The sequence below is a fragment of the Pavona decussata genome, unplaced genomic scaffold, assembly GCF_977016875.1.
Source record: "Pavona decussata unplaced genomic scaffold, jaPavDecu1.1 SCAFFOLD_313, whole genome shotgun sequence".
NCBI classification, from domain to species: Eukaryota; Metazoa; Cnidaria; class Anthozoa; order Scleractinia; family Agariciidae; genus Pavona; species Pavona decussata.
Window position 1 is genome coordinate 789079 of NW_028145705.1, and position 262316 is coordinate 1051394.

General features: G+C 38.8%; 16 protein-coding genes and 3 long non-coding RNA genes across 28 annotated transcripts; 9 read left to right on the forward strand and 10 right to left on the reverse strand.

Annotated features, from left to right (window-relative positions):
* The first annotated feature begins 33629 nt into the window (after positions 1 to 33629).
* Positions 33630 to 35519, forward strand: LOC146454167 (uncharacterized). Its single transcript, XM_085095817.1, has one exon. It carries the CDS (start codon positions 33630 to 33632, stop codon positions 35517 to 35519), a length of 1890 nt encoding a protein of 629 aa, XP_084951943.1.
* An 87-nt stretch (positions 35520 to 35606) lies between these two features.
* On the forward strand, positions 35607 to 37148 carry LOC146454168 (uncharacterized). Its single transcript, XM_085095761.1, has 2 exons — positions 35607 to 36973; positions 37073 to 37148. The coding sequence occupies exon 1, from the start codon at positions 35607 to 35609 to the stop codon at positions 36669 to 36671; it is 1065 nt and encodes a 354-aa protein (XP_084951887.1). The 3' UTR covers positions 36672 to 36973; positions 37073 to 37148.
* Positions 37149 to 54892: 17744 nt separating this feature from the next.
* LOC146454169 (uncharacterized) lies at positions 54893 to 81814 on the forward strand. The gene is made up of 13 exons (XM_085095748.1): positions 54893 to 54985; positions 59730 to 59821; positions 61125 to 61378; positions 62464 to 62581; positions 62703 to 62825; positions 62960 to 63082; positions 63214 to 63336; positions 64130 to 64252; positions 73890 to 74152; positions 74979 to 75093; positions 77655 to 77774; positions 78119 to 78253; positions 80225 to 81814. Exons 2-13 carry the CDS (start codon positions 59731 to 59733, stop codon positions 80590 to 80592), a joined length of 1956 nt encoding a protein of 651 aa, XP_084951874.1. The 5' UTR covers positions 54893 to 54985; position 59730; the 3' UTR covers positions 80593 to 81814.
* On the reverse strand, positions 64612 to 66323 carry LOC146454170 (uncharacterized). Its single transcript, XM_085095796.1, has 2 exons — positions 66076 to 66323; positions 64612 to 65046 (listed from the first exon to the last, which is right to left on the reverse strand). The coding sequence occupies exons 1-2, from the start codon at positions 66281 to 66283 to the stop codon at positions 64913 to 64915; spliced, it is 342 nt and encodes a 113-aa protein (XP_084951922.1). The 5' UTR covers positions 66284 to 66323; the 3' UTR covers positions 64612 to 64912.
* Positions 66969 to 70788, reverse strand: LOC146454171 (uncharacterized). Its single transcript, XM_085095801.1, has one exon. The coding sequence runs from the start codon at positions 70116 to 70118 to the stop codon at positions 66969 to 66971; it is 3150 nt and encodes a 1049-aa protein (XP_084951927.1). The 5' UTR covers positions 70119 to 70788.
* Positions 81815 to 91236: 9422 nt separating the features above from the next.
* On the reverse strand, positions 91237 to 92625 carry LOC146454172 (uncharacterized). Its single transcript, XM_085095819.1, has one exon. It carries the CDS (start codon positions 92623 to 92625, stop codon positions 91237 to 91239), a length of 1389 nt encoding a protein of 462 aa, XP_084951945.1.
* A 3532-nt stretch (positions 92626 to 96157) lies between these two features.
* Positions 96158 to 105167, reverse strand: LOC146454173 (uncharacterized). The gene is made up of 4 exons (XM_085095820.1): positions 105156 to 105167; positions 103819 to 104312; positions 103071 to 103543; positions 96158 to 99265 (listed from the first exon to the last, which is right to left on the reverse strand). Exons 1-4 carry the CDS (start codon positions 105165 to 105167, stop codon positions 96399 to 96401), a joined length of 3846 nt encoding a protein of 1281 aa, XP_084951946.1. The 3' UTR covers positions 96158 to 96398.
* A 14906-nt stretch (positions 105168 to 120073) lies between these two features.
* On the forward strand, positions 120074 to 135270 carry LOC146454174 (C-type lectin domain family 6 member A-like). The gene is made up of 5 exons (XM_085095781.1): positions 120074 to 120095; positions 120480 to 120550; positions 132524 to 132630; positions 133724 to 133876; positions 134645 to 135270. Exons 3-5 carry the CDS (start codon positions 132540 to 132542, stop codon positions 135106 to 135108), a joined length of 708 nt encoding a protein of 235 aa, XP_084951907.1. The 5' UTR covers positions 120074 to 120095; positions 120480 to 120550; positions 132524 to 132539; the 3' UTR covers positions 135109 to 135270.
* LOC146454175 (uncharacterized) lies at positions 121196 to 122647 on the reverse strand. The gene has a single exon (XM_085095821.1). It carries the CDS (start codon positions 122645 to 122647, stop codon positions 121196 to 121198), a length of 1452 nt encoding a protein of 483 aa, XP_084951947.1.
* Positions 135271 to 138028: 2758 nt separating the features above from the next.
* Positions 138029 to 223257, forward strand: LOC146454176 (perlucin-like protein). Of its 3 annotated transcripts, none has more exons than XM_085095779.1 (5): positions 138029 to 138180; positions 138254 to 138326; positions 140239 to 140330; positions 141140 to 141271; positions 206198 to 206666. In XM_085095779.1, the coding sequence occupies exons 3-5, from the start codon at positions 140246 to 140248 to the stop codon at positions 206656 to 206658; spliced, it is 678 nt and encodes a 225-aa protein (XP_084951905.1). In that variant the 5' UTR covers positions 138029 to 138180; positions 138254 to 138326; positions 140239 to 140245; the 3' UTR covers positions 206659 to 206666. The 3 variants fall into 3 exon arrangements, with proteins under 3 accessions (XP_084951905.1, XP_084951906.1, XP_084951904.1); XM_085095780.1 differs by lacking the exon at positions 206198 to 206666 and adding an exon at positions 222622 to 223257 and having other exon boundaries at positions 138041 to 138180; XM_085095778.1 differs by lacking the exon at positions 206198 to 206666 and adding an exon at positions 142577 to 143411 and having other exon boundaries at positions 138063 to 138180.
* LOC146454177 (uncharacterized) lies at positions 148647 to 174606 on the forward strand. The gene is made up of 2 exons (XR_014859314.1): positions 148647 to 148879; positions 174170 to 174606. It is a non-coding gene; the product is annotated as an uncharacterized LOC146454177 (long non-coding RNA).
* On the reverse strand, positions 154208 to 166337 carry LOC146454178 (CD209 antigen-like protein A). 5 transcript variants are annotated; one of them, XM_085095790.1, is made up of 6 exons: positions 166180 to 166335; positions 158047 to 158351; positions 157416 to 157456; positions 157297 to 157344; positions 155384 to 155469; positions 154208 to 154864 (listed from the first exon to the last, which is right to left on the reverse strand). In XM_085095790.1, exons 1-3 carry the CDS (start codon positions 166188 to 166190, stop codon positions 157434 to 157436), a joined length of 339 nt encoding a protein of 112 aa, XP_084951916.1. In that variant the 5' UTR covers positions 166191 to 166335; the 3' UTR covers positions 154208 to 154864; positions 155384 to 155469; positions 157297 to 157344; positions 157416 to 157433. The 5 variants fall into 5 exon arrangements, with proteins under 5 accessions (XP_084951916.1, XP_084951919.1, XP_084951918.1 ...); XM_085095793.1 differs by lacking the exon at positions 158047 to 158351 and adding an exon at positions 156493 to 156575 and having other exon boundaries at positions 166180 to 166277; XM_085095792.1 differs by lacking the exons at positions 158047 to 158351; positions 166180 to 166335 and adding exons at positions 156493 to 156575; positions 157528 to 158037.
* LOC146454179 (perlucin-like protein) lies at positions 172168 to 181145 on the reverse strand. Its single transcript, XM_085095783.1, has 5 exons — positions 181060 to 181145; positions 180930 to 180986; positions 174613 to 174704; positions 173927 to 174058; positions 172168 to 172850 (listed from the first exon to the last, which is right to left on the reverse strand). The coding sequence occupies exons 3-5, from the start codon at positions 174701 to 174703 to the stop codon at positions 172396 to 172398; spliced, it is 678 nt and encodes a 225-aa protein (XP_084951909.1). The 5' UTR covers position 174704; positions 180930 to 180986; positions 181060 to 181145; the 3' UTR covers positions 172168 to 172395.
* On the forward strand, positions 179291 to 180638 carry LOC146454180 (uncharacterized). The gene is made up of 2 exons (XR_014859324.1): positions 179291 to 180438; positions 180526 to 180638. It is a non-coding gene; the product is annotated as an uncharacterized LOC146454180 (long non-coding RNA).
* LOC146454181 (uncharacterized) lies at positions 190995 to 194481 on the reverse strand. 4 transcript variants are annotated; one of them, XR_014859320.1, is made up of 5 exons: positions 194295 to 194481; positions 193595 to 193661; positions 192879 to 192949; positions 191588 to 191650; positions 190995 to 191059 (listed from the first exon to the last, which is right to left on the reverse strand). It is a non-coding gene; the product is annotated as an uncharacterized LOC146454181 (long non-coding RNA). The 4 variants fall into 4 exon arrangements; XR_014859322.1 differs by lacking the exon at positions 193595 to 193661 and having other exon boundaries at positions 194295 to 194475; XR_014859319.1 differs by lacking the exons at positions 192879 to 192949; positions 193595 to 193661 and adding an exon at positions 192171 to 192237 and having other exon boundaries at positions 191588 to 191654; positions 194295 to 194474.
* Positions 223258 to 227910: 4653 nt separating the features above from the next.
* LOC146454182 (uncharacterized) lies at positions 227911 to 231384 on the reverse strand. Its single transcript, XM_085095823.1, has 2 exons — positions 230706 to 231384; positions 227911 to 230007 (listed from the first exon to the last, which is right to left on the reverse strand). Exons 1-2 carry the CDS (start codon positions 231382 to 231384, stop codon positions 229004 to 229006), a joined length of 1683 nt encoding a protein of 560 aa, XP_084951949.1. The 3' UTR covers positions 227911 to 229003.
* An 87-nt stretch (positions 231385 to 231471) lies between these two features.
* Positions 231472 to 233809, reverse strand: LOC146454183 (uncharacterized). Its single transcript, XM_085095760.1, has one exon. The coding sequence runs from the start codon at positions 232551 to 232553 to the stop codon at positions 231480 to 231482; it is 1074 nt and encodes a 357-aa protein (XP_084951886.1). The 5' UTR covers positions 232554 to 233809; the 3' UTR covers positions 231472 to 231479.
* Positions 233810 to 242420: 8611 nt separating this feature from the next.
* LOC146454184 (uncharacterized) lies at positions 242421 to 243468 on the forward strand. Its single transcript, XM_085095766.1, has one exon. It carries the CDS (start codon positions 242553 to 242555, stop codon positions 243453 to 243455), a length of 903 nt encoding a protein of 300 aa, XP_084951892.1. The 5' UTR covers positions 242421 to 242552; the 3' UTR covers positions 243456 to 243468.
* An 11133-nt stretch (positions 243469 to 254601) lies between these two features.
* LOC146454185 (low affinity immunoglobulin epsilon Fc receptor-like) lies at positions 254602 to 255677 on the forward strand. The gene is made up of 2 exons (XM_085095794.1): positions 254602 to 254691; positions 255035 to 255677. Exons 1-2 carry the CDS (start codon positions 254613 to 254615, stop codon positions 255454 to 255456), a joined length of 501 nt encoding a protein of 166 aa, XP_084951920.1. The 5' UTR covers positions 254602 to 254612; the 3' UTR covers positions 255457 to 255677.
* The last annotated feature ends 6639 nt before the right edge of the window (positions 255678 to 262316 follow it).

Below are 262316 nucleotides of genomic sequence, written 5' to 3' on the forward strand. Positions count from 1 at the left end.
GGCCTGCCCGCCCTCTCGTATGAACACATCAAAAGTTTTGTAAAGGAAAGAGTGGCAAGGCGAGATCTCGGAGACCAAGCCAGCCCGGTTGACCGGGGTCCTTAGTTGGTCGTTTAAATCAGTTTTATATTTAAATTTTTATCTTGTAACTGATGTTTTTACCGTGTCTAAATAAAGTGTATGTATGTATGTATGTATGTATGTATGTATGTATGTATGTATGTATGTATGTATGTATGTATGTATGTATGTATGTATGTATGTATGTATGTATGTATGTGTGTGTGTGTGTGTATGTATGTATGTATGTATGGAGAACTATCCGAGCATTTCTTTTATCTGGGAGATTTGTGGCCCGTACGGATGACCGGGAGATTCGTTCCGTATTCGGGGGAGTTGCAATCTCTGGTCTCGGGTCCATATTTATACTGATGGACACTAAGAGACGCTTAACCAGACGCCTGAAGCCGTTTTTCCAAGATCGTCCCACATGGGTTATGGGTTTCTAGTACAAATACGGCGATTCTACTATAGTAAGGACTTAGAAAACTAAAAACAGAAACGAAAAGAAAAGAAAAAGGGAATAAATTATACGGAGGTATATGCTGTCTGTGATATTTCAATATTAAAATATTGCGGCTTTTCACAACTCTTATCGCAAATGCTGAGCACAACAAAACATAACGCGGAACAACAGCTGCTCTCAGGAATAGCTGGATTAGGCCTTTAACATTCGATTTCATGTCACTGCTGTTAGGAAAACGGTAGAACGGTTTATCAGCGAATATTCCGAATCGTGTCATGCAAGTGCAAACTCCACCGTTATTTTTCAATTCTTGATCATAGCCTGGCTACATCTAAGTAAATATTTCTTAGCTAGTAAAGGAAATTAGCAAACTTTGGCTCAGAAACAACACGCTCTGACGTCAACAAGCACAGTAATTGCAAAGACTGAAATGTGTAGGGTTGTCAAATGTCAACTAAAGTCGCTTCTACTTCTACTGGTTCTGTTAGCTTCTTCTTTTTCTTCATTTTTTTAAATTAAAAACAAACACCATATTTTCCATGAGGATCATAATTAACACATCAGGGTGCAAAGTGGTACCGACCGGAGTGCTGTATAATTATACGAATATGATTTGGTTGTTTAACGTTTTAGAATAGGCTCTGACAGATATTCCATTTTTGCTGCCTTTGTTTATATAAAATAAAAATAATTAGAATAATTCGATCTTTAACGGGAAAATATTGAGTTATCTTCCATTACTGACGCCAAAACGTAGACTAAATGCAATTAATTCAAAGTAGATTTTTTCCTGTATGTCGAGAGGACTCGATTTTTATCTTTTTCTTTAACCATGTGAGGTGTTTACCTAAATTTTGTTAAGGCTCTTTTTCAAAACTGAAAAATGAAAAAAAGGATAATTTTCTAACAAGCACTAACGATCAAAACTAGTTGAACGTCTCATTGCATGAGAGAACAAAATATTGTAAGAAATTAATTGTGGCACTGTAAAGTCCAGCTTAGTTGTTTTAGGTGCTTATCGATCGTTTTGCGGCAACAAATTTTTTCCTGTGCTAATAAAAAAAAAACTAAGTATAATAAAACGACTTAGTCACCAGTAAAATGATAAATAAAACAATAGGTTTCAAGCCAACGCGCTCAGTCTGTGGTCAACAAGCTCTTATAAACAAACTAGAATTCTACCTTTATTCATATGCTAATTACCAGAGTTAAGAGTGATTGTCAGTAAAAATCAAAGAAATCGTGGCCACGATCAAAAAATCGATTTCGCTCATACTTTGTCAGTTTGAAGGCCTAGGTAAGTAACTGAAGGATATAAGGTTATCTTTTTGAAATATTCCATTTAACGGCAGAAAAGCACGAAAAAAGGTCACCCTACCGAAAGCTCGGATTTCACCTAGCGGAAACCGTCGAAATTTTACACTTTTCAGCTTCTCGCTACACAGACGTTTACATAGCTGTAAATCTTTCTTAAGTATAATTGAATACATTGATTCTTCCTTAGTCAAACCATGGCAATAATTTTTATCTCTACTCATTTGTGAGCGAACTGAGCCCCGATTAAGAAGACACACTTTTCTCATTTACGCGAAGGTGTAAAATAATCCAAACTCAGCGGCGAAAAAAGCTGACCGGTAGTTCTTCAAATTCTCCGATATTATAACCAAAGATAGTTCAGTCATTGAGTTTTAGGTCTACGTTTTTAAATCTTTAGGATCTAGTAGTACGTTTGCATGAACGCTGATCAAAATTCGATAAAATTCCAATTGAGCGCCTTTGAAATCTACAACTCTATATCAAAGCACTATTAAATAAATAAATTAACTCCTCGGTCAAAGTTTGTACATAAAACATGAGGGTTTTACTTTTTTAGCGTTTTGAACCGTTTTAAAGTATTTGTTGATGTTAAATATTGTCTACACAAGTAAAACAAACTATGAAACACCAAAATTACCACGAGCTGAAATTAAATCTCACAGGCTCGCTCCCTATTAATCTGTGTCACGTACGAGCGACTTAGCTACAATTAGTACAGTAACAAACAGATATTACATCTGTTGATTTAAAATAAGTCTTATTTTGAAATATCTTACTCAACGATGTGCCAAGTTCCCCAGTTAACTTGCTGAGATAAAAAATAAAAGAAAATATCAATTCAAACTGAAACGATTAGAATTGATTTTATTAAGAATGAGAAGCTTTATGCCGTCGATAGCCAATCAGAAGTACCTGTTCTCACGAAAATTGCATCGTTCTCTAAATAAATAAATCGAATTGTCTTTATCTGTGAAACATTGCATCTAAAACCAGAGTTGATTGTCGGGGAAGTTCATAGAACAACGATGTCTTGTTCGTTCTTGAATATTGTTGGTGGGAATTGCGGCGCAGACGGTACGAACGCACAAGTTCTTCAACCTCCGTCACGCCACTCACGCGGTGTAACAGGGATATCAAAAATCACAAAAAGTCGTTGATATTTTTCCGGAATTGAAACGGAGGTACCATTAATTTTGGCGAGATGTGGATGTTTTCAGAAGCCGGCGAATTTATTGGATATGACTATCTGTCCGGCTCATCGTGGCAAGTTAGGTATAGGTTGGCGAAGGACGGGTAATCTTTGCACCATCCCAGAAGTTGTTTCTTGTCACTGCAAGGAGCTGAGGAAGGCACCCGCACTGGAAAAAGGAATAAATTTATTCCAGTTAGTGTCAGCTTTATGATCGACCTGTAGTGCGAAAAAGTAAAAAGATGATCCTGTCTTAAATTGCATTGGTAAACTTCGTACCAAAGAAGGATATTTTCTTTAAACAATAAACAAAAGATATTGGTATATACGATTCGTTGGCCAGTTTGACATTTCTAGTTAAGTTAGTGTTAAAAAAACCTATGACTGCCTTATATCATTCACGAACCGTTCTTCCGACTTTGGATTACCAAGTTTTCCAGTTAAACTTCAAATTAACGAAATTCTAGTTAAGAGCTGTGTAATTACAGCTGCCATGGACACATTTCATAGGACAAGTAATTTAACAGTCCTCCATTCCTGCTATTTAGATTTCAAATGGTGTAATTTAACGTATTTAGGTTGTGATGTACAATAGGCCATTTCCGAGTTGCTGTGAACCTCACTGTGAAAGCGAGGCTAAGTGCAAAACTTTTCATACGAAAATTAGTTTTGTTTGCATATGAATGAAAACTAATTTTCATAACAAAAACTTTGCACTTAACCTCGCTTTCATAATGAGGTTCAAAGCAACTCGGAAATGGCCCATTAGTTTTCTTACTTCTGCAGATATACAATGGAGAGGGTTGGCCACCCATCCAATCTACATCCTCCTCTCTCCTGCCTCCTCGCCTCGGCAGGTCTATTCCGGGGGTGAGGGGTGGGGGGTGAGGGGTGAGGGGTGAGGGGTGAGGGGTGGGGGGTGAGGGGTGAGGGGTGAGGGGTGAGGGGTGGGGGGTGGGGGGTGAGGGGTGAGGGGTGAGGGGTGGGGGGTGAGGGGTGAGGGGTGAGTTTAACTGGGTTGAGTTTAAATGTCCCTTGACAGACTTGACAGAAGAGTTCAGTCGGTTTCCCCATTAAACCTGTGATAAGGCCCAATTTTAGCAGTGCTCTTATTTATTTTTACGCGGTCGCTCGCTAAATTTTTGCAGGAATGGTTTTTAAAATACCAAGACTGAGAGCCTGATCACAGGTTTATAGTTCTGAGATACTACGTCTGCCAACAACCGCGTCTCAATTCATACTAAAGCGCGATAAGAGGCGCCTACCGATAAACCAACCAATGGAATAATGAACTTTGACAGGCTGTTGACAACATTATCACAAGATGTCGATTTCATGCAAATGATCACAAAACACGTTCTTAAGTTGACTTGGAAGTTGACCTGGCTGAACAAAAGCAAAACACTATTATTAAGGATATTGTGTTTTATTTGTGAAATTTTGGCGTAAATAATGGATTAAGCTTTATAATACTTCAGAAGTATGTTTACTGGGGCATTTTGTTTATTAAACTCGCCGCGATACGTAACCGGATCCTAGTAAATTATTTTCATTATTTTTCACTCTGACGCCATTGAAAAGTTTCACGGCGAGGTTTACATTTCACGGCGTGAAATATTTCACTCCTTTATAATTTTACTTTCACGGCGTAACCGGGCGGCGTGAATTTATTTCCCAGTCTTCAGATTCACTCCCAGAGTGAAAACGTTTCGGAATAGCGTGAACACGGCGTGAAATTTCCACCTCACAGTGTGAAGTTTCAAATACACGCGCCGTGACCGTGAAAAAAATTCACTATTTGGAGTGAAATCCATAAGCCCTCTTTTCGCGTGGAGGGTCACATATGGAGACAGTATGACAAAGGGAAAGGGGTTTCTGGGCTGCTATGGAACCCATTTTGTTTTAGCACCTAAGATAGTGTGTGAATTAAATCACTGATTAAATTCAAATAAATTAGCAACAATGTAAAAATTATAGTTCTCAGGAAACTTATCAGTGTCACATGTACCACGTTACAATACACTCCATTAGTGAATGTCGGGTATTAGATGCGTCTCAGATCTCAGTAAAATAGGGGAAAGAAACTACAGTCTTGAATCTTGAATTGTTATAGTCTGAAATGTCAGCTGTCTCCTCCCCATAACCCCCTGTGGGTTAGGGAGAAGAGACGGCTGACATTTCAGACTAGAATTCGTTTCGAACAATTGGCTCACCCCTCACCCCTCACCCCCCACCCCTCACCCTTCACCCCTCACCCCCCACCCCCCACCCCTCACCCCTCACCCCTCACCCCCCACCCCCTACCCCCTCACCCCCTACCCCTCACCCCTCACCCCCTACCCCTCACCCCTCACCCCCCACCCCTCACCCCCGGAATAGACCTGCCGCCTCGCCTGCCTCCCACACCCTCCCCCCGGCAAATAAAAAAAAAAATAAAATAAAAAAAGACCTTAAATATACTATAAAGAGTGTGGGGAATAGATCAAGACGTAAACGACGTCATAATGATTTTGGATTGTGAGTTTGTATGACGTTGTGAAGTGAAAGGATGGATGCTTATAGGTGGCATTAAGAAACGTTTAGAGATGGGCTGACATGACAGAAAGACTATAAGGTCTCTGCATGGGCTCCTGGTCTCTGATAAGCGATATAACTGGGAGAGGGTCTTGCCACCGGTATTTCATATTATATAATAAAGCAAACAGTTTTATTAATGTGCGTATACTCACCAAGTTTAACTTGTTCAAGGTTTCGGCGATCTCGGAAACTTCAGCGGTCACCTGGCATGTCTCAGGTGCTCTTTCCTTATACACACCTAGCATGTTTCTGCATTTTACGCAAATTTCTTTAGACAAAACATAGTCAAACTCCCGTCAAAACTTCCAAATTACCGAAAGTCTGAAGTTTGGTTCGACCTACAGAATAAAATGAGAATCGACAGTTGACTGCACGATAAGAGGTGAAATTTGGAATAAATTTATTCCTTTTTCCAGTGCGGGTGCCTTCCTCAGCTCCTTGCAGTGACAAGAAACAACTTCTGGGATGGTGCAAAGATTACCCGTCCTTCGCCAACCTATACCTAACTTGCCACGATGAGCCGGACAGATAGTCATATCCAATAAATTCGCCGGCTTCTGAAAACATCCACATCTCGCCAAAATTAATGGTACCTCCGTTTCAATTCCGGAAAAATATCAACGACTTTTTGTGATTTTTGATATCCCTGTTACACCGCGTGAGTGGCGTGACGGAGGTTGAAGAACTTGTGCGTTCGTACCGTCTGCGCCGCAATTCCCACCAACAATATTCAAGAACGAACAAGACATCGTTGTTCTATGAACTTCCCCGACAATCAACTCTGGTTTTAGATGCAATGTTTCACAGATAAAGACAATTCGATTTATTTATTTAGAGAACGATGCAATTTTCGTGAGAGCAGGTACTTCTGATTGGCTATCGACGGCATAAAGCTTCTCATTCTTAATAAAATCAATTCTAATCTTTTTAGTTTGAATTTATATTTTCTTTTATTTTTTATCTCAGCGAGTTAACTGGGGAACTTGGCACATCGTTGAGTAAGATATTAAAGAAATAAAAAACACGCCGAGTGCATTGTTGAGTTATATAAGCACGCGGGAATTTTTAAGAACACGAGAGAAGTGCAGAGAGGCACGAGCCGTAGGCGAGTGCCTTTCTGCACTTCTCTCGTGTTCTTAAAAATTCCCGCGTGCTTATATAACTCAACAATGCACGAGGAACAAGTTTTTTTATTTCTTTTATAAAATATAAACAATCGCAACTCGTCAGACAAGTGCGAATATTAATGAATCAACATCAACTTTCTCCTTACACGTCAGACGCAATGTCATTGGTTCAAAATTTGGCAGAAAACCAATGAAAAACGTTTTGTATCGTTCACGACGAGAATCATTTGAAGCGAAAAGTTCTCGAAAAGGCTAAACAACAAGCCAAGGATTCTCTTCAAAAGTTCAAATACTTCACTTATTTGTGGATTAAGGGAGATTCAATTTTATTTGAACCGAATTAATAGTGCACGAATTGAACATGCCACGAGAATCACCGCAGTGTTGGAGTATGTTGATCGGTGTGATTCTACAACTGCGGATGACATTTCTCTTGTTGTCGAGAAGAAACGGACTGGAATTGTTGGGAAGACATTTGGGCTATTTGCTTCATCTGTGTTGTCTGAATTGATCCTGTTAGAGCAGATGACAGAACATCACTGCACTTTCTGAGCTGAGTTGACGATGGCCGGGAATTGTAATGTTGGAGGCTCTTCGGGTTTCTTGTGGCCGAAATGTGGCAAATGTTCCGATCTGCCAAGCCCACTTCTGACCACAAGGTTATCGTTGTTGCTCGAACACAATGATTTGTGTAGAGGGTGGATAGCACTGCCTTTTCGCTGGTCTCTTTCATCGTAGTGCCCAGAGTGTTAACACCGAGCGGGCGATTTTCGTACCAGACGGTTTGCACGGCGTTGTTTGCTTCGGTCCAGTCGTGTCGAGGGAGCTGAAAGAGAGCTTCGCACTTTGGATTCAACTTGGACAGATCTCAGACCTCAGAGCTCGATAACCATCGGTTAGTGTTTACAATATCATTGACAGCCTCGAAACCGCAGTCAAATGAAGGAAATTGCTCGGCCATAATGGCGGCCTGTCGTTAAATTTCTCAGATTTTCACAGGCAAAAAACCTGACGTGTGCTCCGTGCATATGTACAATTATAATGCACGCACTATACGTATGCTTCGTGCATTGTGGAGCTATAAAGAACTCAGTTTGACCAATCACAGTGCTTGCTTGACCCTGGCCATTTTATAATTTAAAATAAGACTTATTTTAAATCAACAGATGTAATATTTGTTTGTTACTGTACTAATTGTAGCTAAGTCGTTCGTGCGTGACACAGATTAATAGGGAGCGAGCCTGTGAGATTTAATTTTAGCTCGTGGTAATTTTGGTGTTTCATAGTTTGTTTTACCTGTGTAGACAGTATTTAACATCAATAAATACTTTAAAACGGTTCAAAACGCTAAAAAAAGTACAAACTTTGGCCGAGGAGTTTCGTGCTTTGTTATAGAGTTGTAGATTTCATAGGCGCTCAATTGGAATTTTATCGAATTTTGATCGGCGTTCATGAAAAAATTCTACTAGATCCTAAAGATTTAAAAACGTAAACCTAAAACTCAATGACTGAACTATCTTTGGTTATAATATCGGAGGATTTGAAGAACTACCGGTCAGCTTTTTTCGCCGCTGAGTTTGGATTATTTTACACCTTCGCGTAAATGAGTAGTGTGTCTTCTTAATCGGGTCTCAGTTCGCTCACAAATGAGTAGAGATAAAAATTATTGCCATGGTTTGACTAAGGCAGAATCAATGTATTCAATTATACTTAAGAAAAGATTCACAGCTATGTAAACGTCTGTGTAGCGAGAAGCTGAAAAGTGTAAAATTTCGAGTTTCCGCTAGGTGAAATCCGAGCTTCCGGTAGGGTAACCGTTTTTTGTGGTTTTCTGCCGTTAAATGGAATATTTCAAAAATCTAACCTCATATCCTTCAGTTACTTACCTAGGGCTTCAAACTGACAAAGTATGAGCGAAATCGATTTTCTGACCGTGGCCACGTTTTTTGAATTTTCCTCGATTTTTACTGACATTTACTCTTAATTTTCTTGCGGGAACTCCCAGTCAATATTTGAAAAAGGTGCTTGAAACATCGTTTGCCGTTTTCAAAATCCTGTTTACAATATCCAGTCTTCCAGGCGGGTTCATCTGTACGCATTCTTTAGCTGAATTTTTAAGTCGGAAAATTTATCTATTTATTTATTAACTTACAATTCTTTGAGATATTGGGAGAATAACCAGAGTAAAGTCGCAAAATTCAGCACTGTGTTTCTTATTCAGCCGCTACAAATAATTTATGTACGTGACAAATCTTCTTCCCTTATTACTAATTACGACGCTAAGACACTTTAATTTACCCCCTACGCAATTGCCAACCGGGAGGCCTGTTCGCTGGCTAAAACTTCCTGTTTAGAATCTTTGAAAAAAAAAATAATATTAAAAACGTCACTCTCAGTACAATTGTGTAAGGGATCTTCGTTTTAGTCAAGCATAATATTTACGTCTTCTACATTTCTCCCATTTTCCCTCTCTTATTTTCCTCCTGATAGAAATTATCAAGGAAGAAAAAAATGGTATAAGTGTTTACGTTAGTGTCTTCCCTTAAACGTCATCCGATAATCAATAATAGATGAGAAAGTGGTCTGGTGCCATTATTTAATTCTGTCATTCCCCGATGGATGACATCTTTCTCCATCCAATTGTGATCAATACTCACCTGCCACTTCCAACCCATATCTTTCTAGTTCTCGTATTCACCAATTATACACACGGTGAATCATTGTTTGGGGTGTAAAGATCGTATCGGTTCGAGTTTGTTGATCTGCTCTTTCTTGGGAAGTGTGGCTGCAGTACTACTCAGATGCCCAGAAAGGTAAAAAAGAAATAATAATAATTGTAGCCATATAAACAAGTTCGGCCGCCGTTAGTGAACTTTATTTTCTTGGTCTTTAACATAGGGAATTTAAATATTACCACACAAAGAAGTTCGAGCATGAAACGATTTTCCCAGTTCGTGAACTCGTTGCTTTTTATTTCTGGCCAACGATACGAGACTTAAAACCGAAAACAAAATGAAAAGTTTTATGCCCTATTATAGGAGGTTTGGCAACCACAATGAATGAAAGGATTGCTCTCTTATGAGAAAATTACATGGTGCATCGTGTCCTTCAATAAAACCAAGTAGAGACGAGAGTCTTCGAGTGAAACTCATCAGGCACAATTTTGGCCCATGCCAGTGCACATTTGTCTTTCGATTTCGACCTATTTCGCTTGTTTAGAAGAGAAACGTGCCCGGCGCGACCAGTGCAAATCTTGTTTTTGCTTACAAAGTGTAAGTTTGTGCGTAGACAGTTTTCTACGTTTAGCGTAAAATCCGGTGCTACAAATAGTTAAAATGTTGTTTCCTTAAAAAATCTCGCATCATTTTACGACCACCAAAACGTAAATTTTCACAAGTTGACGCACCTTGATCCGTTCGTATTCTTAAGCTGAAAATTTTAGGGAACGGAATACTATTCCCGAAATTTACGAGCTGTTTTTGGCTTTTCGAAATGCTAGCGAGTCTTTTTCCACACTTTTACCGACATATTTTTCCTCCGAACACAAATGGGATGGTTTTTCAGCATTGCTAAAGTTTCAGGTAACTTTTCGTTAAAGATAACGCTTGTTGATCTTCACAATTTAATCCGAATTTCTGACTAAGACGGGTAATATCTTTTCGAAGGGATATTCCACTAAAATGAACTCTTGATGCACCCGTACAGACAAACCCACATTGTTTGAGAAATCTGAAATTGTGGGAGATCTAAACAGTCTGCAAACACTAGCTTGGTAAAATCTACAACCCGGCGCAATTTATTGAAAGTGTTCTACTTCCTTCAACTAATAATTTACGCTGGAAAACATTATAAGTTGGGTTGCCTTTCGATCGTTATTTCGAGGCCTTATGAATTAACTGTGTTTAAAAAAAATGATTTCCGCGGTGATTGTGTTGTTTACCAAACAAGGAACAAGAAATGCAAGATTTCATGATAAAGGTAGTTCGAGATCTTGAAAGAACGGGAGCTATCTGAATAAAAAAAGGTATAGCGGTAAAAGAGTGAGGATATCATAATCCAATTTATACGGGGCTGTGCTGACGTTTTGCGCGGCAAAGTTTACCCCCGATCTAAAATTACCGGCAAATTTGCTTACATCGTGTTCATCGCATGTCACGACGTTTTATACTGATTTTTACAGTGAGACAGTGTTCTGTTCTGGATTTGAAGAGAGCGAAGCAAAAAGGTCGCCTTGGGTGAAAATTAAGAAAAAACCGGGGCTATTTAAAGAAGACGAACAAGGTCAAAGTTTAACCGTTCAACGAAAACAACAACAACAACAACAACAACAACAACAGAAAAAAAAAAAATTCAGCTGGCAGCGAGCGGTGAAGGTTTGTGGTACAACCAGCCTGTTGTTGTTTGAAAACCGTCCTTGCCGAAAGATATCGGGGCGAGTCGAATGAAAATAACTTCCTCGGCAGCTGAGGAATTCAGCGCTTCTCTATCGGGATGCCGGCGACGATCTAGCCACTTCCGCTGTTTTTGACCGGATGAAAAATTAGCAGCCAACTTCAGCTCGCAAAACCGATGGATGTATTGATCTAGCCGGTGGCGTCCTCTCACCAGACTTAACTTTTTCCATTACGATACCGTGGTTTCATCGAAAGAAGCGCGCGTACGCAAGATTTCCGCTTACCGCTTTAGGGACGGTAAATAATAAACCATGCCAGTGACATAGATTGTCGCATTTAACTACATCTTTCCTTTTTTTTTTTGGCAATTCTTTAATATTATTTTTAACCTAGAGCTGAAGAGATAAATTTCGTCGACGACATATTTATCTTTAGTAATCTTCGAGTTGAAGATTTTTGTGGACAACTTGTCGCAGAAGCGCTAGCATACTTAATTTTTAGTTCATTCCTCTTCCATATGGAAACCAAACTTCGCTGGATCTACATTTTCTGTGGGGACGGAAAAGATACCTCCGAGTATTCCTTCTGTAGGAACTCAAAGAGTTTTTCATAGCTGAAATGATGAATACAGCATATATCTTTATCGGTTTCTTGTTGATGTTTTCAAATTTCCATTTCATTATTTTTTTTTTTCTATTTTAGTATGGCAGGTTGTTACTTCTCCATTTTTGATTTCCTTTTCCTCTGTTATCTTTGGGGAGCTTGGTTGCACACTGATGCCCAGCAAGGTGAGAAAACGAGTTTTAATTTGTTGCTAGTTCCAAACTAAAAGGCCCTATTAGCTGTTTTTTTTTTTTTATGTTAGAGGCGTTTACATCGTCTAAAACGTTAGACCTACAGACGCCCGTTTCTCGAATGTTCTGTTAACTTACCTGGCCGTAAAACTATCAGTGTATACACAATGTTCTTAGAATCGTTACTGATTATGAAAGCCAAATATAATTTTCTTTATCCTTTGTTACAATTTATAATAAAGTTTCGATATAACACGCGCGCTGATTGGTTGAAACAGCGTGTTTTATCAGAGTACAGATGCATGGAGCAACGACTCGAGCAAAGCCTCGACTGTGCTCTGTTATGTTGTAAAGCACGCAGGAAGCGTCTAGAGCACTCAAGAAGTAAGGAGAAACACTCGACTTCTTTCGCTTCCTGCGTGCTTTACAACAGAACCGAGCACAGCCGGGGCTTCTTTATTTGTTTATTATTGGGAAAAAATCCCGCTAAGCTATCACTCTTTGGACATGCAAAAATTTAAATGGATTTTTGAGCGAGAATTCTACTTTAGGCAGGGTGCAAAATTCGACCAAGTCTGAATGTTAATTTAACTTATTTTATTCTAGCAGTTAAACTTTCGATCCCGAATATCATTCGTTTCTTTCGATAAATTCTTAAATCATGAGGATCGTCTCTGTCTTACATACTGCTGGTTAACCAACCGATGAGGGTAAAAGCGAATGAGTTTGCGAAATGGCATTTTGCATGACGTGCGGAATGGCATAATTATGCGAAATTAAATACAAGATAAGCGGAATGACTTAAATAACTTTATTAACTGAAGAGCGCGTCCTGTTTGGCGCCAATTTTATAAGAGGAGCAGTTTTTTCGATGTTGCGTACTGTAGCCGAATATTAAACAATTAAACAACAGATCAAGCTTTCAAAAAAAGAAACAAAAAAAAAAAAAGGCCTGGGATAGAAAATGGCTTATCCCTGGTAAGGAAAAACAGTGAAGGTGAAGAAATAAATGAATATTGTTTATAGTTTCCGCACTCAAGGAACTATGAGTAAATCCGTAGTAAATTATATTTCATGTTCACTTTTCTCCTTCCGACTTCGGTTGACAAAAATATTACTATGACTATGAATATATGAAACATATCTCTAAACTGCAAATGAAAGATTAAGCGTGAGAAGAAAGACCCTCGCAGCTATTTACGCAACATTTAACTGAGCAGCTGCGAAGAGAAAGCTTGAAAAACCTCAACGATGCCTGTAGGAAGTGTAATGGCTTTTAATAGCTACGTGCATTGTAATAAATGTGAATTCGAACTGTCGTTAAATATAACGACAGATTGTCGTGTTTGGTATTTGTGCTCATCATTTGTTTGGACCCTCAGCCCCTTATCACACGATCATCACACCGTAAAACGAAAAAGGTCAATCACAAAGCCTATAATTTAGAAATCCCTTTGATCTTTCTTTTTTATTTTCTCTTTGTCAGGATTTTTTTTATTCATCCTTGATTTTTTTCATAACGATGTTTATGACTAAGAACTTTATTTTTCTTTTCGTAGAGAGCTGTCGAAGTGTCAAATTTCTGCCACCAAAGCATAGCTATTACCTAGAAGGTCGCGTAATTTTGAATCTTACCATTGAAACCCAAATCAGATCATGTGAACATCGCTGCGTTATGGAGAGTGAATGCGTTTCAGTCAACATTGGTCCACCAATTGACAACAAAATAATTTGTGAGTTGAGTGATTCGGATCACTTCCAGCATCCGGAAGACGTTATAAGAAGGCCTGACTGGACATGTGGAGCCACTGGGGTATGAATTGTAGCTCTGAAAAAATAAATGAGTAGTAATGCGTTTGAAAATAACGGGGTTTTTAACATCACTAAAAATAGTGTGATAATTCAAACTGGACTAAACTGAACTTTTGATTGACTGATTGCAGCAGGTTTAAGAACTCATGATCCCGCTCCAAGAACAAAATCTTACCGGGACCAAACATGGTCAACAAACGGGTTAGATAAGAAGTGAACTTTGCTCAAAAGCAAAGCGAATCAACTTGTAAGGAAAATCACTGATTTAGCGGACTTAGGTAGGAAATAAGTCGATAATAAGGGTGTTTTCCATTTGTCAGAACTGTCCAGCCAGTTCATTTATTTTGCAAACGGAACGCTCCAATTCGCACGACAGTTCCGCTACACTTTTCAATTTGTTCAAAATGACACGCTTGATCTCAGAAGGTGCCATTTTGAATAATTCAAGCAATCAGCCCTTCGAGCAATGAGAGACTCCATTTATGGATCGGACGAACCAGTCTGGCTGGCCAGTCCTGACAAATGGAAAACACCCAAGTGCTGACATTCAAATTGAAACGAATACTTCATTTTCGAGCGCTGAATTGTTTAAAGAACATCCAAGGGTCTGCTACAGCGCCGTGTTGAGATATAAGGCTTTAGCTTAATTACTCTTCAACTCTAGTTTTCAAGTTGTCTTAACAAAAAAAAGAAAAGAAAAAAGAAACCTTAATCTTTACTGAAATACTAAAAGATTCAAAACACCACACAAAATAAACAACATAAAATGGCAGGGACACCATACTCCTTTCGTTTTATCTAAATTGTATGCTGAGATTATTCAGCTTAACCTCGAGCACCTGCAGCATATCGCAAGTTTTGGCGCCTTTCTCGGTTGGTCATTTGATTGACACTTTGCTTTCTCTTTGCTTTAACGTTTCACTTTTTGCCTGCATTTATATTTATTGTAGGTTTTAACAAAGTAATTATTTTACGCGGACTTGCTTTTATCAAGTAATTTTAACCAGCGGAGTACTATGTGCCTCGTTTGTCAGTTTGAATTTGATATTGTGACTTAGCTTGAGAGGATATAAGCGTTGTATTATAAATGTGTTTTTTTTTTTCATCAGAACCTTTGCTCGACCGTCAAACCTTGCATCAACAACGCCAAATGCCTGTCTGGCTACACTAACAAGAAGTACCTCTGTGTATGTGCATCCGGATTTAAAGGAGAAAATTGTGAAAATGGTAAAGTTTATTCAGCTCATTTAGTCAGCGATAATTTGCCTTTCCATTTATAATTAGCCTGTTTAATTTTGTCCTTGCCTTATCAGTGTACTCATTCAGTATAATTCTCCAATTCTCTAGATATCGATGAATGCAACAACGGCATTAACAACTGCAACGGAAATGCAACCTGTATGAACACTGCTGGACACTTTAACTGTACATGTAACGTGGGTTACAGTGGGGATGGTCACTTATGTTCAGGTATAATTTGTTGTTTTGTTTTCCAAGATGTACGTTTGTGTTTAGATCATTATTTCGTTCAAATCATAAAGCAAGTTCAGTTTCATTCTTGTTTGATCATTTTACGTCTCCTTTATTATGCTCGAAACATTTAGATATCGATGAGTGCAGCGACGGCATGCACGACTGCAACGGAAATGCAACCTGTATGAACACTGCTGGACACTTTAACTGTACTTGTAACTCGGGTTACAGTGGGGATGGTCACTTACGTTCAGGTATAATTTGTTGTATTGTTTTCCAAGATGTTCGTTGGTGTTAACGTCATTTTCCTTTTCCTTTCATAAAGCCGGTTCAGTTTCATTCTTGCCTGATCATTTTACGTCTTCTTTATTATGCTCGAATAATCTTGATATCGATAAATGCAGCAACCTTATCCACGTTTACAACGAAAATGCTTCCTGTATGAACACTTCTGGACACATAAACTGTACTTGATCCGCCCCTCGCTCAGATAAGACGTGAAAAATTTCTGCGTGCTCTAAGTGTGATGCAATTATTGGACCTTATCCGGACCGAAAAGTGTCTTTACGATCTATACAAACGAAACCGTATAAGAGCCGTATAAGACCCTCTCTCAGATAAGGCGTGATACTATTCTAAGTTTCCTTAGTGGGATGCAATTAATGGACTGTAAACGGACAGAAAAGTGCCTTTATGATGTGTTTTTAGACCGTAACAGATTGTGAAACAGTACGTTTTTTTTTCAGTTTTTATCAGTTTGTCTATATTGGACAACCCTCAAAGACGTTGTGTATTGAATGTAACTCATGCCATTTATAATATATGACAGTCTCACTATTATTTTGCCGTATAACGCTATCACGGTATCAATTGAACAATATAATCACTGTCATTTTCCCTGATTTAAAATTACATTTATCTTTTGGTTTTCTCTATTGAGATATTAACGAGTGCACAACAGGAAATCACAGTTGCCATAGTTATGCTGAGTGCACGAACACCGAGGGATCGCATAACTGTACATGTAAAGCAGGATTTACCTTTCTGGCTGTCGAAACCCAGCTGACATTGCCCTGTCCAATCAAATTCTGTCATTGCTTCTGTTAGCTTGTACAGTAGGTGAGCTATGGTTGAAAAATAAAGGATGAAACGGCGGTAATAAGAGGCAAGTTTTGACCTCCGTGCTGTTTTCTGGAATGGGCCATGCGCGAACTTGTTCTACATTTCCAGGAACTGCAGTGATGCCTTCTTCTGTGACAATATGACCAAGATACGAAACCTGTTTCTGGTAGAGAAAACACTTCTTCGGCTTAAGTCTAAGTCCTGCACAGTTAAGTCGCTCAAACACCTGTTTTAGCCGCCCTAACTCTTCCTCGAATGTGAGTCTCATGAAAATCAGATCATCAAGGTAAATCAAGTACATTTTCCAATGCGGACCCTCCAAGACAAGCTCCATCAACCTTTCAAAAGTACTTGGTGCATTACAGAGTCCGAATGACATCACATTCCATTCATACATGCCGCTTGTGGTTACAAATGCTGCCTTTTCCTGGGTAGATGCAGCCATTGCCATTTACCAGAAACCACAGTCAAGATCGAACATGGAAAACCATCTTGAGCCACGTAGAGCAGCGAGTGAATCGTCAACTTGAAGGCATCCTTCACTGTTGCTCCATTCAACACACAACCTCTGACTATTATCCTTTTAGTCACCAGCACAACTGGAGAGGACCAGGGACTTGACAATTCTTTCACCTTCCCCTGTTGCAAGAAATCGGTTACAGGTCGTCCGATTTCATCACGTTTCCAATGACAGGTGCGTCGAGGCTGCTGTCGGATTGGAGGGGGTGGGGGGGGGGGGGGTGGGGGTAGGGAATTGCCTGTTTCAATTCTGTGCTGGGCCGTATGTGTGGTGCCCAAGTCCTCCTCGGAAAGGGAGAACGCATGTTGGTAATTTCACTTTAACTCCCGTAGTCTCCCCGTCTCACTCTTAGTGCTCCTTGTAAGATCTAGAAGTTCTTGCAAGGACTCTGGTAGAGCCCTATTAAGTGTTTCTTGTGATACATGCTGACTTATTACTCAAGCTTGGTCCACAACACGCTCGTGGTTCTCTTCATAAAGCTTCAGAGAAGTAACATCAATACCCGGCTTAGCTAGAGCAACCACAGTCTCGGCAGCCAAGTTGCAAACTTCGTCAGAAACATTGAAAACACGCAAAGGAACCAATCTGTCCTCTTTAACATACACCTGTGTCGTTGCAACATAAAGGCCCCTTTGTTGCAAACGTGAGTTGAGACAAAGCTCCAACAATCGCATGCCTCACTGAGAGGCCTTTAGATCTTAATTAGTGCGATGCTTGTGAACAGTAACTAGGACAGTCACCTCAGTGTTAAGTTCAATAATTGTTTATTGTCGCACCACACATCTGGAACTAAAAGGATGGTTCTTAAAATCAGAGCAATCCAAAACTTATCCATTAATCGACACTTCCTTTTTAACAATATCAATATGCGAATCAGCTTCTGACAGAAAGTCCATACCCACAATTCCCTTATCCCATATACATTTGAGACTTTTTAATACCCAGGCGCACCACAGCATGTCCCACAACACGTGTTTTTGCCTGCTTACCATCAGCAAGAGCAATTTCAGGATAGCTTAACTCAAACTGAACTTGACACTAGCAGGTAAGGAATCACAAGTGAAAAAATTGAACAAGCGAAGGTAATGGCCGGACTCTTTGCAGTACCAGCATCGACTGGAATAACGTGAGGCAGGTGGGCTTTGTTGGCTTCCAGGCATGTTCAGAGACATTAACCGGGTGAGCTGATGTATCTGCTGAACCAATTGCTGGAGAGCGACTTGCTGAGTCTCCTGACGTTGTTCATGCAATTGAATGTCATGACATAACATTTCCAACTGAGATTCAAACAAATGAGGCTCCCTGACAACTTCATCCGCAGAGCAAACCTTCGCCGAGCTTCTTCGCCAATCTCCATCCAAGAGACAAAATGCCTGAAGTTCACAAGCCAGTGACGAGGCTTCGTCCATGCTGCATGGTTTGTCTCTGCGTAGTCGCAGCCGATCGTATTCGTCTTTGACAGCATCAATGAAATGTTTGACAAATCTTTCTGATGCCAACGGATTTGCAAAGTGAATTTGTCGAATTGGACTTTGAAAATTTACTTTTGGATCCAGGGATGAATCAGTTGCTGGTGTAAGCGGCTTTTCCGGTTTGAAAGGGTTAGTTGGCGTTGAACAAGTCATCCTTTGGAATCTTAAACCCACGTTTGAGTTTTCCACCATTGTAAACAACACACAAGCAAAAATTCGAAACAGAACCACACAACGTTGAAATTCGGTCAACAAACCATCAAAACGTTTCCATTGACCACAGATTTCTGTTAATTTCATTTTTTTCACTGCTGCCACCAATGCAACGCCATAATTTCCACAGTAAACACGGCGTTAAAATCTTTTAATCACAGTTCTACGTGATGCACGTTTCTGACAACTCAACCAAGCACATGGCTCTTGCAACATTTGTCACGTGTCTTACAATAATTACTTAGAAGGATACCCACAGACAGTCATCTAACGCTACAATATAGTTGAATGGCGATAGAGAATCGCCCATCATTCACTCCTCAACTATATGTTGTAGTCAGTGAATAGTTTTCAAATAATTTATCAGTGTAACCAACACAAGATTACAAGTTCTTTAAAACAAGGCAAATACAGGAACATCCACCACAGCGATGTAGGGGGGTCCTTTTTATCATTACTCGTTTTTTTTTTTTTTTTTTCTAGTGTGAACCAGGCTTACATATTAATAAGATATATTTATTGTAATGCTGATAACAGAACTCTTGAATCTGATTGGCTCTCCACATGCTTATTTGTAAAGACCATTTAGCAAGACTAAAACAACTAGGGAGGTAGCAATTTGGTTAATAGAAAGCCTACCCCCACCCCCTTCGTCACAGACCAATTAGAGAGTTTATAAGAAGCAACTCGAACGTCAATAAAGCAGTAGATTTGATATATTTCTTTGCTCTCGCTGTACACGGACTACCACGTCAAATCTCATTATTTCACGCGTAAAGGAGGACGTCAACAAATGATGACAATTTTTTCTCAGTTTCTCTTTTTAAACTTGAACCCAGGCAGTAAGAATCCGCCCTGCAGGAGAATTCACCTACAATTAAAAACTTTAGTGAGTTGGAATTATCATGATGAAGTGATAAAAGAACGCGAATTCGCTTTATGAATAATGTTTTTGTCTTATCTTATCTAAGCTCTTTTGAAGTGTACAGAGTTAAATTTATAAGTACTGACAGAAACACGTGTAACTAACTTTAGCACTGTTTGTGATCACATAAAAAACATTTTGATGATAATATGATTTCAGTGTCTTTAATTTTACTTTACATGACTTTAACCAGAAGTGAAGTTGTCTCAAATGTGTAGGTCTGTCACATTTTCTGATGGATGTAATTAAATGTTGAGTAAATAAGTTTGTTTCTTCCTTTGCATAAAACACAAAATTTAACTTTGTATTCATGTAAAGCCATGTTTTCTTGGAGCAAATGGGCTTTCTTAATATAAACTTAATTCGATTTTACGACGGCAATACGACTTCATATTGACGGCTAGTTGGGAGAAAATATATTCCGTATTGGGCTTCGTCGCTTCGCGACTCCGCCCAATACGGAATATATTTTCTCCCAACGCCGTCAATATAAAGTCGTATTGTTGTCTCAAAATCGAATTTAGTTTTTTATCGTGATACTGACATTTTGTTGGAGAGAGTAAACGGATAAAGTACAAATCGTGCGCTGATTGAAAAAGAAATTCTTACTTCAGTTAAACTGTAGCCATGGTAATATTCGTGCGCGAAATTTTTTCTCGGGGCGGGTTATTTAAATTTTTGGCCTTAATTTTTACGTCAAAACAAAGAAAATACAAACATTTACAGTCTATAAAGCGCCTGCCATTGATGAAATAGATGAGCTAGTAGGCTTAGACATTTTACCAGCATTAAAAATTTGTTACCACCAAGATATAAACAACAACATGAAAACAGTGATAATATAAATAAACAGAAGCAAGAATAAAAACAGCAAACATACAAAAACAGAGCATTGTTATCCAAGCTTAGATGCCATGGAGATTTACAAATTTGAAAGAGATCAAGCGGCGAAGAATACTGTAAAAATTACCGAGTCTGCCGTTCGGCGCTACGACAAGAAGATCAAATTGACAGACCTGAGCCATTAAAGAGAACGCAGCAGAGCTCTTGGAGCAATTTTATCTAGAGATAAGAGATATCAGAAAAGAAACAGATCCTTTTCTTTTGAAAATGCCATAATTGCCATAATTTACCGTGGCCGCGTTCACACTCAAGAAAGTCTTTTAAGTAAATTTATCTTCATCGAATTTTCGCTTACCTTGAAGAAAAAAGTTGTATCCGCTTTATCATGATACATGTTCACCACCAAAAAAAAATATTGAGGACTGGGACGAGTAGTGAAAGATGGCGGACATGTTTTTGTTCGCTCTGCCTGTCCGTGAGTAAATCATGCTTGGTTTGTAAGGCAACTAACTATAAAGACATAATGCCAAAAGAAAATGAAGGAAAGGGACAAGAGCCAAAGTCTGGTCCAGCAAATACGGAAAAAGGTCAAGAGAACCGACCGAGAAGAAAAAGGATAAGACAACAATGATCGCAAACCGATGATGAGCTTATGAATGAAGGACATGAGCGAAACGGTTGTACAATTTCCAATGGTAAACTTGATGCTATTCAAGAGAAGCTCGATCAGGTATATTGCTGTTGATTCCTGAAGTTGAACATCTGCGAGCTAAAATGGAACAGTTGGAGGAAGACAAAGAATAGTTACGGCAAAGCCTCGAGTTCATCCAAGCAGAAGTGAAGGAACTAAAATCGCAAATTAAATCAACAACCGAGGAGCTGGGTGTCGCTAATAACAAGCTTGATAAATTAGACCAGCTAGAGCGCCGAATTATCAAACAAGAATGCTACAACCGTCGCAGCAATGTTAAATTTTTTGGGATCAAGGACTCTGAAGATGAATTACCAAGCGACACAGAGCTCAGGCTATTCTTGAAGAAAGAAATGCAAATTTCCAAAGAGGATCTTGAAGAGATGCAATTTGAAAGGGTACATAGAATTCCGACACATCCCATCGCTGGAAAGAGCACTAACAAGGCGAGGCCCATAATTGCGAAAGTATCCTTATTCAAGGACAAGGAACTCATTAAATCCCACATCAAAAAATTGCCGAAAGGAAGAAGATATGGTGTAGCTGATGACTTTCCCAACGAAGTGGAAGAGATTAGGAAGGCTTTATATCCGCTTCTCAAAAAAGCCAAACAAGACAAGAAGAAAGCCTTTTTCAACATGAAAAAGCTAGTTATCGATAACGTCGTCTATCACGGACCAGAATCTAAGAAAATTCCACTTTACGGACGTATTATGGCAAATGGTTGAACTCTAATATCTAAATAGTTTTGTTTACTGCTTTTATGAAAAGCGTTCGGATCTTTACACTCGCCTCAGACAGAGAATGCCGACTACTGGAATACAGGTAATGTTAAGCGTAGTGTAGTAAATTTGTTTGTCTTTATGGTTTGTGTGTCCCCTTAGTGCTCTGCTTTCACGCTAACGAAATCAACTGCAACAAGCAAACCAAAGTGCTGCATCATTGGCTCATTTGTTTATTTCTGTAATAAATAGCTTGTGGCGAAAATGTATAGCAAATGGAGCTTAAGTTTTTATCTTTGAATGTTAGAGGGTTGAACAAGACTACCAAACGACGCCAACTTTTTAGATGGTTACATCAACAATCTTCTGATGTAATATTTCTTCAAGAAACATATTCGTCTGTACAGACTCTCAAATTGTGGGAAGCTGAATGGGGAGGTAAAATGCTCGCATGCCACGGCTCTACTCACAGCCTTGGTGTGATGACTCTGTTCAAACCTAAAATCAACGTGTCGATTGGTAATGTAATTCGGGACAAAAACGGCAGATACATTGTAAGTGAAGCAGCAATAGATGATGTAAAGCGGATTTTAGTAAATATTTATGTACCAAACGATCAAACGCAACAAATTAAATTCCTTAGAGATCTGTATTATTCCGGGATTCAGTAAGGATGAATGTCAGAAAATTTATTCTTTACCATTTGTTGCCACAAAAGAAATAAAACTTTCAATGTTTTAGTATAAAATAATTCACAAGATACTTTACACAAAAAATGTTCTTCACAAAATGAATAAAGTCGAGGATCCTTTCTGTCCTTTTTGCACAAATGTGGAGCAAACAGTCACCCATTTATTTGTATCCTGTCCTATTGCTCTTTCCTTCTGGTCCGACTTTACTGGTTGGTACCAGTGCATTTCCGAAGAAACTCTAACTCTAGGCAGGAAAGACATCATGTACGGCATCTTGAATAATTGGTCCTCTTGTTCAGCCCTAAACCATCTTATTCTTATGAGAGAAATGTGATGGTATATTTCCAGCCTGGTGAATGAATGAGAATGATGATTATTCAAGAAAGTGACGCAGGCATACTCGGAAAAAAGGAATCCGAGTGCACTCGGATTTCTTTTTTCCGAGTATGCCTGCGTCACTTTCTTGAATAATCATCATTCTCATTCATTCACCAGGCTGGAAATATACCATCACATTTATTTCATATACCACACGTTCGACATTCAAATCCTAGCAGTATGCAGGATGTTTGTCCCATGAACCTAGTTTAATGACCTTAGCACCCACGAGTCTCCTGTAGCTCAGTGGTAGAGCATCCGAACTAGTAATCGGAAGGTCTTAGGTTCGACTCCTGATAGGAGCACTCGGATTTCTTTTTCCCGAGTATGCCTGCGTCACTTTCTTGAATAATCATCATTCTCATCTTATTCTTATTGGTAAATACTTAATCTATTGTAAAGCAATAAATAGAGTCAATTTTCGTTTTGCTGATTTTAAAGCGTTATTACATCAAAAAATTGAAATAGAAAAATACATAGCATTCAGCTCAGACAAATGCAGCACTTTTAACGAAAAATGGGACAGATGTTTAAATTGACAACTAATTTCAATGTTATTGCTTGTATAGTATTTTTGTGTTTTTTTTCTTTGTAGCTTAATAGTTTAAATTGTAATTGTAAATTGTAAATTGTAATTGTAATTGTAACCTTTGTTACATGTAGTTAACAGTGTAGTGTATATGCCTTGTTTTCTCTCATCACTTATATTGCATGTAATATTTTATACGACAGCTCTGTAATGTGTGTTTGACTGTTAAATAAAGAGATTAAAAAAAAATATTGTAAGTGGTTCTTGAACAGTGTCAGAAGCTTTGTAAACTCAAATGAAAAGAAATAAACAACACCATCCAACGTGGCATGTTCATTTACAGAAGTAAAATTTTGATCTATGCGCGCCGAACCCATTTATTACCGTGCGGTCGTGCTTACATGACAGTTTTTTTGAGCCAATCAGAAACCGTCATTTTGAGACGACAATATCACAAAATAACGTCGTCTCAGCGCAATGCGAAGATCCCCCAGGATCGCGATAATCACATTGATTTTTTTTTCTGAAGTAAAGTTATCTTAAATTTGCAATTGCTTCTCACATTTGCTACAGTGTGCAGTGTTGAGTAAAATCTGTAAATGTCGTGCAAACATGAAGTTTGATTTATGTGCAAATGTCACCAAAGTGAAGCAAATATAAGTTTTTTACCTCATTTGGCCACCCTGTAAATCCATTAGCCTTGGAGCAAATGTGTAATCTTACTCATATTAACCGGCTTTTATTTGCCTGTAAATGTCGTGCAAACATGAAATTTGATTCGTGTGCAAATATCACCAAAGTCGAGGAAACATTATATTTTACCTCATTTGCTCACCACGTAAATCTATTTTTCTTGGATCAAATGTGTGGTGTTACTCATATTTACCGTAGAGTTAAAGTTGTCTTGAATGTGTACTTCCTCCCGCACATTTGCAACGGTGTGTGAATATTGTGTAAATGCGGTATTTACCGCGTTTGCTTTGCTTGTAAATGTCTTGTAAACACGATGTTTGATTTACGCGCAAATATGACCAAAGTCGAGCAAACATACTGTTTTACCGCATATTTGGTACCCATGTAAATATGTGTTTTCTTGGAGCAAACGTATGTCTTATCTTCACATTTATTTCAATGGTAAAGTTGTTTCAAATGTGTACATCTTTCTCACATTTGCAACAGTGTATAAATATTGTGTAAATGCGGTATTTGCCATCATTGCCTTATAGGCAAATCTCGTTCAAACATGAAGTTTGGTTTTGAGGAAATATGACCAAATTTGAGAAAATGTGGTATTTTCTTCACATTTACCACCGTTTGGCTACTATTGTTAATCCGTTTTTTGGTGCAGTGTAAGCCTGTTAAGTTTGGCAGTCTTAGATTAGTATAAAAAAGTAGGATTACTTTTAAACTATCCCGAGAAATATATTTTTTTAATAAAACCATAGTAAAAATAAACAATATTTGCAAGCCGTTATTCGCGTTGTTATTTTTCACTGGCACAGCATGATCGGAGAAAGTAAATCCTAGTTCTCCACAGGCGGCAGATAAATTAACTATCCCCATCTAAACCGTGACAATAACGTTAAAATTTGGGAATAACGGCCATCTTGGATCTCCCGATTTCTTCATAACTTCAGAAAGTTGCAAAACTGACCTAAAACTCATAACCAATAGAAGAAAACAAAAATTGAGTGAAAAAAATGGAAGTTGCCTTGAGAAATGTCATAAGTGTTCACAAAAGTACTACTGTAATAGCTCCCATTTAATCAAAGAGCCTGTGGCATAAATATCCCCATTTCGTATTTCTGTCATAAACTTACACTTGATTTTTAGATGAAAAGTACGACTACACAGTCACTGTGTACACCGGAGACATAAAATTGGCAGGAACTGGTGCCAGGGTGTTTGTTGAGATATTTGGTAGGATAAAAAACTCAGGACAAGTAGAATTGGTAGGAACCAAGGAACAGTTCGAGCGGGGCAGGTAAGTGATGTTACTTATCAAAATACGACCTTCCGTTTAACAACCAGAAAACGGCTTGGAGAAAAGACTTACTACAACATCAGATTTTAACGATGTCCGTCTTTGAAACTCACAATGCTTTCCATCACTGTAGTGGATAGTTTTAACGTATCGCAGGGAATGACGTTATATTCTATGCATGTTTACCGTCTTATTTAGCTGCAAAGAAATCAATGGTTGAGGTCACTTGAGTTTAGTGTGGTAGACTTAGGGGATAGATAGCACGTCTAAAGATGTCTCTTTTGAGGTCCGCTCCGCAAAGAGATGATCTCATATGATGTGGTAGTTAGGACAAGATTTCCCAATGGCGGCCATCTTGGATCCTCCATCTTGAATTCTTTATTTTCTCAAAACTTCAGGAAAGCGCCGAAATGAAGCAAAAAGTAATTAAAACCAATAAAGGAACACTTATATGAGCTAGAAATGTAAAAGTTATGGGAAGAAAGGTGATTTTTTTATTTTAAAAATGGATTTTATATTTTCTGAAAATCCTGCCTGTCAAAAATTGGTTGCCAAGGTAACATCAAAGTCAGTCAACATTAACCAACGACACCAATTTTTTTTCCAGACAAAAAGGTTCAGAATTTCAAGGGTATTTGCTCAAATATTCCGGTTCAAAGTCGCCGCGCGTACAACTCCTCACCTCCTCTGTAGATACGGTTAAGTATAGCAAAAAAAAAAAAAGAACAAAAAAAAAACAACAACAACAACAACAACAACAAACAAAAAGACAGGTAAACAAAGTTTACTATAGTAAAACTCATAAGTTCGCTTTAACACTTCCCAGATGGTGCTTTGAGGTAAATATGTCAATCTAATAAAAGGAAGATGACAGATGAGAATAAATGAATCTTTTTCTATCAAGAACCTTCTAGAAAAGCAGGATAGAAAAGTATTTAGTAAGGTATCTGGCATAGACCGACACCCTCTAAGGGGACTATTACCCAAGAAGAAAGTATCGACTTACAATTTAAGTAATCAAACAAGTCAGTATCCAAAAGCTAATACAGATAGAATCAAGAACTCTTACGTTAATCGACTAATTTTTAAATACAATTTGGCTATGTAGGTACTTTTTTACTCAAATACTCAATTGTGACATAAGATATGTATTTTTTATCTTATGAAGAAACAAAGACTTTTTATTTTATTATTTATTATTTTATGAAAAAGCTCGTCAGTCCACCCATGTTCCTGGACGCGATGTCACTTCCATTGCGGCTGTTCTATTTCTTATTATCGCAATCCGAAAAGCTGTGAGATTTAGGTTTCTGGCAATCTGCCTTCACTTTGAAAGAAAACAATGTGATCTCACTAATAATCTTCTCGTAGCAAGACTGATGAATAGATTACGTGAACGATGACGAAGACAAGCTTTGGCAAGACGTAGGGGAGGACAAAATTTATATTTCCAGTTTACCTCGAATTGAAAGAGAAGTTGTCACGCAAACTGCTGGAAGTCGAAGATTGCGGGAAAAGAAAAGTAAGAGCTTAGAGCTGGCGCGATATTCACTCCATGCATTCACGAATTCCGAAATGCATTTCAAACAACTATATAGACAAGTTGTCAGTGAAATAAACAAAGCGAAGATAAACACGTGATAAACCGTATCGTTTCAGGTAGTGTAATTATAGTAAACTTTGATTTTTTTTATTACCGCCGTAGCCAACGCAAAATACCAGACGTGTGTTTACTATGGTAAAGTGAAAAAAGCCGGTCACATTCAAAAAAGGTCTTTACCATAGTAAACTTACCTTTATTACAGCTAAAAAGGCCTATTTGACCTCAACCAATAAGGCTGGTGTAGTGTTTCCTTACCTTGCCCCAAATATTTATTTACTTTGGACAGTAAAAACCAGCATTTTTAAATTCTAATTCAATATTTTATTAGGAAACTTTCGGTCACTTAACGTGGTTTTCAGAAAGGTCCTATAAAGATTAAATATACAAAAGGTTAAAAAATACAATATATAAGAACAAATTACAAACTGATAAAAACAGCAATTCAAACTAGAAGCTGAAACTACAAAGATATCATCGATGGGGTTAAAAACTTCAAATTGAAAAAAAAAAAAATGATCAAAGCAAAGAAGCTAAAACTACAAAAATTCTTACCGGTAGGGTTAATTAAAAAAAATCTGGCAAACATGTTTCGCTTAAAAGTAGCAATATTCGGTGCATTTCTGGTCTCTCTCTCTCTCTAATTCATTTCAGTCTATTAGAGAGTGATGACAAACTCTCTGCTTTCCCCAATTTCTGGTAACACGGGGTAGTCGGAGCATGTCTTTGTTCCTTGTATTATATATTGACACAAAGGCAGGAGAATCGGCGACCTTTTCATTCTTATCGCTGCTTTGTTTCAGTGTGGATACATTTAATGTCACTTTATCAAACTTGGGACGACTGACCATGCTGACGGTCAGACACGACAACGGAGGAAAGCATTCGGGTTGGTTTTTGAGCAAGGTAACCACGCCGTTGTTGTTATTTCTATTCTGTTGTAATAGCTAGCCCACTTCCTATCACGTCACGTACCCCTTTAGCTTTGGTGACATTATTGAACTGGTTAAAAATTAATTGCAGTAATCACTTCCTTTCAATTTAATTTCTGATCTCTAACTAGCTGTTATGATTCTTCTCGTGCTTAAAACTACCAACCCAGCTACCCTCCTTCACACTTTCTTTCTCCCCTTTATACCGACTTTCATTCGAAGGAGGAAAATCACCCTTAGAGCACCCTTATTTTGACATCAATAAAGCAATAAAGCTACAAAGGTTGCTAGTGAGTCCTATAGCATTACTTTTTTAATTAAAATGTGATCCAGTAGTATTGAAAGTGAGTCTGTTCTTGCTAATCTAATAACATTGTTACTTTCACCCTGCAGATTCGTGTGCGAAATGCTAAAAAAGGCGTGGATGTTTCATTCGTGTGCTCATGTTGGATCTTGGACCCTCCCAACAAGAAAACGTTGTTTCCGTCTTAGACTTCTTTGTTCCCGAGTCCGAGGCAATTGAATTACACAAATTAGGATGTTTGCTAGGTCTCCATAAAAACATGTAATCTGAAAGTTTTTGTGATTTAACTAGACGCATTTTTCCTTTTATAGAAGGAAGAAAATGTCTTCATTTAAAATATTTACCATTTAACCCCGAATTTCTCCTAGCTAAAAAATCCCTGATTTTACTGTATTTCTTTGAAAGATGCTCAAATACTTGATAAGGAACATTTTCCCTCAAACGAAATTTTTTCTTACAATCCCAGGAGGAAAATGTTTATTAGTCACTTCTCCTTGAAAGAAAAAACGTCAATTTAATAATTTCTTCCAAACACACAGTAAGAGCTTGGAAAAATGTGGCCATTTTCTTAAGCTGTAATCAATTTCCATCCTGGCTTTCCCAGCCAGAAGTAATGGTTTTGTTGACAAAAGTGAACTATTATTTTAAAATTTTCATCACCAGAAATAAACAGCAGCCAAATCGAAAGGTCTGCTACTTTGCCCGCTCAACACTGATTTCATTGTGTATATTTATTAGTTATATAACCTGCATCTATGTTTGCTGTAGTTTTGATCTTCTCTCTTCTGATGCTAAGCAAATACAGTGCAAATAGTATGAAATTAAGTGATTTAATTTGAATTTATTTGACTTTCTGTTTATGTTAGTGATATTCCTTAAGCGATGTCCGTTTTAATTAATTAAGCGTAGGCGACTGGTAGCCCACAGTGACTATGGGACTATTTCGAACGCCATTAAGTGAATCGACATCTGGCGCGGATCCAGGTTCTTAGGAGAGGGAGTCAGAGAAAGGCGGCGCCCCAATAGGGGGGTCCAGGGGCAACCTGCCCCTTAACATTTTGAAATTTCAAGTCCTTGGAAACGCGATTACCGATCAGTATTCTGTGGCAAACCTAGCGTGTTTTAATCTCTCATTTTTTTAAAGTTAAAATGCCTTTTTTTTTTTCCCTAAAAATATAAAAAGCTACGTAACATGCAAATATGCATAAATAAAAATTTGATAAAAATATACTACATTTCATTTTATCTCAATTTTGTGTTTCGTCAAAGACGGGATCGACAAGAAGCATTTTTCGGGGATATCTTTGGGAATATCTTTTCTCCCCTAGATCCGCCCCAGGACATACTTTTTGGTCTCAGGACTTTACACGAAAAGTAGAAAGCATCCAAGAATCATTTTGTCAACGCCGAATCATTATTTATCTCCTCAGTTACACATAACGACGAAAATAGTACTAAGTAGACCAGGGCAACAGAACAACAAAAAACAAACAAAAACAACAACAAGAAAATATTCTGCGATCTTAAAAGGGCAGGGTCACCTATTTTTATGGCGACTTTGAATAGCTAAAAACATATTTGCATATAAAGCAAGAAAATATTTAGTAATCGTTTAAAATTAAACTAATAAAATAGTAGCTAGCTAGTAACAAAAACTAGCCATCAATATATAAACTATAAAGTACAAATGAAATAAAATTTTTGTTTACTATAATATTTAGGCAATTCATTGGTTTCTATGATAAATCTTGGTAGGCATTTGGTATAAGATATATATAGAAAAGGAAAACTTTCAAAATAGCTAAGTAGCTAACAAAAGCATTATTCAACTGTGATTCCTATTATGACGGTGTAAAAGTTGAATGTGACTGCAGCGCTGTGCAGTCAGCGGTTTTACGCAAGTGCTTAGCTACCGCGTCTGTTTTTCTTTGGCGAGTGACCCGCCATTTTGTTTTTGTTCACATGTGGTTTGATATTTGTGCGGTTATCGCAGTAATCGTGGTTCATCGGATGTTTGCTGTCCTATCAAACGGCCTAAACGGTAAGATCAGCTCAAGAAGTATTGTACGGAACATTTTTTGGTTTATTTTTCACCCTAGTTTTCAAGATTAGTTATAGCAAGTATTCCTTTGTTACGCAGATTGTTATCTCGGGAATCAGGAGTGTATCGGCATGTGCTGTAACCTGACCTGTGAATAAACGAGTTTTGGCCTCTATTTGATTTGTTCGCAATTCCTCCCGTCATGTGCGACGGGATGCCAGCCACAATAACAATCGTTTGATGATATGGATATCATGTCTACTTCCAAAGAAGCAAGATCCGAAGACCAGGCCAAGGTGGCACTGGAAGAAGAAAGCGAGGAGTCTAGGAAGCGAACACCGACAGAAAAAGGGTATTTGTACCAAGTCGACATAAAGACAAGCAACTTGAGAACCAAGAAATGTGATCTGGGCAAGCGTATGAGAGGTACTCTGTTGAAGCGAGGTCAGTCAACTAAACTTGTAGAATTTAAGAAAGAATTCAGTGAAGCTCAAGTTATGTACTCTGAGTTTCAAGGCATGGTAGAAGAGATTAAGGTTTTTGTGAAACCAGGCGAGAGTATGGAGGGTATTGAAAGAATCATTGATCAACTCGAAAGAGAGTGGAAGAATTTTGATTGTGACATAAGGTCAGAAATTAAATACCTGGAATTCGTTGAACAGCAAAAGGAGGATGCTAGTTCGGAAACATCTAAAGTACCAAGTCGAGTTTCCAGGAAAAGTCATAAGTCAAAACTAAGTTCCATCAGTGATGCTGAAGATGAAAGGATTCAATTACAAAAGGAGGAAGCTGCTTTAAAAGCTAAACTGGCTTTTATAGAGAAAGAACGTAAACTGGTATTAGAACACAAGAAAACTGAGTTGACCAAATTAGAACAAGAAAGAAAATTGAAGGAACTAAGAGTACAAAGTGAACTAGCTCAAAATCAAGCAAGGCTTAATGTATGTCTTTCATTAGAGAGAGAAAATGTGCTTGAAGATCAAGATCTTAACTCTGTCCCCGCAGAGGATAAGGATAAGGACATGGATAAATTTCTTAATTCAATTCCAATCACAAGCAAAAGTGATCTCTCTCCTCGTCAGCAAGAACCTATCTATTCTTCAACTCAGATAAAAGGTGCCCAACCCACTTCTGGTTCTCCACTTGTAAACCATGGAGTGTACAGTGCATTAAGTCCAAATGCCACGCCCTTTCAGCCGCACTCTGTTGTTTTAGAAAGATGTATGGATAAGCTGGTTGAAACTAGTAGTAAGTTGGTGGCAGCTACTGTGGAACAGAATTTAGTGAACAGGCAACTAGCAATCTCTGGTCAACTGCCTAAAATTTCAATCCCAGTGTTCAGTGGAGACCCTCTAGAGTATCCTACATGGAAAAGTTCCTTCAGTGCTCTTATTGATTCCAAACCAATGGACGCTCAGACTAAACTAAATTTTCTGCATCAGTATATCGCTGGAAAGCCCAAACAAGTTGTTGATCAGTATATGTTAATTGGAACTCAGGATGCCTACCAATCTGCAAGGTCGTTGTTAAAGGAAAGGTACGGTAACTGCGACGTAGTTGGAACAGCCTTTATGAACAAACTGGAGAACTGGCCTAAGATTGGCATAAGAGATGCGGAAGGTTTGAGAGATCTTTCTGACTTCCTGCAAAAGATAATTGCCGCCAGAGAGACCACTCCTAGTCTGGCTGTCTTGGACTTCGCAAAGGAGAACGTTAAGACTCTAAATAAGTTGCCCTTTCAAATTCAGAATAAGTGGAGAGGGATGGTTCAACAGTGTAGGGTCTCTCGGGGAGATGGTACTTATCCTACTTTCTCAGAATTTGCTTCATTTGTGAAAGAGTGTGCAGAGAAAGCAAACATTCCCGAACTTGAGGAGCTGTCCAAAACCAAGGAAGTGAGACCTCGAACACCATTCCGAAAATCACCGAGGGGAAAAGAGGCCATTTCCTTTGGAACCCAAGTATCAGATCAGGACAAGAATGTAAATGCCCTGAGCGAGAAAGAGAAAACCAACAAAAGTGACAAGAAAAGGACTGAAGTTTGTTTGTTTTGTAAGGAACAACATCACTTAGATGAGTGTAAGAAGTTTGCGGAAAAACCACATAAGGAGAAGAAGGACTTCTTCTATAAAAGATTTCTGTGTCTGGGATGTGCCTCAAGTAGTCAGCACCAAGTAGCCTCCTGTAGGAACAGACTTAAATGTCGTATCTCTTCTGGTAATCACCCCTCATGCCTTCATGTTCAGAAAACTCCGGCAGAAAGTATTGCGAACTGTACAAATGTTTGTACCATCCCAGAGCAGGAAGGCGGTTCAGATCATGCTATTATTGTACCTGTATGGGTCAGACAGGTTGACCAAACGAGTAAGGAAATCTTGCAATATGCGGTGCTGGATGACCAGTCTAATGTGAGTTTCGTGTCACAGAGTTTGTGCGAGAAATTGAACTTGCAAGGCCCACCAACTGACTTACTGCTTACAACAGTGCAAGAGCGAAACGTACATGTACCAAGCAATCGTATCTGTGGAGTTGAAGTGTTAGACTTTAGAAGGGAGCATGCTGTGAAGCTACCCATGATGTTCAAGCGTGATATTATTCCAGCCAGTCGCTCACAGATTCCTAAAGCCAGCGTCGCGCGGAAATGGAACCATCTTCGCCCTATTGCTGACAAACTTATGCCGTACAATCCAAGTGTAGAAATCTCCTTGCTGATCGGCAATAACTGTCCAAGTATCGTTAGACCGAGAGAAGTCCTAGTGGGAGATGAAGATGACCCGTATGGCCAGCGATCTCTTATGGGATGGGGCATAATTGGCAAGGTGTGCAAAGCTACAAGCGATGGCAATAGTAAAGAAGTGACGTGCAACAAGACAGTGGCTACAGAGGTCCATGAACACTTTGCCTTTACAACAAAAGTGAAAGAGGTTATCAACCCACAGACCATCCTTAAAGTTCTAGAGTCAGACTTTGCAGAGTGCTCTGCAAAAACCAAGCCTTATTCAGCCGAAGATAGGAGGTTCCTCAACATCCTTGAAAATGGTATTGTTAAGACACCTGATGGGCACTACGAAATGCCGCTTCCCTTAAAGTCAGATAAATTGTCTCTCCCCTTCAACCGTGAACTAGCTGTGAAAAGATGGCGCCAGCTTGTAGCAAGATTTAAGAGACAACCGAAGTTCTTGGAAGATTATCGCTTGTTCATGAAAGATGTGATTGCTCTATGTGCTGAAGAGGTGCCTCCAGACCGTCTTGGAATCCAGGATGGTATGGTGAACTACGTCCCCCACACCGGTGTTTAACACCCGAGGAAATCCAATCAGATCAGAGTAGTGTTCGATTGCTCGGCCCAACATGATGGAGTATCTCTTAACGATTTCTTGCTGCAAGGACCCGACCTCATGAACACCCTGTTAGGGATCTTGTGCAGATTCAGACAGGAAAGTGTAGCCATCATGACTGACATAAAAAGTATGTTTCATCAGTTTGTGGTATCAAAGGAACACAGAGATCTCCTGCGTTTTTTGTGGTGGAAAGACGGGGATCCTGCCAATGAAGTTGTTGAATACAGGATGAAGGTTCATCTTTTCGGTGCTGTTAGCTCACCTGGCTGCGCAAATTTTGGTCTCAAGAGGGCGGCAGATGATGGAGAGAAAGAGTATGGTGAAGAAGCTGCTGAGTTCATAAGAAGAGATTTCTATGTAGATGATGGACTTACGCCAGTCCCAACTGCAGATCAAGCTATTACCCTGGTGAAAGCAGGTCAAGGCATCTGTGCCAAAGCCGGTCTGAGACTACACAAAATCTCGTCAAACAAAAGAGACGTTCTTGAAGTGATTCCTTCTGAAGACCTTGCAAAAGGGTTGAAAGAGCTGGATTTGAAGAATGATCCATTGCCTTTGGAACGTGCTTTAGGAGTTGTGTGGTGTATTGAAACTGACAGCTTCCAATTTCGCATCGAATTGCGTGATCTTCCCTTTACGCGACGTGGTGTTCTGGCCACAGTTAGTTCAATTTATGATCCTAGCGGCTTCGTTGCCCCTGTTACCTTGAAGGGTAAGCAAGTTCTACAGCAAATGTGCCGGGACAAACTTGATTGGGACAGCCCAGTTCCAGAGAGTCTTCGTAGTCAGTGGGAGAAATGGCGTCGGGATGTTCTGACTCTTGACCCGCTGCAAATTCAACGTTGCTTTAAGCCTGAGAACTTTGGCCGAGTTAAAGCCTGCGAGTTACACCATTTCTCGGATGCCAGTCTTGAGGGATATGGACAGTGTTCGTATGTTAGACTGATTGACGTGGAGGACAAAGCACACTGCTCTTTCGTCATTGGAAAGGCCCGAGTGGCCCCTTTGAAACAAATCACTGTGCCGAGGCTTGAGTTGGCAGCCGCTACTATTTCAGCAAAAATGAGTGAGTTTCGTCGCGAAGAATTGTCGTACACGGACATTAAAGAACATTTCTGGACAGACAGCAGAATTGTCCTGGGTTATGTCAACAATGAAGCTAAAAGGTTCCACGTGTACGTGGCGAATCGCGTGCAGCAAATTCGTGATGTCACGAAACCGAGTTCTTGGCTGTATGTCAGTACTGAAGTTAACCCCGCAGATCATGCCTCGCGTGGCCTTACAGCATCACAACTGCTTCAAGGAGACAACTGGTTAGCAGGACCACCATTCCTCTGGAAGAATGGGACTGTTCAGCCTGAGAAGAGAGAAGAATTTCAAGTAACTGAGTCTGATCCTGAAGTGAAGAAAGCTGTCGTGTTCACATCTCATGCAGAGAGTCTAGCTACCCAACCTTCTGAATCGTCTATGCTGAGTCGTTTGTGTCACATTTCAAGCTGGCAGCGTCTGCTTAAAGTACTAGCCTTGTGTCTTCGAGTGAAGAGCAGATTAGCAAGTAGAGAAGTGAAGTGGACGACACAGACTGGTTGCAAGAACATTAGACCTTTGCCAAAGGTATCAGTTACCTTGACCGAACTGCTTGAAGCGGAAGGAGAAGTTCTAAAGATTGTTCAATGCGAACAGTTCTATGAAGAGATTGAAGTCCTAAAGAAACTTAAGACATCTGGAGAGGTAACAGATAGAAAGCTTGCAAGAGAAAGAAATCTAGCCATCAAGAAGTCTAGTTGCTTGTATCGTTTGGATCCGTTTCTTGATGAAGATGGTATCGTTCGCGTTGGTGGCCGCATCAGACGAGCTAACCTTCCCTTTGCGACAAAACATCCCGTGGTACTTCCATGTAAAAGCCATGTTACAAACTTGCTGATTCGATTCTGGCATGCCAAAGTGAATCACATGGGGCGAGGTATCACCCAAAATGAGCTGCGTCAGAGAGGCTACTGAATTATTGGTGGATCATCCGCAGTGTCAAATTGTATTTCCAAGTGTGTTACCTGCAGAAAAGTACGTGGGCCCCTGCAATTTCAGAAGATGGCCGACTTGCCTTTGGATCGAGTTGAACCTTCAGCTCCTTTCTCATACTGTGCTGTAGATTTCTTTGGACCATTCCTGAACAAGGAGAAGAGAAGTGAAGTCAAGCGTTACGGTGTTATTTTCACCTGCATGGCCAGCAGAGGCATTTACTTAGAAACAGCTAACTCGTTAAGCACCAGTTCATTCATCAACGCGCTGAGCCGTTTCTTAAATCGTCGTGGTCCAGTCAGACAGCTCCGCTGTGACCAAGGCACAAACTTTGTGGGAGCAAAGAATGAGCTGAAAGCTGCCTTAGAAGAACTGGATCAGAACAGACTACAAGAGTACTTGGTGGAAAATGGTTTTGAGTGGATACCATACCGGATGAACGTGCCACATGCGAGCCACATGGGTGGTACATGGGAGAGGATAATCCGTACTGTTCGTAGTGCACTGGAGACGCTACTTCTAAATGCCGGAACCCAGTTGGACGATGAAGCCTTTAGAACCTTCATAACTGAGGCGGAATGTATTGTTAACTCCAGACCCCTCTCTACGAATAACCTGAATGACCCAGAGGCACCCGAGCCACTTACACCCAGCCATCTACTCACTTTCAAACCAAAAGTTGTACTTCCGCCGCCTGGAAAGTTCCAGAGAGCAGATTTGTATTCCCGCAAATGGTGGCGCAGAGTACAGTATCTCGCCAATCAGTTTTGGCTCAGATGGCGCCACGAGTTTCTTCAAAGTCTGCAGTCGCGGAACAAGTGGATGTATCCCAGAAGGAACTTATCAGTTGGAGATGTAGTTTTGTCTAAGGAGGACGAAGGACCACGTAATCAATGGCCTCTCGCACGAGTCGTTCAAGTCTTCCCCAGTGAGGACGGATTTGTCAGAAAGGTTAAAATAGTCAAAGCGGATGGAGGGCTTGACAACCTGGGCAGACGACAAAAACCTCCTACTTTCCTGGATAGACCAATCCACAAACTAGTTTTACTGGTACCCTCCGAAGGCGAAGAGGAAGTTGACACAAGCAGTAGGGAGACCGAGGGATTCCCCTACGAGGAGCCAACTACTCAGTGAGGTGTCTTTGACAAGTGAAGAAGACACAAGTGACTGTCTTTATGAACGTTTAGTTTGTTGAACTGTCTAGTGTGGACACTAAGTACTAAGTAAAGTAATTGTTAGGCAACAATTAGGGGAGCCATGTGACTGCAGCGCTGTGCAGTCAGCGGTTTTACGCAAGTGCTTAGCTACCGCGTCTGTTTTTCTTTGGCGAGTGACCCGCCATTTTGTTTTTGTTCACATGTGGTTTGATATTTGTGCGGTTATCGCAGTAATCGTGGTTCATCGGATGTTTGCTGTCCTTTCAAACGGCCTAAACGGTAAGATCAGCTCAAGAAGTATTGTACGGAACATTTTTTGGTTTATTTTTCACCCTAGTTTTCAAGATTAGTTATAGCAAGTATTCCTTTGTTACGCAGATTGTTATCTCGGGAATCAGGAGTGTATCGGCATGTGCTGTAACCTGACCTGTGAATAAACGAGTTTTGGCCTCTATTTGATTTGTTCGCAACTCCTCCCGTCATGTGCGACGGGAGGCCAGCCACATTGAAAGAGTTTTTATTGATAAAAATTCATAAAGATATTTTATTATCCATTGTACACACGTATATGGAACGAATATAACTATAAAGCCAAACAAATTTCCAAACGTTTAAACTTATGAACACTTTCTCTTAGTCGTCAATAGGTACGTCAGGCGTTAAAATGGAATGTTGTTCCGCTAGCACTAATGACCACCACAGAAGGCAAAAAAAAAAAAAATCTTAGACCACAAGGGGGAATCGAACTCACGGCCTCCGGATATAAAAAAAAGTCATTTTTTTTTTGCCTCATGTGTTCTCCTTCAGCGCTTCAACATGCATCGCAGAGCTAATTCTAGCAGCCATTTTAAGGTTTAAAGTAAGCCGATTAATTATCCGTTTTCAAGGTTTGTTTGTAGTCCAACGAGTTCATGATAGTTTTGTCTCTAGCTTAACGAGTTCATAAAATGCAGTACATGACAAAAGTTTCTACTTATTCAATGACACGATAAAGCTAAACTACAGCAGTAAACAGTATGGGTTCTTTAAACCAACGTGGTTATTATAGTTTATTAAGCAAACAAACCCCTTCAGGCGGCTGGTATGTCGGCTGATAATGTCCGCGGCTGAGAGATTGTCCGAAAAATGGATATTTGGCCGAGAAGCGAAGATTCGAGGGCAAATGTGAAATTTTGAGGACAATCTCTCAGACAAGGACACTATCAGCCGACAAACCGGCAAGCCAGAAAGGGGTTTATTTATTTTTTAACCCTCCTCCTTTTGATTGGTTTACGGAAACTTTATTTTCACTGTGATTGGACCAAAACTTGACAAACTGACTCAATTTTCGTAGGATATTCTATTCGCAACTTTCTACACCTTTAAAGTATGTTTTGTTGACATTTTTGTACTTTGCGGAACATTTGCGACCAGCTTTTTGCTGTAAACATGACTGGACATCTACAAAACGAGTTTGTTTTTCTTCCATGTAAAATAATAAAGATGGAAAGGTGAAACTCTTGTGCTGGCTTTTTTTCGCTTAATTTTTTCTTTTTAATGAAAATAATACGAGGGCAAATATAAACAAAGGCTGGAGTAATTGCGTGATAACCGTCTTGTGAATTTGAACCACGTGACGTAAAGTACCCAATAAAATCCCGCAAAAATTAATGGGTGGGTTATAAGTAACCTTAACTGTATTATGGCGGCAGTACTGAAGGTGAATATATGGACTGATCTTAGATTCAAGAGAACTAATCACGACCTCTGGATGAGGGTTTTAGTTTCTAAGGAAACTGTGATGCGTTGTCGGGGGAGAGTGGAAAGGGATAGAGAGAAAGGCTAATTATTGAAATGCCAGGACTTGAATCTCTTTAGGGAGGCCAAACCACCTGATCAGTTCCGTTGATCTGAACCAGACATACCAAGATTATAAGTGCTATTGCTTGAGAGGACAGTAGTTTACAACTCTTTATGAAGATTAGGCAAGAATCTTGAACCCATGGGATGAACAGACGCAATGAAACTTAACCTGTTTAAAATATATAGCTATTTTATAATGGCTTCTGTACACATTTTTTTGCTTTCTATCTTTATCAACCGATCTTAACTTTTCATTAGTATCATTTTAAATGTTGTAACCGTTTATTTCCAAACTAACTTAGCTTTTTGCAATCCGTAAAGAAGGTTAGTTTTGTCTAACCAAAATATTAAGAGACTGAATTACGCTTTTTAGCTGTCCGATCATTTGGTTTAACGTTTTGTTCAACATTGCTGATCCTGATCTACACCAAGATCCGGCTTCACTTTGCGACTTTTTGTACAATTGGTCCTTTCATTATTCAAAAGCTACTTTAAAAGAATGTTAGGTAAACCTGCTAACAGGAGGTGTTAGTGCTCTATTAACAATACACAACCACACGACTGGTTACGTCAAGATGAGTGTTATCCCACATTCATAAACATACACCCCATTGGCTGAGGAATAACAACTGTAAATTTATAGCTACTATTTTTGGCAAACTACATTTTGGCAGATGTTGGTTTGTCTGCAGGATGAACTAAAAGTTCCTTACGTTAGTTGACTGAGGTAAAACTATTTTGGCTTGTATTTGAGAGGCAATCAACCTATATTTATTGGGGCTATTGGCCAGACGGGAGGCTTTTTGACTTCCTAGAAGAAATGGGTCGCTTTCTATTCTTGTGTTTCGTGTCGATGGCTTGTGTAATGTCAGTTCCAGTTCGATCAGAAGGTGAGAGAATTTTTTTTGCGTTGAATTAAACCCTTATTTTCTTATATTGATTTTTATTTTACATTAAACAACATTTAATTCCATTCGGTTAAGGGTTTTAAAGCAGAGCTCTTTGGCCACTATGGCTGTAAAATTCTTCAAACCACAATATACTTGCCTCCGGAACGTCCCATAAGCACTAATTTCAAATTTTCGACACGTCATCGCTCTTTTGTATTTTCGTGACGCAACAGAAGCCATCAGCTATTTGCCTAGTGCAACGAACCTCTTGTCAAACTAGGGGATACTTTATTGGTACGTTGAACACTGAAGTCTAATAGGTGACTATTCGCTACGAATGTGAGGCGTCCTTAGGGAAAATAATCGTTCAAACCTCAAAAATGCGAGAGTGAACATTAATAGAAAAAATGCGTCGTAAACCGTGAGACTGTACAATATCAATAAATGTAAATTATTTCATTAATTATCATTGGGAATTAATTTTTTATTGGAGACTTAAAAGAAATGAAGTCAATAACTTTCCACTTGTAATGAGAATCATTCTTCAAAATAAATTCAATTCCAAAGGCTAGCTGCCCAAACACTGTTGGATCATACAGCTGTTCTTGTAACCCTGGATACGTTGGGGACGGAAAGAATAGCTGCAGGCCTGAAGGCAAGACTCTTTACAATTCCTTTACATCATTTAAAGTGGATATTGTTAATGGCGAGTAATACGCTGCAGTTACTTGAAGATAGTTGCTATGTATTCGCCATAAAGCCAAGCGACCATTTTTTTCCGGGTGAAGTGAGGGAGGAGGGGGGTACTATGGGATTATAGAACAATAGTCCGGCACCAGTTCAATCAGGGTCACCCAACGGTTCTTTTCGGTTAAAATTTATTCGAATAGCCTTAAATGGCCCTAGTCAGCCACACCTTTGTTTTTGTTTATATGCGAGAGTTTGGCTATAACATTTCATTCGGAGCATGTCGAAATGAACGAAACCACTGTGAAACTACTGAAGATAATGAAGCATACTTTCAGGAACCCAGCTTACAGTAAAGCAATGATATTTTGTTTCGCCATGCATTATCAATAATTTCGATGGCATCGAAAATGGCGGAAGCTGACTAGGGTCCTTTAATGGCCTCAAAAGATCGGTCAAAAAGGAAATGTACGGTTTGACATGGCGAACTATTACAGTCGAGCCTCCCGTAAACAAACACCAATGGGGCCAGAAAAAAGTGTCCGCTTAAGAGAGTTGTCCCCTCATAGGAGGTTAAACGTGTAGTTTGTACGTAGCTGACCAAGTGCCCGCTACGAGAGGGGGCCGCCTACGGGAGGTGTTCGTAAGTGGAGGTTAGGTGCTTTTCTGGACCTAAGTATGCTAATTGATCAAGAATATCGCTTGATCGTGTTAAGTAAAAGGCACCAGTAATAATCCGTGCACACGATTTTGAAGTTTAAGGAGAATGTTAATTTGGGTCTCACCTGTAGAGTCCCAAACAATACAACAATAGGTAAAGGAGGGTTCAATTCAATGACCAATAAATATCAATTAAGTTAAGCCTGTTTAAGAAAGGTCCATTCTTTTTTAGAATACCTACGTTGTGAGTTATTGTCTTTCTTGATCTAATACACATAAAGTCCGTTAAGATCCATCCATCCATCCATCCATCCATCCATCCATCCATCCATCCATCCATCCATCCATCCATCCATCCATCCATCCATCCATCAATAGTGACTCAGTTGTTTTTTTAGATAGCCGGTGACTCGAGTGTCTATGTCCCGTTTCATAGAATGCCGTGTGACGTACGTAAGTAATAGATCGTTTTCACGCATGTGACCAAATCCTTGACTACCGTTGCTACGCCGCCATATTGGTGTAGCAAAATTGTAAAAAAACTAGTAGCGGCGCTTGCGAAGAACATGGTTTTCTCTCTGATAATTGGCTGTGGCAGGAAAAGTGGACAAGAGTAAAGGATATACTTTGCAAGGGTGCCTTCTATCGTTACAAATCAAGGTGAAAAAGTCCAAGAATTGTCAGAAAAGAGAAGATCGCGCTGGATTCGAGCGATAAGTCGTGACGACCTCACCGAAAAGATCATAGAGCACGATCGTGTTTGCGAAAAGCACTTCCTTTCACAAAGGGCGGCTTAACGCTGGTATAAATTTAATATTGACTAGGTTCCAACGTTACATTTGGGACACAAGAAAGTTTCGCTTGTAAACGCGTAACCTAATTTCCGTTGAATTACACACCGGAAAATTTCAATGACTTATGCGCGCTAAGTCAAAACTCAAAGACTATAAATCGTATAAACAAGCTTAAACTTCTACACTATCCATTAAAAAGAAGGTAGCACCATAGCACAAATAATAAGAGAGATAGAGGCAAATAAATGCAACCGCTTGTGAACGCGTAGCGCAATTTGCGTTAAATTACACGCCGAAAATTTCCAATTACTTGTGCGCGCAACGTCAAAGCTCAAAAACTATAAATTGTATGGATAAGATTAAACTATTGCTGAATTTGGAAAACAATACACTGTGAATTAAAAAAAGGTAGCTGCATATGTCAAATAATGAGAGAGATAGAGGCAATTGAATGCAAAAGCTTGTGAACGCGTAAGCCAATTTTCGTTAAATTACACACCGGAAAAATTCAATTGCTAGTGCGCCTTAAGTTAAAACTCAAAAACTATATATTGTATGAAGAAGCTTAAACTTTTGCTGAATTAGAAAAACAATACACTGTCCATAATTATAAGAGAGATAGAGGCAAATGAATGAAAATTAACAGCTTGTGAACGCGTAACCCAAATTTCGTTAAATTACACACCGGAAATATTCAATGACTAGTGCGCGCTAAGTCAAAACTCAAAACCTATAAATCGAATGAAAAAGCATAAACTTTCGCTGAATTTGAAAAAGAATGCACTGTCCGTTAAAGGAAAAATAAACAGCATAAAACAAATAATGAGAGAGATAGAGGCAAATGAATGCAACCGCTTGTGAACGCGTAACCCAATTTTCGTTAAATTACATGCCAGAAATATTCAATGACTTGTGCGCGCTAAGACAACACTTAAAAACTATATATTGTATGAAGAAGCTTAAACTTTCGTTGAATTTGAAAAAGAATGCACTATCCAATAAATTAAAAATGAACAGCATAGAACAAATATTAAGAAAAATAGAGGCAAATGAATGCAACCGTCTGTGAACGCGTAACCCAATTTTCGTAAAATAACATGCCAGAAATATTCAATGGCTTGTGCGCGCTAAGACAAAACTTAACAATTGTATATTGTATGAAGAAGCTTAAACTTTCGTTCAATTTGCAAAAGAATGCACTGTCCAATAAATTAAAAATGACCAGCATAGAACAAATAATGAGAAAAATAGAGGCAAATGAATGCAACCGCTTGTGAACGCGTAACCCAATTTTCGTTAAATTACACACCGCAAATATTCCAAAAATTGTGCGCACTAAGTTAATACTCAAAAACTATATATTGTATGAAGAAGCATAAACTTTCGCTGCATTTGAAAAAGAATGCACTGTCCATTAAAAGAAAAATGAACAGCATAAAACAAATAATGAGAGAGATAGATGCAAATGAATGCAACCGCTTGTGAACGCGTAACCCAATTTTCGTTAAATTAAACACCGGAAATATTCAATGACTTGTGCGCGCTAAGTCAAAACTCAAAAACTATATATTGTACGAAGAAGCTAAACATTCGCTGAATTTGAAAAAGAATGCACTGTCCATTAAAAGAAAAATGAATAGCATAGAACAAATAATGAGAGAGATAGAGGTAAACGAATGCAACGGCTTGTGAACGCGTAACCCAATTTTCGTTAAATTACACACCGGAAATATTCAATTGCTTGTGCGCGCTAAGTTAAACCTCAAAAACTATATATTGTATAAACTATATATTGTTTAAACTTTCGCTGAATTTAAAAAAGAAGCACTGTCCATTAAAACAAAATGAACAGCATAGAACAAATAATGAGAGAGATAGAGGCAAATGAATGAAGCCGCTTGTGAACGCGTAGCGCAATTTGCGTTAAATTACACAACGGAAATATTCAATGACTTGTGCGCGCTAAGTCAAAACTCAAAACCTATAAATCGTATGAAAAATTTAAACTTTCGTTGAATTATGATTAGAATACACTATCCATTAAAAAAAAATAGCACCATAACACAAATAATAAGAGAAATAGAGTCAAATGAATGCAACCGCTTGTGAACGGGTAGCGCAATTTGTGTTAAATTACACGCCGGAAAATTTCAATTACTTGTACGCGCAACGTCAAAATTCAAAAACTATAAATCGTATGGAAAAGATTAAACTATAGTTGAATTTGGAAAAGAATACACTGTGAATTAAAACAAAAAAGTTGCCGCATATGTCAAATAATGAGAGAGATAGAGGCAAATGAATGCAAGAGCTTGTGAACACGTAACTGAATTTTTCGTAAAATTACAAGCGAAAAAATTCAATTACTTGTGTGCGCAACGTCACAACTACAAAACTATAAATTATTTTGATAAGATTAAACTATTGCTGAATTTAAAAAAGAATACACTGTGAATAAAAACATAAAAGTAGCCGCATATGTCAAATAATGAGAGAGATAGAGGCAAATGAATACATGTGAACGCTTACTGAAGTCAATTTTCGTTAAATTACACACTGGAAAAATTCAATTGCTTGTGCGCACTAAGTTAAAACTCAAAAACTATATATTGTATGAAGAAGTTTAAACTATCGCTGAATTTGAAAAAGAATGCACTGTTCATTAAAAGAAAAATTAACAGCATAAAACAGACAATGAGAGAGATAGAGGCAAATGAATGCAACCGCTTGTGAACGCGTAACCCAATTTTCGTTAAATTACACACCGGAAATATTCAATGACTTGTGCGCGCTAAGTCAAAACTCAAAACCTATAAATCGTATGAAAAAGCTTAAACTTTCGTTGAATTCGGATTAGGATACACTATGCATTAAAAAGAAAGTAGCACCATAGCACAAATAATAAGAGAAATAGAGGCAAATGAATGCAGCCGCTTGTGAACGCGTAGCGCAATTTGTGTTAAGTTACACTCCGGAAATTTCAATTACTTGTACGCGCAACGTCAAAACTCAAAAACTATATATCGTATGGAAAAGATTAAACTATTGTTCAATTTGGAAAAGAATACACTGTGAATTAAAACAAAAGAGTAGCCGCATATTTCAAATGAAGAGAGATATAGAGGCAAATGAATGCTAGAGCTTGTAAACGCGTAACTGAATTTTCGTAAAATTACACGCCTGAAAAATTCAAGTACTTGTGCACGCAACATCGAAACTAAAAAACTATCAATTGCTTGGATAAGATTAAACTATTGCTGAATTTGGAAAAGAATACACTTTGAATTGAAACAAAAAAGTAGCCGCATATGTCAAATAATGAGAGAGATAGAGGCAAATGAACGCAAAAGCTTGTGAACGCGTAAGTCAATTTTCGTTAAATTACACACCGGAAAAATTCAATTCCTTGTGCGCGCTAAGTTAAAACTCAAAAACTATATATTGTATGAAGAAGCTTAAACTTTTGCTGAATTGGAAAAAGAATGCACTGTCCATTAAAAGAAAAATTAACAGCATAGAACAAACAATGAGATAGATAGAGGTAAACGAATTCAACCGCTTGTGAACGCGTAACCCAATTTTCGTTAAATTACACACCGGAAATATTCAATTTCTTGTGCGCGCTAAGTTAAAACTCTAAAACTATATCTTGTATGAAAAAAAATTAAACTTTCGCAGAATAAGAAAAAAATTCACTGTCCATTAAAAGAAAAATGAACAGCATAGAACAAATAATGAGAGAGATAGAGGCAAATGAATGCAACCGCTTCTGAACGCGTAACCCTATTTTCGTGAAATTACAAACCGGAAATATTCAATGACTTGTGCGCGCTAAGTCAAAACTCAAAACCTATAAATCGTATGAAAAAGCTTAAGCTCTCGTTGAATTCGGATTAGAATACATTATCCATTAAAAAGAAAATAGCACCATACCACAAATAATAAGAGAAATAGAGGCAAATGAATGCAACCGCTTGTGAACGGGTAGCGCAATTTGCGTTAAATTACACGCCGGAAAATTTCAATTACTCGTACGCGCAAGGTCAAAATAAAAAAACTATAAATCGTAAGGAAAAGATTAAACTATTGCTGAATTTGGAAAACAATACACTGTGTATTAAAAAGGTAGCAGCATAGGACAATTCGAAAGAGAGATACAGGCAAATGAATGCAAGAGCTTGTGAACGCGTAACTGAATTTTCGTAAAATTACACGCCGGAAAAATTCAATTACTTGTGCGCGCAACGTCAAAACTAAAAAAACTATAAATTGTTTGGATAAGATTAAACTATTGCTGAATTTGGAAAAGAATACACTGTGAATTAAAACAATAGCTTGTGAACTCGTAGCCCAATTTTCGTTAAATTACACACCAGAAATATTCAATTGCTTGTGCGCGCTGTGTTAAAACTCTAAAACCATATATTGTATGAAGAAGCTTAAACTTTCGCTGAATTTGAAAAGGAATGCACTATCCATTAAAAATAAATCAACAGCATAGAACAAATAATGAGAGACATAGAGGCAAATGAATGCAACCGCTTGTAAACGCGTAACCCAATTTTCGTTAAATTACACACCGGAAATATTCAATGACTTGTGCGCGCTAAGTCAAAACTCAAAACCTATAAATCGTATGAAAAAGCTTAAACTTTCGTTGAATTCGGAATTGAATACACTATCCATTACAAAGAAAAGTAGCACCATAGCACAAACAATAAGAGAGATAGATGCAAATGAATGCAACCGCTTGTGAACGGGTAGCGCAATTTGCGTTAAATTACACGCTGGAAAATTTCAATTACAAGTGTTTGTGCGCGCAACGTCAAAACTCAAAAACTATAAATCGTATGAAAAAGCTTAAATTTTAGTTGAATTCGGATTAGAATACACTATCCATTAAAAAAAGTGGCACCATAGCACAAGTAATCAGAGAGATAGAGGCAAATTAATGCAACAGCTTGGTACACTGCGCGCAACGTCAAAACTCAAAAACTATAAATCGCATTGAAAAGATTAAACAATCGCTGAATTCGGAAAAGAATACACTCTGGATTAAAAAAATGTAGCAGCAGACGTTAAATAATGAGTGTAGAAGCTTGTCTATAAAACAAGATAACACAAGATATCTGTAGATTCGACCGGAGGTAAACAATCAGGCTGAAAGTGTTTCCCTTCGATCAACACACAATCTTGTCTGGGGTAGTTGTGGTAAAACATTATTTAACAGGCTACAGAAGCTTCAGAACCGTGCCGCTCGCGTTTTAACCTTCTCTAGCTATGATGCTGATGCTAACCGTTTAATTAGACAACTCGATTGGAAAGACTTGAGCACTCAATTTCAAATACAGAAATCCATAATGGTATACAAGTCTTTAAATGGTCTTGCTCCTGAATATTTATCATCTAAATTTGTCAAACGAAATGAAACGCGTTACTCCCTGAGGGACTCTGTTAACAAACTATTTGTCCCGTTTCCGCGAACTAATTTCATGAAAAACAGCTTTTCTTATAGCGGAGCAGTTCTCTGGAACAGCCTACCCTGTCATGTGAGGGAAGCTGAATCTCTCAGTCAATTTAAAAGATTAGTTAATGTTCATTTTTAATGTTACACACGGCATTCATGAAAAACAGGTTTTAGTTAGATTAGTTGTAGTCAGGTTTTGAATTTTGTTTAGGATAGTTAGGTTATTTCTAATTTTTATACTCCTGATGGATTTTACCGTGTTTAAATAAAGATTTATTGATTATTGATAACACTGGATCGATTCCGATTGTGGATATTTTCTGCAAATATCGATCTCTGACCGGAAAATCCAGCTTATTTGCATTTTCAGAATTCGGAAAAGTATATGCAACCTTCGAATTATCCTCGGAGCTTGATTCGCTTTTGTTTAAATCCATTTTTAATAGTGGGAATATCAATTGCAGTTGTGACCTACCAATGACGTACTACGAAATCAAAAGTGGTACACCAATATGGCGGCGGGCCAATGCGTGACCTCACGTGAAAACGATCTATATCTTGCAGAGTGATAATGGACTTGGTCCTGGTTGGTATTGATTTGAAAGCGCAGCAGGTACAATAATGGCTTCATCATGTCCACACTCAAAACGTTGTGGCGCTCGCCTTCCTGGTTGGTTGAAAGGAGGTCATCCCAGTGTTGCGGATGGACAAAGTAAGAGAAGGGTCTGCTTTTGCGGATACCACAATTGTTGTCTCTTTTCTACTACCATCAAAGTTAGGAACTGTAGTTCATTCTATGTGTATTACCTTGATGGTACCCCTTTAAATAGAGCTAAACTCCGCTACTGTGGCAGTGATTAAACACGTGAACATTCCAATCTCGAGAAAGTAAAAACTTCATTTTTTAGAATTGAACTGTTAGTCTGGAACTCATTACCTTAAGATGTAAGGGCCATGGAAGTTTCTTAGAAAATAAATTATCAATGTAATGCAATAGCTATAGCATTGTACATTTTTTAACTTTCTCTTTAAATTTACTAGTCTTTACAATGACAGTTATATTTTATATTTTTAATCCTTCTATAATCCTTAATATTGATGTTACCTTTTGCTTCCTTTACAGCTAATGTTCTAATTCAGTTACAACTTCATTTACCACGATATTTGCAATTCCTTTGTTTTCTATCCCAGCCTCGATTAGCCAGCTTCATGCGGGAGGGAGAATTAATTTTCTTGTGCCATGTGACGTGATCAAATTTTGTTGTTGGCATTGAAACGATCGGGCCTGAAAATTTTGAGCAAGTTTAGGTTCGTTTCAGCTGAGATTACTTACTAAAATTTTACCAATTTTTAGGAAAGAAAATGAAATGAGATGTAATGTTTTAAGCCTGGTAAATAAAGTAATTAGTTTTTCTTTAATTTCAGCGAAACCACAAGCATGCAGGATACTTTTCGCACGAGTCTCCTGTAGCCCAGTGATAGAGTATCTGAACAACTAATTTGGCGGGGTTGGGATTTAGAATGTCAATGTTTTTTTGTTTAATTTTAAATATAACCTCTGAGCTGTGTTATATGTTTTTGTAATTTGTTGCTTGGTCGTTGATTATATTTTCTTCCTTTCCTGCTTATAAAGGAATCAAATCTGTTCAATTTTTCCAAAAGTAGTTTATTGTTATTGAATTTGCGAGGTCTTGAATATTCCTATGGTTTTAGTTACTGTATTTTGTAAATTTATACTATTCGAAAATTGTTAAAAAAAATTGCTAAATAAATGAAATGTAAATAATTAGTTTAAGTAGGAAAATGAAAGATGATGATGATGATAATGATGATGATTTTATCAGTTGCCTAGTCCTTCAGAAGGCAGCATTTTGTAAGATACTTTAACTAAAGAGCATTAGATTATCACTAACAAAGCCATCATCGTAACAAGTTGTATCACTATAACCGCAATGTTGTATGACTATCTCTTGATTATGAACTGAACATCAGATAAGTAAAAATAAAACTAAACATAATAAGCACATGTAGTTTGTCAATTGGTCAACAAGAGCACGGTATAGCTAGTAAACACAGTTTGTAATTGGGGCTCTAAAAAGTTCAAGGTGATAAAATGATTTAATGATCTGAGCAAGCTAAGAAACGAGGACTTAGACTTTGGGTGGTCACACATTTTTCCTCCAGATCACTCACGCGAAAGGGACTGTACTGAATTATGCAAGTTAAAAAGGAAACTAAAAGGGATTTGCGAGAGTGCAAAAGGAACTACAAATGTTTCTCGCGTTGTAATAGGATACAAAATAGGCACGAGTTAGAACAAGCTTAGCCTTAAGCCGTATAAATGAAAATGAGGACCTCCTGCAATCCATACTTCCTGGCAGCACCTAGCAAGTGCTAACAAATCCGTCAGACCACCACGGGTTGGGTTACAACGAAGGACAGGGGAGGTTCTATAGACGCTGTTGGCAATCCAGCTAGGAGTAGGTTACTCGGAGTATGAAAACCCCAGCTATGGATTAAATGGTCTTTTATGGGGGAAAAGAAGTGACTTGGTCAAGGGCCATGCAGTTTGAGGAGAGAGGCTTGCGCAGGGCTCGATGGGAAGGACGCTGCAATCCCACAATGAGCATGTACACCAACCTAGTCCCCTGGGTCATTGCTAAATTTAAATTGGCGGTATAGAGAAGACCCTGGACCACGATGCAAAATATTCCACTGATTGTGGAGAATTTTGTTTTACGTGAAACAATGATTTTCAAAAACCATTTCGTCCCATACATTGTTCGCCAACCTCGCACCGAACCCGTTCATTTTACTAGAAACAGTACGCAGTACTCGTTCCGTATCCGGGGGAGTTGCAATCTCTGGGCTCGGGCCCTTATTTATACTAATGGATACTACGAGACACTTAACCAGATACCTGGAGCTGTTTTTTCTAAGTTCGTCCCACATGGATTATGAGTTTCTTGTACAAATACGGCGATTCTACTATAGTAAGGACTTAGAAAACTAAAAACAAAATATAGATAAAAAAGTAAAAAGCATCCGGAGGTGTATACTGTCTGATATTTAAATATTAAAATATTGCGGCTTTTGACTACTATTATCGCAAATGCTGAGCACAAAAATACATAACGCGGAACAACAGCTGCTCTTTGGAATAGCTGGATTAGGCTTTAAACATTCGATTTCATATTACTGCTGTTGTCAAAACGGTAAAACGGTTTATCAGCGAATATTGCAAACCATGTCAAGGAAAGACTCCAGCACTATTTTCAAATCCTGATCATCACCTGCCTACACCTAAGTAAATATTTTTAAACTAGTGGAGGCAATTAGTAAACTTTGGCTCAGCAACACTCGGTCTGACGTCAACAAGCACAGTAATTGCAAAGACCCAAATGTGTAGCGTTTTCAAATGTCAATTAAACTGGCTTCTACTGCCACTTTTATGCTAAATATAAACTTTTTATCTGGTTCTGTTAGCTTCTTCTTTTTGTTCATTTTTTTTTTTTTTGATAAAAAAACCCACCATATTTTCCATGAGGATCATAACTAACACATCAGGGTGCAAAGTGGTACCGATCGGAGTGCTTTATAATAACACGAACATGATTTGGTTGTTAAACGTTTTACAATAAGTTCTTATAGATATTCCATTTTTGCTGCCTTTGTTTATATAAAATGGAAATAATTAGAAGAATTTGATCTTTAACTGGAAATTATTGAGTAATTGTCCATTGCCGACGCCAAAACGCAGACAAAATGCAAATAATTCAAAGTATATTTTTTTCCTGAACGTCCAGAAGACCGGTTTTCTATCTTTTCCTTTAACCATGTAAGGTGGCTACATAAAATTTGTTGAGACTCTTTTCATTTCGATAAATGAAAAAAGGGATAATTTTCTAACAAGTGCTAACGATAAAAACTAGTTGAACGTCTTATTGCATGACCGGAGAACAAAAAATTGTGAAAAATTAATTGTGGAACTGTAAAGTTCACCTTAGTTGATTCGGATGCTAATCGATTGTTTTGCGGCAAGAAATTTCTTTCTGTGCAAATATAGAATAAAATAAGAATACATAATAAAACATTTTAGTTACCAGTGAAATAATAAATAAAACAATAGGTTTGGATCTGTGATCAACAATCGACGAAAAGTGATAGCTCTGCAGGATGTTAGACAAACTAGAATTCTGCCTTTTTTATATGCAAACTACCAAAGTATTTATGTTGCGGGGACACTCACTCAATATTTGTAAAAGTTACTTCAAATATCGTTAACTGTTTCCAAAATCCTGTTTATAATATCCAGTCTTCATAAGCGATATTTCTGTAGACTAACACAGGTTTATCTGTTCGCATTCTTTAGCTGAATTTTTAAGTCGCAGAATTTATATATTTATTAACTTATAACTATTTCTTTTAAAACAGCTTCCTTTTCCGGTTTCTCCGTTTGGCTTTCCGAATTTGCCAGCTGGTTCTATTTTGCTCTTAACGACAGTTTCCGTCCCTTCAAACCCACGAGCGATTATTTGTTTTGATGCCGTTCTTTTCTTCTTGTCCTTCTTTCCTTTTGTTCTCTTTCTTTCAAGCTGAAGCCTGCTTACATAAACACCCCGCAGCAATATGTTCAATATGTACATTCTCCTTACTCCTCTGTGCTTATTTTTGTGGCACCAGGTAGGAGAATTAAGAACATCTTATCTTTGGTATCTTAGTATCATCACCAGCCTACTCGTAAGTAAATATATTTTTGTAACAAGTGGCGGCAATTAGCAAACTTTGGCTTAGCAACACTGGGCTTGACGTCAACAAGTAGAATAATTGCAAAAAATTAAATGTGTAATATTGTCAAATGTCAATAAAACTCGCTCCTACTGCCAGTTTCATGCTAAACATAAACTTTTGATCTGGTTATGTTAGCTTCTTCGTTTTCTTTTCTTTCCTTTTTTTTTTGTTAATAAAAAATAACATATTTTCCATGAAAATTATAAGTAACACATCAGGGTGCAAAGTGGTACCGATCGGAGTGCTTTATAATTATACGAAATCATAATTGTAAAGACTCAAATGTGTAGCGTTGTCAAATGTCAATTAAACTGGCTTCTACTGCCACTTTTACGCTAAATATAAACTTTTTATCTGCTTCTGTTAGCTTCTTCTTCTTCTTCATTTTTTTTTTTTTTTTCATAAAAAAAACCACCAAATTTTCCATGAGGATCATAACTAACACATCAGGGTGCAAAGTGGTACCGATTGGACTGCTTTATAATAACACGAACATGATTTGGTTGTTTAACATTTTACAATAAGTTCTTATAGATATTCCATTTGTGCCGCCTTTGTTTATATAAAATGGAAATAATTAGAAGAAGTCAATCTTTAACGGGAACATATTAGAGTTATTGTCCATTACCGACGCCAAAACGTAGACCAAATGCAAATAATGCAAAGTATATTTTTTTTCCTGAATGTCGGTCGAGAAGGCTCGATTTCTATCTTTTTCTTTAACCATGTAAGGTGTTTACATAAAATTTCTCAAGGCTGTTTTGAATTCTGATAATTTTCTAACAAGCACTAACGATCAAAACTAGTTGAACGTCTTATTGCATGACCGGAGAATAAAACTTTGTAAAAAAAATAAGTTTTGGCAGACGCCTGTAGCTGTTTTACCAAGTCCCACATGCATGGATTATGAGTTTCTTGTGTAAATACGTTGATTCTTCAATAGTTAGGACTTAGATAACTAGAAGCAAAAAACAGGAAAAAAAAAAAAAGGAAGAAAAGCGTCCGCATTTTAATATGGCAATAACGGGGTTGACAGGCCTGCGGGACTCTCATGTGCGTGTTTTAGCCGTAATAAACGTTTTCCCTCATGATATGTCTTCCAGTACAATTCAGTACAATTGTGTTTTATTTAAGCATAATATATACGTCTTCCACATATATCTCCCTTTTCCCTCATATTTTCTTCCTGATAGAAGTTATCAAGGGAGGGAAAAAAAAAAACTGGTATAAGTGCTGACGGTAGTGTCTTCCCTTAAAAGTCATCCGACAATTAATCATAGACGAGAAAGTGGGCTGGTGCCGTTATTTAATTCTTTCACTCCCAGATGAACAGCAATTTTTTCGGTAATTATTCTACCACAAAAATTGCTGTAACTTTTGCCCGAAATATTTTCATCTTTGTACTTTTTTCACAACAATCATCCATCTTTCAGCATAAATTAATTTTTCTCGCTTAGTGAATTTGCCTCTGTTTGCTTTCTCCATTGTCAGTAAGTATTTTCAACATACGCAAGAAAGGCATTTTGCCTTGGATTGAAATTTTCACTGCCGTCATCAGCTGCTGGCACACGTTACTATCCTTACCTAATTGCTAACGCACTACACCAGCTAATCGTTTGTGTGATTACTATCGCTGACTCATGTTGTGTTCAACTGCACCTCGGACGCAAGGACGCCTCGGGATACAGTACCTCCTCCAGACCTCTATATTCATTGGTCCCTAGTACTGTAGCTCCCATTGCTTTCTGCGGGGGATCCATTGTTTCCAGCCAATGACCTATTGTTTCGTTCTTCAATCACAGACCTCGTCTGGACAGCTACTGTCTATCCCTCAAGAAGCTTTCGATTGACTAGCTACTTTTGACTCAAGAAAAATATATCAGTCTTCAGTACGTTTCCTTTAATAGTTTTATTTTTACTCTTCTTTTAAAATATTTGATTCAATAAGCACTTATATTAGAGCAAAAAGAAAAACTATCAAGAAATACAAATACTTCACGCCTTAACTCATGTAGTAAAGAACCCTTTATCTTCATTAAAGGGACAAAGTAGAAGAATGTTTTGCCTTTTTTTATTACAAGTCCTGAGTGCTTTTGTTATGTCTTTAAATGAACAGCATGAAACTAAATTTTCGTATCCAACTCATCACTATAAATTACACGAATAGAAGGAACTGCAAAAAAACACACCTGTCCAACCCAACAAATTTGCATTATTTTAACATCTTGCAATTTCTTTCTTTAGACTTCCGACGAATTCTTAATTTTCTCACGATGTTGAACAAAAATCCATAGGAAGTCATTTATTTTCATACTTGGTTGGAGATATCGGGAGAATATCCAAAGTAAAGTCGCAAAATTCAGCACTGTGTTTCTTATTCAGCCGTCAACGAATAATTTATGCACATGACAAATCTCTTATGCTTAGGGGTAGAGCATCCGAACTAATAGTCGGAAGGCCTTAGGTTCGACTCCTGATAGGAGCACTCGGATTTCTTTTTTCCGAGTTTGCCTGTGCCACTTTCTAGAATAATGCATTATTCTCATCCATTCACCAGGCTTAAAATATACCATCACATTTATTTCATGACAAATCTCCTTCCCTTATTAATAAATGCGAAGAAAAAAAAGAAAAGAAAGAAAACAATCGTCAGCCAAGACATTTTAATTTACCCCCTACGCAAGCGCCAGCCTGGGAGGCCTGTTCGCTTGGTAAAACTTCCTGTTTTGAATATTTTTAACCCCGTTACTGTAACTTTTAAAAGAAAACGTCACTTTCAGTACAATTGTGTAAGGGATCTTTGTTTTAGTCAAGCATAATATATACGTCTTCCACATATCTCCCTTTTTCCTTCTCTTATTTTCCTTCTGATAGAAATCATCAAGGAAGAAAAAATTGGTATAAGTGCTTACGTTAGTGTAATCAATAATAGATGAGAAAGTGGTTTGGTGCCTTTATTTAATTTTGTCATTCCCAGACGAATGACAACTTTATCCATCCAATCATGATCAATACTCACCTGCCACTTCCAATCCATATCTTTCTAGTTCTCGCCGTGAATCATTGTTAAGGGCCATTATAAAGATCGTCTCAGTTCGAGTTTGTTGATCTGCTCTTTCCTGGGAAGTGTGGCTGCAGTACTACTCAGATGCTCAGAAAGGTAAAATAGAATTGATAATGATAATAATGTAGCCATTGAAACACGTTCGGCCGCCGTTAGTGAACTTTATTTTCTTGGTCTTTAACAGAGATAAGTCGAACGGAGTTTCAAAAGGAAATTTTGTTATTGCCAAACAAAGAAGTTCGAGCATTAAACGATTTTCCCAGTTCGTGAACTCATTGCTTTTTATTTCTGGCCAACGATACGCCAGACTTATTAACGGAAACAAAATGAAAATATTTTATGCCGTATTACGGAAGTTTTGGCAACCACAATGAATAAAAGGATTGCTCTCTTATGAAAAAATTACATGGTTCATCGTGTCCTTCAATAAAACCAAGTAGAGACGAGAAGCTTCGTGTCAAACTAGTCCAGCACAATTTTGGCCCATGTCAGTGTACATTTGTCTTCCGATTTCGACGTATTTCGCTTGTTTAGAAGAGTAGAAGTAGAAGTACGAAATCTCGTATTTGATTGCAAAATGTAAGTTTGTGTAGGGACAATTTCCTCCGTTTAGCATAAAATCCAAAGCACCCAACCACAAATAGTTAAAATGTTGTTTCCTTAAAAATCTCGCATCATTTTACGATCTCCAAGACGTAAATTTTCACAAGTTGACGCAGCTTGATCCGTTCGTATTCTTTAGCTGAAAATGTTAAAGAACAGAATACTATTCCCGAAATTTACGAGCTGTTGCTTGCTTTTCGAAATGCTATCGGGTCTTTTTCCGCACTTCTACTGACGTATTTGTCCTCCGAACAAAAATGGGATTAGTTTTTCAGCATTGCCAAAGTTTCAGGTGACCTTTCGTTAAAGATAACGCGTTTTTTTTTTTTTTTTTTTTTTCACAATTTAATCCGAATTTCTGACCAAGACGGGTGATATCGTTCGAACGGATATTCCACCCAAATGAACTCTTGGACGCACCCGTATAACCGACAAAGCCACATTGTTTGAGAAAATCAATTAATGGTAGATCTAAACAGTCTACCAAAACTACCTCAATAAAATCTACAGCCCGGCGCAATTTATTGAAAATATTCTACTTCCCATAACTAATACATTATGCTAGAAAACATTACAGGTTGCGTTGCCTTTCGATCGTTCTTTCAAGGCAGTATGAATTAACCATGTTTTAAAATGTTTTTCGTGGTGAAAGGGATGCAGGGTTTGTTGAAAACGATAGTTAAAAATCTTCAAAAGAACGCAAGCTATCTGGAAAAGAAAGTTTTGTAGGAATTGCGATGAACGAGTGAGGATGCTATAATCCATTTTATGCGGTGCTGTGTTGACTTTTTAGGCGGCAAATTTTACCCGCGATCTCGAATTACCCGCAAATTTGCTTACATCGTGTTCATCGCATGTCATGACGTTTTATACTAAATGTTTACAGTGAGACAGCCGGCAGCGAGCGGTAAAGATATCGGGGTGAGTCGAATGAAAAATAACTGCCTCGGCAGCTGAGGAATTCATTGACGAACTACCAGATAGTGGAGATTCCGACACCAGCGCTTCTCCTTCGGAGTCCGAATTCAAAGATGCCGGCGACGATCCAGCCACTATCGCTGTTTTTGATCGGCTCAACAATTTGCAGCGAAGTTCAGCTTGCAGAACCGACGGATGTATTGATTTATCCGGTGGCGTCTTCGCACCAGACTTTTTCCTCCGTCTAGCGTAAAACCCATAGCACCCAACCAAAAATAGTGAAAATGTTGTTTCCTTTAAAAAACCTCGCATCAATTTACGTCCTCCAAACCGTAAATTTTACAAGTTGACGCAGCTTGATCCGTTCGTATTCTTTAGCTGAAAGTTTTAGGGAACAGAATACTATTCCCCGAATCTACGAGCTGTTGTTGGCTTTTCGAAATGCTGGCGGGCCTTTTTCCGCCCTTTTTACCGACGCATTTGTCCTCAGATGACCTTTTGTTAAAGATAACGCTTGGTTTTCTTCACAATTTAATCCGAATTTCTGATTGAGACGGGTGGTATCTTTCGAACGGATTTTCCACCAAATGACCGTATGACCGACAAATGACCGTATAACCGAAAAATCCGCATAGCCTGAGATATCTGAAATTGTGGGAGATCTAAACAGTCTGCAAACACTAACTTGGTAAAATCTACAACCCGGCGAAATTTATTGAAAATATTCTACTTCCTTCAACTAATACTTCAAGGTTACCGTATAGGTACCTTTAGAGGCGTCTCGCGCCCAAGCTATGAAGCGCGTCTGGTTTAAACTGTCGATTCTTAAGCTCTATATCAAATTAAAGCTTATAGAGGTGGCTATTACACTATACCAAGAATTTTGAAATAAGATAAATTGTCGAATTTTTAGCGCTGTTGTCTCGAATCAATTGATTTCACTCGAAGGGGATATTTTAAAGAGCTAAAACTCAAAGGGAATTTGTTCGTTTGCCTTCAAATTTAGACAGTAGCTCGTTTAACATATAAAAAAACAAATACGTTTCTGCGAATTTTTCTTTCGAAATATTTTTTTGTCCGAAAGCGATTTTTGTACGATCGCTCCACATTTTTTTTAAAATCCTATTTCAAAAAATGTTCTGTAACTTTTCACTGCAATTAAGTATGGCAAAACGCACACACTTTTTTAAAGCCCTTTGGGTCTGGAAACTGAGGAGCAAATTAAATTAGCGATAAAAAAATTCGCTTTGACTTGTAGCTTTCAAAAGGTATTCGGACGGTCGCATTTAGAGGTCGTGAAAAATTCGGCAATTCATTTTATTTCAATATTTTTGGTATAGCGTTATAGCCAGCTCTATACGCTTTAATTTGATATAGGGGTTTAAGTATAACTATAGTTTAAACCGAACGCGCTACCTCGCTTGGACGCGAAACACCTCTCAAGGTATACGGTAACCTTTACCTGGAAAACATATGTTTGGTTATGTTTCGATCGCTATTTCGAGGCCGTATGAATTAACCGTGTTTAAAAAATTATTTCCGCGGTGAGTGTGTTGTTTACCAAACAGGAAACAAGAAAGGGATGCAGGGTTTAATGAAAACGGTAGTTTGAAATCTTGAAAAGAACGCGAGCTATCTGGAAATAAAGTTTTGTAGGAATCGTGATGAACGAGTGAGTATGTCATAATTCAATTGATAAGGGGCTGTGTTGACGTTTTGCGCGGCAAAGTTTACCCGCAATCTCGAATTGCCGGCAAATTTGCTTACATCGTGTTCATCGCATGTGAGGACGCTTTATACTAAATTTTACAGTGAGACAGTGTTTCATTGAAGAGAGGGAAGCAAGAAAAGTCGCCTTGGGTAAAGAAGACAAACATGGTAAAAAAAAAAAACCCGGGGCTAAAGGAGACGAACAAGGTCAAAGTCTAACCGTTGAACGAAAACAAAATAAACTTCAGCTGGTAGCGAGCGGTAAAGATTTGTGGTACAACCAGCTCGATGCTGTTTCAAAACCATCCTCGTCGAAAGATATCGAGGTGAGTCGAATGAAAAATAACTGCCTCGGCAGCTGAGGAATTCATTGACGAACTACCAGATAGTGGAGATTCCAACACCAGCGCTTCTCCTTCGGAGTCCGAATTTCAAGATGTCGGCGACGATCTAGCCACTTTTGCTGCTTTTGACTGGCTCAAAAATTGGCAGCAAATTTCAGCTCGCAGAACCGATGGATGCATTGATTTAGCCGGTGGCGTTATCGCACCAGACGTAACTTTTGCCGTTACGATATCGCTTTAAACGCTGGATGCTTTTGCGTGAGTTAAAATTATTGTTTTGTAATAGAACTCCGCCGGGAATGATTCTTTGTGTTTGATTGGCCGGCGGCATGAGCGCGTTGACAATAATTTTAATGTCGTGTGAAAACGCTGAAAATGTTTCAAAGCCGAAAACACGGCTTTTGCTTTTACGCGAATTCCGCATCTTTAAATAAACGTAATTTGGCCAAAATGTTAATCAGATATTAATGCCTTTAAGTGTGTCGGGCTTTTACAAAATTCAAAAGACTATTTCCTTGACGTGTCGCTCATGTTGAGTTTGCAGGCCTCTGAGCGCGTATTTACCCAAAAAATTAAAAACCTTAAGATTTTTACAATTTTCGTTCAATAAGCTTTATAGTTTTCCGTGGTTTAATCGAAAGAAGCGCGCGTACGCAAGATTTCCGTGGAGACACCCGTGAAACCTGTGACTAGCCTTAACAAATAGGCCTGATCACGGTTTTCGACGCCATTTTGACGAGTAGGCAATCAGGCTTGAAATACCAGTGTTTGTTTAGAAATCCGATGTGAAATAATTTTCATAAAACATCGCTTCTGAAAAATTCAGAAATTGGAAACTTTTGGCACTAAGAAAAGAATTTTCAGAAAAAAAAATTGGAGAAATGTAGCTGTGCCAGAAAGCGTCCAGTCGTGTTTTGAACTTTCAATACATTTCCCTATATTTTTTTTCCGCGAACTATTTTTAGTAGCAGTTCACGGCTGGTTCGCTTTACAGACAAATGTAAACAAATTTTTGTGGATAATTTGTCGAAGAAGCGCTAGCATTCTTAAATTTTAGTTCATTTCTCTTTCACGTGAAAACGAAACTTCACTTGAAATAAATTTTCTGTGGGGACGGAAAAGGTACCTCCAAGTATTCTTTCTGTAGGAACTCAAAGAGTTTTTCATAGCTGGAATGATGAATACAGCATATATCTTTATCGGTTTCTTGTTGGTGCTTTTAAATTTCTCATTTAATTTATTCTATTTTTTTTTTTCTATTCAAGTATGGCAGGTTGTTACCTCTCCGTTTTTGATTTCCTATTCCTCTGTTCTCTTTGGGGAGCTTGGTTACAATACAAAACTGATGCCCAGCAAGGTAAGAAAACGAGTTTTAAGTTGTTGCTAATTCAAAACGTCATTAGCTGTTTTTATGTCATCGTCTAAGACGTGAGACCGACAGACGCCTGCTTCTCGAACGTTCCGTTAACTTGCCTGGCCGTTAAACTATCAGTGCGCATGCATACACAACGTTCATAAAATCGTTACTGATTATGGAAGCTAAATATTATTCTCTTTCTCTTTTAATGCAATTCATTGGGAAAAGATTCCGCTAAGCTATCAATGTCTTAACATGCAAAAAGTCAAATGGATTTTTGAGCGAGAATTTTAGTTTAGGCAGAGTGCAAAATTTGAGGTTTCATGTGTGACCAAGTGTGAATGTTAATCTAAATTGTTTTATCCTGGCACTTAAACTTTCGATTCCCATTATCACTCGTTTTTTTAGATAAAATCTTTAATCATGACGATTTTTCTGTCTTACATACTGCTGGTTCACCAACCCGGTGAGGATAAAAGCGAATGAGTTTGTGGAATGGCATGATATGCGGAATGACTTAAATAACTAAATTAACCAAAGAGCGCGTGTTGTTTCGCGCCAATTTTAAAAGAGCAGCAGTTTTTTCGATGTTGCGCACTCTAGCCGAATATCAAGGATAAGAAAATAAAGGCCTGGGATAGAAAATGTCTTATCTCTGGTTAGGAACAAACTGAGGGTGAAGAAATCGATGAATATGGTTCATAGTTTTCGCATTCAAGAAACTATGAGTAAATCCGTAGTAAGTTAAATTTCATGTTCACGTTTCTTCTTGCGACCCCGGTTGACAAAAATATTACTATGACTATGGCTATATGAAATACATGTCTGAACTGCGGGTGAAAGATTAAATAGAAGAAAGACCTTCGCAGTTATTTACGCAACTTTAAACTGAGCAGCTGTGGAGAGAAAGCCCGTAAAACCTCAAGGATGCCTGTAAAACGTGTGATGGCTTTTAATAGCTAAATGCATTGTAATAAATATGAATTCGTGCCGTCGTAAAATATAACGAGAGATTTTGTTTGGACCCTGATCCTAATCACGCGAACATCACACCACATAACGAAAAAGGCCAATCACAAAGCCTTAGCTTTAAGTTAGAAATCCCTTCGATCTTTCTTTCTTTCTCCCTTTGAAATAATTTTTTTTCATCCTTGATTTTTCATTTTATTTTATTTAATCAAGTTTCAGATTTACAATCAAATCAAATCAACTGTTCAATCTGAGGTAGGCTTAAAACAGCCACCTACTATTACATCATTAATTATAACGATGTTTATGACTAAGAACTTTATTTTTTTCGTAGGGAGCTGTCGAACTATCAAATTTCTGCCACCTCAGCATGGCTTTTACCTGGAAGGTCACATAATTTTGAATCTGACCATTGAAAACAAGTTCCGATTATGTGAACATCATTGCCTTATGGAAAGTGACTGCGTTTCAGTCAACATTGGACCACCAATTGATAACAAAATAATTTGTGAGTTGAGTAATTCGGAACACTTCCAGCATCCGGAAGACGTTATAAGGAGGCCTGGCTGGACATATGGAGCCACTGAGGTATGAATTGTTGATCTGAAAAAATAAATAAGTAGTTATGCGTTTGAAAATAACGGGGTTTTTGACATTACTAATTCAAACTGGACTAAACTGAACTTTTGATTGACTAATTGCAGCAGGTTTAACAACTCATAATCCTGCTCCAAGGACAAAAACTTCCTGAGACCAGACATGTTCAACAAACGGGTTAGATCATGTAAGAAGTGAACTTTGCTCAAAAGCAAAGCGATTCAACTTGTAGGGAAAATCACTGATTTAGCGGACTTAGGTATAAAAAAAGCGTCGATACTAAGGGTGTTTTTCATTAGTCAGAACTGTCCAGCCAGTTCATTTATTTTGCAAACGGAACGCTCTAATTCGAACGACAGTTCCGGTACACTTTTTAATTGGTTCAAAATGACACACTAGATCTCAGTAGGTGCCATTTTGAATAATTCAAGAAATAAGCCGTTCAAACAATGATAGACTCCATTTATGAATCAGACGAGCCAGTCTGGCTGGCCAGTTCTGACAAATGGAAAGCACCCCAGTACTGACATTCAAATCAAAATGAATACTTAATTTTTGAGCGGTAAATTGTTTAAAAACCATCCAAGGGGGTCTGCTACAGCGCCTTGTTGAGATATAAGGCTTCAGCTTATACTCTTCACCTCCAGTTTTCTAGCTATCTTATGAAAAAAAAAAAAGTTATTTCTTTACTGAAATACTAAAAGATCCAAAACACTACACAAAATAAAAAAAAAAAACATAAAATGGCAGGGACATCGTACTCCTTTTGTTGTATTGAAATTCTATTTTAAAATTATTCAGCTTTGCCTGAATAATTTCAATATATAAGCTTTTCTGGCGCCTTTATTGGTTAGTCATGTGATTGACGCTTGTTTGCTTTCACGTTTCAATTTTCCCCCGCATTTTTATTTATAGTAGCTTTTAACAAAATATTTATTTTACGCAGACTTCCTTTATCAAGAAATTTTAACCAACTGAGTGCTATGTGCCTTGTTCGTCAGTTTAAATTTGATATTGTGACCTAGCTTGAGGGGATAGAAGCGGTGTATTACAAATGCGTTTATTTTTCTTATTAGAATCTTTGTTCGATCATCAAACCTTGCATCAACAACGCCAAGTGCCTGTTTGGCTACACTAACAAAAAGTACCTCTGTGTATGTGCATCCGGATTTACAGGAGAAAATTGTGAAAAAGGTAAATACTATAAGTTTATTCAGCCCATTTACTGAGCTATAATTTGCCTATAATTTAACCTGTTCAATTTCATCCTTGCCTTATCAGTGTACTCATCCAAGATAATTCCCCAATTCTCTAGATATAGATGAATGCAACAACGGCATCCACAACTGCAACGGAAATGCAACCTGTATGAACACTGCTGGACACTTTAATTGTACTTGTAACTCGGGTTACAGTGGGGATGGTCACTTATGTTCAGGTATAATTTGTTGTCTTGTTTTCCAAGATGTACGTTTTTGTTTAAGTCATTTTCCCGTTCGCTTCATAAAGCAAGTTCAGTTTCATTCTTGCCTCATCATTTTACGTCTCCTTTATTATGCTCGAATAATCTAGATATCGATGAATGCAGCAACGGCATCCACGACTGCAACGGAAACGCAACCTGTATGAACACTGCTGGACACTTTAACTGTACTTGTAACTCGGGTTACAGTGGGGATGGTCGCTTATGTTTAGGTATAATTTGTCTTGTTTTCCAATATGTTCGTTGGTGTTAAGGTCATTTTATTTTTCCTTTCATAAACCCAGTTCAGTTTCATCCTTGCCTGATCATTTTACGTCTTCTCTATTATGCTCAAATAATCTAGATATCGATGAATGCAGCAATGGCATCCACGACTGCAACAAAAATGCAACCTGTATGAATACTGCTGGACACTTTAACTGTACTTGTAACGCGGGTTACAGTGGGGATGGTCACTTATGTTCAGGTATAATTTGTTGTCTTGTTTTCCAAGATACGTTTGTGTTTAGGTTTTTTTTCTGTTACTTTTATAACGGCAGTCCAGTTTCATTCTTGCCTGATCATTTTACGTCTCCTTTATTGTACTCGAATAACCTAGATATTGATGAATGCAACAAAGGCATCCACAACTGCAACGGAAATGTAATCTGTATGAACACTGCTGGACACATTAACTGTACTTGATCCGCCCCTTTCTCAGATATGACGTGAAAATTTTCTGCATTTCCTATGTGAGATGCAATTTTTGGACCGTCTCCGGACCGAAAAGTGTCTTTTCGATCCGTACAAACCGTGCGGATCGTCAGACCGTATAGGCCCGTCACATAGATAAGACGTGGAAATATTCTAATTATCCTTAAAAAAATGCAATTTACGGACCATATACGGACCGAAAAGTGCCTTTATGGTGTGTTTTGAGACCGTAAAATTTTGTCAAACCGTACGGATGGTGTTATATTCGACAACCCTCAACGTTATTTGGCCCTCGTCCTCTTTTCCATGACGAAAAAAGGGAATTGAGGTTTTAGATTCTAACGAGTCCTTTAGTGCGTCTTAATTTGATATACTCCCAATTACTTTTTTCCGTTACATAACTGGAAAGACGTTGTGTATTGAATGGAGCTCATGCCATTGTTAACATATAACAGTCTCACTATTATTTTGCCATATAACGCTATCAAGGTATCAATATAGCAATATAATGGCTATCAATTTCCCTGATTTAAAAGTAAATTTATCTTTTGGTTTTCTCTATCTAGATGTTAACGAGTGCACAACAGGAAATCACAATTGCCATGGTAATGCTGAGTGCACGAATACTGAGGGATCGCATAACTGTACATGTAAAGCAGGATTTACTGGAGATGGACATAATTGTACAGGTGGGTTTAAAGTCTGGCACCTTGGCGGATTACTATGATGACAATCTGTGGTGATTAAATGGATGGAGGGTCATGAAAAAATAAGCAGTGAAAAACAGAGGGTCACATAAATTTATGCACTTGTGATCATAATTTATAGTATGACAGGAAGAGCGAGTCATATATAAAAGACAAAATAAAATTTGTTAATTTAAGTCATTATTTAACAAAAGCAAGACAAGTATTAAGTATTAATGTAAAGGAAATGTCTAGCATAATCGAGGTATATGATGCCAATGGGCTCTATAGATGATTTGGATTATGTTGGGGCAAGAAGAGCAGTTTGCCTCTATTCTAACAGTTTGCCTCTATTCTTGTTTTCTTTTTCTTGTATTTGAGCTACATTGTACAACCTGTTCAGGGGGAGGGTCATGAAATTTCATTTGCATCGCTATGGAGGGTCACATCGTTTTCATTGCTCAATTTAAAATCTCCACCTCACTACCTCCCTCCCCACTAATTTCTGACCAGTCCCTAAAACAGAAGCCTATGTAATGGAAAGAGTTACAAAGAGGAGGCATGATGAATGGAGAGAAAAAAGTTTTTTTTATTGATTCTATTTGTCAACTGGTGGTTGAGGACAAAAGATCAAGAAAAGCCCTTGAGAAAGGTCAGTGCTCTTCAACTGCTAGTTAAGGAGGAGCTTTGGCCTTCTCTTGGCTGTCCATATTTTTCACATGTTGTGCTCTGCAAGGCTTGTTTTGGCCTGTATTTAATAGTAAGAGCTGGGTTTTGAAGTTGTTGCAACTCAGCGTCTGAAAAATAAATCAAAATTTAAAATACATTACCAATTCAATCTTATTGATAAGAAACAACTGAATGTGAGGTTTTCTTAAAACCTTCCTTAAACCAAAAATTCAAACTATTTCTTCCAGGAAACTACTTAAAAGAAAGAAGTACCCTTTATGTTTTATCCCTTCCTCCCATCTACCTTAAATCAGTGCTGCATATCCTGAAGCTTGTTTGCTGGGCCCAAACACAATATCAGAACACATCAATATTGGAATTAAATGGCTATGAACAAAGGCCCATAGCCGCTTTAATAAAATTATTGTTTTGAGATCATGATAAATTTTCAAGGAACAAAATGAAATATTTTTCTGGCCCAGTAAAGGTGAGGGCACTCAAAAACGAAACTGCAAAACAACAACCCAGAGCACTGCTGAGAGGACAAAACAGGGAAGGGTTGGGAGGGGAAAAACACTCTTTCCCCAGCGAGTCAAAGAATTGAATGACGCGACAGCAATTGACTGTGTAGTAGTACCGCATGCCCCTAGAGGGGGCATCCTTTGATTTACCCCCATGACCTCTCGGCACATGCCCGGATGTTGTCACGCACCCCGTAACGCAACAAGATCATTTAACATTAGATTGTCCGGGAAAAACATAAAAATCCTATTCGCAAGCAAATATTTCATTTTGTAAACGCCAATGACCACCTTATCCAAGGCTGAGTGAAAATGGATAATTAAAGTGTTTTTCTTCGCGTTTGTTTGCACAGTTTTTGCCACAAGCTTAATTTGCACAAGCAAAGTAAAAACAAGCTTACTCTTATCGCACTGAGATGTTCTGGAAATGCTTTGGAGGGAAAAGCTAGTTCCGGGAGCTAGTTGCACTTACATTATTTACTCGTTCAATCAAAGTTTAGTACTTTAGAAACGCAATATAAAATGTGTATAAAAATTTGTGCCTGCTATTTGTATGGGTGCTGAACAAGGTATCGAGGAATCACCAAAGATAAAAGCAATATTCACACATTTCGCCCACTCATGACATAAGCTTACCTTTTGCCGCTCCTTCTCCTTGTGAGATTTTTTTCAGGTTCACGATCTCCTGATCGCTTACCCTTTTTAACAGATCCAGGTTTAATTTGTGTTCACTGACTTGGGTGGAATGCCCGAGTGTCCCTCCAACTAAACCTAGAAAATAGCAAAACGTGCAAGACAACAAACTGGACCCACACATCTCTCGTTCTGTCGGCCGGACTCGCATGCAGTGCTATTCCTGCCGCTCGATTAGAGCAGTTGCTATACCACTGTGTTACGAGTTCGTTTTCTGAGTGGCGAATAGTTCGTAGTCTAAACAGAACGCAGGGTTGTCGGAACAACAACAAGGTTATTTATTCCAAATGAGCGTAGCAAATTCAACACAAAACTTCACACCAAGCACACGCTAGGCTTGTAAATTACAGTTCGACCTCTGTCACACTTGAATAAACACGGCCTCTGCCAAATATACACGCGACCTCTGTCACACTTCAATAAACACGGCCTCTGCCAAACTCTACACGTGACCTTTGTCACACTACGATAAACACGTACTCTCTTCTCATAAACAACAACCTCTCTAAAAGCTAAACCGATTTCCTTATATACTAATGAGCGTAAGATTCTAGAACTTTCCGGCGCAACTAAATAAAGTAACATTACAATATAAATCTATTTACAGGATCACACGTAAACGGCTTCAGAAACTGCTTAGTCACTATGATGCAAAACTAATTAAATATGCGAGAATATTCTAGACTAAATTAGCATACAGTCACGCAACAATTTTTCGTAACTTAACCCCCTCTTGAGAAGAAATTTCTTAAATTTCTACTAACGACGAAAAATTAATTAAGTAGTGCAAAGAGAGGAGGTAGTCCAATGTCTCTAAAGTTATTCCTCTACTCTGCTCAGATAATCTGCTCCTCAGTAAGGTTATCTCCAGTAGCCACATCTTTGATCGACTCTTTAGCAACATATCCACCAATTTCTAAAAAATCAACACCATCCACAGGATCAACTTCTTCTGCTTCACTTTTAGCATGTCCGCTCTTACTAGTGTCAGCGTTCACTTCGACAGCCACTGCTCCAACGGGTACAGAATCCTCTCGTTCAAAATACTTCTTTAGTAGGTTGGCATGGTAAACTCTCTCCTTTCCTTTGACACACACTTTATAATCGTTGAGACCCACTACTGCACTGACCTCAAATGGACCTTTCCACTGCATTAGAAGCTTGTTATGGTCGGTCGGTAGCAGTATTAATACTTTATCTCCTTGTGCAAACCTTCTGACTTTAGCCTTACGATCGTAGTAATGCTTGCCTTTGTGCTGTGCTTTCTGAAGTTCAGTATGCGCAAGCTTGAGAGTATCTTCCAGCTTCTCACGTAGCTCAAACACATACTGGTAGCTGTTCTTTACTTCAGGTTCCTCCAACTCTTTCGTCCAGAGCTCTTTAAGAATAAACATCGGCCCTCTGACAGCTCTTCCATACAGCAACTCAAACGGCGAAAAACCAGTAGACTCCTGAGGAACTTCACGATACGCAAACAATAAAGCGTTGATATAACGATTCCACTGTCTCGGCTGCTCGCTGCACAACCTCTTTAACATACTCTTCATGGTTCCATTAAACTTCTCCGTCAGGCCATTACACATAGGGTGATAAGGAGTCGTAGTGAGCTGTTTAATGCTCAACAACCGTGTCACTTCCTTCATACACTCAGATACAAATTGCGTGCCGAGGTCACTCAAGATCTCTTCAGGCACTCCTAAACGACTGAAGATATCCACCAACGCTTCCGCCACAGTCTCCGTATCAATGTTTTTGAGTGGGACAGCTTCAGGATAACGGGTTGCAAAGTCGACCAATGTCAATATGTATCTATGACCGTCTTCACTCGGGGGGCCAATAGGCCCAACCAGATCGATTGCTACTCTCTTGAACGGCTTGTCAATTAATGGCATCTTCTCCAGGGGAACCTTCGGTACAGAACCCTTGTTAACCGTCTTCTGACATACATCACATGACTTGCAGTAACGAGTCACGTCCCCTTGAATACCTGGCCAATAGAATGCGCTTTGAATCTTATCAGCCGTCTTCTTTATTCCCATGTGACCTCCCATGAGCGATCCGTGAGCTAGTTCCATGATCCGACTTCTCAGCTGCACAGGAACCATAACTTGCTTCAGGGGTTTACCACTATTCACGTAAGGGTGTTTGTAGACGCGGTACAAAACTCCACCTTTCACTTCAAATGAAATCTCAGCCTGGCCTCTCACAACTACATCATTTCGCTCCCAATATTTTTGTAAGCTCTCGTCATCATTTTGCATTTGTTTGAGCTTTTCTCTATCAACTACAGGACTTTCTTTAGTACTCGGTACCTTCAATGGGATACGTTCTCCGGCCTTCTTTGCTTGACCTCTCGTGGTTACAGCACACGCCTCTTGCACATGATCTTGCCAGCTCGGATCCGGGTCGTCAGCAGCTCTCGCGCCTGGTACATTACCAACAATTAAATCATAAACAGCATCGGGAAGACACTGCGCTTCCACTTGGCCCTTGAGATAAGGTGTATCAACGTCAATCTTTGCAATGGGCACTTTCCTTGCCGTGTTGTCGATGAGCAGCATAACATTAAAGTCGCCAGTGAACTGATCCTCAGACACAAGATCCTTCTTTACTACTATTCCGCTACAGCCAGTGTCTCTCAGGACATCAACAGACTTCTCTCCAACTCTACCTTTCACTACAGGCATTTTACTTCTCACTCCAGACAAAGGTTCAACACAGGCGCTACTCAATAATGGAATCTTCTTACCACAGGCTAACAGCAGCTTCTCATCTTTAATACAGGACTTAACTTCTTCCGCTGTGGGTTTACTCTCAGTCTGCTGAACTAGGCAACTGGCGCTCACTTGACCACGTTGCACAGGGTTACCATCCTTACTTTGTCCTCCTGATCTCCGTCCACCTGATCGACAGTTTCTAGCTTCGTGTCCTTGCTTGCCACACAGAAAACACCTTTTTCCTATGGTTGGGCAGTTGGCGGCTCTATGACCACGAGCGTTACACCTAAAGCACTGGAGGGCTGTTGAATTAGACTGTGTGTTCTTGGCTTCCTCCCTCTCAGGCGGTAATACCGGCTCTCTGCTCACTGGGCAAAACAAATGCTTACCATGGGCCTCTAAGTACTGGTCAGCGATCTTCGCAATCTGTGCTAGGGTTTCAGGTGCCCTTTCTCGTAGGTGAATGGCCAAATCCTTAGGGCAGGAGTCAATAAACTGTTCTTTCACTATCAAGTCCTTTAGACCGTCAAAGGTTCGCTCAGTATCCGAAAGCTCTAGCCACCGTAACAGGTACCTGTCCAGTCGCACGATAAACTGGTCCGGACTTTCGTCAACTTCCGGCTTAGACGCTCTGAATTTACGACGATAGCCGTCTTCTGTGAGATCATATCTCTTCATCAGCGCAATCTTGACTTTACCGTAATCTCTAGCTGCTTCTTCAGATAGGCGTGAGTACACTTCGAGTGCCCGTCCAGACAACAGAGCACTGAGCTTTGATGCCCATCCAGTTCTATGCCACTTGGCTGTATCTGCAAATCTCTCGAACCTCTGCAAATATGCGTCCAAATCATCTTTACCATCCACGAACGCTGGAAGTTTCGGCGCTTTAGCTCTATCATCTCTCTCTGCGGTACGACCATCACCATTCGTTGCTGCTAACCTAGCAAGTTCCAACTCATGTTCTCTCTTAGCGGCCTCAGCAATTTCCTTCTGTCTCATGAGGTCAGCTTCATGTTGTAATTTCCTAATTTCTCTTTCCTGACGTCTCGCTTCCCTTTCTTCATTCGGGCGTCTGCGTCTCTCTTCCCTCTCTTCTTCCTCAAGCTTCTGCTCCTTTACTAACTGCCTTTGTTTTTCTGCTCTCTCTTCTTCCTCACGTCTTTGTTTTTCTTCTTTCTCTTCTTCCAACTTCTGTTGTTCACGCACAAATTCGAATAGCTTTTCACCTTCCAGTCCAAACTCTTTACCAAGTTGCATAAGTTTCTCCATCTGACAGCGTTAGAATTCCAAGGCTCTTTCACTTGCTACCACTTGTTTCCACGGCACAGTTACTTCCTTCCGAGTTGCGATCCTTTCCTGGTTATCGGTAGACAACAAACAGTTCCTTGAATTCCACTCTCCAGCGACAGGCCCCCAATGTTACGAGTTCGTTTTGTGAGTGGCGAATAGTTCGTAGTCTAAACAGAACGCAGGGTTGTCGGAACAACAACAAGGTTATTTATTCCAAATGAGCGTAGCAAATTCAACACAAAACTTCACACCAAGCACACGCTAGGCTTGTAAATTACAGTTCGACCTCTGTCACACTTGAATAAACACGGCCTCTGCCAAATATACACGCGACCTCTGTCACACTTCAATAAACACGGCCTCTGCCAAACTCTACACGTGACCTTTGTCACACTACGATAAACACGTACTCTCTTCTCATAAACAACAACCTCTCTAAAAGCTAAACCGATTTCCTTATATACTAATGAGCGTAAGATTCTAGAACTTTCCGGCGCAACTAAATAAAGTAACATTACAATATAAATCTATTTACAGGATCACACGTAAACGGCTTCAGAAACTGCTTAGTCACTATGATGCAAAACTAATTAAATATGCGAGAATATTCTAGACTAAATTAGCATACAGTCACGCAACAATTTTTCGTAACACACTGAACAACAAAGCGACTTCCCACCATTGAAAGAACGAAACATTTTTCGAAAAAGTGTTCGAAACCGTATGAGAATTTAGCCTCGTATGGCTCGCCTGCGCTTCGAGTTGAGAGTTTGACGTCACTTGTTTTTCCCGGGTGACCCGGCCTCTGTTGTCATTGGACACCATCTGCCTTTGGTAACCAGGCCGCAGGAACATGGCGGTTCAATGGCGGATGAAAATTCGTAGAGTTTGAGCGCAAAAAAATTGCATTTTCCTTCATCAAATGAGGATATAACTTGGAAATCATGTACTTTAGGACATAAACTACCAATCAACTGCAAATAAAAGGTATTCGACAATTTGATCGTAGTAGCACTTTAATGCCCGTTCCAGACGCCGCTTCGCCCATTTGCCAAACCTTACTAATTTATCAAAGTTCGACTCTGGAGCGACTTGGGAGCGACGAGTGATTAACATACCATTCCTTCTTCCGCAACTAATTCACCATACCTTGTAGAAAAAAAGTAAGCAATTTCCACTGAGTTGCAAACAACAAGAATTCCGTACAAATATGTACCTGCTCGGCAATACAATCAGCGCAAATAATTTTCCACCATGATTTTGCATGACTACTTCCAATAATTTAGCCACAGTCTGTGTGAAAACAGCAGGGAAAGGTCATTTATTCCAAAGCAACTTTCTCCAAAGCACAAAGCACAAAGTGTATCCAGTAGCGTATTTCAACGGTTTTCTCCACACTGAAGACGGGTTATATACCCGAAACGTCTCTGTTTTTTTTCAAAACAATTTTTAACACTTTTTGATATTTAGTTTTTATATCAATCCTATCCGTAAACACTTTCAAGTGTCACGCATCTCCAAGGAACTTTCCTTTCACCGTTCATTATAATTTTGAATCTACCTGCTACATCTCAGTGTTGAATCCAGACCTTTCACTTTCCTATTACCGTGCATTATAATCGACTATTTGATGCGACTCACCAACTTTATCGATGCCTAGCATCAGGAAAACCGTTACGGAAATATGCCGTAGCCTCAACCACAGTTTCCGCTTTCTTCCAACGGAATCCATACCCCTTTCTAAAACGTCGGCCTTTTCCACCTTCAAGAAGACTAGAGTCTCAAGCCAGATCGTCTTCACTGACCGTTGTCTGCATAAGAGATTAATTCCGAAGGGATTCCGAATCAACTTTCTTCCTGCGACAGGCGGCCGTCGCAACAAGCGTTTTAACAGGATTACCAACTCGTGCTCCCGACGTTTGATGCAAACAACGGTTCAAAACCTGCAGGTTATCCAAAAAGGTCTTTCCGTTCTTTTGATGCGTTTTCGGATCAATTACGCAACACCCGTACAACCGCAAGTTACCAACAGGGGAGACGATTAATTTCAGAAATGAACTCTTGTTTATGTTCTGCGATGAAGCTGCACAAAGACCAGAAATTTGCTTTTCTTAGTAATGAGATTGCATCCGTCCGGAATACCACTACACAAGATCAACTACCAGACAAGAAGATTGTTGTTACTATCCTCGAACACCTCCCACTTACGGAAGCCGAAAAATCGGTCCTCAGTAAAGGCTTAACATTTGTCCTTTAAACAACAAGGTTGACGAATACTAAGTGAAGGCCGATTGCAAGAAATTCTACCGCCGTGTGCGACTCAAGGCTCAGTTTCACGATCAAGCCAACAGCGAAACATGCAATGAACCAGGTGATGAGTCGGACCACTTTGCGAAGATATCTAAATGGACTCCTCCCGATGGCAAATTCTCAGGGGTTGATCATTTCATTGACCGCTGTCACAGATTTGTTAACTCACTGCATTAAAAAAAACAAACAAAACCAAAACAAAACAGGAAAACACTTACACACCCGTACGCCAATCTGTCACACCCTGAGAGGGAGGCTTTACGTGCTCTCAGACGAGGAGCGGACGTGCTAATCAAACCAGCTCACAAAGGAGGAGCTGTTGTCGTTTGGTCACGTCCTCTTTACATCCAGTAGGCCCGTAGACAGCTGTCCGACCACAGATTTTACGAACGACTCAGCGCCGATCCCCTACCGGAATATTAACAAAAAAAGAAATCCACGGTCAATGATATGATTGCCACGTGCGTGCTACCACCTTCAGCCAAGCATTTCGTTGTTAACACACCTCGTACATCTCGATTTTATCTCCTGACGAAGATACACAAGCCCAACAACCCTGTACGACCCATAGTTCCTGCCTGCAGTTGCCTCACGGAAAACATTTCAGCCTATCCGAATGAAGTCTTGGCTCCTTTTGTCAGAAGTCTTTTCATCTATGTGAAGGACACAAACCAGGCACTTCATATATTTGACTCTTTTAGACTTGATACCACTACTGCTGTAATCCTTGACATCGCTTTCTGTTCACCACGTCTCTGTACACAATTTTTCCTAACCACTGTGGACATACTGCAAGCATTAACGCACTCCTTGGATAAGCGTGACATCAAAGAACACTCCACGTGAATGCTTACAAGAGTCGCTGAACTGGTATTCGCCCTAAATTCCTTCTCCTTTAACAACGAACATCAATTTTCAGCGACCTCTATTAAAGACACAGGAAAGGCAAATTTCAAGTTGCAATCCATTTGCATTCTAGACATCTACAGCCAAATATAATTAAAAGTAATTTCTGTGCACAAGTAGGGTTAGATAGGCTACCATGATTTTAACGATTCTATTAAAAAACAAACACGTTTTTTTGGCTATTCATAGTTATACTAAAAATAGGTGACACTGACCCTTTAGTATGGACCTTCAGATCTGACAACGACTTAAGATTGAGCACGAGCACGACTTTCATATTTTAAACCGTATCACGCTCTTTAAACTATCACTTCTTCGCCGTTGTTTTCGGGCAGATAAGGACATCCTTGAAACAAGACTGGTCTGACAAGTGCTTATCTAAAGTACGTGAAGTCGTGAACTTTATTTAAAAAGTAGTACCCGCGTGCTCAATATTGTTCTCGTAGTCACTGAATCTGAAGGTCACCAATGGCCACCTTAAACAGTCCTTCCCATTAAAATTTAGGAAAACATTTTCATTTATTTTTTCATGAGAATTTCGCTCCATGGAGTTTCCAGCCTCCTTCTTATTTGCGAACAAACGATTGTTGAATCACACGATAAAAGTCATCGACATCCTGGACATGGATCTCTGTGAGCTGATGTGTTACCAGGAGCCCAATTGCCTGAGCTTTAACTTTAAAAAGAATCCAGAAAATGGAAAAGTAAAACACAGTTGTGAGTTGAGCAACTCCACTCATTTGGAGCACAACAGCGAGTTCAAGGATGATACATCCTACTTCTACCAAGGTGCAAAGGTGAGGTACCATGGAATTTAACCATTACGAATCCAAACTTGCCCTGTGTAATGTCTGATTATAAGCGTTTACTAACGCCGGCAAATCAAACCTTTGCTAATAAGAAGTTGTTAAGTACCGTCAGAAAAACCGTTAACTTTCAAGCGAGCTTTAGCACGCAAAGAACATGCCTTGGGATATTAAATCGTGCGCACTATATCCGCGTGTGAAGCAGTGTAATATGTTGGGAAGCACGTTTGCGAAGTAATAAGCACGTGCTCAGAAAATTGGGGGGTGTGTGAAACTAAACGCGCAAGTAGAACAATAAGGAGCTTATAGTCAAAAGCCTGTAGCACGCGACGGACTCTAAAGTTGAGAGGGCCTCTTTACTTATTTCATGTAAAGCAGCTTGCTTTAGCCACTGGAATACGTGCCTGGGGTAATTAATGGCGGATGAAATTTTTGAAACGTGTAAGAAAAGTGACAAAATTCAAAGATGGAGTTTTACGGTTCAGGAAATTAACAGCTGACGAACCATTCCACACCTTTCGCTAGTAGACTTCAAAACGACATTCTCCCTCACTTTAGAGCTCCTGTGGGCAGGCGCAAAACTATAAAAGATGAGATAGTTGATGGAAGTCAACGGGCGAAAAGAGTGGCTGTTTGATCGGAGCCCCTGACGTCTTTGACGACAAAATAACACTCTAAAACTTTAAAAGTGTTGTAAGTGCCAGCAGGAAATTCTGTTCTGACCACTGAACTCAATAAAAACTTCGGAATGATCTGTAGTCCGTTGCATTGTTTACGCACTATAGTTTTCTCGTTCTTTATTTCTTCTGTTTTTCAGAATGCCTGTGGGAAGATGCTATGCAAGAACAACGGTATTTGCCAGTCAGGTTTTACAGAAAAAGGATATCGTTGCGTTTGTCCCAAGGGATTCAGTGGTCACCATTGTGAAGAGGGTAAGCTATCTGGGTTAAAAAGTATTTTGCTGCCCTCGTATTCCAGAGGAACTCGCAATTGTACTGTCTGACAAACGTGTGTTCTAGGGAACCCCAACCCCGACAACAAATTGACATTCAAGTGTACCAAAAATTAGACATGATTATCACCTATTTTCGTTTTTAAATTTCCCGGGCGCCGCCATTTTGGATTCCATGACGGCACACGGTTGCCGCTATTGTCAGTAAGCAAAAGCTCTTTTGTGTGAAACAATTGAGCAAACGTATTACGTCATGAAATCCAAGATGGCAGTGCCCGGGAAATTTAAGATGAAAAATAGGCGATAATCAAATTCTGTTTTGTCCGTCAAAGAAATATTATTTCCATGTTTTCCAACGAAATTTGAAATTGAATTGTATTATTATTATTCAACAATTTAACATTAATTTATTTCAAGAGTTGAGGTTTCCTTTAACGATTGCAATATTTCCTGCTCTGTCTGTGATGTCAACGCCAAATGCTACAACATTAATGGAATTCTTACTTTTGTTCCAACTTTAACCGACCAACTCGCTTGATATTATACTGACTGTGGCCGACTGATGAGCTACCAAAGTGACTGAGAATAATTGCACTAAACCTTAATGAAATTAGTGCAATTGTAAAAAGGAGTGAGTCCAACTGCTATAGCTAGGATATTTTTGATGTAGTCAATTATCATCTGTAAGGTGCAAGTAGCTAGCTTTTTACAAAGGTTCAGTGTGTTGATTGGTGTTTGTTCTTCGTTAGCTTAGCTTAGATAAGATTAGCTTTGCAGGGTGACCCATATTGGTAGCATTGGTGGTCACGACAGTGTCTGTAATAAGGCGAACAAAGAAATCATTTGTGTCAAATAACAATTTTACAATAAATGTCAAAATGTCCGCGCATTGATTGGCTCTTAGCTATTGTCTGTAAGAGTACAGACAACAAAAATGACTTCCGATTCGCGTGCGCACATTCTCAACGTAAAATGAGCCAATTTCGGTCGTACTTTTCGATGTTATTAAAGAGATTTACAATTATTTTTACGACAAACGGCAGAAATGACCACGTGACTATGTTTGTCCTTCATTTGCCGGTCGCTGTTTTCAGTTTTTCAGTAAACTGAGTAGTTTTGTGTTAAGATGAAAGGTCAGACCTATTTTTATTTACTCATTTTTTTTTTCAAGGAAACTTAAACGCAAATATGACGTTTACCACTTGCCATGCCATTTGCCGATTCTAAATCTCTGTATTGTAAAAAAAAAAAAGAAAAAATCGACGGCATTCAGTTTTTCCTGGTCTATGTTCTTCTAGACCATAAAACGACGCCGTGAAATATTGTCCATATTCGTGTCAAGGTATGGATAACTTTTCGTTATCTACAGCTTGCATTATCTTCTGAAAGTAATTTCCCTACTTATCACGCTTTTGCAAGCTTGAGAAGCGTACTTCGTAGTTTTAAAAACAAGAACCCTGATACCGATGTTTATTATCGTAACCACGAGCACGCATCTGTTACCAAGCGCGCTGGTACCTCAACACGTGGCTATACAAAACAGTACAATGCCTACATTTAGGGTACGCAAAGGGAGCTCAAAGCGTGGGCGATTTTTTAGGTTAACGGTTAATTGAACTAAGGGCTGTTTGCATGATACCGTCGCGACTTTCATTCCCGTTCAAGGTCACTCCAGTTCATTCTTGTGGATCTGTATCCGTTTACATGATATCAGCACAAAATCTCATAACGGAGCGAGTCATACCGGTGCGAGTTCACCCAGGTAACTGTGGCGGAGCGAGATTTTCATTCCAGTATGAAAACTTATTCCGATGTAATGTAAACGCGTTGCGGCTGTTCGCTCTAGCATGAAATCACTCTCCTGGGAGTCTGGAACAGGTAGTGCATGCGCAGTCTTTGGTATCCAATCCAATAATCATGGCGCCACAATTACGTCGGACGACAGGAAGTGTCCTAGCTTTCATGTAAACAGTATGAAATCACTATGTCATACCGGTATCAAACTCGCATTGGTGCGAGTTTTCACACGTAAACACCAACTAAGATGTTTGGACTAAGGGGGCACTGTCACGTATATTGTACTGTATTTTGGTCAAAACTGTTCAAATATTCGGCAAAGACCCTTATTTGTAACGTGTAATCGCTCTTACAACACCGGAACGAAAATATTAAGGTTTTTCTCTAAGGAAGAACAAAGTATTTTTTCAAGTTGCAATCCACTTGCATGCTAGCCATTCACAGCCAAACATAATTAACAGTAGTTTCTGTGAACTAGTAAGCTAACTGTTAACAAAACCCAACCATTATTTTAACGATTCCATTGAAACAAATTCGTCTTTTAGCTATTCGCAGTGACACTAAAAAATAGGCGACACTGTACTTAGCTAGTTGTCATGAGAAAGTGGCTAGGTCTAAATAAGTACCTTAAAACTACAGGCTAACCGTTTAGATGGACCGTTAGAGTCCACCATTGGAGCCATATCTTCCAAAAGTAAATAATAATTAAATAACTGTATGTGGTCATCAATCTTTCCCTTCCAGATATAGATGAATGCTCGGCGAGCTCTTCCTGTCCGTTGAATGTCACATGCAATAACACTGAAGGATCATACGAATGCATCTGTCCGGTTGGATATCGACATTTTGGAAATACTTGTGAAGGTAGTTTTTGTATGTTTTTAATTAAAGATATTAAAATATACATGTTTGCCCCAAGAGCTTAATAAGCTCATCTAGGGGCTTACACAAAACTCTCTAATTGAAACACCTGACGCTCGGACAAGAGAAAGATATACATACATGTAGATAGAGTTTCTGTCTACGTAACTATTTTCTACCTGACGGTGTAACCGGGGGACCTTACTATTGAAATCTAAGTTCAACTTGATCTAGGAAACAAGTTTTTATTTTCTTTCCTGTGACCACCGTTGGGAAATCAAAGAAACTATCGGTGTAAATTAACACAAGCAATAATGTGATCAGTGACTCTCTGTTGATTTTTTCAGATATCGATGAATGCACTCAAGGATCTCATGACTGCCTCCCAAGCCTTGCTAACTGCACAAACATTGTTGGTTCATACAACTGTTCTTGTAACCCTGGATACGTGGGGGATGGAAAGAATAGCTGCAAGCCTGAAGGTAAGACTCTTTACAATTCCTTTACATCATTTAAAGTGGACATTATTAATGGCGAGTAATACTCTGCAGTTACTTGAAGATAGTTGCTTTATATTTCCCATAAAGCATAAAGCCAAAGCGTCCATTTTTTTCGAGGGGGGGGGGGGGGGGATAATATTAAAGGTAGTAGTCCTGTTTTTGTTCAATCAGAGTCACTTACCCAACTGTCCTTCTTAGTTAAAATTTATTCGAATAGCCTTAATGGCCTCAAAAATTCGGTCATAAAGGAAATGCACGGTTTTCCTTGGCAAAATATTACAGTCAAGCCTCCCGTAAACGGACACCAATCTTGCCAAAAAAGCGTCCGCTTAAAAGAGGTGTCTCCTTATAGGAGATTAAAAAATATAGTTTGTGTGTAGCTGACCAAGTGTCCGCCTACGGGAGGTGTCCGTTAACGGAGGTTCGACAGTAGTTTAAAATTCCAAACACAAAGAGGCTGATATATCAGCGAGAAAAAAACAGATTGCATCATCATAAAACCAAAAGCAGCTTGTAAATTTGCCTTTACTTGTCTTCTCTGGCCCACCATTTCAGTCAAGTACTTCAGTTACAAGTTTACCAGTTATTCTTAGATGTTTTGCAAACGAAGGAAAATAAAAGTATCAGGGCTACGGACTTCGTATCCAGAAACAACGTCGTTTGCATTTCATCTCACAATCGCAAACTTTGTTCCATAACAAGAAAACCCATCTAATTGTTATGATGTAATGTGTAGGCTTCTGCTAACTGCGCTTTTGTTTTTTTGTAAAAGGAAAATAGTGATGTTTCAGTATCTGGCTATCTAGACCGCCTCAGTCTATAAAGGAAACATCCACAACATACTTGATTGACTTTGCCCGAGAGGCTTTTCAAAGACAATGAACTAATCAAAAAAAACAAAAGATACAATGCACAATGTAACCAAAGAATCGAAAAGAATCGAAAGGATATAAAAACTATTTTCAAAAAATACTGTTGGACATAGTGAGGCATTACTTAAGTACTTAAGAGTTATAGAGTTCTTTGTTGAGTTTACATTTAAAAACAGATACGGATTCAGAAAGTTTCAGGGAGCAGTCTAGGGAGTTCCAATATGTTTGTAAATGCTAAGAATAATTATTGTTATAATCGTTCGTTAATATTAAAATTATTGAGAATGCTGTATTATTCTAGAAAGTGACACAGGCATACTCGAAAAAAAAATCCGAGTGCTCCTATTACAAATCGAACCTAAAAACATGTCAGACAAAGATGACGGCGTCAGGCCATTGATTATTTTAAACATCATTATGACCTTTTGATGTTGTCTCTGTCCAGCTAAATTCAACCAGCCTAGTTGATCAAGAACATGGCTTAATCGTGTTAAAATTGAAGCACCAGTTATAATCCGTGCCACACGGTTTTGAAGTTTCTGAAAACTGTTAATTTTGGTATCACCTATAGAGTCCCAAACAATGCAACAATAGGTAAAGTATAATTCAATTAATGACCTATAAATGTCAATTAAATTAAGCCTGTTTAAGACATGTCTAACCTTTGTTAGAATACCTACGTTGCGAGTTACTTTTCTCCTAATACTAGCAATATGGGAATCCAAAGATAAATTTTGGTCAATACACCAAGGCATTTAAAGGAATGCACCTGTTCCAACACTGCACCATTCAAACGCACTGTCACATTTCCTTCGATCGCCGCTACTCTCCGTCTTGATCCTATTAACCTAAATTCCGTTAAGATCCATCCATCCATCCATCCATCCATCCATCCATCCATCCATCCATCCATCCATCCATCCATCCATTCATCCATCCATCCATCCATCCATCCATCCATCCATCCATCCATCCATCCATCCATCCATCCATCCATCCATCCATCCATCCATCCATCCATCCATCCATCAGTTGTTTTTTAGATGGCCAGTGACCTTAGTGTCTATGTCCTGTCTCATAGAATGCCAAAACTACGCAAGGCTGGACAATCCTGACAGAAAGGTGACGTACGTAAGTAAGACCTTGCAGAGTGATAATGGACTTGGTTCTGGTTGGTTTCGATTTGAAGGCGCAGCAGGTACAAGAATGGCTTTAACATGTCCACCCAGAAGACATTGTGGCGCTCACTTTCCTGGTTGGTTGGAAGGAGGTCATCCCAGTGTTGCGGATGGACAAAGTGAAAGAAGGGTCTGCTTTCGCGGGGATACCAGCAATTGCTGTGTCTATTCCACTACAATCAAAGTTAGAAACTGTAGTTCATTCTATGTGTATTACCTTCATGGTACCCCTACAAGTAGGGATAAACTCCGCTACTGTGGCAGTGATTAAACACGTGAACATTCCAATCTCGAAAAAGTGACAAATTCGATTCTTAGAATTGAACCATTAGGCTGGAACTCACTACCCTTAGATTACCGGAATTTGCGCAAATTTACTTTTCAAAAGAAACTTAAATCAAGGGCCATGGAAGTTATCTTAGAAAATAACGAGTACTTTAAAATTTAATTATCAATGTAATGCAATAGCGCTAGCATTGTACATTTTTTAACTTTCTCTTTAAATTTACTAGTCTTTACAATGTCAGTTATATTTAATATTTTAAATCCTTCCATAATGCTAAGGCTGTTACCTTTTGCTTCTTTTACTGCTAGTGTTCTAATTTAGTTACAATTTCATTTACCACGATATTTGCAATTCTTTTTTTTTCTATCCCAGCCTCGATTAGCCAGCTTCATGCGGGAGGAAGAATTAATTTTCTTGTGCCATGTGACGTGATCAAATTTTGTTGTTGGCATTGAAACGATCGAGCCTGAAAATTGTGAGCGAGTTCGTTTCAGCTGGGATTAATTACTAAAATTTTACCACGTTTTATGAAATGAGATGTTATGTTTTAAGCCTGGTAAATAAAATAAATAGTTTTTTCTTTAATTTCAGCGAGTACCACAGGCATGCAGGATACTTTTCACACGAGTCTCCTGTATCTCAGTAATAGAGTTTCTGAACAATTAATTTGGTGGGGTAGGCACAAACTAGCGAAAAGGATACGCTGAATTCGAAATTGGGATTTAGAATGTCAATGTTTATTTGTTTAATTTTAAATATAACCTCTGAGCTGTGTTCTGTGCTTTTGTAATTTTTTGCTTGGTCGTTGATTATATAGTTTTTTCCTTTCCTGCTTATGAAGGGATCAAATCTGTTCAATCTTCTCAAAAGTAGTTTACTGTTACTGAATTTGCGAGGTCTTGATAATTGCTATGTTTTTACTTGCTGTACATTGCAAATTTATACTATTTCCAAAATTGCTAAGAAAATTGCTAAAAAATGAATTGTAAATAATTAGTTCAAGTAGGAAAATGGAAGACGATGGTGATACTGATGATGATTTTATCAGTTGCCTGGTCCTTCAGAAGGCAGCATTTTGTAAGATACTTTAACTAAAGGGCCTTAGATTATCACTAACAGAGCCATCATCGTAACAAGTTGTATTACTATAACCGCAATGTTGTATAACTATCTCTTGATTATGAACTTAACATCAGATAAGTAAAACTAAAACTAAACATAAAAAGCACATGCAGTTTGTCAATTGGTCAACAAGAGCACGGTATAGCTAGTAAACACAGTTTGAATTTGGGGCTCTAAAAAGTTGAAGGTGATAAAATGATTCACTGATCTGAGCAAGCTCAGAAACGAGGTGGTCACACTTTTTTCCTGCAGATCACTCACACAAAAGGGACTGTACTTGTAATAGGATACAAAATAGGCCCGAGGTAGTACAAGCTCAGCCTTCAGTCAACAATAAATGAAAATGTGGACCTCCTGCCCTCCATACTTCCTGGCAGCACCTTTGACAAGTGCTAACAAATCCGTCAGACCACCGCGGGTTGGGTTACAACGAAGGAAGGGAGGGGGGGGGGGGGGGGTTCTTTAGGCGATGTTGGCAATCCAGCTAGAAGTAGGTTACTCGGAAAATGAAAACCCCAGCTATGGATTAAATTGTCTTTTAAGGGGGAAAAGAACTGAATAATACGACTTGGTCAAGGGCAACGCAGTTTGCGGAAAGAGGGTCGCGCAGGGCTCGGTGGGAAGGACGCTGCAATCCCACGAAGAGCATGTGCACCAACCTAGTCCCCTGGGTCATCGCAATATTCAAGAAGATCCTGGACCACGATGCGAAATATTCCATTAATTGTGGATAATTTTGTCCCGTGAAACAGTGATTTTCAAAAACCATTTCGTCCCATACATTGTTCGCCAACCTCCCACCGAGCCCGTTCATGCTGCTAGAAACAGTACTCAGTTGGAATCCTAGATCCAGTGAAATGAAATTAAAATACCGAAAACGGAAGAAACAGTCTTTTTCTTTCTTTGTTTCGTTCTTTCCTTCGTTGATCCTTCTTTTCTTTCTGTCCTTCCTTCCTTCCTTTCGTTTTCTTTCTTTCAACCAGAAGCCTGCTTACATGAACACCCCGTTAGTCCTTTAAGCAGCAATATCAACATGTACATTCTCCTTACTCCTTTGTACTTATTTCTTGTAGCACCAAGTGGGAGAGTTAATACAATAAAATCTGCAATTCCCCAGCGACAAACCAATGAGTGGTGCCGGATCACTTTTAGACCTGGATCAGCAAATTATCTCAAATACAAAATATTAACGGCAGACTGATCCCAACGGCGGAGGTGACGAACTTGAGAGAACATAAATAAAAACAAATTTTTTTGCCCGATATTTCGGTTTGCAATACAAACCTTCGTCGGGGGCTGAACGAAAAAGAAAAGTGAGAAACATAAAAGGATCGTTAAAAAGAAGAAATAAAATATAAAATGCGTGACAACCAACCATTGTCACGCATTTTATATTTTAAATCTTCTTTGTAACGATCCTTTTATGTTTCTCACTTTTCTTTTTCGTTCAGCTTCCGAGGAAGGTTTGTATTGCAAACCGAAATATTGGGCAAAAAAATTGTTTTTTTAAAAAACAAATATATTTTAGTTATTTTAGCTTTTGTTGTTTGTTCTCTCAGGCTCGTCAAATCCGCCGTTGGGATCAGTCTGCCGTTAATATTTTGTATAGGAGAATTAAGAACATTTTTTTTTTGGAGATTATTTCCTTTGTTCTCATGGCCTGACTGTTTGATCAGGCAGTGATATGGTAAGGAGAAATTACATGCTGATCACTATTGGAGTTTAAGAGTTTAATATGGGATTGTACTCTACTGGGCTTTTGATTGGGAAGATGTCAGGAAACCTAAAACCTAAAAAATGAGAAACAAGTCGTTATTACAGAGATTTAGAATCGCGTTTGTAGCAAACAACAACAACAACAACAACAATAACAATAACAATAACAATAACAATAACAATAACAATAACAATAATAATAATAATAATAATAATAATAATAATAATAATAATGATAATGATAATGATAATGATAATGATAATGATAATAATAATAATGATAATGATAATGATAATGATAATGATAATGATAATGATAATAATAATAATAATAATAATAATAATAATAATAATAATAATAATAATAATAATAACATTTGTTTTGTTTTGTATTTAGGTCTTTAGATCTTTCTTAAAGTTGCCTACGGAATTGCACATCCTTACCTCCAGTTGGGGCGCACATATTTAAAATGGCATGAACCCGTACGATTTTAAATTGTACGATTGTTTCAAACGTGAGATTCACGTTTTGGTTTTCTTAAAAATAACTAGTCCACATATGAAAATACTGCAAAATAATTTTGACTATTGGTGCAAACGCAAAACTGATCAATTTTACAGAGAAACTAAAAACAGCGAGCGACAAATGCACGGTAAACATGGTCACGTGATCAGTTCGGTCGTTTGCCATAAACGTAATTATTTATCTCTCTAAATGTTCAAGAAAACTCCTCCGGCAAGAATAAATAAAACCCGTGGGACCAGGGACAGGGACACTGAGAAGATTAAACGACTCTTCACTGATTGGGAAATACTTAAAATGCAATAAATAAAGATCGTTTTCCTTCTAAACTCTATTTTTAAAAGAAAAAATATATATATATTTATATCCCTTGGAGGGGTGGGTTGTGGATTCTCATATAAAAGTGACGGGGTTTATCGTCGTACCTTTTAGGGGTTTAGGTACTCCTTAGGATACGAAAATCTAAAATTACTTCCGTCGGTGGCATAGTGGAACCTTTTAGGGTATTGAACGAAAAAAAAAAAAAAAAAAAAAAACTAGAGGAAAGTAATGTCACTCAACCGGTTTTTGTACCTTTTAGGGGTAAAAATTTTTTTGGACCACGTCCACAAAATTAAATATATATTCTGGTACCCTTTAGGGTTACGATCACCCCATCACTTTTTATATGGCAGTCCACGCCACCCCCCCCCCCCCCCCCCAACCCTCTCTCCAAACAACCAGGTATGTGCATAATGTTAATTACCTATAGACTATATCAAGAGTGACTCCAGTTTCTGCAAGGCTGATCGGACAGCGACATGATAAAGACCAAACCGAGAATCAGCAGAATGCGGCAACCGTGGACAGCTGTTTTGAGCCGGTTAGCTCTCGTCAGCACGGTGTAGCACAGCAAAAAGTAGAACACCAACGCGAGTCGAGCTGTCTACCAAATGCACGTGGTAGCCGATTTCGGATGGGCTCAAATCCGCGTCATAGCGCGTGACTACCAACAATGAACAAAAGGACTGAAATATATCACTGTCGCAATAAGTTAAATGAGAAAAGCAAAACTTTCCTTCACAGGTACATGGCCAAACCATGTAAAAAAGTACAGCATATAGGATCTATAGGATCTATATAGAGCCAACCAGCTCGAAACAGCTGTCCACGGTTGCCGCATTCTGTTGATTCTCGGTTTGGTCTCTATTATGTCGCTGTCGTGTTAAGTTTTCTACGCAGTATCATCAGCCTTTCAAAAATTTGAGTCATTTATATTTTTGGCTGATTAGATCTTTTACAGATCCTGCGTATACTTGCAGCATTTTCGTTGTGCGGTCCTTGCTTATTGTTTGCTATTTCATGAGTGCCGCCCTAACTATAAGCCACTTGTTTCGTCTAAGAGGCTGATCGGTTATTGGTGAGTTCGTTATAATTAATGTCTTCTGTCGTTTGGATGACAGTGTTGTTAGCGCCAAACCCTATCAGCAATATAAAATTACAATTCAAGGGATGCCAGTTCCAACCGAGTTTGGTGAATAAATATACAAAAAAATTTCCCTACAAACCGAGACGTAAACTCCTAAAATCAAAATTGTGTGGATATTTGCGAACATTTTAGCTTCAGCCTTGGTTGTGGAGAACTATCCGAGCATTTCTTTTACCTGGGAGATTTGAAGCCCGCATGGGCCGACCGGGAGATTCGTTCCGTATCCGTGGGAGTTGCAATCTCTGGTCTCGTGCCCACATCTTTTTAGACGACGAGACGCTTAACCATACGTCTGCGGTTTTTCCAAGCTCGTCACACATTGATTATGATTTCCTTGTAGAAAAACAGCGATGCTACGGAATTAAAAAGCTTCAAAAAAAAAAAATCCGGGGCTACACCCTGTCTGTGATATTTTCATATTAAAATATGGCGGCTTTTGACTACTTTTATCGCAAATGCTGGCCACAAAAACATTTTACGCGAAACAACAGCTGCTTCCTGGAATAGCATGATTAGGCCTTTAACATTTGATTTCATGTTACTGCTGTTAGGAAAATGGTAGAACGGTTTATCAGCGAATGTTGCGAACCATGTCAAGTGCATAAAACTACAGCGTTATTTTTCAATTCCTGATCATAACCTGCCTACTCGTAAGTAAATATTTTTTGACTAGTGGAGGCAATTAGCAAACTTAGGCCTGGGGCAACCGTCATCTTAGTCGAACTTATTCGTCGAACCTATTAAGTTTGAAATAGGCGTATGAATGGTGCGACGTTTGCCGCAATTAAGTTCGACGCAAATTGGTTCGACTCCAGCATAAGTTTGACTTGCCAAGTCGGATAACGCCTTTCTAAACACGCGCGGAACTCAATTTGTAAATCATGCAAATTAAAAAAAATGTAATGGACTGCGCAAACGTCACAAAAATACCGACTGACCCATCTACCAAACGCTATTTCCCACTCGAGACGAGCATGCGATGTACAAAGACAATTTCGCTAACGAGAATGGCGTGCTATCGAAAGTCATTGCTGACATCGCACAGCATGATGGAAATGTATTTTTCGTGTTTCATGAACACTAAATATAAATGCTTGAGATGCAAATTGCCTATTTGCAATAAATGCTAAGAGCTGTATGTAATACAAGTCTTCTCTTTCTAGTTTTTGCGCAATTAATTGCCAAAGAAAGGCCCGACGAGCACTGTATCTCGGCATTTCGCTAGCAAGTACTAGCAGTCAACTAGCCGCACGTCGAGTGAATAGCACGGGGACAAGTGCTTATTCCCGTCAACTTGTGAATTAGGATCGACGCAGGTTCGACGTTTGCTACCAAGCTGGAATTAAGTTGACTCTTTGTCGAACCTATTTTTAATAAGTTCGACGCGACTTAGATTCGACGTTTGCCTCAGGACTTAGTTCCGAGACGTCAGGCTCCCGCAAGCATTTGGCGATTCGCTTCTAACAAACATGCGCTCCTTATATGGTGTTATAGGAATGCCACTCTTGTTTTCAAAAATATCGTGTAGACTGTTCGCACACTGCAATATTTTTAATATTGGAGTGTGCTTATTTAGCGCGTTTAGTTATATTACCCATGATAATTTCCCTGTGGACAAAAAGGACCGCCTCCGGTTTCCCCAGGCAGCTGTTTTGTCATCTTAAAGACTACAATCGTTGATTTAATGCAGAGAGAGAACAACACAATTTCATGGGGATCAGTAATTATTTAAGTTTATTGTCTGTGTTCAGATTCACCTGGGATATAACCTCATAAAGCAGAGAACCAATAAATGGGAAAAGTTGTAAACATTTCGACCGATTGATAAGACATCATTCCATTAAACGAGCTAATTTAGCATATCTGAAGCACATTCATGAACAAACGTTATCTAATAAAAAATGAAGCCTGGACAAATCTTCAAGCTCAGCCACTTAAGGGGCAGGTAAGTGCAAACAGCGGGGTGTAGGTACAAGTGTGGAGTGGGGTGTAAGTAAAAGCGTAAATGCCGAATCTTTTTTTTTTTTTTTCAATCATCCAACAAAGAAATTGAAAAAAATACTTCTTGTAGTGGTTCTTTTGTTGCTATGTCTACAGTAGAAATCACCGGAGTAGAGGGGAGGCGGTATTAAAAAGATGACCTCGAATGAAATCCGGAAGGGGCTTCCTTGTCTGTATTAATTAAGCGCTCCTTTCTAATTGGCTTAATAGAGGTCTTTTACGGTAATTCGCAAACCGACAAGTCTGTCCAGCTACTTCCGACAAAATCGAAAGCATCCTCAATTAACCTTCTCTTACCATTGCAGTTTTAAAACTAACAAGAACTAACAAATCAGCGTGGCTGGAAAAAAAGGTGAGGTGCATTTGTAAAATAAAATAATTAATGGAATAATTAATTGATAGGGTTAGGTCGGATATTGATCTAGTGGTTGTATTCATTGGATTGATGATCACTTTTCCTGGACTTGGGTTTCCTAGCTCCAATACATTTGAACAGTATACACCTTAATTATCAGACTAGCTGTTAACACCATTTTTGTACTTGAAATTCAGATTTTAATTCGAAGTTGTCATATCCTCCTTTCTAATTACATTTCTTTTAGAATGATAGATAATGGCAGTTAATCTCGATCACCTCCGGAATAAATGTCTACCAACTGTTTTAACGGTCTCAAACGCAATTGTGACCTAATTTCTCCTTAAGGACGGTGCCTGCTAGTGTTACAGCGCATCTCAAGATACCCGGTGTTGTGTAGTCATTTACTACTTAAGTGAAGAGACACACACTCTTCCATTGCTTTCTATGTAATAATCTTTATTCACTAAGCAATTATCTATATTGGAGTACAATCATTATTCTACTTCAACTCAGTAACAGTACTTTCACATCATGCTGTAGCATGCAGTAGTTTCACATAAGGTAACAGTAACACATGTCCTTGTTACTATAGTAATCAATACACTACATCCTTCCCGGGCAATGTTCAAGGAATGAGCAAAGAATACAACTAGAGAATTATTAAATCACGGAATCAATAATATACGAAATTATCGTGATCTTTGGTTGACTTAACTACTCGTCCTGACTTAGTGGTAACGACGTCCTCTTTCTGAGTGGCTTGCTTGTCAACATGACCAGAAGGCTTAGTGTTGTCACAAGCGTCAGAAGCTGTCGCACCGGACTCAGTAGAGTCTTTGGACTCTTTAGTTTCAGTACCAACTTCTTGTTCAACAAGATCAGTAACATACTCACTAGGCGCATGCTTTAAGTACTTTGCATTACGAACTAGCGTAGTACCCGTGTCTACGTTGACTAGACTGAACGTATCTCTCGCTTTGGTCTCAATGATTACGTGCTTAGCCAACGAGAATTTCGAGTCTAATTTGTTCGGCTTCATGTTCGCACAATGCACGATGTCACCAACCTTGAAATTGTGCGGAGCTGCATGTTGCTTGGCGTCGTGATATTCCTTCAAACGAGCTTGATACAAATTGCATTTGGACCGATGCTCGTGATCTATTGCCGATGCTGCTGTATTTGAGAGAGACTCAATGTGCGGTACTTTCGTACGAATTTCGTGATTGAACAACAGCATGGAAGGTGACTTTCCACTAACTGGATGCGGAGTTGCTCGGTAGAGCATGAGAATTTTAGGTAACTCCTCTTGCCAGGACTTACCCTCGGAGATCGCCGCTCGGAAATTTTTCTTAAGATATCGATGAAATCTCTCTAACTTTCCGTTGCTTCGCGCATAGTACGGTGACACACGAATGTGCTTGATCCCGCACGATTTAAGGAACACTTCGAATTCTTCGCTTACAAACTGTTTCCCGTTGTCGGAAACGATTTCTTCTGGAAACCCAAATCTAGCAAATATATCACTCAATGCTTTGATGACCTCGCGTGAAGTGATTTCTTTCAAAATATACGCTTCCGGATAGGACGAATAGTAATCGATATAGGTCAATATGAATTTGCCATCCATCGGACCAACGAGATCCACTGCACCTTTCACCCAAGGACCACGAGGTAAAGGTATCGGCTGAAGCGGAGTATACTTATTCAAAGGCTGATTCACCACGCAAGCTTGACAATTTTTGATCATTGATTCTGCTGCTTCGTCCATGCCGGGCCAGAAAAAACGCGTTCTGAGAAATTGTTTTGTCTTAACAATTCCTTGATGAGTTTCATGCGCTAATTTCAGAATTTGCTTTTGCAACGACTGTGGAACAACAATTCGGTTCCCTCTAAGAATGACTCCTTCAAAAATAGATAACTCTTCCTTGACCCTATCGTATGGCTTGAGGTCATGCGACCATTTTCCGCTTTGAATTTGAATAAGTAATTTGGACAGCGTGACATCTTTGCTGGTCTCGGATCTTATGTCAGAAAAAGTGACAGCTTGAAGGTCTAACATGTTTGATGCATAAACAAACCGCACATAATTTTCGCAAACGAAACCAGTGTCCGAAAGATCATCTTGCATGGATGGCAAGCGCGACAGCGAATCTGCTGTATTGGCGCTCCCTGCAATATGCTGGATACAGAAATTGTATTGATGCAATCTCCAAGCTAAACGCTGAATACGCGGAGGTAGAACTTTGCTTGAATGTGGCTCAAACATACTAGAAAGAGGCTTGTTGTCGGTCAATAAAGTAAACTTTATACCAAATAGATAATTGTGTAAGCGTTCGACTGCCCAAACACAACCTAGCGCTTCGCGCTCAATTTGTGAATACCTCCGTTCCGTTGAAGTAAGTGATCGGCTGATGTACGCAATCGGTTTGCGCTCACCGGTGCCTTGATCTTGCAATAAAATGGCGCCTAGACCTACTGGACTGGCGTCAGTAACCACATAGGTTGGAGCTTCTACACGAAAACAAGCCAAGACCAGTGCGCCTGACAGCGCTTCTTTTAAGGCTTTGAATGCCTTCGCTTGTTCTGGTCTCCATGACCATTTCTGCTCTTTCCGAGTGAGCTTTCGTAGCGGTTCGGCAATGTTCGCATAATTTGGAATGAATTTAGCAACATAGCCACACGTTCCGAGAAAAGATCGAAGATCGGACACGTTGTCCGGCGGAGGCGTTGCTCTAATGGCTTCCGTTTTCGCTGGATCGGGCTCGATGCCTTTTTCAGATACGACATGGCCTAGAATTGAAATTTGTTTAACTCCAAATTCACATTTGCTGCGATTGAGCTTAAGGTTGTACTCACGACATCGGTTGAAAACGTTGCGGACGCGCTTAACAAGTTCAGCCATAGTTTCGGCGTAAATAATAACGTCATCGGCCGAAATGCGGACACCTTCGATGCCAAACAAGATCTTTTCCATCATTTTTTGAAAGGCTTCGCTTGCATCACTGAGACCGAAGGGAGTTCGCTTAAACCGATAACAACCACGTGGCGTAATGAACGTGGTAACGTGCCGCGACTCTTCAGCTAGCGTAAGCTGAAAGAATCCGCTCTTAGCATCGATCTTTGCAAAGTACTTAGAGCCATGCATCGCATGCAAGGTATCCTCAACCTTAGGTAAAACGTAACGCTCTCTTATAACAGCCTTATTTACCTCTCTAAGGTCACAACATACCCTAAGATCGCCTGATTTCTTGGGAACAATTACTAAATTTGAAACCCAGGGACTTGCTTCAGTGACTTCTTCTATAATATCCTGTTCTAACATCCTGTCAAGTTCATTATTCACTGGTTCAATTTGACTGACGGGTATTCGCCTTAGGTGTTGACTGACAGGTTTGACCTCTGGGTCAATAGTGATTTTATGTTCAAAATCAGTAACCTTTCCTACTCCTTGAGTAGAGCATCTAGCTCGCCTTGAGCACTGGTTTGATCAATTGAATTTACTTGGGTAAGTATTTCTAACTTGAAACTAGAGTCTCGTCCTAGTAATGCTTCAGCGTTACCCTCTATTACATAAACCTTTGTACTAATAGTTTTGTCGCCTGTCCTAATGGTAGCGTTAAAATAACCATTACATTTAAGCGGTTCTTTCTGTCCATACGCAGTAAAGCGTTTTTGAGTTCGACTCAGTTCATAGTTCTTAAATTGTGATTTATACAATTGTGAAGATATTATGTTGTACTTACAACCGGTGTCGACGATCATTTTGATCCTTTGTCCATTAATTTGTACTGTAATGGAACTGTCAACATTGTTCATAGAGAGTACAGGTTCGCTCCCGTCACTCGAGCTGTCTTCAAGCCAGTTAGTAGATTTGGATCTCAAGCTGCGGACCTTCATGGCTGGAGCTTTCTTTTCTTTTTTTGCTGACCTCTGCTTGTGTCGGTTTGTTGGATGCGTAGCTTTAGGTTTCGAGCGACAGACCTTTTGCAAGTGTCCAACTTTTTTACAGGAATTGCACGTGGCTTTGATGGCGCCGCATTCATCAGGACTGTGTCCGTCCGTTCCACCACATCTGTAACAGCTGAACTGCTTCGCTGGAAATCTGCGAGAGGCGTGCACGTGGTCAATCTGGATTGGGTTTTCCTTGGTTCCTTGTGACAGCAATAGTGTTTCTTGTACCGCCGTCTCTGCACTTCGCGCAATTTTGATGGTCTTTGCGAGGTCCAGGTCGTCCTGCTGGAGAAGTTTCTGCTTCAAGGTACGAGAGGAACATTTCTCCACAATTTGGTCCCGTATCATCTCCTCCTCGAGTGTGCCGAAGTCGCAGGATTTGACTAGCTCTCTGAGGCTCGTCAGATACGTGTCGATCGACTCGTCTGTCTTTTGTGCTCGCGATCTGAACTTGTAGCGTTCTGCCACCACGTTTCGTTTTGGTGCAAAGTGTCCACTCAGGGCAGTTTTCACCTCTTCAAAGGTCTTGTGATCTCCAGGGAGCGTATTGAAGATGCGCTGTACTGCGGGGCCAAGGCAGTGCAGCATCGTAGCTCTCTGAACCGCATCGTCCTTCTTTATCAGGTCTGAGGCAATGGCATAAATGTCAAATGCACTCAACCAGTGTTTCCATTCACTGTACAGGTCGGCTGCGTCAATGTTGAGCGCCTTGGGTGCGGGCAACGACCGTTCCATTTCGTGTGGATTTTCTGCCGGTTCTGGCTGGTTAGTTACCGAATTTGGCTGTCCGGAATTGTCGACCGGTTCTGGCTGTCCTGGATTGTCTGCTGGTTCTGCAGTTACGAGTTCATCCTCGTCGCCAATATGTTGTGCAGTCATTTACTACTTAAGTGAAGAGACACACACTCTTCCATTGCTTTCTATGTAATAATCTTTATTCACTAAGCAATTATCTATATTGGAGTACAATCATTATTCTACTTCAACTCAGTAACAGTACTTTCACATCATGCTGTAGCATGCAGTAGTTTCACATAAGGTAACAGTAACACATGTCCTTGTTACTATAGTAATCAATACACTACACCCGGGTTTCTTATGGGTGCTCCCTACTAATACAGCAATATTTTTGCGCGGTGTACAACTATACAGAGAAAGCAGAACTATGAAATGCTTTTGGTATCTCAAAAGAAAATTGGGTGTAACCATGCATTTTTCATAGATAATTAAGCTTCAGTTAACTATAAAAATAAGCGAAAAAACGGAACTACGTTTCGGTGTCAGCCTGGCACCATTATCAAGTAAAGAATGCAACAGAAAAGAAAATTTATACATAAAAAAGGTGTGAAATAGAATAAATTAAATCAAGACTAAAGATCAAATTATCCTTTATGCTGCACTCTTTACTTGATAATGGTGTCAGGATGACACCGAAACGTCGTTCCGTTTTTTCGCTTATTTTTATAGTTAACTGTATTTCTAAATTTAATTTTATTAGAATTAAGCTTCAACTTAAGAAAAAATATCATACATTGCTTTATATTATGTCGCTTTTTGGAGATATTATTGCTTAATTATCTCTAAAAATTCATGGCTACCCCCAGTTTTCTCTTTTGGATTCTAATAGGTCTTGCTAAGATCTGCTTTCCCTGCATAGTCATAAACTGCACAAAAATACTTCGGTATTAGTAGACACCGTCCTTAATGGTGTTCACATACATTGACAGCTATGTAGCTAGTGAGAGTAGCGAGTGTGATCAGCTAGGGAATCGCCTTGTTTTAGATATATCATCTTCAATTTTTTTTTCATGTAAAAGCAAAACCCTATACCAGATTGTCATTGTAAACTAGCTTTCTTCACCGTTCAGTGGAGGTGTAGTAAAAGCCTACAAGCAAGCTTTACTCTTTTGACTCAAATTACTGCGTAAAAAACTTAAAACGACTTGAGCAACATGATCCTCACGTTCGCTACTCTCTCCCAGGCTTAACATGTAGAAAAACCAAGCTGATAAATAAAAATCATCGGGTATAAATGTACCCTATCGGAGCGGCAATATATACAATACAGTTGTGTACAATGCTTATTGATCTTTAAAGCGAAACATGAAAAATGAATTAATAGTTAGTCTATATCTATAAAAAAAATCTAATACTTAAAAGAAATTGCTAATAATTATTATAAACGCAACATACGATTACTCTTCGTGTATCTAGAACTCCTTCGTGCAGGTCATTGGTAATTAACGATTTGCTACAGTATTGACTGTACATATGTTCCTATTTCATATTGCCTCAAACTAAAAAAAAAAGGTCTTTGAATAGACCATTTCCTCATTATGAAAGTGAGGCTTACTGCAAAGTTTTTTTTTTATGAAAATTAGTTTTCATTAATTTGCAAACAAAACTAATTTTCATATGAAAAGTTTTGCACTAAGGCTCGCTTTCATAGTGAGGTTCACAGCAACTCGGAAATGGCCTATTCGATACCGAATAAATAACCCCGAAAAATCACCCCTTAAACCCTTTTCAAAAGCACGATCTTTAATCTTTATCTTTATATTCATAATTTTTTATCTAATTAGTAGTTTATGTACTTTTTGATATAGCGGTTTTCAGTTGAGTATCGAAAGTAAACAGCGTTTGCTTTGGTTTTCCCTTACTACGCTCTGTGATTTTTTAGCAAGATCTCGCACCACTTTTTCAACCAATGGGAATCTAAACCAAACAACAAACAACACTTACTCGCAGGCATCTTCTAACTTTTGTCACCAGTGATACGGATATGTAGATGCTTCAAGTTCCGTTTGGTTCATTTTACTGTTTGCGTCCGTCATGATTGGCCAGGATTATTATTTGATGATTCTAGTTTAACACCACTCAATTTCAAAACGTTCTGTTGAAATGTTGATTTTATATGTTTCGTTGTAATTTTTTTCAGTCTTGTTATCAACATGCATAGTCTCCTCACTTCTCCACTTATTTGTAAATGTAAAAGTTGGGAGAATTTGTTTAGGCATCCAAACGTTTTTTTTCCGCTGGTTATCATATACTTATACTTTTGTTATCATGACATGTTTGTAAGATCAACATGTGGTATTGAAGGAACGAAATGCTGGTCACTTTTGGGGTTTGAAGGGTTAATTAGTAACTAAACCCGGAGCCCCCCATATCCGTATATCGTAGGGTAACGCCCAAGATTGAAATATTGTCTGCAATATGATCAGTTGGCCGAAAAGCTTTTTTAAGCACAGCACAATCTTAAAAACGAGGTCATTAATTTTTGAAACACTAAAGCGAGGAGTTTTACGTCTTTATTACTTGGTTGACTATTCAGTTAATCGCAATCCTGATTCAAAGGAAAAGGAAATTGTCGATTATTCAGCTGGCCAGTGTTCTTGGTAAAACAGCTGCAACTAAAAAGCAACATCGCAGTTGGAGGTTTTTTTTCTATGTTTGCATGGTACCCCCTTAATGGGTAATCAGTACTCCATGTCCCGAGGTTTTTCTACCGCTGTTAGAGCGCAACGCCAGCACATTCCTGTGGTTCTTTACTAGAGCATTCGTACGTTTTTTGTTGATCTTCTACAGATCTTCGACATTCCCAAGGTAAAAAAAGATTGTATAATTTGTTGCTAACTTGGATGGTTTGTTGTCTAAATCCGTCATGGGAGCTGTTAATAGGGGATGGGGTGATGGAGCGGGGTGGATACTTCAATGAATGATCATGAATACAGTTGGTTTGTTCGGAAGTTCGACTTAAGGTGGAAATCACAGTGGACAAGGCCAATGTTTGATCGGTAATAACTCCTCACGCTAAAACTAAACAGCTTTTCAGCACTAGAAAACGTTGGGAATCAAAGCGACGTTTACAGGATTTCTTTGGTATGTGTCTTTATTGCAATTGTTTTTTTTTTTTTTTTTAATTTCGTTACTTTGATCGTCTTCTCTCGAAATCCTAGCCGTTCACCCCAACTTTTGTATATTTAGAGTACAATCGAAGAATTCTGCGACACCAGAACATCACTCCAAAATATATCGAGGAGAATATAGGAAGGAGCGTACTAATTTAACTGGAGGCCCCCACCCCGCTTTAGTAAAAAATGTGATGGCCAATTACTACTACTCTATATCAATTGACAAAACAACGATATCAAACAAATGTCTGAACATTCGGCAAACAAGAAACAATCAAGCCTTTTAAAAACAGCCCTAAATTAAGCTTTAAATTGATATAACTAAAAATGAGCTCAGCGACCCCCCATGGTTTACTCCAATTGTAAATAGAATGTCAAGATACAACTTTTTTTTTAGCTGTGGAAAGAGTTGCGTCTTGCCATTCTGATTGCAGTTCGCTAATAGAAACAATGAGGATTGCTAAGCTTTCTTTTTCATTCATATTCAGTCAAAGCTCAATTTAAGACTGTTTGAAAGCTCATATTGTTAGTGGGAAACCGATAAATTGAGAAAATAACCCTAATTTATTCAGGAATAAAGAGGCATTTGCTGGATACCGTTATTGTCTTATGAACCGCTACAGAATGGCAGTATCGGTCTAACTGTTTTTGTGGTGGAAAGTGCTGGAAACCGGTGTCAGCAACCTTAAGTCATACATGCGATCCCCAGTACAAGATATGAAACAATACTACCAACCTTTACTGTCCAAAATCAAACGTAGCGTTGTCTCCAATCAGCATAAAAGGCGCCCACTGCACCACCTCTGAGAAGCCATTAGCTCTCATCCACTTCATGGCCTGGTGAAGAGATTCACTTGCACTTTCCCCACCAACAAGGAGCTTGTAGAATCGATTCATGAACTGCTCTGTTGCTTCATCTTGAATGGCCCACAAGGCCACCAACACTGAGCGTGCACCGGATCCTAAAAATGCTCGAGCAATTCCAACAACTCCTTCAGATCTTATCTGTCCACGAGCACTGTGGCAACAACTTAGGACCACTAGTTTGGCTGTCAGTCGAACGTTTGAAATTTCAGCCATTGTTAATAAGTAATCCTCTTCTTGTGGATAATAGCTATTTGTAGGAAATGAAGGGGCAAGAGCAATTTCTCCTCTTTCTGCATTACCATGGGCAGCAAAATGTATCAGACTAACTAAGTGTATGTTTTCAAGCACCTTTCGTTTAGTTGCGTTCTCTCCTATTAAAGGCTGAGTTGCCAGCAGTCGTCCAATCATCTCTGCTTCTTTTCTTGCACCATGTAATGGAGATATCCACTGAAGACGTCCCTTGTAAGTCACATGGCCAACCTGTGGATCACCAACTATCAGTGCAGCAGTCTGACAGTGATAATCTGCTGGACTATCTTGAATGAGCTTCAAAGTGGTCAGAGAAGGAGCGATGCGGATCCTGAAAGCCTCCGATACGAATCCCTCATCTTCATCTTCTAACGCTGCAAATGGAACGTTGAACAAAACGCGATCGGGAACAATGATGATTTCAGGTTCGTCAAGTAAGTCAGCGACAGGAGCGATAATCATCTTGTAACACTGAGAAAGACTTGGCGGTGCGTAATCCTGGTCTGGGTCTTCATCTTCTTCCACAAGGCGCGAAGGTGGTCGGCTGTCTTCCTTAGACATTTCTTCCTTCACAAGGTCAACATCTGAGGGAAACAACCCTCGATCTTCACATTGTTCCTCAAGTGAGATATGAAATCTTCTTAGACTTTTGTCACCAAAAACCCCATCCACCATTCTCTCAGCTTCTTTGTTGCTGTAGCAGTCATTCACGTCAATTTGTCGCAAAAGTATACCTTTGTCCGATTTTACAATCCATAGAAATAAACGTGGACCACAATAGGCAGTGTACAGACAAACACAGTTCCTTTCTCCCTTTAAGATCCTCTCAATACCAACCCATGAATGTGGATTGACAGATATTTGTTGCTTAACAGCGTACTGAGCTGACATTATGTCTGCTAGGGCTCTGGCTCGTCCAAGCTCCACGACGTAAAGGGCATCGGCATGCTTCTCCTCTAAACAAAACAATGCACTTAGCCACTGGTAGGGAGAAACGTGTTCGTCAAAAAAAGAGATCTTAAATTGGTCTTTATCTCGTAGAAATACTCGCATTTCCTCGCACTTTTGAATGCTTTTAAGAAAGCTCGGCACAACTTCAGGTTTATTTTCTCCACCCAACACCAAATTGTCCAATGCAAGGCAAAGGTGGCTCATAAACTGCAATTCAATGTATCCAATCTTGTAACTTAGCTCAAGAGCCTTTTCGTGGTATACTTTAGCCTTGGAATGTTGACCGAGGTACCGAAACACCGTTCCCAGTTTTCCGTAAATTATTGCTTTTCCTCCATTGTCGCCAATTTCTTTTCCGATTTTAAGGGCTTTCTGTAGATAGTTCTCAGCTTTGACATATTGACCGAGAGATTGAAACACAGTTTCCAGGTTTCCGTAATCTGTTGCTTCCCCGCGTTTGTCACCAATTTCTTTTGTGATTTTAAGGGCCTTCTGGAGATATTCCTCAGCTTTAACATATTCACCGAGAGACTGAAACACAGTTCCCATGTTTCCGTAATCTGTTGCTTCCCCGTGTTTGTCGCCAATTTCTTTTCTGACTTTAAGGGCCTTCTGCAGATATTCTTCAGCTTTGACATATTCACCGAGAGATTGAAACACAGTTCCCAGGTTTCCGTAATATCTCGCTTGCCCGAGTTTGTCGCCAATTTCTTTTGTGATGTTAAGGGCTTTCTGCAGATATTCTTCAGCTTTGACATATTCACCGCGATATTGAAACACAGTTCCCAGGATTCCGTAAAGTTTTGCTTCCCAGCGTTTGTCGCCAATTTCGTTTATGATGTTAAGGGATTTCTGCAGATATTCCTCAGCTTTGACATATTCACCGCGAGATTTAAACACAGCTCCCAGGTTTCCGTAATCGGTTGCTTCCCCGTGTTTGTCGCCAATTTCTTTTCTGATTTTAAGGGCTTTCTGCAGATATTCTTCAGCTCTGACATATTCACCGCGACATTGAAACACAGTTCCCAGGTTTCCGTAACCCGTTGCTTCCCCACGTTTGTCGCCAATTTCTTTTGTGATTTTAAGGGCTTTCTGCAGATTTTCTTCAGCTTTAACATATTCGCCAAGAGATTGAAACACAGTTCCCAGGTTTCTGTAACCTCCTGCTTCCCCACGTTTGTCGCCAATCTCTTTTGTAATTTTAAGGGATTTCTGCAGATATTCCTCAGCTTTGACATATTTACCAAGAGATAGAAACACAATTCCCAGGTTTCCGTAATCTTTTGCTTCCCCGCGTTTGTCGCCAATTTCTTTTGTGATTTTAAGGAATTTCTGCAGATATTCTTCAGCTTTGGCACATTGAAACACGTTTCCCAGGTTTCCGTAACTTTTTGCTTCCCAGCACTTATCGCCAATTTCTTTTGTGATTTTAAAGGATTTTTGCGAATATTCCTCAGCTTTGACATATTCACCGAGAGATTGAAACACAGTTCCCAGGTTTCCGTAATCTGTTGCTTCCCCGCGTTTGTCGCCAATTTCTTTTCTTATTTTAAGAACGGTTTGCTGTAAGGACCGACTAAGCGTATACAAAATAGAAAAAACCGATTTCCCCAAACTTTGCCAGAATAAAGGGCTTGGTGAACTACCTCTAAAAATATAAGTTTCGTTTTGTTTAGAGCTTTATTTATTTTGGGGGAATTTTTTTAAGATTTTACCCATGGAGGCGGGCTAAAATCACGCCGAAGTAGGCACTTTTGTAGAAGCTCCCTTTTATACAAGGAGCCTTTTCTAGAAAAGATTAACTCAACAGAAGGAACAATTTTATTTTCTTAGATGACTAGCGGCGTTAAAGTTAAATAAAACGTAAACATGAATTTTTGACCAATTTTTTAAGTTGCGCCTTTTTACCGGTGATTATAACAACCTAATTTTGGCTAAATTCAAGAACAAAAAAAAAATTTTGGTACACTGCTTTGCCCCACGAAACTACACTCCGGGAAAACATAATCATTTCAACTAAACATTGATCGAATAAAAAATTGGGGTAAATTGAACAGCGAGTTCTCAGAGCGTTTTCAAAACATGTCACTTCAGCAATTAAGAGCGACCTTTGACCTTTTATATCGAGGGGAAATATAAACGAGAGCTCATAAACCTTGACTTTCCTTCACCGAAAGACGCTCATTTTTACTCTGCTGGCACATTTTGAGTAAAGGAAAACTACACATTTGAATTTGAAGTTATGTACTAGCTATGAAAGATAATTTGAAAAGTAAAATTAGCAATTCAATTCGACTTTTCGTATAAAGCGGTTCCGATTTGCTTACTACGAAATTGCGATTTTAAAGCCTGTTTACAATACAAATACGGCATCAACTACAAGGTAAACCTCATTCTACTGAATGATTAATAAATCCCTCTTACCTTAGAGATCTTTTCCTGCCTAAAAAACACGGTCTGTGTTCATTGCAAAAGTGTATTGACCGAGATCGCGGAACGCCTCAAGTCAAAGAACAAGTTAACGAAACCACAGGAATGCCAGGAGTACATTTCGTACTGAGACGTGTACTTACATATTTCGGTATTACTATGACACGTCAATTCAAAACGCCTTTTTTTCTTTTCGGACACTAAGATGTAATATCTTAATTACTTAAAGATCACGTAAATTGAAAAGAGCGCCGTGTCCCGAAAGCTAACTTCTTTTGTTCGTTGCACGTTGTACTTGCTGAGTGTACAGTGGAGTTTATCGTCGGTGGCTACGACCACCGGAGTCAGTGGTGCTTATATATGGCTGTGTGTGAATATGGGTAGATCGTAGGGGGAACATAGGGTTCAAGTGTGAACAATTTAGCCAATGTGAAAAGCTTAATCCTTACCAAGCGTACCAAATCCACGCAAAGGCATCTGCGTTATTGCAACACTCGAGACGCTATGTAAGACTGAAGCAAAGTTGTTATCGGCACGGGCAGGTATGTTTTAGTGGTGTACTCTCAAAACAAAGAGAGTTTTTTTTCTTGTCTTTTCCTTCTTTTTTACACTGAAAGTTACAATTAACCTCTAACTCAGCTAACGTGGTTAAATTTGTATATGATTTGCGTTTTTTATATCAAGAATCGTCACGGATCAGTAAGTTTTCGTTTATCTTTAAAGCTTGAACATCTTCTAAGGAGTAATTTTTAAACCAAAACCCTTCTGTAGCGAGCTTAACAGAGGTAAAAGGCCGCAAACGTTAGTAAACATTGCGATGTTTTCGATACGTTTACGAAACACTTTAAATAATTTAATTTAATTAAAACTTTTTTTAAAAGTCACGAAACAACTAAGCTACGGCAAAAGTAAAGGCAAAAAGCTTTCTTGTTGCTTTATAAATATACAAAGCGAAAAGTTTCCCTGATCATCAATACTTAAGTCCGTTAAGAAGGATTTTTTGCCTAAAACCACAAAAGATGTACGGACGAGCATGATAGCCTTGTTTGTTTCACAAGAAGAGAACGTGACTTATTAGATTTGCGGGCCTTCAAGGAACCGAATGTATGTGACAAGAGAAATTGAATTTATTAATTCATTCAGGTCGGGGGCGGAGGGGGGAACAACAAATGTGGGCGGTTTGTGAATAAAACATTAATGCATTCTATTTTCTATATGTTAAAATTTCCAAGGTAAAAAGCAAGGTAAAGTACCTGTAGTAATTGACTGTTTTACCTTCAAAGGCATTTTTGAGAAAAGCGAAAGTCACCTTGAGCTCACTATTTGACCGAGACAACGGGACACATTTGGTATCAGATGGCGTTCAAATTAGAGGATCTGTGCCGCTCCCATTGGATGGGCATGGCATGGGATATCAGTGTCAGGGGAGAAGGGAATATCATCTATACATGCTAACGGCTTTTTTGGGGCGTCTACAGACGGATTCCATCCAAGGCGCAAAGCAGAGTCCCTTTTCCTGTTAAGAGATCTTGTAAAGGGGTGTGATAGTTGTAGCACCTCATATTACTACTCACCCGAGACAGTCGCCGTATCCCTATCTATAGTTTTGCTTGAAGTTTATTGTTTCATTATAATTATTACTTGTTTGTGATGCAGGGAATTTATTTCTATTTCTGTATCTTTTTTCACCGAAGACTTCGTTGGATTGACAGCAAGTGGTAAGATCACAAGAAAGAAAGAATGGGTGCAGCCACAATGTGGAATTAGCCTATATCATTCCCATTTTTATCGCAGTTTCCTAAATGTCACGGAGATCTGAAAAGTCGCAACGTTTGTCATATAAAGGTAGTTCATTATTAATGGACAGTACAGTGCAAAACGAATCACTGTTAAATAAATAAAAAGAGCTGTGCGGCCCCGGGATTGTCCAATTTCATACAGTGGGATTCCTGTGGATTTTTTGGTTAATCGTTTAGCGATCGGGCGGCTTAATAATTTTGCAATGAATGCAGGCTATGTCTTTTTTTAGTCAAGAAAAGATCTCTAAGGTAAGAGGGATTTATTAATCATTCAGTAGAATGAGGTTTACCTTGTAGTGGATGCCGTATTTGTGTTGTAAACAGACTTTAAAATCGCAATTTCATGGTAAACAAATCGGAACCGCCTACGCAAAGTCGAATTGAATTGCTAATTTTACTTTTCAAATTATCTTTCATAGCTAGTACATAACTTCAAATTCAAATGTGTAGTTTTCCTTTACTCAAAATGTGCCAGCAGAGTAAAAATAAGCGTCTTTCGGCAAAGGAAAGTCAAGGTTTATGAGCTCTCGTTTATATTCCCCCTCGATATAAAAGGTCAAAGGTCGCTCTTAATTGCTGAAGTGACATGTTTTGAAAACGCTCTGAGAACTCGCTGTTTAATTTACCCCAATTTTTTATTCGATCAATGTTTAGTTGAAATGATTATGTTTTCCCGGAGTGTAGTTTCGTGGGGCAAAGCGATGTACCAAAATGTTTTTTTTTTGTCCTTGAATTTAGCCAAAATTAGGTTGTTATAATCACCGGTAAAAAGGCGCAACTTAAAAAATTGGTCAAAAATTCATGTTTACGTTTTATTTAACTTTAACGCCGCTAGTCATCTAAGAAAATAAAATTGTTCCTTCTGTTGAGTTAATCTTTTCTAGAAAAGGCTCCTTGTATAAAAGGGAGCTTCTACAAAAGTGCCTACTTCGGCGTGATTTTAGCCCGCCTCCATGGGTAAAATCTTAAAAAAATTCCCCCAAAATAAATAAAGCTCTAAACAAAACGAAACTTATATTTTTAGAGGTAGTTCACTAAGCCCTTTATTCTGGCAAAGTTTGGGGAAATCGGTTTTTTCTATTTTGTATATGCTTAGTCGGTCCTTACAGCAAACCGTTCTTAAGGGATTTCTGCAGATATTCCTCAGCTTTGACATATTCACCGCGATATTGAAACAAAATTCCCAGGTTTCCGTAATCTGTTGCTTCCCCCCTTTTGTCGCCAGTTTCTTTTGTGATTTTAAGGGCTTTCTGCAGATACTCTTCGGCTTTGACATATTTACCGAGAGATAAAAACACAGTTCCCAGGTTTCCGTAATCTGTTGCTTCCCCGCGTTTGTCGCCAATTTCTTTTGTGATTTTAAGGGATTTCTGCAGATATTCCTCAGCTTTGACATATTCACCGAGAGATAGAAACACAGTTCCCAGGTTTCCGTAATCTGTTGCTTCTCCGCGTTTGTCGCCAATTTCTTTTGTAATTTTAAGGGATTCCTTGAGATATTTTTCAGCTTTGACATATTTACCGAGAGATTGAAACACAGTTCCAAGTTTCCATAATTTGTTGCTTCCCCGCGTTTGTCGCCAATATCTTTTGTGATTTTAAGGGATTTCTTGAGATATTCTTCAGCTTTGGCATATTCACTGCGACATTGAAACACAGTTCCTAGGTGTCCGTAAATGTTTGCTTCCCAGAAATTGTCGCCAATTTCTTTTGTGATTTTAAGGGATTTCTGCAGATATTCCTCAGATTTGATATATTCACCGAGAGATCTATATACAGTTCCTAAGTTCCCGTAACAAGTTGCTTCTTCGTTTTCTTTGCAACCAATTTCTTTGGCGATTTCTAGTGCCTTCTGGGTATACTTTTCCGCTTTTCTACATTCACCAACACAATAAAACAGACTTCCTAAATTTTCGTAACAACCTTTTTCTAATTCCTTTTCGCCAGTTGCTATTGCAAGTTTGAGTGCCTGTACAAACAGCTCTTCTGCTTTTTCATACCTAGTTTGACTCTCATACAATTTCGCCATTTGAAAGCTTATTTCTCCTTCTCTGTGTGATGCACCCCAATCGTGGAGTAAATTCAGAAGCTTTTTGCCGCATTCTATTGCACCTGTGTGATCATTGATAGCGAGGTAGCCATTAAACATTTCATAATGAACGACAATGTAAGCTGATTTGAGCAATTTTCGTTTCTTTTCCAGAGCTTTGCTGCTGAGGAGAACCAGGCATTCCTTGAAAAGCCCAATGGCTTTTAGAACGCGACCAGTTTTGAGAAGGAAGACTGCAAAAATGATACTTATCTTGATGGCTTGTGTAATGTTTCTTATTTGATCCGTGACAGTCCTTTCTAGAACCTAAGAAATAATATACAAGTCAAACGACGTAATATATTCAAATCTTAACAGAAAAATCACAAAGTTACATTCGTAAAATTTCAATTCAGACAGTTAATTTCAAACAAGTAAGAGATAAATAGAAATTGTTTTTGATTTCAGTTTAGTGAACAGTAATTCTTGAAAGCCTTTTACCACGGTTCCAAACGACTTATCATGTATTCTACGTAGGCTTAAATCGGGCACAATGAAAACTAAACTTGTAGATGACACTAAATTGTTGACGACGGGAAAGATTCTATCGAGTTTCCTATAATGATCCGTTCTCAGTGTAACCAAAACAATTTCAGGGGTACCCCCAAAAAACTTAAGTTCGGATGTTGTTTTCGTGGCCTTAATTTTGGAAAGAACATCTCTATACCCTAACACAGTTTAGTTTGTTTCAATTCTGTATCTGAATTCTGAAGTCGCGAAAACTTTTAGGGCGCAACTGTTTGCTTTCCGAAACTTCTATCTGATGTCATTCGCTCTCAAAAGAATCTTTCCTCTCCCTTGAAAACGAAAGGAGCTAATTTTCGAATATTACAAATGTCTCATGTGACATTTCACCAAAGAGAGCGCCACTTTTCAGGGGCACCCAACGAGGACATTCAAGCAAAATGCTTAAGTTGTTGTCTCCTGTGTTCCCAGATCGTTTGGTGCGCTCTTAAAAACGTTTTTATGTAAGCCTAATACAGATTTATCTGTTGGAATGCTTTAGCTGAAAATTTAAGTTGCAGAAAGTTTTCGGAATTGTAATTTTACTCCTCAAATTTTCTAGGTGTTGTTGGTTTTACGATCATGTTAGCTAACCTTTTTTCAAACTTTTAACGACATATTTGTTCTATCAAAAACGAAATTAATTTTGCAGTGTTATGAATTTTGAGCTACACACTCAAAATTATTGTAGCGGTTCCCTTCATTCTTTCCCTCTCTCCCCTTCAATAGTGAATTTTACCGATCGGAGTGGGACACGCTGTGATCGCAGCATTGGAGGAAGGTGGGGGGGGGGGGGGGGGGACGATCATATGCTATATTTAGTGGGATGTTAATGTAGTGTTTCAACAAATAATGAGTACAGTTGCACACTCAGACAAAATTGTTGTAACGGTTCTGTTCCTTCTTTCCGTCACTCCGCATCAATGTTGAATTTCACCGAGCAGAGTAAAAGACACGCTGTGAACGCAACATTAGAGAGCTCTAGAAGGTACTAGGGCGACGGCAAAGAGAGTATCAAAACACAATAAGATATAATGAGAAAAACAAATGCCCTGCAAGTGCGATATGAACTTTGGTACATTTCTCCACCGTGCTCGGACAAACCAGAACGTAAAATGACTAAATTCAAGGCTTTGTGGAGATCGTAAGCAAATGACGGTAAATTTTTCAATCTCTGTCTCAACTTGAACGCCGTTTCCACCAGTTCTGTCACTGGATAGGTCGGTTACATTGTACACGTTTAACAAATTGGAATAGTCTCGAACTAGTACAAGTAACGCAAACGTATATTTTCAAGCGACGTTTTCGTTGGCGTTGCCGTTGGAATTCTTAAAGTCCCTATTACAGGACCTTTGCGTTTCTTCGCGTATAGAAAAGGATCAGAGTGCATGTGTAATTTAATTGTTTTGCGCGTTAAGCAAATAACTTTATACACAATGGATTCCCGCAATGCGGCATGACGTCCGCGAATTCCTGCAGCGTAGTTTAATGCGACTACCGCTTTACGGCTACCCCTATTCACTTCTGCATTAACGAGTTTGTTCACAGGAGCTTTTGAATATACTAGAGGACGCATTATCTGTTTGGTCGAACTTGGACAAACATTTGTTGTTTTACTGGTTATGCGTCTCCTGTATCAAGACGTATTATGTATGCGTCTTGATGAACAATCTTCCGTTGTGCGTCTTCTACAAAAAGAACCGTTTTGGATAGCCCTGTAGTTTGCTTTTATGGTTTACCGCTGAGTACTAAGCTGAACGGAACTTTAAAGGCCCTCTCTGTTCAGTTCACAGGATAAAAACTAAGTCTATGTTTCTTCCGCTCATTACACTTTTTTGATCATTTTCTAATTCAGGGAAACAGGAAGTTACTATTTCATTCGGTTTTAGACAAAATTTCAGCCGATGCTCAAGAGATCACGAGACCTTATTTTTCTTGAAATGAAATTTGAGTTGTTTCACATCTGAAAATGATTTAAGGTACATTGTTCTAAATCAGGATCTGTAATCGGGGAATCCCCGATTATGGCGCCTGCCTAAATTTATAATAATTGAACTGCATTATACAATGATCCAATCTTTAATAAGAGAGTACAGACCAAAGGAAATTTGTTTAGTATTGGTTCAATAATGTTCCGTTTTTTCTAATTGGATTTCTGTTTTACTTACCTTATTAAAAATTGGGACTTATTTGCATTTGGGTGTTGAATATTAAATAATGTCATTGTTGCTAGTGTTTTGATACTAATGACAACGGTCTGCGGCATTTTTGAGCTCTAGTAGTATACCTTCATTGGAAGCCTGGATCCCCCTTGGATCCCCTTGGATCTCCTTAAAGGGAGAGTTTCACGGTTCGGCGCATGTGCGAGCGATAACGTAAGCGCTGTCAAGCCAATTGTTTTTGGACGAATTAGAAGCGAGTACACAACACCGGCGGGATACGGCGGGCAAGTCTTAAAACTTGCTTGCATAAAAATAAAACTGACCGGCCAGTGTTTCGGTCACGTTTCAGAAAGAAACAAAAAGGCTGTCCATGTAAAACACATGGGGATTTTTGAAGCGCCGCTTCGTGAATGTCCCATGACATTCAAGAAATGCCAGAACTTATGCGAACGTATACGGTTTTATTTTAGTACAATGTCGATATCTCGCGGCATCGACCTTTTTTTATTACGCGCGGTTCGAAAAGCCGAGAAGCTCCCTAAATCCAGTATTTCATCAGCATTCAGTGATAAACTTACTATATAGTGTGTACGCTCGATAACCTGATTTTATTAGATCAGCGAGAGGGCGAAGAACGAGAAATCCGCAAACTTCAAGAAGCGATGCGACCGTTTAGTAACAACAACACTGAGCGCCCTTCCGAGATGCTGGAATGCATTTGAGAAAACTCTGCCATAGTGGCAAATCAAAACTGCGTTTGCCATTCGCAATGACCATAATTGTATAGATAAATGAATACCTTACAATAGATTTTGTAGTTTGCTGCAAATCTTTTGGATTTTCTTCTACTGCCCGCTATTCGAGCCCGCTAATAGACTACAACTAACTCGCACATTTGATCTCATATTTATTCGCTTCGCGTCTCAGTGTTGTACAATTTTTTCCATCCAAAGCAAAACACTGATGTTTGATGCTGTTTGTCCGTCGAATTCTCCGTTTTTGACAGTTGAATTCCATATGAACAAACAGTACAATTGAAATCTAGAAAATCCTCGCGAGTTCATCCAAAGCCAGTTGGTGACCTTTGCCATTTCCAGCGAAAGCAGATGTGCCGCGAAATCGTTGTCTATTTTAAACAGACTTATCCTTTTACCAATTTTCCACGTTTGGTGGACGTATCTTGTTAACCGCACAGGATTTCTACATCCACTCCACTCTGTCCGCTTAACTTCTGTGCTTCCAGAGAGTCCACAGAACGTCCCGTCGCCGGTCGGCCGCTACGTCTCCTTGCCGATCCATCGACAAAAATGTCGTTTTCGGATGTAAAACATTTTTAACCTTACAAAAATCGAACTTATATTTACGACAGGAAACAAAGATTATAAAAAGTGAAGAACGAAGAGCGGATGATCCAAATTCGGGCGCGATTTCAACAGATTGTTCCACCACAAGCTCGCATCGAATTTAGTGTCGACCCGTACAATTTATTTTTGAGCCGGCCTGCTCGCGCATGCGCTTGACCGTGAAACTCGGCCTTTAATTGATATTCCTAAGAGTGGAGTCCATGACGTCACCTATTGTTATAACCTAGGGAAAAAAATGCCTTCTTGCATACTAATTAAGTGATTAGGTAGTGTTTTCCTGCATATTTATGTTTTGCCTTCCTGCATACTAATAAGTGCCGAGGTTTACTAATGAGCGTCACTCTTGCACAAAGGAAACAATAGACATGCCCAAGCTTTCCCGCTCTATACCCACCCTGATTGGAAAGTCAAGACTCTATTGTTAGAGTTAATAAAACAGCGCAAAATTTGAAAGCGTTATCAGTCAACTAGAGTAAAGATTATTTTATCGCTGCCATATTCTACAAGGATGGTTCCAAACGTTCAAGTCGAATCGACCCCTAAGCTTCTCCTGTCAGTAGACGAAGTGGAACAAATCCAAAGGCAGAAGATAGCAAGTCTTGTTGGTCATGTGTTCCAGCTAACGTATGCCGCCATGCTAGACGCAATCACTCAAGAAGAAAAACTAAATCGCTGTAATGGTTGCGCTATTATTCACCACCCAAGTCAAAGACAGCACTCCTGCCTGATGTTGGATAGCGAAGATGCTTGGTTTTATTTCCGAGATGATGTGGTCGAAAACATCGATCTGAATCTCGTCCTAAAAACCGCCGAGAGTGTATGCAGTGCGCTTGTTTTTAAGCTGGGAAAGTCGTGGGAAACATACGTGACCGAGCTGTCCAAGTTCCCTTGGACCAGCATCTATCTCACTTCGTTGGAACTTGAAGGATTCAGCGAAATCATTCAACCAAAACAGCTGCAAGATCGCATTCTGTATGCCATTTACTACGGTCGCAGTGGATTGAAATGGAAAGATTGCAGTGGTATGGAAATGGACAGCCAAGTTGAAGCACAATGCCCTGAAACCATTGTCAGAAAACAAGAAGAACCAATGAACATTGATTTTGTAATTAACCTGTAGAGTAAACTAAGGCGAATGAGTTACTTACCTTTATCGTGGGGAAACAATGGAAATGTAGGGGCGGTGGTGGTTGTGGTGGAGGGAAAACAATAGAAAATGGGTGTTGGAGGCAGGGGTGGTGGGGGTGGTGGAGGGAAAGCAATAGAAATGTGATGGCGGTGGCGGTGGTGGGGTTAAAACAATAGAAATGTGGTGGTGGTGGAGGGAAAACAATAGAAATGTGGTGGTGGTGGCGGAGGGAAAGCAATAAAAAAATGTGACTGCGGTTGTGGTGGTGGCGAAAACAATAGAGTTTTGAAAACCTATATAAACGTGCAACATTCTTCCTCTTTCTCAGTCTACATTCTACTCCTGAGGAGTTGACATGAGTTGGTTCTGTTCCTTCTGCGATAAATCCGTTAGTAGAAAAGATAGTATGCAAAGGCACGTGATGTCTAAACACCGCTTGTTTCACTCCATTCAGAGCTATGCCGTTTGCTCCAGAAAAATGTCAGCGGTTTCGCTTCCAGCATCCTTTTACCTCCATGATTGCTGGAATGACCGGGTCCGGAAAAACGGCCTGGGTTCGATCTCTATTGCAACAAGCTTCAGAGACAATTCACCCTTCCCCGGAGAAGATCGATTGGTGTTATTCGCAATTGCAGCCTGCGTATACAGAAATGCTAGTCGCCATGCCACATATTGAATTCATCAAGGGGATTCCTAAGGCTTCGGAGCAGGATTCCTATTTTAATGTAAACTCACTGAATTTGATCGTGTTTGATGATCAGATGATTGACGCCAGTAAAGACAAGCAAATTGTGAACCTCTTTACTCGTGGTTCTCAGCATCGCAATCTCAGTGTGATTTATATCGTGCAGAATCTATTCCATTTTGGAAAAGGTAGCCCCAGCATAAGCCTAAACAGTCATTATTTGGTGTTATTTAAGAATCCACGAGACAAATTGCAAATTTTGACTCTGGCGAAGCAAATGTATCCCGGCCAAACGGATTTCTTTTTAAATCTTTACGAAGAGGCTGTGAAAAGACCTTTTGGTTATCTGTTGATTGATCTGAAAACCACTACCCAAGACATCTGTAGTTGCGGACAAACATCTTCCCCAGCGAAGAAGGCCTTAACCAAGCAAGATTTCAAGAAAATATTCCTCAAGAGCTTTTATAATATCTGAAGCAGCAAAACATAGCGACACCCCCAGTACTTCCAGCTATGGAAGAAATAAAGGGCAGTATGGATGGCATGCTTTCTCGAAACGATCTCCGGGAGGATGAAAAAGCTAAACGATACTTTCAGTTGCAAAACAGATACCTGGCTTTTAAAGAACAATTAAATTCAAGAACACGACCGGAAGAAATAAACAGCGCTGTTCCAGACTTAACATCAAGGACACTAGATTCTTCGACAGCAGCGGCACCATTCTCCACTCCCGTCAACCCCTTTAACGTAACACCTGAATTAACACAAGCGGCTATCTCTCAAAAACCTTACAAAGAAAGCCTGACGCCTGCACCACCCTCAAACCCTGCTCTCCTGACCCTTCCTCTCACAGTAGAAACCCCATCAAAACAAGCCCCGAAGCGAAAAAGGCGTCGGATTCAATTTGTAAATTATTTGGATGATTATGAAGCTCATGGCAAACGGCTGAGGAAACGTCGGCATAATAATAATAATAATAACTTTATTAACGTGTCAAGAAATGTAGCTGAGGGGAGAAGTCCCCTCTACTAATAGTGGACACCTAACTAAATTCTAAAATCGCTGTGTATTGGACTCTTTTTTGTCATTATTAATTTTTTTTAATAAAGTTTTTAAAACGGTATCTCTTGTCGGGTTCTATTGCTAGCAATTATAAATCGCGTGTTTTAATTGATCCTTGTTAAGTTATATAAAATTGATTATATACTAATGCGTCAAGGTACTCCCTTGGGTTTTTCCAGTAGAACTGAACTAATTTGTATGCAACTTTGGACTCGTCAACCCGCGTATTTAACTGACTAACGGTGCGTGACTTTAATAGTTTTTCATTTCCTCGAGATAGATAGGAGAAAACGGTCTTGTAATAGTCAAACAAACTTGAAATATAGAGTTTTCGGCTCCACTTTGTGTATATATGTGTGTGTGTTTCGTTTTTTAACGGTAATGATCGATAATCGTCACGAATAACCTGAGATAAATTTTCCCAGCAAAGCAATTGCAAGAACGATAGCGCTTTCGAAATCTAACCGCTTTTTATTCAAAACAGACAATATAAATCTTAAGATCCAATCAGGGTGGGTATAGAGCGGGCAAGCGTAGGCATGTCTATTGTTTTATTTGTGCAAGAGTGACGCTCATTAGTAAACCTCGGCACCTATTAGTATGCAGGAAGACATTTTTTCCCTAGGTTATAACAATAGATGACGTCATGGACTCGACTCTTAGGAATATTAATTAAGGGGATCCAAGGGGGATCCACTAACGGGGCTTAATTCCAATGAAGGTATACCACTAGCTCTATTTTTCAGCAAGACACGATCGTTACGTACAGAAATTTATTTGCTTGACTAAGTTCCATTGAGTACTTGGTTTTTTATCTCGCTGCGATAACGAACCGTTCTTTTTTCTTTCTTAAGGGGCAGGAATGCTGCAAAAATTCCGTAACAAAAGTTCTGCAAACCTTCGGCAAAAGAAAAATTTGTGTACAGCGAAACAAAGCAAACTAATATCTTGCAAACTAGGAAATACTCCATACAAACGTTTTTGAAGCGCAAGTCAGATCTTTCGCGTGACAACAGTTCTTTCAATCGTTTCCTTACCGTCCCTAATCATCAGAGCTGGTCTTTAAGTTAAAAAAAAAAAAAAAAAAAAAAAAAAAAAAAACAGCAACAACAACGTGACGCAAGAAAAAAAACAATGTTTGGAACAAATGTCATATTACATTCGTAGAATTTCAATTTAGACAGTTGATGTTCAACAAGTAATGGATTAATAAAAATTGTTTCTGATTTCAGTTTAGTGAACAGTAATTCTCGATAGCCTTTTTCCACTGTTGCAAACGACTTATCATGAATTATACGTAAGCTTAAATCGGGTACAATGAAAAGCAAACTCGTAAATGAAATTGAATAATAATAATCCGTTCTCGATATAACTAAAAACAATTTCAGGGGTACCCAAAAAGTTCGGAACTTAAGGTCGGATGTTGTTTTTGTGGCCTAAATTTTAGAAGGGACATCTCTGTACCCTAACACAGTTTAGTTTGTTTCAATTCTGTACCTGAGTTCTTAAGTCGCCTAATTAGAAAGGCACAACTGTCTGCTTTCCGAAATTTCTAGCTGATGTTATTCGCACTCAAAAGAATTTTTTCTGCCTCTTGGAAAACGAGAGGACCTAATTTTCGAATTTTAAAACAAAATACTTAAATTGTGGTCTTCTGCGTTCCCAAATCGTTTGGTGCCCTCTTAAAAGCATATTTGTGTAAGCCTAATACAGATTTATCAGTTAGAATGCTTTAGCTGAAAATTTAAGTTGCAGAAAATTTTCGGAAATTTAAATTTATTCCCCAAATTTACTAGGTGTTGTTGGTTTTACGAAAATGTTAGCTAACTGTTTTTTTTTTCTGTCTTTTAATAACATATTTGCGCCTTCAAAAACGAAAAGAATTAATTTTGCAGTGTTATGGAATTTATTAGGTTAAAAATCGTTTTTCTGGTTAAAATTTTTCAAAAACATGAGCTTTCGGCTATCAGTCTATAGCCTTTAACGAATGGAAAAATGTAGCGCATAAACGGAAATATAAACAGAAAAGGTGCTAAAATTTGAGAATAAAAAGAAGTGTAATAAAAGCTAAAAGGTAAAAATGGAAATGAGGGCTAATTACAATAAAAAACAGTATTGCCCAGCTAACGGCTTTGAGTTATTGTCCGCGTCGCCAGTTTTCACTGTGTGCCAGGATTCGAGTGTTTTACGAACGCGATAATCGCCCTTGTCAATAACACAAGCATTGTCGAAATCAATGGAATGGTTGTTTTTCCAAGCATGGTTGGCAGCGTTAGATCCATTAGAAAAATTCTTCAAATTCCGTTGATGTTCCTTTTTGCAGGTTTGGAAGCATCTTCCAGTTTCTCCTATGTAGTTCCAAGAACAGTCTTTACATCGAATTTTGTAAACAACATTGCACTAGTACTGTGCGGATCCGAGGGTTGTCTGAACTTTGAAGAGAACGATTTTTAAACTAATATGTCTTATTCTGGTTATGAAATTTGTTCGTTCGAAAACGAAAGGAATTAAGTTTGCAGTGTTATGAAATTTTGAGCTAGTATTCTGCGGAAGGAACCTCAGGCGGTTTTCATTCTTTACGGCGAAGTCGGGATTTCTGAGGCGATTTATAAGGCCTTCCAGACGGATATCCGCCAAAATAAACTGTTAGGTGCTCGGGATGATTTTGTTTACCTCACCCTTAAATCTAAATCAGGGCCTCTTCATATAAGCCCGGTAACTGAGCTGGCCGTTAGACAGGACGAAGTTTATGTTCTGTCAACATGGGAACTTTCATGCCGGTTAACGAAATGAAAAATGTCAAGAAGCCCCCCCAAATACCCGTTGAACAGCAATCCGACTTGTCAGCGACCTTGCAAGCCATCCATGCAGTTGAAAATGTTTCGTCTCGGGCAATCCCGGCATCCGGGCTGGAATGTTCACATGAGAAAAAATTTCCATCTCGGTGAGAAAGATCTCGGTCGCAAAAACCGAGATCTCGGTAAGCGGGCCAGCCCGCCTTCTCATATTAACACATAGAAATTTTTGTTAAGAAAAGAGTGTCAAGGCGAGGTCTCGGGAACCGAACCAGCTCGGTCGATCAGGGTCATTTAAAGAGGCCCTCAATGTGGCCTCTAAGCTTTTCCGAGCAGATAATAATATGTCCTTTTTTACACCCATTTTCCGTCTGATCGAACTTGGACAAACATTTGTTGTTTGTCTGGTTATGCGTCTTTCATATTTAGACGCATTATGCATGCGTCTTGACGAACTATTTTCCGTTGTGCGTCTTGAGCAAAAAGAACAGTTTTGGATAGCCCTGTAGTTTGATTTTATGATTTACCGCTGAGTAGTAAGCTAAACGAGACTTTATTAATAAAGGCCCTCTCGGTTCAGTTCATAAGATAAAAAGTCTATGTTTCTTTCGCTGATTATAATACTTTGATCAGTTTCTAATTTAGGGACTATTTCATTTGGTTTTAGGCATAATTTCAGTGTTGAAGAGATCGCGGGACCTCATTTTTCTGGAAATGAAATTTGAGTTGTTTCACATCTAAAAATGACTACCAGACAATGTTCTAAATCAGGGTCTTTAATCGGGGATTTCCCGATTATGGCTCGTGTGTAAATATAATCTCATTAAACTTCCACTTCCCTCGAATGTATTGAATGTAGGAATATTGCTAACTTTCTATGCGGCCGATGTGAAGAAAACATTGTTATTTTAAAATTCATGAGTAACATCTTTTTAAAGTCAGTTTTTGCAAACAAACAACAAAAGGATGTTAAAAATGTCCTTGGTATTGATAAGAAAGCAATTGATCATAGTTGATATTCATTAAGCAAAATAGACTGGAGTTTTTGACTCAGTGTTGGAGGGCAAAGTCAAACTGCTATAGAATCCTTTCCTTTGGTGATTGTGTCTTCAAATTTGGGATCTAAAATAATTTTAATGTATTCTTTCTGTTTCTAGTATCATCGCTATTTTAATGCATCGATTAAGGGGTCATGGGTCATGTGACTTCTTAGTGCTAGGGGCCTACTTGGTGAGATTTCCAATTCGCATGGCCTAAATTTTAAAAAGAACATCCCTGTACCTAACACAGTTTAGTTTGTTTCAATTCTGTACCTGAAGTCGCCAAATTTTTAGGGCACAACTGTTTCCTTTTCCGAAATTTCTAGCTATTACTCGTACTTAAAAGAATCTTTTTCTATCCCTAGAAAAAACGAAAGGATCTAATTTTAGAATGTTACGAATGTGTCAGGTGACATTTTACCAAAGAAAGCGCCATTTTTCAAGGACAGCCCCAGTTGTTCAAAGAGTGGATAACTTTATCCACTGGATAAGTCGTTATCCAGCGGAGCAAATGTACTCCAACCAATGCTTTTGGCAAGTTTTCCACATAATGCCATTCTTAAATTTGACATATCCTTCTACTCTATCTACAAAGTATAGGACTGTCGGGAAAATCTTGCACGCATTTTATCTGCCGGATACCGAACTAACCAGTGGATAAAGTTATCCGTCCTTTGAACAACTGGGACCAGACGAGGACATTCAGCAATTAATATACTTAAAGTGTTGTCTCCTGTGTTCCCAGTTCGTTTAGTGTCCTCTTAAAATCATATTTTGAAAAGCCTAATAGAGATTTATCTGTTCGGATGCTTAAAATGAAAATTTAAGTTGCAAAACGTTTCTGTTACTAGGTGTTGTTGGTTATACGAAAACTTTAGCTAACCTTTTTTCTGTGTTTTAATAACATATTTGCCCCTTCGAAAATGAAAGGAATTAATTTTTACATCGTTATGAAATTATTCACGACATATTTGTTCGTTAAAAAACGAAAATAATGAATTTTGCAGTGTAATGAAATTTTTAGCTAGCATTTTTGGGTTTATTTTTTTTACATTACACTGAAATCCAAACTAGGGCCTCTTCATATGAACCCGATAACAGGGCTCGCCCGGTAGGCGGGACGAATTTTGTATTTTGTTCATATGGGAAATTTAATCTCGGTTAGCGAAATGAAAAATTTCCAAAAGGCCCGCAAATACCCGTGGGACCGCTTTCCAACTAGTCAACGACCTTACAAGCCATGCGCAGTTGAAAATGTTTCGTCCCGGATATTTACTGTATCCGGGCTGGAGTGTTCCTTATGGGAACAAATTTCCAGCCCGTTTAGCAAAATCTCGGTCGCAAAAACCGATATCTCGGTAACCGGGCCACCCCGCCTTCTCATATGAACACATGCATCGAAATTTTTGTAAAGAAAAGAGTGGCGAGGTGAGATCTTGGAAACCGAGCCAGCCTTGTCGACCGGGCTCATATCAAGACGCCCTGAATGAGGCGACTAAGGTTTTCCGAGCAGATAATAATATGGCCTTTTTCATACTAGAGGACGCACTATCCGTCTGATCGAACTCTACTATCAAGGCGCATTGTGCTTTTTGAAGAACGTGCGTCTCTTTTGTTCGTCTTGAGCAAAATAGAACCGTTTTGGATAGCGCTGTGGTTTGCTTTTATGGTTTACCTATGAGTAGTAAGCTGAACAGAACTTTAAAGGTCCTCTCTGTTCAGTTCGCAGGATAAAAAAGTCTATGTTTCGTCCGCTAATTATACTTCTTTGATTAGTTTCTAATTCAGGGAAACAAGAAGTTACTATTTCATTTGGTTTTAGACATAAGCTCAGTGTGGAAGAGATCACGGTACCTTATTTTTTTGAAATGAAAGTTGAGTTGTTTCACATCTGAAAATGATCACGAGACAATATTCTAAATCAGGGTCCTTAATCGGGGATTCCCCGATCATGGCTCGTGTGCAAATATAATCTCATTTAACTTCCACTTCCTTTGAAAATTTGCATATGTAGAAATATTGCTAGCTTTCTGTGAAGCCCGTATCAAGAATACATTATTATTTTTAAAATTTATGAATAACATTTTTTTTAAGTCAGCTTTTACAAACAAACGACAAAGGGGTGTTAAAAATGTGCTTGGTATTGCTCAGAAAGCAATTGATCATAAATGATATCCATTTAGCAAAATAGACTGGAGTTTTGGACGCAATCAGATGTTGGAGGGCAAAGTCAAACTACTATAAAATCCTGTCCTTTGTGATTGTGTCTTTAAATTTGGGATCCAAAATAATTTTGTTGCGTTCTTTCTGTTTCTAGTATCATCGCTATTTCAATCCATCAATTGAGGGGCCGCGGGTCATGTGACTTCTTAGTGCAAAAGGCCTATTTAGTGAGATTTCCAATTCGCTCGAGGAGTTTCTCACAGAACAAACGTGTCTTTTCCCTTATCTAAACATGTTAAAATAAACGCCATGAAATAAATAGTTATACTTCAGTCCCGATAACTTTTGCATTGCAGAGTATAACTCAAAAACTTCCGGACTCTCACTTCGTTGCAATACAAGACTCAACGGAACCAGTTTAGCATCATACATCGCAAAACACTAACGTGCGTCTGATTTTACAGGTTTCTTCTTCAGTGTGACGGGTGAGCTGTTTAGTCAGGCGTCTGTGATCATTTCTGTTTAAACTGTTTAACGTTTGATCAACTCCCAATTAAGTTCCCTAGTTTAAGCGTACAAATTTTTCAAATTCGCTTGCTGTATAAACATTAAATTTCCTCAATTACAAATGCAAGATTTTATAGAGAGGATAGTGTACATTCAGCTTTACTTCGTCCCCATTTTGTCGGTAACCGGCCATACAAAAGAGAACCGTAACACAGAAATTGTACTGAGAATCATGCAGCCCTCAGTACTAACCAAACAGTTATAATTGTCGTTTTTCTTAAACAGTTCAGTTATTTAAGCCATACAGTCACCATACAAAGATAAGTTTTTCGGGTTTTACAGGCTGTACTCACCGCAGGCTCTTGATGACTTTCCATTGTCTTTGTTGCAGATGAGTGAGTAAGTGAGTGAGTGTGTGAGTGGCTTGCTTCTACCGCGTCTCGCGTTGAAAACTGAAAATTCAAAACTCGGAACTTTCCTTTGATTCTAAAAAATGTAAAAATGTGCCATGTCTCGCGTCGAAAGTGAAATTGAAATAGAAATAAGTTCGTGACAATTTACGACGTCATGCGTCAAAATGTATGATAACACGAATCACGGGCACCATAGTTGGAAACCTTAGGTATTGGCTCGGTAGTCTGGATAAATATTTCATTGCAACATTCAAACCAGTTTGAATTTGTGCGACCAATCGCGGGAAAGAATTTTCCTTGTCACTACAAGGGAATTGTCGCTGCGACCTATCCCCGCGTCGTGTAACCCCGACTAGTCGCTTAGTGTGTACCGACCTGAACTGGAATAATTAATTAGTATTCCATGAGTTCCCTATTTTTCATTTAGTTCTTTTATATGTACATAGACTTCATATATTTGTAAATATTTACTCTCATATTGACACCATTGCTAGCTCATTCATTGTAATAATTCTCCCACCTAGCTTGGTAATTTAGTAATTATTATAATTAAAAAATATATTATTATGTATTTTAGTGCTCTGATTATTGTAACGACAAACTGAGCAACAACAAAGAGAAAAACTAAGATTCACCTCAAATAAGCAAATGATGGTATAGTAATTACCCTTGAAGAGTGACTTTCATCTCAGCGTTCGTCGAAACCAGCGTTAGCGTCCTCTGCCAAAAGACCTCATTTTGGAATCTCTCTACTCTCTGTTATAAGAAGGCACTTTGCGACGGCCGCGTGACCTTACTGAAAGCGATTTTTGAGTGAGCTCGCGTGAAACTCGCTCCCACTCTACTTCCCCTGAGAGAAAAAAAAAAAGAGACTATACTCATGGCCTTTGTTTCATTAGGGCTTGAACGATTTTGGTCACATTACTACGGATCCCTGAGAATCATTCCGCTTTGGGTCCGGTGAACGAAGGGGTCTCGAACGACTTGAACTCGTCAGTGGATCCCAATAACTAAAAGTCTTTTATTTCGGGAAAGATCGTCATAAAAATATGTCTTCAAACTGCATGTATACTGTGTTGCCTACGGATTATAAACCAAGCATGAGGGCAAGATGTTTGCATATTGGCCAAGTTTTTATGAAGCGAGGCGAACGCAAGGAAAGAACAAGGCCAATATTGATTCGGCAGCCATCTTGATCAAACAAACATCAAGGCAGACTTCAAAAGCTATATACAGGCTAATAATGCAGATCTACCAATGGTGTGATATGGCGTGCAATGCAATCCCCTGGAAGCACAATTCCGCGGTCTCTGGGTTATTTAACCTCGCAATTAGTGATAATCCGAACCGTCAATTGGCATTTATTGCGGCTCTGTTTCAAGATCCGTTTGTCTTTCCCACCATCTTCACCTTTGTTCTTCCTCGAAGAGAAATAAGAGAAAATGAAGGATTTATCATGTGACTCAAATACTTTTAAGTTTAAGCTTTAAAGGAGAACTTATGCTAGGAGAGGAAATCTATACAGGCGTAAATTTTTAAAACCTCTCCAGTGGCGTATCTAGATCTTCAGGTAATTGGGAGACCGAAGGACCACTGTAAGAATGTTTTTTGGTTGAATCCTTTGTAGATCTACATCACTCGAAATCTATGTTTTACAAGGCTCGAAAACGATCTCACACTTTGAAGGCTTGAAAACTATATCTCAACTGCACTCGGAGCCGCTAGAATGTTCTGCATGTGTCAATAAACACTTTTGATCATTCGACTTGCTTCTCCGCGTGAAATAAAATAATTTGGCGCCTCGGCCCTGCGGTTCAGCTCGGATTTGGTCTCAAAATTAGGGAGGAGAGGTTGGGTGGTCAAACTGGGACTCTCCCCAACCACCTATCGCCACTTACCACTGGCAAGATAAAATAAAAAAAAAATGAACAACATTTAATTAGGAGAATGTTCCACGCATGTTATCCACGTACAAAGGTCAAGTGCTAGATTTCTTATTTCAATTACTTGTCTGAACCGAGAATAGACGCAATTATCAGCTGTCATTAAAAGGACTACTGAATTGTCAACATGTCGGCTTAACTGTTTGAATATTGAGGTGACCGGCAACCAATAACTGACTTACAGGTCAGCATTTTGCACCACCCTTCTTTCTCTCTCTCTATTATATGCGTTGGCGATTAAACTGGTCTGCTCGTTAGGGTTGGAGGATCATTTTGACAACAGGTAAGTCGGCTGAAGAGGAAGTTGAGAATTTGATCTCAGGCCAATATCCCAACATTTTCAATAAATAGTTTTTGACAGTTTCAAAAGACCCAGAGAAAGCTTTTGGGGACCGCCAGATTGGCGGTTGTTTTTCATATTAAATATTGAGTTCAAATTACTTTTCCTCTCTCCCTGCTTGTGTGACTGCTAATTAATGCAGATTGGTACAATTTGGCTGATTTAGCTCGTTAAAGGGCTGCCACTTCACGTTTCAATGTGTTGCTTCAAAGTTGTCATTGCTTACCCCATGACAACTAAACTAACACATTTCGTTAAAGTGAATGTCCTTTGGCTGCGTCTCTGGAGGTTCTGTCAAGACAATTGACCGTGTTTTATGTTTCGCAGGCTTGATCTGTTTTCGTAACAAAGTTGTAAAGGTGGTATTATTGGTTTACAAAAGCAATACGATATTCAGGGTGAGTACAAAGCATTTTATGTTTGTCCATAAAACTATAAGAGCTTGAAAAGACTTAAATTAAGCTCGTCTCAGACATTTAGCGGTGACCAGTCCGGCGTTGAGTGAATGTTACAACTATTGTAACTACGAAGTATCACGCGATGCTCGGACAGCTGTGTTGTTTTATTTTTATAACTTAGAAGTACATCGCAAGCATTGTGACGTCATAATTACGTAATTTATGACACTCTCCCGGGCCGATTAGATAAGAAATAGTATGGAATGATTAACAAAATAGAAATATTTAAGAAAAGTTTTGTAATAAATATCTTTCAGGTCAAGTATTCCTTTGATTGTTCCCGGATTCTGTGAATTGCCTTCTGAGCGGCAAGTCGTATTATAGCTTCTTTGTCTTCCTTTTCAATACTTTGTGTATTGTTCTCGCTGGATACCTCCAATGGGTAAAGTTTCTCTATAGGTCTTGACAGTGTATTACCAGAACTTATTCTTAAAGATACAGATCTGACAAATCCATCTTTCCCTTTATGCAAATCAGTAACGACACCTATTTTCCACTGATTACATGGCATATTATCATGTATGAGAACAACTGTGGTGTTGTTTGACACTTTCTTTTGATGAGCGTTATATTCACGTAGACTTGTCAGATACTCCTTTGCCAACGTGTCCAGAAAGCCTGTATCGTTTTCTCATGATATTTTGCTCTCTTTGTTAGCTCTTTTGTAGAAACATCAGGCAGAATATAGTCTGGATCTGATTCTTGGACGCTAACTCTTGTGTCTGGTAATGCCCGAAGACGGTGTCCACATAAGAAATGTGATGGGGTCGAAGGAGAGGCATCGTTAATATCCACGAAAGGGTATGTCAAGGGACGGCTGTTTAACACTGCCTCAACCTCAATGAGTATTGTGTTAAGTTCAATAATGTTTAGACAGGCTTTGCCTATAGTTTTTTTGAGACATCTTTTTAGTAGTCCAACAAGTCTTTCGTAGAATCCTCCCCACCACGGGGCTCGTTCTGTTATGAACTTCCATGTTATGTTATGATCGGCGAGGAACTGTTGTGATGCATCTGGCTTGAGGACTTGATTTTTCAACGTTTGGAGTTCTTGAGCTCCAGCTTTAAAGGTTTTTGCGTTGTCAGAAATGATACATTCGGGAACTCCACGTCGACTGATAAATCTTCTCAATGCCCTAAGAAAGGCTTGGGTTGTCTGATCTTCTACTAACTCGAGGTGTACGGCTCGTATTGCGGCACAAGTGAACAGACAAACGTAAACTTTGGATGAAGTTCGATTTCCTTGGTCGCGAACATAAAGAGGACCTGCGTAATCGATGCCAGTAAATTGAAAGGCCTGTGATTGTAGAACTCTCGGTTTGGGTAGAAGTGGTGTAGGTACAGATCGAAATGGTGGTCCTTGGATTTTTCTGCATGTTGTGCACTTGGAGATGATTCTTTTAACCAACTGTCGACCTTGTGGAATCCAATATGTTTGTCTTAGCTGAGTTAATGTTTCACAAACTCCACCATGCATAACTGTCTTGTGCATAGATTGGACTATCAGTGAAGCCAAATAATTGTCTTTTGGCATGAGAATGGGAAACTTTGTATCGTGGGGTAGATTTGTGTACTGTAACCGTCCACGACAGCGAAGTAGGTCCTCATCGTCAAGATAAAGGTTGAGTTGTCGCACGATGGCAGGTTCTTTGAATTTATCCCCGTTCTTTAGGTATGATATTTCTTTTTTATAAGTGATTTGTTGAGTTGCTTTGAGTAACAAATTTCTGGCTTCCAGCATTTCTTTTGTGGTGATAATGTTATCATTATACGCTTCAGCTGTTTTCCACTTTCTTGCAAAAAGGACAAGAAGGGCAGAAACTCTGACTACACGCGTTAGGGTGCTGTATTTTGTTAACTCAATGATGTTCAATATGTTGGGATTTTCTTTAATATCTGCCATAATTGTAACTGCCAATTGTGGGTTCTCGTACTCTGTGTGGATTGATGATGGTTCGGGTTGTGGAGGCCATGTGTTCTCTGGGTTTCTCAGCCATGGAGGCCCTTGAAACCATAGCTGTTTCTTCTCGTTGAACATTTTGGTATCAAGTCCACGAGTCAAAAAGTCGGCTGGATTCATCGATGTTGGGCAAAATCGCCATGTATTCGGGGATGTTATTTCTTTTATCTTGTGGACTCGTGTACTAACAAATACGATATCCACGATAATACTATTTGGGAATCACTCCAGTATGTGACTTCGCACTTGGGTTTTGTAAGTTGTAGTGTCTTGGTCAGATATTCAGATAACTGCGCGCCTAAGAGTGCTGCTAACAGTTCCAGTCGTGGAAGGGTCTGTGTTTTAATAGGTGCAACTTTGGTTTTAGCCATAACGAACGCAGTGTTTACTTCAGCTCCTGATTCTCCTCTTAGGTAAGCCACTGCTCCGTAAGCTAGTTGGCTGCTGTTGCAAAATATATGAAGTTGCCGTGTAGAAATGCCTGTGAGGAAGTATGGTCTGGGTATTTCAATCGACGTCAAATTGCTGATATCGCTGATCCCGTTTAGCCATTGGTTTTCATGATCGCTTGGGACATCCTCATCCTAGCTTAAGTTCTGTTTCCATAGATCTTGGATCATGATCTTTGCTTTGACTGTAATGGGTTCAACATATCCTAGGGGATCAAACAACTTTGATGCAAAGCTGATCGTGGATCTTTTAGTTAGTTTTGTTATAGCTTCCGATTTTTTGATCATGTTTTCGAGTGAAAGGGATAGCGTATTGTTCGTTGAGTTCCACGTGAGTCCTAGAGTTTTTGTTGTTTGAGCTGCTCGTGCATTATCATCTTGTGCTCTGCGATTTAAGGCGATTGAGTTAGAGGTCCACTGTCGTAAATTCATGCCTGCTTTTTGTAGATAATTTCGCAACAAAGAATGTTCTAATTCTCGTGTTCGTTAAGGTGATATCGTATTGTCGCCTTTAGTAAAAAGGGTGAGGGAGCTGCTCCAAATAGAACGCGGCAAAATCTGTAAGCTTCCAAATTGTCCGCACTATTAATGGATTTGTTCGTGTCTTTTAGCCATAAGAATCTAGTAGCGTCTCTGTCTTGGTTGTTTAGTTCGATTTGAAGGAAAGATTTTTCTATGTCTGCCGTAAAGGCAACTCTGTGGGTCCTGAACTTTAATAGGATACCAGGTAGATCCTGCATTAGATTTGGACCTGTATGCAGACAGTCATTTAAACTCAATGCTTCTGCTGACACTCTGGCAGATGCGTCATAGACTATTCTCATCTAAGTTGTCGCGCTATCCGTTTTAAAAACAGGAAAGTGCGGGATGTAATGTAAAATGCCTTCGTGAAGATTGAGGTTCCTCACTTTCTCTATGAAACCGAGATTGACTCGTTCAAGGAGTTGTTTGTTGTATTTCTCAATAAGTCCTGGGTCCTTCTTGTTGAGGCTGTTTAGTAGACTGTTTAACCGTCTTTTGCTTAAAATGAAGTTTGTTGGTAGATCTTGTTTGTTTTGTTTCCATGGGAGTCTTACGTTGTATCTACCGGTCGCTTCGTTAGATCGGATGGTTTTCTGAAAGTCTGTTATGATATTGTCGTTTTTGTCGCTTTCTTCTGGTATCTTGCTGATTTCCCAGAACTTGGTTAATCGGTTATCAAGTTTTGACTCTTGTACTGGCGTTATTTCGATCCTTTGGCACAGTGTGTTTAATTCTTTCTCGTGGTTGCTCTCGTTTTGAACGGGTCCGGACAGGAGCCATCCGAATTTGCTTTCTATAGCAATCAAGGCTTCGTTTTCAGTTTTGATGATTTTTCCAGTAATCAGCTGACCGTAATAGTCGTTTCCGATGGTAATATCAACGTCAAGATTTTCTGGTGATTGCTGTCGATCTGCAAGTTTGAGTCCTTTCAATGCAGGGGGTATCTTAAGTTTTTTCCATGACTGATAGCGGTGGGCAAATAATTGGAGTTACTAGTGCTTTTATTGTGATATTCTCTGTTTCTGTCGATATCGAGAATGAGACAATATCATACGTTTTCCTGGTACTTTGAAATGAGCCGAAAGTAGTTACATCCAGGAGTTCTTTCCCCGTTGGTTTCAGTTCAAGTTTGTGCGTCATATCTTGAGTAATAAAGGTTCTTTTGTGATCCCATATCGAACAGGATGCGAGCTTGACGATATTGTTTACCGGCTCCACGTATCTTTGTGACGGCGGATTGCATCAGGATATGATTGGTAGGATGATGGGAATGTGTTGCTCCCATGTGGGCTGTGTTTTTTGCTGTGGTATGTGTAGGTGGCTGACTACTGTTTGAATTGCTGTTTTCTTTCATCTGATATGATGAACTTTGGTTTGGATTCTCTTGTTTTTCTTCGCAGATTGAAGTATGGTGTTTGCTCTTACATTTCATACAACGACCTTTTGAGTAGCATTGACTTTTCGTGTGTTTGACTGAGTCCAAGACAGTTTAAACATCTTTGTTGGCGTTGAAGGATAGATCTGCGTTTTTCTACTGATCTGATTTTATCGCATTTCTCTGGGCGGTGTGTTTCCGGGCGGTAAGTACATGGGCGTGTTACTTATGGTTTTCTGTTGAAAATTCTTTGTTTTTGCTGAGCATTGGCTAATAGAGTGCCAGCGGTTGGTACGAATACTTCTCCGTCCATTTCAACAGATGTGGAATCTTCTTGAGAGGATATGTGACTTTTCTCTCGTGTTTCAATTTATTGTCTTATAGCTACCCTCAATCTATCCAGGGAGCTGTCCGCTAAAGGTTCCGCTCTGAATATCAAGCAGCGTATGTCCTCTGTTATTTTCTTTAGGAGTATGGGAATTAGCAAAGTTTTTAACTACCATATGATTTTGTCATTACGCCAAGTGTTTCTAAGCCACGAATATTGGCTTCGCATGTATTGTGAAATTCCCTTAAATTTTCAATGTCACTTGATGGCGCTCGGATCTTGGATAATGATTCCATGTAAGCGTTGGTTAAATTTTGGGTTTTGCCAAAGCGCTCTTTTAATAGCTCAGTTGCTTTTCTATAATTGTCTTTAGTCAATGGAAGCCCGGAGATAGATAATTCATTTTTTCAACATCACTTAGTTCAAGGTTTTTATCGATAGCTGCACTAAAGCTATCCCAGAATGTGAGCCATTTAAGTGGATCTCCTCCAAAGGATTTGATGTTTATCTTGGGTAGATTAATGTGCATTTGAGGCGTTGGTCTTGAGAAATCGTTTGATTCGGAATTGCCAGTCCGATATATTGTCTTGAAACAATAGGGCTGATAATGTGTCTTTTAGTATTTCTGGCTCTGTCTCCAAAGCCATTACAATTTTAGCATCCATGTGCGCTATTTCCCCAGCTCTTTGTGTGAGTCTGTCCACAAGTGCCTCTAATTCAGCAGGATCTGAATCCTTTGCAGCTAGGAGTTTTTCTGCTTTTTTAAAGTCTTGCGTACAGTGTCCTTTGTGGGCTCCTCGGATCGATATCATTTTGGTTATATCCTCTGTCATCCTGGTCTCGGCACCAATGTTACAACTATTGTAACTACGAAGTATCACGCGATGGTCGGACAGCTGTGTTGTTTTATTTTTATAACTTAGAAGTACATCGCAAGCATTGTGACGTCATAATTACGTAATTTATGACAGTGAATACATTTACACTTCTTTGCCTCAGACTTTTTCTCCAACCAAGCTTTTTTCCTTTCTGGGATATTGAATCACAGTCAGGGGTGCCGAAGGGCTCCTTTCGGGGGAACGTCTGGTTTGGGAAGTCTTAACCGCTTCAGATGGAATATCATTCCTTTTGTTTTGAAGGGAACTCATAAGGCGAAACATGGTTAACTGGCATCTTCGGAAAACCAACCGCAATTCTAGAGTTCGAAAACTGATCAGTAGAGACTTTGTGTGAGGTCAGTTTTCAGCTAAAAAATCGAATCAAATCAGTGTGTGTCCGCTTACATGCACAGGAATATGCCTTTAAAGAATCCTCAAGTAACGTGGAAAAACAGAAAACAACGTTTAATAGGAGTTACAATTCTCAAACTTACCACAAATGTTACCTCTTGCAAAAGACATTTGTCGGTCGTAGGTTCGATTTCCGCAAAGGTCGGAGATTTTAGTTGCTTCGTGCGAGCTCCCATTTCCTTACTAGGGCTAACGCTCAGCCTGGAAAATTCATGGGTTCACATTAAGACTTTGACATACACTGCAGAGTTAATTATCTAAGATCCATCATTTGTTTCGTGGACTGATTGTAACAAACTCTCTACCATTTATAATTTTCTCACGTTTCTCACGCAGAAAATGATGTGTCATACAGCTCAAATTATCCCTGACTTTTAGGTACAAATTAATCTTAAGTTGCCACGGCTCGAAGCTCGCAGTCAATTTCTCTATCGCAAACCTCTCTTTCTATATCCTTTTTTTACTCTCATTAACGTCATATTAAAACTAAAAGGACGGCAATTTCTTTCATCTGGCTATTTAAAGTGCAAACATATTGAAGGTTAAATTATCCTCGGAACTGTAGGATTTGTCGACAAAACGGAAGTTGCAACGACCGATGTTTATAAATGGTAAGATTACAGATTAGAATTGTGACGATTTGCAAATGGTATTGAGCAGATACTTAAACTTAAAATTTTGCCAAAAACAAAAAAATTGTATTAGGCAGTCTAGAATCACCGGGGTTCATGACCCGTCCATCGCTTTTGTTGTGCGTTTTTCCTGAGTAACTATGTGGAGAGTTCTTTTTGATTTTTCCCCTTCCTGTGTAAGATGTCATTTAACCGTCGTCGAATATCATTCTTTGAACACTACGCATACAAACATATTAAAGCGTGGAATACAAAACTTACTTAAATAATTAATTGCGTAAAAATTTGATTACTTAAAATTGACTTAAGAAGTGAACAGATTGAAACCTTTTGCTCTTGGACTCCGTTGAAGGTCGGCCTGGAGCATGTTCCCTTTTTTAAAATGTATAAATATCGGCCTATTAAGCCTATAGACCTTACTTTGCATGTCAAACCACCTCCAGAACATCTCTTGTAGCAAGAGCACTTAAATTAAGATTACAGGATCTGGTTACCCTGTTATGAATATCACATTTTCTAATAAGTAAATGATTTATGTATCATGTTTATACATCAGTTGCCATTCAGTCTTTGATAAGTAAAAAGGAACCCACTTTAAAGTGTCTGGAGGCGTTTTCGTCGTATTTGGGCGTTAAATCTCAGATTCGAGCAATCAGTTCTAAATCTGAAGCTCTAAACTTTCACTGCTGTCTCTTGTTTTTAAGATCGTAGATTTATCGTTGGCGATGGTCACGACTTCTTGCAATAGACTAAGTCCGTTAACAATTTAGTTTCATCACTTCGAAGTTCAAAGGCTGCTGACTTTTCGAAAATCTGAAATGTTTTATCAAAAGGATTTGATAGAATAACCACACAACTGAAATACGTGCAAGCATTTTAGAAAAAAAAACAACAAAACATTTAGCTCAAATTATGTTGATTTTGATCCAACTATTTTCGGGAGGACAGGATGTTGAAACGTGACTCCTGGGAAAATAATAAGTGGTGACTAATGCTTCATGGTAGAGCATCCGGTGTAAATTCTTGGACATGCCACTTTCTCTAAGGATTACTGAATTGTCAACATTGCGGTGAAACTGTTTGAAAATTATGAGGTGATCGGCAGCCAATAGCTGACTTACACGTCAGCATTTTGCACCACCCTTCTTCCTCTCTCTCTATATATTAAGCGTTGGCAATTGAACTGGTCTGCTCTATAGGGGATCATTTTGGCAACAGGTAAGTCGGCTGTAGAGAAAGGTGAGAATTTGATCTCAGGCCAATATCCCAACATTTTCAATAAATAGTTTTTAACAGTTTCAAAAGACCCAAAGAAAGATTTTTGGGGCTCGCAAGATTGGTGGTTGTTTTTCATACTGAACATTGAGTTCAAATTACTTTTGTTTTCTCCTAGTGTGACTGCTAATTAATGCAGACTGACACAATTTGACTGATTTATCTTCGTTATATGGCTTCCGCTTCACGTTACAATATGTTGCTTCAAAGTTGTTATTGCTTTCTTCATAACAACCATACTATACATTTCTTCTAAACTGAATATTCTTTGGCGGCGTCTCTGGAGGTTCGCTCAAGACAATTGACCGTGTTTTATGTTTCGCAGGCTTGATCTGTTTTTGTAGCAAAGTTGTAAAAGTAGCCGTATTGGTTTACAAAGGCAATACGATATTCAGGATGAGCCCAAAGCATTTTATGTTTGTCCATAAAACTAAGAGAGTTTGATAAGACTTAAATTAAGCTCGCCTCTGACATTTAGTGGTGACCAGTCCGGAGTTGAGTGGATACGTGTACACTTCTTTTCGTCAGACTTTTTCTCCAAGCCGGCCTTTTACTTTCTGGGGTATTGAATCACGATCAATAATCAGGGGTGTCGAAGGGCTACTTTCGGTGGAACGCCCGGTTCGGGAGTCTTAAGCACTTCAGATGGAATATCATTCCTTTTGGCGAAACAAGGTCAGTTGGCATCTTCGGAAAACCAACTGTGAAGTTCGAAAACTGATCAGTCGAGACTTTGTGTGAGGTCAGTTTTCAGCTAAAAAACCGAATCAAATCAGTCTGTGTCCGCTTACATGCACAGGTATATGCCGTTAAAGAACCCTCAAGTAACGTGGAAAAACAGAAAACGACGTTTAATAGGAGTTACAATTTATGAATTTACCGCAAATGTTACCTCTTGCAAAAGACATTTGTCGGTCGTAGGTTCGAATTCCGCAAAGGTCGGAGATTTTAGTTGCCTCGTGCGAACTCCCATATCCTTACCAGGGCTAACGCTCAGTGGAAAATTCATGGTTTCGCATTAACACTTTAACATTCACTGCAGAGTTAATTATCCACATTGACACTGGCGCAAAATGTTACATGCATAATCACTCCCCTATTTCCTTACTAGGGCTCACGATCCGTGGGAAATTTATGGGTTCAGTTTAACGCTTAAACATGCACTGGAGAGCTCAATCTTTGATCCATCGTTTGTCTCTTGTAATAGTTGTTACCATTTCTATTTTTCTCACGTTTCCCACGTGGAAAATGATGTGTTATACGGCTCAAATTATCGCTGACTTTGGGGTTCAAAATAATCAAGAAATCGCTGTCAAAGTCCTTGTTGATACGTGATGTTATGTTGTTATGCTTCAATGGATTATAGTGCACACTTTTTTTTTCCGGATTTGAACTGAGGCAGCCAGAAAAAAACCATCCCGGTTATTATTGGTACGATAGTTGTCCTCGCTCGAAGATCGTAGTAATTTCTCTATCGCAAACCTCTTTTTCCATCTCCTTCTTTTTCTCTCATTAACGTCATGTTAAAACGAAAAAGACAGTAATGTCTACTGTCTGGCTATTTACTTAAGGTGCAATGCATATTGAAGGAATTGAAGGATAAGATTATCCTTGAGACTGTTTGAAGGGTTTGTCGACAAAACGGAAGTTGCAACGAGCGATGTTTATAAATGGCAGAATTAGAGATTGGAACTGTGACGATTTAAAAATGGTTTTGAGCAGACACTTAAACTTAAAATTCTGCCAAAGCCAGAAAATTGTATTAGGCAGTCTAGAATCACCTGGGGTCATGACCTGTCCATCGCTTTTGTTGTGTGTTTTACCTGAGTAACTATGTGGAGAGTTCTTTTCTATTTCCCCCCTTCTTTTGTAAGATGGCATTTAACCTTCGCCGAGTTTTTAATAGAGCGGATCATTCTTTGATCACTACACATACAAAGATACTAAAGCATGCAGTATAAAACCCACTTAAATCATTAATTGTGTTAGAATTTCATTACATAAAGTTGACTTAAGAAGTGAACGTTTGAAACGTTTTTGTATGTTCCATGAAAATGGATAAATTTCGGCCTAGTAGGCCTACTGGTACTTTGAATGTCAGGCAACCTTCAGAACATCTGTTGTAGCAAGGGCACTTAAATTACGATTACAGAATCTGGTTATCCTGTTATGATTGTCACAGTTTCTAGTAAGTAAATAAGTTATGTTTTCATGTTTTCATGTTTTCATCAGTTGCCATTCAGTCTTTTATAAGGGAGTAAGGTACAGCCGTTTTTCAAAGGAATCAGTATAAAAAGGAACCCACTTTAAAGTGTATGGAGACGTTTTCGTCGTATCTGGGCGTAAAATCTCAGATTCGAGCAATCAGTTCTAAATCTGAAGCTGTAAACTGTCACTCCTGTCTTTAAGATCGTTATTAGTGCCGTTGCCGTTATTAGTTGCAAGAGTCCATTCACACTTTCGGTTCCATCATTTTGAGGTTCAAAGGCTGCGGACTTTTCGAAAATCTGAAATGTTTTATTATTTTGATTTGATAGGATAACCACATAACTAAAAGACGTGCAAGCATTAAAAACAAAAAAAAAAAACAAAAAAAAAAAGAAAAATAGCTCAAATTTATGTTGAATTTGATCCAACTATTTTCGGGAGGTTAGGATGTTGAAACGTGACTCCTGAGGAAATCATAAGTGATCATTATGCTTCATGGTAAAGCATCCGGTGTAAATTCTTGTACATGCCACTTTGTCTAAGCGATTTTTTGCTATAAAAGACATCTACCTTCTGTGAACTGTCATGTTTTGCAACCCCTTTTAATATTTTCTCTACCTTCAGAAGTCTTGTTCCCAGCTGTGATGAAACCACAGATTCACACACCGTCAAACCAACCTTCTTTCTTTCTTTAAGTGGAAACACACACAGATATACACTTCAATAAGGAAGTCTTTTTCAAAACCACACTTCGACGTGGTAACAAGTTACACTCTGTTTTGGCTGCAAAACTAACAATTCAATCAAACGAAATTATACCATGAAGGGCACACTTCTGTTTGACCCAGCTTTGAAAAAGGAACCGGAAAAGTCAGCTTGTCTTACAGGCTGTCAATTCTGCTTATGCCACAAAAATTAGACCACGGGTAGCCAGGGATAGTAAAGCAAATGAGCCACGCGCGTGAACGAAAATTGCCTCCCGCGAGGAAAGGCGACGCGTGGAAGGAAGCGAAAATAAAGCTAAGGCTATAGTTCTAAGAATATTTCTCACAAGATTTTAATTATTTTGTTGATGCTTAAGTGGTCAATGAGTGTAGGCTGGCGTGACATATTATATTTTTCCGGTAAAGGCGAAGAGAGTGTTTAAGGATAGTTCTGTGCCAGTGTAAATTGTTCCTTACATAGCAGCACTATTTCCTTTACACATACGTATGATTATGAAGAATCAGCACTGTATTATTTGCCTTACTTGGGTAAAAAATTAGATCGTAAACTTTTACATTTCTCATAGACATATTAGAGCAAGCGAAACACGCGCGCGCGAGAAAAACATCGCCTGTCACGAGAAGACGTGACACGCACTTCGCACTACTCTCACAGGAGACTATTTCACGCGCGCGTGTACACGCGAGTTTTGCCCACTTTACATGAGAGACAACTTGCAGTCTTCTCACGTCGATATGGTCAGCTGGAGATTGTTTCACAAAGGTTTTAAATAATTTGATCGTATTCCTACATATTCCTGATAGTCATTCCTTAGTTTCCCTTGTTATTCTAGGGCCCTAGGGTATAATGTGATAACGCTCGAAATTCTCTGTTAGTTAATCATTGTTTATCAGCGAAAATCCTTCTGTTAAGGCTTCTAACAATCTAACACATTTTTACCACATTCTCAGATAATAAATATTTTAATCAACCAATTACAATTAGAAAACTAATAACTTACGAACTAAATAAATGTTAATATATCAAACATATATTTTGAACTGCAGATGAAAGCAGTTGCAAAAAGAAAGCCTTAAAAAAAAATAGCTTAAGCGGGATACGGACTGAATAAGTACTTACGAACAATTACTTACGAATTGTTTTGTATCAGTTTTAGGAGAATAGAGATGGCTATCAAAGAAACAATGTTTCTCCTTCTCTTTATCATGTTGCCACTGGCAACGAAGACAGAAGAACCCGCATTGGAGAGCTCTGGAGGTAAATAAGTATTGATAGAATGGTTTTCAATTCAGTTGATAAAAGAAGCAGAGACCGATACAACGTAGGATAACGTTTTAGAGGTTACTATATTTCGGCTGGTCAAACCAGCCTTCATCAGGTACAATGATAATTTAATTGGATCCAACGTATACCAGCAGGATTATCGTCCACGGTTGTTGCTTAGACTTTATTCAAATCAATGTCGTAAAACCAAAACCAGAGTTGTGATACCTATCGGCTTTTGCGCTGTTCGGATCATGGGTATCCAGGCTTCAGGAAACTCATTTCCATTATCTCTTTTCCTTTTGTTTTGGTGAAGTTTTTGTTATTTAGTTGTTTACTTTATTGACAAATAGACAAAAGAAGTTACAACACGCATTTAGGATACTCCACTACAAAGACCTGAACCGGGAAAGGAGTGTACAATTTACATTTTTCTTAGTCTGATCAGTCTTGAATGGGGTCCTTGCACACAGAGAATTCCAGTTGCAGATACCGAGAAAAAGGAGGCATTTTCTTTATAAACCATTTGATAACTTCGAGACGACGTCCGCAATATTCACTGCCACTGGTCTAAGGAATCTACTACTTGGAAGTAAAATCACCTCAATTTTACATTCATTCCGCGTTGTTCATTGCCTCATGAGATGTTATTCAGTCAAAGCCTTGAATATAATTCGTAATTCTTATCTTGAAAGGGCACTGTAACAGAGATTTTGCTGTATTTCGACCAAAGCTACTGAAATATTTAACCAATTTAGAACTTTTCCTCTAATATGAAATTGTTCCTAGAGCACAAACTATAAATAAGTTTAGCAATTTCTCCAAAATACGCAGGGAGAACTTGAAAAAAAATGGCCAATTTTGTCAAGTTGTAATCCATTTCGAACCAAGCCATCCGCAGCAAACGATAACAAATACTAGCTTATGTATACTTGTAGAGTAATTGTTAACAATATTGTAACATTTTCCATCGATACAAATATGTTTGTACGCTAGTCAAAGGCAATGTTAAAAATCGATGACACTGGTTCTTTAAAGGTGACGATGATTGCTAACAGCAATTTATACGGTTTTCTTATCTCATCAGAATTTGCTACAAGCATCTTGCCAACCTTCACTCCAAAGAGTGAAGCCAGTGACGGGGATACTGATATTTGCCCAAGCGAAGAGATAAAGGAAGAGATAGAAAGGATTAGGAAACGACTCGAAGAACTGTCGGCAAAGACTGAGACTTGCCGAGGTAGGTGGAGAGAGAGATAAGGGAGGTGGGAGGAGGAGGATGATTTAAACGAGAAGAAAAATCAGCAAGCTTTTATATTAAAGGAACGGTTCAGTTATTTTTCATGACTTAAAAACCGCAATTAAAACTAGAAATGATGTCTTTCTTGTGCATACTTTACTGCCAAACTACTCTTGCGAAATAACTTATACCAGGAATAATGTCGCCTTCGTTAATGTGTTCATAGCACAATAACGAGATGTCATCATATTTTATTCATGTACAATAAATTATAGATAACAAGAATTAATGACCCACACGGCTGTAAAAGAAAACAAATAAATAAAAAAAGACAACAAAGTCAGATTCATACAGAACATACATAATATCCCAGTATCCCGTTTTCGAAAACAGATCTTCTTCCTGGGATTTGAGAACAAAATGAGTGTAAATATATAACGAAAAATATGGAATACACACTTTTCAGCTTATATTTTTTGACTTCTTTCACTTGTGCTGCCGTAAAAATCAGTCTTGCCATCTAGAACCCGTTTATCATCTCTAGAATTCTATCGATACAGGTCTGTAAAAGCATGTTACACTTTTCTGACATGTCTGACTGTCTTGTCGCTATGGTCTTGGGCAAATTTAAAGCTTTAAAGACAATGGCTGCGGTTAATGCATTTTTCAACTTATCTTTTAAGAACAAAAGGTAGTACTACACTCTAAAACAGGTTTAATTTCCACTCATCTTATTCCCTGATTTGTGTCGTTTCTTTGCTTGTTCAGGTTGTTGTCCGACTGGCTGGGTTAGACAGGGACGGTCATGTTATTACATTGACGATACTCCAACCGCGAAATGGAGCGATGCTCGGCAAAGATGCGAAAACATGGGGGCTGATCTCGTCGTAATCCGATCAGCCAAGGAAAACGACTTTATTTTCGACCTGGTCAAGAAGCAGAAAAGAATCACATGGTATGGTGCGTGGCTTGGGCTCCAGCGGGGAGCTGACTCCAAATTCTACTGGGTAGACGGCACTCCACTGGAGGGAAAGTATTCGGCATGGAATCCTGGGGAACCTAACAACCAAAAGGAGCACTGTGGCCACATGTGGGGCCCGATAAGGCAAAGACCAGGAAAATGGAATGACGTCTTCTGCGACTTACGGGCTTATGAGCGATTTGGCAGAAGATCCCCCGTTGTAGTTTGCCAGAAACCCAGTTTAGAAGCTGAGACCCTGGGTCGCCTATAGGACCATGCTACTGAGTTAAGCTGTCATTATTAAACGGTAACTGACTAGATTTTACTGCGTGTGCCAAATAATCTATTCCTGATCTTTGCAAGAGCGTGCCATTCGCTCGATATATAATCAACTTAAGCTGAGTCAAAAATAAAGGAGGTGTTGGGAACTCAATAGTGTGGTCTTTTGAACTTTGCTGCATTAATATTACATTCAGTGAAACTCCACAAAAGTCCACCTTGCACACAAGCGGATAACACATTCTAAACGAGCCTGTTTTTCATCCTTTCGGTGATCGCTATTGCATAACATAGCCCCAGACAGCGCATTCAACCCCCAAAAAACTCGGACGCGTTTAATTTCGGATGGGCAACTTTCGGCCTTCAGATTTCAGAGAACAAAAGAAGGAATAACAGAAGAGTGCCACCAGCTCTTAAAAAAATAAATAAAAATAACAACAACAACGCAGAAGGTCTATACCGTGTCCAGCGACATCAATTTTACACACAGTAAAAGTAGCCAACGGAACTCAGTCCAGAAAGTGTTTAAAAGCCACGCGCTAAAAGAACAAGCGCTTTTAAAAGGTGTAGGTTTACTGAAGGTAAGGATTACCTTTTCAGAAGTTCCGTTGTTACTGGGAATTTTTTCGCGACCCAAATAATTGTGTCTTTGCATCCCAACCGAAATTTCCGGTTAACCGTTGTTTTTTAAAAGGAGTATAATATTCAGTGTAAAGTGGTGATGTCGTATGACTCCAGAAACGTAATTGATAATTAATGATGCCTTGGATTTGATATTTGCCTGGTTTTTGCCTGATGCTATTAATAAATGAGATGATACAACTCTAATAATCAGCGACCGGGCAGGATTACTGAAACGTAATCGATACATCTACCGTTGTTTAAAAATGAAGATATCTACGATATGTAATGTGATTATGCCTGTACGGGATTAGTCGTACGGCACACGTTTTGAAAAATGTATCGGAAAGTGTCACCAGTTACTGTTGTATTAGTGGTAGTTGTCCTCGTTCGAAATTGGCAGCTTTCTCTCTCTTTTTTTTTCTCTAAGACTAGAGGGACAGTAATTTTTCCACCCCGTTCAATTAAATTAAAACAAATATAAACTGGCTTAAGGCTGTGCTGAGGACTCAAGGGATTTCCCGAAAAAATTGGCGTTGCATCGATTAAACTCGTAATAAATGGACAATCTTCGGACAATCGCCTTCTCGTATAAACACATCGAAATTTTTGTAAATAAAAGAGTGGCGAGGCGAGATCTCGGAAACCGAGGCAGGCCGGTCGACCGGGAGCATATGAAAAGGCCCTTAGCTTAGAAAAGGATTTTTGTTTACGCTAGCTCAGTTTGGTCTATTCAGATTAATATAATATGTCGCAGAAAATTAGGGAACACATTCATTTTACTCGAATTTACATGCTTTTTATGCCTGTCCGAAAACTGATCCTAGCTTTCCATAGAAAAGTATTTGATTTTCTGCATACCTGATGACAATGTAAGGCCATTCCACCAAAGATAACTCTACTTTTTCGCTACAAGATCACTAAGGACTTCCAAGCGGATATTCTCGTAGGGTGCCCCTATTGCCCTAACTCGCATCGGAAGCTATTAATTCTATTATGTTTTTCTAAAAAGTACTTATTAAAAACTGCACCAAAGTGCGTGGTGGATGCTTAAGTTGCAGACAAAAATGATTGATACTGTACTGGTTTCTGTACCCTAGTACGGTAATTTGTAACAAAATTGAACCTTTATTTTAATGTTCCCACCGATACAAAGTGACGCTAAAAATAGGCCAAGTAAAAAACTAATTCGTAGTAGACGGTTTTGAAAGATTAGATAGGTATGCACAATGAGTGCATTTAGAATCTACAGGTCACGTAGCTCTAAGAAACGCGACAAAGGAGTGTTTGACCGCGGTCTCTGGAGTGTTGTAAAGTGATATGTTGTTGTCCTACGCGCGGTAATGGCGTATATACCCACTACACTAACAAAGGGATCTGGACAGGGGCACCCAACGACAGTTTTCTCTCAGATCCTTTGAAACGCAATTTTAGGCTATCTGGAGTGCCTTTAAAGCTCTGTAGTTTCATTTTAGGCCGCACTATAATATATTTATCTGTTCGGTCATTCTAGGGCAACTTGAGTCTTTTCGAAATTACTAGGGCATCTTTGTCTATTTCTCGAAAACCTTAGGTCTTATTTCCTTTCCGAAAATTTTAGCTGACCTTTTTTTGTTACTCGAAACAACATTTTGAATCCGAAAACACTAGACATTAAGTTTTTCGTACCAGGAAAGTTCGAAGAGAAAATTCCCTTTAGAAAATTGTAGGGAATTAAGGGCCTTCCGAACAGATAATTTACCGAAACGATCCGTTGGGTGCCCCTGTCTGGAGTAGTTAACACTGCAGTTGAAAATTTTCTACAACAGATCAATGTCAAACGACAAGCCTATTATAGTCAAAGTTTTCTGGCAACCATGTGGATATTTGCCTAAAAGTTTGTTGATAGGAGAAAAGTGATAAGTCGCTTTGCTTTGTGAATTATAACTAATACTTTGCAACGACATGTATTAACCTTTGAAAATTATATTTTTTTTTAAGGCCAATAACATCATGAACTTGTGTCTGACAATAGTGACAACTACCAAAAATGTCTGCCCTTCCCACTTCTGTTCTCAATCGCTGTTTCAATTGAGAAAACTTCCATAATTCCACTATAGGCTACTAAAATTCAGCGGGCTTGAAAAAAAAAACTTAAATTCCGCATCGAAAGTGTTAATTAATTGCATACATGTATGCACATGCACGTACGTACTGCATTGATTACCATAGTAGAGTGAGCCGGTAGTTATTACCGATCAGTAAGGTCATTATAAAAATTAAGAGGACTAAACATGTCAGCATTTTGGCTGCAATATTTTAAAATTTTGAGGTAATTGGTAGCAACCAATAGCAGAGTTACACGTCAGCATGGTCCTCTCCCTAGTTTCTCCATATACCGTACGTACCCATCAAATTAGAGGAAGTTGTCTGTAGATAGCTTGGAGGATCAGTTCTGCAATAGGTAGGTCGACCGTGGAAGAACCTGAGAATTTGATCATAGCTCAAGATAACTGACTTTGTTTTACTTTTGGCAGGTTTGCTCTGTTTTGGCAACGAAGTTTTAAGAGGTGGTCTTATTGTCTACTCGAAAGGACTACGATATTCAAGGTGAGTATAAGCCTTAAAATAATAGCGCTAGTTTAATACAGTTCAAAGGCTACTTTCGTTACCTCAGGTGAGGAAGCAGGGATGGCGCAGTTGTGAGAGCACTCGCCTCCCATCAACGTTCCCCGGGTTTGATTCCCGGTTTGTTGTTTGTTCTGGTGCATGCTCCGAGAATTTTCCCGGTACTCCGGTTTTTCCCTCGCCTCAAAACCCAGCACTTCTAAACTCCAATTTGATCTGAAAGGTGTGCCCAATTAGTGCTCTGCGCTAAATACACTGACACTTAAATAAAGCGATTTATCTTACAGTTGAATGCGCCTAGTCTTTTTCTACAACCAGCATGTTGATACGTAGAAGTAGGGACGTGATTGATTCTCTGCTAGCTAGGAGTTCACAATTCTTGAATTCATGCCAAAATTTTATATCATGCATGGGATATTTGTCTGTTTAACTGATGTAACAACTCTCTATATTATTTTCCCGATTTTCAGTTCATGGAAAACAATGAAATTTTATGCAAGGAAATTTCATCGACAAGTCGCTGTTAAATATACGAAACTGTGGAAGTCGTAAGCGGATCTTTGATGTAGTATCATTATGCTTGCAAAAGGTTGGATTTCATATTTCCTTTCAAAATATAGCCGTAATAGGCTCTTATTCCATTTCTTGCCTTATTAGTTGAAGATGTCATCGCTCAAAGCTAAACGGAATTTCCTGTCACCATCGGTCTCGTCATTTGTTATCCGCCATTTTTAATGTCATTAAGGTTAAACTAAAACTATAGAGACTCTAAAAAAAACATATTGAAAGAAGAGGCTGTTCGGAGGCCTGCTTTCGGGGTTCCACGACAAACTCGAAGTCGTAAGAAAGAATATTGGTACATCTAACGGCCGATATACGCGATCTTAGAGTTTGAATAACAAGTGACAAATAATCTTGGATAGATAAAACTGAAAATTGATGCCAACACAATAAGATAATCAAGAAACGATATTGAATGCCAATACCATTTACCCACGTTGCTAACGAAGAATTGCTCATTTGCTTTACTTCGGTAAAAGCTGAGGTCGCAATCTTTTACTTATCTCTTAGAAAAAATATGAGAATAGGCAATCACTGCGAGAAAAATCGCGTGCTGCGAGAAACCCTGGAACCAGACGACACGACGCTCGCGTCACGCTCGCGTCACGTGTCTTCACGGGAAGCAAATTTTCTCGCGCAACTCGCGTGTTTCGGCTGCTCCATTTTCCCTTAGAGAACAAAGAAACTACTCGTTAGTCTAATTACCTCGAGCCTGAGTTGGTACATTTTCCTAAGAGTAATTCTGTTCGTGAGAGTAATTTTATGGATCACGATGGAGCCACAGGCCTTTGCGATAATATATCAATCAATTGTAACGCATTCGGCTCCTTCAATAAATCAGTGCATGAATGAGTGCATACATGAAAGAGGAGTTTAGTTTTGATGATAGAATCAAGAAATGAAAATTTTTCTTGTAGAATTTTCACTGAACAAATTTTAGGATTTTTTTGTATGGAAAGAAATTTTTGAGAAGAAATTTTAGATTTTGAATAGGACACGATACGTTTCAAAGGACAAAACTTATTTAGGATGAGACCTAATCCATCGTTTGTTGTTTACACTAAAAAATCCTTTTTTATATTGCAATTAATAAGCTTATCAAGTGTGATGAAAACTAGAAATAATCGATGTTTGCAGCATAAAAGTAAAGAAAAATATGAATAGAATGCGAACAAAAAATGTTGGAAATCATGAACATATTTATACGCTAATTATTTACATTCACTCGCTAGTTTGACAAAGATGAATTAAAATGTTTGATTTCATAACCCTTCCTTCATCAACCACGCTAATCACATGCTCAACATGCAAACGTTTTTGTGATTCTTCACAGAATAAGGATGACTATTAAAGAAGCGGTGTTACTTCTTTCCATTACCATTTTTCCATTGGTGACGGGGGCACTGCGTCTCGATGGGCCAGGAGGTAAATAAATACTTTTGTCATGCAAAGAGTAGGAACGACAAGTGCAAAAATACACTAAATCAACCTCATTGACTTTTGTATTGTATTTAACTGAAACCCATTGTAAGTCTCTTTTTCTCTTTACTTAGTCAGTAGGAGCATTTAATTTAATAATGTAACTATTATTTTTTTTTTTGTAAATTAGGTTAGTGTCTTCAGTTGGTATTGTTACTATTGTAAGCAGAGTTTAGTATTCTAGAGTTAATAAAAAATAATTTTAAAAAAACTTCGTTGCCACAAATGCTTATCTTTTTTGAACGTTTCTTTTTTTTTTAGTTTTTCATTTAAGTATGTGTTAGTATGGGAAACTACCCACATTGTTTTAGTTAAAAAAAAAAAAAAAATAAAAAAAACTTCTGTTATGCAAGGACGATGACGGGAAAGGGCGAGTAAAGGTGATGAATGTGAGGATTTGTTTGGATCTAAAGGCACAAAATACTATTCGTTTTCTTGACAACATATATCTGCATCATCATCATCATCTTCATCATCATCATCATCATTATTGTAATTATTATCATTATCATAGTTATTGTGAGCACTATCGCACTATCACCGTCATCCATCATACATTTTCCCATCACTTCATGTTGTCATAATTGTTGACAAATTGGATATCTTCATTTAGAGAACACGAATGCAAAGACTGAAAGAAGACTTTGAGCTCAGTCTTAATCCACGTCAATAATCTTCAGATATATTTGAACATTAATTCCTTCGCAATACCAGCAAGCGTGATGGTGACAAAAAGTTATTGCTTATCTCCATAGATTCTATCGAAATCGGCGAAGGCAGTAATGAGATGTGCCTCAAGGAAGGGCTGAAGGAAGATATAGCAGCGATAATGAGACGACTCGAGGATCTGGCGACAAAAGTTGAAAGTTGTGGACGTGGACAGAATGGTAACTGAAATAAATGGAGTCCAATTCATAACTATACACAGAGATTTAGAATAAATATATTAGAACGTAAGCGGCACAATTTTTTGCCATTTTCAAATTATTATTGCTGGCAAATATTAAGGCAAATTTTCGAGAAAGAAAATTTAAAGGACATCATTGATTTTACAGATTTTGTTTTTCCTTGGGTTGACACTTCAAACAGACACATGATTTTTAGACTGTGGTACTACACCTCCCTGTTATTGTTCGTTGTTGCAGCTGTTTACTCGGCTTCACAGATTGTGCGATTGCATAATTTTTTTTTTGCTGCCGCTTACAATTCTAATTTAGTGAGACAGAGAGCTACATTTTTTTAGTGTTGTACACTACCTAATGCTACCCTCCTTAGAAAGGACTTATTTATTAAATGGGCGGCACGTGTACTAACTCAAATTGTCTCAGCCAATGGGAAGCGAGATAGTAGTCAAAATCTATAACAACACTGGATCGTGAATGATACTATTTTCTGGCCTTCTTGTTGTAAATAGCTCAGTTTCCGTTAAGTAATAGGAAGAAATTACGGGGAAATTATCGGAAAAGGCGTCTGTTCTTCTAGGTTACTCCCCTATATAAGATATTTAGGTTTGTCTTGTGACAAAGACGTTTGGTCTAAGATAGGGTACCGAATTAAAAGCTTTTAACTTGCAACAAGAAACAAACAAACAAACAAACAAAAACCACAATTGACCTTAAAGTAATCAAAATGAAACGAGAAATAGGGATATGACATAAAAACATAAAATTAAGCTTGGGGGAGTTTTTTTTTTTTTTTTATACATTTGAAGTATGAAGCTTCTGATTTATAAAAACCTATTTGTCAAAAAAATATTGTTATCATAGCAACATCAAAGTTAGAAGCGTGTCCAAAATTTACCACTCGCACAGAGATCTCCTTGAAATCAAGTTCAGGCTTTTTTCAGGCCTTCTTTTCGCAACTTAAGTTGCGTACTAACTGCGATGATCTTTCATCTATTTAATTTTCCTCAGTTCAAATATATGTTTCATATATTCATATTCATTTATTAATTCTTCACGGGTCAGATTACGAATTCACAATATAACCAGCTCCCAGTTGACTTGATAGCTCAGTTGGTAGAGCACCGCACTAGCATCGTAGAGGTTAAGAGCTCGAATGCGGTTTAAGGTTACATTTTTTTTAAGTTTTCTTTTTGCAACTGCTTAAGTTGCCTACTGACTGCGAGGGTCTTTCGTCTATTTACTTTTATTTTCATATAACCATTTTTTTTTTTTTATACTGTCCACCAGGCTGGGTCTCAGATGGAATTTCAAGTTATTATATACTAAGTCGCAGATACAAAACAATGGCAGATGCACGACAACAGTGCCAGAATCTTGGAGCAGACCTCCCCATTATCAGCTCAGCCAAAGAAAACAATTTTATTGCTGATCTGCTCGCGAAGGAGGGCAAAAGTTGGGCATGGGTGGGTCTCCAGCGAAATATCGTTGATCTGGAATTCTACTGGGTTAATGGCTCGAAACTAGGAGGAACGTATGACGCGTCGAATGACGAGGAACCAAACAGCGGTGGGGAAGTAGAGGGAAAGTGTCACGCGTGGAGTGATGATGAACCAAACAGTGGTAGAGGAGTGGAGGGAGAGTTTCACGCGTGGAATGACGGAGAACCAAACAACGATCGGGGAGTGGAGTATTGTGCCTACATGATGGGACAAGTTAGCCATAAAGGAAAGTGGAATGACTGTCCTTGTAAAATGGTTGCAGATATAGTGAGCCCATACGTTCTTTGCCAGAAAGCCATCTGAGATGGCCAGTTCACCCTTATACCAAAGCTGTAAGCCTTACTTCCATTGGTATTATAATAATTAGAATAGGCGCTTAAGGTAATATTCCGTGTTATCTCGGCATTGCAGTTATCGCCAGAAAAGAGAACTCGTAGCGTAAATAAGTAAAATTAAGAAAGAAAGAAAGAAACATTTAGCTTCATTTTTTATCTTTAACGTTTTCTCATGCTTGATGCATTATACTTATAACGTTGTTTGCATAATTCTTTCAGTCTTTGTTATTTTCTTTATCTGAAGAGATAGAAATACCTGATAAAATAAACTCGCATTTCATATTGTAAGCTATTTTGTACTAACTTGAGTGCATCACACCTCTTTCGGGGAACGGTCACCATTATTTTCATTTCATCTTAGAGATTAAGAGATGTTAATGAGCCAAATTGGTGATATTGTTTACTTAAGCCAATTTTATCGCGAGGGAATTCCCATTCACATGTATGCGGCTCAATGTAAGTAAGCCTGATTTCACTCTTTAATCTCTCGGATAAGATATTTTCTTAAAAATAAAACGCTGTGACATAAGATGAACAAAGGTTGTAGTTCAGGTATTCCAGTTTGTTCAAAAATGATGATTTGGTTGCAAACCCGCAGCAGTGGCTTACTTCCATCAGCGCAGAAAAAGAACTCAAGGACGATGCCTCCTAATACAGAAGACTTTCTTGGACCATCCCGAGATGCACATAACCCATGCGCAGTATCAAATGGACGCATCACCCTTAATAAAAGAAATATTTTGTAAGGTTAGAAAGCATATACAGACTACAGATGGAACTATTTCTTTCATTTTAAGATGACTCTGTATACCTTCGTAAAATAATTTTAAGAGCGAGTGCACGGGAAAATCGAGCAAAGGGCGGCTACAGTCGAAAACCTAACCTACCCTCATTTTCAGTCTGTAGATAGATATTAATGAGTTTACAAACCTGCTGGGGTTTACTTTTCGAAATACGGCCGATTTTTGTTTTTTTGAGATTTTCGATTTCACCCATCTGACGGCTGAAATTAGCCGCCTCACAAGGGAAAATCGACCGCCTGAAAAAATTGCTTCGCGTAACCAAAAAAGCGATTCTATCGACAATCTAAAGTTCAATTTCTATAAAATGGACATCTAGCGTCCTATTTACGACAGATCTCTGGTTCTGAAGTATAAAGTCAACACTTATCAAGCGGATTCTAAATGGTCAGTTGACAAGAGCTCACGAATGCGAAAATTTATAGGCAAAACTAAAATCGAGCTCTTGATAAGTGGGAATCCTCCAAATTGCCCCAAATTCTGGTTTTGAAGCCTTGAGATATAATATTTTCACGTACATTAAAAGTTTGGTTGTGTTTTTCAGCGAGCGCTTCAAAATGAGTCGACCGATTTGAAGAAATTTGTGCTAAAATTGACTTAAATTGACCTTAGGGTGTTTGTTTACATTGACCAGTCGCACCGATCACATTAAAATGAGCCCTCCGAAATAACTCATTTTCTCAAACCATAATTCATTTGAGAAGAAATTTAACTCACCATTGTTTAATGGAGTCGACTTGGAGTGTGGGTTCTTGACTATCTATATCTTGCAGTGGCAGAATAAAGCCGATGGAGACTGCAATCGGTTGTCCAAACTGGATCTGATATACATAGTTTCGGAAACTTCTTTGTCGCATTTGCTTAGAATTCTATGTAAATGTAACAAACACTGCAGTTCTTCAATCAAATGCCTGGGTAAGTTGTTGCGCCATCTGAGAGACTGTAACACACTTAGATCCGGTAAACAGTTTGGTCTGTAGCTAATAAGAACTCACTGCACTCTGTAGAGACGCGAACGGTCGATTGCGCGACAGATTTTGAAACACCCCACAGGCTCACCGCAGGAAATTTTTGCGGGAGTTTATTTTTGCCTTTTGTCGTGTGTTTCGCGGTAACTAATTTTTTTATTAGGACAGCGTGGTTATTCTGGTGGGTAATAATTCTTGCGATTGGCAAAAAGTCGCATTCAAATGGATTTGATAACGTCTTCGGTTTTTAGCAGGAGCCCATAAAGCTCCTGGTAAGTATGTGCAATCGAAATAAGGTTTTAAGACAATACTATGTGTACTGCACGTAAAACACATTACTGTAATCATTGTCAATTCATCACCGCTGCAACGTTTATCAAATGTCAAGCGGCAATTCTATTCCGGGGTTGGGTGTGAGGGAAAGGAGGTGAGGTGTACAGGTGAGGGGTAGGGAGTGAGGAATGAGGGGTACGTGTGAGGGGTGTGGGCTGAGGATCATCATGCTGTATGATGCTCAATGTTGATGCAGTGAGAACCTTAACGTATTGAGCCACATCAACGTTCCACTAACAAATGTTCAACTGACAAGAAAAGAAAGAGAAATTGCAGGTATTCCTGAGACGCATCAATAACTGACATTCACTCAGTAATGTCGCCGTTGTTTGAGAAAGCGAGAGTGTTGCGTTTATGCACGTAACAAAATTTTTCTGTGAACGAACTAGAGCTTTTACATTATTGCTAATTTATTTGAATTCAATTCACACACATATTACCTATATGGTGCTTAATAGAATTTGGTTCCATGGCAGCCCAAAAACCCCTTTCACACTGATCATGGTATGACACAACAGCGTACACTGGTTTTTCGTATTTTTGACACATTTAGAGGAAAAGAAGCAATTGATCTCTTTTTGGGAAGACAAAAATTAAAATAGGTAAGACTTCCACTTGCTAAACCACCATTGATTGTCATTTACCATTAACAATGCATATAATCGTCGAAAATTGATTAAAATCGATGAAAGTCGATACTCACAACTCAATATTCGGAAGCAAAAACATGCATCCCCCTCGGAAGCATTTATTTAACACTATCTAAATTATTGCAGTTAGCCCGCGCCGAAAAAACCTAAAACCATGGCTACCCCCCCGGGGGGGGGGGGGGGGAGGGGTACTAAAAAAAAAAATTAATACGGGAAGGCTTCGCCCCGAGGTCCGACCCCTTACCCTATTATATACTATTTTTGGCAGAAAAGGTTCCCCTTTCGTATACCTTCCATTGACAAATGGTACCCCTTTCGTATACCTTTCATTGAAAAATAATGAAAGGCCCTTTTAAATACCTAAATGACAGAGTTACCTACCTTTTCATATACTTCGACTCTTGAAATCCCTACCCTTTCATATACCTCAAGCGTGAAAAAGGCACCCCTTTCGGGCAGAGCTTCCCCGTATAGACTATTATAGAGAGTTCCCCCCCCCTCCCCCCTCGGGGCGGCTACACGAGCGATTTTTCGATCGCGCAGGTGATGCGATTTTTTTCAAATTTTGTCGCGTCGCCAGTGCGAGATGAAAATCGCACATAAAGCCACCCTCGACCTGGCGACGGAACAGGTGAAAAAATCGCAAGCAAAAAGTCGCCAGAATTGAAATTTTCGCGACAAAGTCGCAGATATAGTTGCCAGTGTAGCCACCCTGCAACTAAGCCTTGAAATTGCGTCTTCGTCATACGCAATAGCTCGCGAAACACCGGGGTATTCTCGACTGCAATTTCCGTCAGAAGTTGATGGTAAAATTCCCCGCTCTTTTCTCCTTGCCAGCCACGGACGGACCCACGTTGACCTTTTCTTTTCTTCTTCCTTCGTGTGCTTTTTACCGTCAAGAAGAAGAATGCATGTAGTTGATAAAACAATATCCTCGTCCGAGGGCCGCCTGCCATGATTGTTTATAGTGCTCAGGTCTCTTGAAGTATGCAATTCGCGCGGCTTTCAATTTGTCGCGAATCTCGCCAGAATTTGTCACTCGTGTAGCCACCCTCTAGGGCTGGCGACGGGACAACATTTGAAAAAATCGCATCACCTTAATTCGCGAGCAGAAAATCGCTCGTGTACAGAGCTAGCATACACAATGGCATATCGCTCACATTCATAATTGGTCAAGAAAACCTCCAATCAGTATGTATTTGAGTATTCCCCGATAATGATTGATCGTTCAATCAATCAATCAATTAATTTGCCCATTCCAAAGTTTTTGCATGGCATCGTAGATTAAATTATACTTGGGCAGGCGCCCTCAGCAAACCCTTTAGGGCTTTACGATGAGGAGAGCCACTGATCAAGTTTTACAATTAAACATGGGTGATGGCTGTACACAACATAAACATTTCGCGGCGGAAGGGGGGTGGGGGGGGGGGTTCATTGCCTCATGTTAGGGTAAAGGAGTGTCGCTGGAGGCTTTAACCCTGTCCCTTGTATGGACCAAAATAACCCTAAATACATACTCTGTGTAGGACTAATATCTAGGCGTTAAAATGATCTTATGTTGGCTTATGACCTGCTAAGTAAAAACAGAACAACGTCTCCGATTTCGGGTTGCCAAATACTTGACGACCGTCTTGCAACGATACCCTGTCGCTTGAAATTATACACTGTGTTCAGGGAAGGCGGGGGGGGGGGGGGGGGGTGGCAAAAACCATACCTGGCGCGCACGCTACCCGTGTCTTAGATCTCTCTTATCCCCTTGGAAGCGTGACCCATCCCGAATTCTTTTGCTCAAACGTCCCCCCTCCCCTCCCCCTCGTCTGGATAGCGGGAGATCGGAGATGCGCAGGTTTGCGTAACTGCATTTCAACAAACGGGTAACTCTTGGATAAGCGAGGACCACTTGACAAACAGCGTCCTCTCTAGTCGTATATCATAGGCGCTTCGTTGCAGTCACGCTATCAAGCTGCCGTGTGCGTTGCTTTTTAAGCATTTTATTTTGTATTATTACAAGGTCCACCGGTCCACGGTAGGTGGAGCATTAGCCTCTTTGGCATATGCCGCTGATTCATTGAATCTTCTATCAGCAAATGTCGGTTAGTTCTGATGCAAAGAGTGTGACCGCTTAGTTTCCCAGGCAGTGACTGTTGGTTCGATATACCGATCCCGGTGGGGGAAGGGGGGGGGGGGGGGGGTGGAGGTCGGTACTCCCTTATGTGACCTTACTTAACGGGAAGGTGTGGCTCGATAGGGTATGGTTTTCAAGGTGTTCTGTCTTGTCTTAAACAGGGTATCGCTACTTGACCTAATGGCTAAAACAAGACACTAGTGTATTCTTATTTCATTCTAGTGTTAAACAGGGTATGATTTTGGGTTAAATGTCTTAGATAGGGTCTGAAAATTTTGAATTCTGACTTAAACGGGATAGGGAAATCAAAGAATTGTGGGGGTCAGGGATTGAACCTCCCGGGCTGCACCTCCCTATCCAAGAATCTGTTAAGTACCCCCCTACCCCCCCCCCCCCCCCTACCGCCCGAGATATCGATATAGCACCGAGAATAAATATCTGCAACAGCAGAGCGGTTGGGTGGCTGAAATATCGAGGGGGCGGGGGATTTGCCAGAATAAAAATCGAGTAGCAAGAATCTTAAAGAAAACATATCAGGTACAACGTAAATTACCAGTCAAATCAGAGTGAATTGCGTGACGTATTGTTGTCACATGCATACAAACCAGCAGTTTCCTATCGCTTGTTATCCGAAACGCTGATATGTCTCTAAGCCCTAAACTGTTATTTGATGTCAGTTCCAATTTACCACAACCGACAAGAAAATAGGAGTCAAGTAGTTTTGGAAATGGCTTTCCATATAGCACAGGTAGTTCCATTTGTGTCATCTTAATGTTTCAAGTTCTCCCGGGAAGGCAATCTATTCAAACGCCGTATCAACGTCGGTAGTCAAGATCAAAACGAACTTTCACTCCAGCGAACAGGAACCTGATATTAAATGGTGAGTTAAATTCTTTCCTTTAATGAAACATGGAATAGGATAATGAGTTATTTCCGGAGGCGCTCGTTTCAATGTGATCGAAGCAACTTGTTTGTGTAAACAAACACTTAAGTCAATTTTAGGTCACTTAGCGCGCGATCACGCAAAATTTCTTCAAATTGGTCGACTGATTCTGGAGCGCTCGCCAGAAAACCCAACCAAACTTTTAATGTACGTGAAAAAATTATACCTCAAGGCTTCAAAACCACAATTTGGGGCAATTTGGAGGATTCCCACTTATCAAGAGCTCGATTTTAGTTTTGCCTATAAATTTTCGTATTTGTGAGCTCTTGTCAACTGAACATTTAGAATCCGCTTGATAAGTGTTGACTTTTCATTTCAGAACCAGAAATCTGACCTAAATAGAACGTTAGATGTCCATTTTATAGAAATTGAACGTTAGATTGCCGATAGAATCGCCTTTTTGGTTACGCGAAGCAGTTTTTTTCGGGCGGTCGATTTTCCCTTGTGAGGCGGCTAATTTCAGCCGTCAGAGGGCGAAATCGAAATTCTCGAAAAAATCCAAAAATCGGCCGTATTTCGAAAAATAAACCCCAGCAGGTTTGTAAACTCATTGATATCTATCTACAGACTGAAAATGAGGGTAGGTTAGGTTTTCTACTGTGGCCGCGAATTTTCGATTTTGCTTGATTCTTCTGTGCATTTGCACATGCACATTTGATAAATGTTAAATGTTAACATCCTGATCGGCATTTGGAAGTAACAAGCGCAAGAGGGTAATTGAAGTAATTTGTTTGTCAAAATCACCGTAAACTAAATGAAGGCTGTTTTATTAACGGATTATATTATTGCTATTGTAATCCTTTAAGAAAAAATAAAATAAAATAACCATAACTTCATAACGAATGTTTAACTTTATTGAAGTGTCAAAATATTTAGTCCTGTGGACTAATTGGGGACAAAAATCAAAACGAACTTAAAAGATAAATAAAACTATGTACAATCATGCTAAAACTACGTTAAAATTCGCAACCATTGACAAAATTCATATACATCCTAAAATACAAGTATAAATCTATGTAGTTCTACATTTACAATTATAAAATCAATAAAATCCAAGTGGAACAAAATAAAAATGCAACTTATGAAAATTCTAGCACATCCATGTATGGAAGCTAGTGAAAATTGCTTGTTTCGAGACAACAAGAAATTCCATTTAGCGAGATTCTGTTTTCTAATCTTTAGAGACTTGATTAGTAGTCAGCATTCTTTTAAGAAAATGCGTCGTAAGTATATATTATAAATAATCACATGAGGCCGAGTAGAATTAAGGATTAATTTTCACGCGTATTATACAAGTGAAAATTAAACCTTAATTCGACGAGGACTCATTGCAATTATGTGTTTATAAGATAGAGGGAAAATTTTCTTAAAACTATCAAGGCGCTTCGTAAATATAAAACAGTCAGCCCCGCTGACCTGGAGTAAAAACACCCACCCGTGAGTAAAAAAAAAACGAAAAAACAAACAAACAATTCACCTGTCTCTTAACTTACAAATCAGACAAAACGAGAAAAGTTGATTACCACGACATGTAATTAAGAGAAAATACAAATTTAATTCATAAGCAAACTAACGAGAATAAAACAACCTGTAGCTGCACTGTGAAGCTTTCTACCACTTGAAAATCACACGAACACAGATCGATAAAAATAGCAAACCGTGGGTCCAAAGAAGGAACTCGCAGAGTAATTTGTTCCACTGAATTTGACCTGCTTCTTCTTACCATAAAAACTGAGCCGGGTACTGCTATTATTGTTCGGTTATTGTTTGTTGGAAGAAGCCGTAGCGAGGTGAAAGCACTTGGTCGCGGGCCTCTCGTCCATGAACGATTTCAGTTTTTCAACCGAACAAATCCGATCAAGTTTTAACTTTTGACACAAATAATCTTTTGCTGTTTTTTCTGAGAAACGAAAGTTCGCCTTCCGGAGTTTTCTTTTAGCTGTAGCACTTGATTTCTAAGTCTTTTGGCACGCATAACCCGGCTTAAAACTCCAAAGTACTAAAAAGATGTCGTTGTTCTTTCTGCACAAAATGAAGAAACCAACTTAATGTAGAAATGGCGTGCTCAGCCAATGAGGAGCAAGTATTTTCGGTGTTCGACCAATCAGCAGTGAGTAATTTTGCCCTCTGTTTCGATCAATCAGCATTCAGTTATTTTGCCCTTTTATGTTATAAAGTCAGTAAATCGAGTTGTCTTTTATTTTATCCTGACAATTTTGCTTTAAGTTGAAATGTTAATAAATAAACTATTAAGCGATCACTTGCAAAACTACCCAAAAGTAGTCAATTAAAAAAAAAAGTCCTCAAAATTAAATACCATGTAAGTTGTCTATGTTAAAGGCACTGTCACATAGATTTTGCTGTATGTTGGCCAAAACTGCTGAAGTATTTGAAAATGAACCCCTTCTTTTCTTTAACGTGAAATCACGGTTAGAGAACCTGGAGGGAAATATGAAATGATTTCTCTGAGGAAGTAAGGACCTATATTTCTTTTTAACGATTTTTCCAAAATGAAATGAAATGGCTATTTTTTCCATGTTGTAAACCATTTTCTTCCTAGCCATCCGCAGACAGAAATGATTGATAATAGTTTCTGTGCATTAGTAGGGTTATTTTTAACAAAATTTTACCATTATTGTAACGTGTCCATCGAAACAGATATGTTTTTTCGCTATTCAACGTGACACTAAAAACAGGTGACAATACTTCTTTAAAAATACATGACTTGATTTATCACGGCTACCCTGGAACCGGACTACTTAGCAGTATATGAGGTTTCTAAACAGTTCCTCTACTGCTGCCGGCCCGCTCTATGAAATTCAAATTCAAATTCTGTTAATTACCTTAACTCCCCACCATAACCCCTTCTAACTGCCTCTGTATCGTCCACCTTCTGGCCTCGTCAGAATATTGTTACCCTCCATATAGAGAACATGGGAGCATAGGTCAAACAGTCTCAACCTCTCCTCCCTCCTCTACAAAACCCAAAACAAAAACTTAACATCCTCGCATAACAACAAAAAATAACTTAAAGATAACCACTATAGTCTATAGTTACGCATTTCATCAAAATTCTGCATGAATTTCCTAATCGGCTATAACGTCTGCCCATTCCAGAATTCCGGTATTGGTGTGAAGACATGAGGTACTGAGAGGGACCGTCACTGCATCCATCATTAGTGAATTGTTAATCTTCGTTTATGAACCAGCATTGTTTTGACAGGGCGAATGTGTTAACACCACGAATAACCAACATCTTTGAACATCCGGGATAAAAATCGATTTTTAGTCTGCATAGTTCTTATATTAAGGCTCACGGAGTATTTCTTATGTAAGTGGCGGTGCCGCTTATTTTACTACGGATGGAATCTGCGGCGGTATCTTAGGAAGGTCCGAGAACGGTGAGATTTCTCTGGGAGATTACCTTGTAAAACAAAAATATTGCTTTTGCAAATGTATGATTATACAGGAAAAGAAGATTATAGCAAGGGTTATTGAAATTCAGAAAAAAAAAAAAAAAAAAAAAAAAAAAACATTCGGGCTACTGCACAATTTCCAGTGGCAGTTAAGCTTCAATCTTGGAAAAATGTCATATATTGGTTTGAATTTTCAAGGCTTTTAGAACTATCGTTGCTCATTATTAAAATCTGAACAATGAGTTCTTACTCCCAACCTTCCTTCTGCATTCCAATAGTTCTTGCTTTTCCATTATAGTCATGAGGCCCGCAATAAGCTTCTGTGATAGGAACTGAAAACACGCCACTTCCAGGGACTTAAATCCGCTCCAATTCAAACAATTAATCTTGTTTGCACTTACTGAAATACCTGAACGAAAATCTTTGTCCTCGTTACGTTAATTCAGCTTACCTGAGAAAGAAGTGAAAATAGATTTGCTGACATATGAAGAGCACTGCAGGCGATTCCTTTGATATTAAAAAAAAAAATAATAATTAAAAAAAATCAAACATGGCTCAACAGTATCTCATAATTTTAAACATAAAATAGAAAAGAATAGTAGACGGTTTCCAAAAAAAGGTGATCAACTCAAGTAACTGAAATTGCTTCCAATATAAATGCTGCGAGCCTATAATAACAATTTAATAATTCATTGACTAATAATGATCCCACATTACCCTATTAGGCACGGTTAAATCTTTCCGGAAACGTTTGTAATTCACGTGACATTTGCTGTTTTAAGTACAGTGCGTACGCGTGCAGGTCATCAAAAATCTGGTAATTCATGAATTTTTTTAATGTCATTTTCAAGGCATGGAAATACGTGGAATTTAATTTTGGGTCATGGATAGTCATAGAAAATGATGTTTATGGTAAGAAAAGACACTTATAAGGCATTATTTCGAGGAATAAAAAAGCAAGACAATGAATAAAAACAAAAAGAAAGCTACGGATTTTCACCCAGTATAAATAAACACTGTACATTTCAAGACTTTAAGATGAGAAGACTTTCTCGTGAAAGCCTTTTGAAAAAGATATGGGAAAGGTCATGGAAAGTCATGGAATTTTAAAATTCGAAAAGAGTAAAAAACCTATTTGAGGATAATTCTGCTCGTGAATGGTCTCCACCGGTGAAGGGTACTCTCATGCTAAGTACCTTTTTGCCTTTTGCTTAAAACTTTAAAATAATTCACTGAGATTTATGTTCACCACAATCTAGAGAGATAATGCTCAAGTCTTGTCCAAGCCTAATTTCGAACTATACAGAATTTCTGGTTTGCTTGTCGAGCTGGGGTTTTAATAAAGGCCACTACCTGGTCTTTATTGGACTCCGAGATATCACAGCAAGTGTTTTAGGCTCTAAGGTTTTTCGAGATTTTAGTCAAAACTATTTCAAAAGAAGCGACTTTTAATAGGGCAATTTCCTGTTACCCACACCTTTTTCGTAAAGCTAAAGTTTTGCTAATTTTTTTATGGGAAAATGTCGTCAATCACAAACATTGAAGTTCCAACGATATAGTCCAGTTACAAATTCCTTTATACACACAAGGAATTAACGGGATAATTCTTAAATTGCTAAAAGAGTGCAGCGGACAAGCTTATGATTTAGAATCTTATGATTCTCTTAGCCAAATTTCATAGGATCCGACTGATGTCCTATCCATGGTGGTGTGGGGGACTTTAGACAGGGATAGCAGTAAGACCGTCACATATTAGGAAGATTGGAAAAATCTTCCTCATCCTCTCCGTTGAACACTACCAATCCGCCGTGGAGTTATTACTTGAAAAGCAAATCAATTTCTAGAAACATTTGTCCAACACCTTTTTTTTATTGGCGACTCAGCATTCACCCTTAACCTACAATGTTTTTGACAGTGTATTGAACGAATAACATAAAATGACTCGCTCTTACAATTATCTGGAACTGATCAGTTAATACATCAGACAAAGCGACCTGTTAACTTTAACATAGTCAATTTTAATCAAACTTTAATTTAAAACTTATATGCGAGTCTTGCTAACGAGCGAGCTTGCCACATCAGATAGGCCTCTCGCAAAGAGTAAGGAGATCCCTGTTATTCCAAAATGAATAACCATTCAGATTGCATGGATCATCATTCCACTGTCCCCCATTTTTGAGGAAGACAGCATCCTCGTTGCCTTTGGCGTTATTTGGTTCCCCACTCGCCCAGTTCGTATACTGACCCTGTAGTGGGGTGCCATCAATCCAGTAGAACATAGAGTCACTTTTTCGCTGGAGCCCAATCCACGCGGCCACCGTCGTGTCTGATAAGCGATCTTCAATCAGGTTTGCAATAAACTGATTTTCCCCCTCGGAACTGATTACAGCAAGGTCGGATCCCATGGTCTGGCATATCAGCCGAGAATCACTCCACACCTTGGTTGTAGGATCATCGACGTAATAACAAGACTGACCATATTTAGACCAGCCAGTTGGACAGCAACCTAAGAAGAACAATAAGAAATAATAGATTAGAAAATGCAATCGATAAAAACTAAATTATTAACCTTCAACCAAAACCCAAAAGGGGGTACTAAGATAATGAAAATGACTAAGGTTATGATGATGGGATAATGATGATGATGACCCTGATTTTGCTCCTAATGATGATAATGATGACGATGATGATGATCCATGACCAATTTTTTCTCTTAAACAAATGGAAAGGAGAACTTAAGTCTCTATTTTTTTAATGGGCTTATTATTAGAAACAAGAGGCCCAAACTTGTTTAAAAACTCTTTTTCCACGCCTTGTTTTTTTTTTATTGTTTTCAAGGCGTTATCTACAGTTTTACAAACCAGAACATATGTATGTATGTATATATCACGTTTATCTTGCATATTCACTGATTATGACGACATGGTGTCCTCGAAACGTGTAAATTTCATCTTAAAATATTTGTCAAATTCTTCAGTTACTGTTATTACTAATACTGTTGTCGTTTGTTTTGTGTTGTTGTTACCAAGATTTACGGGGTCTGCTGTCCCCATCACCAATGGCAACGCCAGAAGAAATAACACTGCTTTCTGGGTAGTCATCTTTGTTTTACTGGGAAAAATAAAAGAGTGCGATTGGTTATTTTCTTTTTTATCGAATTAAGACAAGTAGTATAAGTTGCTAAACGAGGTGCAGTATCAACAAAAAGCTATCATCCAGCTAAAAAGGGTAATTAAGAGACAACTATCATATTTTTTTATTGCCAATAGCAATGTTAATTTTGTGCATTATCAGCGATGAAGCCAGGTTGAAAATTTCTGCTAAAATATATCTCAGAAACCTTATCCCAAGGTCTTGGTCTCAAATACCACAGAAGCCAAAAATGTGTGTCTTTTCAGGGTGAGGCAAATTTCCTTTCTACGGCATCTGTAAATTTCAAAACATGAAGCTGTTAATAAAAAGCTCATCAGGGTCTTTGCTCAACCTGGTTCTCGTTCTTGCGTAAAAGTAAATTTCTCAGCTCTTTGCTACTTTTACACAACTGCCATGCGACTAGACCAAGTATGGTATCTTAAGTCGCCTACAGTCGCCCAAAATCGCTTAACATCGCCTTAAGTCGCATAATCGCTTAAGACAGGAAAAAAAGCCCTAAAATTGCCGCTAGAACATAAAATTCCTTATTTAAATATAGCAAATATGAATCTATTTTCTTCAATAGTGAAATCACTGGGTTACTGATGTCTGTCAGTAACTCGACTGGTAATCATAACCGTTATATAGTATCGTATACAAGGCCTGATTGTTACACATTTTCAACACAAACCCCAAATAAATGGTACAAGAATATTATTTCGCTGGCATGGCTCCAATTCTTTTAGTTTAGGTTGAATACAACCAAGAGGAACTGTACGGAAGATAAAATTATCCACAATCAGTTAAATTACCGATTTAAAAACTGATCAGGTGCCATTGAACAGTGCATCAATGTAAGGAAGAATAACTTCTGGATATTGACGTGACTAATACATTGGCGATAGGCGTCTATTTCACAACAGCATTTAACTGAGCATTTGTTTGAATTATATATTATCGTAAACAGGCGAAAGGGAAGAAATGTGCCAGGCGTTCTCTGGCCCGGCTGAAGGTCGTTCTCACTGATTTCCTTGGATTTGTTTCTTGCTGCAGTTCTTCATTGACAAAACGTTTCCTGTAATTAACTATTAATACAAAATGTGATATATCAAACACCATCGTTGATTAATTTTCTTAAACAGCAACCTCTACGGAAAATCCCAATCGCAATCTTTGTTTATCCCATATTCGATTGGAGCGTTACTTTAGGTGGTATCTTCAGTTGATACATTTCACCTATTTCAATTGCCTAGGATAAATTCTTATAAGAAGTAAAATTACTAAAAATTTCAAAAGGTAAGGTATTGAGACTAAAACGCAGCGTGATGTCGTCTACTCAGAGACTTGGGACTTGTTTGACTCTTCGCACAGCATGTTCTACTCAAAGGTACTCTTACCGCCCTAAATATTTAATATATAAAACATGACGTATTCGGTCATTTCAAAGATTGTAGTTAGTTTTCAAAAGAAACCATCTTATCGACGGTCGGTCGGTATTACTCAATCCCAAGCCCGTTTAGTTGATATGTTATCGATCCAGTTCGTTGGAGCTTCTCAAATGAATATTTGCCAAACAACTGTTTCCTAGAGATTTTGGAATATTTGACGGACATATAGCTACCGGTTTAAGCTGTTAATCCTTGATCTGATCATAAATAACTTCGTGTCTTATGATTATAATCGTATCAAGCCTTATTTTGTGAATACGTTTGCAAGAAAAAGTGCTATAGTCACGAACACGGATCAAACAAAACAACATCCCTTTATTGCAATGTTATGAGGTGAAAGATATGGATTTTTACTTACCCAACTGAAAAGTAATGATAAATCCGTTTATCTGAGACCAGATCAAACCTGCAAAAAATAAAACAAGGTCAATCGTCTTTGCCATTGTTTCACTTCATAGGTCTGACTTCACAACCTACCTGGTACAAAGCTGATTATCAGAGTTTCCCACTGATCAAACCTAAAATAGATAAAATACAGTCAATCGTCTGGGCTGACGCTTCAGTTCTTAAGTCCGACTTCACAACCCACCTGGTACTAAGCTGATTGTCAGAGCTTCCAACTGTGTAGTGTGTGCTCTTCTTCAGTGATGAATAGGTATATAGAAACAAGGGTGGAGAAATTGCCTGCATGTAACTTTTCCATTGGCTACTGATTGCCTCATACTATTTTAGAATTGTTCGAATGTAACAAACTGACATGTAATCCTGCTATTGGCTCCGACGATGATGAAATTAATCTACGATTGGTTACTGACGGAGTAAATAAAGCATGATTGGCCATTTAGAAAAATTACGTTCAAGGTGCCGCCCAGTATGAGTTCAAGGTAACTCTGACACGTCGCATTATTTAAATTATTCTGGAATTAAAAACAATCTAAGTTGCGGACAAAAAAGTTTTGCATTCACCCTGGATACGGTAGTTTTGCTGAAAGAAACAATAACAATGCCTGTGCTCACTTCGGTAAGATATGATATCAAACCTGTCAAAGATAAAACAAGTTCAATGATTTTGAGTCTTAACTCTTTGCTTACACCACTAATGACCCACCTGATCTCACGTATCCTCGAAACACCCTTAAACCAAAAGGCTCTTCCATGGCAATCGCAGTGATAGAAGGAAACAAGTTCTGAATAACCGGCTGGGAAAATCTCTCAAATGTAACTGCTGGCTTCTCAAATGAACAGCTAGTGATCGACGAAGTAATTGCTATTTGAAAGTTTTGGTAGCAAAAGTTTCCAAAGGAATCATTCCCTGCTGGGTAAGAAAGTCTAGGTCCCAGTCCACTTCTTCGACGCGAATTACTTTGAATATTTAGATAACTGGTTTTCTTTAACAATTCATCTGTAGGACAGCTGAAATTGAGTTTAAAGAAGGAGATCAAGTGAAAACTTTACATCGATCTTAATCAAATAAATATTCTCTGAAGTCACAGAAAAGCTAAGGAGACAGTAGAATTGTTTTTAAATACCTTAGTAATTGACAATAATAAATGCTGTTTAAATCAATCAGTTGAATCTTACCCTTCCAGACATTTGTGGGTTTCCTCAAAATCTTACAAAGATTTGGCTAATGAAGAATCACACCCTTTTATGAATGCCTTTGTTCTTAAGGAATGATATTTTTTTCAGGATAAGAGTATCCATAAAACCCATCTACACCCTTTTCTTAATTTAATGGTATTCATCTTTCTTTGCACAAACAAAACAATACATCGACGATCTTCCCCAACTCTCTTCGCTTGTACAAAAATTGTCACCAAAGAAATGTGGCAAGTTATTACACAATGCTGTATTGCCCTTGTACGAATACCTTTGTCGCTAAGAAATGATAATTTTCTATCTGGATAAAAGTATCCATAAAATCCATCTACACCCTTTTTTAAATTTAATGATATTCATCTTTCTTTGCACAAACAAAACAATAAATCGACGTTCTTCCCCAACTCTCCTTGCTTGTACAAAAATTTTCACCAACTGAAGGAAATGTGGCAAGTTATTACGCAATGCCGTATCACCCTTGTACGAATATCTTTGTTCCTAAGAAATGATAATTTTCTTTTTGAATAAAAGTTAATCCATAGAATCCGTCTATATACCCTCCGCTTAATTTAATAATATTTATCTTGCTTTGCACAAACAAAACAATAAATTGACGATCTTCCCCAACTCTCTTCGCTTATACAAAAATTTTCACCAAAGAAATGTCTAAGTTATTACTCAATGCTGTCCCATTCCTCCGAAGCGTAGTTTTACTAGAGTAGCTGGCCAAACATAAAAATTGTTTGCGGCGGTACTATCAAGGCCAATATTGATGCTTTCTGTCCTTTGTGAACACACTACAGTTCTTGTTATTGGAATTAAGACATTTAGATGGATTGTTTGTACCAAAATAGAGGTCTACGGTTGCACTCAGACCAAGACAAACTAAAATTATTGTACTTGTGTGGAGAGAGAATGTGGACACGGAACATAACTCATTAAGCAGCCAAATTCGTGTTTTCAAGAAGATGTAGCTTCTTACCACCTAAAGTGCAGGATTAAAGTTATCAAAAAATCATCATTCCTGATTGCGTTGCCGTCTGGGGCAACTGTTCAGTTTTCATGTTCGCAAATATCGAGCGTTTGCATGTTGAAGCCGCTAGAATTATGCACACAATTTCGCAGAATATTTCAGATTGTAATTTTTTTGGACTGTACTGGGTTTCAAGACCTAGGATACTTATATAAACGAATGCTAGCTATCGAAGTGGTTAAGGCTATACAAGGCCTGAACAAGAGATAAATATAACCAGATTTTACATTCACATTTATTACTTCCTTCTTTATTACGAATTTGCTATAATTTCAAACCGAAGTGAGGTTTAATGTATAATAAAAACACTACTGTTAAGGATTCTGAAGGGCATAATTAATTTGATATAAGCACAACTGTTTACTCTCCAATGCGACTACAGCCTGATTAAATTAACGGCACTCGGTATCTGATCTTATCTTATCTCATCCGCAGTTCAAAATATATGTTTCATATATTTAAATTCATTTACACGGTATCTTAATTGGCAAACTTAAAGTATACACTTCACAATAGGTTCACCTTCCGTTATTTTTTTCTTTTCTTTTCTTTTTTTTTAAGGACATTATTGTTCCTTCTCAAGCTACATCATAATCATTGTTTCTCACAAGTTCAGCTGAAAGGCGCATGACTACAGTGGAAAGAAAATTAGTTTCTTAAACACCTTTCATTAAGAGCGTGAACATTATTCCGTTTATTGTTTTCGTTCTAGTCTTTCGTTGTTTTATTCGTGACATGTTTCCAACGGGATCAGAAATTCTAATGCAGGAAAATGGAAATTTAGTGTTATTGACCGAGAACAAAGAGATCTTCACAGGGATAGCCATTCGCTTGGCTGGAAATACGTCAGGATTTACTCCTGGAAAAAAATTCAACCACAGAGTGGTTAAACTGTTTAAGTATAAGTTTACACTCTCGCTTTGTCGAATGGAATGAAAGGTTAGTGAAGGAGGGTGTAGGAAGTTGAAGGTATTCAATTACACGGTTAAGACTATTCCGTTAGAGTTTAATTTTCATCTCAACAGCTTCCAAATAAGTTCTGACGGCATCAGTCGCCCGTTCGAATTCGCAAGAACTATTGCAATATAACCTACAGTACATGCCCCGTTAAAAACAAAATTACCATGTCTTACTGGTTCAAAAAGCTGATACATAATAGTAAATTTTGTTATAATTTCTCGTGACTACCATCTTAAATTAAAGCCCGTTCATTGTTGTCAGGTTTGCGTCTGGTTATAAGCTCTTTGAAACTCTGCCAAGGTTGAGCATTTTTTTATAGTACAAAATGATGGACAATCTTATAAACACGATAAAACGTTATCTAAAGAAAAACGACCGAAAAAAATATAATATGAACTTGTTTGAATATAGCATGATGTTAGCTACTGAAATCGTTTATAGGGAAGGTAATGATTTTATTCAAAACATTGAAGTGCTAAGTTTTGCATTATAATGGTTTTTGACGGACTCATCGAAAGAAAACCCCCCCAAAATATAATATGAACTTGTTTGAATATAGCATGATGTTAGCTACTGAAATCGTTTTTAGGGAAGGTAATGATGTGTTCAAAACATTTAAGTGCTAAATTTTGCATTATTATGGTTCTTGGCGGACTTTTTACACCGCTAACAAAAATATGCGAGACATTTTTTTCAAAATAACTAATAAAATATTCACCTAAAAACAATTAGTTTTTATTCAAACACGCTGCTTTGTAAAAAGCTTATCAGTAAAATTTTATCTGCCTCAAACAAGAGGCATAATAGTTTCCAGTCGCTTTGAAGAGTTTGATCAGACCAGCGCTTAATGCCACACAGAGAATTATTTAAGAGAACAAGGAAACAGAGTCCCTTTTATTAATTGGCCTTGAATCATATGCATTTTAATTTCTGGTGAGCATGAATCTCTGAACTCTGTGTTATCGTGCAAGCAATTCTAGGCACTTGATCACTTTAACGAAGGTACATCTTTACAAAGACATCTGAAAAAAGTTATGAGGAGCCTGAAAGAAACAATAAAGTTGTGTTATAACGAAACTAAAGAGGCTTAGGCAATAGAGTTCAGGTTCTGTGAATATTTGGGAAAAGAAATTTCTTTGATGTGTTATACGGTAATTATCATGCGTTAAACATTTTAAAATGTAAATGTCTGCTCCAAAATATCTAGCTGCACAATAAAGAACTGTTTCCAATCGCCTGCTATTTCAGTTTTACCTTGTCAAATTCTAATTACTTAGTGGCATTATATCTACGAAGATGCATGATTTTCATTCATGTAATCAATATTCAGGTTCTGAATTTTATAAAAGTCTTATCACGCGTTCGCCATATTAACATAAACCTCCCCGCTGCGTGTTATTGTGCAAGCTAATCTATGCACCTGATCGCTTTAGAGGTATATAGAGGTACATAGAGGTATATCTTTTCAAATGACGGTTTTAGTCCACCTCAGAAGAGCTGTGAATTAGTTATCAGGACGGGCGCGACAGATACGGCCAATAAAATTGTATTCTGGTGAGACTGAAGAGGCTGAATGGAGTTGAGTTGCTATGATATTTTGATAAAAAGGAGTTTCTCACATGCATTATATAGCAATTACCACGCCGTCAAAAAGTTGAAAATGTCATGAAAGTTAGGAAACCAGCCGTCTTTCTCCTGTTATTTTGGCTTCCACGGCATGTAATCAATATAATATATTTGTATCAATAAGTTGTCGCTTTTATGAAAGTCATCATGATATCAGGCGTTAGCCATATCAAAATTGAATGAAAGTAATAAATGAAGATTTCTTCCTGAAAGTCAACTTCTTAAACAGGGTAACTGATAGCCGAGTTTTATGATTTTGTGTGTGCAATGTTTATGAATCCTTAGGTTATTTTATTTCCCGAGCAGAAGTTCTTTCGTTTAATATTGCACTTCTAATGTTCAGTCAAAAGCTGAACTTCAGGGAAATGCAAACATCTACCAATCTGTTCACCTGGAAGTTCTCACAACCTCAGCATCGTTCATCACGTAGCAAGTACATTGTTGTTTTAGTAATTTTACGATCTCATTCTACGCGATATAAAAGGTAAAGGCTCATGAAACACATACTATATTTTGTTATCTTAAATATAGTCTAATGTTGTTTTTTTTAATATATCGCTCTTTGAGTTTCGCCTAGCAAGCAGGAGGCCAAACGGTGATCAGTCGCTAGGAGTTCGCAGGATCGCACCTCGGCCCGACCATCAATCAGTGTTTAAAAACAACTGAGGAGAAGCTGCTGTCTTTGCTTTGGTATCTGAAAACTGTCGAAATGATGCTCTCACCACCAATCTGAGATGTAACATAGCTGCTAAGGACGTAACATGAGTTCGGTTTGGTCGACGTGAATCAACTTAAGTCTTCTGAGTAAATGAGACCACAACTCTGTATCACTGAAGTCAGCATGGTTTGCCGGGTGCTTTACTCTATGGTCCTAGAAGTTTAATTAAAGTTACTCAATCAATTTGACTATTGAACGAAGGCCATTTTCCGTTAATTTCTCGTGTTGGTAGGAAGAACAGTGTCTGTTCTAAGGGATAGCTCATGATGTATGCCACGCGTTGATTGGCAAAGCTCCAAAAGCTCTTTCACACGAAAAAGGGACGAAAGAGTCAATTTTACTTCTTTTGGTTCACTCTTTCGATCGTGATTATTATATTAGTTATTGTTTTTGTTCAAGTCAGTTTTTCATTTGAGAGATGCAGTTAACTAAAATACAAAAATGCTGTATGCAGCACAATATAAATTTTTAGTTGTTTTGACAAAGTCGCTTCAGTGCAACGCTTTTAATAACATCGGACCTCTTCACTAACAATTGGTCATTCTCTTTAAAGATAAGACACGGAGAGCCACTTGTTTGACAGAGGCGAATGTTTTCTCGTGCCTCTTACAAAGTCAAATTTTTACCCTAATTATAGTAAACGCTTACAGAGGACAACAATCAGTTTTCTCTCTTTTACCTTTCACTTGAATAGTAGGTTAACTACCTTGACATTACGGGACTAGCATTTAAGTACTAGAAATGCGTCACTCGCAACACCTCGCGAAGCTGGGGCTGGGTGGAAAGACCTCTTTACTCGTATTGTCGCATCAAATGAGGAGATCAAAAGGTTTCTGAACATAGCAACTATTTTGATGAGCATGGTCTTTTCGTAGTTCCACCGGCTAGTTTGCGGTTGAAAATCTATTTATAACGCGAAGAAATGTACAACGGGCGTGCAGCGCTATCGTGTTCGATTAATATATTTCCCACGGAAAATTATTTTACCGCGGCCACAAAACGTGTAATTTCTTCAATGCAATCTTTCACAAAAAAAGATTTCTGGAAAAAAAAAAAAAGAAAAAGGGAAAAGATTCTGGAGAGATAGTTCTGTATCCAGGGAATATTGATAAACATTGCAGTTGAAATTTGATCCGGCACGCAAACTTTCCCGATGTATGCAAATTTTGCTTCAGACGACGCCATACATATATATAAGTATACTTTTCGCTCAAATTCTCGCGGCTTAGCTCCGCTTTAACCTCGCTACGCTCGAAATGAAAATCAGCTGCAGTTACGTTAAAACCACCAGTAATTTCGCATTAAGGTCTTTCTCGCCCACTATGATATAGGTTTTGATGCAATGAATGGTCGTTCAAAACATAATTATTCCAAACAAACAATTAGTTCAAAACGCTGTGGGAGACGAAAGTAAAAGAAAGGGACCCAGGTTTCCCTTTGCATTAAAGCCAGAGTTTTTTTTTTCCTTGGGAAAACCACTCAGCTAAAAAAAAATTTGTTAAAGTAAGGGGCAGAATTACTTGGGCATATCAAATACAAAAATGGGTCTGGAGTCTACAGTTACATTTGTTTATGTTCTGGTGTTAAAGAAGCAAACATCACTTTCACAAAGCCCTCGGGCAACTTTCTCTCGCGTCAATTTGTTGAAAATTGGTCACTTTTACGAAATATATATATCCGGTGTTAGCCATATCAAAATCAAACGAGGTTTTTACATCAGTAAGGATTTTTTCCTTAAAGTCAACTTCTGAGAGAAAGTAGCTGATAACTGAAATTTTCCGTTTGTGCGTGCATTATGTTTACACTACCTTAGGCTATATTATTCCCCGTCCAAAACTCGCTTGAATTACGCTTCAATTTCTCTCTTTTAATATTTCTACAAAAGGTATTTGTATAGAAGTGATATTTTTGATATTCATGTGCTAAGAGAGAGTTGTATTCTGGCCAGATGAAGAGCCTGTATAGAGTTCAGTTGCTGTGAATATTTGGATCGAGGAGTTTTTCTTATGGATTTTATAGCAAATATCATCACAGTGTAATTAAATTCGGATAACAAGCCAGTCTGTTATTGTCATTGCTAGATATTTCCTTCAAAGTCGCTTCCTACAGGAGAAAACAATGTTTTGGCTGCCATTAAAATATAAATATTTTCAAAAAGTCTATTCTTCAAGCGCACACCATTAATAGTCTTTTACCGGAATACAAAATGACCGCTTATAAAACCTAACATCAAATTTTGTGATTCTCTGATAGGCTTCTGAGCGAATACGACGACAACTTTGTATAACGGAGAGAAAGGCGATTGGATAAACACTGCTTTTTCATTTTAAACTCAACCGACGTTTGCTTGGGTTTTCCACTCCAAGGTTTTGCAAGCGGCCGTGCTTTACAATATTTACACTCTTTGAATCTACTGCATGTACCCAGGCAACAGCACGGAATACGAAATAACGGCACATTGAAAATATGGCCTTCCTTCTTTTCTTACTTATTCCGATTTTCCTATAATTCCAAACCGAGGTGGGGTTTGATTTTAAACAGTAACATTACCGTTATGAATACTGAAGGGCATAATTTCGTTGATATAAACCAGTGTTTACCATCTAACGCGACAGCAGCCTGATTAAATTCACCACACGCGGTATCTAAATTGGGAGTTAAACTTAAACTATACATTTTACAATATGCTCACTGCGTTGAATATTTCTTTCTTTTCAAAATATGTATTGTTTGCCACTCGTTAAGGTGGACGGCGCATGGGAAGATTGAAAACAAACTACTTTTAATCGCTTTGACTCGGTGAACATTATCATGTTTATTGTTTTCGTTCTTCCTCTTCTAGCGGTTCAATATTTTGTGACACCATTTTACCAGTCTCACAAATTCTTATGCAGGACAACGGAAATTCAATGGACATTCCTAACTGTTTTCGAATCTTTTGTACATACATTTTTGAGAGAAATTATACCAGGTAACCTCTACTACTAAAATAAATGCACACTATCTAAGGCTATATTATTCCCCGTCCAAAACTCGCTTGAATTACGCTTCCATTTCTTTCTTTTAATATTTGTACAAAAGGTATTCAGTAGAAGTGTTATTTATGTGCTAAGAGAGAGTTGTATTCTGGCGAGATGAAGAAGCTGGATAGAGTTCAGTTGCTCTACTACTAAAATAGCTGGTGAAAGGCAATATCATGACAATTGATTGAAACGCTATCAGTAGGTTGATATCAACATTTCGTCCTCTCTCTAAACATACAATATTGATAAAAGGGGATTGATTCTCATATCTGCTTCGCTTACCTCAAAGACATTGCTGAATTCACACGGGACGCCTTAACCTGCAGTATTAAAAGTATGGAACAAGGGCCATTTCACAACGGGCTCATTTTCCCGTTAATTTCTCCTGTTGGTAGGGACAACATATGCTGTTTGTTTCAAGTATGCCACGCGTTGATTGACAAAGCACCAAGAGCTCTCACACACGAGAACGAGACGAAAAAGTCGTTCTACCGCTTTTCGTTTACTTTTTTTGATCCTGGTTATCATTGCTTAAAAATACGAAAATTGCAGGACAATGGGATTTTATTTATTTATTGCTTTATTTTATTTTATTTTATTTTATTTATTTATTTACTTTTGTTATACAGTCGCTTCAGTGGGCCTCGTCACTAACCAACGGGTCATTCCCTTTTGCTGGAAAGACACCAGGACATACTACAGTAGTTTGACAGAGATGGATGCCCTTTTTTACAAAGTGTAAATTTTGATCCTATTTACAGAAATCGTTCACAGTCTAACACTTCAATCGGTTTGCTATTTTCTTCTTCTGTCGTTTGAATGGTAGCCTACGAACGCAAACGTATTTGCGGCTGTCGCTTCTCTACGCCGAAAAAATAACTTTTGTTATTTTTCAGCGGTGATAAGCGACACCCGGAAATACCTCTGCGCTCGCAAGATATTTGAATGGTAACTTAACTAACTTACGTACAGCATATGCTTCACATTGCAGGACTAGCATTGGAGTACGAAAATCGGATGCAGTAACTTTAAAAGAGAGACTTCAACTCTGATATAAATTTTGATCCAAACGGTTTTGGGTTACTTGTATTGGGTTGGCAGTGGTATTTCATACCAAGAACAAAGATAGGTTTGTGGACGAGAGTAACACCCTATAATTTAATATGCTGGTATTAAAGTAACAAGCATTACTTTTAAACAGCCCTCTGAATACTTTTTCTCACTTCAGTTTTAAAGAAATTCATAATCCGGATATAAACTTTAAAATATTAGAAGTCAATATTATCCATGTCCTACAAACCAACAGAAAAGTAAAAGTTAAAGTCCTTAAATACGACAGTAAGTTTTGTGTACATCTTTCAATTTCGAGAGACACACTTCGTAACTGCTAACGTCAACAAATAGGCTATTTTCAGCTGATCTAGAACAAACAATTTTGACTATTATAAGACGATTGCACTCACGCCACAATTTCTTCGGCCACAGTAACCGTGGAAGACAACCTTTGGTATATTTACAAACAACAAAAAAATTAAAATGATGAGACAGAAACAGAAGAAAGAAACGGAAATGAACAAAGCCATTATGAAAACTTAGAACCAGGTAGGGTGAGTCGAGTTGTCTGAGGGAAGAGAAATACAAGCTAAAACACAATTCTGACCGCTTTAAGGGATTTATACTCGTGAGGACTGAGGAATGAGGACATAAAAAGGTCTATCGCTTCTTTGGTAGTAAATTAAATTGGCCATCATATGTAGCAGTGTTTCCTTGAACAAGAGAACGACCTTCATATATTACTTTTAATATAAAAAAAAAATGCCCTGAATTTTGACTATTCATCATCCCTAAAAGTTAACGAGGAGTAAAACCAAACTTTCCTTACCTCGTGCACCATTCCAGTTTTGCTGAATAGGGACTGATGATTTGCAGTTTCCAGCAAATTACTTTTGGCGGATGGTGGGAGAGGGTGGGCTAGCATGTTAAAATGGTAAAATGGGGTTGACAGACCTGCACGGCTCCCACTGTGTGTCCGTTGTGTTGATAAAAGACTTTTCAGGTTTGCTTTAACAAGCATGTCTTTAAGCGATTTTCCTTTTGTATAAGAGATTCTTCCCTTTAGATCAAAATGTGATGAAACCACTCTGCTTAATGGTGTTTGTCTAGATCGTGAGGGGGAATTCTCAAATATACTGAATGGAGGGTGTCTTACGATCCCCGACGTAACTAATCGAACCAAATAGAACGTTCGATTTATCGAACTTAATCGAACCCAATCGAATCCCATCACGCGATTGGGTTCGATTGAGTTTGATAATCAACCCTCACAAAAAAATCGTGCTAATCGAACCAAATCGAACGCTCGAATGGGTTCGATTAGTTCGGTAAGGTTTGATTGAGTTCGATGGGTTCCATTGAGTTCGCGGATTAGGTTTGATTTTGCATCAGTGAATGTATACTGGGTTCGGAAATTGAACTCAATCGAACTTTCACACAAATTTTTTGGTTCGATTGTGTTCGATTTGCGAACTAATCGAACCCAATCGTTCGATTAAGTTCGATTACCGAACTGTTCGATTAGTTTCGTCGGGCTGATCACTCTGAGGCGTAACGATTAGATTCTGATATGCCATTGTGTTTGCTAGCTCTGTGGCATTTGTTAAGGTTTATCAGCTTGGATTGACTTCACGATTTCAGGTAGCGCTAAATAAATGTTATCTGTGAAGATTCAGGATCCGTGGATTTTTTAAACCGTGAATTAATGCTTATGCTATTGTATCTCGCTGCGTGAAGATTGCAAATTGTTTGTTTATCACGGATATGAGGGTCCAACAGATTCTCGTATTTACAAAGCTGATCATTGTTGTCTCTCGCTTTCGAGAGCTATAACTTCCTTGTAGCGCTGTCTTTTAGCTCTCTGAGTTGCTTCTTATCTGAAAAACAGCTATTGTGTTCTTAGAGCTGACATGTACCCCCATTATTTTGTCGCGTAGCTCGCATCCGCAGCAGATTTTTTTTTTTTTTAAGTGAAGAGAGACAACTGTCTTGTGAGTCTCTTGGATGCTGGTGAAATTTCTTCTGGCGAGTGTCCAATGTTGTTTCTCATGCAAGACTGCAGTTTCGATTCTCTTGGAATCTCATCAGTTGCTGTGTATCTCGTCGACACGGGCAACGCTCAAATGTTTTAGCCGTATTTATATCGCTTAGCGGATCAAAAATGCACCCCTGTTTTGCTATTGGTCCAGAGCTTCGTACCAATGAGGTTAGAGCACTGCAAAGCTCGATCCGCCGAGATCGGTTGTGTATATCTTTTGAAGGCGTTTTCGTCAGTACAAGGAGCATAAAGGAGGTTATCCCCTCCAAAGAGTGTATCACCTTGAGGAGTATGAAGGTATTTTCCTCATCTCTAAACAAATTTAGAGACTCAAGTCAGTGTGAGGACTAAATATTTATCCTTTTCTATGCATTTTAAATGTACTGTTTGTCTAGCACGTCGCAGGACGGGGTCATGTCTAAAAATGTCACAAGCAAGTTAAAATGGGGTTGACAGACCTGCATGACTCCCTCTGTGTGTCCGTTGTGTTGATAAAAGCCTTTTTAGCTTTAAAGCCTTTTCAGATTCCGCGTTCGCATCCCTAATTCCTTCCTTAGTTCCCCTTCATCTGCAGGGTGTCTTGACAAACTAAAAAGAATGTAGAACACTCTTAATAATAATAATAATAATAATAATAATAATAATAATAATAATAATAATAATAATAATAATAATAATAATAATAATAATAATGATAATGATAATGATAATGATAATGATAATGATAATGATAATGATAATGATAATGATAATGATAATGATAATGATAATGATAATGATAATAATAATAATAATAATAATAATAATAATAATAATAATAATTTATTGATATCCCTCTCGCAGCCTAAAGGCTGAATTACAAGGATGGTCAGTGACAATAATACAAGACACTACGGATTAAAGTCAGTCAACTAAATAATTATATAAATATTGAATTAAGTATACTATGAAACGAACAAATATGTCCCGCTTACAAAACGGTCTATGCCCCCAAGTAATTTTACATTTATTGTAATTGATTCAGACAAGCTTTGTTTATTTATATTCTGTCATGCATTGTTGTTTAGGTGTAAGTGTCACTCTCAATAAGAAAAGTGGATTTTGCTAACTCGTTTACTCAAAAGCTTGGTCGCGCTGCCTGAAAGACTTTGAGCTAGAGCGGAGCAAGTTTTCCTTGAAAAGTTTAAATTTAACAAGTTTAAAATTTTTAGGGTTCTTTTCATAACATTGTCAACATTGAGCATCCTCTCCTTGGAAGGAATAATTTTGAGTAACCTTTTTGGATTAATTTTTTTTCTTCAAATAATATTTTAGAAGAGTTAGCTCCGATTTAAAAATGGGCACGTACATCAAGGACGGATTCCTTTCTGACTCTCTCGCCCTTGTAAACGTTGATTACCAAGAAGTTTATTTCCTTTGCAAATATCTACAGATTTTACATGGTGTTTGTTAGCTTGCTCGATGAAGTGTACTTATGTTTGGGTTTTTCTTTAAAGAGTAAAAATGTCGATTTTTAAAGCAGCGGTTTTCGAGTGCTTAGGATTAAAATGTTTGGTCCAACCTTTGCTACGACAATATTGGCGAAGTCGACCCCCATTTGCATGCTCATGGTAGTGCCATGTATTTGATGGTAATCCCTATCATTAAAGTTGAAGGAGTTCTCAGTCAAGATACTTCCGAGTGCTCTTTGAAGAAATCGAATAGGAATAGTGGGCCTGGGGTTCGTCTCTCATAAAATACCTTTCTCAGAACCTATGGTGGAGGATTTAAAGCTCAGATGAATTAACGAGATCTACCGTGAAACTATATAGAGCAACTGAATAGAAAATGGCTTTTTCAAACGCCAGACCATACTCCTATCACCATACTCTACACGATACATAAAACGATGCCAACCAGTAGACCTTGGTTTAAGGGTGTGAAAGGTTCATTAGCCTTTTTTTTTAATATCCATCACTCAAATCACCGCTTTGACTTAAACTTGGCCCTCTCTTATTTCTCCAAAATGCTACCATTTCTCAGCCTTTTAAAGATTGATTTTGGTTTCACGTTTTAAGGCTTAACGTGCTCTGGCTTCAGTAGGAATGAGCTTCTTTTAGAGAGCGTTCGATTGACCCTATTACGGACTAGGTACACCTACAACGGTGAAAAGAAATCCTTCAGTTCATAAGAGATTTTAGAGGTCACTGGAGTACGAGATATCAGCGAACGTTTTTCAGAAATGCCTTCCCAAAATACTTAAGGTTACCCTATACCTTTTGAGGTGTCTCGCGTCCAAGCGATGTAGTGCGTCCGGTTTAAACTGTAGATACATAAACCCTTATATCAAATTAAAGCTTATAGAGCTGGGTATCAAACTACACAAAGAGTTTTGAAATTAAGTAAATTGTCAATACTCTCACGACCTCTAAATGTGAGCGTCCAAATCACCTTTTGAGGCGAATTTTATTTTTTCTAATTTAATTTGCTCCTCAGTTTCCGGACTCAACGCGCTAAAACAAAGGTGTCTGCATTTTGCCATATTCAATCGCAGTAAAAAGTTACAGAACATTTTCGTAATAGGATAAAAAAAAATGCGGAGTGATCATACAAAAATCGCTCTCGGAGAAAAAATGTTTCAAAAGAAAAAATTCGCAGACATGTTTTTGTTGTTTATATATTAAACTAGCTGCTGTCCAAATTTGAAGGCAAATTCCCTTTGAGTTTCAGCTCTTTAAAGTGTCTCCTCCAAGTAAAGAAATTGATTTGAGAAAACACTGCAAAAAGTTGGGCAATTTATTTCATTTTAAAATTATTGGTATAGTTTGATAGCCAGCTCTACAAGCTTTAATTTGATATATGAGTTTAGGTATCTACAGTGTAAACTGGACGCGCTACATCGCCGCTACATCGCTTGGAGGCGAAACACCTCTGAAGGTATAAGGTAACCTTAAAAAGAGAAATTTAAAAACTATTCCGCGTGTTCTTATTCCTGAATACGGTCAATCGAGCGAAAACTAAGTTTTCAGAGTTTTGAGAATTGAGTGACAGAGTTTGGACAAGAATAGCAACACAGCCGCCATACATAACCCCTTCCCCTTCCCGCTACCACACGTTCTTCATTTTGAACACTACCAAACCCATAGAGTTATCACTGCAAAAGAAAAGTCATATTCCAACAAACTACACAACACAGCAACTTTCATGCCATGGTATTTCCAGCACCTTTTTATTTTAGGCTCATACCCACCTTAGCTTAAAAGCAATGTTGACTGTTTTGACAGAACGTCACGCTATTACAACTACATGGAGTTTCTTAATTGATACACCAATAAAGACCAATTAGTTAACCTTTAACACAGTTCAGTTCAATCTACCATTAATTCAAAACTTATACGTGAGCCTTCTTAACCAGCGGGCTGGCCGTCTCAGATGGGCTTCTGGCAAATAGCAAGGAGAGCCCTGTTGTACCAATATGAATATCCAGCTGTCAGGTCGCATGGATCGTCATTCCATTGTCCTGAAGCTCCTTCTCCGTTTATGTTATACAAGTAGGCACAGTTCTCATTACGCTTGGCGTTGTTTGGTTCCCCAATCGCCCAGTTCTGGTAATGACCTTGTAGTGGACTGCCATCAACCCAGTAGAACCTGGAGTCAGCCCTTCTTTGGAGTCTAAGCCACGCACCAACTATCCCAACTCTGTCATTCCGCCCCTTTAGCAGGTCCAAAATAAACTGATTTTCCTCTTGTGATCTGATGATTGGAAGATCGGCGCCCATGGCCTGGCACTTTTGCCGAGCGTCCAACCACCTTTTGGTTGGAGTGTCATGGATGTAATAACACGACTTTCCATGCTTAACCCAGTTGGCTGGGCAGCTTGAACCTGGCCGAGAATAATACGAAAACAAATGATTAGAAAATGGAATCAATGAAAACTAAAAACGAAATGAAAACGGAATTTTGTATGGGTTGTTAGGCTTTGGACTTCCACCGCCTCGTAGCTGCTCAAAGGTATAGTTTTGCTTGCTTATCTTGGTCATTTATTAGCGATTAGAAGCGCAAGCGGAATTTATAGTTATCCCATCGTGTTACATCAGTTTTTACGGTGTATTCGTTTCTTTAGTTTTACGGTTCTTATCAATGGTTCTTACGGTTCTCATGGATTACGGATTTCGGTTGTTGGATCATCACTGCTAAGAATGCATTAAAGTACCAGTAAAACTGACAGCTATTAATCTGTGGATTGTATTGCGAGTTTGGGCTGCCTATCTAGCAAAACGCCTTTGGTTACAATAATGGCTCATATACCATGGCTGCTAAGCCAATGAAAACCCTGGAACTGCATTATACAATGATGCAGTTTTTAAAAGAATGCTCTTTTTCGAGTTTTTGTTTCCCTCTGATTTCTTCTCATTACTTGAGGCAAACTGATCCATTTACAACAAGGAGGCTAGAAAATAGTACCACCCACCATCCAGTGTTATTATAGATTATACCTACTATCTGGCTTCCCATTAGATGAGACAAACTGAGTTAGTACACGCGCCGCCCATTTAATAAGTGAGTCCTTTATTTAAGAAGGGTATCATTAAGTAGTGTATAAATTGTGGTCCTCTTTCTCACTAAATTTGAATTGTAAGCGGCAGCAGGAAAGAAATTGCGCAATTGCACAATCTGTAAAGCGAGTAAACAGCTGAACAACAAACAGTAACAGGGAGGTGTAGCATTACAGTCTGAAAGAGATGTGTATAGTCGAAGTGTCAATCCCCCCCCAAAAAAAAAATATCCGTAAAATCAATGATATGCTTTATATTTTCTTTCTCGCAAATTTGCCTTAACATTTGTCAGCAACAATCATTTGTAAATGGCGAACAAATTGTGCCGCCTACGTTCTAATTTGATATTTTTTTCTAAATCTCTGTGCATGATAATGAATTGGGCTCTATTTATTTCAGTTACCATTCTGCCTACGTCCACAACTTTCAACCTTTGCCGCCAGATCCTCGAGTTGTCTCATTATCGCTGCTATATCTTCCTTCAGCCCTTCCTTGAGGCACATCCCATCACTGCCTTCATGAATTTCGACAGAATCTATAATGTAAGAAAAAAATAATAAATAAGTAAAAAAAAAAATGTTAAAATGTCTGAAAATTTTTTAGATGAATTAAAACTGACCTCAAAGTCTTTTTTTTTTTTTTTCAGTGCCTAAATAGACAGCATTCATGTTCATTGAATGGAGTAATCCAATTTGGCAACAATTATGACAACATAAAGTGACCGGAAACAACATGATGGATGATCATGATAGTGACGATGACGCTGACAATGACGATGATGATGATAATGATGACAATAATAATGATGCCAATGATGATGATGATGATGATGATAATGATGATAATGATGATGATGATGATGATGATGATGATGATGATGATGATGATGATGATGATGATGATGAAGAAGAAGAAGAGGAGGAGGAGGAGGAGGAGGAGGAGGAGGAGGAGGAGGATAACGTGATTAATTTCCCATACTATGACGTACTTTCAAAAGAAAAAGACAAACATTTGTGGCAACGAAGTTGATTTAGTGTATTTTTTGCAATTGTTGTATCTACTCTTTCCATGACAATTGTATTTATTTACCTCCTGGCCTAATGAAACGTAGTGCCTCCGTCGTCAATGGCAGCATGATAAGGGAAAGAAGAAACACCGCTTCTTTAAAAGCCATCCTCATTCTGTGGGGAATTACAAAAATGTTTGCAAGTGGTTAGAGTTATTGATGTAGGAAGGGTTATTAAATCGAACATCTTAATTTATCTTTGTCAAACTTGGGAATATATCGTAAAATTAAATGCAAGGCTGATCGGACAGCTTTAATATTTATATTGCCCAATATTTTGGTAAGACAATACTAACTTTCCTCAGGGGTAGCAAAAAGCTAAGTAAAAATTGGAAATAAACGGTTACAATATTTAAGAGCGGATGTCTGTAAATATCAACCAGAGGTGTGCAATAGCGAAAAATTCAAAATTCTCAAAAAAATTCACAACATAGCCTACGGTAAACTATTGCAAGAAATACATGTTTTACTTCGATCCGATAATTATTTTTGATGTGAGGCTATGATCTTGAATTTACCGCTCCTGAACCGGGTTTTCGATGTCTGACACCACATGTTGCGAAGACCTTGTTTTAAAAATCAAACCAGTTTTGTTCCAAACGAAAAACATCCAGTCTGATAAAGTACATAATTATGGACATCATGAATGGTATCTTACTCATCTGAAGTGAAAATTAAATATTTAGGAGATTTTTCAATATTTACAATTTTTTAAGCGATTTCTCGTGATGCCAAATTGACAAATTTGCGAGGCCAAAATCATCAACTGGTACATGGCGTTGAGGATAAAGATTTACACCACGTGAAAGAGCATCATTTCTTCTTATAAAATCCGCTTTCAAAACTATGGGCAACACAAAAGGAGATTTTTGAGGCCGCGAATTACAAGTAGTACTTTAGTGAAATTTGAACTTTTCTGTCACGGCATTCCGATGCTAAAACTCAGATAAACACAACATGAAAACGTTTCAAACAACAATTGTTTGTTGGTACTTGCTATAGGTTATGGCCCACGTTCATAATATTACTTTCCATGGTTTTTAATCATTTCGGGCAGGCACAAACGATTATAGTAGTTTTATTAGACCCCGAGTTCAAAAGCGTATAAAGGTCACAAAGGTCAGTTTACGTAGTCAACGTTTTGAATTCGTACCAGAATGTTTTGCATTGAATCTTACTTTAGAACAAATGAAACAATAGCTACAAGTGCTACGTAATTCATACCTGTTTAGCGAGCTTTCTGTACATTGTAGAAACCATCACATCAATCAGGAACGATACATGCATTTTGCCGCGATTTAAAAATACGTTTAACGGCAGAGATTGCGTTACAGTTTGCGCAGACCATTTGCCCCCAGGGGGAGGGGGACTCCCATATCAAATTGACAAATTGATCGTCATAAATTTTGAAAAGTACCACTAAAGGGTACCAGAATTTGTTTTGTAGCCGTGGTCTGTACAATTTTCCCACTTAGTGGTACCAATTCTAAAATGAATACGCTTAGTGACAGTTGACTGATATTTATAATAACTTTCTCTTATATGTTTTCGCTCAATCCCCTAAAACTGGCTAAAAGGTACCGCCATACCTTTGACATGTACCAAACCACGAATTTTAACCCCCGAAAGCTACGATCACCCCCGTCAATTTTTATATAAAGGTTCACCCCCGGGTACCCTGCGAGCAGAGGCCCTTCGACTTATCTAGAAAGATCAAAGGGCCTCTGCTCGAATGGTACCCCGCGGGCGCGTGCCAAGGGTAATTTTTCACTGCCCCTTCGATACAAGCTGTAACTGCGATTTACTTGTGAGCTGTATTTTCTGTCACTGAACTTTCTAAACGTACAGTTAGCCCACGTTGGTATTCAGATCGCTTCAGTTTGTTTATTTTGCTCCGCAATCCAACTTTAATGCTCGATTCTGGTTTCACGGCGTTCAAACAAATTGAGCCAAATGGTATCGTGTGAGTATGCCTCAATTGTTGGAGGACAATGTGGACAAAGTGTTGGAAATCCAGCGAATACCCAATGTATTCCAATCAGAGATTGTACAACAGACATTCGAAACTATCTAAGGGCCACGGGGTTTGCTGACTGAACACTGAATACTGAGGCGGAGCTTCTCGTAGGCAGAGCAGGTATCGAATTAATGTAACGCAAAACTCCTGACCTTAAATAAGAATTACCTTTAATAACGCTTGCAATTTGATTCTGAATTACTGGTTATTACATCCACACACATTTACGATTTTTAGTGATTTTTTTTTTTAAAGTTATTTGGCCCTGTGCTTTGTCACTGTTACAGTTTCCCGACGTAAAGAATGGGGAGCTTAGTGGGGAGGCGGCAGGGTAAGAGCGAGGAGGGAAACGGGGTTGCGTCACCACTGTCGTCCCTATTTTCCCCAATATTTCCTGCATTACGACTCACACCTGCTACAGTCGACCACAGTACATTGTCAGTAGGAATAAGGGAGGAGCGTAGGGGGAGCAATTTTTGTCAGAAAGAGGGCCAGGGTTTCACAACCTGGACGGCGCAGCTACGCTATTATTTCTTTATGAAGTTTAATGCTCGGCCCCACTAGCACTTGTGCTATAAACACTGCCGAGGGTAAATAAAAGTTATTTATTTATTTTTTTATTTTTACGCTCCTTTGGCTGTAAAGTCTATGTCCTTCATCCGGTAGCTTATCCTGCCTCAATAACGACAATTATCTTTAAACAAGTTTCTTCCGATGCAATAGTGTACTTAAAGCATAAGAAACGTAACAATGTTTGAAAATAGTAAGTATTGTTAGCAATGTAAGCAATAAGCATTGTCAGTATTGTAAGTATGGTATTTATTGTAAATAGTGTAAGCAATATTCAATATTGTAATTATTGTGTTATGTAAAGCAAATAAAAAACAAGTGACAAAACTAACTGACTAAACTTCAGGGCAAAATTTCCCTTGATATCTTCGAAATCGATGACAGCCATCTAATCAGGTCTATTTGCTCAAAACATCGAGATGCTTATGGCATCAGACGGCGCTGCCTAAACCGATTCTGCGCCGGTCTTACCAAGTTGGGCAGCTAATCATTTCAAGCAAACGAAGGGAGATCGGGGCATCACATTGGTGCAATCTAGACTTATCCACAAGATGACCTCGATATTAGTGCCTGTCGGCTTTCGCAAGTACTCTAAAATTTCAGAGCATAGCACCATATATTTAGGCAACATGATCTTGTTGGATCGTGTTCTTACTTTGACCCATTAAGGCCAAAGAAACCATGCTTTGTCTGCTCAAATTCCATTACTGATGGATGAACTATCTTTTATCGTATGAAAACTATCATACAACAGACAATTTGTGTGAACAATAAATTGAAAATTGGGTCTTATCCAGATGAACTAGGCAGTCACATTGCTTTTAACTCTCCTTGAGTGGCATTCATGGTAGCCTCGCGAAACGCCCCTTGGGGACGGGAGCGATGAGAGTCGGCTGTATTCGCAGGCTACGTTAGACTGAAATTTGAAAAACTTTATCAAAAATCAAAACAACGGCGCGAGCGTAGACGCAACCAGATAAAATTGTGATAACCCAAAACCGTAATCTCAGTTTGAACTAATTATATATTAATAATTAATTGTATTTGGGGTCTAGCTGGACGAAACATCGATTTCTATCCCGTGGACAAGGGCGCACGTAATTGTAAGGTCAGCGGTCTGCCGGTGAAATGTATGTAACACAATCTTTGTGACCAAATGTATAAAACGGCCTAAAGTGTTACGATGTTTCCTATAGATGTCCCATATTCCTTAAACATCCAGTGTGGCCGCTCAAAGGTATGAATTATATAGCACTCTTAGCTATTTGCTCCATTTTTTTCAAAGTAAGATTGAATGAAAGAAGTCCTGGTTTCATTTTATTCCATATTTACTAGTGTTGCGACCGGTACTGACCCGTGTACGGCTTTTGAACTCCGCTAAAATCTTTTGACACTGCCCCTAAAAGATAGAAAACCAAGGAAAATAGTCTTACAAGCATAGATCATGCACAGGCAGCGCCCTGTAGCAAGAATTAATAAACCATTGTTGCTTGAAACGTTTTCATGTTGTGTTTATCTGAGTTTAGCAACGGAATGCCGTGACAGAAAAGTTCAAATTTCACTAAAGTACTACTTGTAATTCGCGGCCTCAAAAATTTTCTTCTGTGTTGCCCATAGTTTTGAAAGCGGATTTTATAAGAAGAAATGATGCTCTTTCACGTGGTGTAAATCTTTATCCTCAACGCCATGTACCAGTTGATGATTTTGGCCTCGCAAATTTGTCAATTAGGCATCACGAGAAATCGCTTAAAAAATTGTAAATATTGAAAAATCTCCTAAATATTTAATTTTCACTTCAGATGAGTAAGATACCATTCATGATGTCCATAATTATGTACTTTATCAGACTGGATGTTTTTCGTTTGGAACAAAACTGGTTTGATTTTTAAAACAAGGTTTTTGCAACATGTGGTGTCAGACACCGAAAACCCGGTTCAGGAGCGGTGAATTCAAGATCATAGCCTCACATCAAAAATAATTATCGGATCGAAGTAAAACATGTATTTCTTGCAATAGTTTACCGTGGGCTATGTTGTGAATTTTTTTGAGAATTTTGAATTTTTCGCTATTGCACACCTCTGGTTGATATTTACAGACATCCGCTCTTAAAGACTATTTAAAGACGATACAAATGAAAAGTTGAGATATATTGTAACCGTTTATTTCCAATTTTTACTTAGCTTTTTGCCGCCCCTGAAAAAGGTTAGTATTGTCTAACCGAAATATTGGGCAATAAAATTATTTTAGCTGTTCGATCATCCTTGCATTTAATTTTACGTTTTATTCAACATTGCTGATCCTGATCTACACAAAGATCCGGCTAGACTTTGTTCCTGTTTGTACAAGTGGTCCCAGCACTATTCAAGAGTTACCTTAGGGAATATATGTCCATTGTCAATATTCTTTTGCATTCTATTCAGTCTCTTTCTTTTGTTTTTGTTTTTGTTTACTTCTATGTTGTTTCTTAGTTTTCTTAGGGCAAGTGGAGCGGGCAAAACACGCGAGTTGCGCCCGAAAATTGCTTCCCGTGAAGACACGCGACGCGAGCGTCGTGTCTTCTGGTTGCAGGGTTTCTCGCAGCACGCGATTATCAAGTTCGCCGTGCTCGCCTATTTGCGTGTTTTTTTTTTTTTATTATTATTTTCCTAGGAGAAAAGTAAAAGGTTGCGACCTCAGCTTTTACCAAAGTAAAGCAAATGAGCAATTCTTCGTTAGTAACGTGGGTAAATGAGCATTCAATATCTCACTGATAATTATTTTTATTGTGTTGACATCATTTTCAGTTTTATCTATCCAAGATTGTTTGTCACTTGTTATTTCAACTCTATGATCGGCCATGTTAGATGTACAACTTACGACTTCGAGTTTGTCGTGGAACCCCGAAGGCAGTCGTCGGAACAGCCTCGTCTTTCAATACGATTTTTTTTCTAAGAACCGGTAAAATTACGGTCTCTGTAGTCTTAGTTGACATTAAAAATGGAGGATAACAAACGACGAAACGATGGTGACAGGAAATTCCGTCTAGCTTTGAGCGATGACATCTTCAACAGATAAGACAATAGATGTAATAAGAGCGCTTTACGGCTATATTTTGAACGGAAATATGAAATTTAACCTTTTGCAAGCATAATGATATTCGATCAAAGATCCGCTTGCGACTTCCGCAGTTTCGTCTATTTAACAACGACTTGTCAATGAAACTTCCTTGCCGATAAGATTTCATTGTTTTCCATAAACTGAAAATCGGGAAAAATAGTATAGAGTTGTTACATCAGTTAAACAGCCAAATATCCCATTCAGGAGGTAACATTTTGGCATGAATTCGAGAATTGTGTACTCTTAATTGTAGCTACTAGAGAATCAATCATGTCCGCTGGGTCACGTCCCTACGTATTAACAGGCTGTTTGTAGAAAAAGACAGACGCGAAGACTAAGCGCAGCTAACTGTAAAAAAAAGATAAATCGCTTTATTTAAGTGTCAGTGTATTAGGCGCAGAGCACTAATTGGGAACACCTTTCAGATAAACTTTGGAATAGAGAAGTGCTGGTAATGAGGAGAGGGTAAAACTAGAGTACCGGGAGAACAACCTCTCGGAGCAAGGACGAGAACCAACAACAAACCGGTAATCGAACCCGGGGAACGTTGATGAGAGGCGAGTGCTCTCACCACTGCGCCTCTCTACTCCTTCAGGCAACGAAAGCAGCCTTTAAACTGTATTAAACTTGCGCTCTCATTTTAAGGCTTACACTCACCTGACACTGTAGTCCTTAGCCAACCTCTTAAAACGTCGTTGCGAAAACAGAGCAAACCTGCCAAAAGTAAAACCAAGTCAGTTGACTTGAGCTATGATCAAATTCTCAGGTTCTTCCACAGCCGACCTACCTATTGCAGAAATGATCCTCTAAGCTATCCACAGACAACTTCCTCTAGTTCGATGGGCACGTACGGTATATGAACAAACTAGGGAGGGGAAGATGCTGACGTGTAACTCTGCTATTGGTTGCTACCAATTACCTCAAAGTCTTTAAATAGTGCAGCCAAAATGCTGACGTGTTTAGTCCTCTTAATGACCTTACTGGTAGGTGATAACTACGTCAAACCACTACTTGTAATCAATACAATAAGGTCAACCCAGGCAGAGGCACGCAATTCACAAAGCTGCGCTTTTGTGTAAGAAATATTTTAGCTTTGATGTTTGGACGTGGGTGACATGCACGGTGTATTCTTGATCTTTTACTGGTTTTATCGCCTTTAAAAACCCACTAACAATTTTTCGCAAATAGTTTGAGAGCAGCATAAAAAAAACTGATATCATGAGAGGCAGACACTTGTTTCAAGCTCAAAAAAATGTCTGCTACCGCAGAGCACCTTACTGTCAGCTGATACAGTAGCTACGTTAATCCACGATTGGTGATCAATAGGCTCAACACAGGCATGGGCACGTAATTGAAATCTGTGCTTTTATGTAAGAAATCTTCTAGCTTTGATCTTTGGACCTTGAATTTTTTTCGCGAATATTGTTAACGCAATACAAAGATGCGTCCTGTTTCAGAGCTCGAAAGGGTATCTACTCTCACAGGCTTTAGAGACTGGTGCGACAATTGAGAAATTGTCTTGAATACATAGATACGACAAAAATATATCCTTCTAAGTCAAGCCAATTAAGTTAGGTAAACTTTCTAACTTAATTAGCTGCGCTTTGTAGGTTTATATTTTTGGTTAACTTGTCCACCCTGATTACACAACTAATGATAGTCCTGTTAGAACTAAAATATAACGACATACTTTAGAACGCTTTTCAGTCTGTTTCAATATCAACACTTAAATTACAGCTGCTTCGGTTTACCTTCATTTTGTTTAACGAAAGTCGCGCTAGCTAGAAGGGGTCTAGAAGCAGTCTCTAATTTCTATTAGAGAGAGCTCAGAGGGCGAAACACGCGAGTGCAAAAGTCGACACCCGCGCGTGTCATTCTTCGCCGTAGTTCACGCAGCAAGCGGTTTTTCTCGCACACGCGTTTCTTGCTCGCTTAAATATCCTCTACAATTTAAAAGATTTAGATCAGTGTTTTTAACTAAGTAAGGGAAATAAAAAAATCGGCATGCATAAGCTACTTATTTTCTCGCTGGAACATGGGTACGTAAAAAGAAGGAAAATCGCTTTGTGAGTGGGGAAACAACTCTACCGTCTCAAACAAGAAGACTCATCGCCTTCCATGTAAAAAAAAAAAAAAAAAAAAAAAAATATATATATATATATATATATATATATATATTAAAAACACTTTGCTATGTGTCACTCAAGTCTTACATAAAAAAAAAAATACTCCCTGGCTTAAATAAAAAATGCAACTCAAGCATCAATCAAGCACTTGTAGTTTTCCGTAAGTACTTTTGAGAAGAACCTTAATAATTAATAGCTTGCGATGCGAGTGAGGGCAATAGTTCAAGTGGCACCCTACAAGAAATATTATCCGCTCGGAAGCCCTCAATGACTCCTTAATGATTTCGTAGCGAGAAACTAGAGTTACCTTTGGTAGATCGCCACCTTAGACGTTCTTTATATGCGAAAATCGTTTCCTTTTGTTTCCGAATGGACACAAAAGGAGTCATTTTAAATCCGAAATATGGTCAGCCAGGATGAGTTTTCGAAAAGACATGTAACTTCGGGTGAAGTCAATGTGTTTCCTTCGTTTCTACGACATATAATCTGAACACTGAGACCAAACTAGCGTAAAACATGCATATATCATTTCTAAGACCCTGATACATTTTCTAGAAGGTGTTCCATACGTATAATCCCTTGCAGTCCTTGCAGGCATAATCACGTAACATATCGTACACATATTAATTAAGACTGCCACGGTAGATGTTTCGATTACGTTTCAGTAATCCTGACCGGTCGGTGATAATTAGAGTTGTATCACATTCATTTATAAACAGCATCAAGCAAATAACAGGAAAATAACAAATCGAACGCAGCATAATAAAACACGTATCAGGTATTAATAATTGTCTTAGACTTTATCGTTAGGTCAGCCGTGCTCTTTCGAAGCTGGAAGAAGGAGTCTACTATCGCTAGACCAAAGTGTAGTAATAAAGTGTTCCTTTTTTCAAGTCATCAGATCACCTTTCATCGGCATGACGTTGCGAAATCAGTCGGGCCAACAACATGAGCTAAATGTTAACTCCTCTGGCGTTTTCAGATTTCCGAAGATTGTCCATTTATTACGAATACAGTCGATGCAGTACAACTTCATTTTGTCGGGAAACCCCGCGAGTCCTCGACACAGGCTCAAGCCAGTTGATACATGTTTCAATTCAAAGCACAGGGTGGAAAATTACTGCCCTTCTAGTTTAAGAGAACTAAAAAAAGAAGAAAGCTGTCAATTTCAAACGAGGACAACTACCACTAACACAGCATGCAGTAACTGGTAAAACGTTTATCTTATGCATTTCTCAAAAGGTGTGCCGTACGTATAATCCCTTGCAGGCATAATCACATAACATATCGTACATACCTTCATAAGACTGCCGCGGTATATGTCTCGATTACGTTTCAGTAATCCTGACCGGTCGGAGATAATTAAAGTTGTATCACATCCCATTTATAGATAGCATCAAGCAAATAGCAGGCAAATGTCAAAGCCAAGGAAGCATTATCAATCACGTTTCTGGAGTCATACGACATCACCACTGGCAAAGAAAAACATCCTTCTTGGACTGAAGAAGAAGTATGACACGAAGGGGCGCAGACAACCAGCACTGAATTGGCTGCTGATAAAAGTGGTCCTTGAAAAAAATATGGCAAAAGGAACTTTTGTTTTGTACTTTACAGTAATAATAGGCGTCTTAGGTGACAATCAATGATATATAAACAATAGCCGCCATTTGGCGCAAAAATATGTTCAGATATTTGTCCGCGTACATTATCTGTTCCGAGAAGCGAACAGTTTTCCGAGAGCGAAGCTCGAGGAAAGCTGTGAGCTTCGAGGAGCATATAATGTCCAAGGACAACTAATTCTAAGCATAGTTTTAAAGCCAAATGCTATTGTGGTTATTTAATCCTTCAAATATTTTTCGCAACATGTAGCAACGAGCTTGAGTATTTGAACATTTCGTTTGTCATTCTTACGTTTGGGGGTTAGTCATTCTTACGTTTAAGGGTTAGTTTTCTTACGTTTGGGGGTTAGTTTTCTCACGTTTATGGGGCTAGTCATTCTTACGTTTGGGGTTTAGGGATAAGTCATTCTTACGTTTAAGGGTTAGTTTTCTTATGTTTGGGGATTAGGGATTCTTAAGTTTGGGACCTAGTCATTTTTACGTTTAGGGGTTAGATTTCTTACGTTTGGGGGTTAGGGATTCTTACGTTTGGGGGTTAGTTTTCTCACGTTTATGGGGTTAGTCATTCTTACGTTTGGGGTTTAGGAATAAGTCATTCTTACGTTTAAGGGTTAGTCTTCTTATGTTTGGGGATTAGGGATTCTTAAGTTTGGGACCTAGTCATTTTTACGTTTAGGGGTTAGATTTCTTACGTTTGGGGGTTAGTTTTCTCACGTTTATGGGGTTAGTCATTCTTACGTTTGGAGTTTAGGGATAAGTCATTCTTACGTTTAAGGGTTAGTTTTCTTACGTTTGGGGGTTAGGAATTCTTACGTTTGGGGGTTAGGGATTCTTACGTTTAGGGGTTAGTTTTCTTACGTTTCGGGGTTAGTTATTCTTACGTTTGGGGATTAGTTTTCATACGTTTGGGGGCTAGGGATTCTTACGTTTGGGGGTTAGTCGTTCTTACGCTTTGGGATTAGTTTTCTAACGTTTAGGGGTTAGTCATTCTTACGTTTGGGGGTTAGTTTTCATACGTTTGGGGGTTATTCATTCTTACATTTGGAAGTTAATTCTTTTAAGTTTGAGATTTAGGGATTCTTACGTTTGGGGGTTAGTTTTCTTACGTTTAAAGGGATAGGGATTCCTATGTTTGGTGGCTAGTTTTTCTTACTTTTGGGGGTTAGTTATTCTTACGTTTAGGGTATATGGATTCTTACGTTTAGGTAGCCTGCGTGGCAGGCGCTAGAAAGGGGAAGGGAGGGGAGAAAATTGGGCGCGCGAGAAACGCGCGGCGCGAGGAAGAGGGGAAAAGGAAGCGCCTGCAGCGAGCCCATTGTTTATTTCGTCTCGCCCCCTCATTAATATGCAAACGGCCAACATTTGCGACCGTCTTCCTGTCAAATGCCAGCCAATAAATATTGCTTACTTTCTCCGGAACCCAGAGTGCGTGAAATATTGGAAAAACACTAAGCGGTATGGCTGATCGAAAAGAATTACGTCTGCTGTTGCGTACGGGATTTCGATAATTCTTTTCCACATGGGTGTTAGTTTAGACTTTGGGCGGTTAAACCGCCTAGGTTTTGTATATCCCACAAATCAATGATTACTCTGCAACAGCGAATGGGTGAGACTTATGATCACAAGGCGATTATCTTGCAGAAATCCGTCGAGTGCAATAAAATAAATACTGTTAAATCAGCGAGCTTTTCCGACAAATTACACGTAGATAAACCCATACTCTCCACTTCAAAAATTTGGTCATTAATAATGCTAGTAAGAGGGTAAATTACTAGTACAGAAGCAGTTTGAGAGTAGCCATTGCGATTTCTATTTTCTAATAACACCAGCAACTGAAAGATAAGACTCTTTCCGAAAGCCGTTAGTAAAACTGCCACCAAGTCTTTCTTTCCATACAGTTGTTTCACCGCTTTTCTCTGTTCATCTTTCAAGGTTATTTTGCGACCTTTGTCTTCTAACTCCAGGAAGATTTCCTTCAAAATTTGCTCAAACTTAGCTTCCCTGTCTCTTTTGAGTGCACCTGTCATCTTGATTTTCAGTTTCAAATGGCGTCCAAAACATCTGGACCAATCAGAAGGTCGTATCAGGAAATGACTGACGCATAATTAAACACGAACCAATGGCGATTTCTCGTTCGCCGACGACCGAGAAAGACGAAAGAAACAATGGGTTCGCTGCAGGCGCTTCCTTTTCCCCTCTCCCTCGCGCCGTGCGTTTCTCGCGCGCCCAATTTTCCCCTCTCACTTCCCCTTTCTAGCGCTTGCCACGCAGGCTAAAGTTTAGGGGTTAGTCATTCTTACGTTTGGGGGTTAGTTTTCTTACTTTTGGGGGTTAGTTTTCTTACCTTTAGGGGTTAGTCATTCTTACGTTTGGGGGTTAGTTTTCTAACGTTTGGGGGTTAGTCTTTTTTACGTTTGGGGGTTAGTTTTCTCACTTTTGTGGGTTAAGGATTCTTACGTTTGGGGGTTAAAGATTCTTACCGCGTTTAGGGGTTAGTTTTCTTACGTTTGAAAGTTAGTCAGTCTTACGATTAGGGGCTGGGGATTTTTACGTTTGGGGGTTAGGGATTCTTACATTTGGGGGTTAGTCATTCTTATGTTTGGGGGTTCGTTTTCTTACTTTTGGGGGTTAGGGATTCTTGCGTTTGGAGGTTAGATTTTTAACGTTTGGGGGTTAGGGATTCTTACGCTTAGGGGTTAGTTTTCATACGTTTGGGATTTTTTTTTTTTTTTTTTTTTTACCTTTGGGGCTTAGGGATTCTCACGTTTAGGGGTTAAGCCGCCGTTACACGTTGAAACTTTTAGCTGAAACTTGTCTGCAACGGCGAACGAGACCAGTTTCACGAAGCGGTGTTACACGGTGAAACTCTTGTTTTTTCACCACTGCGACCGTTGCGAGCCGTTGCAGAAGTAGAAAGCGGTTCTACTTTTCGTGAAACATGTCTCGCAACGGAAGTTCGAAAAAGTTTCACGAAACCGACCATGTTACACGGTGCAACGGCTGCTGAAACTTGTTTCGCAGCGCCGTTGCACACAAGTTTCAGCTAAAAGTTTCAACGTGTAACGGCGGCTTTAGTCTTTTTTACGATTGGTGGTTAGGATTTCTCACGTTTGGGGGTTAGTTATCTTACGCTTGGGGGTTAGTTTTCTTACGTTTGGGGGTTAGTAATTCTTACATTTGAAGGTTAGTCATTCTTACGTTTGGGGGGTAGTTTTCTTATGTTTGGGGACTAGGGATTCTTATGTTTGGGGGTTAGGTTTCTTACGTTTGGGGGTTAATTTTCGTACGTTTGGGCGTTACTCATTCTTACGTTTGGCGGTTAGTTTTTTTTACGTTTGGGATTTACGGATCCTTACTTTTGGGGGTTAGGTATTCTTACTAGGTTTGGGGTTAGTTTTCTTACCTTTGGGGGTTAGGGATTTTTACGTTTGGGGGTTAGTCAATCTTAGGTTTAAGGGTTAGTTTTTTTACGTTTGAGACTTAAGGATTCTTACATTTGGGGGTTATGGATTCTTACGTTTGGGGGTTTGTTTTCTTACGTTTGATGGTTAGTCTTTCTTACAAATAGGGGTTGGGAATTCTTACGTTTGGGGGTTAGTTTTCATACGTTTAAGGGGTAGGGATTCTTACGTTTAGGGGTTAGTCATTCTTACGTTTGAGGGTTAGTTTTCTCACTTTTTGGGGTTAGTCATTTGTACGTTTGAGGGTTAGTTTTTTACGTTTGGGATTTAGGGACTCTTACGTTTGAGGGTTAGTTTTCTTACGTTTGGAGGTTAGGGATTTTTCCTTTTGGGGTTAATCAATCTTACGTTTGGGGGTTAGTTTTTTTACGTTTGGGCTTTCGTTATTCTTACGTTTGAAGGTTAGTCATACTTACGTTTGGGGGTTGGTTTTCTTATGTTTTGGGGGTTAAGGATTCTTAAGTTTAAGGGTTAGTTTTCTTACGTTTGAGGGCTAGGGATTCTTACGTTTAGGGGATAGTTTTCATAGCACGTTTAAGGGTTACTCATTCCTACGTTTTAGGGTTAGTTTTTCTTACGTTTGGGGGGTAGGGATTCTTACGTTTGGGGTTAGAGATTCTAACGTTTTGAGGGTTAGCTATTCTTACGTTCCAGGGTTAGGTTACTTACGTTTGGGGGTTGGTCACTCTTACGTTTAGGGGTTAGAGACTCTTACGTTTGGGGGTTAGTTTACTTACGTTTGAGGGTTAGTCATTCTTACCTTTTTGGGGTTAGTTTTTATGCGTTTGGGAATTAGGGATTCTTACGCTAGGGGGCTAGCTTTCATACGTTTGGAGGTATTCATTTTTACGTTTGGGTTCAGTTTTCTTATGTTTGGAGATTAGAGATTCTTACGTTTGGAGGTTAGTTAATCTAACAATTGGGGGTTAGTTTTCTTACGTCTAGGAGGAAAGGATTCTTACGTTTGGGGGTTAGTTTTTTTACTCTTAGTGGTTAGGGATTCTTACGTTTGGGGGTTAGTTTTTTTTTAAGTTTGGGGGCTAGGGATTTTAACGTTTGAGGGTTAGTTTTCTTACGATGGGGGGTTAGTTTTCTTACGTTTGGGGGTTAAGGATTTTTACGTTTAGCTGTTAGTTTTCTTACGTTTTGGGGTTAGCTATTCTTACATTTGTGGGTTAGTTTGCTTACGTTTGGTGGTAAAAGATTCTTACGTTTGTGGTTTAGTTTTCTTACGGTTGGGGGATAGAGATTCTTACGTTGGAGGGTTAGTCATTCTTACGTTTGGAGGTTAGGGATTTTTACGTTTGGGGGGTAGTTTTCTGACTTTTGGTGGTTAAGGATTCTTACGTTTGGGGGTTAGGGATTTTAACGTTTGGGGGTTAGTTTTCTTACGGTTGGGGGATAGGGATTCTTACGTTTGGGGGCTTGTTTTCTTACGATGGGGTGTTAGTTTTCTTACTTTTGCGTGTTAAGGATTCTTACGTTTAGTTGTTAGTTTTCTTACGTTTTGGGGTTAGCTATTCTTACATTTGTGGGTTAGTTCTCTTACGTTTGATGGTTAAAGAATGTTACGTTTGTGGGTTAATTTTCTTACGGTTGGGGGATAGAGATTCTTACGTTGAAGGGTTAGTCATTCTTACGTTTAGGGGTTAGTTTTCTTACTTTTGGTGGTTAGGGATTCTTACGTTTGGGGGTTAGGGATTTTTACGTTTTGGGGTTAATTTTCTTACGGTTGGGGGATAGGGAATCTTACGTTTTGTGGGTTAATTTTGCTGACGATTTGGGGTTAGTTTTCTTACGTTTGGGGGTTAGGGATTCTTACGTTTGGGGCTTAGTTTTTTCTTACGTTTGGGGGATAGGGATTCTTACGTTTAGGGGTTAGGGATTCTTACGTTTGGGGGTTAGGGATTTTTACGCTTTGGGGTTAATTTTCTTACGGTTGGGGGATAGGGAATCTTACGTTTTGTGGGTTAGCTTTCTGACGATGGGGGGATATTTTCTTACGTTTGGGTGTTAGGGATTCTTATGTTTAGTTGTTAGTTTTCTTACGTTTTGGGGTTGGCTATTCTTACGTTTGTGGGTTAGTTTTCTTACGTTTGGTGGTTAGTGATTCTTACGTTTGTGGGTTACTTTTCTTACGCTAGGGGGATAGGGATTCTTACGTTGGAGGGTTAGTCATTCTTACGTCTGGGGGTTAGATTCTTGCGATTGTGGGTTAGTTTTCTTAGTTTGGAGGTTAGAGATTCTTACGTTTGGGGTTAGTTTTCTTATATTGGAGGGGGCTAGGTATTCTTACGTTTGGGGTTAGTTTTTTTTTACGTTTAGGACTTAGTTTTCTTACAGTTTGGGGATAGGGATTCTTACGTTTGGGGGATAGTTTTGTTACGAGTGGGGGTTAGTTTTCTTACGTTTGGGAGTTAAGGATTCTTATGTTTAGTTGTTAGTTTTCTTACGTTTGGGGGTTAGCTATTCTTCGGCTGGTGGGTTAGTTTTCTTACGTTTGGTGGTTAGGGATTCTTACGTTTGTGGGTTAGTTTTCTTACGGTTGGGGGATAGGGATTCTTACTTTTGAGGGTTAGTCATTCTTACGTTTGGGGGTTAGAGATTCTTACGTTTAGGGGTTAATTTTGCTTACGATTAAGGGTTAGTTTTCTTACGTTTCGGGGTTAGGGGTTTTTACGTTTGGGGGTTAGTTTTCTTACTTTTGGTTAGGGATTCTTTAGTTTGGGGTTTAGTTTTGTCTTAAGTTTGGGGGTTAGGGATTTTTACGTTTGGGGGTTAGTTTTCTTACGATCTGGGGTTAGTTTTCTTACGTTTTGGGGATAGGGATTCTTACTTTTGAGGGTTAGTCATTTTTACGTTTGGGGGTTAGGGATTCTTACGTTTAGGGGTTAATTTTGCTGACGATTTGGGGTTAGTTTTCTTACGTTTGGGGGTTAGGGATTCTTACGTTTGGGGCTTAGTTTTTTCTTACGTTTGGGGGATAGGGATTCTTACGTTTAGGGGTTAGGGATTCTTACGTTTGGGGGTTATTTTTTTTTTTCTTATGTAATTCGATCTTCAATCATTCCATGCGATTTATGCGATGCAAATTATGTCGGCTTTACTGCCCGACACTTACACCAACGAATTAGTGAACACCGTTATGCTGTTATCGGGAAACACCTTGAAAAACAACATTGCAACAAAAAAGGAAAGATCAATCATCTCTTTAAGGTACTAAAGAAATGCAGAAGCAAGCTTTCTTGCCTAATATACGAGATGCTGTTTATAAAGGACATCAAGCCTTCTCTCAACACCCAAAGTGACTCAATTCGCGCCAAACGTTTCACTTGACACTTTCGTTTCTTTTTCTATTGGTTCGGTTTGTTTTATTTTAGGTAATGTCTTTCTGGATTTTCAAAAACATACCTGCACTTAACATACGCAGAGACAGAAAGTTCACCCTAACTGTGTCCCACAACACTGCCCTCCCCACCCCTCTGCTTTTCACACTAACTTGCAAGTCACTCACCAGCATTTAGGCCACACTCCAGGCTTTGTTTCAGTTTGATGCAATTGATTGTCAACAGCCTGTGTCTCTATGGGGGAGGTCAAAGGGCATTAGAATTAAGTCACCCTGGTTTGAGAAAAACAGCAAATTGGTCCAAGCTGAAGGCTACAATACCCTCCCTTCCCCACCCCGGAGCTTTTGACACACAACCGAGTATTACCCCCAGGCAGTAAGCCCTCACCCTCGGCTAGCTGACAGACTGGTCCTTGACGGAAAGCTTCTACGAGTTGAGAGCACCACAGAGGCCTGAAGCTGGGCGGTGCCCAGCTTCAGGCCCGGCTCTAGAAGGCACCTTCTTGCAAATTCGCACAGATATCACAGGCAAATAGCTCTCTGCAAAGCCAAAATTGAGTTTGCAGGCAAAATGTACTAAGTCTAGCATATAGCAGCTCAACTCGGGATAAGCCCACTTACATTGACTGCTAATATCTATCTGGATTTTCAAAAACATACCTGCACTTAACCTACGCAGAGACAGAAAGTTAACCCTAACTGAGTCTCACAACACTGCCCTCCCCACCCCTCTGCTTTTCACACAAACTTGCAAGTCATTCACCTGCATTTAGGCCACACTCCAGGCTTTGTGTCAGCTTGATCCAATTGATTGTCAACAGCTTGTCTCTCTATGGGCTAGGTCAAATGGCATTAGAATTAAGTCACCCTGGTTTAAGAAAAACAGCAGATTAGACTAGGCTGAAGGGTACAATACCCTCCCCTCCCCACCCCGGAGCTTTTGACACACAACCGAGAGCTACCCCACAGAAGTAAGCTCTCACCCTCGGCTAGCTGACAGACTGGTCCTTGACGGCAAGTCCCTTCCAGTTTGGAGAACCACAGAGGCCTGAAGCTAGGCGGTGCTTAGCTCTAGCAGGCACCTTCTTGCAAATTCGCACAGATATCACAGGCAAATAGCCCTCTGGAAGGCAAAAATTGAGTTTGCAGGCAAAATGTACTAAGTCTAGCATGTAGGAGCTCAACTCGGGATAAGCCCACTTACATTGACTGCTAATATCTATCTGGAATTTCAAAAACATACCTGCACTTGACCTACGCAGAGACAGAAAGTTCACCCTAACTGTGTCCCACAACATTGGCCTTCCCACCCCCCTGCTTTTCACACGAACTTGCAAGTCACTCACCTGCATTTAGGCCACACTCCAGGCGTTGTGTCAGTTTGATGCAATTGATTGTTAACAGCCTGTGTCTCTATGGGGCAGGTCAAAGGGCATTAGAATTAAGTCACCTTGGTTTAAGAAAAACAGCAAATTGGACCAAGCTGAAGGCTACATTACCCTGCCCTCCCCAACCCGGAGCTTTTGACACACAACCGAGAGCTACCCCCCAGCAGTAAGCCCTCACCCTCGGCTAGCTGACAGACTGGTCCTTGACGGCAAGCCCCCTCGAGTTTAGAGAACCACAGAAGCCTGAAGCTGGGCGGTGCCCAGCTTCAGGCATGGCTCTAGCAGGCACCTTCATGCAAATTCGCCCAGACATCACAGGCAAATAGTTCTCTGGAAGGCAAAAATTGAGTTTGCAGGTAAAATGTACTAAGTCTAGCATGTAGGAGCTCAACTCGGGATAAGCCCACTTACATTGACTGCTAATAATTATCACAGGCAAATAGTTCTCTGGAAGGCAAAAATTGAGTTTGCAGGTAAAATGTACTAAGTCTAGCATGTAGCAGCTTAACTCGGGAATAGCCCACTTACATTGACTGCTAATATCTATCTGGATTTTCAAAAACATACCTGCACTTAACCAACGCAGAGACAAAAAGTTCACCCTAACTGAGTCTCACAACACTGCCCTCCCCACCCCTCTGCTTTTCACACAAACTTGCAAGTCACTCATCTGCATTTAGGCCACACTCCAGGCGTTGTGTCAGTTTGATGCAATTGATTGTTAATAGCCTGTGTCTCTATGGGGGAGGTCAAAGGGCATTAGAATTAAGTCACCCTGGTTTAAGAAAAACAGCAAATTGGACCAAGCTGAAGGCTACATTACCCTGCCCTCCCCACCCCGGAGCTTTTGACACACCACCGAGAGCTACCCCCCAGCAGTAAGCCCTCACCTTCGGCTAGCTGACAGACTGGTCCTTGACGGCAAGCTCCCTCGAGTTTAGAGAACCACAGAGGCCTGAAGCTGGGCGGTGCCCAGCTTCAGGCATGGCTCTAGCAGGCACCTTCTTGCAAATTCGCCCAGACATCACAGGCAAATAGTTCTCTGGAAGGCAAAAATTGAGTTTGCAGGTAAAATGTACTAAGTCTAGCATGTAGGAGCTCAACTCGGGATAAGCCCACTTACATTGACTGCTAATAATTATCACAGGCAAATAGTTCTCTGGAAGGCAAAAATTGAGTTTGCAGGTAAAATGTACTAAGTCTAGCATGTAGCAGCTTAACTCGGGAATAGCCCACTTACATTGACTGCTAATATCTATCTGGATTTTCAAAAACATACCTGCACTTAACCAACGCAGAGACAAAAAGTTCACCCTAACCGAGTCTCACAACACTGCCCTCCCCATCCCTCTGCTTTTCACACAAACTTGCAAGTCACTCACCTGCATTTAGGCCACACTCCAGGCGTTGTGTCAGTTTGATGCAATTGATTATTAACAGCCTGTGTCTCTATGGGGGAGGTCAAAGGGCATTAGAATTAAGTCACCCTGGTTTAAGAAAAACAGCAAATTGGACCAAGCTGAAGGCTACATTACCCTCCCCTCCCCACCCCGGAGCTTTTGACACACAACCGAGAGCTACCCCCCAGCAGTAAGCCCTCACCCTCGGCTAGCTGACAGACTGGTCCTTGACGGCAAGCCCCCTCGAGTTTAGAGAACCACAGAAGCCTGAAGCTGGGCGGTGCCCAGCTCTAGCAGGCACCTTCTTGCAAATTCGCCCAGACATCACAGGCAAATAGTTCTCTGGAAGGCAAAAATTGAGTTTGTAGGCAAAATGTACTAAGTCTAGCATGTAGGAGCTCAACTCGGGATAAGCCCACTTACATTGACTGCTAATAATTATCACAGGCAAATAGCTCTCTGGAAGGCAAAAATTGAGTTTGCAGGCAAAATGTACTAAGTCTACCATGTAGCAGCTTAACTCGGGAATAGCCCACTTACATTGACTGCTAATATCTATCTGGATTTTCAAAAACATACCTGCACTTAACCAACGCAGAGACAAAAAGTTCACCCTAACTGAGTCTCACAACACTGCCCTCCCCACCCCTCTGCTTTTCACACAAACTTGCAAGTCACTCACCTGCATTTAGGCCACACTCCAGGCTTTGTGTCAGCTTGATGCAATTGATTGTCAACAGCCTGTGTCTCTATGGGGGAATTTAAAGGGCATTAGAATTAATTCACCCTGGTTTAAGAAAAACAGCAAATTGGACCAAGCTGAAGGCTACAATACCCTCCCCTCCCCACCCCGGAGCTTTTGACACACAACCGAGAGCTACCCCCCAGCAGTAAGCCCTCACCCTCGGCTAGCTGACAGACTGGTCCTTGACGGGAAGCCCTCTCGAATTTAGAGAACCACTGAGGCCTGAAGCTGAGCGGTGCCCACCTTCAGGCCCGGCCCTAGCAGGCATCTTCTTGCAAATTCGCACAGATAGGATACACAAATATTTTGTTCTTTTGCGTCTTCATATATTCGTTTACCTTTTTGACTTTATAATGGCGTAGAGTGACGCCGAAACGTCGTCCGCTTTTTAGAGTTTTTAGAATCTTTTAGCGATTAATCCTAATAACAGTCTCTATACAGTGATCCAAAATCAGGAAAGTGATATTTAGTAGGGTCCTGTAGATTGAGATAAAACTACATTAAGCCTGGTGTAAACGTATTCACCCTGTCAAAGCAATGTTGTCTCATAACCGAAGACAAACAATTCGCTGCTACTAAGATAAGGAGCGATCTATATCAACTGACTGATTTTCAGACGGTCCCGGTGACTAAAGTTAGGGGATTTTAACGTCTGGGGGCTATTTTTCTTACGGTTGGGGGATAGGGATTCTTACGTTTGGGGGTTTGTTTTCTTACGATGGGGGGTTAGTTTTCTTACGTTTGGGTGTTAAGGATTCTTACGTTTAGTTGTTAGTTTTCTTACGTTTTGGGGTTAGCTATTCTTACATTTGTGGGTTAGCTTTTTTACGTTTGGTGGTTAAAGATTCTTACGTTTGTGGGTTAGTTTTCTTACGGTTGGTGGTTAGGGATTCTTACGTTTGGGGGCTAGTTTTTTTTTACGTTTGGGGGTTAATTTTCTTACGGTTGGGGCATAGGGATTCTTACGTTTGGGGGTTAGTTTTCTTACGATGGGGGGCTAGTTTTCTTACATTTGGGTCGATCTATATCAACTGACTGATTTTTAGACGGTCCCGGTGACTAAAGCTAGGGGATTTCCCGCGCATTATCTCATGTCTTAACCCAGATACCGGAATACTGGAATGGTCGTGCGTTAGACCCAATTAGGAGATTTATGCCAGGGTTGATACAGAATTCGGAACTGTACACTAAGCCTGTGATCTTGAGCTTCTTTTTGTTTTATGCGAAGGATGATCTAGAGCTTCTGTTTGCTGTTTTGTAGAGGGGGAAGGAGAAGTTGAGACTCTTTGATCCATGCTCTTTATATGAAGAAAAATGAGTTACAAAGGGTTACTCTGATAAGGATACCCCAAAGTGGACGATGCAGAGCCAGTAACAAGACGATATAATAGCGAGGAAAAATAATTAATAGAATTTGAATTAAATTCACCGTGCAATCGTCTAGACGACAGACAGCAGGCCGACAGCGGTGTAGAAACTGGATAGGAACCCCAAAGGACGAATGGATGAAGATGACATGAAAAATTTCAAAATGATTTCGTCCAAAATGTCAGTTTAATATAAAAATGTACAGGTGTTTGAACTACAGTCACAACCATCACACCTTATAAACATTAAAGTTTATCTTCGAACAAAAGTCGGATGAATAATCGTCTACAGGAGTAGACACCCTTTCCGACTTTGACTTCAGCCCAGATGAATAACCATTACGTGTGCGCTTAAAAGCCTTGAATTAAAAAAAAATCGTTCGTGTCAACACCATAAAATGTCTTTGGTTTATTTTATAGAATTCATTTGCGCTGAATTTCTATATTTTATATCAGAAGGTTCCTTGATTTCTGTAACTTTTCAAAAGAACTATAAATTTTCATCCGTCTTCAGAAGAAAAATAAGGGCTTGGAAGGTACTAGTAAAAAAAAAATGACACATCACGCTAATACAGACAACAAAATTCCGCAAATAAACTACTATTCCCATGACTTTGTCGCCCTAGTTCAGTGTTTTCCAGTGTGTTTCAGTTGGACAGCGCTGTACTTATGATAAAGTAATTCCAGGTTTATCGTTCTGTAACAAACACTAAATCAGCCTATAAGACGGAAGTCGAAGTTGAGAAAGGCAGCGTTTAAATTTTAATCGCGACTGGTTAACAGAGAGCTGATGCTATGATCGCCTGCAATCAGGCTTCATGTGGTAGATCATCGGCCTCTATTTTTAGCTGCAAAACCTACTCAGGCTCGAACAAACCCTTTTTGATAATTGCTGATTTTGGTAATCAACAAGCCCCCAAGGGTTTTAGTACTTTAATTTACGAGTGGAATAGTAGATGTGTCATACCGAGTGAAAAGAAATAAAGCAATAAATTGAGCGAGTTTGCATCTCAATCAATAAGCAATGGTATATTTATTGGGATGGTGTTCAAAATAATGTCAGAAGGAAAGCATAAGCTAGACAAATAATGGTTGTCATCTGTCCAATATATGGAATTTTTTAAAATCTTAGTGCATGCTCTCAACCAGTTTAAGGCCTGGGTTTGAAGGGTGTTAAGAAATTATGAATGATCCCGCATATCTTCGGTTGGTCTGCCTAGAACAAGATGAAATTTTCCCTGAATATAAAACTCGATGTTTTCTTTTGCCTTAACGTATAATTTTGATCACGTGACACATCACGTGACCAAAATATTAAAATTTCGTAAATCGGCGATACGGCGGCGAATCTTCTTTATATAGATAACTGAATTAGTGTTTCCGAAGCAGATTTAAAATATTGAACATTCTACGTTTGGAATGACTGTCCGCAAGTTTTTAAATTGGAGAAATTAACAATCAAAGGTTGAATTGTGGACTAAGAAATGACCTTTGTCCTGACAAATTTTTTTTCTGGAGAACAATGGACGATCATTCCAAACGTGAAGCGATGGAGATATTTAATCTTTATTAGAAACCCGTTTTTGTTTGATGTTTTCTCTTAAAACCGTCGCCTACCTGTCAAATCTTTGCTTTTTTCACAAAAACGATCACGTGACATGTCACGTGATCTATAGCACTACTTATTATGCTTAGCAATGAATGATAAGACCTTTTTATCTGCCTAATTTCAGTTCAGTGCCATTGAATCTGTTAACGTTATTTCGAATAAACCATTTTCCCTCTTAAAAGCCCTTTTCCCAGGCCTTAAACTGCTTGAGTTCCTACGCAGCTGGCAATTATCTACGTTATTAGTCTTCTGCAATACTTTAATTCAAGGCACGTAATTCAACCATTCTAACTAACATGTTCAAAACATCTCTGGCTGATGGTTAAATTTTCTATGTGGAATTTGATTCGCAGCTCCGTTGGTTGTCAAGGTATGTCGTTTAGCCAGTTGTCTTGCGAACACTTATAACAACAACAAAAAAACAAAAACAAAAAAAACAATAACATGTGCATATTAAAGGGAGAGGTTATACCTACCCAATGAATTTTGCGACTAAGCAGTAATATAAAGTCTAATGACTTAGCAGCAGGAAATGTGTTTTTCTTTGCTTTGTTTTTGTTTAATATGACATTACTATAGACAGCGTTTGCACAAAAAGATATGTTGATATATTGTTGTGAGCTTACATGCAAGAAGAAAAAAGACTCTTAGGCTGGAAAGGAAAAATAAATTGCTTTGCGAGAGTTTGCAAGGACGGTCCACCTGAGAAATCCCTGTCTGTAAATAGATCGATCGAAGAGTCTGCTTACTTCTTTGAATATATTTTTACCTTCTCGTGCGCAATAAGGGGAACTTAGTTGTTGGAAAGGGCTTCTTTGTCTCACAAACATAATTAAATTGGGATTACAAACTAATGATTTCTTCTGGAAATGTCACCTTAAAATTTAATACGCTGGAAATCTAAATCATTTTGCTTTCGAAAGGCAGTCGTTTAAAGCGCGTAATATGCCATCTAGAATTTTGGAAGTCCAGCACCTGCTCGGAGTTTTGAGGAATACGATTCTGTTTCCTTGAACTCTTTGCTATACTTAAATTCCAGGATAAAGAATCTGAACAGATCAGGCTGTGCTAGCTTCACAAATATTGCCTTAAATGGCCATAAAGCGAGCAACGAATACAGTAAAAGAAAATGCTGATTTTTTTTTTTATTATAAACAAAAAAAACAAAAACAAAAAAAAAAAAACCTGTCCCCGCAACTCATGAATATTCTTGTTAAGATTGAAGCTCTTAGCAATGTCTGTTAGCAAACTTGGCATCTCTGACATTTAAATAACGAAGAAACCACAAAAAATAATATATCTTTCTAGTTTAGGTTATTTCAAATGTTAAACCTCTGAAATTAACACGACGAGTTGAAATTTAAATACATAAACTAAAAATTAAATAAATATATCCTCTTAAAGCTTTTGCTGGCCAAGAAGCTCTGCATACAACTCATCATTTATTCCTCTGAAATTAAATTTTTACGACTTAAGACGCTAGTAATAAGCACCCATATGTGCAGACTAATGATCATCAAAAGTGAAATTTGGAAGTAGCTCTCTTCCTTACTCTAGTTCTGTCTGTTGGTCCTCTTAAGGAACAGCCGAGTAGGCATGCGGGTGAGCATTTCCGAATGAAACTTGCGCACTACAAATAAAATAAAATTAGATTATTTTTTTCCAGTTCAGTACTGAGAAAAACAAACAAACAAAAAACAAACAACAAAAACAAAAACAGCAAGAAAAAAGCGAAAACGGATTTATTCGAAGAAAAAAAATTAGCAGCAGGAATTCTTATTTTGCCAGAGCTTATCACATGGTCTGTGGATACGTAAGATGCAGATCCTTTAGCACTGTAACTGATGTGGCACTTGCAGTTACCATTTCTTAAACCGTTGCCCGCGCTTTTCGTGTTCCGCTTTGCTCCTTTCAGTTTCGAACTTGTGGCTTCCTTTCCTAATTAGCGAGTGCCATCCACACCACTTGGAAGCTTTCAGCTGCCATGATTCATGCGGTATAGCAGCCATACTAAGTTGACTCAAAGGCGCTTTGGAGAGGGGGCGGGGGGGGGGGGGGGGGAGTGGGGGAAGGAGCTGACGGAGGATGGCGATAAACTTTGGAGGACTTTGTAAACTGGACAGTACGTTCCAGAGACCATCAAGACTGACGAGTCCTTCAAAATGCTCGACCAACATTGCATAATAGCTTCTTTATCAGTAAGAAGGATTGTTCCATCGGCCGATCGAAGCGTGGCCTTTAAGACCAAAAAGGAATGCATGTTTTCAAACTCAGCATGTTGCTATGTTTTTACACCAAGAGCTGTCCACTTGTCATCGGCGTGGAGTCCAACTTTGTTTGAAGGACACTACAGGCATGTTTATAAGCAGTCTTTGTCTAATAATCGTCGGATTTGTGCAAGAAGCTGTTGGTATTAGAAGCGTTTGTTTTCGATAACGTCTTAGATTTGAGAACCTGATTCGTAAAAACAGTCCTGCGTGTTCTAGTTGAAAGACCAACTCTTTCGGTCGCATGTTTTCAGCTGTGACCATTGGGGTTCAGGGCAAGTGTCTGCCACGTTACTGAGTCTTTCAGGAAGTTTTACGTGGAATTCAGCTTTCACCATTGTAAAACAGAGTCTTTGCACTTGCAACTGCGTGGTCTGAGGACCTTTCTTTTGGGAGTGGGGTTAAAGATGAAGGTGACATTAGAACAAATAAGCGTGTGATTGGTATATGGCAATCCGCACTAGGCATCACTCGAGTGTGTAGTATGTCCTTTTTGTCACTCTGAAGTGAAAGAATGTAATCAAGAAGATGTACTCTGGAGCGTGGGCGTATCCTGGTGACGTTGAACCTGTTATTGTTGGAACAGTGTAATGGTGATGACAAGCTTCTATTCAAAACAAAATTATAAGGGTAGGCTAGCCTGCGTAGCAGTCGTTTCCGTTTCCTTCAAGCCAAGCGGGGCGCGAGGGCATTGGGCAAAAAGGAGCAAAAAAGTAGGAGCAGGGGGGAGGAGCGGGGAAGGAAAGGAAACTCCTGCCACTGAGCCCAGACATTTTACCGAACGCCGTTCGTCAGGAAACGGGAGGCAATGACGCATTACCATCGGCCAATCGTCTGTCAATCAAACTCATAGACCAAAACGACATCCGGATAACCGTTTATCAAAGATGAAAATATGGCCGAGGCGGAAAAGAACTCTCTCGAGTGTCCTTTCGATTTCGAGTTTGCTTTGCTTTGGAAACGACTAAACTACTTTCGCAGGGAGATACGTTAATTCAGTTGAAACCGGAGCAAAGGACTGCTTTAAGAGCGAATGTCAAGCAAAATCAAACTTCTCGGTCACGCTCAAAATATAGTTTTTATTGCGCTTTGGTTTGTTGGTAGGTAGTGTCATTCGCTTTTCGAAATCCCGCCGGAATTTTTAAAAAATTAAGAAAAAGTTGTTCTGGCTGTCGCCGGTCTCGAAGACACGAAAAGCTGGAAACAAAATTGGCTGGTCTGAAAGCTTGTTTCGCGGTAGAACAAAGAAATTTTTATTCAAACTCTGTAATCATAAATAGATTAAGGAGGCCTCAAGTAACTACTTCGCAGGAAGATTTCAGTTCTAACCACGGTCTGAAAAGGAAGTTTTCAATATTTAGAACGACTTTGTATTTCACGCTACGCGAAATACAAATTTATCCTGGAAACGCGAGGAACTATTTTAGCTATGCGGGACATGCTCATTCTGTCTGTAATTCCAGCTGTAAGCAAATGAGTTGATATTCTAAAACATAAGTAAAATTTGTCTTGGGTAATTTTATCCACGCTTTGTTCGAGTGGCGTAAAGTTCCAGAAAATCTTCTAAAATACTGCAACTTTAAGTAAACAAGTTGCCCGCCGCGATTCGGTTTTCGCTGAGATAGGTGATTAAAAATTGATTGGTTCTCATGTGACATTTGACGTGACAGTGTAGGCCCCAAGGGAGCGAAGCCATTTGGGGGCGTTCGGTAAAATGTCTGGGCTCAGCGGCAGGCGTTTCCTTTCCTTCCCCGCCCCTTCCCCCACTCCTACTTTTTTGTTCCTTTTTGCCCAATGCCCTCGCGCGCTTGCCCCGCTTGGCTTGAAGGAAACGGAAATGACTGCTACCCAGGCTAAGGGTAGGCGCCCATAGTTGATGTAGTTGCCGATGCCTTGTCTTCCTATATCTCCATTCTACACAATAAAGGCTCTTGTTAAAGGGCCCCTTCATAAACCTTTAAACAACTACCATTATTTTAAATGGAGAAGATTGGGTTAGTTTCTAATAACAATTGTGGTGTGGAGTCGGTTGGGAAATGAAACAACTTACCTTAGGGGCCGACCATTTAACTTTGAGATGGGAGGGTGGGTGATTTCTTGTCAGCAAGAATTTTTTTTCCTAACAACCTGGAATGGTGGGCAGGATATTTTCTTCCCTTCTAAATGCTCTGCAGGATATTTTTTTTTTCCTCCTCATTTCTCTGCAGGATTTTTTTCCTCGAAAAAGGGTCACGTGTTTACATATACAAAATGTATTTACATTTACATTGTGGTAATTGCAGTAATAGTCCTAATATGGAGCTGCAAAATGTTAAAATGTTGTAAGCTATTATAATTTATCTATAAATTATTATATTAAAGATATATCTTATTTAAAAATATAAGAACAGAAAAAATATAGATACGTGTTACTGTTATTTGTTTATTTATGGTTGACAACAGGGAAAGGTTTGGATCTGTTTCTTTTTATACTAAACATATTATTAAAAAAAAAAACAAAATTAATTTCTAATTTCACAGTTGCCTTGCATGTGACAATCATGGAATAGCTTCATTTACTGATTGGAAACAGTTGCAGTTTTCAGCCGATGACGTTCATTGCTGCTGTTAATTTTTATCTTGCAGCACTATTTTATTCGTGAAATATACAGCTACTTTTTATGCCCCTATTAATGTCTTCCCCCAACATGGGACGTGCGGGCATAAGTGGGGCATTTGACCTGTGAACTTTGTCCATGGGTGGGGTCGTTTTGAACAAGAAGTAAGGTTTGAAATGGCAGAGGGTGTGGAATTTGAAATTTATTGACCAACAATATTTGAAAATGTCAATCGTCAATAGCCCCTGGGTATGCTTGCACTCCCCCCATTAGGGCTACACATTGATAGGTGCGTTACAAAAATATCGTAAAAATGTTATATTTAAATAGAAAATAAGGCATTGCAAACATATTAAATAAATAATTACATGAAAATGTTTCAGTTAAAAATGAGAATGAAAAAGTTATAATTTTCTTTGTCTATTAACACTTGATTCTTTAATAATAAAAAAAACCTCCATTACTGTTTGTGATAAGCTAATAATGCATTGCACATATGAAGTAATAATTCTGCAGCATTACCAAATCCAGAGTTCAAAGGGAGCAAAGGAAGATAATGGTTGTAGTTTTGTAGGGATTTTGTTAAGTCCCCAGAGAATGATGAAGTAGCTTTGCAACAGTTTTTTTTTCTTACAGCAGTGCAAGAATTTTTTTTCTATTACATTTGTGCTGCATGCAATTCTTTTCTTCCGACAAGCGCTTGCAGGAAATCTTTTTTCAAAATAACCCATCACCCCCATCCCTCAAAGTCGGTCGGCCCCTTATAACCCAGCGTGATCATGCCAAAAATATCGCTATTTCGGTTTTGGTAATAATTTCGCAACATAGTGTAACAATGAAATTAGCTGCGCTGTGTAAGAGACTTGATAGGAGAAACAGCTAAATTAAAGAGCCTCCAGACATTGTGTAATCCGTTTGTGGCCGCCATTGAGGACGAGCGATTGATTCATTACCTGGTCGATTGTACACAACTTTAAAAAACTTGGACGCGCTCTTCTATCATAAATTCCCACTTGATTTAATTTCTCTATGGGTCTCTCTGCCTGAATTCTGCTTTATTCTTATTTTAAGGAAACAGGATGGAAACCAAGAAAACAATGTTCTTTCTACTGATTATCTCGTCACCTGTAGTCACGCTGCTAATGGAGGATAGAGGTAAATGCATTACAATATAATTTGAAACTTATAAGCAGACAGACATAAAACAAGACATGCCGTAGATTAAAATGGAAATTTCTCCTTTTTTTTTTCATCGCTTGTTTGAAGATTTGTTTTTACATCAGCTACTTGATAAAAGCTCAATGCAACCTCATCAGCCAAATCAATCAGTCCAATCGGATTTAAAGTCCTAGTGGATTTTACCGTGTTTAAATAAAGAACTATTATATTCTATTCAATTCTAATCTATTCTAAGTAAAGATATTGAGGCAAAAATTGAGCTACTGGTGTCCAAACCGCGACTGTTATGATCATGACCCCCTTGAGTTGAACCTGAATAATAATAAAAAAAAAATGCTTGATTGGACTAAAGAAAACAAAACAGAATTAAAAAGAAAAAAAGATACCGCAATATTTAAAAATGCCACATAAACATATGCATTATTGAATACGTTGCATCATCACTATCTAAGGACTACCGAAGGTTTTCGACAGAGTGTTTATAATTGTAAATAAACGTTAATATATGAAACATATATTTTGAGCTGCAGATGAAAGATCAAAAAGAAGAAAGATCCTCGCAGTTAATACGCAACTTAAGGAGTTGTGAAAAGAAAGCCTGAAAAAAAAAAAAATTTCAGGCTCTTACGGGATTCGAACCCATGATCTCTGCGATGCCGGTGTAGTGCTGGTCATATTGTGAGTTCGTAATATACCCGAAACGGATGAAAAACTAAATGTAAATATATGAAATATATATATTTGAAGTAATATGTCAAAAACTCGGGCGTCGTGCTTTATCACGGGTTCCAAATACCGAGAAACAGATGAAAGCACGAGGCCGCAGGCCGAGTGCTTTCATCTGTTTCGAGGTATTTGGAACCCGTGATAAAGCACGAAGCCCGAGTTTTTGACATGTCTTCTCAAATGAAACAATAAGAAATTAATCTCATTAAAATGCAAATGTTTGATCTCAGATGAAAAACATGTTTCATCTCAGATGAAAACCTGGTGGTGTTTCATCTGGTGTTTCATTGGGGTATCAAGATTCATCCACCTGACCGAAATGGAGGTCATTTATTGGCTTTTGACTGCATGAATTATTAATGAGTTTGAGAACTGCGGATGAAAGATCACATAGAAGAAGGATCCTCGCAGTTACTGCACAACTTAATCAGTTGCGGAAAGAATATATATATTTTATTCAGGCTTTCTTTTCGAAACTGCTTAAGTTGCGTAGTAACTGCGAGGATCTTTCTTCTATTTGATGTTTGTAATCGTGTTACTCAAGAATTAAAAAACCGTTTATCTCCTTCTGATTACAGTTTTTTTCATCCAGATAGTATTTTGCAAACGGGTTACGTTTTCTAGTACTTTTTTTTTTTTTTTTTCAGAAATGAGGTTTTTTGGACGGACTTTGACTGGTTTTTACCACAGTTTAACCTGACGATAGGTGGGATTTTGGCTCATTTAAAAATTTGCCTAGTTATTATACGAAATTAGGTCCTGAAACATAAGGGCTATTAACTATACACTGGTAACCTAACTATTGACAGACGTGTCATTTTCTCTAACTACCACTGAATTTTTTTAAGTTCAGTAGCTCAAACATATTACTAACAGCAAATTAAACAAAATAAATAAATAAATAGAAAAATTTATTTAAAACAAGGTACCGAAGGAGTTCCATAGGGCAAGCCTATGCGGTTGGATGAAAGTGTTAAGCGTGATAATGATACGCTTTTAGGTGTTATGCATGCCGCAAATAGTAATAGGAAAGCATTTTTACCTATCTACCACATTAACTGTCATGTGGATTAAACACATTTTTTCGTCTTAAACGATTTTCTTAGGGTATTGCTTGAAAAATAACAAATACATTTTTTTTTTAAGTAATAATCAAAGTATTAATCTTTGTTGTGTTTCTCAAAGTTGTCGCTCAATGTCCCCTTGCAGCTATCCCTGAGGAAAACAAAGTCGCTGTCATGATTAACACAGAAAAAGTGAGTATAAAGAAACAGCAAGAAGCGGTCAACAAACTACTCGAAAAAATAGTTGCAGCAATTGAACTCAGTTGCGGAGGTAGGTAGGCTTTCGTTATAATAAGGAACAAAGTCGTTGTCCAAGTAACGGTGGCCAAGTAGCCAACAATTGAAACTAACTGCACACACACACACACAAACAAACAAAAAAAAAAAAAACAAAAACAAAAAAAAATAAATAAATAAATAAACAAAGCAAAAAAAAAAAAAAAAAAATGCGGACAAAATTCATTACTCCACTAAATTATCTTCAGTGGTACTTTAATGTATTCTTGACAGTGATGATCCGAAAACCGAATTCCATAATCTATGAGAACCGTAAGAACCGTAAGGAACATTGACAAGTACCGTAAAACTAAAGAAACGAATACACAAAAATTTGAAAATCAGAAAAACAGAAAATCCAGGTAAGGACGGGGGGTGGGGAAAGGGGTTTCTCATGTAAATTTGACGGGGGTCATCGGCGGAAACTTTTTGTCACCAACTCTGGTGCCAAATCGGTTGACTGACATTTACTTCCTCTCATTTATTTCGGCTCAATACCCTAAAAGGTACCACCATACTATACAAAAGTCATTCAAGCTTTTATTACTTAATGGGTACCAAACCACACATTTTAACCCCTAAAAGGTACGACGATCACCCCCGTCACTTTTATATGAATGTTCCTTCCCCCCGCCCCGGGAAGAAAATCAAAAAAAAAAAAAAAAAAGGAGTGGAGCATAACTTAGAAAAGACGTAAGGTTTAGTTTTCATCGATCCATTTTCTAATCATTTGTTTTCGTATTATTCTCGGCAAGGTTCAACCTGCCCAGCCAACTGGGTTAAACATGGAAAGTCGTGTTATTACATCCATAACACTCCAACCAAGAGGTGGTTCGACGCTCGGCAAAAATGCCAAGCCATGGGCGCCGATCTTCCCATAATCAGATCACGAGAGGAAAATCAGTTTATTTTGGACATGCTAAAGGGATGGAATGATAGAGTCGGGATTGTTGGTGCATGGCTTAGACTCCAAAGAAGGGCTGACTCCAGGTTCTATTGGGTTGATGGCAGTCCACTACACGGTCATTACCAGAACTGGGCGATTGGGGAACCAAACAACGCCAAGCTTAATGAGGACTGTGTCCACGTATACTTGAAAGACATAGACGGAAGAGGACTTGCAGGACAGTGGAATGACGATCCATGCGATCTGACAGCTGGATATTCATTTTGGTACTACAGGACTCTACTTACTCTTTGCCAGAAGCCTATCTGAGACGGCCAGCTCGCTGGTTAACAAGGCTTGCTATAACTTTTGAATTAACGGTAAATTAAACTGGACTATGCTAAATGTTAAATGATTGGTCTTTAATGGCATGTTAATTAAGAAACTCAAGGTAGTTGTAATAGCGTGATGTTCTGTCGATGAAGTCAACATTGATTGTAAGCTTAGGTACGCGAGTGTGAGCCTGAAATAAAAACGTGCTGGAAACACGATGTCATGAAAATTGTTATGTTGTGTAGTTTGCTGGAAAAGGACTTCTCTTTTGCAGTGATAACACTATGGGTTTGGTAGTGTTCAAAATGGAGAACGTGTGATAGATGGGGGGGGGGGGGGGAGGAGGGGCTATGTGTGGCGGTTTTTTTGCTAATCTTGTACAAACTCTTTCACTCAATTCTCAAAACTCTGAAAACTAAGGTTGCTTTTTGATTAACCGTATTTCGGAAGAAGAACAAGCGAAATAATTGTTATTTATTTTTATTTTTTAGTATTCTGGGAAAGCATCTCTGTAAACTATCTCGCTATCTCGTCAGGCTCCAGTAACTCCTAAAACCTCTTATGAGACATTTCTTGTCACCGTTGTATGTGTTCCTATTCCGTAATAGGGTCAATCAAACGCACCCTAAGAATAAGCTCATTCCTACTGAGGCCGAAGCAAGCAAAGACGTGAAACCGAAATCAAGCTTAAAAAGGCTGACAAATAGTAACGTTTAGGAGAAATAAGAGAGGGCCAAGTTTAAGCCAAAGCTTTGTTTTGAGTATGGATATTAAAAAAAAATGTTGAATGAACTTTCACACCCTTATATCAAGTTCTACTGGCTGGGGTCGTTTTATGCATCGTATGGAGTATGGGGATACGAACTGCTCTGGCGTTTGAAAAATCCATTTTCTATTCAGTTGGTCTATATAGTTTCGTGGTAGAGCTCGTTAATTCATCTGAGCTTTGAATCCTCGACCATAGGTTCTGAGAGAAGTCTGGACTGTTTTCGTTGTAAAGTTGGTTCTTACGACACCTTTTATAAGAAACGAACTCCAGGCCCACTATTCCCATTCGATTACTCCAAAGAGCACTCGGACGTTTCATGACTGAGAACTCCTTCCACTTTAATTATATGGATTACCATCAAATACATTACGCTACCATGAGCATGCAAATGGGCGGTCGACTTCGCCAATATTGTCGTGGCAAAAGTTGGACCAAACATTTTAATCCTAAGCACTCCAAAACCGCTGTTTCAAAAAACGATATAATGACGACATTAAATACGAGCCTAAATACACTTCATCGAGCATGCTAACAAACACCATGAAAAATCTGTGAAATATGTGAAAAAGAAATAAACTTCTTGGAAATCAACGCTCACAAGGGCGAGAGGGTCAGAAGGGAATCTGCCCTTGTTGTACGTGCACATTATTAAATCGGAACAAACTCCTCTAAAAATAATATATATATTTACCCAAGCCTAAAAGCGGAGCTCCACAATTGCTATATTTAATAAACATTTATAAAAGTCTGCTTATTGTATGAACGTAATAACCTTATGAGTTCCTCATCAATTCTGCAGTTATATTCACTTTTAATGCATATGCAGCTAAATGCTCATTAACAATAACAATGTAATACACAGGGCAAAATTACTGAATGCTGATTTATTTTAACAGAGGGCAGTTTTTCGTAATTTTCCTTTCATCGAGGGCAAAATTACTTACTCCTGATTGGTCGAGCGGCGAAAATACTCGCTCCTGACTGGCTGTCCACTATAGTTTTACATTTTGTTGGTTTCCGCATTTTGTGTCAAAAAAAAAAAAAAAAAAACAAGTTCTTTAAGGTTCCTTGGGAAGTTCGACTCTTTAAGACCGGTTTTTTTGTGCTACAAATACATGGAAATCAAGTGCTGCAGCTACGAAAGAAATTCCTTAAGATTGATTTTCGTGTGTCTTACAAGAAACAGCAAAATATTATTTGTGTCAAAATCTGAAGACTGGAATTTAATTGATTGAGAAACTGAAATCAGTCATGGTGCTTTCAACGAACGACAACCAAGCATGAAAGTGTTCATTTGATGGGAGGAAGGAACAGGAAGAAATTACACCGCAAGTTTCTTCTTGAGAACCACCGTTTGCTATTTTTTATCGATCTATGTTCGTGTAATTTCCAAGCGGTAGGAAGCTTTACAGCGCAGGTGAATAATTAATTGATGCCTAACTTTTGTTTTATCGTTGTTAGTTTTTGCTCCAGAATTAAACTTGCATTTTCTCTTAATTACATTTGTATAATGGAAACTGTTCTCGTCGGTTCTGTATGTTTTGTACGCTACAAAAAAAAAATAATAATAATAATAATTTGTCGGCTTGCCTGCGCCTTCGGTGAGTGTTTTACTGACTGTTTTATGAAGTTCCTTGATAGTTTTTAGAACATTTTGGCCTCTGTGTTATGAAAGCGAAACAAATTAATAATTTGTTGGCTTGCTTGCGCTTTCAAAAGCGGAATATAAATGGACTCCAAATGATATTTTTCTGTTTTAACCGCAGAGAAAATGGATGAACTAACCAAAAAAGAGACTTCAAATATATCCTTGAGTAATAAATGAAAAAAAAAAAAAAACTTTGATAATTTATATCAATCAGTACAGAAATAGGCTAAAAAACGATTAAAGTAGTTTATGTCAACGATACAATGATGGGAGACTAACGTTTGTTTGACAGACCATTTTTAATAGCTCAGCTATTATTAATAGCTGAGCTATTATTAATTAATTAATTAATTAAAGCTAATAGCTTTTTAAAACGAAGTAAAATAGGAAGAGATTAGAAAATAAAACTCCAAGGAAATAACAAACATGGACCGAAAAATAAGCTCAAAAGACTGTTCGGAAGTTAAAGAAGTTTGTAGTGTGAAGTAATATATCAAACACGAGGAAGAGTGTTTCCTCCGATTTCCAAACACCGAGAGGTAGGTTGGAAAAAAGAGGCGCAGCCGAGTTTTTTTAACCAACTTCGAGGTGTTTGGAAATAGGAGGAAACACTCTTACGAGTGTTTGATATAGCTTCTCAAACTATTGATAATTCTTAGAGAAATTTGAAGCAAAAGTTCACAAAATTTTATGATAATTAAGATCACATTTCCAAACCTCCTTTACGGTAGTGATTTCCTTTGTTTTGTCTTCATGAATTATTAATGAGTTTGAGAACACTAGAGGAAAAATATATCTTACAAAACAGCAAAGTTTTGTCAACAAAATCACATGAATATGATTGCCTCTTTGAAGAGTAACAAGTCCTGTTTTTATTTGTCTATGATTGCTTATTTTTTCGTTCGTTTACAACGTAAAGGTTCACTTCAAGAGGAAAAATCCAACGTTTCATCGCGCCGGATTATAATGAAATAATTTCTCTTCAAGGTTCGACCGCTGTTTATAAAGTGCCGCCTTTAAAAGCCGCGAAAAGAGTCGATTCGTTTTTTCCCGCCGCGAGTCGCCTTGCTCTTTCTCCCGCTGTTTGACAGAAAACTTGGACGAGATCAGAAAAAAAAACTCCAGGGGAAATAATCAACATGGACCGAAAAAAATGAGCTCAAAAGTCTGCTCTGGAGTTAGCAGTATTAGCTTAAGCTTACGTTAGACGGCGTGTCAAAACTACAAGAAAACAATATATTGCAAAAAAGCAAACTAGCAAAGTTTTGCCAACAAAATTGTATAAATAAACTCACCTCTTCTGAAAATAACCAGTTCTTTTATTCCATTGCTGATTTTTCCGTTCCTTTTACAACGTTAAGTGAGCGGACCGTTTCATTTCAAGAGGAAAAATCCAACGTTTCGTCGCGCCGGATCGGGGTAGTCGATTTGTTTCTCCCGCCACTAGTTGGCTTGCTCTTTCTCCTGCTGTTGGTCACATAAATTGACTTTGTATCTTGTCGTCTTTAAAATTATTTTTCGTTTTGTTTTTCTCCCAAACACAGTTCCGCCAAACAAACGCGGCCGGCAGCGCAGCTGGCCATGCATTTTTCCGCCGAATTGCTGCACATACGCTCATCTATGTAAGCCAATGTGAAACGAAACACTCAAACCCTGTGTTGCAACACGGGTTGTTTTTTCAGCGCCCTTTCCTGTTCTTTCTCTCTTTGTTCGTCACTGATGTTTCGCCTGTTTTCTAGCGCTCTCAGTCGCCCTCTTTCACGTCGAACTTTGCTTCTTTGCCGCTTGTTTTCTCGATTTCTTTCTATCCCCCTTTCTTTGCTTTCCATGTTTTTAGACTTATTCATAAATTTACTTTGCGTTTTGTCGTATACGTCGTCTTCAATTTTTTTTTTCTTAAACGCAGTTGGCGATGCAATTTGCCGGCAAGCAAAGGCGGCCGGCAGCGCAGTTGGTCATGCTTTTTTTCAACCGAAAAAACCTGGTTTGCAGCACAGCGTCTAAGTGTCTTATTTCACATTGGCTTACATAGATGAGCGTACGTCGTTTGGCAGACGATAGATAAATGGGCAGTAGATTTTTGAATGCGTGTGAGCCATTTACGTTTATTGGTGAATATACAGTCGTTTTGACAAAGGTTGTCCAAAAAAGGGTAAAGGCGTACGCGACAATGCCGAAAAGTAGTCTGGGAAACATCCAATAAATTTCAATAAAAAGCTCAGAACCCATAATGCCTCGAACGTACGGCGAAGACTTGATCGCTTGATCCGATTTCCCTATCCCGTTTAAGACAGAATTCGAAATTTTCAGGCCCTTTCTAAGACATTTAAACCATAATCATACCCTGTTTAAGACTAGTATAAGATAAGAATACACTAGTTTCTTACTGTATTTTACTGCATTGGCAATCACAATCTGTTTAAGCCATTAGGTCATGTAGGGATTCCCTGTTTAAGATAGAAAGTGATAAAATAGATACTCCGTTAAAGACAAAACACCCTGAAAACCATACCCTATCGGGTCACACGTCCCCGTTAACGTCACATAAGAGAGTACCCCCAGGTCTAGATCATACCCGGCGAAAATTACGATCCCTCATTGACCCGGCGTCACATACATATTAGGACCGTACATATGGTTTTTGTCCCTAAACGAAAGGTGAAAATGTAAGCATTAAAGCCAGGGGATTATAAAAAACATTCGTATGACAAATGTCGTTTTCCCCTGTATTTCATTCTGACTGCAAGACATGCAATTCTATCTGGTGGTTACTTTTTGCCTCGCTATATCTCTGTATCTATCTATTTGGTAGCCTGCGAGCAAGCTCTCTTGTCTCTTGGGGGTGGTGGTGGAAGTGGGGGGGGGGGGAGGGGTAAATAGGATCTACCCCCCCGAGAGAGCTTGCTCGCGGGCTATCTATTTGGGGGGATTGGTGATGCTGGAGGTTATCACTGTTACAAGATTGTAGGCTTTACGCAGCACACAGTCAAATATGGCCCGAGTATAAAGGAAAGAGCTTCTTGTTTAAATTTATTTTCAGCCTGCTCTAGATGTAGACTGTACCCCCGATGGGCGCACTCCCCTCCCCTTCCCTTCTGTTTGTCCAAAGGAAATAATAAAACCCCTTCACCTACACCTATTCTTGAAATTGAATACTCAACATATGCTTGAGTAGGGAGGTGCGGCCCGGGCGTTCAAACCCTGACCCTGTTTAAGACACAATTCTCCGATTTTCCTATCCCGTTTAAGACAGAATTCGAAATTTTCAGGCCTTTTCTAAGACATTTAACCCAACATCATACCCTGTTTAAGACTAGTATGAGATAAGAATACACTAGTTTTTTACTGTATTTTACTGCATTGGCAATCACAATCTGTTTAAGCTATTAGGTCATGTAGGGATTCCCTGTTTAAGATAGAAAGTGATGAAATAGATAGTCGCCCATTACTTCTTATTTCCTGTTTGCAATTATATATGCAAATGAGCCATGTGCGATTTTGTTTAATTCAGTATTTTTTTTTTTTTTTTCTTATCTCGAGTGAATCCCCTTGAGCACGCATATCAAGTCAGGAAACCTGATTTGACTTCTTAATTACTCAAATAAGCTATTTTCTTGTGACGAAAAAAATATTTATAGTAACTTAAATGTGTAGAAATATTGAAGTCTGGGTATTACAGTAAATGCAAAAAAAAAAAATAGAATATTTATTAAAACAAGTCCGCAACAGTTGTTTACTTTCATCAGCAAAGAAAAAAAAAATTAAAAAAAAAAATGAGTACAATGCTTCCTAATATAGAAGGTGTTTTCTTTTCAGTGGGGCTTACAACTATGAGGGAAAAGAAGATCTAAACAAGGTCTACTGGAAACCAAACCAAAAAACGTTGGAGGAAACAACAGAATTTAAAGAGCTGAAAAAGCAACGCTAGTTCTAAAAAGCTTGAAAATACATAGTAAATGGCATTTTCTCCCAAAATTGAAGCTTAATTCTCTCTGAAAAAAATGAGTAGGTACTTTAAATTTTCTTTCTTGATTCCAGCAATTCTTGCTAAATAATCTCCTTTTCCTGGGTAAGCATAAGTCGCGGAAACAAATACGACTTTCTCGGAACTTCCCGAAATGCTCAGAACCTATGCGTAGTACAAAATGGAGGCTGCGCCCACATTTAATAGAAAAACTATGTAAGCTTAGAAACGATACAGACTACAAATAGCTCTATCCCCGGACGATCAAATGTATAGAACTTTAACTTCTGGCAAGACAGGAAAGTAAGCTTAAGTTTAGTATGGGAATCCCAAGAAAAGCGCCAATGGGATCCCTGTGCTCCTATAGCTGCTCCAATAATACCTCATTGGTTTCTGGGAGAGGGCCCGATAAGAAATGATAGTTGGTAATTTTAGAGGAATTTGTCCAATACGTTTCATAAAAAAAAGTAAATGAAATTAAGCTTTAAAAATAATACTGTAACTTTAAAAAAAGAACCTGAAATTTCCATCCGTCTTCAGAAGAAACCAATAAAAAAAAAAAAAAAAATTAAAGATCCCGATAATGAAGACACTTCCGCAAATACACTATCATTTCCATAACTTTGTCGCGGTAGTTCAGTGACCTCCAGTGTATTTCAGTTTGGCAACGCTGTGCTTATGATAAAGTAATTCCAGGTTTATGTCATGCTGTTACAAACACTAAATCAGCCTATAAGACGGAAGTCAAAATTGAGAAAGAAATATTGTCTACACAGGTAAAACAAACTATGAAACACCAAAACTACCACGAGCTGAAATTAAAAAATCTTACAGGCTCGCTCATCTGTGTCACGCACGAGCGACTTAGCTACAATTAGTACAATAACAAGCAGATATTCACATCTGTTGATTTAAAATAAGTCTTATTTTAAATATCTTACACAACGATGTTCCAGGTTCCCCAGTTAACTTGCTGAAATAAAAATAAATGAAAATATCAATTCAAACTGAAACGATTAGAATTGATTTTATTAAAAATGAGAAGCTTTATGTCGTCGATAGCCAATCAGAAGTACCTGTTCTCACCAAAATTGCATCGCTCTCTCAATAAATACATCGAATTATCTTTATCTGTGAAACATTGCATCAAAACCAGAGTTTATCGTCGGGGAAGTTCATAGAAGAACGATGTCTTGTTTGTTCTCGAATATTGTTGGTGGGATTTGCGGCGCAGACGAACGCACAAGTTCTTCAACTTCCGTCACGCCACTCACGCGGTGTAACAGGGATGTCAAAACTCACAAAAAGTCGTTGAAATTTTCCGGAATTGAAACGGAAGTGGAATTAATTTTGGCGAGATGTGGATGTTTTCAGAAGCCGGCGAATTTATCGGATATGACTATCTGTCCGGTTCATCGTGCCAAGTTAGGTATAGGTTGGCCTTTGCACCATCCCAGAAGTTGTTTCTGGTCACTGCAAGGAGCTGAAGAAGGCACCTGCACTGGAAAAAGGAATAAATTTATTCCAATCCATGGAGATATTTGAGCTTTCAAAACAGGTCGTCCCCTGTGGGCTCAGGTAAGCAACCAACTTAATGTTCTACCAATAAATAAACTATCATTTCCATAACTTTGTCGCGCGAGTTCAGTGACTTCCAGTGTATTTCAGTTTGGCAAAGCTGTACTTATGATAGAGTAATTCCAGGTTTATATCATACTGTTACAAACACTAAATCAGCCTATAAGACGGAAGTCGAAATTGAGAAAGGTAGCGTCTAAATTTTAATGGCGACTGGTTAACAGAGCTGGTGCTGTGATCGCCTGCAATTAGGCTTCATGTGGTAGATCATCGGCGTCTATTTTTAATTGCAAAACTGACTCTGCTGTTTTGAGTTTTTAAATTAATTGCGCTCTAACTCACAAAGATAGATCATCGGTATATTTTTTGTAACTATCGCTTGGTGATAATGAAAAGTACTCGCAGGCCTGAGCGAATATGCACCGTGATCAATAGACAATGGTATAATGCTTGGGATGGTGATAAAAATATTGTTAGACTGAAAGCATAAGCTATGAAAATAATGGTTGTCATCTGTCCAATTTATGGAATTAATCTTAGTGCATGTTCTTACGCCGCTGGCGATTATCTACATTATTAGTCTTGTGCAATACTCTATTGCTCTTTATTCAAGGCGCGTAATTCAACCCTTCTAACTAACATGTTCAAAACATCTTTGGCTGATGGTTAAATTTTCTCTGTGGAGTTTGATTCCGGGCTTTGTTGGTTGTCAAGATAAGTCGTTTAGTCAGTTGTCTCGCGAACACTCATAAGGTTATACCCACCCTGTTTTTGTTCAATATGGTATTACTAGACAGCGTTTGCTTAACATGTCCACCCAATAGTCTCCACAAGACATATTGTAGTGCGGTATTGCGTAAACAACTCTTAGGCTGGAAAGAAATAAAAAAAAAAAAAAAGGCTTGCTTTGCAAGAGTCCGTAAGACGGGTCCGCACGAGAAAGCACTGTTTGTAAATAGATCGATAAACATCTACTTCACTCACTCTGCTTGTAATTTCTTTTCTTTTTTTTTTTATCCTCGTTTGCTCAATAAGTGAAGTAGTTGTTCGAAAGGATCGAATTCGTCGTCTCACAAACGTGCTTAAATTGGGATTATAAACTAATGCTTTTTTCAGGAAATTCACGTTAAATTTTTACACACTGGAAATCTTAATCCTTTTGCAGTCGTTTAGAGCGCGAAATATGCCATCTAAAATTTTTGGAAGTACAGCACCTGCCCGGAAATTCGAGGAATACAGTTGTGTTCCTTGGAACTCTTTGCTACTTGAGTTTTTGGCTAAATAATCCAAACAGATCATGCTGTGTTAGCTTGCACAAATTTTAAAAGGCCATACCACGAGTTACGAACACAGAGAAGAAAACGCTATGATTTTTTATTCACAAAAATCCCTGTACCCCGCCGCTCATGAATATCCCTCTCAATTTAAGACTGAAGCTCTTAGCAGTGACTGTCACCAAACTTGGCATCTCTGACATTTAAATACCGAAGAAATACCAACGATTGTTTTTTTTCTATTTTTCTATTTTAGGAAATTTCTCATGAAAAAGCTTTGAAATTAACACACCAAGTTAAAATGACTACAGAAAATCTCTCTTATATTTATTTGAATATTGCGCTTTTCATCAGAATACTTCCCACAAATTGACTACCGCTGTAAGGGGGAAAATACATCCTTTTAAAAACTTTATACTGAAGTTCTGCATACTTTTTCCTGCAAAAATAAAAATACATGACTTAAGACGATGGTAATAAGTGGCCATATGTGCAGACTAATGATCATCAAAATTTGCAAATTTCAATGGGCAATTTGGAAGTGGCTCTCTTTCTTACTCTAGTTTGTCTGTTAATCGTCTTAAAGAAACAGCCTAGTAGGCATGCGCATAAATTGTCAGATTTTCACTGGAGCTCAGCTGAAGCTTCAAAAATAATAAAAAGTGAGTTCCCTTATCAGTTGCTCGTAACTTTTTTCAGTTTACCACGGAGAAAAAAAAACAAGAAAAACCGTAAATGGATTTATTCCAAGGAGGTTATCACGTGAGCTGTGGATTCCAGTTTGCGCTATCTAAACCGGGTTTTGTTTGGTCTTCTGGGGCTCCATAACTTCGAAAGCATGAAAGATATGACAATGGAAGAATGATAGTGCATCCAAAGATGTTTGCTCTGAATTCTGCGACGATAAGTAATGACTTCATATGAGGTCGTAATTAAGTCGTGATTGCCAACTGGCGACTTTCTTTGATCAACCATTATGGATTCTGGATTTCCCAAAAACTTCAGGAAAGCGCGAAAATTGAACAAAAACATAAAAGGTAGAATAAAAAAGATGAATTTTTCTTCACTTTTAAAAGCAGGGTTTGGCCACTTTTTAAAAATAATCGACTGTCAAAAATTGGTGAATGAACACCGATTACACCAAATCTCTGCCTGATAAATTTCTGAAAAAATACTGAAGTTTCATGCCGTTTGCTCTAATATCAAAATATATATGTATATATGTTCAGGTTCAAAGTCGCCGCAAACTAAACCCGCCATCCCCCCCCCCCCCCCCTCCACCTTCTCTAGATACTGTTAAATATGGATAAATTCGTTTTGGTTAAGACAACATCCGTACAAAGCGTTTTTCTACTAAATTGATTTGGAATTTCATTGGCTATTAAAATGAATGAATGGACTGGTTTCTTGCTTGTCAGAATCAAATGAAGGAAATCTTGCAAGCTTGCTGGTGGTGTGAGGTGCAGATAATTTAGCCCTTCGGACAGGTGAAAGCTGCCACTAATGTAATACTTGCAGTTGCCATTTCTTAATCCGTCGCCCTCGTTTTACCTGTGCGGCAATGCTCCATTCAGTTTCAAACTTGTGGCTTGCTTTCCTAATTAGCGAGTGCCGTCCATTCCGCTCGGAAGCTTTCATCTGTCATGATCCATGCGGTATAGCGGCCATACCAAGTTGACCCTTAAGCTGGTCATTCGACCCCTTCTTGGGGGACATCATGGTTACGCTTTTCAGCACTAAGTTCACCAATGAGGACTGCTTTTTTCGTATGGTGTCCTCCATCCTTGCCACAGGTCCCGCCCAGCTCAACCGAAGTTGAAGCAAGATAGATTCGATGCTTTGTAGATGTGTTCTTTCAAGAACAGTTTCATTGGGGACGTATAGTCCTGCCATTCTATTATTACAATGGTCCGCAAACAGTATTGATGGAAAGGTTCAAGTAATTCAATCTACAAGCGGTTAAGGACCCACACAGGTCGACTCTGCACCATAGAGCAGCGTTCGCATGACAACAGCTCTCTACACTTGAAGCTTAGTGAATAGGCACAGACTGAGCGGTGCTGCCAAATGTCAGACTTTCTTAGACAAACTACCAAAGGAACTACTGGCATTTGACTAGCGATTGTCTCGGTCTTTGGTATCAGCGGTATTATTCGATATTACGCTCGACTGCGTTAATGGTTGTGCCATCAATGTTTATCTTTGGAGTGATTTAGGTTGCACTTGGGGGAGGTTTGTAAAGTAATTAGTCTTTTTTTCAGGATGATGGTAAGCCCGAAGATCTTAGCTGCTTTAGAAAAGGCAGTTGACAATGTGTTGGAGAGTAGTCGTCAGCGAACAGCAGTTCTATAATGAGCTCCTCAAATACCTTGGTTTTCGCAAGCAAGCGGCGGAAGTTAAACAGACTGCCATCTGTGCTGAAGCGGATGTATATACCGCCTATCAATACGTCCCTTGTCTCACGCAGGATCATGCTGAAGTTCAGTAAGAACAAGGAGGGCGCGAGACATGCCCTTACCTGACGTCGTTTGAAATGGGGGAACGCTTTCTCTTTCTCTTATTACTTAACTCATCTGGTTATCGTAGAGCTGACGGAGGATGGCGAGAAACTTTGGGGGACAGTGTAAACTGGACAGTACCTTCCAGAGACCATTAAGACTGACGAGTCCTTCAAAATACTCAACCAACATTGCATAAGAGCTTCTTTATTAGTTAGAAGGATTGTTCCATTGGCCGAACGTAGCGGGACCTTTTACGATAGCTTTTAGGGACTCGTAAAAGGATACTTTTCAAGTCAGTATGTTATCGTGTTTTTACAGCAAGAGCTGCCCGCCTTTCATTGGGCATGGATTCCAATTTTGTTTGAAGGACACGACAGGCATGTTTAAAAGCAGTCTTTGTATTCTAATCGTCGGGTTTATGCAAGAAGCTACGGGTATCAGAAGCGTTTGTTTTCGATAACGTCTTGGATTTGAGAACCTGATTCGTAGAGACAGTCCTGGCGTATTCTGGTTAAAAAACAAAGTGTTTCGACCGTGGTCTCTTGAAGGTTGCATATTTTCAGCTGTTACCATTGGTTTTCGGGGTAAGTGTCTGCCACGTTGCTGAGCCTTTCAGGTAGTTTCGCTTGGAATTCAGCTTTCACCTCTGGAAAGCAGAGTCTTTGCACTTGCAACTACTTGGTCTGAATACCTTTCCTTTGGGAGGGGGCATAAAAGTGAAGGTAGCCTTAGAGCGAATAAGTTTGTGATCGGTGTAGCAATTCGTACTAGGCCTGACTCTAGTGTGTACTCTAGTGTGTAGTATGACCCTTATGCCACTCTAACGTACAAGAATTTAATTAAGATAATGTACTTTGGAACGTGAGTGTCTACCGGCGACCTTGAACCTGTTACTGATGGAACAGAGTGTTGGTGATGATAAGCTTGTGTTGAGAACAAAATTCCAAGGGTAGGCGCCCATTTTTGATCAATCGAACACAGCTTTTCAAAACTTGGACGCACTTCCATCCTAAATTTGCCCTTGATTAAATTTCACTATGGGTCTCTCTGCCTGAATTCTGCTTTTTTATTCTATTTTAAGGAAACAGGATGGACACCAATAAAACAGTGTTCTTTCTACCGCTTGTCTCGTCACCAGTAGCCAAGCTGGCAAAGGAGGTTGGAGGTGAATATATTACAATACAATTTGAACCTTACAAGCAGACAAGAAAGGGCATATTAAACTATAATTGCCATAAAACAATAAATGCCGTAAATTAAAATGGCAATTACTTCTTCTTTTTTCATTGCTGGTTTGAAGTTTTTTTTTTTATTATTATTATTATTATTTTTTTTACATCAGCTACGTGATAAAAGCCCAAAGCAGTCTCATCAGCCAAATCAAGGCAATGAAGTTTCACAATCCAATAGAATTTAAAGTAAACATATTGACGGGAAAAGAGTGCTACTGGTGTCTAAGGCGCGACTGTTGTGACCATGACCTCCTGAGTTGAACCTGAATAAAAAACATTTTAATTGGACTAATGAAAACAAAAAAAGAATTAGAAAGAGATGCCGCAATACTTAAAAATGTCACATACCTCGATGCATTATTAAATACGTAGCATCGTCACTCCCCAAGGACTACCGAAGGTTTACGACAGAGTGTTTAAAATTGTGTTACTCAAGAATTCAAAAAGATTGTTTATCCGGATATAATTTAGCAAAAGGGTTACCTTTTCCAGCACCTTTTCAGAAATAAGGTTCTGGACGGACTTTGGCTAGTTTTACCCTTACAACCCGATGATAGATATGATTTTGGCTAATTTGAAAAGTTTATCTTGATTTTATACGCCATTGAGTCCGGCAACACAAGTACTATTAACTATACACAGGTAACCAAACTATTTGTGCGTGGCAGAGGTGTCGTTTTCTCTAACTACCACTGAAAAATTTTAAGTTCAGTAGCCCAAACAAAATAAATAAATAAATATAAATTTAAAACAAGGTACCGAAGGAATTCCATAGGGCGACCCAATGCGGTTGGAGAAAAGTGTTAAGCGTGTTAATCGTACGCCTTTAAGATTTATGCATGCCTCAAAAAGTAATAGTAAAGGATTTGTAGCTATCTACCAAAATGTTTTCCTGTAATACGATTTTTTAGGGTATTGCTTAAAAAATAACAAATGTATTTTTAGCTTTTAATTAAAAGGGATTTGCTGAAGCAAAGACATGCAAAAATTACAGAGAGATTTAAGGCTCGACGTTTCGGAGTCATCTTGACTCCATTATCAAGAGAAAAAATCAGTTTGTGAACGCGGATATTTAAATAGGCTAGAGCTGAAAATTAACATATTAATAGATGGTTAAACAAATACTTTAGGGCGAATTAAATCAGTTTGCACGTTCAGTTCTGGTTTCAGTTTGCGTATGAATAGCATCTCATGAATGAGGCAATCATATTTGCTGGTGCATTTCGCAAGAACGTGAAACCGTTCTAAAAAACGCTGTGGTATCTGGTCATTATGTTGAAGATAGTAGTATTTGTAAATGGAAGACGACTTTCTTTTGTGTCCGTCTACTATTTGTTTAACCATCTATTAATATGTTAATTTTCAGCTCTAGCGTATTTAAATATCCGCGTTCACAAACTGATTTTTTTTTCTTGATAATGGAGTCAAGATGACTCCGAAACGTCGAGCCTTAAATCTCTCTGTAATTTTTGAATGTATTTTCAGTAATGCATAATAATCAAAGTGTTATTCTTCGTTGTGTTTCTCAAAATGTTGTTCAATGTCTCCTTACAGCTTTCACTGAAGAAAACAAAGTCGCTGACATGATTAAGACACAAAACGTTAACATAAAGAAACAACAAGAAGACGTCAAAGAGCTACTCGATAAAATAGTCGCAGCTATTGAACTCAGTTGTGGAGGTAGGCAAGCTCGTGAAGTCAGTTCCGTTTATAATCAGGACTTATGGCGCTTTAAAAGTACAGTAGCCAAGTAGCCAACAATTGAAACCAACGAAACAAAACAAAAAAAAAAAAAAATGCGGCACTGAAGTAAACCTACTTCAAGCCATTTTTACTTGTGTTTCTTTTTTGTGTAGGGGAAGGTGATGAGGTCAAATATTGTAGGTTTAATGGCGGCAAAATTGGATCAGCCAACTTGCATGTAGTGATTATCCCTGAACTAAGAAACAAGGTCTGAAACTGGGTATGAATTTTATAGGCCAGGTATGTTTTTTTGTTGGGACTATACTTAAAGATATGATTAGCTTATTAAAGTCATGATTCATTCACCGTACGTTACCTGCGTTTTTTAAAAACTGTATCATTGCATAATGCAATTGGCTTAGCGTCTATGGCATATGAGCCATTATGTTACGCTGAGAAAATAGCGACCGTTATATTGTCTTCTGGTTGTTTTCGCAAAGCGAAATCAGCAAGATCTAGCAATATTTCTTCATTGTTAATAAAACAATTATTTCAGTCGCTCTTGTTTGTTAAGTACTTTGTGACTTTAGCAGAGGAGCTTTCTTTCTAGCTGTTCATGGTTTAGATAGTTTCCTGATCCTCTTGAAACTAAGAACAGATGAAATCTACCTTATGCCGATATCAAGCCGCCTCAATTATTTAGAGCTACCTTTTAGGTGGAGCTGTTATTTGGAACATTTTCATTATGTAGAAATGGTTGATGGTATTGTTCTCCAGCGGCAAGTGCACCAGCAGATAAACAACATAAAATCCGGAAAAGGGAGTGTGGCAGGGGGGGGGGGGGGGGGGGAGGGACTCCCATGGAAACGTGACGGGGATCATATATGAGGATCATTGTCGAAAATTGGGAACTTAACGGCTTAAATGTACTAGGATTTTGTTTTGTGGGCTTGGTCCGAAAAATGTTTTTACCTCTAAGAGGTACCAAATCAGTTAACAGAAATTCACTTCCTCTCATTTATTTCGGCTCAATACCCTTAAAAGTACCACCATACTATACGGAAGTCATTTCAGATTTTATCATCTAATGGTACCAAACCACGAATGTAAACCCCTAAAAGGCACGACGATCACCCCTGTCACTTTCATATGGGAGTGCCTATACCCACCCTAGGCAGAAAATCAAAAGAATAGTATTATTAATAGTGTTAGCGAAGGAAAATGAATGGATCATCACTTAGAGAAGATGCAAGGTATAGTTTTCATTGATTCCATTTTCAAAGCATTTGTTTTCGTATTATTCTCGACCAGGTTCAAGCTGCCCAGCCTACTGGGTTAAACATGGAAAGTCGTGTTATTATATTCATGATACTCCAACCAAGAGGTGGTTCGACGCTCGGCAAAAATGCCAAGCCATGGGCGCCGATCTTCCCATCATCAGATCACAAGAGGAAAATCAGTTTATTTTGGACATGCTAAAGGGGTGGAATGATAGAGCCGGGATTGTTGGTGCATGGCTTAGACTCCAAAGAAAGGCTGACTCCAGGTTCTATTGGGTTGATGGCAGTCCACTACACGGTCATTACCAAAACTGGGCGATTGGGAAACCAAACAACGCCAAGCGTAACGAGGACTGTGTCAACGTATACTTAAAAGACATAGACGGACTAGGACTTGCAGGAGAGTGGAATGACGATCCATGCGATCTGACAGCTGGATATTCATTTTAATACAACAGGGCTCTCCTTGCTCTTTGCCAGAAGCCTATCTGAGACTGCCAGCTCGCTGGCTAATAAGGCTCGCGTATAAGTTTTAAAATTATTAGTAGATTGAACTGGACTATGTTAAAGGTTAACTGATTGGTCTTTAATGGTACATTAATTAAAAAATTCCAGGTAGTTGTAACAGCGTGACGTTCTGTCAATATAGTCAACATTGATTGTAAGCTTAGGTACTTGGGTGTGAGCCTGAAATAAAAAGGTGCTGGAAACACGATGTCATTAAAATTGTTATGTTGTGTAGTTTGCTGGAAAATGACTTTTCGTTTACAGTGATAAAACCGTGGGTTTGGCATTGTTCAAAATGGAGAACGTGTGGTAGAGGGGAGGGGAAGGGTTATGTATGGCGGTCTTGTTACCATTCTTGTCCAAACTCTCTCACTCAATTCTCAAAACTCTGAAAACTAAGGTTGTGGCGACCGCTTTTCTTTCGAAGAAGGGCGCGCGGAGACGACGATTACAAAGGCCAACAGATTAACATAATCTGTATCGGCTCTGTTTATTTTAAGTCACTAACTGAGATCAGGCGATCACCGAAAGGCAAAAAATCAACAAACATACATACAGCTTGAGGTAGTTCTACTGTTGAACCGCATACAAGACCGTCAAAGACTGTAAGGCTACTAATCTGCACGGGTTGCGTGAGAAATTACTGTCGCTTCGAGCGAAGCTCAACCCAAGTCAAGACGTTCAGCGACGTGTCAGCTCCACGTGGAGCTTTAACAGTCCCGTATGAAAAGACGTCATGACACGTAATGTGTCTACTTGCGTAACGCAATGCCTAAACGGTTGAGAGGCCGTTACAAAGGTTGCTTTCGATTAACCGTATTTCGGAATAAGAGCAAGCAGAATAGTTGTTAAATTTCTCTTTTTAAGTATTTTGGTAAAGCGTCTCTGAAAACTTTCGCTATCTAGTTAGGCTCCAGTAACGCCTTAAACCTCTTATGAGAGATTTCTCTTCACCGTTGGATGTGTTCGTATTCCGTAATAGGGTCAATCGAACGCACCCTAAGAATAAGCTCATTTCTACTGAGGCCGAAGCAAGCAAAGGCGTGAAACCGAAATCAATCTTAAAAAGGCTGACAAATAGTAACATTTGGGAGAAAAAGGAGAGGGCCAAGTTTAAACCAAAGCGTTGATTTGAGTATGGATATTAAGAAAGAAAAAAAAAAAGTCGAATGAACTTTCACACCCTTGTATCAAGGTCTACTGGTAGAGGTCGTTTTATGTATTGTGTGGAGTATGGGGATACCAGGATGGACTGGCGTTTGAAAAATCCATTTTCTATTCAGTTGGTCTATATAGTTTCACGGTAGAGCTCGTTAATTCATCTGAGCTTTGAATCCTCGACCATAGGTTCTAAGAGAGGTCTGGAATGTTTTCGTTGTAAAGTTGGTTCTTACGACATCTTTTAAAAGAAACGAACCACAGGCCCACTATTCCTATTCGATTACTCCAAAGAGCACTCGGAAGTTTTATGACAAGGAACTCCTTCCATTTTAATAATAGGGATTACCATCAAATACATGACGCTACCATGAGCATGCAAATGGGCAGTCGAATTCGCCAATATTGTCGAAGTTAAGGTTCGACTAAACATTTTAATCCTAAGCACTCCAAAACCCATGGTTTAAAAATCGATATACTGACGACAATTTTACTCTCTGGAGAAAAGCCCAAGCATAAATACACTTCATCGAGCAAGCTAACAAACACCATGAAAAATCTGTAAAATATGTGAAAAAAGAAATAAACTTCTTGGAAATTAACGTTTACAAGGGCGAGAGAGACAGAAGGGAATCTGTCCTTGTTGTACGTGCCCATTTTTAAATCGGAACTAGCCCTAATTCTAAAATATCATTTGAAGAGAAAAAAAAATCCAAAAAGGTTACTTGAAATCACCCCTTCCAGTGAGGGGATACCCAGCCAATGTTATCAAAAGGACCTTGAGAGTTTAAAACTTGCCAAATGTAAACTTTTCAAGGAAAATGAGAGCGAAACCTACAACTAAGCAATTATACATGACATTACATATACATGAACAAACCTTGTTTAAAATTAATTACAATAAACGTAAAATTACTTAGGGGCATTGACATTTTTAAAGCGGGGTCGAACTGTTGATTGATGGCATATTTGTTCGTTTCATAGCAAACTGAATTTAAGAGTTTTCTACACTTTTTCTTCTTTTGTCAAGACACCCTACAGATGAAGGGGAACGAAGGAAGGAATTAGGGATGCGAACGCCAAAATTATGGAAATCACATTTTTCCTCGACAAGCGCCCACCTCGATTAGCATCCCCCGTGCAGTCCCCCCCCCCCCCCCCACCCTCTCAACCATCCCCCCAAAAGTAATTTCTTGGAAACTGCAAACCATTAGTCCCTAATCAGCAAAACAAAAATGGTGCACGAGGTTGGTTTTACTCCTCATTCACTGTCAGGTTCGGATGAACAGTTAAAATTCAGGGCATTTTATTGATATTAAAAAGTAAAATATGAAGGTCGTTCTCTTGTTCAAGGATGGCCAATTATAAATGATGGCCAATTTAATTTACTGCTAAACTAACGCAAAGAAGTGATAGAACGTTTTACGTCCTGAGTTTGAAAATTCTCACGAGTATAGATCCCTAAAAGCGGTCAGAATTGTGTTCTAGCTTGCATTTCCCTTCCCTCAGACAACTCGACTCATCCTACCCGGTTTCCGTAATGGCTTTGTTTAGTTTCTTTTCTTTTTTCTACTTCTGCTTTATCGTTTTCATTGTTTTAGTTGTTTTTAAATACACTAAAGGTTGTCTTCCACGGTAACTGTGGCCGGAGAAAATGTGGCGTGAGCACAAGTCCCTTTTAGTAGTCATAATTGTTTGTTCTACTTCTGCTGAAAAATAGCCTATTCGTTTGCGTTCGCAGGTACAGAATTTGTCTCAAAATTGAAAGATGTAAACAAAACTCGGGTTCGCTGTCGTATTTGAGGACTTAAACATTTACTTCTCTATTGGTTTGTAGCACACGGAGAATATGGACTTCTAATATTTTTAAGTTTATATCCAGATTTTGAATTTAATGTTTTTTTTAATTTAGTTAGAAAAATTCTCCCAGGGCTGTTAAAAAGTAATGCTTGTAACTTTAATACCAGAATATTAAATTAGAGGGTATTACTTTTGGCACCAAACTTATCTTTGTTCTTGGTATCAAGTAATACTTTCAATCCAATAGAAGTAGCCCAAAACCGTTTGCATCAAAATCTATATCAGAAATTGTCAACTTGATCTTAATCTGAATTACTCGCGGTTTCAAATTGACTGCAGCCGATTATCGTACTTGAATCTTGGTCCTGTAATGTGAAGCATATGAAGTACGTAAGTCAGTTAAGTTTCCATTGAAATAGCCTGCGAACGCAGACGTATTTCCGTCTGTTGCTTCTCTTTGTCGAAAACGACTATGTACGATTTCTATAAACTTTAGACTGGGACGAGAGGCTGCACATGGCGGACGTGCTTTTTTGAGCTCTGTGGATCTCTGAGATAAAACATGGGATAACAGCAGGAGAATGACAGAGACTAGCCGGACTGTACGTAAAAGAAGTGATCTTAGTAGTGCCAGTAGCGAAGAATCTATAAAATCTCCAAACGCAAAGCGATTTAATAAAGAAAATTCAGACGTTGCACTTTGCACGTTCAAAAGCTTTGGCCAGATAAAACACTTGCAATGATCTGGGAGGCGATGAAAAGAAATGAAACTGATATCAACTTAATGCTGGAAAAACAAAAAAACTTAAATTATGAAGAACTACGAGTTAGTCTTGAGTTCACACAAGCAAGAGTCGACTCTGTGGTGAAAGAGATTGAGGAGCTAAAGAACAAGATGAAAACAGTGTCAAACAACTGTGCTAGTCTACAGCAGAAAGCCGTAGTTGGAGAATAAGCTAGAGGCTAGCAAGGTGCAAAAGCTCTCCTTAGAGGAGAAAGTAGATAAACTTTCAGTAATTCACGACAACCTTGAACAATACACAATGAAAATTAACTTAGAGATATTTGGCATTCCCGAAGAAAGCGAAGAAGATACAGAACAGATCATCTTAGACCTTGTGAAATGCTTGAACGTGGACCTGGTACCAGAAGACGTCGATATTTCCGACCGCATGAAAAAAGGTAACATTCAGCCAAGGCCAATAATCGTTAGATTTTCCAATTACTATAGTAAAGAAAGAATGTATCACAATCGCCGTAAGCAGCGCAGAGTAAACGTTCGGGAGTCTTTGCGAGGCGCAGAAAGAGTGTACATAAACGAAAATTTGACGGCCCAAAGGGCAAGTTCATTCAAGCAAGTGCGAGATAAGATGCGTCTTCACGAAGAATGGCGAGTTTGGACTCTTGACGGAAAGATTTAAGTCAAAACAAGCACCGCAATAATTAAAATACAACATCTTAAAGATCTCGAGAAGCTTTAGATTTCAAGTACGAATAATATTTTATCACGAAACCCGCGTGTCTCTACTGAAACGGGACCCGAAGCTCTGCGTGACGTCGCACTGGTTTGCTGACGAGATTGACGGGAGATAAAATGATAACTGCTAATGTGGGATAAATTGGCCACAAAGTGACGCTTTTATTTCACCCGACATCAAGAATATCGATATAATAAACATCACGCAATCTCTTTAGCAAAGGTGGGGTTAAATATCGGCAAAGAGCCAAGTCATATTAAAAGGCAACAAAAGCCTACAAAGAAAGGCCGGAGCATGGGGAGGGGGCGGGAAAAATAATTCTTCTGCAGTACCGGAGATCTGCGTTCGGATGTTAACACGATGGGAATAAAGGCGAGAAGGACCACGAGATAAATTGATCTTGCCTATAACCTCGGTGTTATTAGATATGACCTCATTTCATTGGCTTAAGTTCTATGATTGACAACGCTCCTTGCCCCATGCAACGGCACACCTAAATTAACTATCACGGGCCTCGAGATAAAATCACATTATGCTTATGTCATAATGTTGGCCTTTTATCACGAAACCCGCGTGTCTCTACTGAAACGGGACCCGAAGCTCTGCGTGACGTCGCACTGGTTTGCTGACGAGATTGACGGGAGATAAAATGATAACTGCTAATGTGGGATAAATTGGCCACAAAGTGACGCTTTCATTTCACCCGACATCAAGAATATCGATATAATAAACATCACGCAATCTCTTAAGCAAAGGTGGGGTTAAATATCGGCCACCGCCACAAAAATGTGGCAACCCCACCAAGACGAAAAGCAGAGCCTGGATATCACCGGTGACAAACCGAAGAGAACGGTAACGATGCGAGCCCATGACTGACCAACGTTACGTTCAACATGAAAACGATATAGCAGTGTAAATGATATAAACGGTGGCGGGCACAGCCCGTGAAAGAGACAAACAATTGAAGCAGTCTGGAGCAAGCTAAGAAAACTATATCAGTATCTAGATCTAGGAAAAATTAAAGACAACATAACCAAATACTACTATTCGAAATCGCTAGGCAGTCAGAAAAATGAATGCCGAGGATGAACCGACAGCCCAATGTCTGACTCAATTCATCCTGGACGCAATCTGTAAACAATTGTCAGCTTGACGAGCGTGAAAAACAAATTATTCTAAAACGAGGAGGCGAATTAGCAGCCCATGACTGACCTAAGTCGCCTACCCGCGTTATGTAGGAATTTAAAGCCGTAGAATTTATAATCGACGCAAAGGCGAATGCACCGAAGCGGCGAATTAGCAGCCCATGACTGACCTAAGTCGCCTACCCGCGTTATTTAGGAATTGAGAGCCGTAGAATTTATAAGTAACGCAGAGGCGAATGCACTGCAGGCAAGAAATAAGAAAGGGTAGCAGCCCATGTCTGAACTACGCCATGACCCATTCATCCCTAAATATATTACTTAGTAGTTAGTTGGCATGTAAAGTGCCCGACCTGATGTAGAGCTTGAATGCGTCGGACTTCCAGCGACCAAGAGCCCGGATTTGAGCGTCGGAGTAACCATTCTCAGCTGCAAGACAAGCGGCCCCTATGCGGAAACTATGACTTTTATATCGAGAAGTGTCGAGCCCACAAAAAGTTAAACAACGACGTAGCTCAGAATTGAAATGGGTAATAGTAATAGGGCTCCCATCAGAACAGCAGAAAAGTGGCCCGGGCTTATTGCCTCTTAACCGGCAATACTCGAGGAGCGATTTTACCGCGCAGAATGGAAGGGAATCTTCGCGTTCAATAATGATATCATGGGGCCGATTGTCCGTGTTATGTTTAAAGCGAGCAAGTGTGATCTTGACTCTGCGGATGTCAGCTGAACTCGTAAGAAAGCTGACGTTGCAGTATTGAACAACGCTATCAGAACAATCGAGGCTTTTGGTCGCTAGCTCTCCGACACGGAAAAACCCGTAAAAAGCTAATAAAAACATGGTGGAATACGTAGTGCGCTGAGAGGCCGAAGAGTTGGTATGCTGCAATGAGCGGACCAGTTGATGGAGAACAGATCGCGTAATGGGCAGCCTAATATCAGCCGACTTCGAGCGACTGGTAGCCCTCATAAGTTTTTGAATGACGAATGTTTTGGTAGGATCGTGTACACCGGCTATTTTGTGTACATAACTAATAGCGGAGAGATAAGACGTTACGGTTGCGGGTGCCAATTTTCGGGCGTTAAGATAGGAAATGAAAAGGGCCAAGGAAGCGCAGGTCAGGGGGAGCGAAGGGGGAGCTGAATTAAAATAGTGTGTGTAAAACTCGGTAAAGACTGCGCACGTTCTCTGATACATTTTCCGAGTAGCAGAAGATAAGGAGGACTCAAGCAGAGCACTCAGGTTAGTGACCAACTCTCCGGCAGAAGGCTCTCGGGCACAGCCGTCGGAAATTCGTCTACCCCCGGACACAATACCTTGAACTTGTCGACCTGAAACCGGGAAATGTAATCGGCGGGAGTATTGTGAACACCTTGAATATGCCTAGCTCGAAACATTATGTTGTGTCGCAAAGAGGTTAACACCAGGTCACGGACCAATATCATCACCAAGTTGTGTTTAGAAGTGTGATGATTAATGATGTCAACCAAAGCAGCATTATCGGTGTTAAAAATGACACATCTGTTGGCCATCAAAGGCCCCCAGATGCGCAGAGCGAGAACAATCGGGAAGAATTCTAAAAAGGTGATATTAAAATGCTTCCATGTTTCCGGCCACGCGCCGAAGAACCAATGCTTACCAAAGATAGCGCCATAGCCCTTCGAGCCGGCGGCGTCAGTAAATAACTCGAAAGGATTCGAGACCTCCCATAACTCAGTATAGAAAAAGGTCTTACCATTAAAGTTTTGTAGGAAAGAAAGCCAAACCTGAATGTCAAATTTCGTTTCCTTAGTCAAGCGAATACGGTGATGAGGGCGCTGGATGCCCCTGGTAAGATTGATCATTCGGCGAAGAAAAGCGCGGCCGGGGATGACAACCGAGCAGGTAAAATTCAAAAGGCCTAGTAAAGACTGAAGCTCTCGAAGCGTTACTTTACGCCTCGTATAAAAATGATGTAGTAGCAGCTGGCATTTTTGAAGCTTATCTTCCGGTAACCTAGCTTCCTGTCGCACCGAATCGAGAGTGATACCAGCAAACTGTAGCGTGTTGAATGGCCCGACGGTTTTCTCCTGTGCTATTGGAACCCCGAGATAGCTACACATGCGAAGGAAATTGTCAAGATCGGATTGACATTTTTCCTTCGTAGGGGCAATGAAGAGAAAGTCATCCAAAATGTGCACAACACCTGAGGCATTGAACAAATCTTTAGATAGCCACTCGAGAGCTGAGCTAAAAGCTTCGAAAATCGCACAGCTGGAACTACATCCCATTGGCAGAGCGCGATCAAAATAATACTGGTTAGCCCATTTCATGCCTAATAGAGCATGATCCTTAGGGTGAACCGGGATGATGCGAAATGCAGATTTAATATCGGTCTTAGCCATAAAACAGCCAGCTCCTAACTTCTTGATGACAGATATGGCATCACTAATAGACGCATAGTGAACTGATGAGAATTCTTCAGGAATGTAATCGTTAACAGATGAACCCTTAGGATACGACAAATGATGAATTAAGCGAAATTCAGAGGGATCCTTTTTGGGAACGATGCCTAAGGGAGAACAGCGTAAATTCGGAAAAGGAGGTGAAGAAAACGGGCCGGCTATTCTGCCCGCTTCGAGCTCCTTTTCTAGTTTAGCGGTAACAACGTGGGGTTGCTCTTGTGCACTCTTCAAATTAGGGGATTCGAAAGGGCGCCTTTCCCCCATAAACTTAATTCGAAAACCAAAAGAAAAGCCATCAATCAAATATTGTTTTAAAGCTGGAGCATAACCCTGCAAAAGAAAATCAAGCCTTTCCACCCTTACGGGGGTAACCGGACTGCTGAGTAGGGGGATGGGCTTGTTTGGCTCCGGGGCTGGCAGGGGGGGGCGCGTTGTGAACTAGGGGATGAACATTGACTTGAGGGGTGGGGTGAACCACATTTGAAACAAACGTGGTCGTAGCGGCACCCTCCACAGAATCGCCCGGCGTGAAATGCCCAACAAGTTCCCTTCGGAAACGACTGGCGGTTCCGAGAGCGCGTGGAGACCTTATCAGAGGGAACCTGCGGTCGAGCACGAAAATTTGTCACTGCCCTTAGCCATAGTTCCCAATGAATAGTATCCCAAGGGTATTGGTCGGGAGCTGACTGTCTTATGTAACGAAACTGTTCGTCATAAAATGACCAGTCACCTGGTTTGGACGCAATGTCCCTCACGACCTCGCAGTATTTCATTAACTTAGGAGCCTCAGTAGGAAATTTCTCGACATAAATAGCGACAAAAGTATTAAAAGCTGACAACCACTGACTGATGTTATGAATCTTCTTAGGTGGCTGGCTAGGTTCTAGTGTCAACTGGGGCTGAGTAGACGACGTACTTGAGGGAGTTAGGGACAGGGAATAACGATCGGTATTTGGGGACAACGAAAGCAACCCGCCAAAATCAACATATTCGTTACCCCAAATTTTTGCTTTGAGTTTTGGGTTGACTCTAGAGCCGAGAGCTATGGCTATGCTTGAAAATGGCTGCCGAGGGGAACTCTGAGGCTGAGTACCTTGTGTTATAGCTGTGATATCCCCTTGAATGGCCTCACTGGCGGAACGTTCCCCATCATTTTCAACAGGAGGAATTGAAGATGCTCTGAGGTCTTGAGTCAAGCTGCGGGTGCCCCTGGGTCCCAACGCCTGTTGTATCGCCTGGGAAATGGTCGTCGAGATGGAGGTGGATAGCGTTTGCAGATCAACTGAGATCAAGTTCTGGTTGTGATGGTTGCTCTGGTTTTGAGAAGCAACAGCGTCGTCTGGAGAAACTTCAGAAAGGTCGGAGCCTCGCGTGCGTTTCGTTCTCCTTTGCGTGTTGGACTGATCGGAATGTGCACGCTTCTTGGGTGGCATGGCTTATCAATAAAATTTCTTAGATAAGAAACTAGATTACGATAAAATAAAAATAATAACGTAAACCGCAGAGGGACAGCGCTGGAAATAATGCGCTTCATAGCGACGGAAATGAACGAAAAAATTATCAGATCATTTAGCGCCAGAAGTACTACAGTGCCTAAGGCAAAGGCAGAATACCGAGCGCAAAGGACACACCCAAAAACTGAGCGGTCGGAAAGGATTGTACACTCATGCGGTAACTGCCAGTACCTAACATTGAGCCAGAGCCAGTAAAATAATTATACGTGTACAGCCAAAAAGGAGTACATACGTACATACATACGACTGTATAACAAGTCGTGCAATCAAACAGCTTTGTAGCTGAGTCAAACGTAGCCGCGCCCAAAAAGGGGCGATGGCTTACAGCAAATATATAAGGCCGACACAAACAATAGGTGAACGTGTCAATAAAACATCAAAGGCTCGGCATAGGGCACAACTGAGAGCTGGCAAAACATGTAAAGATCTGTATCAGAATGAAGCAAACTTAACAAACTCCTTCCGAGGAGGGAGAACTTGGCAAAAGGCGCAAAGATCGCAGGACTGCCCCTCTGAGACTACGATATAGCTTACGCTGTCCCCTAGAGTTCAAATGAACGCCATCGGGTGTATAAAAATTGTCTTTCGCCTGCCAAAACCCTCTATGGCCCCAAAACATGGCATATGGTATAGGATCTAACACAACCCTTAGGTATCGTGTTAACATGCCGACCTTTGTGTTAAAAGCCTCAGCTGAGAATCGGCGAATAGTCTGGCACACGCACACCAACTGCACCCCGCATGAATCGTGTCGGAAATGGACAAACTCATCGATTGCTGAACCAACACGTAAGGGCGAAAGAGTAACGAGGTCATTACTGCCTAGTTGGAGAATGACGACATCAGGGCGAAAGGAATGAAGGACATGTGTGTCAAATTTTAACGTCTTTTCGACTGTTCTACCCCCAACTCCATGCCAACGTATTAGGACAGGCAAAGAGATTTGAAAGTCAAGATCAAAATCGTTGGAATTATTCCGGACGAACTGCTTTAAGCGCTTAATAAAGGAATGTCCGAGAATCAATACACGGGGGGTGGAGTTAGACATGTCCCAACTATTGCCCGAAAAAACCTGCGCAGCTGAGGTCAAACGGTACAAAAGAAACCCAAAGTAGAAAAGAAAAACGAAGAAAAAGAAAAATGTTTAACTTGCCTGAAAAAATAATTCTTCTACAGTACCGTCTCGGGTTAGAAATTTCCATTCGATTTTCGGTGGAGCTGCTTAATCCCAGGAGATATAGTTATTTTGTACCATTGTGATTGTTCTTGATAGTGTTACTTGCTCTGTATTGTGTCACACTATCTATTCTTTGATTAGTAGCTTGTTTGTAGTTAACTTTACTTATTTCCTCTTCTTTTGTCAATTCTAGCTTATTATTGCTGCTTGTCAGTGGCTTGTGTTGCGGTTTTTTTTTTCTCTTGTAGGTTGATATGACTAGTCTTTTGAAAATAATTAGTCTTAATGTTAGGGGGTTACCTAATCAAACCAAACGAAGAGGAATTTTTTCATATTTAACAAACCAAAAGGCGACACTATATTGTCTTCAGGAAACCTTTTCACAGGAAAGGATGAGAATATCTGGTCTGCGGAATAGGGAGGACAAACTTTATTTGCTCATGGGTCAGAACACTCAAGGGGAGTATGTATCCTTTTGAAATCTAACGCTCCTTTCAGTCTTCATGTTATTTACAGTGATCCAAATGGTGGATACATTATAGCTAAACTTAAAGGGTGATGAAGAACTTTTTATGGTCAATGTCTATGCACCAAACCAGCACAATGGAAAATTGACTTTTATTAAAAATTTAGTACCTGAACTTATAGCTAAAACAGATATTACAAAATTAATAATCACAGGAGATTGGAATTGTAAATTAACGCCAAAAGATAAAGGAGGTGGCCTTCCTTGGAGAGAAACAGAATATTGAAACTCGATCGATAATTAGCCTTATGAAAGAATTTGACCGAAATGATTTTTATCGTAAACTTCATCCGAACACTAGAGATTTCACCTATGAGTCCAAAAGCTTAAAGCTGAAATCGAGAATTGATTTTTATTTGTCTGCAAGCCAATGACTGCTGATGTAAAAAACGCAGAAATCCGAATATAGGCTTTTAAATGACTTAATGTCTTACACCGAAAGCAATAAAATCTCCGGTATATATTTTTTTGTAGACTTTGAAAAGGCTTTTGATTCTCTAGACTGGGATTTTTTGCATAGGGCTTTAAAAGCTTCTAATGGCCCAGCCATTAGAAAATGGATTACAATCCTCTACAACGATGTCGAAAGTGGAGTGATGAATTGGGGCTATATGACCAACTACTTTAAAACATCTAGATGGGTACAGCGAGGCTGTCCGCTTAGCATATTTTTTTTTTTTTTTTTTTTTTTTTTATTTATTCTTTCTGTAAAATTGTTAGCACTGAAACTCCGCTATATTCCAGAGTGCAAAGGTATTTCTCTTCCAAATTCTCAAGAAGTGAAGCTATCTCATTTTGCCGATGACACAACACTCATTTAAAGTGATGTAGACTCCCTTAAAGCATCTTTGCATCATATTAACAGCTTTGGAGAAATATCAGGTCTTAAATTAAATGTTACAAAGACAAAAGCTATGTGGATTGGATCAAAGAAAGAGTGCAAGAATAAGATAATGAACTTCGCACCTATAAGAGAACCTATAAAAATCCTTGGTGCATATATATCATACGAACAACAGAAAACTAATGAGGCCAATTTTTTTTAGCAGAATTAAAACAAATGAGGACTCAATTGAATATGTGGCAGACGCGAGATCTCTCTCTTTATGTTCGAACGCTCTTGGCGAAAACGATTGGAGTTTCCCAGTTGATATACACTGCTTCGATGCTTACTGTTCCTGAAAATGTTATTCAAAAAACGCAAGCCGAACTCTTTGCTTTCCTGTGGAGAAATAAGAAAGACAAAATCAAGAGAAAAGTGATTTATCAACCTCTTGTAGATGGGGGATTAAACTTTATTAACTTGAGAACTATGACGAAGTCCCTTCGTCTAACCTGGATTGGAAGACTGCTTGATGGCTGCGTTGCTAACTGGAAGACAATTCCAAAATTACTTTTTGAATAGATATGGTGGTCTAACCTTTTTACTGAATTGTAATTATGATACAAAATGCATGGATTCAAGTTTTCCCCTGTATGATGGACACCAGCGACAGAAATTTGTCTTGTGCAATAATAGGGAAATAAAGATCGAGGGGAAAAGTTTGTTTTGGAAAACATGGTTTGAAAAAGGAATCTGTTTGGTGCAAGATTTGCTAAATGAAGACGGGAAATTTTTGTCTCCACAGGAATTTCAGGATAAATTTGATTTAGAAAGTATTTTTTTTTTAATATTTTCAAATGATTGCTGCTATTTCTAGTGAGCTTAAACGTAATGCTTATAAAACGCAAATTTCGCCTGAAGATCTCTTCAAAACGGAGGATATATTGAATCAGTTAACTCAAAACCTTCCGTTTTCCTTGGTCAAAATGAAATCCAAATATTATTACAAACTTTTTAATGAGGACTGTATCTATGTGCCTACAGGTGTGAAAGCTTGGAAACAACTTTTCCCTGATTCGTTTGTCTCCTGGAAGGCCAACTTTCAAAAGATATACAAAATAACTAAAGACAATAAATTAAGGCAATTTTTATTTAAGCTTCTGCATAGGATAACTGTTGTTACTAAGCGAGAACTAAGAAGATTTAAAATCACAGCCGACGATCAATGCAATCAATGTTCAAGTCAAGACTCTATACTTCACACCTTTTTGGACTGTCCTATTACGTCCTCAGTCTACACTGATATCTTGAAATGGTTCAAGAATGTAAGTAACTTAAAACTTACTCCCTTGAATAAACAGATTCTATTCCATATAAAAGATAAAAAAATAGAAACTGACGAACGTCCAAGAATACAGACTAGATATTCTCCTATTATACACAAAATATTATCTATACACTTGCAAAATTAAAAAACCTTTTTAAGGCACCCAGCTCTGTAGAATTACAGAGGAAAACTGAATGGCAATGGAAACTTGAAAACTGCTCTTCTGTTTGTTAGAAAACCCCACCCAACCCCCCCCCCCCCCCACCCCGTCTAAAAAGTTGTAATCTTTATACATATAAATACATATTTTCTTTTTGTTAATTAGTGGCTTTTGTATAGTATGCTGTATTGTTATTAGTTGATTTGGTTCTTCATGTATATTGTTGTATTGCAAATAAAAAATAAATAAATAACATAAAAAATAAATGAATAGGGTCAAAATTTGTACTTTGTAAAAGACACGAAAAAACATTCATCTCTGTCAAACTACTGTAGTATGTCCTGGTGTTTTTTTCCAGCAAAGGAAATGACCATTGGTTAGTGACGAGGCCCGCTGTTATGAAAGTGTTGCTTTGAAGCGACTGTGTAATTAAAAAAATAATAATAATAACAAATAAATAAATAAATAAATAAATAAATAAAATAAATAAATAAATAAATAAATAAATAAATAAAATAAATAAATAAATAAACAAATCAAATAAAAAAATAAATAAATAACATTCCACTGTCCTGAATTGTTTTGAATTTTTAAGCATCTGAAAAAGGAAAAATCGGTTTGAAGAGAAACAATAACTAGGATAATAATCACCATCGAAAAAAGTACATAAAAAGCGGTAGAGCTACTCTTTTCGTCTCTTTCTCGTGTAAGAGCTTTTGGTTCTTTGTCAATCAACGTTTGGCATAAAATATGAGCTGTACTTTGAAACAAACTACATATGTCGTCCCTATCAACAGGAGAAATCAACGTAAAAATAAGCCTGTTATGAAATGGCCTTGTAGGATTCTTTTAAGACTTCATGCAGGTTAAGGTGTACAATGTGAATTGAGCAATCCTTTTGAGGTAAGCAAAGCATATAAAATAATCAATTTCCTATTATCAATACTGTAGTGTTTAGACAAAGGACTAACTGCATTATATCAACCCACTGATAGCATTTCAAACAACTGTCATGATGTTCCCTTTCATCAGCTATTTTAGTAGAGGCCACCTTGTACAATTATTTACAAGAGATTTGAAAACAGTTAGGAATGTCCATCGGGTAATTGTTTATTTGTCCACAGTATTATGGATATTTAAAGCTTGCTGAAAATATGACTTCTTTCGTCTTTAAAAATACCAACGTCATTCTGTCTTACTTATAAAAGAATGTTAGAATGGTGCAAAGTCAAACTGAATTTCCTCGGAATTAATCTTGATTCCTTTTGTTTTTCTTGTTCAGATGTTTATGGGGTAAATAAGAGGCCGCAATACGCATGCTCTATTCAATTAATAAAAAAATCGATAGCCTGCCATATAAAAAGTGAAATTGTGGGTCTTTGCTTTGTTAAGTTGATTTAGTAACTTTTATTTTTAAAATTAATTAAAGTTCTGGGATAATAAGGTACTTATTTCCTCCAACATTCGGCAAACCCCTCTGACCTTAGTAAGAGCATGAGATACAGAGTTGTGATTCTGTTTACGCAGAAGCCTTTCGGAGGTTCACGTCGGCCAAACCGAACACATCATGGCACTGAGTTAGAAACTCTAGACTTTCTAAAAGCCCTTTCCAATATTATTTTCCCTCGTTACTCTTTATGTTATGTTGATTTTGGTTCCATCTTTGAAACGCTGTCAGTTCATCGCTCACTTTCTCGACTTCGTCATTTAAAGAAGTCGACCCGGCTGTGGCAAGCCCAACATAACTTCAGAAAGGATTGGAAATTTAATAAGGTTATAACGTTCATACGATAAGCAGGCTATTAAAAAAGGAATTGTAGCTAAACAGTTTAAACACTGTGTGATTAAATTTTTGTGAGATAATCCCGATTCCGTTCCAACTAAGCGAGTGGCCATCTCTGTGCCCGGATATGTAAATGTTATTAGGATTGTATTCATTTGCATCAAAAACTGTTTTGTAAAATCTAATTCCCCCCCCCCCCCCCCTCACCCCCCGCTGCTTACAACCCAGTCCGCGCGCGCAATCGAATTCGCGAATAAATATATTATCTGGATTTAAGCAAAGGAAAAAGAACAAATGTAAAGGTATCACTATCTTAATTGTTTTAGTTGTTGTTGTTGTTGTTGTTGCCTTGGGTATATACATTTTAACGCGCCTAACACCCTCCTATTCCCCCTCCCCAAAAAAAAAAAAATAATAATAATAATAATACCAGGACATTGCATTGGGTGACGAACAAACGACTGACTGCAATGATAGAGAGCAAGCGCCGATATTTTTTTTGTTATTGTGGCAGCGATCAGATCTAATATTTTCTTGCACTGAAAACCAAGGAGTACTTCTGACTAAGCCGTCGAAGAAGATGCAGTATGGGACTTTAAGCATCGAAGACGGGAACGGCAACGGATAGATAGCAAAATTGTTACGAGTGCTCCCACTGCTAAGGGACGGACCACTAAATTAAACCGGAGGGGAGGGGAGGAGGGGTGAAAATTTTCGGTGCATGAATTTTTTTTTTGAAACCCAGTTGTCTGCAGGAATTTTTTTCCCCACTGCGTGAATTTTGTTTTTAGGTACCATCGCTTGCAGCATTTTTCATTTTTTTTTTTTTTGGAAAGGTTTCCCTTGCAGGGATTTTCTTGGGAATTGTCACCCCCTCTCCGTTTTTTTCTAATGTTTCGTCCCTAAAGCGTTTCTTGAGATCTCAGCCTTCAATGCGTAACATTTCATGTAAATTAATGTTAATCTAGTTAAAATTTCTAGTTATATCGGTGATTTTCATTACGACCTAAAAATATATTAAATGGTCTGAATTGTTTACACCAGAAAACTGCAACTCCGCAAACACGTTCTCGTCGAACGAGTGGTAGGGTAGATCCAGGTTTGTTGACTGACGTGTTCGAGTCGCACAGCAGTAAAAACTCTTCATCGGTTATTTCATTATTAAAATGCCTGAACATTATCGATTTCTGACTTCTTTTAACGAAGACATCGTATTTAAGGACGGTGCCTACTAATAGCGAAGTATTTTTGCCCGGTTTATCACTTTGCGAGAAAAGCAGATCTTGGTAGCGGCTATTGGAATTCAAAAAGAAAATTGGGGGTAACCACGTATTTTTTAGAGATAACTTAGCAACAATTATCTTAAAAAGCAGCAAAATACAAAGCAATGTATGGCGCTTTTTTTCCAAATTGAAGCTTTATTATCTCTGAAAAATGCATGGTTACCCCCAATTTTCTTTTTGGATACCAAAATCACTTGCTAAGTTCTGTTTTCTCCGCATAGTTTTGAAGCGCGCAAAAATATCCCTGTAATAGTAGGCACCACCCATAGGAAACCCGAGTATGTCCAGATGCGCAGACCCTATGCGCAGTAACAATAGTAGGCACCGTCCTTGATCCTCTTTGAGGGAAGTTGTCGTCGTATTGCGCCTGCCTAATTGCTTCAAATTTCGCGACACAACCGCGTCCTCTCCTCAGTCTTTCCTCGGTTTCTCCGTCGTCGTTGCCGTTCCCGTCGTCAATGCTTAAAGTCTCTATTATGAAATGCGTCGAAAGTTGATCAAAGACTTGTTTTCGACCACTGAATATGTTGACAGTTTTGCGCAGTGTACATTGGACGTTAGAAACAGAGCTCAAACTCACGCGACGAGCGACCATAGAATTGTTCTAAAATCGCCTTTTTACTTGTCTTTACAGCATATTATAAGGTTAGAACATTTCGAAAGGTTTTCTATGTGCTTATTTTAACCTAATATATATGGGTTAGGACAAGTTCACGGAATAAAATTTATGTCTGACACCCAACTTCAAAGTTTACCACGGAGGGTCAAACATTTTCATTTTTTTACAGACTTTGTAAAACTCTCGCGTCACTCTTAATCATTTCCTTTTAAGAGATTTTTACAGGAATCTATTCTAGACCATCCCTCTAACCAACTAATTCGATTCAACCAACAGAAGGTTTGAATGTTTTAAGGCGAAAGAACGATTTGTTTTTCATGCGAGGCTCTAAACCCTTCTAACAATTTACCGTCTCAAATGGCGATTTTAACGGATTTTCGTGGTTGTGCATTTTTCTTTGAAATAAAATTATATTTCACCAAAAAAAGAAAACTACACAGTGATTTTAGCTATATCCTAGCCTATCTAACATTAAAATATGAAAGAACTCAGTTTAATTTTCCACCCTGGCCACGATATATATGATTGATTTAAACGGACAGCTGCTCTTCAGCGTCAAGTTGATCAAATCTTCAAAGTGACTGGAATTTACTTTGCTTCTTGCTTGCCACATACAATTCATTCAATTTTCACAGAGCTGAGTTCTTGAGTAAAAAGTGCTTGCATGTCAGGGTATTTTAGTAGTTTCGATTTATAGCAACCGCGGAAAGAGTCTTCCCCCCCCCCCCCCCCCCAAAAAAAAAATAATAATAATAAAATAACCATTCTCACGGTAAAGTTTATATAATGTTGTCAGCACATAAATGTTACTTACTTACTGCCAATATTAATAGAAAGAACTTTAACGTCCAAGGGAAAAATTCGACCTTGAGTGAATGTCACCTTGAATGAGTTCTTTAGGGGGAATAATATAGCCTAAGGTAGCTTGCATAAAGGTTGCATTCACTTTGTTTTAGAGCTTGACTATTAGGAAGAAATCCATATTTAAAATGTTCGTTCTATTTTGATTTGGCTAACGCCTGATGACTTTCCTAAAAGCGACAACTTGAATATTGATTAAATGAGCCAGGTCGTGTACCTTTGGAGATATAATGTCACCAAATAATATGTTTAGACAAAGGATAAACATATATTTTAAAGTTCAAATAAATAAATAAATCAATCAATCAACAAAAGTCTTTAGTTAAAAATAAGATAAACATAATATCTTATGCTAAAGGCTGATTATACATTAAAACCCAACCCCCCATTTTTATTTTTGATTTCAATAGCCCTTGTTACGATTTGTTTTTTCTGCATAGTTATAAACCACAAAAAAAAATATATTCATTAGTAGGCACCGTCCTTAAATAAATCTGCGTGTGGCATTAAGCGGCGGTCTGATCAAAATCTTTAAAGCGATTGCAATTTATTTTGCTTCTTGTTCGCCAGATACAATTTGACTAATAAATTTTTCACACATTATCGTGTTTGAGTAATGTTTTTTAGTGGGTTTTTTAGTTATTTTCAAAAAGTCTGATATGTTTGTCCTCTGAAGTGGCGTTTTTATTCATGAAGGAGATAAATTTCCATTGTACCGCACGCAGCAGTTTCCTTATTTTTAAAGCATATTTTAAATGAAAAAGAAAAACTTACTTGAACAAAAGCGACATTTAGGATAACAATCGCGATCGAAAAAGTGAATCAAAAGGAGTAGAGAAGACTCTTTCGTGTCTTTTTCGTGTGAAAGAGCTTTTGGTCCTTTGACAATCAACGCGTGGCATACATTATGAACCATACTTTGAAACAAACTATGTTGTCCCTACCAACAGGAGAAATTAACGAGAAAATGAGCCAGTTTTAAAATGGCCCTTGTGTGGTACTTTGATGCTGCAAGATAAGGCGTCCCGTGTGAATTCGGCAATGCCTTTGAGTAAGAAATACGTATAAAGAATCAATTTCCTATTATCAATTTTGAGGTGTTTTGGCAAAAGAAGAATACATTAACTTCAACCCAGGGATAGCGTGTTAATCAACTGTTATCATTTTATTTTAGTAGAGGAAGCTTTCTCTAAAAAGAGAGAAACGTAATATCTAAGTACGGGGAGAGCATGCGTGGGGTCTGTGTGCGGTGGCACGTTTTGTGAGGAGCGTAGTTTCCGTCCCTTTACGCCAATTTTAGAGAACTTTATACCGCCTTGACATAATAATTCAACGTTTAAACACTTGCTGAAGTATTAAATGCAGAAGTTAGGAGGAAAACACAAACGAGGAGCTCGAGGATCAGTGGAAGAAGAAGAACTATCGACACTTAAAAGAGCCAACATGGCGGAATGTCAGGAAGAAGAGGCCGCGGAGTTAGTGGAAGCGACAAATGAAGCAATAAACATCGAAGGTGAGCCCAGTAATGCAGAACTAAGGGAGATGTTGGTAGATATTCAAATAAATACTTCAACTATCCTACGCGAAAACAAATCAATCAGAAGCGAAATGACCGATCTCAAGCGCACAATCCAACATCAAACAGATGATATAACCGCGTTGAAATCATCTCTAGAACATATAACGAAGCAGTACAACGAGGCAGAACGTGACCTGGTGGCAGCAAGAAAGAAAATTCAAGAGCAGGAAGAAGAAATTGGTGAATTGTACGACCTTCAAGACAAACTAGAACAATACACGAGGAAAAACTCCCTAGAAATACATGGTGTACCAGAAAGCGCCTACACCGAGACGGAAGACGTGGTGCTAAAATTAGCGGAGGCCCTAGATGTATCGGTGGAACCAAAGGATATCGAAATATGTCACAAGCTGTACAGGAAGGGTAACAAACCAATTATTGTAAAATTCATAAGCCACAAGGTCAAAACAAATCTGTACAGGGCTAGGGCTAAGCTAAAAAATGTCAGAGTTTCTAACATCTTCCCGCAGTGCTCGTCGTCAACTCTAGTGCAAGCCGACAGAATTTTTTTAAACGAGAATCTTACCTCGTATAGGAAAAAAATAATGAATCGGGCAAACGAGATGCGGAGAAATAATGAATTGTTGAGTGTCTGGTCTATGGATGGATCAATATATGTCAAGACCTCTCCGCAGGGTAAGCCAGTCAGAATTAACGAGCTGGAAGACTTAGATTATCTTTAAACGTTCAATTGTCTGGCCAAAGAGGACAAAAACTGTAACTTACATTTGGGACAGGAACAAAAAACGCAAATTTCGGAGAAGAAGAAGGGAAACGCTCATAAACTACTTTAATTTACGTTTTTGTATAATTTTAGTTTTGTTTTGCTTCTGTATTATTTTTTTTTTCTAATTTGCATATATATTTTTCTTGTCTTTTTTTTGTTTTTTATTGTAATGCAAGAGAAGGCAAAATACGATATACTTTCTCTAAACGTAAGGGGAATAAGAGATCAAGCCAAACGGAGGAGCATTTTTCTATATCTCAAAGATCATAACTCAAAAATTTATTTCTTACAAGAAACTTACTCTCAACCAGAAGATGAAATTATTTGGAAAAGCGAATGGGGAGGTGAAATATTTTTCTCTCACGGAACCAGGCATAGTAAAGGTGTTTGCATTCTTTTACACCCTACGGTACAAAATAAGATCGATTACTCATTCAGTGACAAGGCTGGAAGAATCGTGCTAATTACTTGTGTTCTGAATTCTCTAAAATTATCACTGGTGAATATTTATGCCCCGAATAGCCAAAGTGAACAATTAGAATTCTTACAAAACTTGAACAATTGCCTTATCGACAAGTCAGAAATTTCCACGCTTATTGTAGGTGGCGACTGGAATTGCACACTATCAAAGATAGATAAAATTGGTGGCACAATTTGGAAACCAACAAATTATCGAAACCTGATTTTGACAACTATGGACGCTTTCGATCTCGTAGATATTCAAAGATTACGTCACCCGAGGCTACGTAAATACTCTTATGAATCAAAAGTGTTAAAACTGAAATCCAGAATAGACTTTTTCCTAGTTGCCAAAAATCTGACACAACATGTGAAGAAAAGTGAAATTTATCCTTCTATAGCACCGGATCATCGAGCAATTTACATTTCTTTGTCTTGGACAACTGAAAAGTCTAGAGGACCCGGACTTTGGAAATTCAACAACACTTTACTGAAAGATGAATATTATGTGTCTAAAATCCGTGAAACGTACTCCCGCACACGCGCTGTTTACTCCGATTTGGCAGACGCTCGGCTTCTTTGGGAAATGTTAAAAATGGAAATCAGAGCGGCAACCATTGCTTATAGTAAAAAGAAAGCTAAAGCAACCACTAATAGAGAATTGGAAATTAGGAGACAACTCGAAATTCTGGACCGCAATATTTGCGACAACTTTAACTCTCCCATTATCACGCACATCCTAAATGAATATGAAGATCTCAAAATGGATCTCCAATCTATTTACGAGGAGAAAGGGAGGGCAGCTATTTTTAGATCGAAATGTCGCTGGGTCGAAAAGGGCGAACGTCCAACAAAGTACTTTTTCAATCTGGAGAAAAGAAACTACAACAGGAAGACCATCACTGAACTGCGAATAGAAAGTGAAACAGTAACAAACAACGAGACTCAGATATTAGAAGCTATCGAAAACTATTATAGCGAATTGTACGCTTCAGCAAATAATTCACAGGAAAATAATGTTGATGAATTCACCGAACATTTAAAAATTCCAAAACTATCAGATGCAGACAGGGATAGCATAGAAGGTCCATTATCTTATGAAGAATGCAAAAAAGCTTTAGACACTTTTCAAAACAACAAAGCTCCAGGAGAAGATGGTTTCACGGTTGAATTTTATGCGTTTTTTTTCGATCTGCTAGGACACGATCTTGTTGCTAGTTTCAATGCGGCCTACGATGCAAATGAACTCACCATTTCACAACGAAGAGGCGTTATTACTTTAATTCCCAAGGAAGATGGCTCGCTACTAGAACTTTCAAACTGGAGACCGGTAACACTGCTAAATGTTGATTGCAATATAGCAACTAAGGCAATAGCAAGGAGAATAGAACCATTATTACCAAATCTAGTGCACACTGATCAAACCGGTTTTATCAAAGGAAGATATATCGGGGAAAATATTAGGCTAATAATCGACATAATGGAACATACGAAGTCAGAAAGCATACCTGGCATTCTAGTATCTCTAGACTTTCGGAAAGCTTTTGATTCTCTAGAATGGTCGTTCATGATGAAAGCACTGGATATATTCAATTTCGGAAAGGGTATTAAACGATGGATCAGCACATTCTATACAAAAATTGAGAGCGCGGCGATAAACAATGGTTTCATGACCAACTGGTTTAGACCGTCAAGAGGAGTGCGACAGGGGTGTCCCCTTTCTCCGTACTTATTTGTGCTTTCCACGGAGATATTATCCAGTAAAATCAGACAAGAACCAAGTATAACAGGAATCAAAATATTCGGGCACGAAATCAAACTGAGCCAATTCGCGGACGACACAAACCTTTTCTGTGCAGATTTGATCTCTGTTGAAAATGCTTTGAAAACGGTGGGAGATTTTGGGAGGCTAGCGGGTCTCAAGTTAAACATAAAGAAATCGAAAGCAATTTGGTTGGGAAAATGGGAAAAAAACAAAAGTTATCCTTTACAACTAAAATGGTTGCATAGTCCGGTTCGCCTCTTAGGAATTCGTGTCTCTTATGATGAGAAGGGTAACAATGAACTGAATTTTAATCTGAAAGTACGAAAACTTCAAACAAAACTGGATATGTGGAGATCAAGAGACCTTACACTATTTGGGAAGGTACTGATAATTAAGTCCTTAGGATTGTCTCAATTAATTTATTCAGCTTCAATTCTTAATGTTCCCGAAGATATCGCAAGCACAGTGAAAACAAAGCTTTTTAGTTTCTTATGGAAAAACAAAAGGGATAAAATTAAACGAACTGGGCTCTACCAGGATCCGGGGAGAGGCGGAATACGTATGGTAGACATCGACATAATGTTTAAGTATTCCTGTAAAACTAACTTTCTCCAATACTATCAAGTTATTAGCGCTATCCCAAAGCACTTATTAGCCAAAGCAAAATCAACGAAGCCAATTAACAAAGAGTCATATTCTGATAATAATCTTAGTCTACAATTAAATGAATCGATAACTCTATATCTAAACAAAATCAAGACTAGCGACTTCTACAGGTTATTATGCACAAAAATCCACACGACAGGTCATTCTGGGCCACAGAAATGGAGCAAAGATCTTCCCTTGGATGAAGATAAATGGGAAAAAATATTCACCTCCCTAAAAACCGTCTGTAGAGAGACCAAATTAAAGGAATTTCAATATAAATTAATCCACCGAATTGTAGTCACCAAAAAGGAACTTTACCGCTACGGAATCAAGGAAGATGATGAATGTATATATTGTGGTGAAAAAGACTCTATTGATCATACTTTTAGAGATTGTCATTTCGTCAAGATTTTCATTCAACGGGTTATCAACTGGTTCAATATAGAAAACAAGGTCAAATTCAATCCGTCTAGCGAAGAAAGACTGTTTGGCATCCTCTCGGACTTGCATGAAAAGGCACTAGTGAGGAAATTCAATTATACCATGTTATTTATGAGACACTATATTTACGCCAACAAACTACACAACAAACCAATTCTCCTCCAAGACTTCGTTGATAAAATGATAATTAAATACAGAATTGAAATGCTATAAAATACACATGAAAAATAACTCCTCTGACTTGATCAATGGAACTTATTACCTCTTGCGTTATTTCCTTTTTTTCTTTTTTTTTTTTTTTGGTGTTTATGTGTGTGTGTGTGTGTGTGCGCGCGTGATGTATTAGAATTGTAAGTAGTGTAAGCATTGTAATTATTAGTAGTACGAGCATTGTATGGTATTGATAGTATAGCAGTATAACTAATATTGTAAATAATGCAAGTATAGTGAATATTGTTAGTAAAAAAAAAAAAAAAAAAAAAAAAAAAGTAATATCTAAGTACAATTTCTCACAAAAATTTATAAACGGAGAATTTCGAAAGCAGTTAGAAATGTCCATCGCTTAATTGTTTGTTTTCGGCCGTAAGAAAAGGAATGACTATTTAGATAGCTGAAAATGTAACTAATATCTCACTTATAAAAGAATGATCGAATGATCGACTTTATAAGAGGCACGAAAAAACATTCATCTCTGTCAAACAAGTGGGTCTTCGTGTCTTTCCTTCAAAGAGAATGAGCAATTGTCAGTGAAGAAGTCAGATGTTATTAAAAGTGTTGCCCTGAAGCGTCTTCATCAAAGCAAACAAAAATTTATATTGTGCTGCATACAGCTTTTTTTGTTTGTATTTTTAAAGCATCTTTCAAATGAAAAACTGACTTGAACAGAAGAAATAACTAAGATAACAATCACGATCGGAAGAGCGAATCAAGAGGAGTAAAATTGACTCTTTCGTCCCTTTTTCGTGAGTAAGAGCTTTTGGTGCTTTGCCAATCAACGCATGGCATACATTATGAACTATACTTTGGAGCTGAACACTGTTTTTCTACCAACAGGAGAAATGAACGGAAAAATGAGCCCGTTATGAAATGGCCTTCGTTCAATGCCAGTGGTGGTTGGACACGGTCCGCAAAGCATGCTGGGGCGAGTTGTCGGTTCTTGGTCAGTTGTAACAAACCTTCGTGCTGTGCAGATCTCAAGGAATGACAAATTTTCGCTTCAAAAAGGCAGAAAATCGGTTAATTCGGTAATAGAGATTTCATATATGCTTGACTTTTGATGTAAAATATATGCCTGAAGTGACCAAATATTTTCTTGTATGGGAATATATGGAAATATATACAGTCAGTTAATGCATAGAGTGTATAAATATACAGCTCAGGCATGCAAATTATTGTACAAGCATACAAGATATACTTTAAAAGTATAAGTAGAATGTAATTTCTGCACAACTGATTCTTAATTTATGGAACTAAGTCGCAAGTGTTTCCCCTTTTTAGTTATTAATTTTTCTGTGGATCTGTGCTTGTGATAATAATATTTCCGATATTTTAGTCGACATCTACCAACAGTCCATAGCCCTGAAGCCTCAACATTTTTGTCCTGAGGTGAAATAGCAGGTCATTTAGAACAGCCGGCTAGAGCTTTCACTTGAGCTTTAATTGTAAACCTAGAGACAAATCAAGCAAAGAGGAAAACGTCACAATAAATCTTTGTGTTACATCGTGACTCGCTCATTGTTTGCTCCTCACAATCGCCAAACTTTAAACGCACATAGCAGAAAAACGGTGAGAGGTGCGATGGGGTGCGATGCCTTAAAATCCAAGAGCAACTTTTTATTAAACAAATGGTGTAACTTTTTTTCCTGGAACCCTGACGATATAGCGTCAAAAAGCAAACGCGTTCATTGATCATTGCACGTGGAGAAAAGCGGCCATATTGGACAAGCTTGCGAGGAAGTCGAATATTGACGACAATAACTAAGGAAATTATGAGAAAATACAATCACTGGTCACCTACATACCTCGTCACTTGTTGAATCCTTTCATTTGGAAGAAAAGCCGTCTACATGGTAAATAAAACAGTAAATAAGACGAAGCAATCATTCGCGTGAAGATCCTTCCTAAAAACGCTGGTGAAAGAATACGGTGATGTGATTGGCCAATTACTGCTACCATGATGCTCTTCGGACCGTGTCCAACCACCACTGGTTCAATGCTTAAATAATGCTAGTTAAGACGCCTCGTTTGAATTCGTCCATGTCCATCGCTTTGAATTGTTTGATTGTCCATAGAAAAAAAAAATTGATAATAGCGCGCTGTAAATGTGGACTTGCTTCCTTGTTTAGATCATTAGGGGATGAAGGGAAAGCATTTTGAAACCCTGAGTCTTGGCCAGGTCGAACCAACCGACTCCTTGCGACGCTATTTGACCTCTTGCTTTCTGGGCGAAATTCGAAGAAAGATAAAATTTATAAAACCATAGGGACACATTTGAGATAACACAATTTAGTCGGTGTTTCATGAGCCTTTAACTTATATATCCCGTAAAACAAGATCGTAGAACTGATACTAAAAGTATTGCAAAAATGAACTTAAGTACAAGCTACGTGATAAATGCGCACGATCCTCGAACGATGCTCAGGTTTTGAGAACTTCCGAATGAAAAGATTGGCATAGGTTTGCATTTCCCTGTGGGTCAGCTTTTCAAACATTAACAGAAAGAACTTGAAATTTAGAGTAAATAATTCAAGTTCGTGAATTTCGTCTTGAGCGAGTTCTGAACGGGGAATAATATAACCTAAGGTAGCTTGCATTAACATTGCACTTGCAAAATGAAAAGAAATCGGTTATCAGTTACTTTGTTTAGGATGTTGACTTTAGAGATCAAATCCTTAGTTACATTTTCGTTCGATTTTGATACGGCGAACGCCTGATATGACTTTCATAAAAACGACAACTTGAATATTGATTACATGAACGCAAGTCGAGAATCCAAAACTATCTTTTTTGTGCAGGTAGCTATTTCTTTTTTTTTTTTTTTGAAGTAATCTTCATTTAAAACACATACAATACTTAAATCTTAAAGCGTACAATACTGACAACACTTTACAATCCCATATATTACTAAAATCATCATCTTTGATAAATATTACAATCTAATAAGAAGAGGAGCGTTCATTATATGTATTAAATGATCTTTTCAATTGTATACTTATATTTTATTTCTTGATAAAGTCCTGTAGAAATAAAAGGTAGCGTTTTGATCTTTAAGATATGTAAAAATGCTTCTCCTTTATGTGGGATTTCTAATACCTAGAACATTTAGCGAGACGATTTTACACATTTGTTTGTTAGACATCATATCCAGTACAAAATAGGCTTTGGTAAACACACTAAATATAAGGAATAAAGGAACAAAATATAAGGAAAAAGAAATTAAAAAATAGATATCTTAATATTGCCAATAACAGGAAAAAGACGGCTGGTTTTCTAACTTTCATGACATTTTTTTTTAATTTTCGACGGCATGGTTATTGCTATCTAATACAAGAGAGAAACTCCTTGATGGAAATAATTCATAGCAACTCAACTCACCAGAATACAATATCATTCGGTATCTTTTGGGCCCGTCATGATAACTAATTTATAATGTCCTTGTGAGGTGGAGTAAAACCGTCATTTGTAAAGATATATCTCTATCAAATGTGTTTCCCTACAGCGATTAGGTGTATAGAGTGGCTTGTACAATTAAACAGAGCGAGGAAATTTATGTTCAACATGGATCAACACACAGCCTCTTTCTTCCTCTTGTCTTATTTTGCGTGTGCTATTAAGCACCGTTTTGATCAAAATCGTCAAAGCGACTGGAATCTATTTTGCTTCTTGTTCGCCAGATACAATTTAACTGATAAGTTTTCCACAAAGTTGCGTGTTTGAGTAAAAAAAACTAATTGTTTTAAGTGAATATTTTAGTTATTTTGATAAAAAAAAAGGTCTGGTATATTTTTGTCAGCCGCGGAAAGAGTCCACCGAAACCATTATCATGCAAAATTTAACACTTAAATCTTTTCACTAAAATCATTAACTTCCCTATAAACGATTTCAGTAGCTTACATCATGCGATATTCAAACAAGTTCATATTTTAAATTTCTTGGTTGTTTTTCTTCAGATGTCTTTTTATCATGTTTATAAGATAGTCCTTCATTTTGTACTATAAAAAAATGCTCAACCTTAGCAGAGCTTAAAAGATTATAACCCGACGCAAACCTATGACCGACGCAACTATGAACGGGTATCAATTTAAGATGGTGGTCACGGGAAATTTTAACAACATTTACTATTAGGTATCAGCTTTTTAAACCAGTAAGACATGATAATTTGTTTTTTAACGGGGCATATACTGTAAGTTATATTGCAATAGCTCTTGCAAACGGGCGACCGATTCCTTCGTAACTTATTTGAAAGCTGTCGAGATAAGTGAAAATTAAACTCAGGCGGAATAGTTTTAGCCGTGTAATTGAATACCTTCATTAACCTTTAATTGCAATCGACAAAGCGAGAGTGTAAACTTATAATTAAACAGTTTAAGCTGTGGTTGGATTTGAGTAAATCCTGACGCCTTTCCAGCCAAGCGACTGGCCATCTCTGTGAAGATCTCTGTGTTCTCTGTCAAGAACATTAAGTTTCCCTTGTCCTGCATAAGAATTTCTGATCCCGTTGAAAACGTGTCACAAATAAAACAAGGAAACCATAAAACGAAAACCATAAACAGGATAATGTTCACGCTCCTAATGAAAGCTAGTCAAGGTGTCTGAGTAAATAAGTTTGTTTCCACTGTTGCTATGCGCCGTTCAGTTGAACGAGTGACAAAAAAATATAATATATTTTAAAACGGTACAATACTGTCCTTAAAGAAAGAAAAATTGAAAGGCAAAGTGAGCTGAATGTTTAAGTTTGCGAATTAAGATACCGTGTAATTGAATGTAAAGATATGAAACATATATTTTGAACTGCGGATGAGATAAGATAAGATCAGATATCGTGTGCCGTGAATTTAATCAGGCTGCAGTCGCATTTGAGTTTAAACACTGGTGCTTATATCAAATTAATTATGCCCTTCAGGATCCTTAACAATAGCGCTTCTATTATACATTAAACCTCACATCAGTTTGAGATTATAGCAAAATCGCAATAAGGAAGGAAGTAAGAAAGGTGAACGTAAAATATGGTTATATTTATCTCTTGTTCAGGCCCTGTATAACCTTAACCACTTCGATAAATAGCCTTCGTTTAAATAAGTATCCTAGGTCTTGTCACCCAGTACAGTCCAAAAAATTACAATCCGAAATATTTTGCGGAATTGTGTGCATAATTCTAGCGGCTTCAACATGCAAACGCTCGATATTTGCGAACATCGAAACTGAACAGTTGCCCCAGACGGCAATGCAATCAGGAATGATGATTTTATGATAACTTTCCTCCTGCAGTTTAGGTGGTAAGCAACAACATCTTCTTCAACACACGAATTTGGCTGCTGAATGACTTATGTTCCTTGTCCACATTTTATTTTTCTTGGTCTGAGTGCAACCGTAGACCTCTATTTTGGTAGAAACAATCCATCTAAATGTCTTAATTCCGTTTATAAGAAGTGTAGTGTGTTGACAAAGGACAGAAAGCATCAATATTGGCCTTGATAGTACCGACGAAAACAATTTTTTATATTTGGCCAGCTACTCTAGTAAAAGTACGCTTCGGAGGAATGGTACAGCATTGAGTAATAACTTGTCATATTTCTTTGGTGAAATTTTTTGTACAAGCGAAGAGAGTTGGGGAAGATCGTGGATTTATTGTTTTGTTTGTCCAAAGAAAGATGAAATAATTAAATTAAGAAAAGGGTGTAGATGGATTTTATGGATACTTTTATCCAGAAAGAAAATTATCATTTATGAGGAACAAAGGCACTCATACAAGGGTGTGATTCTTCATTAGCCAAATCTTTGTAAGATATTGTAGAAAACCCACAAATTTCTGGAAGAGTAAGATTCAATTGATTTAAACAGCATTTGTTATTGTCAATTACTAAGGTATTAAAAAAAAAACATTTCTACTGTCTCCTTAGCAGTTCTGTGGCTTCAGGAAATATTTATTTGATTAAGATCGATTTAAAGTTTTAACTTGATCTCCTTCTTTAAACGCAATTTCAGCTGACTTACCGATGAATTTTAATTTTATTTTATTAGAGAAAACCTGTTATTAAATTATTCAAGGGAGTGGCGTCGAAGAAGAAAGCCTGTCAAGTGGACTGGGACTGACACGTTCTTACCCAGCAGGGAGAGATTCCTTTGGAAACTTTGAGTACCAAAACTTTCAATGGCAAATTTTACCGTGTGTTTCCTTCGCCGTTCACTAACCATTCATTTGAAAAGCCAGCAGTTACATTTGGGAGATTTTTACAGCCGGTCATTTACAGCTTGTTTCCCTCTATTATTGTGACAGCCATGGAAGAGCCTTTTGTTTTTGTTTTCTTTAAATTTTTAAGAATAATTGAAATAATGCGACGTGTCAGAGTTACCTTGAACTCATACTGGGCGGCACTTTAAAGACATTTGTCAAACTTCAAAATGGCTAACCACATTGTATTTACTCTGTCGATAACCAATCGTGGATTTATGTCATCATTTTAAGCGCCAATATCAGGGTTACATGTAAGTTTGTTCCTTTCAAACAATTGTAAAATAGTATGAGGAAATCAGTAGCCAATGGAAAAGTTACATGCAGGCAATTTCTCCACCCTTGTTTCTTTATACCCTTGTCATCACTGAAGAAGGACACACAGTATACAGTGAGAAGCTAGGTTAATTAGCTTTGTACCAGGTAGGTTGTGGAGTCAAACTTATGAACTGAAGCAATGGCAACGGCGATTGACCGTATTTTATCTTTCGCAGGTTTGATCTGTTTTCAGATAAACGGCTTTATCAGTACTTTTCTGTTGGGTAAGTAAAAACCAGTCTTCTTGCTTATTGCTTATTTAATCTTCTTGCTTATTTTGGTGTTTCATCTTGTAATCCCCTGTATTATGTAGGTAATCGTTTTGATTCTTTTAAGCACTTTCGCTTTAGATGTAACAATATTACGCTAAATCACGACCTCTTTATTAGAAGTTGCATTGTTTCTCCGGCTTGTCCTTACTGCAACGCACCTTTGGAAGATGTTAAGCAATAGAAGAATGATGTATTATTCTAGAAAGTGACACAGGCATACTCGGAAAAAAAGAAATCCGAGTGCTCCTATCAGGAGTCCAACCTAAGACCTTCCCATTGCTTCGGATTCTCTACCACTGAGCTATAGGAGACTCGTGGGAGCTAAGGCTATTAAACTATCTTCATGGGACAAATATTCTGCATACTGCTAGGATTTGAATGTCGAACGTGTGGTATATGAAATAAATGTGATGGTATATTTTCGGCGTGGTGAATACCATCACATATATGTTAAATATTTAGTTTAGGGTACCTTTGAGCAAAAACACGCTGGACGAAGAATTAAACAAGTCGCAAATCTCTGAGTGAACAACATCACGCTGCTTTTTGCTTCAATACATAACTACTGCGATATTTTGGTAATTTTATTAACCCAGGTAATTGAAAGAGGTTACCAGGTAATTGAAAGAGGTTAAATATATAAAGATACTAGCTGAAGTAAAGCTTCTAACAAGCATGGTATGAACAAAGTTTGCGATTTTCTTAATTCAATTAAAAAAGAATGACCAATGTCACTCTCTTATTTTTCTTAGAAAAACCATGACTATCCTGAAAGCAGTGTTATTTCTTCTGGCGTTTCCACTGGTGATGGAGGCAGCAAGAACACTAAATTTGCGAGGTATTTATAAGACACCTAGGTGGCCCTTTTTGATTTAAATGTATTTATGATCATAAGTATCTTAACCTAAATATACCAATTGATTTCTATAAAGATACACTGTTAATCAAGCAGACATTGAATCATTGAACCATCATCATCATCATCATCATCATCATCATCATCATCATCATCATCATAACCAGCTACATAACCATCATAACCTTCGACATTTTCTTTATCATAGTGACCCCTTCTGACGTATCTAATACCTAAAAGAGATCGCGATTTTGGCTTAAGGGAAATTATTTAGTTTTTATCGATCGCATTTTCTAATCTATTATTTCTTATTGTTTTTTGTCAGGTAACTGTGAAGAAGACTGGCATGCATATGAACCGTCTTGCTATTACATTGGTAACAGAACAAAGGTTTGGGAAGATTCTCGACAGTTTTGCCAGGATAAGGAATCTGACCTTGCTGTCATCGAAACAAAGGCGGAAAATGATTTTATTTGGAACCTGATTGAAGATAGCTTTGTACTCCCGACGAGGGCCGCGTGGATTGGACTCCAGCGAAACAGTACCACTGGTGTGTTCGAATGGATTGATGGCAATCAATCTCCGTATAACAACTGGAAAAGCGGGGAACCAAATAACGTCAAAGGCAACGAGGATTGCGTCTTCATGATAAGAGGAGGAGAGTGGAATGATGATCCATGCGACCTCAATGGTTATTCATTTTGGGAGGACAAAAATCTCCTTACTCTTTGCGAGAAGCCTCTCTGAGGTGGCAAGCTCGCTCGCTAGCAAGACTCGCATATAAGTTCTAAATTAAACTTAGATTAAAATTGACTATGTTAAAGTAAACTGCCTGCTTTTTCTTATGTATCAACTGATCAGTTCCAGATACATGTAATTGTAGGAGCGAGCCATTGGGTGACACAATACACAGTTAACAAAACTGTAAGTTAAGGGTGAATGCTGAGTCAAAAATAAAAGTGATGTTGAAAACATGTTTCTAGAAAATGATTTTCTTTTCAAGTGATAACTCCACGCCGATCTTGGTAGTATTTAACCGCAAGGATCATAAGATGTGCTTGTCTCTGCTCTCTGTTTGCTACTTAAGAATTATCCCCGTAGTTCCTTGTGTGTATAAAGGCCGATTTAGACGGTACGATTTTCTCTTACGACTGTCGCATGCGATTTCTAGAGCGCGCGCTGCTTGCGTCATGTAAAAATCGTACACAACTCTCGCCACTCAACATTGCCTTTACCTACGATTGTCGTAGAATTTTAAAACATGTTTTAAAATCCTACGACATTTTTCGTGTTGTGTGCGTCTGTCGTAAGGATGTTGTAGGTTGATTTACACGACGCGATTCGTGTTGTAGGCATGGCGTAAGCGTGTCGCATGCGACAAATCGTAGGCAAAATCGTACCGTCTAAATCGCCCTTAAGACAATTTTTTACTAGAATACATCGTTAGAACTTCAATGTGATTGGCGACATTTTCCAATAAGAAAAAAAAAATGAATCAAAGCTTTAGTTTCATGAAAAGGCGTGGGTAACAGGAAATTGCCCAGTGTAGTTTGAGTAATTTTTTACTAAAATTTCGGAGAAACTTCAAGCCTAAAACACTTTCTGTGTTATCTCGGAGTCCAATAAGGGCCAGGTGGTGGATAAAACCCAGCTCGACAAGCGGAACAGAAATTTCGTAAAGTTCGAGATTTGATTCGGACAAGACTTGAGCACTATCTCTTTCGATTGTGGTAAACATAAAGGTTTAAGCAACAAGCGAATAAGGTACTTATAAGGACGGTACCCTTCACAGGTGTAGACCATTCCGGGGCAAAATAGGGTTTGAACAGTGTTAGATTTTTAAAAATCCTTGACTTTCCATGACCTTTTCTATATCCTTTTCCAATGTGAAAGTATTCTCATTTAACACTCTTAAAATGTACAGTGATTTATACTGAGTGAAAATCGGTATCTTAGTTTCTTTTTGTTTTTTGTTCATTTCCTTGCTTTTTTTATCCTCTAAAATAATGCTTTATTAGTGCCTTTTTTTCCATAAACATCATTTTCCATGACTCTCCATGACCCAAAATTAAATTCCACGCCCCGCCAGAAAATGACATTACAAAATTCCTGACATTACAGGTTTTCGATCACCCGTACGTGTACCAACCGTACTTAAAACAGGAATTATCACTTATAAGTTACAATTGAAACATTTCAGGAAAGATGTAACCGTGCCAAATGGGGAAAATTTTCATGAGATTTGTATGCTTGTTGTTGTTGTTGTTTTTGTTTTGGTTTTTTTCTTTATAAGGGAACGCTTAAATTGCGACTAATGCAGCCGGATCTCAAGTTCCATGGAAAATATTCAAGCAGTTGCCACAAATCTTTAAAAATATTCTACTTTATGAGTTGTTGGATATCAAGCCTTGAATAATACGGCGTTTAAAGGTAGCATTTATTTATAGAAAGCTAAAAGAGATAATTGGTGGCTGTTTCTAGGAAGACGTATCTTAATCTTGCATATGGGGCACGGAGATGGAATCCGTAACTTTGCCTTGTTCATTCTAGGCTTAGAAACAACATTTCCGACATATGCGCCAAAAAAAATGTTTCTGGAATTTCTTCAAAAAAGCTCCAAAATTCTTTAAAAAAATTCTAGAAAAATTTTCGAACAGCCTCTATACATTTTCGTAGTATAAAAAAAACAATGATAATAAAGATGTAGCAAGAAGGAATGACTGACAACAATAAACAACTAAAAACACAGTTTATTTATTACCAAAACTGCCGAGATACCTTGGGCAGTTTATTCCGACATTCTCTAAACGAAAAAAGAAACGGATGATGGACGTGTCAGTGAACCCGAAGTTTGTCTGAGGTAACACAAGATACATGCTTTCGTGACTATTTTGCTTTTAAAACTATCAAAATGTCCCCTAGAAGCCAATTTTCTCTAAAATTCTACCATTCAATTTTTCGAAAATTATTTTTGCATAAAAATTCCGGAATCTCGTATCTAAGCCTGGTTCATTCTCTCCTTTACGCGATCCTTTGCCAACGGACATTGGATATTGATCAGAGGACGTGGGGTATCTATAAAAGCACATTCTATACCGGATGCACACGGATGGCAAACGGATTGATGGCAAAATGAGCATAGAAAAATACCTATGAAAAAAAAAAAAATAAAATAAAGTAAACTAAAATACATAATACTAAAAAAAAAAAAATAAAAATTTTCCATCAAAGTTTTGTCAGCGTTTTACAAATAACCGCGTACAATATTTTTTTTGTAGATAATCGATTTATTTCTGTACTCTTTTCTATTGGTGGAAAGACTCTTGAATTCCGACTTTAAGAAATTAAAGAGCTGACGCTGCACAAGGGATGAAAAGACAACAATTAGCTGTTTTCATTTTTGTTAGACCAATAGCAATGATTTAAAACTCAAAAAAACCAAGTCAGTTTTGTAATTGTAAGACTTCAATCACATATGTTAATTACGCAATCTTCACAAGATTTCTGTTGATTACGTAAGCCTCTCAGCATTAGATAACAGAATCTCGCCAATCCGACGACCTGCTGACTAAAAACAAATCAACCCATTTTAACAGCTTTCAGCTGTTTTCTCAATCCCTCTCCGCTCTTTCTCTCGTTGTTCCTCACTATTTCGTGCCTCTTTTCTTAAGCTCTTTCTTGCTTTTTCCCCGTTGCTCTTCACTACAATTCAGCCTGTTTTCTTAAGCCGGCCCCGCCCTGCCCTTTCTCTCGCTGCTGGTTACCATGATTTCATCTCTTTACTCGTACTCTGTCTTGCTCTTTTTTTCGTTGCTCATTAGTGATATTTCGCCTCTTTTCTCGTGCTCTCAGTCGCTCTCTTACGCGTCGAGCTTCGCCTACTCGTCGCGTGCTTGCTCTCCCCTTCTCTATCACTCCTTCTCTTTTTTCCATGTTTGTCAACATGTTAAGATAGTGACTTTGTATTTCGGTGTCTTTATAATTCTTTTTGTCTTTCCAAAACGCAGTTGGCCATGCAACTTCCCGTTAAACAAACCGCTGGCGGCAGCACAGTTTGCCATGTAAATTCCTGCCAAACGACGCGGGCAGCGGTACAGTCTTCACATACTTGAGTGTGCCATTCGCGTTGGTTTACCTCTAATGCTGCGTACAGACGTACGGTTGGACGGACAGGGACGTCATAACCAAACCCCAAATTTCCGCATCGATTGCAATCTCGTCCCTAGAGCCCGCGCGCGTCTTAGGCCAGCGGTGGCCACACGTCTACGAGCTCTGGGCTAATCAGAAACCGGAAGCAATGTACCTGCTTCCGGTTTAAAGGGGGATACTGCTGACCGAGAGGAAGACAGCGTCTGGTAAAGAACATCAAAGGCCAAGAAAACGAGTGAAAAAGGTGACAACTTGCATCCCTCCCGTTTGTCAGTAATTGTCATTCATGTGAGACGTCCTTAATAACACAACAACCAAAACAAAGGCTGCGTAAAATCTGGGTTTGTCAGCGATTTGCTTTTCTCAACCACGACAAATTTATTTTGCACATTTTCAGGTCGTTTTAAAAAACCAATAGAAACCCCATAGAAAGGGGTGAAAAAACATATATAGGCTATGGCGATTTAGAATTAAATTAAGCTTTTTTCGCTTGTAAAATGTAGTTTTTAAAACTTTAAAATGGAGGTGAATATACGCAGTCTACGCAGTATGAGATAGCCAAGTTTTTTCATGACACCACGGTAAAGTTAATAGGGAAACGAAAATAGAGCCTGGTCGGAGGTTATATAAGCTTCAACCTAATTAACTTAAACAGGGTACTGAGATTTTTAAACAACATTCGATAAACTTCAACAAGATATCGTTCCCAACCTGATTGCCGTCGACGACAAATACCAACAAATGTTTACAAACGAAAGCTTAATTTTTTTCCGCCGTGAAATTTACAAATGATAGGTTTCACGAGATCAGCTATTGCTTACCCAGATACTACGATCCCAGAATAAATACTATAAAATGGCAGAAGTACATTTTTTAACAAGACAAAACTCTGTAAACGTTCAACCGAAATAACTAGCAACTTGAAAATCTAAGCTTATCAGAAAGATCGGCATTTTTGTTTTTAAATTTACACACTCAGTATAAGCTTAAGAAATTCACCCGGCAAAATTTTTTTTTTTTTACCTGCACTCGATGTTTATTCGTCCTATAAGCTGCAAACTTACAAAGCTCAGGAATGAACGCTGAAGCATCTTAGAGACTCCCATGACAGTAACTGACTGTCTTAGCTTTGAATATCTGCCGGATGCGAGCTAACGCACAAAACAATGGAGATACATGTCAGCTCCAAGAACATAATACTCGTCTTTCAGTCACGAACTGAGCAACAGAGCTGAAAACAACTGCAAGATGCCAAAGCTCTCGAAAGCGAGAGACAACAGTAATCAACTTTGTAAAGACGTGGATTTGATAGAATATCATATACGTGATAAACGAACACCCTGCAATCTCACCGCAGGTTATAGCAACAACTTGAAATCACGAGTAACGAATTCCACGGATCCTATGTCTTCCTAGATGACATATATTTAGCGCTGTCTCCTAAAGACACGGATCTATTAGACTCTCATATACGTGATAAACGAACAGCCTGCAATCTCACTGCAGATAAGCATGAAATCACGAGTCAGTTAAGAAATCCCCGGATCCTATGTCTTCATAAATAGCATTTATTTAGCGCTGTCTGATATCTTGCAGTTAATCCGAGCCGGTGAACCTAATCAAATGCCACAGAGCTAACATATCCAATGGCATATGAAGAACTTCTCCTAACGGCTCAAAATGATCATAAAGAAAATCTCCATTCAGTATATTTGAGTTTTTCCCTTCATGATCAAGACCCGGGATCAAGATTAACATCTCATGAAGCAGAGATACGCTATAAAGGCTTTAAGACCAATCTTTTAGCGAACAGCAGGAGTCGTGCAGGCCCGTCAACACTTTTAAACACTTCCTACTCCGTCGTCTTGCGTGCGATCGCTCGCCACTTGAGACACTTCACTTTTGTCCTCCGTTGCCCACTCCGTTGTTTCTTCTGGGCTTCACTTCCGCGACTTTGTGTCCTTACTTAGCTCTCCCTCACTAAACGACACAAAGGATCGAAGCGATTCCATCTCGGAAGCCGGTTTCAGAAGAACAACCTATTTCGAGACAGAGCTTGTTTACGAATTTTATCCTAATCATTTCAGAAATATCTCGAAAGGAAAAGATTTTACCAGCCGATAAATGATTTTCCGATCTCAAAATAGACGGAAAACTTACTTTCTAAATTCTTCTCCTGTAGCCATATTCGTTGGATTGATTTTGAACAAAATAATTCGAACCAAAACGGCTTCACGTCCTTTCGAATCGAAGTTGCGGGAACTTGAACGTTGCTAAAATAAGACCTTTGGTAATCAACCAATCCGATACGCGCGTTTAGGATTTTTGATTGACAGTCTGTTCAAACTGGTCTTATAGGATCGCTCCGTGTTTAAAAACGATTTTAAACGGCCAGGATTGACTATGAATCACATTTCAGGGTCGATAATTGGAGGAGTTTTTCCGAAAATTGTCAGGTCCTTCGCTAACCTCGACCGTCGCATGTGTCATATTCAGCTGTGTCAAACGCTGCAACATATCGTAAAGGTTTTCTCGTCTTTTTCCGTTTAGTCATGTGATTTGACTTGTTATCTTTTTCGTGCTTACTTACTGCAAGAAAAAAAAGCTTATGAAAATTTAGTTGCATTTCGATTCTATGGCGGTTTTTGCTTCGATATCTTTGACAGTCTATTTCATTTCTTGTTTTGAAACCTCCGATTCAAAGACACTTCCGGTGAAATGTAATATCCAATTAGATTTCGATTTGCTGGATTTTGACATTGATTAGCCCAGAGTTCTTGCTTCCTTGGTGCTGACCAAAAGGAACGCAGCTTCTGGGAACGAGATTGCATCGATTGGTTACACTTGATGCTGCGCGCGCGCCTTTGGCACTTGAGCTGCGCTATTTATTATTTCCATCAGCATTTTTACATAATTTAATGTCCCTCCATTTGTTTGGGCTACGTTTGAATCGCTTTTGGTGGCTCTTTGCAATTATAAAAATATAATTAAATCCAAGACTGTAGTTGTTCAAATTATCTCTGACATGACTATCCGCTATCACCACCCCTCTAACCTCATAAACTTTAAAAGAAACCTTAACACTCAATATGGCTTAATACATGTATTTATTAAAAGGTAACACCTATATGGCAAAGGTTTAGTCTTGATATGATGTATCATTTTTATTTTCATATTCCCCTTTTTTCGCGTTGTTCACCAGGCTGGTCTACAGATAGAATTTCATGTTATTATATGATGAGTAGAAACCTCAGAAAAATGGCAGATGCACGACAATAGTTTCACAATCTCGGAGAAGAGGTCCCCATTATCGGCTAAGTGCTGCTTTAATGGACAGAATTAAGAGAAACGTATCACACGTGGAAAGACGGGGAACCAAACAACTATGAGGGAATGGAGAATTGTGCCTACATAAAGGGACATAAGAACAAAAACACTGAAAGGAAAGTGGAATGATC

Bases quoted from the DNA above. Each gene is read 5' to 3' on its own strand.
- LOC146454167 (XM_085095817.1), top strand. From the start codon at position 33,630: ATGACTGACATAAAAAGTATGTTTCATCAGTTTGTGGTATCAAAGGAA.
- LOC146454168 (XM_085095761.1), top strand. From the start codon at position 35,607: ATGGCCGACTTGCCTTTGGATCGAGTTGAACCTTCAGCTCCTTTCTCA.
- LOC146454169 (XM_085095748.1), top strand. From the start codon at position 59,731: ATGGCAGGTTGTTACCTCTCCGTTTTTGATTTCCTATTCCTCTGTTCT. The intron at 77,775-78,118 runs GTAGTTTTTGTA...TGATTTTTTCAG, and splicing joins TTTTGGAAATACTTGTGAAG to ATATCGATGAATGCACTCAA. The intron at 78,254-80,224 runs GTAAGACTCTTT...CCTGTCTCATAG, and splicing joins GAATAGCTGCAAGCCTGAAG to AATGCCAAAACTACGCAAGG.
- LOC146454170 (XM_085095796.1), bottom strand. From the start codon at position 66,283: ATGCGAGTCCGGCCGACAGAACGAGAGATGTGTGGGTCCAGTTTGTTG. The intron at 65,047-66,075 runs GTAAGCTTATGT...TTTATTTTTCAG, and splicing joins AGGAGAAGGAGCGGCAAAAG to ACGCTGAGTTGCAACAACTT.
- LOC146454171 (XM_085095801.1), bottom strand. From the start codon at position 70,118: ATGGAGAAACTTATGCAACTTGGTAAAGAGTTTGGACTGGAAGGTGAA.
- LOC146454172 (XM_085095819.1), bottom strand. From the start codon at position 92,625: ATGACTGCACAACATATTGGCGACGAGGATGAACTCGTAACTGCAGAA.
- LOC146454173 (XM_085095820.1), bottom strand. The intron at 103,544-103,818 runs GTATACCCAGAA...AAATCACAAAAG, and splicing joins GAATGTAGAAAAGCGGAAAA to ATATTGGCGACAAACGCGGG. The intron at 99,266-103,070 runs GTTTGCTGTAAG...AAATAAGAAAAG, and splicing joins GCAGAAATCCCTTAAGAACG to AAATTGGCGACAAACGCGGG.
- LOC146454175 (XM_085095821.1), bottom strand. From the start codon at position 122,647: ATGTTCAACGAGAAGAAACAGCTATGGTTTCAAGGGCCTCCATGGCTG.
- LOC146454174 (XM_085095781.1), top strand. From the start codon at position 132,540: ATGGCTATCAAAGAAACAATGTTTCTCCTTCTCTTTATCATGTTGCCA. The intron at 132,631-133,723 runs GTAAATAAGTAT...TTATCTCATCAG, and splicing joins CGCATTGGAGAGCTCTGGAG to AATTTGCTACAAGCATCTTG. The intron at 133,877-134,644 runs GTAGGTGGAGAG...TTGCTTGTTCAG, and splicing joins AAAGACTGAGACTTGCCGAG to GTTGTTGTCCGACTGGCTGG.
- LOC146454176 (XM_085095778.1), top strand. From the start codon at position 140,246: ATGACTATTAAAGAAGCGGTGTTACTTCTTTCCATTACCATTTTTCCA. The intron at 140,331-141,139 runs GTAAATAAATAC...TTATCTCCATAG, and splicing joins GCGTCTCGATGGGCCAGGAG to ATTCTATCGAAATCGGCGAA. The intron at 141,272-142,576 runs GTAACTGAAATA...ACTGTCCACCAG, and splicing joins TTGTGGACGTGGACAGAATG to GCTGGGTCTCAGATGGAATT.
- LOC146454178 (XM_085095789.1), bottom strand. From the start codon at position 155,459: ATGACTACCCAGAAAGCAGTGTTATTTCTTCTGGCGTTGCCATTGGTG. The intron at 154,865-155,383 runs GTAACAACAACA...TGTTCTTCTTAG, and splicing joins AGCAGACCCCGTAAATCTTG to GTTGCTGTCCAACTGGCTGG.
- LOC146454179 (XM_085095783.1), bottom strand. From the start codon at position 174,703: ATGAGGATGGCTTTTAAAGAAGCGGTGTTTCTTCTTTCCCTTATCATG. The intron at 174,059-174,612 runs GTAAATAAATAC...CTTACATTATAG, and splicing joins ACGTTTCATTAGGCCAGGAG to ATTCTGTCGAAATTCATGAA. The intron at 172,851-173,926 runs GTAACTGAAATA...ATTCTCGGCCAG, and splicing joins TTGTGGACGTAGGCAGAATG to GTTCAAGCTGCCCAGCCAAC.
- LOC146454182 (XM_085095823.1), bottom strand. From the start codon at position 231,384: ATGGGGGAAAGGCGCCCTTTCGAATCCCCTAATTTGAAGAGTGCACAA. The intron at 230,008-230,705 runs GTATCACTCTCG...TCCCGGTTTCAG, and splicing joins CAACACGCTACAGTTTGCTG to GTCGACAAGTTCAAGGTATT.
- LOC146454183 (XM_085095760.1), bottom strand. From the start codon at position 232,553: ATGCCACCCAAGAAGCGTGCACATTCCGATCAGTCCAACACGCAAAGG.
- LOC146454184 (XM_085095766.1), top strand. From the start codon at position 242,553: ATGCAGAAGTTAGGAGGAAAACACAAACGAGGAGCTCGAGGATCAGTG.
- LOC146454185 (XM_085095794.1), top strand. From the start codon at position 254,613: ATGACTATCCTGAAAGCAGTGTTATTTCTTCTGGCGTTTCCACTGGTG. The intron at 254,692-255,034 runs GTATTTATAAGA...GTTTTTTGTCAG, and splicing joins AAGAACACTAAATTTGCGAG to GTAACTGTGAAGAAGACTGG.